Source organism: Sceloporus occidentalis, unplaced genomic scaffold (genome assembly GCF_023333645.1).
Source record: "Sceloporus occidentalis isolate IW3139 unplaced genomic scaffold, rSceOcc1.0.p SCAF_5, whole genome shotgun sequence".
Lineage (NCBI taxonomy): Eukaryota > Metazoa > Chordata > Lepidosauria > Squamata > Phrynosomatidae > Sceloporus > Sceloporus occidentalis.
In genome coordinates this window covers 89264763-89540699 of record NW_028316985.1, presented here as the reverse complement: position 1 = coordinate 89540699, position 275937 = coordinate 89264763, and the positions used below count along the sequence as shown (strand labels likewise).

Here is a 275937-nt window from a genome sequence, read left to right as displayed (position 1 = left end):
ATAGCTGTGTTACTCTCAAATATCAGCATGCAAAGGGATCTTGAAGCACCTGAGCATCAGATGTTGTAGCATAAATTTTCATAATCTCCATGCATCTGAGGAAGTAGAACAAGTCTTTGAAAGCTTATGGCACATGAAGCCAGCATGGTGTAATGGTCTAAGTGGAGTACAACTCTGGATACCAAGGTTCAAATCCCCGCTCAGCCATGGAAACTCACTGGGTGACCTTGGGCAGTTAAATGTTCTCAGTCTCAGGAAAAGGCAATAGCAAACCTCATTTGACCAAATCATACCAGGAAAACCCCGTGATCGCTTTGCCTTAGGGTCACTATAAGTCGAAAATGACTTGAAGGCACACAACAACATTTTACTGTCAATGAAAAGAGAGAGACACTTATTCAGTTTTCTGCCTTGTGGAACAAAGTAACTTGATATACATACTAGGGGGATAAGCTGGAGATGTTATTGGAAGCTGTGCCTCAGGCGGCAAGATGTCATGGTCCAGCCTGTGATCCTCTACGGAGAGGTAATGAACCTACGTCCAACAATGCCCCCAAAACCCAACAACAACCCATAAAGGAAAATGTAAGGGTGGCTAGAAGTTCCCATTGAGTTTGGAAAAATAGGCTATTGTTTTTTAAATGTTAAGGTATTGAAAAGGTGTGTGGATGTGTATTTTGGAGAGTTTGTTCTGACATGTTACTGTGATGAGGAATGACAAAAGAGATCTGAAAGGTTCATTTTCCAGCTATTAATGAGTTTTTGATCACATATTTTGACTTGCCATTTCTTTTAGCCTAATCAAAGAGCACCTACTTTGAAATGGATGCTAACTGATGAATTCTTGAAAAAGAAAATGATTAAACATTCCTTTTTTTTAAAAAAAAATGGGTTTGAAAAAGGTTAGACAAAGGTGTGATTGACAGTTCTGTCAATAGCTATCAGCATGATACTGAAATGGAACCTCTATGTTGAGACACAGTGCATTCTGAAAAGTGGTTGATGGCAGCGGAGTGGTGGGTAGATGAAAAATTGCCTGAGAGCAAAGCCTCTGGTTGCCACAGTTGGATCAGAATACCAGAGTAAACATCTGATCAAGCATAGGATATACAGTCAAAATGTACTGGCTTCACGATTCATCCTCCAAGCAAGAACATTTTTTAAAAAATGCTGCTTCAAAGCACCGTTACCTTTCAAAGCACCATTACTCTTCTGATTAACATTGATATGTTCTTCTTATCTTTCATAATGATAATTTCAAGGCACTAAAGCCTAGCAGCCAAAAAGGCTATTTTTCTTTTTTAAAAAATTGAGTTTTGATTTAATCTTAGTTCTTGTTTGGGGATGCAGGGCTTAGAATATGACAATTCAAACCTTGATACAGCTATACCTTTGCTTTGGAGAACATAATTCAATATTGAGGCAGCTGACAGTGAAACTAGTTCTGGCTAGTCATCATAAAGAGTATTTACCAATATAAAATATAAGTGTTTTGGGCATGTGTTTGTGTTTATGAGCAATACACAACCTAAGGGCTATCTTCACTGATCTTTTCTATCTTAAATATCTTCTGTCTTGTTTGAAATCAGAAGCTGGAATGTCTTTCTGCCTGATGGGAGACTTTGAGAAATTCTTGTTTGGTTGATTTTCTACTCCTACGTAGATCCAATTTACTTAAGCATATTTGTATAAAGGTATGATAGATGGATTCATCACATCAAAGAAATTGCAGGAGAAATAAAATCCATATCCCCTCCCCCCCCCCCCCCTTGTATCAGTCTAGTTCATGGTGGAGCAGATGCATACATGTTTGTGTATGAGTACCTGGAAAGTGATGCACCAGTGGTCTTCCCTTCCTCATCCTCTGCCATCTCTGCTCTAGCCACTGGAAGTTTCTGCTTGGCACAGCAAGTGAACGTTGCTAGAAAACCCATGCGGAAGCGCTTGTTCATGAAACAGTAGATGATGGGGTTCACACAGGCTGATGTATAGGACAGCAAATGGATGAAAGAGATTGGGGCTCCTGAAAGAAGCAGGTTTGCTGATACAGTGTCAAAGGCACGCCAGGTATTGACACTGAAAATGGGAGTCCAGCATATGAAGAACAAAATCACAATCACAATCAGCATTCGGATGACCAGTTTCTTGGCCCTCAAGTTAGCAGCGGAGCAGCTGCTTCTAGGGCGTTCTGTTTTGGTGATGCTACTATTTGCTGAAAGCTGTTGAAGGGGCACCTTTTTCTTCTTGCTTTTCTGCAGATAGCATCCATCACTGTCTTCATATTTGCTGCTGGCGGTGCTCGTCTTCCTCTCTGTAGACACAGAGCAGCAGAGATCACACTCCATTGGAATAGGCTTGAACAAAGCTTTTCCAACCTGTAAACATCTTTCAAGGGTAGAAAACCCAGCACAAAGCTGCCAAGAAAGTTACACTGATGTGGCCAGTAATATACATTGACTACCACTCTGTGAGAACAGACTAAATTATTGTTTCTCAGACTTCTGATAGCTGAGGCAGACACTCTTCTGAACTGACAGTGGAGGCGACCTTTGATTTTGCATCCCCCAATGGGTTACTTTTAACATGTGTAGGGAGTGAAAGTTACAAGTCCTGAGGGAACAGGTTGCTTTTTCTAACGGACAGGAAAAGAACATAAGGAGAACTCTGCTTGATCAGATTAAAGACCTGCCTAGAGCAGTATTCCCACAGTAGCCAAGCAAATGTCAAAGGGAAGACGACAAGCAGGGCATGAGAAGGTGGGGGGGCTCCCAGTCACTGGATGTCTTTAAACACAGGTTGGAGAGCCACTTCTCAGGAGGGGTTTAGCTGTGTATTGCTGCGGGACAGAGAGCTGGAGTAGATGGTCTGCTGGTCTGGCAGACTGGCTCACCTGAGTGGATATGGAATTTTGGAAATGGAAATGTGAAAGGCAATAACATGGCAGAATGGCACTTGGAACATCTGGAGGTGTGTTAAAATACATACACTGTTGCTCCCCACTTGATCTAACTCACATCAAACTATGACATCAACTAACATCTGATGGAGAATATGTGAAAGACAGAAGCAGGAACAGCAACCTAATGAGGAAGCCATGCTCTCTGGAGGAACAACATTTGGCTCCTTTGGCAACAATTTTTGGATACTCTAAGACAGACTGTGGCTGAGAAATTCAGCATATGTGTAGCAGTTGGAACATTTCAGGACTGAAGGGAACCCTGAAAACACATCTTTTCCTGCCTATTAACTCCCCTTCCCCCAGTTTAATTGTATTTTTAAAATTATAAACTGGCCTCAAGAACTTTGATTAATTTTTTAATATATATATATACTCCAGATTCATTCATCCATCTAAGACATTGCTAAGGGTATGTTTTACACATGCAGTGTAGTCCTCTCAAATTATTTTTGACTAGTTTGAATTAGTTTGGAGCAATGAATTCAGCTCCCTTTTTGTCTTCCACTTCTTGGCCACAACTAACGTCTTGAACATTGAACTTGGCAGACTTATGTAGTATAGCAGAGAACATTTATTTCTTCAGAAGGACTGCTGTTTCTATACAACCTCAAGTACAAAGTTTTTTCCCAATAGAAAATCCTTTCACAAAGCCTGTGGATTTTGATGAGATTAGTTAATTTAATCTGAACTTTGATAGAGATAGAGTTCCTGTAATGCTAGTGTGGTATAGTGGTTTGGGTTATTAGCTTTATAGCTCTACTTCTCTCAAAGTTCAGACGAAATAATGCCCCAGTTAAGTAATTTTATTGAAGCCCACAGACTTTGTGAAAAGGTTTTCTGTTGGGAAAGGACTTGGTACTTGAGGTTGTATAGAAACAGCGGATCTTATGAAGAAGAAAAGTTCTTTGATATACTACATGAGTCTGCTGAGTTGAGCTTTCAGGAACCTAGTAATGGCCAAGCTCTCTTGTTGTATATGGGATTTCATGTTTTCATATTTGTTATCTAGTATCAGATATGTTTTTAAGAGGTCACAATGACCTTTGGACAGGGTGCTGGTCTAGAATGTTTCATGTGGGAAAGGCATGCTGGCCTGAAAACATGTGGAAGACATAGATATTATTAAAATTAAAGGTAAACAGGTTTGCTGATTACTTTATCCTCTCCCAGACCTTCTGCATATCCTTTCACGAGAAAGACTAAGTAATCCCATCACAAAGCAGTTAAAGACCATACTTACTCCTCCTTCAGGGCTATGTCCCTTCCTATACAACTATCCAAGAGTTGTCTGAAATCCAATCAATGTTCATCATGCCAAAGTTAAAGTGATCAGTCATTCTGGAATCCTTTTCTCAATTCCATAGGAAAACCATCATGTCTTTGTTACACTGTGTGTGAATGTCCAACTCCCCCACCCACTTCTGACAGACATCTTTTCCTAAACCTGATAGACCCAGATCTCACTCTGACTAACTGCCAGGTACAAAACACAATATAAATATCCACCCTGCATATGGCCATTTCTCTGCTACAGACCAAGGCTCTGCTCTGCAGACCAGAGATCCACTTTCTGTATAGCCCTCATACTCTAACTGAGCCACTCTCAATTTTCCATGGAACCCTCTCTTCAGGACTGGTAATAACCCCCCTCACTAATTCCCAATTCCTTGATATCCAATCTTTCACACCTCTTTCTTAGCACCTTGTATGGTGCTAAAAGTTGTATTGGATTTGTGGGTTTATGTGCACCTTTGCATATTTCTAAATAAAACTCTCTTATTAATTGAAACTGGAGTCTCTCTGCAGGTGGAAAGGTCCCCTTATGTTACCCACCTCTCACAGGTCTCCTTTTGCGCTACATTTCCCTCCAAACACCAAGTAGATGCTGACACTATTGGTGGGGGCCCCAAGTTCTCCCACCTTTTAAGGTAACAGGGTGCTGGATTAGGACCCTGGAGACCAGGGTTCAAATCCCCCACTCAGCCATGGAAACCTACTGGGTGGCCTTGGGCAGGTCACACTCTCTCAGCCTCAGAGGAAGGCACAGGTACACCTCCTCTCAAGAAGTCTTGCTAAGAAATCCCTGTGATAGGTTCGCCTTAGGGTCACCATCAGTCAGAAATGACTTGTAGGCACACTACAAGCAAACAAAAGCTCTTATGCCACATGTTATGTCCTTGTGATGCATTGAATGTTTTTCCCACATGCAAGAGCAATATTGATATTTCCTTAGAAATTGGCCATTAATTGAACTCTAGTAATTTTGTTTTACAAGAGAATTGGTTTTTAAAGAAAGAGAGAAAAGGCTACTCAATGTACAAGGCAAGGGGAGGTATACTGTTGATGCATGCCATATTATGGAATTTTGGGATGGACTTTTATGTCATGGACTTTTGTTGCACTTATTACATAAATTATAGTACAGTGGGCCCATCCTATTGCCAGGCCATCCACCCACAGACTTGTGTGTCCACACCCCATTCTAATACTGTCAGTGTGATGTGGCCAATCACATGTCACTACCCATTGACCATAATGGAGTTTGAGCATGCACATTTCCCCTCATCCATGGGGTCTACCAGAATCAAATCCCGCAGATGGGAAGGGTGCACTGTAAAGTATGGTTATGAAAGCCAACATGGTGTAGTGGTTTGAACATTGGATTATGACTGTGGGGACCAAGGTTTAAATTCCTGCTTGGCCATGGAAACCAACTGGGTGATTTTGGACCTCATAAGAAGGGCAAACCCTTTCTAAACATAACTTACAAGGAACCCCATGATAAGTTCACTTTGTTGTAAGTCAGAAACAACTTGAAGGCACACAGCAACAACAAAGTACAGTGGGCTGTTGGTTATCTTCTGGAGTTTGGTTTCAAGACACACACCCCCCCCCCAATGGATAGCAAAATCCATGGATGCTCAAGTCCCATGAAATGCAGTGGCATAATAAAATGATGTCCCTTATATAAGATGGCAAAATCAAGGTTTGCTTTTTGGAATTTATATTTTTTAAAATACTTTCAAACTGTGGATCCTTGAATCCATGGATAAAAATGCATGGATACAGAGGGCTGCCTATATGGTAATGTATAAACAAATGTAATAAAGTAAAGTATCTGTTGGAAGGTGATGACAGTATGGAGTTTATCACACTGGGGATAATTTTGGCATTAAAGTGAGATTAAAGAGCATTTAAAGCATCCCACAAATAAAGTGAAAATGGCAAGTAATTGCGCAAATGATTATCACACACAATTGTGCAAAGAAAGTGATATCAGAAATGCATTGTTGCTGAAATCCCGAAAGTAAAAAGGTGCTCGATAATGCTTCTTTGTGACCACTTTAATGGCAGGTTTTGTGTGACATCGTGTGAAACCATTTCATGTAATTACACGATTTTTCCAGGATATTCACGGGATAAACTCCCAATCTCCTTTGTGTGATAAACTCATATGAAATGTCAGGAATGACTGGTGACTGGCTGAATGTCTGAGGGGATTTTTAAAAGGCAGGTGTGTCTGGCAGTTAGAGTGAGAGCTGGATTTGTCAGGGTTAGGAATAGATGTCTGTCAGAAGTGGGTAGGGGAGTTGGAGATCTTAGGGAAGTTAGAGTCTGAGATAAAAATTAGAGTCAGGGTGAAAGTTAAGGATATGAGTGAGAGAGTGAGAGATATGGATGTTAAAATTAGGACTATGAGTGAGATTTGAATTAGACCTAATGTCAGTCAGGATTTAGATGTATTAAATAAGTAATCTGTGATATTATGTTCAATTTCTGTTTGATAACTCATTTTTGTATTATATGCTTGAGCCTCTGAGAATGCTAAATATGGAATATTGAGTTCAGATTGAGTTCAGCTGAGTGTCCTGATGATCTTCTTCAGCTTGGTTTTTCTCCTTTGTCTGCTTTTAGTGGATTGCGTGGGAGTTCCATTGATTACTGTGATGTCTTTGTGGATGTCTGTTCCTGTTGCCTGTTCCTCTTTGGAACATGGACTAGATTTTAATTAAATCCACCAAAATAGTTAACAAATTATTGCGCACCATTAGAAAGGTTTAATTTGATGCTATGTCTTTAATCAAAGTAGGGCACCAGCCATGGTCATCTTCTTCAATTTATTCTTGTACAAACTCATATCATTATTAAGCATCATTTCAGTTAGTCCCAACTAATTGCTTGGCAAGGGCATTCTCAGTGTTTGTTTGGTTATGAAGGGTCAGATTCATGGTTAGATCAGTTGACATTACTATCTCAGTAATAGCTATCTCTAATGCAAGATTTTGGTGAGAGGCACTCATAGTTGCAGACTCAAGAGCTCCTTTGGTGTCAAGCGACCAGTCCAGTAGTGAGATGAGTGTAGAGGAATTGCTCCTTTGACTTTAATGATTTCAGTTTCTTCTTTGCATTCAGCACATTCTTTAGGTTCTTCATGCTTACTCAGTGAGTAAAACTGAGTAATTTTTGTCTGTTGGCATTTTTGTTTAAAGTCAGATCCAAGAGTGGTGTAACTCCCAAGGACTTATAATCGCTTCTAGTCATAGACATGTTGGTAACTAGTGGTTACTGATATTAGAAATCTCTTCCCCATGAGTAGAACAGAAATCTCACTGCCTCTTTAATTGTCTAGAGTGCCTTCAGTCACTGTTCACAAGCTGTACCACTCCCTCTCCCTGGGCTCAGGGTGCCTGTTTGGTTGCTGTTTATCTCTTATTGCCATGCTTAATTTATTTTATCGTCTCTTCAGCTTTTCCCCTTTCCCGGCAGCGTCTAAGGAATATCATAATTATTGAGCCAGAAATATAGGTCTTATCTTCATCTGACCTTAAAAGCTGTTTAACACTTTGCAGCAAAAGTTGAAGTAGAGACAGAGGTAGATAATAGATGGCAAGGTACTAAAAATTAATATAAACCTCAAGTAAGTACACTACTTCCAATAATTAATTCTTAGGTAATCTATTATAGAGGCTTTTCAGTTCTTACTATGGAGCTTGACAGACTGCCCCGAAAGGGCAGCCTGGGGCTGGCTGTTTTTCCTCCGGAGGGACACTGCAGCAGCCAAACTGAGCAAAAAGCAGGTTCTTTTTACAGCGCTTGGTGCATGTCACAGGTGCACCATTGGTGCACCGGTGATGTAAGCGATGTGTAGCAATGTCTGAACACTGTGCATTGCTTCCACCGTTATGGTGGCACCCATGTGAATGGGAGGCTGCCATGATGACAGCAGTGGCACATTCCAGGGGTCCGGACCATGCGGTTGCTGTGCAGTCCGCAACCCTAAAATCGCCACCGGCACACTGTTTATCGCCAGTATTACTGGCCCTGTGTCTCAGAGCTGAAGAGGAATTCTAATTAAAGTTGTGGGAGGTCATGACTACACATCTGCTTCTGCCACCATCTTTCGATACGTTGGAGAAAATCAGAGGAAAAGAAAGAATAAATTGTACTTTCCACAAACCAAACCTCCCCTGTAAACATTCGCATGTGTTCCTGTTATGCCACTACGGTATGTTGTTGTGACTCAAGCAAATGTGATCTCTGTTATTAGGCTTTAAAAACATAATGCTTTGTAAAGTGGTCCATTACTTTTTTCCTTGTTGCCCAGACTACAATATTCTGTTTATGAATCATGGACAGGCTGAAAAAAGGCAAGGAAGGCTTCTAGTTGGCTTTTAATGGTTAGTTCTACTTCTCATCTTTGTGAGCAGTGGCATAGTCAGCCCTCTGTAGCCACTGATTCTTTATCAACAGACTCAAGCAGCCATGGCTTGAAAATATTAAATAGAATATTAATTCCAAAAAGCAAACCTTGATTTCCCATTTTATAGAAGAGGCACTATTTTATTATGCTATTATATTTCATGCGAACTGTACATTCATGGATTCTGGTATTCATGTACTTGAACCAAACCTCAGCAGACATATGAGATATGTCTATCTTTATTATAACAGAATAAAAATATCAGAGAAAAGTAAACCCTATGATCATCCAGTTAGTAACAATGTGTTTTGTCAATAATGGTAACAATTATTATTTGAAAAAAATTATCCTAAAAAATGACTATTAGTTGAACACATTTGCAAGATTATTCCAGGATCTTTTAAGATTTGCCTTGTCCGATATAGCCTTTTAGTGAGATAACATGTGCTGATCACGTTTCCACATCTGAAGACATTTTGAGTGAAAGAAAGCAAAGGGGCTCAATCATAAAGATTACCTCGTGAAGATTTTCTCTGGCTGACATCAAATTTGATTCCTCTGTACAGCTCCAGGGAGATTAAACCATACGCAATCATCATTACAATCCCTGGGATAAGGAAAAGAATGAGCAGCTGGAAGATGTACCTGCAGAAGCCAGAAGCATGATTTAGGCCAGAGGAGAAGTGAGATGGATTCTTACCAACCTCTCAATAGAGCCAGTTCTCAGCAAATTGTCTCCTTTCATTCCCTTGCTATGATTTTCCCTCTCCAATGTGTGTATTGATTATAATTCACAGTGTAAGGGGCAGAGACTAGAAAGTATCACCTGGCAAATTTCACAGACAGAAGATATTACAAGGTATTTGCTCTGAGTTTGTAAACTAGATTCTACTAGTCCAGATAAGTAACTTTCCTAAGCTCTGGCAATAGTTGTGAGATGTAAAAAGGAGCAAAAACTTTATAAAGTAAACTTTGGGTGAGGGGTTGTGTCATTTTGAAAACCAGTTCTTTTAACCAATGTATTCTTTTAATAATATCAGACATAATATGGCTATCACTATTTATAATTATGAATCATATATTGTATACAGTTCCCAGGTCCACTTATATAAGGGGTTCCCCACATGGTTTAATACAAAGTGGGCAAAGTGCAGGATACCTTTGTGGTCCTTAGCACCAGGTTGACCTTTTTTGGCCAAAAAGAGGGTGAAGAGCTGCTCCTGGCAACCTCCAACCTCCCTTTACTTTTTTAATAGGTTGCCAAGTTTCCGTGTACTGTTTAACTTCTTATAAACAAACACTCATTTTTGAGAACCAGGAGTGGACTTGTAGGCACACCATGCTTTTGCAAAAAATTATTTTTCAGTAGTCTATGTGGCTCCCAAAGAGTCGCAAGGAGTAAAAATTGTGCTGGATCTACCACAGTAGCTCACTCCTGGTTTAATGATTTCTCCTTTAGCCACAAGCCTTGCACATGCCATGTTTGTTCCTATCCACCAATATCTGCTATAACTGTACCTATCTCCTCTGTCCATGCAGAAGAGCAATGTTCCTTCCTAGAGCTTTGTTTGAAGGATATAATTGTGCACTTCATCCATGTGAGAGGAGAGAGGGTCAGTTGGATTTATCTAGGGTAAACATGTATCATTCTTTTAATGGAGTGGACCATGAAATGGCTGTTGTGTTCTGCTGTGCATGAGCCACACAAATGGAATCAGCAAAGAAAGGGGCAAGGCTCAGTTGATCCCTATAAGACAGTGATGGTGAACCTTTTACAGACCGAGTGCCTAAACTGCAACCCAGCACCCACTTATTTATTGCAAAATGCCACGTCCCTCTGGCTTTCTAGTAAGAGACTCTGGCAAACTCTGTGCTGGGGCGACAGCATGTGTGCCCACAGAGAGGGCTCTGAGTGCCACCTCTGGCACGCGTGCCATAGGTTCGCCATCACTGCTATAAGAGCTCCCTCAGATGTGTACTATTGGGAGCTGTGTTTGCAGGGAGGGTTACATAGTGCTTTTTCTAGCATTACTAGTTGCCTACAGTTATATTAAAAGGAGTAGGGAAGGGGGAGCAAGGAAAAGGAAATCATGGCAGCATCTTTAAGACTAACTGGTTTTATTTTCGCATGCACATAGTCAATGGATTATGCAATCTAAAGTGTATCACATTTATAACTGGTCATAGTAAGTTCTTGGATAGTGTTCTTATTTTGCTTGCTTGACAAAGGTAAATCACTATAATCTGCTTATCTGAAATGTCATGAGTTCAGTAGCACTGATTCCTGCTTTAAAATGGCAACGGGGAAAAAAGAAACAAAACCAGCCAACTTGTTCTTACCAAGACTGCTGTATTGCATCATTCGGCCAAACTAAGCGACACTTGTTGGCTGTGCGGTTGTGAAATGTTGTATATGGTATCAGCTTGCTGTAAACTGGGTATGGTGTCATGATGGCAAAAGAGATACACCAGGTTGCGGCAATCACCTTCAATGCATGTGATTTTGTCTGCCAGACCCGAGATTGCAGTGGTTTGCAAATAGCACTGTATCTTTCCAAAGATATTGCAAACAGGCTGAATGTTGATACGCTGACAGAGACACCTATGCATGGAAAGAAGGAGAGAAAAGAGTATAAATGTTTGGCATTGGTTTTAGACTACTATGTTTCTTGGTAAATGGTGGTAATGAGATTGGTACTCAAGAAAGAAGAAATGCATTCCTGGCAGAACAGTTCATCCATCTGCTGCCAACTAGCCAGTACTGTTTAATTTTGTAGCCCACCAGTCCTGACATTAAGCAAACTGAGGCAACTGCCTGGATGTTGTGCAGGATCAGCATCTACCACCCATTCCACCTGAGCTTCCCAGGCATGCAAAAGGCCCCCACAGACAAGTTCACGTGACCTGTCCAGAATGTCTAAACTAGTTTCTGAGCTTAAGGGTGTAACAGGACAATGGAATTGCATAATTTTTGTATGTTTGTGTGCAACAGGACAATGGAATTGCATGTTGTTGTATGTTTGTATGCGTGGTTGCTCCTTTCTAAATAAAACCCTTCTAACTACTGAAACCAGAGTGCTGTCTGCATTTAGTACTGATATACATAGGTGAAAAGATCCCCGAAGTTACCCTCATTTTTTAATTTTAAAAAGTTGTTTTCTCCATAATTTATTAAGTAAGCTAGTAATTTATTTTGACATGAACTTGCTCACAGATTTCTTTTATGGAAGGTATGAGATATGATTTCAATGAAACTGGATTGTAAATGTATAATGACTTACATGTGTGACTAGTGGCATGTATTACTGCTGTTTACTGTATATATTTTGATACATAATGTCAGAATAAGAAGGAGGAAAGTTTGATTTCACAACCTCCTCTGTGACTTCTTTGAATACCTCTGGAGAATCTATTCATGTTGACATCAACCCTAGGGATGCCACTGAGATACTACAAGATCCTTTTCCATATTGAAGCAGACCAACATGGCTATGCCTTTGTTCACCTGTTTTCAAGCAGTGAGATAGTAAGTTAGGGTCAATTGTTTGGAACATTACTGAGTGTTAGTTGTCATCGAATGTATGTTTTTACCTAACATGGGTGTGTGGTGAATTTTTTTCCTAATCTTGAAGAGTGAGTAACAGAAATACATGCTTAGAAATCTTAACTTAAACCTTAAAAATTTGACTCTTTTAATTTTTTCTTTAAAAACGTCACATCATACCAAATTTCAACTTCAACCACATGAAACATGAAATCAAATGTAAATGCATTTAGAAATGTAAATGCATTTCGGCTGTGTATATAAAGATTTTCACATGAGGCTGTTAGTGTTCTTAAATCGTCAATATATCAGAATTCAGCAATAAATGATTACAAAACGATTTCAAAACAGTTACATTCACACACTGGACACAGCAACGATTTAAGAATGATTTAGCAATGATTTAAGAACACTAACAGCCTCATGTGAAAATCTTTTGGGATATTGTAATTTAAAGACATAATTTTAATTTTGCTAGTTGCTTATGTCATTACTATTGCTTATGTCACAACTATAGTTTGGTGATAGATGGAAATTATTAGTACAAAAAAATAGTAAGGATTCTGCATGGTGTGGTATAGGAGGAGATCAATGGTGTCTGTGTGTGGGGGTGACACCATGAATTACCACATCGCGTGATGCCAACCCTAGGAATGCCACTGGCTAGTGCCACATTGAGAAGCTGGGCAGACAAACCTGAATCAGGTTCCGCACCACCCCTGAATTCATCCTCCCAAGTCTCTGTAATACAAACCAGGTCAGCCTCTTCACTTTTAAGACAAATCATTGATAGTTGTTTTATTACTGATTGCCCTTGGCATTTCTTAAGTAGAAATGCACAGCCAAAGTCCAGCACAAATACAACCAAATGGGATGCAGCCCTTCTTTTATGCAGGGTCGCAGAGACCATGAAGAAGAAACATCTCTATCTATCTATCTATCTATCTATCTATCTATCTATCTATATGAGGCAATGATAATGGCTGCTACCTTGGGTCTTGTACTAGGAGAAAAGTGGGATATAAATAAAATAAGACAAATAAATAAATAGCCTCTTGTGGAGTATTGGAAAAAGATGACTAAAGTACATAAAACAATAAATTTGTAGTGTGGGAAGGGGTTTTCATCAGTTTATGAGGGACATGGATAAAAATAATTCATTCTGGGGTAAATACTTCAAATCTGATATGCAGCCACATGTTTTTCACACTAAAATAGGCATGGGAAACATGTGACCATCCAACTTACAACTTATATCATCCACTGTAAGGATAGTGAAAATTGGGGTGGATGCAGTGTCCAGATTACAGAGGAGTCAAGTCTCCTGTTACTCTATTGTTATTGTTATTTTTTGTGATACCCCAGGTTATTGCTTTCAAAAATCCATGAGAAACTTGGCCTGGCTAAAATGGGAGGAGGAGGGGGCAGAAAGTAGAGGTATTTCAGTTTTATTAAAAGCCCCAATACTCCCCAAATAATTTGAACACTGGATGGATGCTTACATAATGTTGGTGAAATGAGAGGTCCACTTCCATCAAGTCTTTAATAATGGCCGAACATCATTGATTATATTTATACCCCAAAATTACTTTTCCAGAATTAGCAGAGACTGATTTATGGCCATTTAGAATATGGTTAAAAGCACAATAAATCTTCTGGTAATTCTACTTAATGGGATATTGTGGAATAACATCTCCAGGTTGATAATTCTAACAAAATTATTTTTATACATAAACATGTAAGGTAAGATATACAGTGATGTAATGATCTGTTATGCCAGTGTAAGACAGTTTTTTTAAGTAATGCTTATTGGTTGTGGGGACACCAAAGAAAGTCACTTCCATTGTCTGAGAAAGCTGACCAGGGCAACTTTATCTACTGACAGAAATGCCATTCTCTGTTATTGCCCCTGTTGTCGCAGCACTTGCAGTCATTTTACTCATGCTACCTTTCCACTGTGGTGGGATTGCATGCTTTTATGACAGAGACAGAGAGAACTACTATAATAATCAATGCTGAAAAATAGAAGATGGAAACTAAAAAGGAAGAGCAAGAGACATCATCCAGAAGATCACAGAAATCAAAGAGAATCAAAGGGAAATTTAAATCATGAGTAGGGACTCTAAATGGGGGACAACAAAGCATGTGCTACTCATACTACAGGGACATTTGCCTCAGCCTTATTTCACCTCTTTTGTATAAACATCAAGGACCCACCAGTCAATTTTACACTTCTTTGTTACTTTTAGACATCAACCCTGATATAACATATAATGGAACCGGATTCTGTGCAGCTGCAGTTAAAATCCGTCAGGCAATGACCTCCGCAGTAGGCTAGTACCAGTCTTGCCCTGCTACACTGGATGTTAAATGGGTATTTTAAATACTGTTTTTAACCTGTGTGTTTACCTTGTTTTTACCTTGTTTTTACCTTCTTTCATTCGTTATCCCTTTTTACCTGTCCTGGTCTATAACCGTAATAAAGATGAACTGAACTGAATGAAGAAATTGAATGGTTTCCATTTTGCAAGGGAGTCAGGCCAGATTGCATTTTAACTTGAATGGAGATCATATCATATGTAAAGTAGGATTAGACTTAGAGGAAGATGGTGTAAAAATTGGAGGAAGGAGCATCAAGAATTTAAGATATGCAGATGACACCCCTACTACTTAGCAGAAAATAGCAAAGACTTGGAATGGTTAATGAAGAAAGTCAAGGAAGAAAGTGGAAAGAGAAGTTTACAGATGAACATTATGAAAAATTATGAAAAAATAATTACTATAGATTATTTGTTGCTTTTGTTGTTGCTGCTGTGTGCCTTCAAGTCATTACCAATTTATGGCAACCATAAGGAGACCCTAACATGGGGTTGTCATGACAAGATTTGTTCAGAGAAGGTTTGTTTTTGCCTTCCTCTGAGGCTGAGAGAATGTGACTTGCCCAACATCACCCAGTGGGATTCCATGTCAAAGCAGGGATTTGAACGCTGATTCTGAGCACTCAAGCCACTACAAAGATGATTTAAATAATTTTAAAGCAGATGATGAAGACATTGAAATAATTTAAGATTTTCCAGTGGCTCAGCCTCTGATCAGAGAGGAGATTGCAGGCAAGAAATGAAAAGACTAGGACATGGAAATGCAGCAATGAAAGAATTATACAAGATCCTGAAATGTAAAGACATATCATTGAAAACTAAAGTTAGGATTTTCCACACCATTGTATTTCCTATTTGTATGTATGGTTGTGAAAACTGGATTATGAAGAAAGCTGATAGGAAAGAAATCAACTCATTTGAAGTGTGGTGATGGAGAAGAGTTCTATAGATACTGAGGACTCCTAAAAGCAACAACAAATAAGTGGGTCCTAGAGCAAATCAAGCCTGAACTCTTCCTAAAAGCCATGATTATTAAACTGAGGCTGCCATACTTTGGACATATCATGAGAAGATACAACTCACTAGAAAAGACAATGATGCTTGGTAAAGTACAAGGTAGCAAGAAAAGAGGAAGACCACATTACAGATAGTCTCAATCAAGGAAGCCACAGCCCTGAGACTGCAAGCCCTGATGGAGTGACTTGGAGGTCTCTCAGTCATAGTGTCACCATAAATTGAAATTGACTTGACAGCAGTTAGCAACAACAACAAACCATGAATATGCTGCCATCTATTTATGCCAACATGGCTACAGTGGCCTATAGGATTGCAGTCTAACAGTCCTCCAGAGAAGGAGAAAAAAATTACAGTTCCAATATTCAGAAATGGAATTCAAACAGCATGTCTCCAGAAACAGTTTACGGACATAAAAAAAATATGCCCCCCCCTTTTTTTTCTTTTTTTTTTTACTTTCAGAAACTAGAAGAATAAACCCATTAAAATCATATTATCTCAGTGTAACATTTTGAGAATTAAAACAGGGGAAAGAAGAAGTGTTGCTTCCTTGGCCGCTTATTTCATAAATATACGTAAGATCAGAAGAATAAATTAGACATGGGTTTTGTCAGTCTGACTAATATATTTGTCAGTTTTAACCAACTAAACTATGACTAAATTTATAGAGAGCAAATACTGATAGATGACTGCTTACCTATACAGACAGTTACAAGAATTACATGCAGAACTGAGGGCCGCTTGTTTCTGTTTAACAGTTTAAACCTAGATCTGCTGAACACCCACCTATCCTCTTCCCATGAGAGTTCGGTCTAATAAAATAAACAGTTATATGCTGATGATAGTCTAATGCTGGCCTCTGCTCAGATGGGTTCCAGATGGTTACTGTGAGTTTATGGGGTGATTTGTCAGAGAAAATGCCAACTGTACTAAATGCCAACTAGATGCCAACGGTACTAAAACTAAACTGCAAGGCTCTCAGGAATGGTGTGATAAATGATCATTTAATCAGAAGGTTGTTGAACAAATTAGTAGTTTCAGTTATTTAAGGTAATTCAGTGAGGTCATTTCTATAATTTCAGGTCATGACAAATGGAATTAGTGTTTAACTCCAATGAAACCGTTGTAAAATCTAAAGGTATATATTTAGCAATGGGGTAGATTTGATTTCTTCCTTTCTATGTACAGAAAGTCTTTACCCAATTACTGCAGAAACAGCCAGAAAGTACAGATAAAAAATTTAAGGCATTTATTTGATGGTTTACCAGAATCTCTTGCAGGACATATTAGTAAGGAGCTGGGGTTTCATTCAGGATATTCTGGTTCTATGTCAACTCTCATGTATTATTGTAAATGACTTGTAATTTATAAGAACACATTAATAACATCTCGTAACAACAAAAGGATAGACATTGGAGTAACTGGACCATTCATTGGGAGACAAAAAACACTGAATATTATATCTCGGGATTCTATGGCCTGGTACAGGTGGGTCCCGAAGGACGCCCTCGTCACATGCAAGGGGCTCCCCGCCCACACTCCCCTCGCACATGACGAGGGCGTCTTCGCTGCGTGGCACCGAATAGACAGCACATGTAGCGATGATGTCACTGCTGTGCGGCCTCCAGATGGAGCCGTGCAGCAGCGATGTGCTCGTGCCGCTGCCAGCTGTTTGCGATGGCGCAAAAAGGAGCCGCTTTTTAGTGGTCCTTTTTTGCATAACCGTGCCATGCAATTTGGTTGCTGCGGTGCAGCTCCACAGCAAAGAGAGGTGGCTCCTGGCCGCCTCTTCCTGGCGCTCTGTACCTCGCCTATGACAAAAACCTAAGTTAATAAAATGTTAAAGTGTTAAAAACAACCTATTTTTCTAATTTGGCCATGTAGATAAATTGACTCTCATTGTTGCCCCTATTCCCAATTTACCAAAGTTGCCCATGTCCTGGAGCTGAGCTAGGCAATTGTGGCCCTCTGTATTACCCACCTGCTTTAAAATTACTTCAACAACCTGCCTTCAATTGCCAACAAAAGGCCTTTTTTGTTGTTGTTGAGATTCCAGGTGAAGCCCTGTTGGTATCTAGAGGTCATTGCAAGAATATTGCTATAGAATGGTTAACTATCCATGAAAACCAGAAAATTGAAAGAGTGTATCTTCAGTGCTTCGAAAGGAAACAAAGAGGATTTTTTTAAAAATGTGAAATTGGGATTACAACTGAAGTGGTACGCTTATGGTAGACTGAATTATGTCTACATGAAAAAGATAATTATATGTCCGCCTTTGAAAGGAATCCTACTGCATCTCAGTATAATACAGTAAAATATACTATATAATGCAGTATATTTTTAGATAAGCATTTAGAACAAATGTAGTAGATTATCTTTTTAGTTCACATCACTGGACCATTGTTCATCTAGCATCTAACTAGGAGAAATCTGCCACATTCACAGTGCTATCTGAGCCAAAACTAAGAGAAAAGTATGTTGATAAAAATGTAGTTAAGGTAGAAAGAGAAGAAATAGAAAGGGGAGGGGAAGCTAATGGGACTGCTTGGGAATAGCAAGGGGAAGGAGGGATGGGGTGAGGAGGGGACACTGATGCCACATGGCTGCCAATAAATCAACTGCACCAGCAGCAATGTTTTGCACCTGGGGACGTGCGCTATTGACAGTTCATTGACAGGTTTCCCCCATCGGTGGAAAAGGATGCTGTAATCATAGTTAGAGGGCACAGAAGCAATGAGTCAGAGGTATTGCCGTGTGATAAGTATCACGAAAGCCACTGTTTTACAGATCTAATTGTGGTTTAAAAGCCATGTGTAGTAATTCCTCCTGTTTAAGCAGGGAAACCTTGCTTGAAAAAGAACAGGTCACTCAATCTGAGGTTGCTACATTTCTTCATATGGTCCTTGATTATGAAGGACCTTATTTTTTCATCTATGTGATTATAGAATCTTCAGTGCATAGTTTCAGACGTTTTGTCTGTTTGGTCATCTGTTAATACCAAAATAATTTAGACTAATAAAATGGTAAATGGAGGCTAACATTCATTCAAGGACCTATTAAAATTATATAGCCATGATAAAGCTAAGCAAGCACCACAGAACTCAGTTGTTTAGCATCTAGTGACCAAATGTTCAACATATATACCTTTTACTTGTCTTTCTAGTACTCACAGATTTGAAGGAAGTTTGTGCATAGATACATGATTTCTTACTGATTCTGTTACAGATTTTAAACTAACTGATGCAAGAGCAAAATGTTACTTGAAAATTAATCCCCTGCCATCCAGCTGCAATTGTGTAAAGACTGAGTGTAGGAAATAGAAAACTTATCTCAGAAAAGTGTGATTTACCACAGTTTACACTGACATAACTCTGTTGTAACTCACAAAGATTTAAATGACAACCAAAGTGTTGAGGCAAAGAACATTTTTGACCACAGCCTTTAGCAACGGTGTAGTTTTTCGTACAAAATAAATCCCCAGGAGGTTGTGATGCTGTCATAAATGTCACAGTGATTTATCCACTGAAATATCTTTATGATGGCAATCACTAAGAATAAAGACAAGCTTTCATTATTCTTCTAATTTTATATCAGCAATTAACTCTAACCTGTTGACTGTCATTTTCTCCGACTTCACTGCTTTATTGATTATCTAATCAAAAGTGTTCCCCATTTTCATAAAAATGAACTTTGAGTCATTTTATTATGATTTTATTATGATTTCTCAAGGCTATCAGAGGTATAGCAGAAGCTTGCATTTAAGAAACAATTTTGCAAATTCTTTTTCCAAATTTTACTTTTACCTCTTTTTCCTATAAGAAAACATATTGAATTAATGTTTTTCTACTCAGTCTATTCAGAAAGCAATGAGCAATTCTATGAAAGGAGTGCACTGAGTGTACCATAGAGTACACCGTAGGTCCAGGATATCTATGACTGCTTCTTTCTCTTGGCTGCGTAATGCCCCAAACCATTAGCTTGCCATGGGATTGTGCCCTGACACTAACAAGATGCAGTTCTGGGCAGGGAGGGGACAATGCCTCATGAGGAGATACTGGAGACCTCCTTTTGCAATGTCCCCAAAAGTTCATAAACTGGTGTAACCCCCAGATAATAATAATAATAATAATAATAATAATAATAAACTGTTTATTTATAGCCCGCTTTTCCTGGCAGATCAAAGCGGGTTACAACAAGGGTACTACACAATGTACAATTTACAAACAGTATCCATATAATAATCACATCAAATTATTAAAAACAGGGTAAAAAATTACAAGATTAAAACCACAACAATAACTAGCTTAAAGTGCTGGTGCAACGGGGAGAGAGCAAATATCATAGCGTCTGGGGGAAAGCCTGTTGGAAGAGGAAGGTTTTCAGATATGCTGGTCTATGTCATCTAGAAATATCGTGATCAGCATCTATGTTTCTAACCTGCAATCTGAATTGGTAAAGACAAGATATGGATCCCCCCCCCCCCTTTGGGGTCAGGTGAGGTGCTATGAGAAATGTGTATTCCCTTTGGTTAACATTGTTTTTCCTCCAGCTATGGGAATTTTTCAGAGATATGACTCTTAGCAATCAGACTTTCAAATTAAACCTATATTTATCTTCCAATGACTAATCACGAAGCCAACTCTGCTAAATTCAAAATTTGTTAATAATGAAAAGCAAGTGCTATGACAACCAAACATCTTTCATCACTTGAGGGAGCACCTCTTCTAAATACATGGAATTTGTGTTTAGTTTGATCCTGAGAGAGAGCTAAGCCTTACAGCAGCCTTTTCCAATCCTGCAGCTCTTCAGATGTTTGTCAGATTACAGCTCCACAACCAGGTATTTTGGGGATGATGCAGGTGGCAGTCCAACACACCTTAGGAACAGAGGCATAATTTTAGGTTTGTTGTATCTGTAAATACAGCTTGCTGATATGACAGATAACCTTCTAGCAACAAATTATAAGGTTGTTTTCATGTCTGCAGTTGTGATGATGTCTTTATTTTATGTTATGTCACATTGCATTAAGCTGAAGCAATTTGTCTTTAAGTCTATTAACCTTGCAATCCTATTAATGTTGACTGTGTTCATCAGATATAAAAATGGCGCCTTTGAAGTCTCCTGGGTTCTGTTTTGTACTTTGTGAAAATATTGAGCAGAGAAAATAAACTGAATACACAGTCTCCCTTTATGTAGGGCGTTCAATATACCTTTATGACAGTTTTAAGAAACATCCGGTACAAAGCCATACTGAAAACGCCTATCTTCTTGGATGTATACTTCAAATGAAAAGGTTTTGTTTTTGCAGAAAATCAAAGTAGATTTTAAGCCCATACATTTTAGGTATGGAGTTGGATAAGGGTGAGTCCTAGAGGTGCTGTTGACAAGACAGAACAATTCACGGTACATTAAAATTAAACAACAAGATTTAGCCAATTTGAGCAGAGTACTGAATACCAATTGGGGTCCATGAAGTGGATCCCCCCCCCCCCCCAAATCATATAGTACTACTGGTTCTCCTTTTTAAAAAAATTCAAAGCAAATAATATTTTAACAATTTAAGAAGTTATTTATTTATTTATTTATTTATTTATTTATTTATGGGACTTATATCACACTTTTCTCCCAAAATGGGATTCAAGGCGACTTCTCGCAAAATGGGATTCAAGTAAGAGATTCCACACTCCAACATTACCTCTCTCTCTTTTTATTTGCAAAATGTGAATCATCATAAGGAAAGGAATACTGTTTGCCTAATGGCAGAAATTTGTATGGAGCTAAAAAAGTAGTGGTATTGGACTCCCGAATATTCAGCTGTACCATAAGGCCAGGTATTTGATGTGGTTGAAGGAATGGATTTTGCTTAGTGATGAAAGACTTTTGGGTCATGGTTGCAGGTTTTGGTGGCATGTTTATTTTTGGTATGATAAAGTTAAGCCATATACTGATATTTAAAATAATTGTAGTAGAGAGACTCTTATACAAGCTTGATACAAATATAAGCAGAGACTTTCCCCCATGTTAACATTAGTCACCTCTCCCAGGGATCCTTTTTTTTCAAAGGAAAGGATGGGTTAAAAATCAGAAATGGTTGTTTTATGATGACCTTTTGTATTTTAAACATGACATGTGAGAGCTCATATCAAGAAAGTTACTCTTTAAGAAGGCGAAGGTCTTAATTGGTTCACTTATCTGCAGCATAAGGAAAGATTTAAACAAGATAACAGAGATCAAGCCATAAACATGGAAGAAAATTATTTTTATTTAGGACTGTGGAAGAATGATGACCATTTAATTAAAAAGGTGTATAAATGCCTTTTAAAACTGTAAAAAGATAAATCTATAGAGTATATGATAAGGTGGGCACAAAAGTTTGGACACACTGTGCAAATGGATGTATGGGGGTTAATGTGGACAAAAGACATAACACTTACTCTGATAGAAATTTAAAAGAAAATGTGTACAAGATTATGTATAAATGGATTGAATGCCAATTAGATTTTTGAAAATATCTAAGGACTTTATCGCACTGCCTTTGGTGTCCGACTTACCTCTCCTGAATTTGAGCCAAATTCTGAAGTTAGTCTGAATTTATTGCACTGACTTTTCCCTCCAGTATTGAATTCGGGCCCTATAAGTCACTTTGGAGACCATTTGTTTCCAAATCAGAAGCTTCTGATTTGGAAAAAAATGGTCGCTGAAGCGACTTACAGGGCCTGAATTCAACACTGGAGGCTCCAGGAAGCCATTTTGAGGGGAACGTATGTGTGATAAAATCAGCCTAACTTCTGATTTTCGCTCAAATTTGAAAGAGGTAAGTCGGGCCCCGGAAGCGGTGCAATAAAGTCCTAAGAGTGTTTCAAGTGAATACTGGGGTTGTCAAGATAAGGAGGGCTCTTTTTTCCATATGTGGTGGATTTGTATGAAAGCAGAAATTATTAGTCTAAAATTTATATGTTAATACAAAAAAAATTAAAAGCAGATTTTATATTTTCACCAGAAATGTTTCTACTGGGTATTATGGACAGAGAACTGGACAGTAAACATGGACAACTTTTCTATGATAACAGTAGCAAGAACACTGTTTTCTCAAACCTGGAAATGGACTGAAGAACCAATGATGGAAGAATGGATAGTTAAGATTGCTGAGTTAGCCCACATTGTAAAATTAATATGGGTTTTAAAGGACAAATGCATTGTAGATTTTTTTGAAAGAATGGAAACTATTTTTGAACAAATTATCGCATTGCAATAAGAAACCTAGCAATGCAATAATTTGTGGCGGTGGCTACTAGTAATTTTAGTGGTAGGACTATCGTGTCAGAACTGTTATGATAGAATAATATATTTTGTCTTTCTTTTGCTTTTTTCCCTTCAGCATCCTAGATTGTATGTGCACTGCAGAAATAATCCAGTTTGACACCCCTTTAACTGCCATGGTCCAATGCTATCTACTTCTGGGAATTGTAGTTTGTTGTGGCAACAGAGCTCTCTGACATGAAAGGCTAAATGTCTGACAAAACTACGGTGTAGATACAGCCCAGGTGTGGAATTTGGGTTGATTTTGAATTGTGGAATGCCTTATACCAAACTTGTTTGACAAATAGAGTGCCCTCCTAGAATATCTGCTGAGCATGAGTTAATCAGTTTTACTAGGGCAAAACACAGTTTGTTCCAATTTCTAGCTAAGCATTCTCTTGTTCTATGCAAGCATCTTGCTTTGCAGTCAACTTTTGCTCCTGGCAGGTATCCAAGCAAAATATGCTGCCTCTCTTTCTCAAAGGTAATTTCCTCAGCCCCCCCTCCCTATTAGCATTTAACAGAATGACCACCTGCTATTTATCTCTTACACTGGTATTGTGCCCTTTGTCTCAGGAGATCTGAATGTAGTCTTGCCAGCAACATTGCTCTCAGAGGTACACTACATTATAAGGAAATCAGGGACTTGATTCAGGGATGAGTGGGGATCTCTAGTCCAACCTGTGAGCTTGGAAAAGTTACTGTGTCACACTACAGCTTCCAAAATGGCCCACCAACATACACCCCCATGCAATAAAGACATTAGTAACTGGGTGCAGGAAGCAGCCCTCCAGATGTTGCTGGAGAACATTTTCCATCAGTCACAGCTAACAGACCAATCAATGGTCAGGAGCGACTGGAGTTATGGTTCAAAAATATCTGCAGGATTACAGATTTACCACTTTGCAGATAGTTTTGCTGCATAGGATCAGTCATTTAGTCTAATACTTGGCTTTCATCAGTGGATTCTGGGGAGCTTCCAAGGATGGTATGTGCAAAATACAGCTGGCTCTTCATATCTGCAGGGGTTCTGTTTCGGACCCATCTGTGGATGCCAAAAACTGGGCAACCTCAAATCCTGTTGGTTTCAATGGTGGCATGTGATGCCATTGGAGTGAATGGGGGAGGGCCATCTGTGGATGCTCAAATCCACTGATAGCCCATGGTTTGGGCAGGCCAACTGTATCCTCCCTTTAGTCTCTTAAACCTCTCTTACTCAGAGCTACACTATCCCTGAATGTAGATGCCTTGTTAAGTTATCACACCTAATAAACACTTAACAGGCTCTGACCTGAGCTAGTGGCTGTCATTACAATAAGAATAATTTGCCTCATTTGAAAAAGTAATTCATTTGGTCTGACATGAAACCTATTGCCAACTAATTTAACTGGGAAACCCAAAGATCTAGCATTATGAGAGAAGGTTAAAAATTCTTTAGAGTGCCTGTTGGAAATTTATCTACCGTTTCCCTACATCATTAATAACTTTATATGCTTCTTTTATCATGCTCCCTCATCACTTCTAAGTTGTCTAAGACAAAAGTGATCATGACTTTTATTACCTCTGGTAGAAGTATCAACACAATGCAGGATTATAAGATGCTGTTGATTGGGAAGTTATATTGAAGAAGAGGACATAATCATATTGATAAATGAACAAAAATGAACCTTATAATGCAATAGAATGCATGTTTATTCAGCAGTAAACCCTATTGAGTTCAATAGGATTTACTCCCATATGAAATTGTATATGGCTGCAATTTAAATTACTTTGATGTAGTTTGCAGAATTGACTTAAATCATGCTGCAGGAAAATAATACCCACTGACAGACTTTAACCAGATGCCAGCAGCTGAGGACTGTTTTAAGAACAACTGAATATTATGTTGAAAGGTTTATATATTTTGTGGTGGCGTCACTGATAGTCAAATCAATAAACTAAACTGCCCAACTGCCAAGTCGATATATGTTCACATGGAAGTAAGCAAGCCCTTCTTCGGTCAATGAGAATTGCTCTCAACTTAGTGGGCTTAGATTGCAGCCAGACATTGCAACATATTTGTTCAGAAGTAAGTCTCTCTGTGCTGGCTAGGGTTTAGCCCTGGTTCTGTAATGTGACTGATGACTGAACACCTAAGTAGGATGCTAGATATGAGAGAAACAAACAAACAGATGGATATTGTATGCTGGAGGAATACTGTATTAATTTACTGTATATTCTTGACTAGAAGTCATCTTTATATATAACTTGAGGGCAAGTTTTAAAGCCAAAATTATTGATATTGATATGACTAGTGGATAAGCTGAAGGTAAAACTTAGGGACATGTAACAAAGGATGTAAAGGATAAAGCAATGAAAAATGATACCAAATATGTAGAAAATTCTGGCAGGCATAACTGTGTTCACCCAAAGGCTGTTGCTTTTTTGCGGTGCTCCTTGGATGGACTATACTCTTACTTTTCTCCACTCTGCTTAGAGAAGAGGATGGTTCCTTTTTTCTGATAAGAGTTAAAGTACAGTACTGTACTTAAATTGAGCTGTGGGTAAGACGACCTATGTTTTTGGCGTCAATTTTTTTAAACTAAAATTTCTAGACTTACATATGAGTATATAATATATATGGTACATAATTTCCCTAGCACCTTCTCCTATGGTCTTGGAATTAGGTATAACATTTTTCCCCTGACATGTTAATAATTCTGTCTCCCAAGAGGCTCAGAATAAAGAATAGGTAATGGTCTCAGGGATAAAAAGACCAAATGAAATAAAAATGACACTGTAGACATAATGGGCTGCACTCCAGACCTAGCTCTACGTAGGCAGAGTGATGTAGCCACTCTGGAGAGCAGATTTGGGGTGCCAGGAAAGAGCACAAAATTGTTAGTCATTTACTTTCTCATTCCTGTTTTTTTATTACATGCTTACTGTCGGAAAATGGTGCCTGTGGAATTTCTGTGTTGTTCACCAAAATAACTTTCCCAGATTTGGTTCTATACCATTTGACTTGACTAAAGGGGGAGAGGGTCATATGATGTTCTGCCCAAGATAGAAAAATATTTGATTTGGGTTGACTTTGACTCAGGTTTAGGCATTTGCAAGTGGGCTGGAGGGAGAAGGGGACTGTTAGAATATCCTAAAACCCTTTCACTGGATATGAGGTTTCATAATTAATATATAGTGTCTGTCGGACATGTTTTGAGAGGTCACAAAGACCTGTGGTGACACATGTAAGGAGTCATACTGACCTAAGGATATGTGAGAGAGCTAGATGGTACAACAATAAACACTAAATGGGTTTGCTGATCACTTCATCCTTCCCCAGGCTCTTTGCATTTCCTCTTCTAATGGAGACAAAATGGATCCCATCACAAAAGCAGTCTATGGCCCTGTACACACGGGCCCTTTAGCATGTCCTGGAGACGTGCTAGGGTTGCCTTGGGGTGCTGTTTCCAGATGCCCCACAACCCTAGGACGTCACCAGGACGTCACAGCTGTGCGGCGCTGTATACACGGCGTGCACAGCTGTGACATCACTGCTGTGTGCCTTCCAGATGGGCGTGCACGGCAGCTACGTCCTTGCGCTGCCACAGGCAGTTTGCGACGGTGCTAAAAGGAGCCGCTTTTTAGCAGTCTTTTTGTTTCCGCGTAGCCACGCAATTTGGTTGCTGTGGCGCATTTATGCGGAAAAGAGAGGTGGCCACTGGCCGCCTCTTTCTGGCGGTCTGTACCCCGCCCATAACTACACCTTCTATCTCAACTCAGACTGTGTTCTTATTCATCTGTCCTGTCAGACTATTCAGGGTTTGTCTCAAACCCAGTCAATGTTTTATTATTCCAGAGTTAAAGCCATCAGCCATTCCAGATCACCTTTGTCAATTCTGTAGCACCCACTGAGATATGAGATAGGATATAAATATCTATATAAAGAGGTGCTGTAGAATTGTCTTGGTTGGGTGGGGAGCAGTGTTCTGGCATGAACCTTTTCAGGTTTTTAAAAAAAGGATGTTTATTAATTAATAGAATAGTTATTTAATCTTGTCAGTTTAGAAGGTCTCCCCCATAGTAAAATAGCATCTTGCAAACTACTCAAATTATAAAGCCTTTTGGGGGGGGCCCATAGCCTCCTTCAAGAGAATGTTTAACACATCATGTGAGGGCAGAAAACCTGATGGCCATGTCAGCCTTAAATCTGAAAATTCACAAACTTACATAAAGATCAGTACACTTATGCTGGAGATAATTTTGTCATTTTTAAATTATACAGTTCAAACCACATGCTGCAACCACTTTGCTTGAATGTTCTCTAGTCTTCCCAGACATCCTAGTGCTAAAAGCAAAAAGTAATTTGTATTAAGTTGAACCTGTACAGTGGTCCTGTTAAAATCCCTGCCTTCTGCTCCTACTAGTTTCATTGGCATCCAGATATTCTTGCACCTCAGCCTCAACCCCCCCTCTACAAAGTCCCCAGAAACTAATTTTACTATCTGTTTCCTCCTCCAAAATGGCTTAAGTGATTATTTTCTGAACAATTTAGTAATCCTCTGCTAGAGAGCTCTAGTGCACACCATTGAACTAAAGCAGATAATTCTAAATACTTCAACAAATTCCTGGATTCAGTCAAGGATGCAGTGCTGGCATTTAATGTGGTCTCAAAGTGCTGTATCTGTGTAGAGCAGATATACTCTAAAATGTCTACAATAACTACAAAAACACAGCAACAATTCCTTTTGTCCCTAACAGATGCTGCAGTGTGTCTTTGTTTGTTATGACAACATATAACTACTCTAACAAGACCTTGGCTGGAAATATTTGACTTTCTACTCTTCAGTTCTGGCAATCAGCAAAAATGATGATTTTTTAATTGCTGGTTGATGACTAGCCCAGAGCCCATGTGTGTAGACTACAGAAGAAGAAAAGAAGAAGAAGAAGGGCTAAGATGACTTGCCACACAATCCTATACAAGACAGTGGAGCTTAGACACAACTATGTGTGCATATTAAAGGCTTGGTCCAAATTCTGCAATGTAATTTTGCACCTTTTACAACATCAAAATCTACTTATATCCTATTTTGGGAAGAGTAAAAGCTGCAACAAGGAAATCCAGGCTGCCGTTCTAGACTGCAGCCCTATCCTCTTGGACAGTTAGTCCCTTTCTCTAAATAGCGTGAAGGTGAGATTATCGCTAGACTTTTAAGGAAATGCTTCATATCTGGGGGAACCAAGTCTTTTCCGAAAGCACCACACATATGGAGGGTACTGCATAGAATTGTGTTCCAGGGATGTCCAGGGCTCCTTGTAAGGCAATGGCAATGAGGAGGTCTTATGTCAGTGCTGAAGTTGACTCGGAAATTCAAAGGAATTATTTAAAGTCCTGAACCTGCTTTGGGATTAGCTTTATCAGGGTTCCTCAATGAGAAGATTGTGAATGATAGACAAATTGATGGACAGCCTGCCCACACCATTAATGATGTTCTCCTGCCATGTGCAGCTACCAGAGAGTATACGAAGTACTCTAGCATGTCTTTGGTAATGCCCACCACAGCCTTGGGTATCAACCATATTAATTAGGAATACCACCTAAGAGACAACTAAAGAGTAGGCTATGGTCTAATGCAGTTTTTTGAGTGAGAGGGATGCTTTGCCACCCTCAACCTATTTGGAGTTACACTACTTCTGTCACAAAAAACCAGTAACGTGGCAGTGGCATGCAGGGAGTGTGTGCCTTGTTTTGAAGTCAGGCAGTGCTTGAGAGGGATTTCCACGTAGATCTTTTTAAAGTGGAACTGTTTGCATTGAAAAGGGCTTTTCTGCCATGCTAGAATTTGGTAGGATGGCAAAGGTGACAGGATGTTTTTAAAAACCTCTGCCATGGAAGCAAATTTAAAGGGAGTAGGGACCCCTGGGGATTGCAAAATCTATGAGGGCCTTCATGTTTCCATAAGTGATGTGTTGTTGATTCTGGTCTAAGCATTAGAGTATCACTATGGGACAATCATTCTTTTTCAGCCTATTTACTTCCTGGAGTTGTTTGGAGATTAAAATGGAGGAAACTATGTACTCCATTTGACTTCTATAGAGGAAATGTAGGCAGGCCTGGATCCTTTACAACATGCAAGCAATTCTTGTCAAGATGAACGAAGATTTCTCAGCACACATATCAATATGGAAAGTTAAAGATATGTAAATTCCTGGCAGAGAGACAATGCTAATTTATAGACTCACCCATGAAGTAGCTGCTAATTTTACAAAAAGCGCTGCCAAAAATGAAATCCTTCAGGAGGTTAGGAATCAGGGTGAAGGGCATGCAGAAGAAGCAAAGCATGAGATCACTGATGGCCAGTGACAGCAGGAATATGTTTGTGACAGTCCTCATCCTCTTGTTTCTGGTCAACACAATCATTACGAGGGTGTTGCCCAGGACACTGAGCAAAAATATCAGGCAATACAGAACAATCCGAACTGTCTGCCCCAAATCTGAAAGCAAAAATGAAAAAGAATCAGAAGAGACACAGTAAGTTATCGCTAGTTGCAATTGGGTTTCTCTACAAAATACTGCATTAGTCAGTGTTTTAACTGTATTTTGTTTTAACTAAAATTGTGAACTACCCTGGGTCCCATATTGGGAGATAGATGGGCTATAAATTACATAAATAAATAAATAAATAAAGTTGCTGCATCACAAGGAGTAACAGGATGTTGTACTAGAAAGACTTATTTTAGTATGTGCAAAGTTCCTCATCCTTGTTTGAGGCAGTTCCCCACTAGAAAGCAAAGGGGGAGCAAAATTCCCTCCCAACAAACACCTTACCTCTGTGATCACCTGAGAAGTACTTTTCAGATTGGGGGGGGGGGGTCAGAAGGCAGAAATGATGGTTTTTCTCCCTCCCAGTATGAGTTCTGTCCCCCAGTGAAATTTTCGTTCAGTCCCCAAATTTTTAGCATTGTAGAGAGTGAGACACTGAAAATCATTAACACCCAGAACTCTTACATTAGCTATGTTTACATTCCTTTTGTCAACTATCCTGTCCCTTTTCTTTGAGTGTCTAAGGGCCCATTCACACTCCAGAAATAACCTGGTGTGAAACTGGGTTATTTCCATGATGTTCACACTGGCCCTGGTGGCGCAGTGGTTAAATGCCTGTACTGCAGCCACTCACTCAAAACCATAAGGTTGCAAGTTCAAGACCAGCAAAAGAGCCCAAGCTTGACTCAGGCTTGCATCCTTCCGAGGTCGCTAAAATGAGTACCCAGATTGTAGGGGGCAAATTAGCTTACAGTTGGAAACCGCTTGGACACTGCTTAGGCGGTATGAAGCGGTATACATAAATGAAGCTTGTTTTTTTTTAATGTACCCAGTGCGGTTTGCAGGGGGCAGTGGCAGTGAAAAATGCACTTAACCCAGTGCATTTTGCACCAGGTACCTCACTGCATCTTTTTTTAGGGCCAGAGCAAGCCGGATCTTCAGTTGTGCGAATGCATTACTGAATTAATCTGGATCGCTGAGTTAGTTCCTGGCCATGAGGTGAACCATGCTGATGCAAAGCGGCGCCAGTGTGAATGCCGGACCAGGTTAAAATGCCTTGGAGAGATTTGATCGTGGTAAATGTAGAGGGAACTCTACATTTGGTATTACATCACTGTGATCTGTAGCTCCTCGGTACAAAAAAATAAGTGTGAATGCCCCCAATATTGTATTTCTAAATGCTCAACTGAAGTTTTAAGTTACCACAATGTTAGATATTTAGAGTATGAAGGAAAATTTCATTGTGGGGACAGAATGCTTATAGTGAGGGCAATGTCTTCAGTTTGCCCCTCTCCACACCCCTGCATCCTCCCATCCACTTCTTTTTGGTGTCACTTCTGTTCACCTGCTAAAATGTCCTGTTCTAAATTATTGTTACAAGCCCCAAAGCCTGGTCTTTATGGCTGCCCTGTCTCAGCTTTAGGTGGAACATCACATTTGGCAGCTATGGAATTTCCAGCCTGAATTTGCCACTGAAATGTCAAGTGCATGTATAAAATGACATTTACAGAGGGAAAATCCAGAGTCCTGAAAAGGTAGTTTTGCAAGACACCTATCAAAATCCTCCAATCAGTCTGGCTACCAGCTGAAAAAAATGTCAGTTTTCCAGTTTGGGAAAATGAGAGGTAGATGGGAGAATGAAAGATTTCCATGGTGGCTTCACCTTCTCAGCAAATTTCCTCTCCAACTACTTCGCTTCCAAATGGGCTTCTGAGTTCTACTTTATATTTAACTTGGGAAAGGTGGCTAGGGTTGGGGGGAAAGGAGAAAACTGGAAGGAAGGTGATAAACAGAGGAAGGGTTAAGCAGTCATTTGTGCCTGTCATAATTTCTCTGCCAGTGCCCCCTCCCCAGCTCTGTTTCCCATGTAAGGCTGGGGATTGTGCATTTGCTCTTGGACATGTAGCTCTGCCCTAAAAGTGTGAAGAAACATTAGAGTAGATGGATTGTTACAGTAAATGATTCTTGGTATTATCTAAACTGCTATAAAAAGCAGTGAAAAAGACTGCAAGAAGCCCTTTATCTAGGTGGCTGTGAAGCACAGCCTTAGCTTCTATTTGGTTTGGTTGCTTCTTTTGGTCTTTCAAGGATTAAAAAAAAAGGTTTTTAAATTTAGAGGTTGATCTACCAGGAATGCATCCCATGCTTTCTTTCAGAAAGGTGGCATATTCTGTTTCTGGTACTTTATCACCTCTTAATGTAAATGAACACTTCACAAATTGGGAAGTATTGTAAACCACTGGCTTATGAGGTTTGCAGATAGCAGAAGACCAACATAAGACTGCATGATTTGTTGTAAATCTGTTTATACCTTCTATATCATATAATCTTTATAGTATATTACAATACATAATAGCAATAGCAGTAGATCATTATAGCAGTAATGGCACTAGCCCTGAATTTATTTTATTTTAAAAGCTGTTAGACATTTCTTTAACTTTCTCTCTTTAAGATTTTCTGCCTTGACTAACAACTGTTATTTTTTCCTTGCCGTTGTTCTTTAGATGTAGTTATAACCAGTAAGTTGCTGAATTAATTTCTGGTGTTCTCTTTCATCAAAACACATCCAAAATAGCCCATTTTCACTTAAACCTTTCTTAAATTATTTAATACAGATCAGCTACAGGTGAAGCTAGCTGGTTTGTTTGTTTGTTTGTTTGTTTGTTTTGAAATGCACCTACCTTTATAAGGCCAGGAATGATTCATGCCGTATAATGTATAATTTTCAAAGTTGGGATCACACAGGAGTGAGGAAATATTGCTGTCAATGCCAAATATGGTCCCATTAAGTTTATCCATGCTTCACTCTCCAGAGTAGTTTCGAAGGCAGAAAATGCAGTTGGGGGCTTATCTGTTCATTCTTTTGATGAATGCATCCAGGGCTTTTAAAAATTCTGTAGGAGGAAGATTTGACAGAAGAGACAGCTGTCCGAGCCAAGGTAGTCCTTTTTCAGTCACCCATGAGAAATGCTTTGTCCACAGAATTCTGTGAGGCATGGGAACGGTTGTTTCTAGTATGATATGAGACAGCTTGGATGCCGCAGAGAGAAATGCATGCATACACACAAGCACTGTGTTTCCTCTCTCCTAGGCCCACCCCCTTTCTATTATTGACTAAGCTGGTGTTGGGATCATAACCATACTGAAGAATGATTATAAATTAACCCCTAGCACAGCTGCTCACTGCTCATGTATGGTCAAGACTTCCTCCATGCACAGAGATTTATAAGCCCAAGTCAGTAAATCAACTGCAATGCAAAGTGTCACAACTCAGCTATGTGCAGCCTGCTCTTAGGCATATTCACTCAGAAGTAAATCTACTGAGTTCAGGGGGACTTACTCCAGGGTGTACATAGAATGACAATGTTTGAAAGGATGCTGATGTATTGTTCCTTTTAAAATACTGATAATTTATTTTCTTTTTTCTCTCTTAGATAGTACCATTTATTTATTTAAATTATTTCTGAACAGCACTTCATCCAGTGGATTCTTGGACAATCTTCAACAGACTCACAAATAATGCAAACAAAATGTAAACACAATTTCCTTTGTAACCATTAGAGACTAATGGTAAAAGATTAAAGAAAACACAAAACATACCGAGAAAGCCTAAAATGCCAGGGCAAATAGAAATATCAATGGCAGTTATAACTCTTTGAGGCGAGCGTTCCAGAACCTGGAAGGCCTCAAGACAAAAGGTACTCTCTTTAGTGCTGCTATAAAAACATCTCCATTAAGGAAGCACTTGTGGAATGCTATGGCTACAGTCAAAACCAGAGTTTTAAATGACTGGGTTTAGGAGGGCCTCCTTCTATTCATTTATATATTTATTTAAATATTTATAGCCCACCCTTTATCATGGGATTTCAGGATGGCCTACAATATAAACAACTTAAAACACTTCCAGATTAAAACTATAAATAATTTAAATGAGATAAAACATATGAAGCAAGACAGCTTTTAAAACAACTTTAAAAGTGCCAACGATTTAAAAACATGTGTATGTACAGTATATGTTGAAATAAGTTGAAGGTATGAATAAAAAGCCACATTTGGGGTTGGTGCTAGAAGGAAACACCAACTTTGGTGCCAGTTAGACCTCTAAGATGAAGAAGATTTTGACAATTGGGGTGCCACAACTGAAAGACCTTCTCCCATGTCCTTCCACTTTGCAGTATCGCCACTGGTGGGACACAGAAAAAGCTCCCTCTTACAGATCTCAATTCTTGGGTGAGTATATATATGGGGAGGTGCTCTTTTATATATCAAGGTGCCAAATCTTTAAATGCCACCACAAGTGCCAGATGTAAAGAGGCAGCCAAGGCAGCTCCAGTAAGACCAGTGTTGTTTGTTATCTGTATGGTAGTCTCGTCAGCAGTCTTGCTGCCGTATTTTGCACTAGCTGTAACTTCAAGGGAGCTCCCATGAAGAACACATTATAGTAATCTAATCAAGAAGTTATTAGTGCCTGGAATACTGTGGCTAAGTTATTCATGTCCAGGAAATGCTGTAGCTGATGCACATGTTGGAGCTGGTGCCAAGCATTCTGACCTATAGAGTCCACTTGAGCTTCCAATGACAAAGATGGGTCTGGGAATACTCCCAAGCTATGCACCTGGTCCTTCAGAGGGAATGCAGTCCCATTTGGGACAGGTTGCTTAGTAATTTCCCAGACTGGAAAACCACCAATCCACACAGCCTCTTACTAGGAGTTATATTCAGTTTATTGACCCTCATCCAAATCATTGCAGTATCAAGGCACTTGTCCAGCACCTACACAACCTCAACTGATTCTGATGATAAAGAGAAGTAGACTGATGGCACTCCAGTTCAAATCCCCTTATGACCTCACCCAGTGGCTTCACAGAGATATTTGACAGCATGGGACTCCACAGATGAACATAAATCCCCACAAGGCTACTCTATGGAACCAGCTCCACAGATAGCAGCAGAACTCCTTTAGCATGGGGCCCTCCTACTCCCAGCAAATGAAGCCAATCCAGTAAAATACCTTGATCAGTGGTATCAAAAGCCATTGAGAGATCCATGAATATCAGCAGTGAGGTACTCCCCCTGTCTTTCACCCAGAAGAAATGACTAAGGCTGTTTCAATACTGCACATTAGCCTGAAACCAAACTATAAAGACTGGTGTCTTCAGGCTATTTAGGCAGGCTAATTTTTGTTCTGGACTTTGGCTGCAATCGCTACATAAATGTGTAAAGTCTAGCACGCTCAGCCAAAAGATTCATGCTGATGATGGAGACTTGTGGCCAAAACAGATGTTGCGTGAAGTATTTCTCAACATATTTTTAAAAAATAAAATATAACAAAGGAAGGCTGTAATGAAGAACAATGGTTTTATGTAAAGAAAGTGCTGTGCAACTATTTTCCTTTTGTTAATTTATTCACAAAACTACCTTCTCACTGCTTTCTTACCTTTGGGATAAAAAGTACATGGTTGCCTTATTTCCTCTACTGCATGAAGAACACCAGGTATGGGAAGGGGATTTTAAGCAGAGAAGTGGTAAGTGGTGCGAAGCTGCCTGCATGACACCTAGATCAAGATCTTATACATTTCCATTTTGTAATTAAATACCTTCACATAAATTCCAACTCCTGTTCTCCTTCAAACTAGAAGGAATACATTCCCCATAGACTTCTATGAGTAGATCTGCATAAGCTAAAATTTTTGTATGGTGCTACTTTTCACTTAAGAAAAAAAAAAGAATAGCAGACCAAGTTGGGAATATTTTGTTGATTTGCCTTTTTTTGTGCCATTAACTACTTTTGAGTAACATGCTCAGGACTAGGAGAAAAAAAAACCCATTCTGTTGCGGCATTCTCTTACTTCAGTATTTTAAAGTCTAATGACTTCTAAAAACAGTAGAGGCACACAAACTCTCTGAGAATGGCTCTTTCCCAGAAAGTCACAATGGTGGGTGAGATAACTCCAGGTATATCCTGGTATCAGGACCTATGTTGCTTCTGGTTCTACTTCTGCAATGTTTCTGCTAGCCTGTATATGTGTGTGTAGGGTTGCCATAAGCCAGGACCTCCAAACACGGACCAATGTAGGACAAATGTAGGACAACAACTTCAAATGTAGGACACGATTTTATAAAAATGGAGGACACGCGAAAAAATTGATGATTTTTAAAAAATGTTAATCTAAATGCATGTTTCTAAGGCATGATCAAAATGGAGGACATTTTAGCATTATTCCTAGACAAAAAAATAAAAATCAAGACAGGGGTGTATATATTTAAAAATAAAAATAATGAAAAAATAAATAAAAATCAAGACGGGGGTGTATATATTTAATAATAAAAATAATGAGAAAAAAGCAATAATAAAAATTAATAAAATAAAAAACCAAAATAATAAAAATTAATAAAATAAAACCAAGAAATAAAAAAATTAATAAAATAAAACCAAGAAATAATAAAAATTAATAAAATAAAACCAAGAAATAAAAAATAATAAAATAAAACCAAGAAATAATAAAAATTAATAAAATAAAACCAAGAAATAATAAAAATTAATAAAATAAAACCAAGAAATAAAAAATAAAATAAAACCAAGAAATAATAAAAATTAATAAAATAAAAACAAGAAATAAAAAATTAATAAAATAAAAACACGAAATAATAAAAAATTAATAAAATAAAATAAAATAATTTAAAAAACCAAAAAAACCAAGGCAGACCTAATGGCCACTGACTCAGCTTTCCTCCTCCTTCTCCTCTGCCCCTATTCTGCCCTTCAAGGAACCCTTCCTCCAGCTCCTCCTCCTCCTCCTCCTCCTCCTCACCACCCCCTCCTCCTCCTTTTTATCAGGCTGGCGCTGGCGCTGGCGCACGTGGTGAGAAGCAACGCAGGCGCGCGTGCGCGGAGGGAAGTGGGGCAGGCGTGCGCGTTGCCACTGGCCCTTGCTGAGGCCCAGGCAGCGCGCGCCGAGGAGCCCGTCCTCTTTGGCCAGCTGGCCAAAGCAGGGGACGAGCTCCTGCTTTAGAGCCCCCTGCGCGCGCGGGCAGGAAAGCCCTGGCCTTGGCGCAGGAGGCGCGGTGGCGGCAGAGACGCGACTGCTGCTGAGGAGGAGGAGGAAGGCGGAGCTGGAGGAGGAGGTGGGTTGGCGCTGCCCATGGTCCCCCACCACTCCAGGAAGAGCAGGAGGAGGTGGGTTGGCGCCGTGGCCGGCCGCATTAGCGGCAGTGGCAATGGCCGCAGGAGCAGGCCCCAAACCGGGACCAAGGCATGACTGAGGGCCAAACCGTTCCGGGACCGGGAGGGGCCCCCAAAAGCGGGTTTTTCCCGGCGGCCACCGGGTTATGGCATCCCTATGTGTGTGCCTTCAAATCACCTGTCAACTTATGGTGACCCGATAAGTTTAATAGGGTTTTCTTAGGCAAGGAATACTCAGAGATGGTTTTGCCCATTCCTTCTTCTGAAATATAGCCTACAGCTCCCAACATTTTTTGGTGGTCTTTCATCCAAATATTAACCAGAAATGACCTTGCTTAGCTCCTAAGATCAGAATCTGGTGCCTTTTTGGAAAGGGTTAAATAGGCTGCATCTCTTGATCATGGTCTATATGTCTATATGTGTCCAGACTGGTGATACTTCAGCTGTTTCCACCTGAGCAGAGATCTGTTGAATCTGTAACAAGATCAAGCTTTAATCAGTGGGGTCATTCACACTATGAAATAATCTGGTGTGGTAACTGGGTTATTTCAGGGTTGTTCAGACCATGACCCAAATGTACCTCGCATGGTGTGTGTGTGTGGGGGTGAAAACATAACTTTAACCGTGTCTTTTGGGAGGGGGGAATACCAAAGCAATTCACATCTGTGGAAGTGTGAATGCGATACCAAATCAATTCGGATTGTGCATCCATTCAGGACATGGAGGTGCCTCAATCTTGATCTGGAATGGTGGCAAATGGGAATGGAAATCAGATTTAACTAGCATGGAAAGATTCGCTGCCTTAAAACCTAGTGGGAACAGTAAATTGATTCAGAATTAATTCACAGATGCGAATCTCTCCATATAAAAAAGGGTGATTGACCCCAATGTAATTGGTAGATTAAACCAGTGAAAATTAGTTCAGTTGTCAATTGGGTCAAATTGCAATTCATTTGTTTGAGACAGAAGGACACACTTGCTTATGTTTTTAAACCCTTTTAAATGCAACACCAGACAGGCTTGGGCTTGCACAGTGAGAGGTAGCTTTTTGTTCATTAAACAAACTACTTTAAGGGCATCATGTCCTTAAAAAGCACCTATAATAATTAAAGTTTTGGTAATATGTAAATGCATTTAAATTTCATTGATTAGAAACCTGATGATTAATCAACTAAAAGAGTTTTAATCATGTATTATCATGTATAAAAATGTATTAGTTTAGACAAAGGGATCAGTGACTTCTTTCCCTTCAATCATTGCAATGAACCACTGTATAATCAAAACAGCACATGGAAATGAGTGGGGATCTCAGCATCCACCCAAAATTAGAAATGACATACCTTCTGTAGCCCATCTTCTGTGGAACCCATCTTATCCTTCTGTCTGGAAACTGTAACTGAACACTCTTCACCTAAGGTCAGTTTTCTTCTTCTTGGTGGAACCAGTTATTTCTGTTTGGATAGCCATGAAAAATGAATGACTGGTGATAAGGCTATTAGTCCTGATAGCTAAATAGTGCCTAAATGTTCATAAACAAAAAGCAACAGGGGAAGATTATGTTGTTGTGCTATGCCTGTGAAAGCATTTCTCTTGTTGCTGGTAACAGGATGTTGGACTATCTGGGGTAAATTCCATCCATGTGCCCCCACAGCTTTTTAGTGTCCTTATCTGGCTTGAGAATTGGACGATGACTCTGGAGACCAGGGTTCAAATCCCTGCTCAGCTATGGAATTCCACTGGGTGACCTTGGGGACGTCATACTTTTTCATCCTCAAAAGAAAGCAATGGCAAAATACCTCTGAACAAATCTTGCCAAGAAAACCCCGAAGGCGTATGATTACACCTACAAAAGAACTCCTCTGTACCTTCCAACCCCATTTTTGTTGTCATAAAACGGGTCAGTTGAACCCACAGAAGCCCACAGCAGCTAATTATTTTGACCCATTTCTGGAGGCTGAGGCCTTTTTTCAGCCTCGAAGATCCCCATCCCTCAATCCAGAAATGGTAGGGAAGGCCCTTAAAGATTTCAAAGGGCTGGTGTAGCTTCTGAACACTCAGATGTGTCCACTTCTGGGCTAAAGGGTTCTTACTATGAGCTAGGGAAGGTATTGTTATGTGGTCAGGGAGTTCCTGACGGTGCAATGCTTGTTTCCATAACTGTAGGGTAACATCGAGCTTAATCAGAATATACAGATACCCAGAATATAAACCTCCATCTCTCTGTCACTTACTTAAGAATGTATCAAATGTGGCACAACACAAGACTGTTGTGGAGTTTCCTTTCACATCTGAGCATATCAGGAGGTGAACATTTTTTGTCTTGGGTCCAGTTGCATCCTTGGTCTCAACTTCTGGCACCATCCCTTCCTTCATTTTCACCATAGAGTTTTCATATTAAAGTACATACAGATCCATTTTATTGGTGCCTCCTTCTGCATAGTCCTAACTTCTTCAGAGTTTGCTAAAGTCCCACTGCAGTTGCCCCTGAGATCTTCTGCCAGTGACAAACTCTCCCTCCTTCCAATACTGTTGCTGTCCACTAGCTGTTTTAATAACTATAGTCCGGATCCTCAGCAAAAGTCTGTCTGACTTGGGAGACCCAATCAGTGGCATAGTTTCTTGCCTCACAGGAGCACTCCATATCCCACTAACATGGAACGGTAGTGTTATGGTGGGTATAACACAGATGCATATTAACTACATATCTGAATCATGGGGTGACCAAAAACAGCTCGGGTGTTAATTTCTGCAGGAAAAAAGGGGGGGAAAGGAAATGAAGGGTAAGGGAAGTAGCGATGTTGGGAACTGAGAGGGGGGTAGAAGCAAGCGAGGGAGAGAAGGGAGATGGAACACAGAGGGAAGAGAGGAGGTGAAACTGAGAGAGAAGAAATGTGGATATGGCCAGCTGGGGACTAGGGAAGAGAAAATGGGATTCCCTTGCTTTTATCAACTACAGCTCTTTTTTATAGCTGTGTTTCTCATTTCACCATCTTTTGGCTAGCTTGCTTACTCTTGTGTTTGAGAATAAAACAAATATGAAAATTAGACTAAATTATTTCCACATAACATCATAAGAGAATCTTATCCACCAGCTGTCAAGAACAAAAGTTTCCAGAGTCTACGGATGAATTTGGTAGATTATGCTATCAGCCTTCTCAGTAATGTTTTTGTCTATATTATCCTTAAGAATTTAGAGAATGGCTCCAGGTAATCTGGACAGTGTTCTGTGTTTATATTGTGCAGGGAATAAGTGGAACTGGCAGGATGTAGATGTTATATTCATTCTCATTAGCAAGTCTTCATTTATGTTACAATGATGTTTTAAAGCCACAAAAGTTATATACACATATCTCAATGAAAAAGGAAAAACGGGGCTTAAGAATAATTGAGCTATTGAATGGTTTTGTTCTGTTCACCTCCTACAGAGGTCTTCCCAAAGAACTGTCACAAACGGATATTCCATTAATTAGTCTGGACTTGGTTCTTCATCTTTATCAGAGGCCTTTGTGCAATCGGGAGAAAGTAGATTGTGGTCTATGAAAACTCTTGCTGTAATAAATGTTACTATCTTTAAGATGTCACAACCCTTTTTGTTGTTTTTACTGAAAGGAGAGACAACCTGTTGCAAGGTCAGACAAAAGGTGAGAAGCCAGGATAATAGTCCATATCACTATGTATTATGACAAAGAATTATGCTGAGAGAAAGAATAAAACAAAGCAAGACAAAGTAATGAGCAAGTTTTGTTAGGTAGTAGAACCACAAAGTGACCTTTGGAAACTCATATGACCACTAGATAGTTTAAAAATTGACCAGAATCATGAAAAAACACTAGCTGTATGTAGGGGAAGGGTAACTTGTTGCATAGTCATGGCATATTCAAAAGTGATGCCAATGTGATGGTGACCCCCAGCTCCCATCAGTCTTTTCTAGGTGAGCCAGTCAGATGTTGATGCAATTTGGAGAAGTAAGTATGGACTGGAGGAAAACTTATATATAGAAACACAATCCTGACAAGACCAAGATGCTGTTAATGAGTGGTTCACCTTTCTGGGAAGGTGGTGTTCAACCAACTTTAATGAAGATGGAAGGCCTTGTATCCATTGAAACTGATATTTCAAGAGAATTTCCAATAGGCCCTGGTAACAGAGATAGTTCTGTTACAGTTACCTGTATTCTGGAACTCATTTATTACAATGCATTTTAGATAGGGATATCACTTTGGAAATTGCAGCCAGCAGAACAGAACACTGCAAAAATATCTGCTAACATAAAGCTGGAAAAGATGTGATGTCATGTCTATGTCTAGTCTCTATTGAAACATCAATGCTGGTGTCTGGAATGTTCCTAAGCCCAGCTAAAAATGCTGGTGCACAACTCAGGTGCGGTCCAGACTGGCGCTTTCCCCCAAATACAAACGTATGGGGCTCCAGTTTCCCTTTGGACCTTGGGCTCGCTAGCAGCAATTGTTGTGTGCTTTCAAGTTGTTTTGACTCATGGGCCTGTTACGCACGGGCCTTTGCGGCGCCCCCGTCACGTGCTAGGGGTTGGCCGAGGACCTAGCGTCCATACCGGCCTCACCCCTAGCACGTGATGAGGGCATAAAAATCGCCGGGCCCTATACACACGGGCGCGGCCATTTTTATGTGTTGGACACTTAGCGTCCGCATATCCCCCTGCGCTTGTGACGTCATGAGTGCGCCATTTGCGCACTCGTGCGTCACAAGCGCGATGCAAAAAGAAGCCGATTTTTTCGGCTTCTTTTTCCGCCGCCGGGAAGCCTCGCCGTTTGGAGGCTGAGGCTTCTTGGCGGCGGAAATGGAGGCGGCGGCAGACCGCCACTTTCAGGCGGTCTGTACCCCACCATGGTGACCCTAAGGAGAACCTATCATGAAGTTTTCTTGAAGAATTTTCATCAAGGGTTTTTTTGCCATTGCCTTCCCCACATGGCTGGGAGAGTGTGACTTGCCCAGGGTCACCCAGTGGGGTTGCATGGCAAGTGGGATGTCATTTACCGTTGCCCCTTGGAATTCACAGGAGATCCGTTCCGCCCCCGCTCCCCCGCCACAAGTTCTGAAACACACACATATTTAAACCCCATAGGCTTGAATAAAGCACATGCATGTGGGGCATATGGCACTGGTGTGCACACCATAGAGATTAATGGGGGCCATCCCTCCACGTATTTTCAAGCCCGTGGACTGCAAGTTCTTCATTTGCAAAATTGCCCAAAAGCAACCACTTCCCTTGCATAGGATACTTTCTCACTTCTCTCCTGCCCCCAGTAGAAGTGGACCTAATGCTAAGAAATATACATGGGGAGTGTGCTAGGGTTCTCACCCAAAAGGAAAGGGGTTGATATCCTGAAAAAGCTTGGGGACCACTGCTTTAAAGCAGCTATCCAAAATGCTATCCCTAAACCTGCCACATAGGAAGCTGTCTTATATTGGGACAGGACATTGGTCCATCATGTTCAGTGCTGACTGCAGTCATTGGCACCAGCTCTGCAGAGTTCCAGACTGGGTTGAATGGAGCTTTCCTGCCTGGATAATACTGAGAAGATTGCACTGCATTTTAAATTCCTAGGTGGAGATGCTGGTGATGGAACTTTCTGTATGCAAAGCACTGAACTGCAGGCCTTAATAATTCTGCCTTTGGTTTATTAAAATAAGCACATGGAAGAGTTGAGCACATTATTTATTCAAAGCAAACTGCTTCAAAGTAAAGGAGGGAATGAAAGACTGAACTGGGACCCTCCCAGATAGACAGAATGGAAATCATGACCATTCATTTCTTTGTTTAACAAACTTTGAGTGCATGTGTATTACTAAGGGCCAGAACAGACAGGCCAAAATAAAGCTGCTGTTTGAATGACGCATGCAATCTAAGAGGCCAGAAGTCGCACCAAAGCCATACTCCAGTCCTAAGGATGAGAGCGCAGCTTTGGGGCAGCTTCTGGCCTCTGAAGATGTGTGTGTTACTTAAACATCATACCTCCAAAGTGACCCGAAGCAGCTTTATTTTGCCCTGTCTGTTCAGGCCCCAAGTCTGCAAGCTTAGGCTCTTGGGGAAGCATCTACAGGGACATAGGCAAGAGTGGAACTTCTCTGAAGGCTGCTAAAGGGGGTGGGAATCTGAAAACAAACTAAATGGGGGAGGGGGAGAAGCTAAAAACTGGCCCTGTTGATATCTTCTGATAGCAAGAGCCCAACAGGACTTTGGCTGGAAAGGCATCTCCAACTATCTATCTCTTTACCCTTCAAATTGCTCCCAAAGAGTGGCCTGCAACAATTAAAAACAAGAACAAGACCAAAAGTATCACAATCACAAAAGACCCAGAAGATAAAATCACTTAAAAAAATGATGAGTTTTATATACAGTTGGCCCTTCTTATACACAATTTTTTAAATATATATGGATTCAAGCATCCATGGTTTGAAAATGTTCCAAAAAAGTATAAATTTCAAATATCAAACATTGATTTTCCATTTTTTATAAGGGACACCATTTTGCTATGTCATTATACTTAATGGGACTTGAGCATCCACAGATTTTGTTATACAAGGGGGATTTTGGAACCAAACCCCAACGTATAACAAGGGTCCACTGTATAAAGGGTCATCATATAAAAGTCATTTGGCTAGAAAGCTCTGACCAAGTAGTGAAAAACTGGCCATGAAAAACAAAAAGCTAGGCAGCCAAATTCATTGGCTTCCCTCAGAGATGAGTTTCTGCCTTCATTGTGTGGCCTTCTAACATTTTTCCCCCAACAAGGGAAGCAAAGCACCTTTGTGGAAGCCTGTTCTTTTGAGTTATATGTCACATATCAAGTGTTTCTATTTTTAAGTTTACCTTTGAAGTACTTACAATTCCCTTCTGAAAGATCAACTTGAGCTCTAGATTTACAGTAGAGAATACCTGGGAAATTTTGCTTGCAGGAACAAATATGTTTCTTATGTGTGGTATATGACCTCTTAGACATTTATCGAGGCTGGTCATTTTCCAAGCTGCACTGTGGAAAATGAAAATAAAAATTGTCTCCAGTCTCCAGGGCTAGCCATGTCATTTGCCAGTGAGGCAGCCACCATAGGCAGCAAATTTTAAGTGTCATGAAAGTATAGCAAACAGTTAGTTATTTACTATGTTGTTATTATATTTTCATTGCCAGGGACAGGAAGAATTGCACATGGAATGTTCTGCCTTGTGTGCCAAAATAACTTGAGTGGTCTTTATATTATGACTCTTGGCTTGGAGGGTGTCAGTGGCACTTGTTAATATGCTTCAAGCCACAAAACATCTTGTGCCAGTCCTGACAATATTGTGTATCCTTTTGGACCACAAAACAGGCACTGATCATGATTTAAGATTTGGTTGGCACAGTTATTTTTGGTATGATAATTTGGTATGATAAAGTTAAGGCACATGCTAAATTTAAAAATCACTGCATAAGAAAGGCTCTCCTACAAGTTTGGTATCAGTATAAATAGAGACATTTTCCTAAGATAACATTAACCACCTCACTGCAGAAAGACGTTTTTTCCAAAAGGAAAGTATGAATTAGAAATTGGAGATACTTGTTTTATGATGATCTTTTGTATTATGAAAAAGATAGCTAGAAGTTTTAATCAAGATAAATGCTTCTTAAGAAAGGAAAATATTTTGTTTCCATGTAACTTAATGACAGATTTAGAGAATGTAAAAGAAATGTAGCAACAGAGACTGAAGTAAATGAATTCTATTTAGAGTTGTGTAAAGATGAACATATAATTAATAAGTATATAAATGACTTTTGAAACTAGAGGCAGAAGATGAACCTGTAAAAGAGTACATGATAAAAATATATGATAAGGTGGGGACAAAATTTTGGACATATTGTGCAAATGGATATATGGAGAACTGTGGTCAAAAGATATAAAATTTTACTTTATGTAGCAGTTTAAAAGAAAACCTGTATAAGATGATGTAGTAAAGGGATCTATACCCAAATAAGTTGTCAAACGTGTCCTAGAATGTTTTGAATTAATGTTGGGGATGTCAAGATAAAGAGGGTTCCTTTTCTCATATGTTGTGGATCTTTAACAAGGTGAAAATGTATTGGTCTAAGCCAGTGATGGTGGACATTTTAGGGGCTGAGAGCCCAAACGAAAAGGTCTTCTGGCACTGGGTGTTACCTGGTGCTGGGAGTGGGACTTCCGCCCTCCGAGGGCAGGACTTCTTCCCTCTGCCTTCCTGGGCCTTCAGTTGACTCTCCAGAGACAGCTGAATGCCGGGGGGTGGGGGGGGGGACAAAAGGGGAAGGAGAGTAACAGGCGCACCCTCTTCCTCCTCCTCCCCCTGCACCTTTCCCGGCCTTCAGCTGCCTCTGCAGAGGCAACTGGAGGCCAGGGAGGGTCAGGAAGGAGAAGGAACAGGCACGCACCTCTTCCTCCTCCTATTGCCACCACATGTTGGGGGGAAATGGCATTACATGCCATCTATGGCACATGTTCCATAGGTTCACCAGCATGAATCTAAGCTTTATAAGTTAATTAAAAAAAAACCTAAAAGAAAGATTTTGCAATGTTACCAAAAACCTTTCTACTGGGCATAATAGACAAAGAACGGGACACTCCACATGTGTTACTTCTTCGTTGCATGCTAACAGTGACAAGCACTTTGGTTGCTCAAAAGGATAACCCCTAAAAGGATAAGCCAATTTAATTTTTTTTAAAGATTAGAAACCATTTATGGACTTTTTGAGCAATAAGAAATCTAACAATGTAATAAACTGTTCTTATGGCTATTAGTCATTCTAGTGGGATTACTTAGTAGGACCTGTAATAGTGTAGTAGAATAATATATTTCTTTTTCATTTATCTTTTCATTATTATTCTTTGTATATATAAAAGCTTTGTTTTGATTAAAATTAGAATTTCAGTATTAAATGAATGAAATGAATAACAAGCAGTCTTCACACTTTGCTCTGGCAAAGTTTTATTCAGAAAAAAAATGAAGCAATTATAAAGACTTGTCCCAAACAGCTCTGATGTCCATGACATTCTGAAGACCAAGCCAGATAGGCATTTAATGTGGCAGATTAAAAACAAGTGCAAATAACACCCACTAGAGGGTAGATTTGATATGGAGAGGAAAGTTAACCCTTCTTGCTAATAAAAAAATTGGAGATGTTGGTAAGATACCTAGGTTTTGTTGTTTCTGTCCTTAGTCAAGATGGTATGAAGAGGGTAAATTTTGCAGGCCGGCTCCTCCTCCTTATGGCCATGTGAGAACTGGAAGTTTAACAAAGTATAGGAAATTTAAAGTCCATTTGCACATCAACAGGCATCTTCTCTTGAAATCTTTATAGGCTTAATTTGCAAGTCTTATAGTTGAGCATTCATTTCTGAGGAAATGTCATTGTGAGGAAAAATGAATTTATTGCAGAAGATGCATATTTCACTTAACATTTATTTTAACCGTAATACCATTAATTTCTGTAGTGCTTTAAAAGCTTTACTGTCCAGAGGAGAAATTGTGTACATCTCATTACATGTGGGAAGTTTAATAATAATAATAATACAGGTATACCTCTGTTAACAAAGTAGATGTGTTCTGGCTTTACTTCTTCAGCAGAAACTATGGTGCTTTTGTTGTTGTTAGCTGCTTTCAAGTCAACCTCGACTCATGGTGACCCTGTGAATGAGATATCTCCAAAGACTACCACTCTGCTCAAGTCCTGTAGATTCAGGCCCATGATCTCCTTGACTGAGTTTATCCATCTGGCATGCACTCCTCCTTGCTTTCTACTGCCTTCTACCTTTCCTAGCATTATTGTCTTTTTAAATGAGCCATGCCTTCTCATAATGTGGCCAGAGTTTGACATCTTTGCTTTCAGGGAGAGTTCAGGCTTGATCTCTTCAAGGATACATTTGTTTGTCTTTTTGGCTGTCCAAGGTATCCTCAGCAGTCTTCTTCAGCACCACATCTCAAATGAGCACCTGGAAACAACATGGATAGGTTCCGTCACCACAAAAAAGGAATTCAACATGTTTCAGCGAACTTTTTGTTATTCAAAACTACATGTGAAATGAAACAACCAAGTCAGGGAATCCTCCCAGGCCTTCAGCTGCCTGTTCCTCCTCTTCCCCACCTTCCATGTGCCCTGAAAAATGGTTTCCTATGCCATCTCTGGCACATGTGCCATAGGTTCACCACCGCGGGACTAAATCATCCATGCAATATTGATGGCTAGGGGTTAGAACAAGTGAGGCAAACTACTGAAGCAGAATTGAAGAATCATAGAATCACAGAGTTGGAAGAGACCACAAGGGCCATCCAGCTATTCAGATTATATGAGTTTCATGTAATTGCCATGCCCCCAAGCCACATGGAAGCTGGCTATTTTCATCCATCTGTTTTGGGCCTATTTCTACCTATCTATTTTATAGCCCACATTTCTCCCCAATAGCTATACCAGCATATAGTGAAATTGTTCCAGGACCAGTGTAATGTTACTACATTTTGGACTGGCTCTTGTATTGTGTGTGTGTGGGGGGGGGGGGGAGGATCACAAATGAAAACAGAATAAAATATTTGCTGCAAGTACCTTTGGCCTTTCAGTGAAGCTTTCAGAGAAGGCAAGCCTCACACTGTAGTAGAAGAGTCTGTTGCTTTTTCCAATACTTAATTTAACCTGAATCTCACATGATTATCATAAAAACTAATAGTTCACTGTGTACATCAAGACCTCCTGTAGTTGTGTGACCAACAGCTAATTCATGCAAGATGTTGTAAGAAATCATAGTTCAATCCATGGGTATGATACATTTGTGTCTCCTAGACTAAAAATATGACCAGGAATTTTTTTAATGAATTCTAACAATGTAATGTCAATTTTTAATTAAACATGTGCTGGAAGAAATACAGGAAAACATTCTTAATTACCTAATTATGTAACCTAGCAACAGGTTGTTGATTTTTCTCACTTAGAACTTATGTTTGTATCTGAGTCAATTATTGTTCCCCTTATAAGACTGTTAAGATGTACCACCATTCCCAGAAATCTCTGCCAGGTTCCTGAGGTTACATCTTCATATGAGTAAGATATGGTCTTTTGGCCCAATGACACATTTGCCATAGTAGCCAGTCTTCTTGATGTTTAATTTGACCTTTCCACCTTTACTATGATAACAAATAACCAATAAAGATGTTCCTTCCAGTAACTTGGTCAACAGCTAAGAAGACAACGGAGAATTTAATGGTGCAAGAGACCAACATCAGCAATTGGCTAAACAAGGTACAAAGATATTTATGAATAGCCTCTCTACAAATAATAAACTGTGTAGCACTGGCTGCCGATTAGCTTCAGGGCACAATACAAGGTGTTGGTTATTACCTTTAAAGCTTTATATAGCTTGGGCCCGAGTTACTTACAGGAACGCCTCTCCCTACACAATCCGTCTTGCACTCTCAGAATAACTGGCAAGAATGTACTAGAACGTCAATCAACCAGGCTTATATCAACCTCCCAGAAAGCCTGTACAGCAGCCGCTCCGAAGTTGTGAAATGGTCTCCCGGAGGAGATCCGTCTCATTACCACCTTAAAGGCGTTTAAGAAGGTGGTTAAGACGGATCTCTTCCGGCAAGCTTACCCACCTGACCTTATGTAAGAAACACCATTGCATAATTCTATTGCATCGCCACTTGATGAAGAGTTAGTTTTTAAGATTAATTGTTATCAGTTTTATTGATGTGCTTTTATATGTTTTTAAAGCACTGATGTATGTATTTTAGCAGACTGTAATCCTGCCTCGATCCATCTGGGAGAGGGAGGAAAATATAAATAAACTACAGCGCGCCCACGTCATACGCAGGCGCACTTTACGCGGCTTGAGCATACGCGCTCAAGCCGTGGGGCGCACGTGGGGCAGAAGGGGCGGTGCGTCCCATTCAATTGAATGGGCATGCACGCCTGTTGCGCCCCACCGTGCAGCCGTGCACGAGCCCCATTGTTTCCAATGGGGCATGAGCATAGGCAGAATTCGCCTTACGCAGAGGGATCCGGAACGGATCCCCGCGTAAGGCAAGGGCCCACTGTATATTATTATTATTATTATTATTGCGACAGAAATTGATCAAAGTATGATCGGAACTGGTTTCAAATGTGAATGATAGTCATATAAACCAATCAGCAATTCGCTTTAAAACACACGCCCCTGGAATGTGGTATGGACCATACCCCCTTCATTATGTGAACCTCAAGTGTACATAATGGGGGGGGAGTCATATCTGGACAAGCCCAAAGTCATATTCTTCCAAATATAGCATAAATGCTTATCTCACAAGCATAGATTTATTTAATAGATATCCTCTTAATTTGTGGTGTGGACTCTCCTCCACCCAACCATGTCATCATATGATTTAGTTATTTCCACCAAAGTACTCTGCAGTTCAAAGATTTAGAAGACTTTGACAAAGTGTTCTCCATTACTTTAATGGGACATATTAATAGGCAAGTGTGTACTGGGCTACAGCCTAAGTGAATATTTGAAAATCTAGTATCCTGCACTTGGTATAATCATCTTCAACAGTTGCTTGTTAAAGTACGCCTTCAGTGTACTTTGGATTCTCCAGATGTTTTAGACTCCAAGAATTCCTGATCACTGGCCATTTTAGCTGATGCTACTGGAAATTAAAATCCTAATCATCTGGACAACCAATAGTTGAGAACCACTAGTCTAGATGGTCAAGTACCCCACCTCCATTAATATTTACAAATACAAATACAGAAGTCAAAATATAGAATCAGCAGCTTGAGGTTCACTCCCATTTCATCTGGTTTATTAAAGCAAACCACCGCTTCAGAACACTCTAAAACTAGGTGATTTTTAATCCCACAGATTTTCTTCACATCCCTGTTCCTTTCCTGGTCAGGACCTTAAATAACAGCGAAGCTGAATGGTGATCTGTTTAGAAAAGCAAGTTTCCCTTGACTGTGCCAAAAGATACTTGTTCTTTCTAACAATAGCAATTTGAAGAATGACACATAGTTATAATAAACAAAAACTTGACTTATATTCAGACCAATGGTATGACCAGAACTCTCTAACGCTGCTACCTAGCTTCTTTTAACTGGAGCCAGCATAGATTGATTCTTGGGCCTGCAGATGTTCAGGGCATTTCTTTTCTCAAAGGTGGCATGCATATTATTTGGGGGTGAGTACCTTAAACATCAGGGTCATCATGGTGTACTGGTCTGAGCATTGGACTACAACTCTGGAGACCAAGGTTTGAATCCCTGCTCAGCTGTTCTAGCCCACTGGGTGACCTTGGGCAAGTCACACTCTCTCAGCCTCAGAGGAAGGCAAAGGTAAACCCCCTCTGAATAAATCTTGCCAATAAAACCCCATGCCTAAAGGTTGCTTAAGTTGGAAACAAACTTACAAAATCAAACAGGATAAAATAATGAAGAGCATGATGAATAATAAATGATAATCTGGATGCTTGGGGGAAATTATCTCCAGGGCCTCATATCTCCATTTATATGTAGTACACGACAGAGGCATAAAATAATGCAGAGCTTTATAGTACATATAAATGGAGATATGAGGCTTTGAAGATAGTTTCCCCTAAGCATCCAGATTATCAGGTGATGCCTCATTCTGGATGGGCAAAAGGTAGAATATTCTATTTGACTTTGCCAAATGCTTTTTTCTGGATCAGCAGCCACAGTGTGAGCACATTGTGGCCTTGTTTGTTTCCTTTGCTAGCAGTTCTGTCAATCAACTGGGGATTGTTAGATTCCTCCAGTTTGATTAATGTTGTAAGAATCCTAATGGGACCCCATAATCTCTATGCTAAATACCTCAGAATCATTTACTGGCATATAATTATCGTATATCTTTACCAGGCTTGGGGAGCATCATAAGTTACCATTATGGTGATGGGAAATGTTGCTAGTTGACAGTTTGATATAAAACTGCCAGTTTTTTGTATATTACAGCAGAAAACCTAATGAGTAGCTTTACTACTCTTGGGCATTTTAATTTTATTCTCTACATTGCCAATCCTATCATTAAACAGTGCCTCGGAAGCAGATATTGGGTGTCAGGAAAGGACAGCAGAGGTACATGTGGAATTTATTATTGCATTTTTACTGCCTGTGTGACTATGTCATGGGTCTTCCACTCAGTCCATGAACTGCCACTGACTGTCACAAGAAGGAAGAGGTACATGTGGGATTTTCTGCCTCATGTGCCAAAATAACTTCACCAGTTTTGGGTGTTATGTACCTATATTGTATCCATTTTGCCTTAGGCAGCAAAATATCTTGAGTCAGCCCTGGTTCTCTAATTGTTGTATTTGCTGTGGCCTTTGAAGAGTCGGTACCCATGTTTGTTACCGGTGAGTTTGGATCCTGTCCTTAAAAGGGTTCAGGTGCCTACGGACTTTAATTTTGGAGGCGTATGATCCAGAATAATGATTTAAAAAAACCCTGATGTACAGGCTAATTTCAGTTTACTTTGCAGTTGCATTCCTGTACTCATGATTTAAATTGAGACTGATGTTAATGGGGGGATCAGTTTCATTCAAGACTAAGGAGATGGATCCCAAAGGAGCTGAAGTAGCCAAAAAGTTGAATATTTTACTTAATCCACTATCAATTTTAAAGAGATTTAAAGCATAAACATCTTTTCCAAGCCAGAGAAATGTGCAGGTGTTCACTAGAGGAACCAGAAGAGGAAGTAACTGCTGAACCCAAGGAGGCTTAGCTGGAGTGAGCTAGCTTGCCATTTGGTGACAGGGAGACCAATGTGGTGTAGTGGCTTGAATGCTGAACTAGGACTCTGGAAACTAGGGTTTAAATCCCCGCTTGGCCATGGAAACCCACTGGGTCACCCTCTCTGAAGAAGCATGCCAAGAATACCTTGTGATAGGTTCACCTTATAGTCAACATGTCGAAAACAACTTGAAGACATACAACAACAACAAAAATTCTTCATACACAGAAAGAGAGTAACTGGTAAGAATTATGTTCTTTTGTGCCTTCTCCAGCAGATTTGAGAAATATGCTCGCCCTACACCTAAGTAAGCAGAGAAAACCAACACTCCAAGATGCCAGTTTCTTCCTCTCTCTCATAAACACAGCCTTCTTAAGCAGACAAAAGAAATCCCTTTCTTCCAGCAGTGCCCAAACTGCGGTTGCTGTCTCCTGCAAAATAGCCAGGTAAAAGAAAAGTAGTCACTATTTCTTACTACTCAGAACTCCACACCAAAAGGTCGAAGAGTATCCCTCACTCATTTCACTTTCCTCATTCTCTTGTCTCACTCCCCTCACTCTCCTTCCTCACTCAGTGGCACAGGCATGCTGACAGATGTCTGTGTTGTGGGTGGAACATTTATTCATATATTTATTTATTTCTGGAGAAAATTGTACATTTGAAATGTTGTAAAATTGGTGCAAAAGGCAAGTTGGCTGTAGGTAGTTTGATTTATATTTACTATCTTCATGCCAAAAGCAGGGCAACCAAAACAGTGATAGGTCTGGAAACCATGCCCTATGAGGAAAGACTTAGGGAGCTGGGTAAAATTTAGCCTGGAGGAGAGATGGTTAAGGGGTGACATGATAGCCCTGTTTAAATATTTGAAGGGATGTCATACTGAAGATGGAGCAAGCTTGTTTTCTGCAACTCCAGAGAATAGGACCCAGAGCAATGCATGCAAACTACAGGAGAAGAGATTCTACTTCAGTATTAGGAAGAGCCAATGGTGTTAATTTAATAATTTTGTCTCTGTGTTTGCCAAATATATTCTAGTAAAGAAGTTGTTGTGTAAATCTTAAGGGTTACTTGTTATATTTTCTTTTTATCTCAGTGTTGGAATTTCATAATTTTGATGTCAGCAGTACCATTAATAAATCTCCAATATGTGCTTTCAAAGCATCCTATGGAACAGTTTGAGATGGCTCTGTGAATGGAAGACAGTTCCAAAAAACCCCCAGTTTATCTCTCCGTTTATTTTCTCAGAATTTAATCTTTCAAGTGACAGCTATTTAATTTCCAGAATGATGTAGGAAGAGATTCACTTATCAAATTTAGCCTCACTCGCAGAATACACTGTCTGCTATCACTTGCCCTCTTTAATATCTTTTTAGTAAGGGAAGAGGTTTCTTGAGATAGACTCATCCTGTGGTTTGTTTGTGCACAAGATCTGAGCAAAGAAGTTGAGAATGGGAGGGGGGGGGGTCATGAAGATGTCTCATTTATATGGTCACCATGAGTCAAACTTGACTCGAAGACAGCTAACAACAACAAGAGATAGCAGCACCCCAGTTTTGAAATGTTTTCTCTGGAGTGGTGAGTTTGGCTCCTTCCTTCTTTGACTTTAGACAGGCAGTAAAGAACATTTTGTTCTGTCAGTCTTCATATGAGTTTAAAGTGGCGCCAACTTGTTTCACAAACCTCAGTGTCAGAGCTCTTGTGGCACAGTGGTTAAATGCCTGTACTGCAGCTACTCACTCAAAACCATAAGGTTGTGAGTTCAATCCCAGCTAGAGGGGGCTCAAGCTTGACTCAGGCTTGCATTCTTCCAAGGTCAGTGAAATGAGTACCCAGATTGTTGTGGGCAATTAGCTTACAGTTGTAAACTGCTTAGACACCGTTAGTTCAGTATGAAGCATTATATAAATGAAGCTGTTTGTTTGTTCCACACAAATTCCCTCCAGGTTAAAACAAAACCAACCCCTGCATGTCAGAGACAAGGATTCTGACATCATAGGGTCTGTGCAGATAGATCTAAGAAACTCTTTTGCCCATGTTAAGTCTTGAGGTTGCTCAAGAAGTTTTCCTGCCTGCAGAAATGCAGCATATGCTACTCCCTACTCCACCGATTTTAAGGTGCATAGTAATTACAGCCTGGCAAGGTGTTGTGGCACATAAGGCACCCCATTCCACAAATACTTTTTCCTTTCTTGGGCAGTAAAACAGCACATAAAAGTAGCTACTGCTCTCTCATTACACCCCAACTCTGCTACCATTAGGTAGGCCTGTTAGAGAGCAATCTGGAAGAAGAGAGGGGAGTTGTTGGGCAATTATTATTATTATTGTTATTAACCTTTATTTATGAAGCGCTGTAAATTTACACAGCGCTGTACATGCAATCTTTTTAGTTAGATGGTTCCCTGCCCTTGGGCTAACAATCTAAAAAGACTTGACACAGAAGGAGAAGGGAGTGGTGGAGGGAAAGGGTAAGAGGTCCAGCAGTTCCTCTCTACCTCCAAGGCCTGGACCAAGGCAGATGGACTGGAGGGAGGGCTTGGCTTCATAATGGATGGTTAATCATTTTCCAGGGAAAATACATAATACTTTATTATTTATTGTGTTATTCTCATGGCCTTTTCAGCATTCTTTCCACTCCTGATTTCTGGCACGTAACCAGTTCTCTAGTCTTTTATATTTATTATTCATTTATTTACTAGCAATATTTCTATGCTGCTTCTCATTTGTCATATGTGAACTGGTTTATAACAGTAGCATTAAAAAAAAGAAAAAGAAAAAGAAGCCCTATGGAAGCCCTGGAATTTGTAGTTTTACAGGGTCTTTAGCCTTCTCTGCCGAAAAGTGCTGGTGCCTGACAAAATGATAAATCCAGGACTCAGTAGGATGGAGCCACGGCACTTAAAGTGGTGTCAGACAGTATTATTTCAACAATTGCACCCATAGTCTCCAGTTTTGCTGACTATACCTGCAAAGGCAGACCGGCTAAAAATCTTTAGTACAATTGTCCCTTCCAATTTGCTGGGGATCCGTTCTGGACCACCACCACCACCCCGTGAATCGGGAAATTTGCCCATATTGAGTACAATAAGGGCATGCTCCAATGTGCGGTGCTGTGTGCGCACCTCACACAACAAGCGCCATGATGTCCCTCCTCCCTTGCCATCCTTGAAAGACCGAGGGATGCAGATGGCAAGACCGTGAATCAGGAGGGACAACTGTTTTTAAAAATACAGATTTCGTATATCTTTACTATTTTATTTGAAATACACCAATTTTATAATAAATGCCAATAAAACAACTAAAAAAATAATGGTACTACCAAGAAATACATATTTAACATGGCCAGGTCTTAATCCCTTTTCTGAACTACTAGGCACCTGCAATTTGCACCCTGCATCAGCCCTGTTGATATTGACATTTTAGTGGACCTAAAAGCTATTAAGAAGCACACTTTGAGGACTGGCTGTTTTTAGGACCACTTATATTGTCATTCCGAGATATATGGGACTATTATCTTGCTATTAGATATGAATGTAACCACAGTAAATTATCTTAAAATACAGTCATTTTTTGCAATTTAATACTGAGGAGCCTTTTAACTTGTCTCCCTGCCACTGACATTTATCTTCCTTGAACCCTGACCTTCCCCTAAAATGAGATATGGCAATCTTGCCAAGACTCCTAACACTTTTGTCTTTCATTATCGTTTTGAGTAATGTCATCAAACATCACATCCTGTTTTGAGTAAGCTGATTAAGTATTAGATCCACAAGATTACTTTTGTGAGACTGCTGAAATCTTATGTAGAATGAAAACTAATACAAAATAATACTATATCTAAAATCTAGAATTAAAGCAACTTATTTCTTCAAATGCATGTATTTAGTTTTAAAGTCCGTAGCAACAAAGTTTAGCTTTTGTATTCACTCCTCAGCTAATAAAATCTGTTGCTCTTTGCAAAGAACTGCCAATGTGAGATCTTTTCTGCTGAGATATCTCAAAATATATTATCTATTCTCCCTAAACTTGGAAGATTCCATCTATAGTGCTAGGATAAAAATTGCATTGCACTGATACATATGAAATGGTTATTTTAAAGAAAGTATTAACATTTAGGATGCTTTGATTATTTATTTATTAGTGATGAGGATTACTGAAACTATTTCAGTCTAACGTTGTGGCTCACTATACACAAATGAGTCAATATGACAACCAGATAGAAAGATTAAGATTACAGTAGTGCACAAGAGGACTCCATTATGTACCAGTAAATTACTGTTGAGCTGGTGTAGCATTATGGGTTAGTAACTTGAGGATGAGAAAGCTGTACCAAATTAACTAAGATATGGAATGGGGTAGCTGTCTTTGTAGATTTTGCTTATTTGGTGGCAAATGGGTCCAGGGGTAGGAATGATTTAGACTGAGACATGAAGGGACATTCAGATCAAATGCCAAAGAGCTTTAATGCAATAACAATGTTTGTGTCTGTAGGAAACAGGTCACCAGAGTGGAAGCTATCTTTGCCTTTCTTGACAGGGCGTTTCAGAGCCTGGAAATGACTATTTAGAGCTAATCCACCTTAATGGTTTTTTCATGTAAACCCAAAAAAGGAGGAAACAAGAAGAAAACAATGGTGGGTTGCATATGGAGGACTTCACCATGTGGACACTTCCTAAAATGCCTCTAAAGCAGTGATTCCCAGAATGGTCCATGTGGACCGCCACATCTTTAAAAGTCACCTGCAACACAAAGAAGCCCTCATCCAGAGAGCATCCGAGCAAAAGGGGAGGAGAGGACATGGTGCATCCCAAATATTATTTCATCCCATCAGAATACAGATGGAGGGAGGTGTGTCTGAATATTCTCTTTTCCTAAACTCAGTGAATCTTGAAGTGTTTTACATGGGGAAAATTAAAGACTGGATTTTGGATGAACTGGATTTCTTATATGAACAAAGCCCACAATACTCTCTTCCCATTCTTCACTATATAAATATGAGAACCACAAATGAAATCATTAGGAATTGCTTCCTTTCAATGATTCCTCAAAACCAGGTGCCTGGTTCAGGAACCTCTCTCCCCCAAAATGGTGGACCAACTGTGCCTCATATCCATGAATGTAGGGAAGGTCTTCTTGAGAGACTCTGAGGGAGACTCTGAGGGGCCATCGTTGGCAGGAAGCACCAGTCCTGGCCCTGATTCCCTGGGAGAAGAATCAAGGCCAAGATGGATGGAAGCAGGGGTCAACTGAGCCACTGAATGACGGAGGGAGAATTCTGGAAGAAGGGAAAAAGTTCTGCCCTTGATATCAACGTTTTGGAATCTTATGTTGAGACCCCTCCTGATGGCAAAATTGAGTGAATGTTCACCTTCTTCAAAGTAATTTCTCCTGTGGTTTCTTCCAGAGCTTCACCTTTCTTTCTACTTTTGGAGGCCATCTTGGAGAGGTGCACTCCTACAGAAAGAACAAATGGATGGATTTTACATGTGAATAGGTTTATACATTCTTCCATGGACTACCAAAAGTAAAAATAAATGGCATTGAGACAAAATTAAACTTCAAGCCTGTCCCTACAAGACAATATAAGTAAATTTAGGCTGTCATACTTTGGACACATTGGGAGATGACAGGACTCCTTGAAAAAGTGGAAGGTGGCAGGAAAAGTCAAAGAACGCACTGCAGGTGGATTGACTCAAGGAAACCCAAATGCTGAGCTTGTAAGACCTGGGTGAGCTTTTTAATAACTGTGGCTCTTGAAGGTTTCTCATTCTTAGGGTTCACCTTGGCTGAACCTGACCTGACAGGACAGAAGAACAACGAAAGGCTCTTCTTTCATCATCAGAAAAACAAAATCTCCTCTAGATGGGATTATGCACAGGGATTAAGCCTTAAAAAGGTAGGAAGTCCTGCAGCCTTCCATGTATTGCACTAGCACCTCTCATTTATTTATATGCTGTCCAAGAGGCTGTTGGGAGCTGCAGTTAATCAATCCCTGGAGGTCCACAGGATGCCCACTGCAGTCTAAAGGAAATAAACAGCATGCAATGAAGGAAACGGAAGCAGGATGCCCCTCTCCCTCCCTGGGTTTCAGAGGTAGCCTGGGGCAAGGAGTGTAGAAAGAGATTTATGCCAAAGCTGGGCTCCTTTTGCCTGAAAAAAGCCCTATGTATTCACACAGAAACCGCTTCCCAAGAGCTATGACTATCTCTTAGCTGCCCCTCAAGACTCCCAAGGGGCAGATGACGAGGCCTTTGAGCCATGGAAACCCCATGCCTCTTGGAGGGAGAGAAGCGGGCTTCCTTGCTTTCACCCCCCAAGGCTCCCTCCCTATGGAAGACCCCTCAGACCGCCATCATTGACTCCAAAAGGGGGGCTCTTCCCCATTCTTCATTCCCACACATGGAACTCATTTGGCTGCTCCCCGTCCCTATTCTTCTTCTCCCCAGATGCCTCTGGGCACCCACCTTCCCTTCACCACCAAGAAAAACAGAAGAAACCTTTCTCCTGAACTGGCCAAGAATCAAACCCAACAGACACTCAGCCACTCACTCCCAGCATTCCATGCTTTCACCCCTCCCAGCAGATGATTGACATATGGCATTTACCATAAATGACATGCAGGTTCATTTCCTTTCCTTCATTTCTCTAACAAACACTTACATTTTAAATGAAGCTCCATAATGTCCAATGGGCCCCTTTCCCAGCTACTTTGCACTTCCCCAGACCATCCTGGAGACTCTTCTTGGCCCTTTGGAGGGTCTTTCTCAAAATGGAGGTGAGATCTGGAGGTCATTGGGAAAGGAGTCCCCTCGCAGCTTCCCTAGAAGACAAAGTGAGGGGTCTTGGGGACTATTCATCCTCCCAACCCACCTCCAGCTACCAATGACCGCAGACAGAGAGAGCGCTCAAAATGACATCTGCCACCATTTTCCTTAATATCCGCTGTCTTAGTCACTCTGGTGGCAAGCGCTTATAGTCCCTTCTTCTCAAGAAAGGCGAATAAGTGGTTGCACCCCAGGTAGATGTCACTTTAACTTCCACGGCTATGGAATGCTGGGAACTATAGTTCAATGGGGCTCAAGAGCTCTCTGACAGAGAAGATACCTTACCAAACTACAGATCCTACAAATTCTGTAGAATGGAGCTATGGAATGCCGCTCCAACCTGCCAGCCAAGTCCCAACAAAGCTAACAAAGTTTAAGCAAGGTCCATAATGGGAAAGCTCCCTTTTTACCGCTGCTTATTCCCCACCACCATGTTCTTTAAGGTATTTATCATACTAGCAAAATCCCTGAGAAATGAGATTTGAAGTAGATTAAAATTAGGAAAAAAATGCAAATGTGGGAAGTTTATCAGATGACATTACTATTAAAGGGAAAGAATGTAAAGCTAAAGCAAAGGCAAAAGGGACTGAAATGGCAGCTTTTTACTTTCAGAATTCCCCGAAAGTAAAAACTGCAATTTTTGTTCCTTTTGCCTTCATTTTAACTTCGCGTTACTTCACCTTTGCAGGAATGTGGTGTGGTAAACTTTCCACATTAATGTGTTTTTTAAAAACTTAAATCTAATTTAAATCCCATTTCCCAGCAGGATTTCGCTAGTGTGATAAACTCCTAACTCTTTGCTCCAGTCAGTCAGTCTGCCCCCAAAATGGCTCTGCTTCAAGCTACAGAAGCAGTGCCATGCAGCCAAGCTTTGCAAGTTTTCAAAGTGCCATCCCCACAACTAGCAAAAGCTGTGGCTCAGGGAGTGAGCTTTTATGGGCAGATGAAGAGCAGGAGACACCAGCATAGAAAGGGCTCTGGGGTAGTTTTAAGGGACCCTGACAACACCTTTCATGCAAACGCCATCCTTACCATAGTCCTAAAGGCTGATGGTTTGCCTTGCCTTTCTTGTGCACCATCACTTTGACTGGACACCCCTTGCCACCCCCTTTTCCCTCTCCGACCCCTGGATCTTTCTACCTTCCCTTGGGAAGCCATACTGCCCACTTTGGGAATCACTGCTCTAACTGGAGATTCTGCATCGAAGCACCAAAATGAAGAAACACGCCTTGCAAAAAACAGGGGACAAAGAGGGCACTGTCAGTTGAGAGAAGAGTTCCCATTTGAATTGTAGAACTGAATTTCCTGAAGTTCTGGCTTTCCTTGGTTTTGAGCTTTGCCCCCTTCCCTTGGATTCCTGAATCTTCCTCATCTCAGGGCCAAACAGTGTCATAGGAATAGAAAGGAGGGAAGAACTGAAAAAAATCCCGCATAAAAGAATTTACAGAAACAGAAATCAAATTAAAAGAGATGGGAAAAAAACTTTAAAAGGCCACTGAATCAAATAAATCATTAATAACCTAAAATAGCAACAAAGCAAATGGAAGCCATACTTACTAAAGAAACTAGAGGGAATATAAAGAAAGCAAGACACTTTGGCAAGAAACAAGGAAAGTGGCTCACCAAGAAGCTGAAAAAAGAAAGAAAAAAGAGATCCATTATGGAATTAGTAAACTAAGAGGGATCTCCAGTGGGAGAGTTGCATAGCTCTGAGGTCACAATGGCTTAGGTGGGCTGCACGAGCAATTAGATTCCAGACGGCCTGCAATCAGCCATTGGCAGCCCTATGGTTGAGACATGGCACTCTTCACTGCGTTTTTCATCGTGTTCTTCCTCTGGATGGTGTACACAGGAGATTGTGACGACGAGTGTTTGGAGGAAGAACCTTACTCTCCGCCCCTGTGGTTCCGTTTATGGGCTGAGAGTCTGGGGCCTTGCAACTTCCGGGCCTTCGTTGCCATAGCCTGCCTGACACTCATATGGCTCTTGGCTATGTGCTACGTGCTTTTCATGGCACTGAAAGCCATCCTCTGCTGCCCCAACGTAGGTGTGGAATGCCAGCCAGAAAGGCAGGTGAGTAATGGTTGGACCTCCTGTTGGCCTAGCCCCCTTCCTGGGGCTGAAGCTTGAACCTCTCCTGATATTGGGCAGTCTGCCCTCTTAGCAACTTTAGTCTCTAGTCTCCTGGTTTCAGCCTTGCACATCTGTGGCTTTGATTTCTGCAGTTTGGATTATTTTGCAGATTTGATTGATATGTTCTCTCTGGGAATTGCTAGGTCCTCTAGAGAGATTTTGATGGAAATTGACCATAGAGTTGAACTGAAGGATCTAGAGATTACTGGAGAAAACACTTCTCTAGGCATTTGTAGGTCCTCCAGCATGATCCTATGGTCAACTTCTGGCAGATGCTGACCACAAAGTAGTGCTGGAGGACCTAGAGATTCCTAGATAGGTGAGCTCTTGGCTAAAAAGAATTGTAATTTTTTTATTTACAGTTTTCCCACATTTATGGGGTCCTTCACCCTAACCATAGCAAATGTGGAGGGACCACAGTATAAGAAGTTATTGTTCTTGGTATATTTGCTTGGCAGCAAAGTTCTTCAGCTGAGGCTTCTTGGTGGCAGAAATGGAGGCAGCGGCAGACCCCCCTTTTTGGGCAGTCTGTAAACTGCCTAAGATGAAGGAAAAGGGGAAAGTGGGAGGGAGGGAGAGAAACTGGGCCATTTTAAAAGCCCCTGAAAAAAGTGGCATGTGTGGATAGTTCAGTGGTTCCCAAGCTTTGGCTTCCAAATGATTTGCACTTCAGCTCCCATAATTCCTGACTGTTGTCCAAGCCGGCTGGGGCTTCTGGTAGCTGCAATCCAAAAGAAATGGAGGACCCAAATTTGGGAACCAATGAGGATTAACTAGGAGTATCCTTGCCAAACTGGTACAGGTAAGATGTCATTTAAACCAGGCACATGGTTCACCTTTTAGGTTTATTTCATGCATTTCCTTTTTCCCTTGGCAAATTACCTTATATATTCAACTATATGTCAACCTCATACATAAGTCAAGGGCATGTTTTGGGGCTGAAATTATGGATTTTGATATGATCCATGGACCTAAGGATTGGAGTAACATTAGCAATGTCTTGTTTTGTTTTGACAAGTGAGTCAAGCATCAGTCTAACATAGCAATCTCATGCATGCTTATTCAGAAGTCCCTGTGAGTTCAAGTGATGATACTCCCCATACTGATAGGCTAAATCTGTGGCTAATATGTGTTTTTGTTTTGGCTTTTAAGTTGATAACAGAGAGAGAGAGAGGAGGGAAAGAAAGTTGCACACTTTCTACATAGTCCCACATTGCTGAAGTCATGTTTCATCATGCTCTTACAAATACCAGTTAATTATCTTAGTTAACTAAAAACCTTCCTTGCTCAGGATTTCATCTAAGAAGGACATGTTTGCTTCTTGAGCTTTGATAGTATGGGAGAAGAAAGCATAGTTCTTGATGGGAATCAGTTTTCCATCTGGCGGCCTCTTCACGCCCATAGTTAAGCAGGCGTCAGAAATATCTTCCTGGATAATGTCATCAGCTCTGATGTAGTCCTGCAGACAAAGCATGGAAGCCAAACTGAGATCTGGAGCCAAAAGGAACAGAGAAATAAGTCTCACCTATGTTGCTCAGGAAGATGTGCCCTCACACAGTGCTGCAGAAACAGATATTTTCTGCCCATAAAATAGGGAAAATAGGAAACAATATGCCATCACACTCCTGTGTCACTTCTAGAGGGATTCATACCCCCCTCGTCAGAGCAAGATAGCACTACAGAATTATTGCTTATAACTGTGGAAACTAACAGACCTTTCCCCAATGCAGCCCCCTCCAAGTGTGCCAAATTCCCACCATGCACAGACTCCATGACAGTGGAGAAGGGGCTTACAGTCTAACACAATTTGAGGGTGCCAAACAGGAGAAACTGGAGATTTTCAGCTGAACAATTCTGATGTGAACATCCATGTCTCTCACCTCTTTTGTTCCCTATGCTTCTGACCATTCTCTTCTAGATTTTCTGTCATCCACAGACTTGTATTGTTAATCTTTTCAGCACATTCCTTTATGGACCTTCTTTTCCAGCCTTACTTGTGCTTAACTGGAATGATTTCTCAGATGTTTTCTCTCTCTTCAGGGCTAAGAAAGGGTTTTTTTGGGCTGCAATTGTCAGAATGCTGGAAGTTGTTGTCCAAATAACTTTTCCAAACTCTGCCTCTACTTCCTTAGCTTTTGCAACACAAGGTCAGGTTAAAACAATCCTTGCCTGAAAGATTACCAACATACCCTAATCCAGTGATGGTGAACCTTTTTGAGGCCGAGTGCCCAAACTGCAACCCAAAACCCACTTATTAATTGCAAAGTGCCATGTTCCTCTGGCTTTCTAGTAAAAAACTCTGTGCTGGGGCGACGGCGCATGTGCCCACAGAGAGGGCTCTGAGTGCCATCTCTGGCACGCGTGCCATAGGTTCGCCAACACTGCCCTAATCCATCTATGTACTACTGTATATTATACATTTTTTTCTCTCTCAACTCCATTTGACGTACAAATCCAACACAGGCTGCATGCAACATGCTCTCTTCTTATGACCAACAAGAAATAACAAAAGACATTGGTACTTACTTTTTCATGGATGGATCTTCAATTGGATGGTTGCACCAGAACTTTGTACCCCAAGTCAGTTAGCAATTTGACATGCCGGGGTGCCAGTGGAGGTCTCCTTTCCCAGGCATTAACATCCTCCCTTTTGATTGCCGATACAGATTTATGGTAAGACCACCACCTTGAAAAATGGCTCTCACACCTATGGCCTGTGCGGTTGATTGTGTGAAGCATGACAAACACCTTGAGAATAGCAAAGGCAGAGTGATATAATATAAAGGTGCTTAGAAACAGGCGTGTTTGTGCCAACACCCCCCCCCCCCCCAATAATACCCCAACTGGGTCTGATCTGTTTGGAAATCTGCTGTAAAACCTAGACAGTAACAGTACTGCCAATATAAGGAATAACCAAGAAACCATAATTAACTACCATTATCAATAGGTTCAACTATATCTTCTCAGTTCTGTGATCAAAAGGTGACATTTCTGTCTAAATGAGAATATGAAGAGGAAAAAAAGATTAAGTGAAAGGAAATGTCTGAGTTTTCAAAAGGCAGACCCATGAATAGTGCAATGCAATATTTAATCTAGATGTTAAGAGATGCCAAATATTAACATTCCAAGTAGAATCATGTACACATGTAGAATCATGTACACATGTAGAATCATGTACACATGTATTAAATGTACACATTAAAAGACAGGGGAAAATGCACACTTTTATCCCTCTGATTTGACTGTAAAAGGCTTGTTAAATGTTTAATTATTCTTCATTAAATTATTTTAAGCATACAGTTTGATTGTATTTAGCACTATCTTAGGGGCTGTATATACAGCCCCGAAGGGATGGTGTGGAATAGCTCCTCTTACAGCCAAATCGGGCAACCGCATGCCGCAGCTCCAATCTAGCTTTTGCAGAGCACAAAAAGTGGCTCCTTTTTACGCCCCACAAAGGGCATGATAGCCACATTGCTGTAGCTTGACAGTGCTCCTTTGTTGCTACATTATATGTATGCAGAGCGGAGAAGCGCTATGATTCCATGTGCCATACAGTGCAGCAGACGGTATCACACCGCCCTGGAGCAGAGCTGAGGCGTGCGTCATGGAGACTCTACGCCCCAACACTGCCCCCAAGCCAGCCTAAACTTCTGGACTGCACAGCCTCTAAGTGAATTACAAATGCAGACAAATGGAGTCCACCTAAAACAGAAGCATAATTTTAAAAAAATCAAGCAGACATAGTTCTTTGTGCTCACTCTTAAAGCTGGATGGATGAGAGAGTAATGGGAATGGTGCTTCCAGGATAGATTATACTCTTGGCTTTCACAAGCACATAGTTTCAAATGCCCGATCAATGACTCTGTCTTCTTCTTCTTCTTCTATTTCTCTTGGGCAGGTGATAGGGGGGTGTTCCAGAGAAGCCACATACGCCTCATCCTACCAGGCGCCCCGCTGTGCTCCACCCCAATGTGGTTCTCACTCGCAAGGAAGCCAAAGGGAACAAGGCTACAAAGTGGCTGACCAACAGAGGGCCACTGTACAGAAAAGTGCAAGGATACCAGCCTGCAAACCCGCTAACCAGGACATGGCCGCTATTCCAGAACCACCAAGAAACACAAGGGTACAAGCCATCAAACTCGCCAACCAGGAGATGGCTGCTATTCCAGAACCACGAAGAAGCGCCAGGATAAAAGCCTACACAGTCGCTAAGCAGATGGCTGCTGTACAGGAGCTACGAAGGAACCGAAAGAATCAAGACTAACACAATTGACAAACTGTTGTAGCAAGAGAGTCCAAATGCCCAAGGAGGACTTTAGGCTCATGGATTTGCAGGTTATCTGACACCTGCGCCAATCTACAAGCAAGACAATAGACTGATTAATAATAATCTGCGCACCGTCCCAGAGAAGCCGCCTACGGACCTTTACATCTCGGCGTCTCCAGCTTGCCAGGACTGAGGAGTGTTTGCCACAGCTGGGGGAAGGCGGAGAGAGGGGCGTTCCGGTGGCAGCGGAGTGCTTAAAGCCAGCCTGTTTGGCATCCTCCTTCGTCCCACCCCTTTTTCCTCCAAGGACTGTGCGGCTGGGGCTGCTGCGGCCGGGCGGCTCTCTGGGCTCGGGTGTCTGCTTTGATCTATGGAAAAGCGGGCTAGAAATAATAAATATTATTATTATTATTATTATTGTTGTTGTTGTTGTTGTTGTTGTCTCATATAGTTAGGGGGAATCAAGGTTCACTCTTTTGAAGTTTTTATGTAATTTTATGACAATTAGATAGGTTGTGTGTCTTTGTTTCAGGCTAGGTTGGTGTGCATTGTCATGTAGCATGAATAAATGCAGTCGTCTGTTTGAATTCACAGGGGGCCCATTCCAGAGGCCCCTAGGAATGTGAAATTTCATGGATATTCAAAATGCCTCCTCCCTCCAGTCACCCTGCTCCTTTACATCCCCCCTCCTTTTGTACCTCTCTTTACCTAGCTTTCCATTATAGTCTTTCTTTAGTAACTTGCTTTCTTTTTTTTAATTAAATGTTTATTGAATTCAAAAACTAACACAGATACAAGTACATAAACAACCGATGCCACACTACAAAACAACACACACACACAACATTCAAAAATCCCATGCTGGGCACGGAGGTGTGCGATAACATCCATTTTTAAACTGTTTAAGCCTGTGCCCACTACGGGAGAAAATGTCATACAATAAACTCCTAGGATTCGATCCCTGCTTGGCCATGATAACTTTGGCCAGGTCACATTCTCCCAGCCTCAGAGGAAGGCAAAGGAAAAGATGAAGGCAAACCTCCTCTGAGCAAGTCTTACCAATAAAACCCTGTGATAGGTTCACCTTAGGGTCACCATAAGTTGGCACATGGATTGAAGGCACACAGCTTCAGCAACAAGAGCAAATCAGGTACTAGAGACAAACAACAGGAGGTGATTTAGCCTTTAATCCTCTGCTGGACCAGTTGATCTTGGTCTGACTTATTAACGCTATAATATGTCCTTATCAACTATGTTTCTTTACAAAACTAGTCCTGACCTTCTGAGTTTTGGAATCTATAGAGTACTGCTGAGACAGAGATACTGTATTTTGAACTTTTTTGAACAAAATTTAGTCCTTCAAAATAAATGCCACATATTACTAGCCAGGTGCAGCTGTGATCCTAATACTATTAATAGGTTCAAAAATATAAAAAATGGCTTCGATCTGGTTTGTTGGCCTGTTTATTTTAAGAAAATGCTAACAGCAGCATTCCTTCCTCTCCTACTATCTTCTACCTTTCCTAGCATTATTTTCTTCTTGAATGAGTCATACCATCTCATGTGGTCAAAGTATGACAGCCTCCATTTTGTCTTCTTGGCTTCCAGGGAGTGTTATGCCTTGATCTGTTCAAGGACCCATTTATTTGTTTTCTTTGCTGCCCACAGTATCCTCTGCACGCCTTTCCAGAACTCAGAACTCTTTTCTTTATCTTTTAGTTGCATTCATGATTCTGGTTTTATTCCTTTCTTGCTTAACTTTTGCATTTCTTATTTCCTTTATTCTATGGAGTGGTTCATCTGTCATCCACTTTTTCTTCTCTTTCTTTTTGACCACTGTTAAGTGTATTCTTCCTTAATTTTGTCCTTGGCTTCTTCCCATAGTTCTTCTGGTTCATGGTCAATTGCACTTAACAGAGCAAATTTGTTCCTTACATTGTCAGTAAATTCTGCTGGGATATTATTTTGGCATAATGATTGTTTTTGTTTTCTTCTTCAACTATATACATACCTTTCAAACATTAAAAGCTCAACTCCAGTCAGTTTATAAATGATGGCACAAAAATCTTTTCATCTGCCAGTGTAAGGACAACAAGGTCATTCTGGCCTCTCTAGGAAGGGAGCTCCAAAGTCTGGGAGTAGTTACTGAGAAGGTTTTTGACTATTTATTGATGTTGTTATGTGCCTTCAAGCTCCGGTGTCACAACAAACTACAGTTCCCAGAATTCGATAGGATGAAGCCATGGCAGTTAAATTAGTGTCAAATTAGATGATTTCTGAAGTGTGGACACAGTTTAAGATTTATTTTCCCATCAACACTTAGGGCAGGAACAGACCAGCAAAAAAAGCTGGCTTCCTGGTGGTTTGGGAGACACACAATGCATGGCCCCAAGCTTGAAGGAAGCCACTGTGAAGCCACCCAGTGCTACACGAATGCCAAAAAGCCACAGCAGCAGTGGAAAGAATGTCTTTTTTCTGGCGCAAAAAGGAGCACATTTTGTTGCTTCCTTTTGTGCTGGAAAAACACTGGATTGGGGCCACAGTGTGTGGTTGCTGCCGCTGCATTTCAGCAATCAAATGGGCGGCATCAAGCTGCCCCTTTAGGGCTATCTGTTTTGGCCCTTAGTACTTTCTCTATCTCTTTAACAACTGGTCTATTAAACTAAATGGCTATTGCTTTATCTCCATTTCTCCATTAAAAAAACCCGACTACTTATATGTGATAGCTTACTCCGTTTCTGCCATTTCTCTTTACTTGTGAGTAGAGGCCAGGCTGCAGAGGAAGGAGGAGAGGGAATGCTCTCTACAAGCCTCCCCACAGGATTTCAGAGCTCCACTGGCTTCTTCATCAGGCAAAAGATGTTAATAAATCATGTGTGTGTTGTGTGCCTTCTAATTGCTTCCAATTTATGGCGAACTCTAAGATGAATTTGAGAGCCAGTGTGGGGCAGTGGTTTGGATGTTGGATTAGGATTCTGGAACCCAGGGTTTGAATCCCAGCTCAGCTATTTAAACCTACTGGGTAACCATGGGCAGGATCAGAGGATGGCAATGGTAAACTCCCTCTGAAGAAACTTGGAAGAAAACTCTGGGATGGGGTCACCTTAGGTTAGCCATAAGTTGAAATGGCTTGAAGGCAAATAACACACACAATTGGATAGTAGGAGCCAGAGTGGTGTCACAGTGGTTTGAGTGAACCTGAACCCTCACCCATGTCCTCTGAGTCCTGTAAGGCTTGGAGGGCACCACCTCAAACCCCTCATGTCCTCCTGAAAGTGCCCCTCCATGCCCTCCAAGTCCTGCAAGGCTGGGAGAGCACTACCTCCATTCCCCCCAGGTCCTCCAAGTCCTACAAGGCTGGGAGAGCATCCATGGCCTACAAGGCTGTACAGGCACCACCTGCAACCCCCCACCCCACCCATTGCCTTATGAGTCATGGAAGGCTGGGAAGGCACCACCTTAAAGCCCTCATGTCCTCCATGTCCTGCAAGAAGCCATGTCCTCCAACTTTTCCAAGGCTGGGAGAGCACTGTGGCAACCCCATGGGTAAAACCGTGGGGTCGTGACCCTCTCTCAGGATAGCAATGCTCATCAAGATTGAGACGTGGCAGTTCTATTGGCAAACCATAGGACTTCGACCCTCTCTCAAGATGACAATGCTTTATCCATAATTAGATAGATAAGCCCATGTTGATTCGGCTGGCTTAGCTGGTCTCCATATCCTGCTTCCTTGCCTCAAGAGCACGCACCAAGCATGCACTGATCACGCACCTGTCATGCCAGTCAGATGACCTAGGAGCAAGGCTATCATCAATGATTGTAAGGAAGACAATGGACGGAAGTAAGCAAGATGACAATAAAAGGCCCAGCCAAAAGCCTGGCTGGGAGGCAAGCTTGTGAGGAAGCTTGTGCACCCCCATTCCTGTCTCTCTGCGTCTCTATGCCGCGACAGAGCACCACCTGAAACCCTTCATGTCCTGCAAGAACCCATGTCCTCCAAGTCCTCCAAGTCTGGGAAGACACCACCTCAAACTCCTCATGTCCTGCAAGTCCTGCAAGAACCCTTCCATGTCCTCCAAGGCTGGAAGAGCACCATCTGAAACCCCTCATGTCCTGCAAGTCCTGCAAGAACCCACGTCCTCCAAGTCTGGGAGAGCACCATCTGAAACCCCTCATGTCCTGCAAGTCCTGCAAGAACCCACGTCCTCCAAGTCTGGGAGGGCACCATCTGAAACCCCTCATGTCCTGCAAGAACCCACGTCCTCCAAGTCCTCCAAGTCTGGGAGGGCACCACCTCAAACCCCTCATGTCCTCCAAATTCTGCAAGAACCCATTTCCTCCAAGTCCTCACCTCAAACCCCTCATGTCCTGAAAGTCCTGCAAGCACCCATGTCCTCCAAGGCTAGGAGGGCACCACTTAAAACCCCTCATGTCCTCCACGTCCTGCAAGGTTGAGGAGGGCATTACCCCAACCCTGGAAGGCTAGGAGGGCACTACCTCAAACCCTTCCTCCACTCTGCACCCCCCAATAATCATCTCTCTGAAAGCCCAGAGACCCAGACCTATCTGGGACCCTCAGAAGCCACTCTCCTTTAACTCTATCCCTTGCCTCGTCTTATTAAGTTATGGCCTGGAATGGAGAGTGAGCAGAGGCGGAACCTTTGTTCCCGAGGGAGCGGTTTCCAGCCGGACGTTTCCAGGGCTGGACCCGCTTGGCCCCGTTGCCTAGCAACGCTTGCGCTGATCGAAGCTTGAGAAGGCGCTGGGGCGGTGCGTCGGCGAAATCGGTCCGCCCGCTGCGGAAACCCATTGGCGAGAGAGGTTTAAGGGTGTTGCCTCCCTCCTTCTTGACCCTGAGGAAGGAGCCATGCTGGGCCAGGAGGGCTGCAGCGGAGGAGGAGGCCTCTCTCTGACCATCGCCCAAGTCGTGCAGCGCCTGAAAGGCTCCGGGCTCCACTCCCAGCTGGAGAGACAGGCCCGGGTGAGGTCCCTTTCTGCCCTTACCCATCTCTCTCTTCCTTGGCTGCATCCACATTGGAGAGATAACCCGGTTTGGCAGCGCTGTAAGTCTTTGTCTGGCTGTTTGCTATGGAATTCTGGGAGTTGGTGCCCACAACAAACTCCAGCTCCCAGAATTCCACAGCAAACAGCCAGACAAAGACTTAAAGGGCTGCCAAACATGCCCTATGAGTCCACTTTTAACAGGGACAAAATGTAGGACAAATTCGGGACCAAACTGTAGGACAACTGCAGGACAAAACTCAGCCCAAAATGTAGGACATTTAAGAAAAAGGGAGGACCTTAAACGTCCTACATTTTGGGCTGAATTTTGTCCTGCAGTTGTCCTACAGTTTGGTCTCGAATTTGTCCTACATTTTGTCCCTGGTAATAGTGGACAATTATGGCAACCCTACCTATGACTAGTTGGCCCCATGACCTTCCATAGACTTAAGCTTCCTTAGATGCCACCACTCCAATGCATCTGATACTTCCACCAAATGCATCCTGGACTTGCTGTCCTCCAATGTTCTTGATGACTTGAGATTGAACTGAATTGATCCTGATTTTTCAATGAACGAAATTGAATGACATTCATTGTTACAGTCAAAGGCCAGCATCAATATAACATCGGAGGCGAAGGCGGATCTGGCTGCGACACCTGTCACCCCGTTGATCGCCAGGGTTGATCCGGCTGATCTGGCAGGGTTTCATGTTGCGATCTAAACTAAATTCTAATTTCAGCTTAATTATTTTTGTACGTAAACAATACCATAAATTTGCTTATATTGCAGTGGCGGCGACAACGCAGCAGGGGATGTAATTCAGAAATGCCTAGAAGGCTGTGCAGTGCCCATTCCTGAATCTTTCATTAGGACAAACAAGCCAGGATAGGGAGGCAGGAGGGGACTAAATATGGCCAGTGTCCATAGGATGCTGATTGACTTTTGAGAGAGAGAGAGAGAAAAAAACCCTGAAAACTGTATAGAATGAAAAACAGGATGGACTTTTTGGGAAAGTAGAATGGGGAAATAGATTATGCAATGGATGTTCTTTGTCTAATTGTCTGGTTAGATCAGTTCCTGGTTTCCACTGAACAAACTTTCTTCTAAATTGACCAGGGATGGTAGTGAGAGCTACTCATAGAAACCAGTGGAGAAATCCAGCTTTAATATATCTGAATGGCGTGCCATCCCTCAGCCCAAAATGGAGGAGTCTCCAACAGTGAAGATCCAGCATTATCAGTGGGCACAGAGTTCTGACTGACTGGGGAGAGATCAGACCAAGCAGAGGCATTCCTCACAAGTCTAGTCATTGAATTTAAAAAATTAGTGCTTAAAATTTTAATATTTCTGCTTTTATGAGCTTAAATCCCCTCCCTTGTTTTTTGCAAATTAGGATTTTGGAGATCGAAGAGCTGGGGTTTTTTTTATGTCCCTTGTTATTAGCACAATTATGGGAAACAAGACAGAAATAATCGCACACCCTAATATTTCTACAGCTAATCTTGTACATTGCCTTTCTCTATTGCCATTAATACCTGTTCGTATTAACAGTCATTCTCATCATCTTCTGGTTCCAATCCAATCACTGGCTTTAAACATTTTGCAAATGGTCCACTCTCTGAAGATGCCAGCCACAGATGCTGGCGAAACATCAGGAATAAACTCTTCTGGAACATGGCCACATAGCCTGAAAAACCCACAAAAAATTATGTCCACTCAAAGTTTGTTTGTTTGCCCCTCTGCACTTTCCTTTCATTGTATCTAGGGCCCCATACAGACTGCCTAAATAAAGCTGCTTCGGCTCACTTTGGAAGGATGCTGTTTAAATGTTGCATGCGTCCTAAGAGTCCGGAAGCTGCGCCAAAGCTGTGCTCCAGTCCTTAGGATTGGATTGTGGCTTTGGTGCGGCTTCCAGACTCTTAGGACGCATGCAACATTTAAACAGCAAACCTCCAAAGTGACCCGAAGCAGCTTTATTTTGGCCTGTCTGTATGGGGCCTAAGCTTCCTTGGCTGCTTTATTTGACTGAAAGCTCTGTCATGCTTGGATTCCTTTCATCCTGACTTGTTATCCCTCATACTTGAAATAACCTTTCCATCTCATTCTTGTATCCAGTAATATATTCTTGTGTGGTGGCATTTGGTACTGTAGTAGCAGATGTTAGATGCAGTTGTTCAGCTGATTAAATGATGGAAAGCCAGCTACTTTTCCAGAAAATACTTGGCAATGATATTCCATTCATTATTCCTAAGAACTCAGCAGCGTACTTTCTGATCATTGATGTGCATATGTGCAAGTCTTTTGCCTGGTCCATAAAATGTGGGACTTGTGTCACAATCAAGAATGGCAGCTGAGCACGATGGAAAATTGAGATGAGAGCTCCAATTGTTGCCTACTATATAAAAGAAAAAAGAAAATGTATTTTCTGTTCCATAAAAACAAATGATGGATTCACTCACCTTGAAGGGATATGAAGTGAACTGCAGACAGTTTGATAGATCTTACAATCTATTTTCTCCCAAAAAGAACGGCATGTGTAAATAGTAATATTTTTGCTATTTTTGCACAGTATAGTATAGCAGCAGTATCAGGTAGCATTTTGTAGGCAACTTTAAAAGTTCCAAATCTTTCTGGCTTTGGAAAAAAAATACAGTGGCAAAAATCCTGTTAGTGACATACATGGGTATAAACATGAGGTTTCACATGCATGTGCCTTGTTTTGGATGAGATGCACTAGCTCCTAGTGCTCTGTCCAACTCCCCCAAAGTAGCTACCAAGCCTTCTAGAGAGCTGTTAAGGTTGTTAAATGGTGGTGATGGGGATAGACAATAGTTATTGTCTCTCTTCCCTGCTGCAGTTCTCTAGAGAAAGAAGAATGACAGGCTAACTGGTTGCCCCCCCCCCCCCCAGTCATTTAATGGCCATAGCAGGCCCCATAGGGCTTAGTGGCTGCCGTGAAAAAGGGAGGTGCATGTGGACTTGTAGGTGTGGAATATTATGCCTTGTGTATCTCAGCCAGTATCTCACATGCTTTGGTGACATAAAAACAAAGCAAAATGAACAGATGGGTTCTCTTCATTCTGATGATGTTGGGTTCTGATAATGTTGGATCAGGCCAGCTGTTTGAACAATCAATAGATTAGTATACTCACTAGCTTGAAATATTGTAATGTCTTTCTTGTTCAAACTTATTGTAAGTAATGTATCCATATACGTGAATTACCATTTATTTCATTTGCATTCAAGGAATTAATTTTTTATTGATCTTGAGTTTAATTTCACTGGTGAAGGTTAGTTCTGACTTAACATTTCTAGGGAGACAGCATGGTATAGTAGTTGTCCAATGAGGGCTCTGGGAGACCAGGATTCAAATCCCTGCTCAGCCATGGAAACCCACTGGGTGACTTTAACAAGTCACAGTTTCTTATGTTTAGAAACAGTGGCAAATCTTTGTGTAATTTTGTTAAGAAAACCTTATGGTAGGGTTTCCAAAAATCAAAGTTGACTTAGATACATGTTGTTATTGTTTGCCCTCAAGTCATTTCAGACTTATGGCAACCATAAGGTAAACTTGTCATGGTGTTTTCTTGGCAAGATTTGTTGAGAGGAGGTTTGCCATTGCTTAATCCTGAGGCTGAGAGCATGTGACTTGCCCAAGGTCACTGGGGATCGAACCCTGGTCTCCAGTCATAGGCCTGTTACAAACTGCCAAAATAAAGCTGCTTTGGGTCTCTTTGGAGGTATGCTGTTTAAATGATGGATGCATCCTAGGAATCCGGAAGCTGCACCAAAGCTGCACTCCAGTGCTTAGGAATGGAGTGTGGCTTTGGCGCGACCTCCGGACTCTTAGGACCCATGCATCATTTAAATAGCATACCTCCAAAGAGACCCGAAGCAGCTTTATTTTGGCAGTCTGTAACAGGCCATAGTCTCCACTATGCCACACTCTCTCCTGGATACTCATAAAAAGATAACAATAAAACTTTCTGAACAATAACACATTCATTGAGCATCCCTATGTATACCCACTTGTGCATTTAGTTAAAATAATCTTTCATGATGGCTGAATACAGTTCATTCACAGTTCACTGGATCCACGGTAAAACAACATCACTGTTTAGCAGAAACAGCATTCAATTTCTGGCTTATATGTTACATTATTGTGTGTATACATGCTGTCTTAACAAAATGAAGATGTTTGGCTTATTGCTTTTCAGAAGAAACAGCTGCTGTCAGCAAGGATTTTGGATTTGAACACAATGTGTAATTGCAATAAACTTCAAATCTGGCATTGAGGAGAATCTGTGCAAAAGAATTGTTAGGTACAATTCCAGTGATCCCTCCAAGTGTTTGTGTTGTAGATAGTTATACAGTTTTGTCCTTCCATTTAAAAAGTATCTTTGGCCACCTTTCCAGTCATTTTTATTTTTCTCTGACCAATTTCCTTAGCTAGATTAGCTAGGTCAGCATTGATGCTTGCTGAAACAACTGGTCCTGGAGATATATAGTCTTCTGCATGATTGATTGTCCAGTTGCATCTCTTTTAATTGAATTGTTTTTCTTAACAAACAATGTAGCCAGTAACATAGCCAGTCTGTTAGGAAGAAAATAATTTTCAACATCCTCCTCTGTAGAAAGATTGTCATACAAGTTAAAGCTATTTTCACTTGTTTGGATACGGTGAATATCTATCTCCTTGGATCACTTTTGTTGCAGCTGTTATTAAATTCAGCTTTTCTTCCTGTGTGTTGCACTGATCTTTTAGTTTGTAGAACCCCTACAATACAGTGAATATTGTGCTACAAAACCTCAGTAAATAAAACAAAACTATCATTTGTTGGTTGTATAAGTATTCACCTCCCAGAAATGATACTTTGCAAAATAGCCTTTGGAAGGAATTATACCTGTAAGTCTTCTTGAGTGAGTCAGCTTTGGCCACTTGGATCCTACAGTTTTTGCCCATTCTTCTTGACAAAATTACTCCAGCTCTTATACAGTGGATAAGGACCATTGAAGTCTTGCTAGTTTCTGAATCAGATTGAGATTTGAGTTTTGGCTGGTTCAGTCTAAGATACACACTTTCTTGATTTTAAACCACTCTGGTGTTTCTTTGATTGTGTGTTTAAGATTATTATCTTGCATGAAGGTGAACTTTCACCCCAGTCCTTTGCAGACTGAAACAAAATTTTCTCTAGAATTGCTCTGTATTTGGCTCGATCAATCTTATCCCCAATCTTGACCAATTTCCAGGTGCATGGTGAGAAAAATCAGCCCCCAACTTTATGCTGCCTCCACCTTGCTTCATAGTGTGGATGGTGTTCTCAAGGCAGTGAGCAATGTTGGCCTTGCACCACACATAGCATTTTGCAAAAGTCCAGAAGGTTCAGTTTTGGTTTCATCAGAGCACAGTCTTTTTCTCGATGTGTTTGTCTTGTCTCCCATTTGCCTCTTTTCAAATTGCTTATGTGCTTTGATAATGGTTGGTTTCAGCAATGGCTTCCTCCTCCTCACTCTTTCAGAAAGTCCAGCTTTGTGGAGACTGGGAATGACAGTTACTCCATTGATGGCTTCTTTCATCTCATTGTGGATTCTTCATCAGATTTACCACTAACTTGTTCTGTGTCCCTGACTAATGTTATCTTTACCTAGTCACTGAGTTCGGTGGATGACCTTCTCAAGGCGCAGTTGGGTTAAGAGACAATTAAAAAACAGGAAGAAACCCAGCAATTAATCCACTAAACAAGAACAATCTTGATATAGCAATAGTCTATAGAATTAATGATCTTATAACAAGCTATATGCAGTACAACTCTGTAGTCACGCAACTAATATAATGGTCAGTGTAAACTACAGGCCCCATACAGACTGGCCAAAATAAAGCTGCTTCAGGTCACTTTGGAGGTATGCTGTTTAAATGATGCATGCGTCCTAAGAGGCCAGAAGCCGTGCCAAAGCCATGATCCAGTCCTAAGGACCAGAGCACAGCTTTGGCGCAGCTTCCGGCCTCTTAGGACGCATGAAACACCATACCTCTAAAGTGACCTGAAGTAGCTTTATTTTGGCCTGTCTGTATGGGGCCTACAAGTTATAGAATGAAACATACTTCTAATTAGGAGATGCCGCATGATATATTGAACTTTACAACCAACACATAGAGGTTTGACTTTCTATTTTTTAAAAAAAAGGTATTTTGATATCTTTTTGGAATATATTAATACCAACAATATCACACAGTTTTTTTTATCTGATCATTACCATAAGATGCGACCATTGCATTTTCTGGTAATCATGATTCTTGCAACATTACATTTTTGGATGTCCTGGTTAAAGTAGAGAGACAAAAACTCTGTGTCAAATTACCATAAACCCACAGATTGTAATTCTTTTCTTTCATATACCAGTTGATATTCTCATTCCGTAAAAAGGAAGGAAGACATATGGATACATAGATTAAATTAATATCTTCCATGTGGATTAAATTAGAAGAATAATTATTCAAGTTTTTTGTAAGTATTTGCTGCGCCTTTACTTGAGTTCCCTTCCCTATTCCTTACCAGCTACACTCAACCCGGTTGATTAAGTCTTGGCTTCATTTATATCTCTATCTCTAAGAAAGTTCACTTCACATTCCCTTGTCAGGAAGGTATAGAACAGTCTATTTCACATAAAATTTTTAATTAATGTTTCAAATATTTTATTATAATGGTTGTTATATTATCAATAAACTTCTTAGTGTGCGTATCCAATTATACATTGTGTACTCGATGAAGCTTTGGAAAGAGTATATATAATAAGCTGTTGAGAGAAAAAGAACTTATGAAGGAATCTTGATTGTTATCATGAGTGTTTAAGAGGAAGAAGTCTGATGAAGCTGTAATGAAACCACAAAATAACCACCCACTGATCCAATAATTTATGTTCCTGATAAGGACTGTTACAAGCTCCATATTTAGATTCTCGATAAGAACTCCTACAAGCTCAGTATTCATTTCTATAAGGATTTCTACAGACTCAATAGTTTATTATCTTGAAACCAAGCAGCATTTGGCAGGACATTCCGTTTACTCATTAGGGACATATCTATGTTTACCTTGATTAGTATTTCTTCAGGCTCAGATAAGCCATTGAGTATGGACTAAACACTCTTCAAATGTATATGTTTTGCTCCTGTATTGAACATCTTGTAAAATGGTAACATCTTGTAAAATGGTAACAATGTCAATTAAATCCACTTCCAACTTATAATGTGGAAAAGTCAAAGGCGTGTGTGTGAATACTTCAGCAAGGCACTGTTTCCATAACAGTCACTTCTCCATTAATTCAAAGACAAAGCTGTGTTAGTGTGGAAGATCAGTATGCAAAGGGATCTAGTAGCACCTTTGAAACTATCTGATAGAAAGAAGGGCCCTATGCACCTGAGGAAGTAGGCTCAAGTTTATGGAATGCTCATGCTACCAGGTTATTTCTTTCAGTTAGGAACTGAACAGACTCCCCTAAGGGGTGGCTTGCAGCCACCTCTTTCTGTGCCAGATTGGGGCTGCAGCACCTACACGCTATGGCCCCGATCTGGCGTTTCTGTGGCGCAAAAAGGAGCCACAAAACGCTGCAGAAAGGGCACAATAGCTGCTGCTGCTACCACCGCTTTTGAGTGCTTCTTTAGTGCTGCATCATCTGCATGCAACGCCAGGGGAGCGCCATGATGCGGTCTGCCATGTAGGCATGCAACATCATGCTGGCATGAGGGCAAAGTCGGAGTGTGCAATGTGCGGACACCATGCCCCCACTCCGCTCCGGTGCCCGCCTTTGATGCTGGTCTGTACAGCACCTTAGTCTGAAAGATGCAACTAGATGCCTTTGCATACTACGTCTCCATTAAAGTATTGAAACACTTCCTTCATATATGTTTATATATTTGGTTCTCATACTTCAAGTGCGTGTGTGAGAGAGAAATAGAAGTTAAAAAAAAACTTCAGTGTGATCAGTAATTATGGTAGTGATTTCACCATTTTCCTAAGGTGTGGCTTTCAGACAAGCTTCATGTTTGCTGTCTTCCCATTTGTTCTCCAATTCAGATTCAGATATTCCCACAAAGAGTAATAGAATTCACCTAGCAATCCAGACGTTTGTGTAACAAAACTAATATGATATGGCCTCGACAGCATGCAAATTTGATACCAAATAGATTGCTGATATATGCATACTGTTTTCACTCTGTCTGCTTTGTGATTCATACAAATCTAGTGCTGTTGTCAAGCTATGTAGCGCAGACTTGGAAAATCTTACATCCTTTCAGTGTGTTGTAGAATTATTAACAGTAATTTCAAATAAAAAGGGCAGCATTTCTTGAACCTGAAGCTGTCTTGTTTGGCATCAGTGTGAGAATCTGCCACTACTGCACTTTATGCAACCAATAATCTTTTTTGGCAATACCTGTACTTATTGCCTTTTGGTAATACCTGTACTTATTGCCTTTCTTACAGTAATCATAAACTAAATTGCATGTCTCTGCAAATGCCTCAAATGTCAAAGTCTCAGATGCCTACGCCTGACTGTATAATGTTCCATAATACATTATAAATTATAGATATTAAACTTTTACATATTTTTATTTGCCAAAGGTCATCATAACTCTTAGAATTTTATTTGCTAAACACTCTTCATCATCATCATCACCACCACCACCATCATCATTATCATCATTTTACTTTAACGGTGTAGCTGCTGGTGGATTTAACTTAGCAGGTCTCTATGCAGATTGTAGTATTAGTTGTTCCTCAGTTAATCTGCTTTCCCATTTAACTGAGTAGATTAAATATATATCTATTATGATTTTTCCCCTCAGCTGAATTCTGTGATGTAGAAAATGATCATATTTGCAACACCCCATTATATACAGACATAAAATAGAATAACTAATAAATTATGTTTCACAAAGTCCATCCTTTAAATGTATGTGAAACTGTTGTATTGATTATTTAGCTGTACCAACTGATAAGGGGGTAAATGTTTGCAGTACGGGGTACTAAACTGAGTACAGCTGTGAATACATTAAGCAACTTAAGATACTCAGAACAAAGATTCATAGAAGGTGGCTTCAGGCAAGTTCTGGGCCTATGTGAAATATTTGCTACATAGAGTGATCATACTGTTTACCGTATATACTCAACAATAAGTTGACCTCATATATAAGTTGAGGTCAGGTTTTGGGGCCAAAATTATGGATTTTGCCATGACCCATGTATATGTCTATTTGTGCAATATCAATCAATCACCCAGGACTCTATCTGCTTGGCTCTTTCTTGCTAAACTCCTCTCCGCACCACATGAGGAAATCTGAAAGAGCAGCTATCACATCTCTATAATGACCTATAAATAAGTCGACCTGGGATTTTGGGGTCAATTTTTGGTCATAAATTTTTAGACTTACAGATGAGTATATACGGTACTTTATAGAGGACAGTCCTGTATGAAAGGTTGCCTAGTCCAAGTTCTCCATCAGGAGTTAACTACCTGTATAGCTGCATTGGTCACCACCGCCTAGTTTTGTTTTTCTGTTTAAATTGTAATTATTTCTATATTTGCTCATAAACATATATAATAACTTATGCACATTTTATGCTAATCTTTTCCCTTTTCCCTGCATTTCTTTTAGAGGGCAGGAACTATACATAAGTAGCCGCCTTACTTGTGTATTTGTTTCCTCATTAATACATAGTTTTACTTGTATGAAATTATAAGAGTCCTGTGACTCCAAACATTGCATACAATAATTTAAACTATCTAATTTTAAAAATATTTGAGATGGTTTGTGTATCTGTGAGATCTTTACTCTTTCCTTATTACTTGGTATTTTTCACATCAACAAATTGTTTTCTTCAGTGTGAAAAGGGTTTTCTTTATTTCAACACTATAATACATAATTTATTGGTCATGCTAAAGCCATGGATGCTGGGGTGGACACATGAATAAACAATGAATGATAGGCTGTGCTTGCTGAAATATTTCTTCCTTGCAATTATTACAAATAGAAGAGCCTTGTCCTTTTTTTCCCCATACAACTGCCATAAAGTATATCACTGTGACACCTATTTCTTCTAAAATGTTTGGAATAAAAATTCTGGCCTTGCAAAACAATGAGAGAAGGAAAAAGCTTGAAGGAGTTTAAGATTTTTAAAATATGACTTGAAAAGATTATGAAGGAATACCGTATATACTTGACTATAAGTCGAGGGCAAGTTTTGGGGCCAAAATGATGGATTTTCATATGACCCATGGATAAGTTGAGGGTAAAATTTAAGGGCATATAACAAAGAATGTAAAAAATGAAGCAAAGGAAAACAGTGCTAAAGTACAAAATTCCAGCAGGGATAACTGTTCATACCCACCCTAAAGTCTGGATGGATAAGAGAGTAGAGGGGAGGTCAGTACTTCCAGGACAGATTACACTTTTGTCTCTGACCAGGAGTGGTTCATTTTTATGATTTAAAGTACAGTATTTACATTGACCCGTGGATAAGTCAACTCAGCTTTTTCAGGTCAATTTTTTGACCAAAATTTCTAGACTTATACATGAATATATATATATATATATATATATATATATAGTATATACAAAAATTATGACAATGTTCTTATGAGTCTTTGTTGCTGGTTCCCCTTCACTTCAGTTTACATTGAAACTGCTGGACTTTTCAGATTCACATCTGTCTTAACAGTTTTAATCTCAGTTAAAGTTGTTTAGAATATTTAATTGTGCTTCTTTTAGAGCTCAGTCCAATTACAATATATTAAAATATTTAGCCTCATTCATTGTACCTAATTCCTAGCTAACTTTAAAATTCTAACCTTTGAAAAAACAAACCTTTGGTGTCGGTCTTTTACAAGTCTGAAAATAAAGTAGTAGAAAGGTAGTTTAGATATTGGAGATTATTGCACACCAGGATTTTTCTGTTCTTGAAAAGCTGCCAGAGAAGCCCAGGTATGGGGCAGTGTGATAACATCCATTGGTAGTGGTTACAACCCACCTGTATCCCAGTGGGGATTTGCTGTGCGATAATCTCCAATGTTTCCCCTAAGATACATTCCACTTTTACAGCAAATAAAAATAGTTAATTCAAGATTACGGTATCTTTTCTTATGATTTGGCCTCAAGACAAGGAAAGCTTAAACAAGAAGAAAAACTTCTAATCTACTTTCTGGCAGATGAGACAATCCACTGACTCTGGATCATTTACTGTACTAGGTTTTGTTTGGCACAGAACTGCACACTAACAATAGAGTTCTTTGCAAAAACCTATTTGGTGGAACAAAGTGGAAGCTTATGGCATAAGAATACTTGCCTGTTGGTGGGATGGTTCTGTCAGCACACTGAAGAATTTACCAAGGGAATCCAGTGAGATTTAGTGAAATGTATTTCTGAGTAGGCATGGGGAATGCATTGGTTCAGCAAAACAAACTTTGGTGTGTTACAGACCGCCCTTTTGAGGCAGCCTGTAGGCGCTGCTTTCCTTGGTGTATTGGGGCCTCAGTTGCTACAACGGCAGCCGCTGAGGCCCTGATCCGCCGCTTTCCAGGCTGCGGGGAAGCGGCAAAAGGCCCCTTCCCCGCAGCCTGGAAAGGGGTGTCCTTGGGGCTTCAAGCCCCAAGGACACCCCGCGGTGGTGAGGAGGAGGAGAAAGGGGCCGCTTGGCCCCTTTCTCCTCTGCGTCGTTGGGCGCAGCCGTCTGAAGGCTGCGCCCAGCGATGCAAACAGAAAAGGAAGTCCGTTTCGGAGCTCCTTTTGCAGCCGGGGAAGGGGCGCACTATTCACCCTGGTGCGACGTGTCCGCGCCGCCCCGTATAGAGGCGGTGCAGTCGTGATGTCGTAATGGCGGCGGCCGTGTGGAACGGCCGCCACCATTTTGTGCGCGTTCCGCGCGTACTAGGGTTAGGGGTGTCCGTTTGTAGCGGGCCTTGGACTCCTAAATTAATAACCCCATTCTCAGAAAAAAACCCACAAAGCATCTGACCTACTGAATCAGGGTGAGTAGGGAGCAGAAGGTATGTGGCGGGGGGGAAGAGAAGGGGAGAATCCAAAAGAGGAGGAAATTAGTTTGAAGAAAACCTTTCATGCCACCACGCCACCACATGCACGAGCCCCATTCACTTGAATGGGGCTTGAACATGTGCGGTATTTGGCTTACGTGGGAGGGGGGTCCAGAACGGATCCCCCACGTAAGCCAAGGGCGGACTGTGTAACTAAACGAAGGCTATACAAACAAATCAGTTCCTTACTCCATACCATACTATAACGTTCCAAAACTCATTTGCAGTGTTTCTTTCTCCTTCAGTTTTTTCCTGATTCCAACTGTTCACTTATATCCCAGCTAGTCTTATGCTCAAATCTGTTGCTTAATAACAGAGTCATGTGATGGTTTTTTAAAGTCATAATCCTCCTCCTTCCTAGGCTTTCTTGTGTTGCTAAATCTTCCAAAAGAGTCGTCCATTCTAATGAATTATAACATTCTGAAATTAATTAACTTTTTAAAGCTCAGGATTAACTTCATTGTGAAGAAGAATATCTACTGAATTAAGCTGCATTGGTAGAAAGGGGCAATGAATTAATAATTAACAATTTAAAATTAAGTTACTTGGAGGTGGTGGTGCATGCCAGTGATCTCCTTCAGTGAGACAGCAAAGCAGAACTGGACATTTTTGGGAGTAGTGGTATAAGATGGGAGATGGGATCTGATTCTGAGGGTCATGAGTGTCTTAGGCCTGTTACAGACTGCCAAAATAAAGTTGCTTCGGGTCTCTTTGGAGGTATGCTGTTTAAATGATGCATGGGTCCCAAGAGTCCGGAGGTCGCGCCAAAGCCCCACTCCATTCCTAAGCATTTGAGTGCAGCTTTGGTGCAGCTTCCGGATTCTTAGGACACATGCATCATTTAAACAGCATACCTCCAAAGAGACCTGAAGCAGCTTTATTTTGGCAGCCTGTAACAGGCCATAGTTAAATTACCTGCAGTGCCTGCTTTCTGACTAGCATCTTAGATTATTTCTGTGCACTGAGCTCTTCATTTGAGACCCACAGAACTTTTCAGCAGGCCAAGAATGCTTTCAGACTAAATTAACACAAACACTAGTTTATACAGGGGGTACAGAAGTAATAACAGTATGTCAGAATGTAAGTGTTAAGGTACACCCACACCAAAATTCTTTTATGTGGCATCTTACTTTGCTTCAATTTTGTCTCCCATCGTTCTAGCACAAATATTCTGTGTTTACTTATAGCTTCTTGGCGGTTTTGTTAAAATCAAGTGTAGAGCTTACTTCATGTAGGTGTTTTCTCTCTCCTGAACTGCAGTATATATGTGTGTGTGCTTTAATCATCTTTTTACTGTAATAAGAATTAATGTGCTGCAATGATTAGAGTGCAAAATTGGCATTTGGGAAATTTGGATTCTCAACTCTGTTAAGCTATGAAACTCATTGGGTAATCCTGGACCAATAATTCTTTCTCAGGTTGACCTACCTCATACAGCTGTTGTGAGGGCAAAGTGGCTCTATTGTCTTCTGATATCATTGGATAGAAGACAAGATATAAATAGAACTAATAAACAGTAATAAATATTGAATCTACACAATCACATCAGAATATATTCACCTGTTCCTGCTTAGTATTAAATTATTTTGTTGATGAAAGAAGGAGTAAAAATTGATAAATAACTTACTGTGTTACAAAACCTTTTAATGTTAATGGAGGAGATGATTGCACAACAATTCACCCATGGGATAGAAATGGGATTTAAAAGTCAAAGACAAATTTTTACCTAACTGCCCCATAGGCAGGCAGTATGCAAACCCTATGCAATCTGGGCTTCTCGCACAGTTTTTTAAACATGGGGAAATCCTGCGCATGAAGCCCGGAGAAACCCAGATTGCATACTGGTTGCATATTGCCTGCCTACAGGGCAGTATGGTAAAATCCATTTTTGATTTTAAAATCCCATGTCTATTCTACAAGCAAATTGCCGTGTGATAATCACTGGAGGCAGTGCAGTGGCTTTCTCAAGAATTTGCTTTGCAGATAATGAGGAGATGCTGAAAAGTTCTCAGCCTGACCAAGAAGGGAATGACCTAGTGCCATGAAAACTAGACCTGAATCAGATGAGAGGCCTTTGGCCTCTCGAGATGCGAGTGAGCACCGATTGGTGTGGGACTGCAGTGACCAGATGCTGTAGTCGTGAGGCCTGCTACTGCTGCGGTCCGGAAGGCACCACCAGCAAGGAGCTTTTTCCCCTGCTCCTCTTGCAGCTGGGCTTGGGCCACTTTAGGTGGCCATGGTGCGGCTTTCAGCAGATCCCCGAAGTGGCCGGAAGCGGCTCTTTCTTGCCTGTCTGTTTCTCAAATTTCTTTAACCTTTCCAAAAGAAATTCTGAAGTCTCGTCACTGAAATACTGCTCTGCTGTTGCTGTCACATCTGAATCATTCAAAATTTTTCTTCCTTTAAACCTCTCCCCCCCCCACTAAAGTATAATACTATTATCACTAATTAACTTTTTTTCAAGTGCTCCCCATAAACCAGACCTAACATCTTTGTATTATTCTGCCTTCCAAAATTATAATTCTTCCTGTGGAGGTAAACCACCTTCCTCTTTTACTAAAACCTTTTGTACAAATATTTTCCATATTGTGGAGTCGAAGGCTTTCATTCCCGGCATCCATAGTTTTTTGTGGTGTTTTCGGGCTATGTGGCCATGTTCTAAAAATGTCAGGATGAAACTCTTCTAGAACATGACCACATAGCCCGAAACCCCCACAAAAAACTATTTTCCATATTGTTTCAAAATAATTCTTCTTCATTATTCCTCCCCACCCTTAATTTCACATGTTAACTTGTCATTCATTACCATTTGCCATATTGCTTTATACCAATCTTGTATTTGCAGATCTCCCTGATCTTTCCATTATTATTATTATTATTATTATTATTATTTTGCTATTAATCTTGCTGCTGTTAATACATATGTGATTAAATCCTTCATGGCTGAGTACAGTTGATCTTATCATATATAGACAATAATGCTATGTTTCTAACTCAATTTCTATTATCTCTTTTATCTCTTTAAATAGTAATTGCCAATATTTCTTTACAGATCTACAACCTCACCACATATGAATATAAGTACCAATTTCTTGACGACCCCTCCAACATATTCTTGAATAATTCTTATTTATATAATTTAATCTTATTGGTTAAACCATACTCTTTTTAAGAGTTTGGAAACAGGAAATAGTGAGATGGAGTAGGGTGTATGGTATATGCATTCAGACCCAAAAGTCTTAAAAACTTCCATCCTCTTGCCGGTGCATTGTCCTGCAAAAAGATAACACCTTTCTGCAGCTTCTCCTGCCATTCTTTCAATTGCTCCTTTAACTGGCACAGCAATTTAGAGTAGTGTTCTGCATTAACTCTTTGGCCCTTCTTAAGATAGCCAGTCATCAATTCCCTTCCTTATCCCCCAAATTGTAACCATGACATTTCCTGCTGACCTCTCTGTCTTGAATTTCTTTGACTGTGGAAAACCCAAGTTCTGCCACTGTAAGTTAACGAATCGTAGTGATGTAACCATGTTTGATCAATAGTGATCAGTCGTTCCAAATTTTTTTTCACTATATTGCTCAAAATGCTCCAAAATCAACCTGGAGCTACAGTGACAAAACTAAACTCAAGTTTTTGGAGAACTGGGTCATGTCAGGAACCTTTCAGCACTCCCTTGTAGTAGCAACTCAGGTTTCAGTATTTCAGGTATGCACATTACATACAGTTCTTTAGGCTGTATGTAATTGCAGAAGCTATTAAGAGAAGGCCAGGATACTTCCCTTGTTTATGTGTTTTTATTTATGTGTGCTTTCTATCTTAGTGCTTAAGATGCCAATTCTGACAATTGGAAGATTGGCAGTTTGATGCCCGAATGCTGCATGATGGGGTGATCTCCCATCACTAGTCCCAGCTTCTGCCAATCTAGCAGTTCAAAAACATGCAAATGCAAGTAGATAAACAGGTACCACTTTAATGGGAAGGTAACAGTGTTTGGTGCAGTCATGCTGGCCACATGACCACCAGAGTCATGTTCAGACAATGCTGGCTCTTCAACTTAGTAACGGAGATGAGCACCATCCGCTACAGTCGGTTACGACTAGATAATCATGTCAAGGGACTATCTTTCGTGAGGCTGCATTCACATGGCATTTTTGTGCTGAGTAGATCAGGGGAGATTTGATGATACAATACCCAGGGACGTAGCCAGGATTTTAGGAAGGGGGGGGTGTTCCAGACTAAGGGCCACCATTATAATGGGGCTTGGGTGCAGCGGCGCAGCAGCACACACCATTCATTTTTCTAATGGAAGGGGGGGGTCCGGACCCCAAGATCCCCCCCCCCGGCTACGTTCCTGCAATACCGAATCAAAGTTCCCACTACATTTACTCCAATTGAATCTCTCCATGGCAATTTAACCCTGTTGAAGTTCACATTGCCATTTGTATTGATTTAAAATGGAGCTGAATTTCAATTGTTCTTGGGTTTTTTTTTTAAACTGTCAATCAGATGATGTGCATCTACATCACACTGTTTGGGCAAATCTCCCCCTTCCCCATCAGCCTCTCAGGTTGGCAATGGCAAGCCCCTCAGAACAACCCTTTTCAAGAAACCTTGGGATAGGTTAGCCTTGGGTTACACCTTCTCATCCAAGAAACCCCTGCGGGTTTAAATTAGGGGTATACATGCAATGTAACATGTGTTTGAGAGCTTTAGTTTGCACCAACTTGGGAGCAGAGTCTATTGTGGTTTTATTTCTTCGGAAAGAGGAAAAATGATCCCCAGCCCCACTGACAGTTTTAAAATTAAGTAAATCATGCACATCTTTGTCATACCAATGACACAGGTATTTAAAGGTGCTGTCTACTGCAGCCATGCAATAGCAAAGATGTGCATAAGCTGTCATTTAAAACAAAAAAGTAAATCACCTAATGATGTTCCCAGGAGAACCCCCTCCTTGGCTTTGGCTTTGAATTTGGCTTTGTCTGGCAGAGAGAGAGCAAAGGGGTGGACATGATTCACTCTCTTCACATTAACCCCTCCCTTCCTGTGCTCCAAATTTAATCGACAGCAATTTCCCATTGATGGCTGGTAAAAAAAACACAACAGTTCTTTTGAAAAGACGCACTGAAATCCCCGGTTCCAAAAGAACTGGGTTAAGGGGAGATTTGCGCCCCCCCGGAATTCAGGTTGGGGGAAAAACGGCACAAGCATGAATGGCCCCCTTTTAAATCGGTTTGCAAACCGGTTTATAACATAGTGTAAATAACCCCTTTGATTTACTGAAGGTTCTCCAGTAAGTGTGCTAAAATATCTTCACAGGGTAATGAATTAAACAAAATAAAAGTCAGGGATCTGACTATAGCAGCATGCAACTACTCCTGTGCCTGGGAAGTTTTGAACTGTGTTATATTGGTTTGCCAAGGCATATGGTATGCAACCTATCGAAGTGATAAGTTTTTAAAAACGGCTTGTGTTGATGATATAGGAAGTCATATTTGGTAGTTTACACATTTAATATGTCTTAACTAAGAACAAGAATCTTGTTTCCTAGTACAGTCATCCAAATAATGTTTTTGTTTCTGACATTTATCTGTCTCGTTTATCTTTCATGTTAGCTCAGTCTACACAATCCAGAGATTAAACTAGAATCTTTGAAGGAAGATATAAAGGAATTTCTGAAGACATCAGGTTTGTGGTCTTTTAGCGTATTTGATTGCTGAACATTTGGGCATCATCCACCTATAAGTCTTACTGTAAGGTGTAACACCAGTGTAACTAGACATTGTTGCTAGCATAAGATATAAAGTGAATAAAAATAAGATTTTAAAATAAACATTTGAATGAGCATCTTACTGCAATATTAGTTGCAATACTGCAACATTAAATGCCTAAATGACAAAACTACTGCTAGCTCTATCAGATTTTTTTTAAAAAAAACTCAAAACCTTTACTTCCTCCTTCCTTTTATAGATAACTAGGAAAATAGCTACTTACAAATTCATGTTACTCGAACAATACAAGCATTTTTAGGCTACTTGCTTACTTTAGATGTTAAAGTTCAACTGCTAAACCTAGTTCTCAGTTGTATCACTATTTTGTAGGAGAAATGTTGAAATATATTTATATTTAGGTCAAAATTTACTTCTTCAGTTTTTATTATTATTATTATTATTATTATTACTATTATTATTAACCTTTATTTATAAAGCACTGTAAATTTACACAGCGCTGTACATACAATCTTTTAGTTAGACAGTTCCCTGCCCTCAGGCTTACAATCTAAGAAGACACGACACAAAAGGAGAAGGGAATGGTGGTGGGGAATGTTTTCTCTCTAAACATCAGTTATGTGGTACAGTATGGCCCCAGATGCCCTTGTGCCACAAAATATGTGTTCTACCTATCTATCTACGACTGAACCCACATGCTCTCTTCCGAAATACAATTAGCCTTCCATATCCATGGATTCTTTATCCACGGATTCAACTATCCGTGTCTTGAAAATATTTCAAAAATATATAAATTCCAAAAAAGCGAACCTTGATTTTATTATTTTATATAAGGGACTGTGCCATTGTATATAATAGGACTTGAGTGTCCAAGTGTTTTGGTATCCACAGGGAGTCCTGGAAGCAAACCACAAAGGTCCACTTTGTTTCTCAGAAGTAAGTTGTGTGGATTCCAGTGGAATTTGTTTCGAAATAAGAGTCTGCTATGTGTGCACTTGTTCAGTCTGCCCATGCATGGCTCCAGCTACATAGCTATGTGTTGTTGAGCTGCAGGCCATAATGGCTGGGTTTTAGCCCAGTACCAAAATTACTTTGGCCCCATACAGACTTGGCAAAATTCAGCTGCTTCGGGTAACTTTGGAGGTATGCTGTTTAAATGATGCATGGGTCCTAAGAGTCTGGAAGCTGCACCAAAGCTGCGCTCCAGTCCTTAGGACTGGATTGTGGCTTTGCCGTGGCTTCAGGACTCTTACAATGCATGCATCATTTAAAGAGCGTACCTCCAAAGTGACCCGAAGCAGCTTTATTTTGGCCTGTCTGTATGGGGCCTATGAAAGGTATTTTGTAGTGGCAAGACTAGAGACCATCCCAAGTGCATATATATGTTTCTGCAGTTGTACAGACTGATTTTTTAAAAAAAAAATTGCAGATACTGCAAACAGAGTTCTAACTATAGCACTTGTGTTTTTAGGATCACACACTTGAGTAGCATTCCCATGCAGTATTTTACAAGGAAGTAAATTCTATGGGATGCAGTGATATTCATCTTCAGAACAACAGTAGTTAGGATAGGATATTAGTCTGCTATCCACAAAACATATACAATAAAGAAGTACTGTTAGGAAATTCTGGAGTAAATGAGCCATGGATTGTGCCTTTAGATTGCTTTTAGCAGCACTACTTCTGTGTGTCAGCTCCACTTACTTCAAAGATTTTTTTTTTATCCCAAGTGCATTTTGAGGTCTAATGGCATTTTTATAATTTCAGTTCTTCTAACTTTCATTTTCTAACCTCTTATTTTACCAGGATGGGAAAAGAAGCTGCAAAATGCTGTTTATAATGAACTCAGTGTGTGAGTTTGTTTTTGTCTGCCTTTTTCTGTAGGCATAGTCTTTGTTGTCTTCATATCTGCATGCATTACTTGTAATATCATTTAATATGTACATCAAAGAAGGCTTATCAGATATCTTTTAATCTATAGTATTTTGTAAATTTTGTTTTGTGTAGACGACAGCAATGAAATGAAATCAGAAAAGATGAAAAACAGCATGGAAGTAGTGCTTTCTTGTTTTTAATGGTGTTGATAAAGTTAGAGCTAGTTTTCCCAATGGATGTAAGGCTGGCTTTTAATTTAATGCCTTTTGATTAGAGCTGTGAAGCTGCTAAAAAGCTTGCAATTAAGAGATTTCTTGTCTAGTTTTCCCAAAGATTTTCCCACATTTGTTCCAATAGACATAGGGGGTGGAGGCTGGAAAAAAAATCATGTCTCTCTGGATAAATAATGGGATATTCTTTGTCTGTTCCAACATTCCATAAGTCAGGTGGGCTTGGCTATATCATGATTACTAAAATATATTTAGTGTTTCTGGAAATTATGTAGCTGTAGAGAAAAATAATATTATTAAAGAGTTAAGTGTGATTCCAAATCATAGATATATTAAAAATAACTTTTGTTTTCTCCTCCTCAAGGTTCCCTTTACCATATCATCCATCAGCACCACCGGAACACATAAAAGAATCTTTGGCTTACATGAGAAAAGCCCAGGTTTGCCATTACAGTATTAACTGTTATTTGTTGTACCCGAGTATTGACACATACAGGCCCTAAGTCGTGTTGTCAAACCTGACTAAAGTAGACCTATTGAATCAGTGGGATGTACTTATGTGTTAACTAACCATTCAGCAATTGATTGAATGGCTCTGCTTTAGTTGGCATTAACCAACAGACTGTCTTTCCCAGTATATCTGTACATTTTAATGGGAATCTGGGAGACTTAACAACAAAATGTTGCAGTATTGAGTATTTCTGCTCAGCCAGGATTCAGGTTTTCTTCCAGGCTACTCCATTCCAAACCACTTTCCCCATTTTCTGTTTCTGTCCACCAGTCAGCCTTGTTTCATGCCAGCACAACATGATCAATCTTCATTGAATAATTCCTTTAAAACTGCTTAGGGATTTTATTCTGAAAGGTGTTTTGTTTTTTGTTTTTTGTATTCCTCTAAAACTACATATTCCTTCAAGCCTCCTCCTTGTATCTGAATAGTACAGTGCATGAATAAGAATAAGCACTTGGCTATGTAAGAGTAGGTATTTGGAAAATGAATCCACTAAGATATGTGTCAAATGTTGAGGCTGCTATCCTACAGTTAGTAGTATAGAACTCCAGGACACATCTCCCAATAAACATGCTTAGGATTACATTATGTGTTGTTTTGGTCTCCTTTCATGATAGCATTGAAGATGAGCAATCTTAGAGGTTTGTATGAAACAAATTTATAGAAACAGAACTAAATGGTTAACTTCATTTGCAGAGCTGTTCAGGTAGAATTAGGGGTTTCTGAAAGATGTTGATTGTAATAGAATGAAGATGATCTGTTCATACCAAGCTTCAGTTGGTTTTGGATGTTCATACTTCACTTTGTGCCTGAATCACACCTTGACAATAAAAGTTTGTGTTAATTAAATTTTAAATAAGTGTATAAACTATTTCAGAATGTGAAAATATATTTTAAAAATAAAGAAACAGAAGGCAGTTTTATGACAAAAAAGTAAAAGTTTATGTATTATTATTATTACTTTAAAAATATAGAGCAGAAACTAGCAAATAAACTATTACAAATTATAAACTACAGGGAAGTTGCAACTGTTATACTGAGTTATGTTCTCCCTTGCAGGGCAATTGGGAAAAACGAATTCTGAAGAGTCTAAATAGTATGTGCAATGAACTCGGCATTCCTTTAGCACAGAAGGTAGTTCTGTTTAAGCTTTTCTTCCGTGACTGTAATGTTTAGACAAGGCAAGCCCTATTTTGGTTGTAAGTGTGTGTTAATATATTATTTGTTATTAAATGCTAAAAGGTAGAGACTTATATTCTGTTCTTTTGATTTTTTTTATTACAAAAGTCATACTGCTTTTTATGATTCACAGAGATCAATGAATGAGCAAAAAGAACTTCTCAGTAAATGGAATGAAATGGGAACAGATGAGCCAGGTATGATTGTCTTGTTTTATATAGTTTGAAATCATATAGAAACATGTGCAACTTATCAAATTTATAATTAAAATATTGAATTTTTCCCTTATGAAAGTGCTAGAGGCATGAAAGCACTGTATGTTCCAATCCCAGCCCCAAGGGTGCCATGCCATGAGCTGCTGAAAGCTTCAGAGCAACAAACACAGTTGCATTTTCCTTATCCTGACACAGATTTCTCTATTGTAACCAAGGTAGTTTCTGTCCCATGTCCCAGGGTAAAAATAAGGCTGAGAAGGTGTCTGAATATTAATTATGGAGTACCTGGAGCTAGGAAGCTAGCACATACTGTGGGCTCAGAGTCCACACAAATGGCTTTGGTGAACGTATGTGACCCATGGACTTCACAGTTCCTACCTGTTCTCTTTTAAACTAAAATTACTGTTTTTATTAAAACTGATAATTTTAATAGAAACAGTAATTTTAGTTTAAAAGAGAACAGGTAGGAACTGTGAAGTCCATGGGTCACATGCATTCACCAATTCTATTTTATAATAATTCTATTAAAACTATTCTATTCTATAATAATTCTATTAAATAATAATAGAATAATATTTAATAATAATATTAAATAATAATAATAATAATTCTATTAATAATTCTATTCTACAATAATTCTATTAAAACTGATAATATTTGGTAATATTTAATCAAATGACTAACAAACGTTAGTAAAGGTGCTCCTGCCCTTGGAAGAATTTCCCCACTTGGGATTAGCTCAGTTGTGTTTCTGCCTGCAAATTTTCTATCAAGATATTTTGATGCTTTATAGAAACATACTGTACAGCTGTATGACAAAATAATAATAATAATAATAATAATAATAATAATAATAATATCTCATGTTCTAACTCTATCTTTGCTTTGCACCATGATTGCACATGAAGCATATTCACCTACCTTGTAAGCAGTCTGACTAAGACACTTGGGGGTTGGATTGGATTATTGGATTCCTTTCTAACACCAGATTCAACTGCAAAACAGTTACTCTGATCAAATAGAGAGTTACTGTGATCAAACAGAGGATATAAGAGATCTAAGTCAGTTCTGAGCAGAACTGAAGCAGGTCAGATAGACTGTCCAGAATTGAGAATGTATATAAGTGCTCTGAAAGAACGTGTCCCTGTTTCTATGTAATTCTAGCATTTCATGTGTCCTAAAATGGAAACATATGCACTCTTGTAGCAAGGGACTCATTTTCTGGTTCTTTTGACTTATTATACTGTATACATAGGAGTTTATCACATGGGGACCATATGTACCTCCAATCCGATAATGATTAAAACGTCCGCATCCCGCAAAAGCGCGCAAATGTACGAATGATTTTCACATGAACACAATAACATTTTAGAGGCTCATTATTAAAGCAAGAAAAAGGATAGAATACTCATTTGGTATATACTTCCAGTTTTCCCTGTGTGATAAACTCCATGCTCTTAGTAATAAAAAAATTCACTGAAGACGGAGAGTGGTGGACTCCTTCTTTGGAGGTCTTTAAACAGAGATTGGATGGGCATCTTTCAGGAGTACTGCAGTTGCACATTCCTGTACTACAGGGAGTTGAACTAGATGGCCCTTGCAGCCAGTTCCACCTCTAAGATTCTAATTTTCTATGATACAGTAATTATCTTCAGATATGACTGATACTTCTCCAGAATGTGCTTCAGATGTATGTCCCAGACAGATTTCAATCTAAATAAATATTATGCTTGTAATTATTAGTAGTAGAATATAGGATATAGATTATAGAAGAAACACAAAACTATTTAAACTTCAAAGCAATCAGTTAGTACTTCTAACTAAATAACTTTATATGTCTTGTTAATTTCAGATCTCAGTCTTTTTCGGCCTGTCTATGCACCTAAAGATTTTCTTGAGGTAATTTTTAAAACATCTAGATTATAACACAATAAAATAGTAGTGTAGTTAACAGAGATGGGTATTTTAAACCACTGAATTCATTAATTGGGCTTAAGATCATCTGCAGTATAGTCTTGGCATTTCAAAAATAATACCTAGGTTAGCGACACTGCTGGTTAAGAAAGGAAGGTACAGTATAAGAAGCAAAGTAGTACATGCAGCTTAAAAACTGAAAAAGTTTGTGTATCTGAAAAGCGAAGAAGATATGAGAAAACAAAACTTCTGACTATTAGGAGTGTACATTTCTTCTTCGTGGTCTCTGTGACTCACACAAATGGATTATCCTTGCCTGTGTGTGTATCTTCTGGAATCTTCTAGAGTGTTACATAAGTGTTTTGGTCTTAGCCCTGCCCACCTCCAGCAACCCTAAACAGGGGCTTTCCTGCCAAAACTGCCAGTTATTTTTTGTCCACTACTGCAAAAGCATTGATAGAAACCACATTTTTCAGTCTGTTTCTCCATCTTATCAGCTCCATTCTCCATCATTGTTTGCTCCATTCGGTCCTGGGTATACACCTGATAGTTCGATGGTGGTTGTTGTGGTTGCATATGAAGATGTGCTCAGCCTCAGGGCTATTGTCTCTCACCGACATCCTTTAAGAAGTGTATCCTCTGTTGTGCTAAGATCCTGGAATGGCATGGATACCTGAAGTGTTTTCTCTACCTTGCTGAAACTCATGTGTTTGCCTCTTGTGCTCACTGTACTACCTTTATGCCTCCAGCGAGAAGGAATAGACTTGCGTTTGGAGGCACTTTTGTATAAACAGGCTCTCTGGCCACAATTTTTACCCAGTCGTCCCTTCACACTAATCATCTTGAAACTGACAGAGCTTCTAAGTCCCATTTCGATTGCACTACCTACAGCTGGCTCCTCCATCTTGCGGTCAAGCATTTGTTTGCAGACCATCTCTTCCCCACCAAGGACTGCATAGTCGAGTTCTGACTGAACCATGTTTTTGATCTCCTGGTCAGTTTTTAGCTGTGGAGATGGAGTTGGTAGCTAGAGTATGTAAACATAAGAAGCCAAGGATAAAAACCATCACCCTTCTCTGGCTTCTACCTCAAAGACTCACAAGTCATTTCTGAGGAAGTTGAATCACAGGGACCATCCTCTACTGCTTTATCTGAAGTGATTGGGTCCGCTTCTCAAAGAAATGCTACTCTTTAAGTCTCGGAGTCCCCATAACATTCACCAGTGGGTGTAGAGATTGTTTCTGCTACCTGGAAACTCCAGAGAGAACGTTTCTGAGGGCGAGATCTTGAAGACTTCTCTAATTGTGAGAGTTTCTGTCACACGTACCTCAGTTCAGTGGCATCGGGGGATTCTTCCTACTAAACAGTTACTTCTTCTGCCCTCTGCACCACATTAACAGTCACCTTGGTTTTGATCTACATCTTGTTCTACTTCCACTGACTCTGACTCATCAAGCTTGAGGTATCATCAACCTTTGGCTCTCCTAAGGTTTTGGACTTCAACTCACAGAAGTTCCAGCCAGCTTGCCCAAATGATCAGTGATTCTGGGAGCTGAAGTCTAAAATGCTTGGAGGACCTAAGGTTGAGAAACACTTGACAGCCTTTTACAGTTTGAAAATCAAGGTCCTTAAGGGGTTTTTTCTTTAGTTGGGAGGAGCTACACAATTACCTTGTTAAGCCTATACTGTTTTTTTAATTGTTTCTGCATAAGTAGATGTAAAATTATTTCCCTTGCCACAGTTTATAAGCTTTTACTGTGTATGGTCTTTCTTGTGATTCAGAAGTGCTAGCATTCATTTGTGGAGAGCAAAAAGGTTTCTTAGGCTAGTTTAGGCAGTAAAAAAATTGCTCATTATACAAAAGAAGATGGCAAATAACTGAAAGTCCCAATGAAAATCATTAGGAGGAGACCCAAGCCCAGTGTTTGTGAAATCTACTGAGAGCTTTTGAACATCAGAATAGAATTATATTTGTTTTCCAAGAAGCATTTGAAGATAGCAATATAAATCTTCATTACCTTGCGTAATTGGAAAAAAGGACAAAAAGGAAGCATTTAGATTACTTTTTAGAAGGGTAAATCAAATGCATCATATTTGAAACATGTTCCTGTGTACATAGGAATTTCGTCCAAGTTTAGAATTTCAAATACCAATAGTTTGGTTGACGTTATTTTTTAATTTTCATATATGAATGGAAATAATGTTGCACACATGCAAATGCAGGTAGATAGCTTACCCTGTGAGACATAACTCTTGAACTTTAAATGTTCTTGGGTTTCTTAATTTTACTGGTGGCATGAATTATAATGCATCTGTAAAGTTTATCTGTAATTAAGACTAGTTATATCTGTCTCAGATTAACCTTATAAAAGCAGTTTGCATAAATAAATAGTCTTTATTTTATCTCTGGTGTCTCTATGGTTATTTTCCCTACCTTTCTTATCTTGGATTGAGTTTTAACCATTTCATTCTTGGCCTGCTTCTACACACTTCCGTAGTCCTATATAAACTCAGAGGAATTATTCCACTATATGCTGATGTGTTCAGTAGGAATAAAGAAGGTGAAGTAAAGAATTTACTGTAGACTCTTCCTAGCATGATGACCACACACACACCTAGAGATCATATGAACCTTATGGTTTACTCAACATCATTGAATGCTAGTAAAATGATTGACAGTGGCTACATTATGATAAATGAACCATAAAAATTGAAAGCTGAACATTCTGCAGCACTAGAGAGTAAATTTCATGAAAGGACTTTTTACAACACAGGAATTTTATATTTCTGGATGAACTAAGTAAGACACAATTTTGAAAAGGAAAAAGGAAGAAATTTGAATCTTCTTTTCTCAGTTGCTCAAACCTTACTAATATAAAAGTTTCCATGTTGGATTAGAACTCAGCCCATTTACTCAGCCCATTTCCATGTTGGATTAGAACTCAGCCCATGATGGCTCTGTAGATTCACACACTAGGAAAGCATGTTTTGTCTATCCCCAGAGGCATGGCTTCTGAACACAGGTTCTATTTAGTTGTAATTGGTAAAAGAAACCCAAAACGTTAATCGGAGCTTGCAAAACGTTTGGACCCATGACTGTGCTGATGGGATTCTGACAGCTGTAGTCCAAAAATATTTGTACTGTGCTCTGCCACTGATTTGTTTAATTCTTTGATAAAGCTATCTTAAGCCTCTGATTGTGGCTCAGTTCTAGCCTCTTGTTTCTTTTGTTGTGTCCCTTAGAGTCATTTCCAAGCTAAGGTGGCCCTAAGCAAACATAACACAGGGGTTTAAGTTTCATGCTCCTCCTTCTCTTTGTGTCTATTTCCTATTCCATTATTATATCTCGAAATTGACAAGCTACATATAGTGCGTTCTCTCTAAGCCACAATTTGAAACAAAAGTAGTAACCACAGTTTGCAAATTGAGACATCATATTAAATTATAATTATGAACATTAGTATTTGTTTAGGAATTGGGAATCTTCCCTTGGTAGAGGAAAGGGGAAAGGAGAGCATATAAATCCAGTCTTCTTTAAAATCATAATTTTATGTTAAAATGTTAAAAATGTCTATTTGTTATTACTGCTAATGTAGGTATTTTTTGGATTCTGTAGTGCTTTTGAAGTATCCAGCATAAACGTAAAATATTGATTTATAGCATTTTACTTAAAGGTATTGATGAACCTTCGCAATCCAAATTATGAAAACAGTGAGCAGCCTAGTTTTAGAAACCACTTGGGGTTAATTCAGGTTCCACTGAAGGTGAAGAATATTCCTGAACTAGTAAGTATTCATTATATTTTAAATAACTAAGTTATAACTTAAGTAAATGATTTGTCTAACTCTAAGACACTGAAATAATTGTCTTTAGCAGTATGTACAATGTTTGTGAATTAATGAACTATTTTGATATGATTATTTTTAAAAAGCAACTACAATTTGGAACTTCTGCCACATTTTGTTTACTTGTGGAGAGAAGGTAACAGATAATAGAAATTTAAAGAAATTTCCTTAGTTAATGAAATATTTGTCTTTTTCATATGTGTTTGTTTTCCCCTGAAGAAAGAATATTTTGGTGAGCTAGACTTGAACACAGGTCAGCTGGATATTGATGATTCTGCAAATGTGCCCCCAGGTTAGTGTGATTGTTTAATACACTATAATAAAGAGTATTCTTGTTTTTTACAAGGATTAATGTGCAAAAAATTTGCCAATACCTTTTTGTTTGTAATGTAATAGGGAGAAGTTTGACAAATCCAACAATGGGTGAAACCAACCTACTTAACAAAGATCTCTTTTTTTATTCCGGAATTCACACATTTTAAAAATTAAGCTAAAACTTAGTCTTGATTTGAAAGAAATCAGATTTAAATTTATGTGATTCCTTTGATTTGGGTATTTAATCCCATTCCCACTGACATAATAAACCTGTTTTTGAGTGGACAACATGAGACTTCTATTCAGGGCCACTCAGATGTTTTAAGTGGTCCTCTACACCAGAGCTTCTGGTGCACTCACCACTGGCCCCTCCAACACTCTGATAACTGAAATTATTTTGCCCCCGAATAACTCAGTTATTTTTAAAGAAGCCTGTGGGGGCGCAATTTACAATTTTTAAATCTTAAGCTTACTCCCATGCTTTTTTGTTTGTTGGTTTGATAAAGAAAAAGGCCTTAGAAACTGGAAGTGACCAAACAGACAGTAAGAACTTGTTGAAAGTCTGGTGCCATGCTTTTGCATAAGCTAGTTAAATCAAGGTAGTTAAATCAAGTATTTGCATATTGATCTGAAATAGTTTGAAATCTTTATATATATTTTCATGTTTTTTTTTACTGTTTTAGAACTCTTTGAAAATGAGCATTTTTGTATTGGTCAAAAAGGTAAGTTCTGGATAATGGCTGCAACAAACTGTAGGTGTTTAGCTATCATGTATGTGTATACAGTATGTGATTTCAATATATGTGTGTACATGTGACTTATGGCAACCCTGTCAATTTTGTAAGATAGTCAAGGAGTAGTTAGACAAGGAATACTCAGAGGGTTCTTTGCTTTTCCTTCCTCTGAAATATATCTTACAAGATCTGTTATTCGACCGTCATGCCCTAGAATAAAAACAAATATTTTCCACCCAAACACCTGGAGCTAAAAAACACAAGGATGAAAATATAACTGTTTTGTGTGTGTGTGTGTGCGCGCGCGTGCGTGTGTGTGTGCCTTCAAGTTGCCTGTTGACTTGTAGTGACCCCATGAATTTCATAAGGTTTTCTTAAGCAATGAAAGCTCAGAGGTAGTTTTGCCATTTCTTTCCTTCTGCTCCCAAGGTGACCAGGTGCAAAGGAAACTCAGTCCTTCTTTGCTGGGTTGGAGAGTGGCACAGCCAGCTTTTCACTTCTCTTCCCAGTGAGGAAAGATTCTCAATCCAAAAGAGGCAAAGAACTCCTATGAAGACTCAACCCAGAATGTTCCTTCTCCTCCATCCCCAGAGACATCCCTTCCCACACAACTTCAGGTCACCCTCCCTCCCCCCCCCCCGGGAAATTGTTTCTTCTTCGTGGTCTCTGTGACTTACACACATGGGGTGTAATGCGCCTGTGTAGTACTGCTTGAAAATTTCAAAACAGTCAGTTGGTGGTTTTGGCGGTAGGTCCACCCCTCCATGCCTCTCCATGTAAGCCTCCTCCAGTGTACACACCCCAGTCTTTTTTTGTCCGCTGAAGCAGTAGCATCATTAACTGTTCAACTATATAGCATCACAGATTTGCTCATGAAAGTGTGGAAAATATTAAGAGATTGCCCAATCAAGAGCTTACAAGAGACTTCAAACTCAAAGCATGCTCCAACAATGAGAAGTGTGTAGAATGCTTGAAAGCAAAGGCCACTAGAGCTCCATACCCTCCAGTTACTGAGAGGCAATCTAATAAGGCATTGGATCTTTTACATGCTGATCTTTCTGGACCAATAAATAGAAAGTCTGCAGGAGGCAACTCTTTCTTTATGGTTATTATTGGTGATTTCAACAGGTAGACATACACTAACCTTAGAGAGAAGAGTCAAGCTTTTCAAAAATTCAAGGAGTACTTTAATCGAGTCTCTAATAAATTTGGCTATAAACCCAAGAGCCTGCACACTGATAATGGTAATGAATTTGTTAATGCTGAATTTGATGAATTTTTAAAGGAACATGGAATTGAGCATCAGATCATACAGCCTTATTCTCCAGAACAAAATGGCATGGCAGAGAGAATGAACAGAACTCTCAAGGAGATGGCAGTCACCATGCTTTTGGAGGCTCATATGCCTCAACGCTATTGGTCTGAAGCCATCATGATTGCTACATACAGTGCGCCCAAGTTATACACGGCTTTGAGCATATGTGCAAAGTCGCGCACCCCATTTGGATGAATAGGGCATGCACCAGTGGCGTGCGTGTGCCGCTGCATCACCGCATGCACAAGCCCCATTAACCTGAATGGGGCTTGAGCATGCGTGGTATTTGGTTTACGCAGGAGGGGTACGGAACTGATCCCCTGTGTAAGCCAAGGACACACTGTACCTGTATAACTGGCTGTCAACTAAATCCAAAGATGTAACCCCATTTCAGTTATAACATGGAGTTAAGCCTAAATTGAAACATCCAAAGGATTTGGAAAGCAAAGCATTCCATGACGAAAAGATACAAACCTGACTGCAGAAGTGAAGACGGAATTTTTGTTGGTTATCCCAGAAATGCTTGCAGAATTCTAAGTCCAGATGGATGCACAATAAAATTAACAAATGCTGTTTATGCTGATGAAAGACCATGGTCCAAATCTAATCCAAAATGAAGATGTCTGTCCAGATTTATTTGCAGTGGAAGAAGACTCCCACAGCAACCAGAGTACATGAAATTCTTTCATCCTCCAGAGATCTTGCATCCAGAAGGGGCTACACTTGCAGTGGACCAGCCTAACAATCAGAAATCAGATGGCAAGAAGCAGAGCCAGGTATCCAAGTCTACCTGAGAAGGTTCCAATTGAGGTGTACCACCTGACAGATTCTCTTATCAAGCCACAGAGGAAGGAGTTCTGAAGCTCTCTGATTGGAAAAAGATCAAGGGACTGCCAAGGACAGATTCTGAGAAGTGGGTACAAGTCGCTAGTGAGGAGATGCAATCTTTATATAAAAAGAAGACATGGACTTTGTCAGAATTGCCAGAAGGAAAAAAGACAATTGGCTGTAGATAGGTGTTTCCCTCATGGATTCCCCAGCCTGCAGCTGCCCCTGGAGAGGCAGCTGGTGGCCAGAGAGGGTAAGGAAGAACAGGCGTGCATCTCCTCCTCCCTGCCATGTGCTGTGGGAAATGGCATCACGTACCATCTCTGGCATATGTGCCATAGGTTCACGATTGTCTATGTATACTGTTGTGTCATCACATTTTGCGTTAACGGTTAATAGTTATTGCACATTATAGAGAAGCAGGGGAACATGATATTTGGTGGTTTATCTTAAAATGTGTCAGAAAATAGCATGAGAGCTATGATAATTTGTTTTGTCTCTGGAAGTTGCAGGAAGTCCCATAATTATCTGTTCCTGTTAAGACAACTGCTTCTGTCAGTAATTAGGCAATCTGGAAATCAGTGGCTACAGAGATTGGTGATAGCATTTGAGATTTGTAACAAACATTGGGGTTTTTTTTTGTTTGTTTGTTTGTTTGTTTGTTTTGAAATCCCTAATTTTCCAAAAAGTCTGTAAGGGGTAACATTTTATGAATGTTGGCTAATCACCTTTCATTAAATATTAAATGCACAAAAATAAGGGGAATGGAGGAAAACAGAATAAGAATTTAGTAGTTCTTCAGTAAGTGATGAATAAATTCAACAGTATTAAAAATATGACTCTGAAATTGTGAGTTTTGCTGGGTTATTAGCTCATTGCGGGGCTTATAAATTACTAGTCTAGCTAAATTAAGGTGTACTTTTTTATTGTAAATTTTTCAAAAAGAGCTTCAGCTTTATTATTTGTAGCACTATCCTGATTACTTAGAAATTAAAGTTCATATTAAGCAGAAGCCATTTCATGATCCCAACCAGCCTTTAAACTAGGCATCTGTTACTATTGCACTCTCTGTAACTTGCTTCTAATTTAATAGCTTTACAATTCATGTCAGTTGCTTAGCCAGAGAACATCAAGTATTAACTTGGCTTAGCCCCAATAAATTATTGCTGGCTTGTTTGTATTTCTGGCTTGTAAGCTAAGAAGCAGAAAAACATAAAAACATTGATGATAGGTTTTCTACTATCACTGTCCTTATCTAATGCCTGAGGTAGCTTTGTTTTTGACAGTCTTTTATTTTATAACATTTCAGTTTTCAATTCATGCTTCATATGTTAGGAGGTACAAAGAAACAGGGTGAAATGGAGTTGACACGTGTTTCCACAGGTCATTAATTTCCTAGGCAAGAAAATAGGAAAGTTTTAGGAGGATAGATACAAGGATGAGGGGATTTTGCTTAACTGGGCTGGAAGCTTTTAGTATTTTCAAGTAATATTTGTATCCCTTGAATTCCTGTCACAGGAGCTGCCATATAATGAATCACACTATTTGTTCATCTTGTTCAGTAATGCCTATAATACGTGGTGGCATCTTTCAATGTTTTCAGACTAGTGGTGTCACTAGGGATGTTTGTGTATGTGGGAGTGCAACCCACACCAAGTGACACCCCAAATGAGGGGCAACACCCAATCAGGCCCTCCTCCTGCTGCGGGGTGAGACAGGCAGGTGTGCCCCTCCTGGTTTTGCCATAGCAGTGGCAGCCTCATCCACACCGCTCCCAACTCTGCTTTGGCACCACTCTACTCATGAGGAGTTTGGTGCTGCAGCAGCAAAGGATAAGACCAAGCACAGCCCTCCTGACCTCACTGCCATGGAGCTGCACTACTCATGAGAAAAATGGTGCCACAGCAGTGAAGGAGAAGGGATAAGTGCACCCATTTGGCTGCCATCCCCCAGAAGTACTGCTGCGACTTCCACTGAGTGACACTGGGGTGGGGACTCCACTGTTTCAGATAGGATAGTCTATTCTGTTAAGCTCCCTTAAAAGTTCTTTAAAACATGCAGTCTCTCTTGTGCTTTTCAGCTTTTAAATCGTATCATGTCCTTCTGTAGGGTTGTTGTTAAATTCAGCCTTATTCCCATCTAGCTGATTTTGTATGTATACACCATTATCCCTTAGAGATGATGGATGAATAATTTCAAATTGGATGCTCTCCAGCTCCCACAAGAAATCAAGCTAAATGCTGCTCTACATTTGATCTTAACTGGCAGCAGTCTACTCTGCATGAGAACTCACACACTGCCCTTGTTTGGTGTGGATGTAAATTGTTTATTTTAAATCAGTTGATTACTCTCAGTTTCTCTACACATGCAGTACAAATATTAGGTCTTTGGCTCTCGAAAAAAGGCTCACTATTTCTGTTGGTGGGGGGTAAGTCTTAATTTCACCTAGACAAAGATCATAAAGGCTTCTGAACATTTATTTGTCTCTTTCTTAGGAATGACTCTAAAATATCTTCTTTTGTCAGACAGGAGATATCTGTCTCCATTAGTTTCTAAGGAGCTTCAATAAAGAAAAAATGTTCAGGATTCTATGGATATTTTTTGTGAGAAGTATGAAAGAAAGCACTTGACACAAACATTTAACTTGCTGTGAATTGTGCTCAAAATATATATCTCTTCTGTGTATGCAATCCCATTCTGAGAAGCAATAAGGTTAAACCAGAGCCCTACACCTGAAGGAAAGTATTACTTGATTATTTTCTTTACTGATTTCTGGGGCCCTAAAATGTTACTACAGACCTGGGAGACTATCACACGGGGGGGGGGGGGGGGGAATCAGGGATTCAAAAGGCATTTTCCTGGCAAAGTCGCACAATCGGTGAAAATTTTCAGATGACATCCCATGAATGGTTTGTTGCGGGAGCATTCCTGATCCTTCCTGGGATAAGTCCTCTCAGATCACAATGTGTATGAAAATCTTCGCCATGATTGTGCGACTTAACCGGGAAAATTCCCTTTACTCCCTGTCCCCCCCCTCCTCGTGGATAGTCTCCCTGGATAGAGGGCACTTAGAAGCCAACCATGAAGGCAACTATAATTGAGAAATCGACCATAGGAACACAGCTGAAGTAGAGCAGCGCCAGGCATCTTCCTGCTTTGGCTGTTAGGACTTTTAAATGTAAGAAATGTATGAAAGTAGCCTTGAAGCTAGATGCCTAGAAGTGCTGATTATTTAGGGAAATGTTTAACTTTGTTGTTATTTGCTGTCAAATCAGCTTTGACTTACGGCAGCCCTTTGAATGAGAGATCTTCAAAAGCTCCACATGCATGTTGGATAAATCTTTTCAGATCTAAGGAATCAGTAGTATGGGGGTCTTGCTTTGGATGATGGCACAACTGTATAAGATGAATAGATTATATATATCGAAGGGGGATGGACTCCACCAGAAACAAAACCCATAATGAGGCCTAAAATGTTAGGTCAGTGAAGAAGCTATTTTGAAGATATTGTGAACTGCTTTGGAGAACTTATAGCCAACAGTTGTATATACATCTAATACTTAAAAATAGAAACCTCTTTATAATGTCAGCTATCTTTGGAAAGACCAGAACATAGTCCTTTTTAGGAAGTAGCATGCCTTCACGTGGGTTTGGGCAAGCCACATAAGAAACATACCTAAACCCAATTATTAGGCCCACCTGAAGTAGGCAAATTGAATTGGGGGCATTTATATGATGACATATAGTATATATACCCATGTATCAGTTGAGGGCAGGTTTTGGAGCCAAAATTGTGTACAGTTGGACGTTGGTATCAGCAGGGATTTCATTCTGGACCCTCCCATGGATGGCAAATTCTGTGGGACATCAAGTCCTCAATGGCAGCATGACGTGTCACTGTGTTAGTGTGGCACGTGCAAGTGCCACCATTGGGAAATACAGAGCAGGGCCTTCTGAAGATGCTCCAATTCACGGATTGCAAACTCATGCAAAGGAACAGGCGGCTGTATTTTGGTATGGCCCATAGATAAATTGAGAGTAAAACTTAGAATCAGGCAACAAACAAATTTTCCCCTCTTCTTTGAAAAATACATTGATGGAGCATGCTTAGGAAGAGGTAAAAAGAAAGAGATAATCTGTTTATTTGAGTGGTTAATCATTATGGAAGCATAAATGGCATTGATGATCTTAACATGCATACATCTATACAAATACAGATTAGGAAAGGGATATAAATGAGGGGGGAAATGAGAAAGTGTCCTGTAAAACAAGGTCGGGGAGAAGAACAAGAAAAACAATCTTCTATTAGGAACCCAGCGCAAAGACAGTGAAAAGGCAGAGGTCAGAAGCCCCTCTTGACATGGAAGCAGCGGTCCCACCTCATTACCCCAACTTGCTCAAACTGAAAGAAAGACAGCCCTCCCTCCTTCCTTACCTTCTTTTTTGTCCCAAATTGTGTTCAGCAATGGGGAGGAGCCTGAAAATGTGGTGTGCCCACCACTTTTGTTGCTTGAGGTGGAGCAGAGCAGCTGCAGCCATTTTAATGGGGGCTTACTGTATAAGCCTCATGTGGCTTGGTCGTCTCTCTGCAGAGAGGCTTATACAGTAAGCCCCTATTAAAACTGGCCACCATTGCTCTACAGTGCTCTGCTTCACCTCAAGCACCTAAAATGGCATATGTTCCACATTTTCAAGGTCCCCAGCATTGCTTCCAAATGCCACTCAAGCCAGAGAAAAAGGAAAAAAGACGAGGAAGGAGTGGGAGCATTGCTTCATTGCCCTGCATGCCAAAAGGGGCTTCTCATTTCTGCCTTTTGTCACTGCCTTCATACTAGGTCCCTATTTCAACACTGTCCCATATATAAATTGACCCAGGTTTTTTAAGTCAATTTTTGTTAAATCCCCCCCCCCCCCAACTTATACATGTGTATATATGGTAAGTTCTGTTGATTCAATTAATCTGATTTTGTTGGGACTAAAAACTAGATGTAGGCTTAACTTGGAAACCAAAGGGTTTGGTACTGGCTTTAACACATTCTGTACATTGTGTTTTGTTAGTCTACATAAGAAGAAAGGTTAATATTAGAGTGTGAGTAAAAGTCATCTCTCAGTTTTATGTGTATGTGTTGTTTATGTTTTTGGTAAGAAATTAAGTAAAAAATTTTGATTAAAGAAGTAATTTACTACATAAATTTAATATTAATGAGAGAGACTCTGCTGGCTTTCTGCATCTTAGTTCAGTACAATTCTGTAAGTACAAATCTAGACAATTGGGAATCACCAAGTTTGTGAGTTGCAGCTAAAGTTACAAAAGTCCACAAGGGCCCTCCAGTCCAACCCTGCCATGCAGAAGTACATAATCAAAGCACTAATAACCAATTATCATTTCTGGCATTTAATTTGAAGAAACACAATAAAATGAAATGCTACTAGAATTTAAAAGTAAAATGTGGCTGCATTCAGGCTGTGTATAAGAATAATACTTACATTTCTTATAGTTCTGCTAGGGCAGGATAGTGCAGCAGCTCAACAGTATGTCCGCCAAGGATGTCCAACTTCTCTACGAGCTGAATTGTGGGCACTGATTTTGAATATTTCTAGTCAACCTGAGGTAAGTAGGAGAAGTGGATTAAAAATATGGATGTGTAAGTTACTTTGCATCTAATATATAAACTTTGTCAATGCTTGGTTTTAGAGTTAAGCATTATGCTGGATTTGCTTACCTTGCAAGATACATACCTGTGCATTTCTGTTTGTCTAATAGTGTTTCCCAGGCTTTTTGAATTGCTCTGTTCCCTTTGAGTGCTTTGAAAATGCATCCTTTTAATTGCTCAGTAATCTTTTCCATGGAAGATGATGAAAAGATTTTCGTGAATTTACATGCAATCTGCTCTTTGTGTGAGAATCTGTGCATTTCTTACTACTCCTAAATGATTTTTTAAAAAAGTAGAATGGAATACAACAAATCTCTGCTCTCTTACAGCTATGAACAGGGAATAATTATTCAAATAAATTATCAGCTGTTCTACTCATATTGGTTGGAGATGATGAAGAAGGAAGACTTGCAGGAGATGAGCATTTATCCAATAAAACAGATCAGCTATCACAGCTGCTGACTTCTTTCAGGAGATAATGAATTTACTCGTGTCAAGCATGTCATGTCACGTTCCACAATTTTTAGGACCTTATTTCCACTTTGAACTGTATACTACAAGAGGTCTCAGTCTGTAGTCTGATAGCCTATTGTAGCATATCTTACTTTGTTTATATATAAAGTTTTTCTTCTCTTCTCAAAGTATTGGGCTCAAATACCACATCATAAATTCACAGGCGGGAATTAGGCAACACGTTATTCTCTCAATCTCAGTTTAACTACATCTAGAGATATTAATAATGCTATCTGGAGATACTAATCCAATTCATATAATCAAAGTGCAATATATTTATTTATGATCATGATTGTGATATACTGTATATACAGTCACCCCTCCTAACTCGCAGATCTCAGATCCATGACCTTGGAAATCTGTAGGGGGGTGACCTCCGCTATTTTTAATGGGGTGTGCCCCTGTGCGTGCGCGCACGAGCCCCATTCAAGCCTATAGGGCTTGAGTATGTGCAAGCCTCCATTTTTACAGGGAGGTTAGGGACGGATACTTAATTATTAGTTGATGAACATATGCCTCAAAATCGACCCTAAAATCTTGGGTTGACTTACATATGGGCCAGTACACTAGCATTGCTTAGAAATGTCCTGAAAGAAGTGTCACCTTCATTCTCCACTATCCGTGCCTTGGCAGTGATCTCTGAAAGAGCTGCTGAGTCAGAAGTGTGGGAGAAAGAGGTGACTAACCTTCTGATGTTAAAATCCCACTCCTCCTCCTCCATCTCTTCCTCTGGATCTTTCTGACCATCAAACCCCATTTCCCTCCACTTCCTTCCCTTCTGAATTTGATGTTAAAACCTTGTCTCTCCCCTCCCCTTGATCTTTCTGACCACCAAACCCCATTTCTCTTCCTTTCTCAATCTAATGTTAAAACCTCCTCTCCCCATCCTCCTCCACCAGACACCTCACTTCAGAGAGATGAGATTTTATCATTGGATTGTGAAGGGAAGGAAGGGGAATTAAATGGGGCGTTTGTGGGCAGTGAGATCTGGAGGAGGAGGAGAATGTGGAGAGAAGGTTTTAACATTGGATTGTCTACAGTAGTACCCCAAAATGACTTATAAAGGTGATTTCTTTGTGTAAATTATCTGCATATATTTCTTGTTCAAAATTTAAAATATTCTTATTTACCTTATAATGTTGTAGATACAACTGAAACAAAAGTAGAATTTATTCTGTTTCAGTCATGCAATTATGGATGGTTTCTACCCAAAAGTCTCCCTTTTGCTGTATGAAATGGCATTATAGTTTGAGCTACCTTTTGTTTTGTTTTGTTTTTTGTTGCATTTTCTTAATGGATGCAATTTTCAATTCCTCCTTCTCTAGAATGACAAGCCTGGTGTTTTATGAGCCTCTAAATTTGATTTGGAAAGATAGCTTTTCTTGTTAGAATCTGATATGAGAGAGGCTTTTGAGAAGTGTGTGAGCATCCAAATATGCTTATTTCAGAGAAATTCTGATTTGAAACAATCTGTGTTTTCATGAAAATCAGATACAGCTGCCAATCTGTATAGTTCAGAACAGCATCATAAAATAGATTGTTTACATGGATACAGGATAAACAAAGTGTTAATGTATTTATACTATGGATTGGTTTGGGTATTTGAAAGCTGACTCAAAAGACATGTTGAAGATGTATTGGAAAATGAGTTTGAAGAAATATATTTCTGTAAAGACTTATTAAAGATTTTTTTTGTGTCTAATAGAAATTCAAAGTGCATTCATGCTGAAAAAGATGGAATATTTCCAACCACTGAAAATAACATCAGAATACTGAATGAACCAGATATACTGTATATATCTTGAAGAACAATGTTGTTTTTTTCCCTGAATGTTTGTTCATATACTAAAAACCTTCCTCTGGCAGGAAAAAAACTGTGTTAAGTATACTGTTCTGTTCTATCTATTCTTGAGCCTTGAAGAATTGAGGCTTTTCTGGAAGTTTGTATGTAGACTAAAAATCTTTTCCTGATAGGAAAAAAGTATATTTTTCAAGATCAGGTCTTTAATTCATTATATGGATTGCACAGTAGTGGGTGATTCACAAGCTGTGAGCCACCATGTATCTAGTCTTAGTCTGAATGTCAATGTCACTGTATTTAAAATCCACTAGTTTTTAAATTTATAAATAAATTGATATGCGTTTCTGAATGATGAAATGTTAGTGGGTGGCTTTGTTTGAAGATGTAGTTTATTTTTTGACACTTCAGTATGAATAAGTTAATTGTAATTTATTTCACAAAAGTAACAAAATTGGCATATATTTCTTCCCTTCCCCTTTACACTGGTTTGCAGTCTGAATGCAGCTCTGCTCAGGGGATGCTATCAGTAGCCACATGAAATGGTCATCCAGTTTGTTAATCTTAACAGATTCTGCATACGTTCATCTGTGTTTACTCAGTTGCCTCATAATATGAAATGATCATGCAATATATTATGCTGTTGTTCAAATGAAAATACCAGAATGGAATTATCAGATGATTGATGCAGGCCTACAGTGGCTCCCACTCATCTTCTGCCAATCTCCTGTAAGGGTATAGTTGGTATGTGTCCTGCAGTTATTCTCCTCTTTGCACTCCAATTCATTTCCTTCTCAGAATCTCATTTCAGAAGGACATGGGATTTAGACATTATTCAGTTCCCACATTTTCCCTCCAGGTCTGACTGCTTGGCATCCTCATCTTCCTTCGATCACATCTAGGTTGGCCTTAAATAACCAGGCTTTGACTGTAAATATTCTCCCCTCAGAGGAGACCCCCACAATGCATTTAAGCCTCCTTGGCTGATTCAAGGGTTTTGCGAGCCTTAGCTGACAGTGTTTCAGGATATCTCTTTTGGTAAGTGAGGGCAGGGTTGCTGGTCGGGGCATGGGACAGGCCCCTTGAGCCTCCATTAGTTTTCACAAACACATGTGCAACCAAACTTATGCTGATCAACAAATTAATTTACGGAGGTAATTTGGGGTGTCGTTCAATTCACGACTCGCCCCATGCGGCCGGGGTTTATACAACGACTAAAATAAAGTTGGGCAACTGACTCAAGAATACAAAACAAACATCCCCAACTGAAGCATTTCTTGACAGACTTCGGGTTCTTCCCATGGCTCCTTCTCTTTTCCCGGATCCAAGTAAAGTAAAGCCTCCACCGTCTGGCTTCAATCTTTGAACGAGCTCTGAAGGTAATACTTTTCCAACCGTTCCACATCCTCTTTTCCCAGCTGGCTGAGCCCCGTGCTCCCACCTCTCTCCTTGGGGATACTACCAGCACCCTTCTAAATTGGACTCACTAGGGTGAGGGTTGAGACGCTTAGCGGCTCTGAGGTGCTCACCCAAATCTCCTTCCCAGCTGGGGTCAGGCAGAGTTATGGCTTGATGGGGGCCTACCTGGGGTGTTCCTTGTGAGTGGAAGAGAGAAATAGGGCAGCCTTCTCGCCCTGGGCTTCGGGTTACTGTTGCTTTTCTCACCCTTGCGTCTTCCTCATGTCCCATGCGCCCTCTCCTCTCCTCTGAGGCATCCCCCTTTTGACTTCCTCAATTTGGGGGGGTGTCTGTCCCTCCTATCTCTCCCACCTGTCTCTCCTCTTGCTGATCTCCCTCCCCACCTGAGGAGGCCCTTGGGTCCCGCAGCTCACCCGCTCCCACCCCGTCAGCCCTCCCAGGGTCTACCCTCCTACAGTAACACGTATTTGACATTGCTTCTTTTCCCTCTGTTCACACATTTCTCCCTCTTTGGCCTTTGTGTGCCATTGTCCAGGTATACAAGGAATTGATACCATGTTCGGTTTACAGTTATATTTATTGGAAAAGGAATGGCTGTCATGAGAGACAAGTGTCTGTGGCCAACCTGAGAAAAATTTACAGACCTCTCAATGAAAGTTATAAATGCCTCAAGGCCATCCCCATAGGACTGTTAATAGGGATGTTTAGTTTATGTTACTTTTGGTGACCCTAGCTGAATTGATCTAGACCAATGATTCCCAAAGTGGGTGGTATGCCCCCCATGGGGGGCAGTGGAAAAATCCAGGGGAGCAGTGAGGAGTAAAGGGGGCACCAAAGGGGCTTTCCGACAAAGTATTGGTACTCAAGAAAGATAAGGGGAATCAGCAGCCTTTAGGACCTTGGTGAGAATTAGGGTTGCATGAACTTCTTTTCAGGGTCCCTTAAAACTTCTAAAGAGCCATGCTGATTTCTTCATGTGGTTTCTCCTGCTCTTCCCTTCCCCCCACAAGCTAGCTCCCTTACTTGCATCTTTCACTAAGAGAGGTAGTTGAGAAATTCTTGTGTGCAGGGTGTCTCATCTGTGGCTTGGAGCAGTGCTATTTTGGGGCTTGGCTTCGGGGGCAGTGCATGGCTTCGGAGCCCTGTCAGCCAGAGGGAGTCAGCACCAGTGCCAAGGCGGAAACTTTGGTCTCAGTGCCCAGAGGCTCTGTTCCAAATGCTGGGTCTGAGGATGGAGGCTCCAAGACTCAGGCCCTGGCCATGGCCCCCTCTGGCTGATGGGGCTCCAGACTCTGCCCCCAAAACCTTCTCCAAGTTGTTTCCAACTTATGACGACCTTAAGACGAATTGTTGTTTGTAATTGCTGGACAAAATAGAATTCATGCAAATGAACTATGGATTTACTGTTAACGAATTAATATAATTCAATGTCCTGAATATTTTAAAGTTATTGAAAAGAAAATCTGTAACAAGATATTTGTCATGGTAATAAATAATTGAAAATTAGTTTCTGGAGATTTGATGAGGTGAGATGTTCATTTTCACAGTTCTGTAGACCAACTAGAATTATAGAACTGGAAGAGATTTGGTCCAGCTCCCTGCCATGGAGGAATACACAATCAAAGCACTCCTGACAGATACCCATCTATGCATTTAAAAACCTCCAAAGAAGGAGACTCCACCACACTTCAAGGCAGCATATTCCACTCTTAATGTCAACAACTTCTTCCTAATATTTACATGGAATCTCTTTTCCTGTCATTTGAAGCCATTGCTCCGTGTCCTAGTCTCTGGAGTAGCAGAAAACAATCTTGCTTTATCCTTTGACACCTTTTTCAAATATTTAAGCAGGGCAGTCATGTCACCTCTTAACCTTGCCTTCTGCAGGCTAAACATGCTCAGCTCCCTAAGTCGCTCCTCATAGGGCATGGTCATCCTGAAGGACTTTTTGGGGTTAATATTCTATGCTGTAATTTATTTATAATCATGCTTGCTGTGCTTCATCAGCCTGAAATTGATAATAAAAACTGACCTTCAAGTGATGGACAAATAATAAATATTTCAATAAAAAAATAACAGGTTTTCAACCTTGTTGCCTTATGATATTGAAAAGAAAATGACATTGAAATCACTGGTGTAAATCATCTGGCTAGGAAATTACAAATGGATTTTGTGGTAGTGTGAAGGGTAAATTTAGGTTTTCAGCAAACAAGTTTTTTTTTTTAACATTATAATGTTATTGTACAAATAAGCTGTATGGAAGGATTCACACATGATTTTAGGTGTATTAATTGAATGTTTGCTTCAAATTTGTTTTAGATTTGTCTTATATTATTAATTAATTGAAAAGATGACACAAAAGTAATGAGTATAGATGGAAAGTAAGAAATGCAACATTAGAAAAGTAATAAATACAAATGGAGCAACAGAAATAAAACATTCATAAAATTGTCATTATTAAGGAAGAGGATGTTGATCACTGATGGATCATATCCTTTATATTTAGAAGATTTGAAGCTCATTCCCTGCGTATTTCTTGCTAATGGAGCAGGCTGGGAAAGATGTACTAGAGTGGCTATGTTTGGTAATGGTGGGCTGAATGGGCCACAGTTTGACTCTGTAAGAGAGCTTAATGTGTTAACAACTTCAACACAGAGAAACAGTGAAAACCTTTCTGGATTTGGAATAAACACGTTGCTTGTTCTTGGTCTACTTATCGCTTCTCCTTAAAAAACTCTCAATCATGCAATGAAGGAGACAAGAAAGTCATGCTGAACAGTTAATTCATCGTACCAATTCATATTTTCCTGTTGGACAATGCAAAGACAGATGGGAGAAGTAAACAAGGGGTGTGATTTGCCATCATATTTATCTGTCTCCCAGTTGCATTCAAAATAGAACAATTCATCTATTTCCTCATTATACTGATGATGGCTGCTAAATCTCCTATGAAACAAAAAGCTTCCAAATTAATGATCACTTTTATAACTAGTGGAGAAAACAATTTTTGAGCCAACGAATTTTTCTGAAGAAAGTCCTTAGCATCTATGGCAAGATTAAGTGGAAGGTAAATTGTATATGGTGGCAGGTTTATTTAAAAAGACTTTGATTTTTCTTCTGATTTAGAATCTCTGATCTTCAGTAACTTGTATATGGATTTCTACTAATATATGCAATTCAGCTCAATGTATGGCTCATGGGTTTGGTTGGTAAATAGCTTTGCACAATAAACCACTATTTTGCAATTGTCTGTTCCTATTTCCAGACAGTGTTTTCCATCAAATACTGATAGCTAGTATTTTAGGGTTGGGGTGTGTGTGTGTGTGTGTGTGTGTGTTAAATATGTGGATTCTGTAAACCTGAAGGTCTACCTTCTGCTGTGAAAGAGCTTATTGTAAGTTTTGGGTTCATCATATTGGGAATGTTTCTCTTCTTTCAATGGTTGAGATATAAATGAACCCTGCACCCTCTAGACAATATTTTCCTTCCTCCTGTCTTGTTGAGCTGCAATTCAGCCTAGAAACTGTTTTTTCACTGCAGCAGTAAGCTACATTTAGTTTACGACAAGTCATTGCACACTGAGAAGAGAAGGGAATGGTGGTGGGAAGGAAGAGCATGCAAACAGAGACTTTGATCAGATATGGCTATTGACATGGAATAGGGCCCAGGAAGTGACTCAGGAAATGACAGTGTAAAGTTTCAGATTGATAATGAACACTTCTAGATAGAAATGCTCTTCTAAGGCAAGAAAAACTTTCCGCAGAGATTATGTTTTTGGCCAACGTTCCAAGAGTCGAAAGACTAATTATAAGACTTCTATGACATTATGTTGGATCTCTTTGCTTTCTTGTGTTACTTTCCCCCCGCTACCGGAAGTCAGATTAATATTTCACTATTGAGGGTTTTTTCTCTTATACTGTGTAGAATTGTCATAATGTTTATGCCTCCCCTCTAGACCTTGGCATTTTAATTTGCACGACAGGCTAATAAATTTGTCTTAAAGTTTTTAAATTGCAGAACCAAGGTTTTAGCTCCAATAGTAACTTTTTTCTTACATCTTCATGAGAATGGTCTGCATGCTTGAGAAGTAGATTTTTATACAGTATATTCCAAATGGGTCTTATTCACTTCTCTTTCATTAGAAACAGTTTCATTCTTTGTGCTGTTGAATGTATTGCATTTTCTGCCATCTGTGGAATAATATACATTGCCTATCTTCAACTCTTAAAATCTTAAAATAGAACAAATTATGTTTATGGAAAAAGCATAAGTACAATAAACACAGTTCTGAAGTGTGTATTTTACAACTATTACGTTTTCATATGCTGTGTCTTAAAAGGGGAATCAAATTACTCTTATCTTTCCTGCTTGCCACTCTTTATGTTGAATAACCACCAGTGACTACTGATAGAACTCTGCTACAGTCTAGACATATGAATGCCAAATCATTAATTTTATTTTTCCAACTGAGGCTTGTGTCTTCTTGGCAGGATCCATGTGAGCTGTGTTTATGGTGGTACTGTTACTTCTAGGTTTTACTTGGCCAGAGGCTGCTTTTAGCCAATTTGTTTTGAAATTGTTTGTGAAGAACAGATTATGGCTGTGTACACATTGTTCAGAAGATCAGTGATGTTCTTAGTTTTGGAAAATGAACTGTTGCTATCCAGTGTCCTCCCTATTGAAGGTTTTTCAGTAAGCTATAATTCCTTTTTCTTTGCAGGTTTTGTTTCCTAATTTAGTATTATCGTCTTCTGTTGTATGCTCAGAATATGTATTCATTTATTCCAGTATATCTGTAATCCAGAAAGAGAGATTTACTCTAGTAATTAACATCAGAGAGTCTTCTGACATACCTGCTACTGAGATGTATTGATCCCATGGGCAGCAAAGACCCTTTTGTTATTAGCGCTCCAGCCATGTTGTGTTTCTAGCCAAAGAACTTCCAAAGTGGTTCACATAAAACAAAACATAATGCTACTGTTTGTAAAATGTTGATTCAAATACAAAATTAACAGTAGTAGATGAAAATGATATAAAATTTAGGACACAAGGGGTTGAAATAAAAAAGTTTTAAGGATTTATTGAAAATTATAAATATGGAGTAATTTATTTTTATTTGTAATATCTTCCTATACTTTTTTGTTGTTGTTGTTATTTGTATTTATACTATTTTAGAAAGAGAAACATCCAGTGTGGTTTATAGTAATAAAACATGAGTACAGTTGAAAAGAGAATTCTAACCACAATAAAACAAAAGCAAAGGAGCAGTCTTAACATTCCTGGGACAGAACTCCATGGCTGGAGTGCTAATAACAAAAGGGTCCTGTCTTTGCAAGTCCAGATGCCATATGCCAGATAGGAATGGGTTCAAACAGTATCATCCAGCACTGTATGGAACTGTGCAAACTCTGGCCCTCACTTCCTTATTGTGCTCAGTAATGATAATGAGATACTGGGTTGAAATTATTTAAAATTGTTGGAGCCAAAACTTAGTTTCTCAGGGGCAGGAAGGGGTCAAATCGGATTCCATGAAGGCATTAATTAACCCTGAGGTCTATATTATGTGAGGACTTGTAGTAACACTGCCTAATCCATGATCCTATCCGAGTGTATATGTGAGAAAAAGAAGTCTTGTGTGTCTTTTTTGAAAATTAATGCTTAAAGTATAGTTCAATATTTTTAATGGGTTATAATCAACAGTATTTTTTAGACAATGGACAGATATATTGTGTGAACTCAGGGGTGAGCAAGTGTTTGAATGCTGTTCTCCCCACCCATCTCCTTTCAGCTTTTTGTTGCTTTAAAATGAAATTAAGCAAAACTGTTAGGTTTTGATTTGTGTTGCTTGTTTGAATTACCACTTGATAATTTACATGACTTATTCCTGTTTATATCATTCTAGGATATTTTGTACTATGAGCAGCTGAAGTCTAATGTGATACAACATGATCTTTTGGTGGACAGTCTGATTTATAAAGTGAGTAATTTTGATTTATATATTAACAAGTGTAGACAGGGACGTAGCCAGGATTTTGGGAAGGGGGGGTCCAGACTAAGTGCCACCATTATAATGGGACTTGGGTGTGGCGGCGTGGCAGCACACACCATTCATTTTATCTAACAGAAGGGGGGGGTCTGGACCCCAAGAACCCCCCCCCCCTTGGCTACGTCCCTGGTGTAGAGAGTCTAATCCAGGGGTGAGCAACTGTGTGCCATATCTATCCAAGTGTTCACAAATAACTTGTTTTTCCTCATTTCTCCTTCTAAATGGTGACCAGGAATGACATCAGATCATTTCCTGTCATCATTTTGAAGAAGAAACAGAGAAGAGAAAATATTTTTGGAGAGATGAGGGTTTTGAAGGCAAATTGGGAAAGATGTTCTTGCATGTTTGCAATGATTTGGGAGAGCTTTGGGTGAAATTTTAAGTTGATACATGTGTGAAATTAAATCTACAAATTCAAAAATTCAATCTAGACAACGAGTAAATTGAAATAGTTGAAGAATTCACATATCTAGGATCAAACATTGACCAGAATGGAGACTGCAGTCAAGAAATAAGAAGACTAGGAATGGGAAAGGCAGCTATGAAAAAAGTGGCAAAGATACTGAAGAGCAAAGACATACAACTGAGCACTAAAGTCAGAATTGTTCAGGCCATTGTATTCCCAATTACCATGTATTGATGTGAGAGCTGGACAGTGAAGGAAGCAGACAGAAAGAAAGTCAACTCATTTGAAATGTGCTGCTGGAGAAGAGTACTTAGGATACCTTGGACAGCCAAGTAAACAAACAAATGGGTTCTTGGACAGATCAGACCAGGGCTTTCCTTGGAAGCTAAGATGATCAAGTTGAAACCATTGTACTTTGGCCACATAATGAGAAGGCACAGATCACTAGAAAAAAACTATAATGCTAGGAGAGGGAGAAGGTAGAAGAAACACCACAAACTAGATGGATAGACTCAATCAGAGGGGTTATGGGCAGTGACTTGCAGGATTTGGGCAAGGCAGTGGAAGACAGGGATTCCTAGAGATGTCTCATCCACAGGGTTGCCATGAGTCGGAACCAATTCGAGGGTAGCTAACAACAACAAAATGTGTGAAAATCATGCCAAATTTTAAAAATAAAATTGAGGGGCTTTGGTGGACTGGTGAGGGGATTCAAGGGGCAGGGGACACAAAACTGGAATTGAAGGACCCCATGCAGCTCACATGCTGCATTCTCCCCATTTCTGGTCTAACCTTTCATCCCATGTTGATTCCCTGATCTCATTGTGTCCCTCTCCTACTCCTGACCCCCTGTGGCTGCTTTTTAAACAGATTCCTGTGTTTCATATTCATGGCCTCTGTGTAACTCACACCTGTGGAATTTTCTTGTTCAGACCTTTTTGGAAAGTTCTAGAGCTGGGCCAGAATGCATGTGTGGAACTTTTGTGCTTCCTATTGAGCGTTTAATTTTGTTTTCTCTCCAGTTCGCCTCAGTTCCTTTTCACCCATTAGTTTAGCAGCATTCTGGACAGACTCTCAGTTTTTTAGTATCTGAACCTGTCTAAAGATTCTGTTATTGTCAGTATTTCCATAGTTTGTTCTCAGTTCTTTGTCCCTCCAAGAGTAGAAAGTTATTGTAGTCTATCATTCAGCTGTGTCCTTATTTCTGTAATGGAGTGGTGGGTTCAAATCTTATGTTAAAGAGATGTGTTGCTTATGGAGTTAGTCTCTCTTTCAGACGGTCAGTTTCTGTGCCCACTATGCTTAAAAGAAACCCACAGTTTGAGACTTTTGAGCATTCCTTCTTTACCACTCAAAAGCAAATGGGTAGAGAAGTTACCCTTTACACTGTTCTTTCACAGGAACTAATATTCTCTCCAGATACCTTTGTCTGCTGTAGGACTTCAAAAACTGTGTCTATTAGCTGATGCCCGTCACCTTCAGCTAAATTGTTGATGACCCGGCATCAGGGCAGTTGGATGTAGGCATTCATCTGCAATCACTGCAAAAACTGGCTCTGACTTGGTATTATTTGCACTGGTTCACTACCAAAGGATGTTATGGCCCTTCCTTAGGGCAATAATAGACAGCATAAATGGAGAATGGAAGCAAGGGACAGGTTATCCCACAATTCAGCTCCTAAACTTAGAAAGATAAACAGCAGTTCTCAGTACTGATGGGGACACTAAAGGGAAAAGAAGAAGAAAAGGATCAACATGTGGCTATTGAGACCACACTTCAATACCAATTCTATGGGCTTTTAATTAGGTGCCTGTGTTTGTCTGTCTGTGTATGCGCGCACGCGTGTGTGTTTTTCCTCATTGTTGTGGTTTTAAATACTTTCATAGTTTTAAATTTAAAACAGTACATATTTTAAAACAAATGATCATTTTAACAGATGTATTTTGATATGATAGTTGAATTGGTTTTAAACTTTTTATCATTGTTTTATTTATATTAGTATTACAGTTCAGGTTGTTTGGCATCATTTTTATTTTATATTATTTATTTAAAATATTGTAGAACTAAATACTAGATCAGTTCACTAAAACAGAAGCTTAGTCCAAGTATAGTCCTCAGCACCAGTGACAATCTCACTCATCATATTTCTCTCTGTCTGGATGCTGGATATAAGGCTTACAAAAATGTTCATGATTGCTATTGCATGAGAACTCTTTCTTATGCTTGAGGGAGGTGCTCTCTCGAGTGCCAAAGGATAAATTACCATGCATACCTTGATACTGATGACATCTGGTATAGGGACATAGCCAAGGGGGGGTTCTTGGGGTCCGGAACCCCCCTTCCATTAGAAAAATTAATGGTGTGTGCTGCTGCGCCGCCGTGCCCAAACCCCATTATAATGGTGTCACTTAGTCTGGACCCCCCCCCCCCTTCCTAAAATCCTGGCTACGTCCCTGTCTGGTACCATACTTGGTTGTGGCATTATTGGGATATATTCTACTGTAAGCATTGTAGTTACTCTTAAATCACTACAGTATCATTTAGCTAGGGCACCTCCCTCTTCTAGTGTCAAGCTCAATTGAAGTAGCTCACTTTTCCTTACAGTCATGTATCACCTGAGACATGGGTGACTTCTGATACACAGCTGACCATTACTCAACCAATATTGCTTTTGTCCATGCCTCAACACTTGTTTCAGTACTGACAAATTCACAAATTTTACTTTGGACATCTATTTTACCAATAATGCTTCACTCCATTGTTCACAGTATCTTGGCCTGCATTCCAGCAGTCATCATTTATTCCTCTATTATTCCTATGGTGTCTTTGGCTAGCTTTGTCAGTAAAGACTAAACTTCCAAATCATGCTCATCTTCTACCCAGATCATAGAATCATAGCACTGTTAGAGACCACAAGGACCATCCAGTCCAACCCCCCTGACATGCAGGAAATTTCAATCAAAGCATAACCGACAGATGGCCATCAGATGATGCTGATGGTTTAAATTCATTATTATCAATTGCCATTTTGTTTCTTTTTGTTTCAACACAAGCCATATAAGTTGTAGTTATTCTTGGGATTTTACGGCCAAGCACAATTTTTCTCCTACAAGACAGGGATCTCTCACTAATAGCTGCAGTCATACAAATTTGGTCCAGAACCTTTTTTTTGTTTGTTTGTCAGAAATTATTGTAGTGCTTCTAGGTCTCAATGGATCAATGCTGGTAGTATTCTGTATGTCTTCATATGTGAGCCCTCCAGAAATTGTTTCTCTGAATTTTCCACTCATAATTTGACAACCTCAAAGTGAGATTCAAAATACCATCTCATGTCCACTCTCTGCTTGGCTGGTTGATGCTAATTAGAATCTAACCGATGATACAGAGCTTTGCTCATATGGGATCTCAGTGATTGTCACCATTGATGCCTTAGAATCTGGATGGGGAGTTCATTATGGCCATCCTAGTGTCCAAGGCAATTGGTCAACTGCAGATTCGAGAAGCCACATCAACACCCTAAAACTTTTGGCAGTAATACAAGCATTTTGGGAGTTCATTCAATTCCTTTCCAGCTGTGTTATTAAGTAGGCACAGACAACACAACAGTGTGCTACACCAACAAGAAAGAGGGTACCCAGCCACGTGCTTTCCTGTCTTGCATACTGTATAGCTTTGGATGTATTGCTATTCTTGAGAAATTTGGACAGTTGGCAGTTCAGATTCTGAGTGATGATTACATAGAAGGAGATGCTTTTAGTAAAATGCCATTGCCATGCTTTTTTTTTAATCAACAGGGAACTCCAACAGTGCCACTGGGTAGTGCCAGATGCAGTGGATTCTGTACCAGTGCTCAGCAATGCCTAGTGCAACTGATTCTCTCAGATCCACGGTTTCTTAGAGGACATATTTACAGTGGGAAGGTGTCTCTTTTTATGCCTATCCTCCATTTCTCTTATATTGAGCGCAATCATGAAAGCTCTGTCTAGACAATGTAAACTTCACTGTGATGACTGTGGTAACCATGGTACGGTGGTTTACTCTTCTTCTCCTGATGGCCAGGTAAAATTACCTAACGCTTTCCACTGTGTCCAGGCCTAATAATAGTCAAGAAAGAGAAGAATGCTACCTGTCTGGTAGATACACATTCATTGTGTATCCTAAGGTGATGAATGTCTTATGTACTTCTAGAGAGCCCTCCACAAGAGACTCTCATGGGCGAAAAAGGAAATCTTTGAAAAAATTTCTCTCTTCAGTTTCCTCCAACTACAACGAGATTCTGTTTCCTACATCCTTGCTTCTTTCCTTCCATGAAGGAAAGGGATTGTTATACTCCTCCTAAATTGTAATCTGAAGTACTCCCTGTCTGTTCAGCACTTTACTTCTTGGTTCATCTTAACTACAATCATGAGCTATTTTCAAGGACTCCTTAATATGTACTCCTACTCACTTAGTCACTTCCAGCCTGGAACATGTTGATTGTCCTTTCATAACTGGGAAAGAATGCTTTGCTACCACACTCTTGCACTTGATGTCAGTGAAGGCAGCCTTTCTGGTCACCATCACTCCGATTAAGAGGACAGGTAAACTGTGTGCATTGCATTTGCATCTGCTTTATCTCATGTTCCATTAGGTCAGATACAGTATCTCTTTTCTCCTGATGGTAGTGGTTCCTTTTACCTCTTTCAGGACATTGTCTTCTCTTTCTTCATGCTATGTCAGTCTTTGACAAACAGAATATTATACTCTCTTAAAGTGCATAAGGCATTATTAGCCTTTTAAATTGACCACACCACCACTTTTGTAAATCTTCTTGTCTGTTGATATATCAGAGTGTTCTTTCAAAATGGATATTCTTTCTCTTTGCAATGTCTGGCAAAGTGTAGGGTTGCTACAGTTGATCTTCTGTTGTCTTATAAAGTAGTCTTTACTGGGGAATGTGAAAAGTCATTCAGCAATAGCAACAGATATGTCAATTGTCAATATCACTCCATTATTATTATTATTATTATTATTATTAACTTTTATTTTTGAAGCGCTGTAAATTTACACAGCGCTGTACATACAATCTTTTTAGTAAGACGATTCCCTGCCCTCGGGCTTACAATCTAAAAAGACATGACACAGAAGGAGAAGGGAGTGGTGGAGGGAAAGGGGATGAGGTCCAGCAGTTCCTCTCTACCTCCAAGGCCTGGACCAAGGCAGATGGACTGGAGGAAGGGCTTGGCTTCATAATGGATGGTTAATCTTCTTCCAGGGAAAATACATACTCTCAAGTAGGATAATACATATACAGTACATAGCAATACAGGAAATGGTTTGATAAACAGGCACCAAAAGAACATCAAATAGTAAGCGACAATTATGCAATGCCTGGGAAGGCTTCTCTGAACAGGATGGTTTTCAACTCCGTTTTGAAGCTGCTTAAAGAAGTGATGGCTCTTGCTTGTGGGGGAAGAAGGTTCCAGGACTGAGGGGCAGCAAGTGAAAAGGGGTGAATCCGGGATGGGGCAGAGGAAATCCTGGGCTGAGACAGCAGACCTTATTTTGATCCCAAATACTTGCAAGACATCTACACGGTCTCAAATTTTTGCCTTCATTTGCCAATATAGAGTTGAGAATAAGCTCCAGCAGGATGCAACTTTTGGCAGAACAGTGTTGCCAGTGATCCTTATGTGACATACACACTTCTTCCAGCTTCAGGTGAGGTCTACAGTCTCCCAAATGTGTGGGTTATACAGAGACTATAAAAAGGAGATTGGTGATCTGTAACTGTGATTCTTTGAGTGGATGTCTGTGAACTGCAATATGTGGTAGCTAAGGAGTATGATTAAAATGTTATAATTTGTAAGATAAATTTCATTTCCCATCACAATAAAATAGGAGAAATTCCCATTGATAAATGCTAATTGGAAGTGACACGCTCAATTATCAGGATATAAAAGCCTAATTTTCTGTGTTGGAATTATCTAGTATGCGTAGGAATAGTCATTAATGATATAGCATTACAGTGCTGCTCCGTTATGCTTACTACAGGAGATTTCCAGGTGGAACACATGCCTCTCAGCTTTAAATTGTGATTTTTTGATTACAGGATGTGAAGCTGACAGCCAGCAATGATGACTACTATTTTGTGTTTGAGGATTATTTATATCAGGTAAGTAATTATTATTGTTGTGGCAATTAGTGTACAAAGTGACATGTAATATAGGGGACAATTGTTTCATGTACCTTGCATACCTAATAAAAGGGATAATTGTTCTAAGCAAACTAACAGCACAAATCTATGCAAGTCTACTCAGTAATGAATTCTATTAAGTTCAGTAGAGCTTATCTCTGAATAAATGTTATTGAGTTGCAGTCTAGGTAGATTTCTGATACAATTGAATGAATCCATCAATCACTGTTTAATAAGAAAAAAATTACTCATCTGTGCCTGTGGACTTGCTAACATGTAAAATAGACAATATTTGACCCAGTAAATTTGAAGATGAGTAGTTGTCACAGTCTAACTGGATAAGTTCAGTCACCTTTAAATTGCTGTTGAATTTCAACTCTATGGGATGAAGCAAGATCTGTATTTGGAATGATGGATTTCACTAGGATGGCCCCAAATTATGAATCTAGGACCTTTCAAAGAACTAGATCAAACATTTTGTATGCCTTCTGGGAAAGGTTGCATTTTGAGATGCTAGATGTTTCTGTGCCACAGTTAATTTCTCCTGAAAAATACTTAGTTGCTATTCAGAGCAAGGTCAAAGACCAATGGACATTTTCTGTTGTGCTTATGGTGCACTTTCTAGATTAAAGAACTTTCCCTTTTGTGGGGGGTGGGGGAGCTCTATCTGGGTCTAAAAATGTGAAGAAGGCTCGGAAAACTCAAAACACAGTTTTAGGGGGCATCATCAGCCATTTCCCAGTAAAATTTGTATTGACCCCTTCCCCAATTTTTTTGAGTAGGATAGGCATGGGAAATCTCAGAGAGCTTCAGAAATTACCTGGAGGGGGAAATATGTAGCAGTAGGTCACATTTTCTACAACCTTGACTTAAGAGTTATGGAAGGGGCTCTCAGATATATGTGAAAGTTTAATAGATAATGAATACTGTTCAGATTAATTACTCGTGGTCCCATTTTCCCCAATACTACTTTGCTCAGGTAGTATTGTCTTTTTATATTTATATGATACTGTTTCACACCCTGAGCACTTTGGATGTGGTAGTGTAAATCTAAATCAGTGAGCAACTGTCTGGGGTTAAGGGGCCCCATCGGTCTCTCAGGTCATCTCTTGCATCTCTTTTATCTGTGAGCCACCTTGAGTTCTTTTCTAGGAGAAAGGCAGCACAGAAATAAAATGAAATAAATAAATAAAAATAAACAAAGCGTTTTGCTCTCAAATATGTCTAATGTCCTCTGGGGGACATGTGGGCATTAATCATTTTTTTAACCTCCAAAGGGCCATTTGTAGTCCAGGAAAAGTATCTCCGCATCCTCTAGAAGTCATTGGGGGAGATTTTGTTTTGACTGCATAGGTATTGTGGGCTGTAAAATGGTCCTGTGGGCTGCATGCAACCCATGGTCCCCACTCTGAACACCTTAGTCTAAATCAACAAATGTCCATGTATTTATCTTTGCTTCTAGTAAAGAGAAGTCATCTAATTGTTTGGGATTGTCAATGTTACTTCTTTTAAATCTGTTAAACTGGAAGCTCGTTACAGTTGCAAATCTCCTAATATGCATTTGATTGCAATGTCAATATAAATGTCATGGGAGAAGATTCTCATTTTCATGATACTTTCAACCCAATTAGTTACAGCTGTTGTGGTGGGCTTGTCATTCTGTTATTTGTAGTTACATAAAACAAATTTAAACCTTCTGAAGGTTGAAAATTCTTTAGAGGATGGACTGATCTGTAGAGCCCTGTTAGTGTAGTATGAGCAGGAAATTAGCAAAATATTCATTCCGACTTGTATGTGGTATATATGATTGCAATCATTAATTAAAAAATATGTAGCAGAATTCATCTTGACTAATTGATAATTTATTCTATATATTTAAAGAAAACTCTTTTTCAAAGCTTGATCCTTATTTAGCCAAAAGAGCATTGATCATACACAGAAATAGAGGTACCAACAGAAATCTTTTAAAAATGGCAGGTACAACAACTGTAACCGGTGTTGAGGATCTTCCAGAACAGATTAGTGAAAACTGAGTTTGCTCACTAGCCGTAGAGAGCAAGCGCTGGGTTCTGTTTGTCTGTGTGGTGTGTTTTGATGTGTATGTGTTTTTAGGTGTATGGATATGGGTTCCTATGTTGTGTCTCTCAAATCTGTGGTGTCCCTGTGCAATATGTGTGATTTGCCTGGGTAGGTGTTGATGTGTATCATGTACATTAGGACCATCACTCATTTGCTTTTGTAAAGTGTATGTTTTATGGTATTTCTAGGAATCAGATATTTAATTGGGAATTAAGGGTCCAATTCTCATCTCATCGCATCTTTGTATTTTTTTTTTGTGTGTGTGTGTGTATACTTCCTTTGGGGTAATAGGTGTTGGAACTGAGAAGAGTGGATGCAAAAAAGTAGTTTTGTTTTTTGAAACCCAGACTCCACTTCTGCCTTGTACTAACATTTCTGGCTATGTTACATTTCCTTTTGGCATTTTAGGCCCACTGTGGCAACCATATTTTTAAAGATACAAGTGCTCTCCATTATGTCAGCCATTTTCTGAGAGTGCCCACAAACCCCTTAAAATTCCAAATAAGTCCACTGGACCATACATACACTTCAGTGTTCCTGGTGTAGAGGAAGGCAGCATCTGGCTAAAGTGCTCAACAGGAATTGATTCAGAATGTATTGCATCACTTTTCTGCAGGTCCTTCTTGTAGTTCCTAGTTCTTTTGAAATAAGTAATTTGTTTAATGTTTTCATTCTGTTATATTATTCTGGGGCATATATATATATATATATATATATATATATATATATATATATATATATTTGTAATTACCAGAAATACATTTCATAATCAAGAGAAGCTTCTTGACTTGCATTAGTCCCAGTAAATATTTTCCAGTGAGTGACTGGTTGACAGTTCTGATAGACTGAAGGCCCAAATATTGTGCTCTAAATTGGTTAGCTCTGGAATGCTAACAATACTATGAATTCATCTCAAATATCATTCAAAGTCCCTGGGGGTTGGGAGCAGAAATAAATATGCAAATTCACTTATCTGTATGCAAACAAAACTTTTGGTATGTATGTTTGCATTTCTGTGTTTAATTCATTACCTAAGGAGGTGAAAAAACTGAGCTAGCATAGAATCATAGAATTCTATTCCTGTCCAGGAGGAGGGATTCCACAATGTCCTCCATTTTGAGCATGGCTAAGAAGTATGGATTTACATTTATATGCTTCCAGCTTTTATTTGGTCATGTTTTCCATGTTGCTTGAAAGTCCTACATTTCACCATCCTCAACCTATTGGCAGCCCAAACAACAAGTCAAGCTTAATTTCAGCCCCTACCTCCTTCCAAGTTAGGCACCCCTTATCTAGACACTATACTTCTATTGATGCAGCCTAAAATTGCATTGGCCTTTTTAGCTGCCACATCGCACTGTTGACTCATGTTCAACTTGTGGTCTACTTGGACTCCTAGATCCCTTTCACACATAGTTTCATTCAGCCAGGTGTCCCCCATCCTATATCTGTGCATTTCATTTTTCCGCCCTAAGTGCAGTACCTTACATTTCTCCCTGTTGAAGTTCATTTTGTTAGCTTTGCCACAGCTTTCTAGTCTATTCAGGTCATTTTGAATCTTGATCCTGTCCTCTGGGTCCTTAGCTACTCCTCCTAATTTGGTGTCATCTGCAAATTTGATAAGTATGTGTGATGTCCTGCCAGGACTATTTGAATCTTCCCCTGCATTTTCTTTCATGTTGGTTCAGGCCATAGAATATTTTAGTGTAGGAAAATTCATTGTATTAGTTGTGGGAGGAGCAGTCGGATCCCCAGCATTTTTCCAGTTTTGGTTTGCCCTTTCCCAGCATGCTCTGTTTTTTGCTAGAGGCTTTTAGTTTGGAGCAGTCTTTGCTGTGAGCTGGCAGAGAGCTGTCTTTTGGTGGCAAACAGGCCCAGGCAGCCAGAAAGGGCATTTCTTACACCAGTTAGCCGATTTAGTTACGAAGAACCTTAGCCAATTCAGTTACCAAGAACGTTAGCCAAATCAGTTACCAGAAATTAGTTACCAGCATCAAAGAAGATAAAGAAATCAGGAGCTGAAAGACCCTGCACCAGCTCCATTGAGTGAGGAGATCAAACCCAGAGAGATGACACCCTGAAGATTGCTGGAAGCCAAACTGTAAAGTATCTTTTATTTAGAGCTGGAGAGGAGAAAACTTTAAATTAAACTTCCCCCTTTTTGAACTTTACACTCAGCATCAGAGCCTTATTGGGTAGAAGAGTTTGATCTCACCAGGGTACCGGCGTTGCACACCCAAACCTGCCTCCACCTTTAGTTGGGTGTGTCTTCACAGTATGCCTCCAATTCTGTCATCCAAGTCATTGATAAAGATGTTGAATAGCACTGGGCCCAGGTCAGAACCTCATGGGACTCCACTGGTTACTTCTCTCCAGGATGAAAAGGAGCCATTGTTGAGCGCCCTTTGTGTTTGGCCGGACAACCAGTTACAAATCCATGTAACAGTTACCTTCTCTAGCCCACATTTTACTAGCTTGTTTGCAAGAATGTCATGGGGAACATTGTCAAAAGCCTTACTGAAATCAAGATATACTATATCCACAGCATTCCCTTCATCTACCAAGCTGGTAATTTTATATAAAAAAAGAGATTAGATTTGTCTGGCATGACTTGTTTCTCTGAAACCCATGTAGACTTTTTGTGATTATGGCATTGCTTTCTAGATGTTCACAGACTCCCTGTTTAATGAACTGCTCTAGAATATTTCCTGGTATAGATGTCAGACTAACTGGACAATAATTGTTGGGATCCTCTTTTTTCCCGTTTTTGAGGAACGTTTGCGCTCCTCCAATCTGCTGGGATTTCTCCTGTTTTCCAGGAGTTTTTTTTTTAATTTTTATTATTAAAAGAAAAACATACTCATATACATGAATAACACACATCAATCCATAACACATACACATCCATTTGTCGTTATTTACAAAACGGATTCATATAAATCCCCGTCAATTTATGTTGTTTATGATTCTCCCATACATACCCTTTAAACATTCCCACTTCCTTGTTCTTCCTATAACCTTTCTCCTGATTTACCCCATTCCTCGACCTTCTCTTCCTCTCCTTACCCATATCCTCCCTCCCCTCCACTCTATACTAACTTTTTCCTCTCCTTCTTATCACTAGCTACTTACTCTTACCTTCTTCACTTACTTTCCTCCTTCAATTACTTTCTTATCTCTCCTTTCCTTCTATATTTTAAATTTCTGCTTAAACCTTAACTCATTCTTTCTCTATACATGCTCACTTCACAATCTTACAAACATACATGTAATGACTTCCTCCTATCTCCCTTAATTATATCTCCTTATTCTTGACTTTCCATAACATACGTTTTCTAGTGGATCCTATTTCCCTATCTTCGTAAAATTACGTCCAGTATAGGTAGTTACTAACCAGATCTGGATACCTACTGGAATGATATTGTAGCTATCTTGCCCCAATTCGTTTCGAGAAATTTAATCACCTTCATCCAGTCGTTTTCTTTTTGTATCTCACCTTTGTTGTTAAGTGTCTGTGTTAGTTTGTCCATCGTGATTGCATCATACAATTTTAATATCCATTCCTCTACAGTTGGGCATTTTGAGTTTTTCCATTTATGGGCAAAAGTTACTCTTGCAAGTGTAATTAAGTAGTATAAATTTTTTGCCTCTTTGTCCTTTAAATTCTCATCCATGATACCTAGTAGTAAAGTTTCTGGTTTCCATTGAGTTTTTTTGCCCATAATGAGATCAATCTGACTTGTTATATCTTTCCAAAACTGTTTTGTCACTTTACATCCCCACCAACAGTGATAGAAAGTTCCTAGTTCTTTTTTGCATTTCCAGCATAAATTATTATTCAATTTATAAATTTTTGCCACTTTGGCTGGAGTCATATACCAGAAATAGAACATTTTGTAATAATTTTCTCTCAAATTCTGGGATGCTGTAAATTTAAAATTATTTTTCCAGGAATTTTGCCATTGTTGCATAGATATTGGATGGCCTAACAATCTTGCCCACTTAACCATGTTTTCTTTCACCACTTCCTGTTCTAACTCATATGATAATAAAATTTTATAAATTTTCCCTACTAATTTGGGGTTTTCTCCTAAAAGGAGTTTCCCCATCTCCGAATTCCCTTGTGAAAGAACTAATTTTTGATCTTTAGAATCTTCCTTAAACCTTGATTGAATTTGATTGTAATTAAACCAGCTAATTTTCCAACCCTCTTCGTTCAATTGCTCTTTTGATTTAAGATTTAGTTTTCCTCCTCTATTTTCTAAGATGTCTCTATATCTGATCCATTTAAAATTTATTATCATCTCTTTTCTATAGAAAGCTTCCTGTGGAGATACCCAACCCTCTATGTTTTGGAAAATTCTAAGTTTATATTTGTTCCAGATTTTCATAAGGGGGTTTCTAATGCAATGCTCTTTAAAACGTCTGTTAGATTTGTCTTTCTCGTAAATCAAATAAGCGTGCCAGCCGAAATTGTTACCATCACTCTCGATCTCTAACAAATCCAGATTGTCTAATTGTATCCACTCTTTGAGCCATAACAAACCACAAGCATCAAAATACAATTTGAGATTTGGTAATCCTAATCCTCCCTTATCTTTTAAATCCTGCAAGTTTTTATATTTTATTCTAGGTTTCCTTCCTTTCCATATGAATTGGGTTAAATCTTTGTCCCATTCCTTAAAAGGTTTGACTGATGTAATAATTGGTAACATTTGGAACAGGAAAAGGATTCGTGGTAATACCATCATTTTTATAGAAGCTATTCTTCCCGTTAATGAGAGGTTTAATTTGTTCCATTTGAGTAGATCTTGTTTTATTTTTGCCCAAGTTGTCTTGTAGTTAATCTCAAATAGATTATTTAATCTGTTTGATATTTGTAAACCCAAATATCTCACCTTCTTTTCGACTCTAATGCCTGATTGTCCTTCTAATTGTTTCTGTTCTTCCTCACTCATATTCTTTGTTATAAAAGCTGATTTAGCTTTGTTAATTTTACAACCAGATACCTCCCCAAATTTCTTTAGTGTTTCCATTACTGACTCTATATTTTCATTTGGATTCCCTAAAAAAAAGACCAAATCATCTGCAAACGCTCTGATTTTATAATTTCAATTTTTAATTTTTGTTCCTCTGATTTGGTCATTTGATTTAATTTCTTTTAGTAGTAACTCTATAATTAGTAAGAACAGAAGAGGGGAGAGAGGGCAACCCTGTCTTGTACCTCTTTTTATATTGATAAATTTGGATTTTTCTCCATTTATTCTAATTTGGGCTTTTTGATCTTTATATATTTTGGATATCCAATTAGAAAAATTTGATCCAACTTGAATTTTGTTCAGTACTTCCACAAGAGTTTGCCAATTAACAGAATCAAAGGCTTTTTCTAGATCTACAAAAAGTAAGCCTAATTGTTTATCGTTATGATGTTCATAATATTGCAGGATATTTAGCAAGATTCTTGAATTATCTCTCATGAATCTATGGGGTAAAAATCCCCTTTGATCAATATCAATTGAATCTTTTAGACAAGCTTTGAGGCGGTTTGCTAGAATTGTGGCAAAGATTTTGTAATCGTTATTTAGAAGTGAAATTGGGCGATAATTCATTGGATCCAGGGTATCCTTTCCCTCTTTTGGGATCATTATTATTTCTGCCTCTCTCCACGAACTTGGAATTGTTTCTTCCAGAGCCTTATTCATAACTTCTTGCAGGATGGGTCCCAATTCAAATTTAAATGTTTTATAAAATTTTGCTGGTAAACCATCATTACCTGGTGATTTCCCTATTTTACACGAGTCAATTGCATCCCACACCTCTTGAATTGCTATTGGTTGATTTAATTGTGTCCTCTGACTATCTGTCAGAGTTCCAATGTTCGACGATGACACGTATTTTTTAATTTCTTCCTGCTTGACTTGGTTTTCTTTATAGAGGTTCTGATAGAATTTCCTAAAGACTTCCTTGATTTCTTCCTGTTGGGTAACCACTTTTTCCAGGAGTTTTCAAAGATTATTGCCAACGGCAATGGTCCCCCTCTGGGGGTCTGCATCTAAGACCAACTCTTCAGTCACATAATCAGTATTTTGGTTGTCCACTGTTTCACCTTGCATCCCTCTCAAACCATCTCTCCACATTCACCTTGATCAGCAAAATCAAATTTTTCCAAATATAACATTTGTAATTCAGATTTTAATGTTTGTATAAAGTTTTTAGTATATTGTAAAATTATATATTGTAAATTAACTTTTAAAAATTGTTTAATTGTTTTTAAACTTTGTATCTACATTATTAATGCTTTGGTATTGTTTTAAATTTGTACTGTTTTTTTTTTTAAAAAAATAGCTGCCTCAACTCCCTATATCAGGAGTAATAGTAATAAGAATAAGAATAAGAAGTAGCCCTTATATCTGCTTATGTTCACAACACCAACACTACTTTCTTAGTTATAGGACTTGGTTGTTTACTAAGGTTCTACTTTGCAGGGATGTTTCAACACAGTTTATGCTCACTGTTGGAAAGAATGGGCTCAGTGTTCCCATGGAAGGCCAAGAGGATTTATTTAGCTTCTACGTGGCAGGAAACAGATGATTTTTAGTTAAGTGGCAAGCAGGAAAGAGTAGTGTATAGACCCATACTCTGAATTGTAGCCAACACTTTAATTTCCTACTTTTATTCACCTCCGTTATGATAAATTGGTGTTTCATTTTTTCCTGTCTGTTACTTTACTGAGTGTACAACATTTTAGCTGTTTGGACAGGAGTAAACTCTGATATGTAATGCTAACTTAAAAGTGTATGTTTAAGATATAAGGCACTTTGTTGTCTGGGGGAAAAAATCTGCAAAAGAGTAAGCTGTTCAAGAAGGTAAAGGCATATCTCAGCCAGAAAATTATTATGCCCTTTATCAAAAGCGTGAACATTTCCCCAAGACATTTCTGTTTTTCTTTGACAAATATAATTATCAAAAAACTGTATTTATACAAATATTAAACAAAAAGGAGCTGTCTGAAAAGATGATGCTCAGTGAAACATTACCATGGCATTGAAAGTATTCTGGGGGAAATGAAGGCAAGATAAACTGTGCTTCCTACTCAGAGTTGCATTAATTGTCTAAAAAGGCCCAGTCTTTTGTCTAGAGTTTCAAGTGATAGAAGTTCATTTGGAAATTAGTTCTTTATGTATCTGTGTGTCTTAGCAATAGGAACAGCAGTCCTACATTGGTGAAACCGTGAAGAAGAAATTAGGTTAATCCTGATCCAATCTGAGTTTCTTTGTGGCTTTTAAAAAGAAAATCAGGAAACTGAGAGATCAATTACAGATTTCCTGCATCTAGTTGAGCAGCAAAATACAAGTGATCCTGTTGCCTGAATGTTCTCAATCCTGTTCAAAGACTGAAAATTCATTTACCTAGTATAGTTCGGTACTTATATAGGACGGACATTTTTTCTTCCAAGTATCCAGTACTATTGTTAGAGATAAAAATCTAATCCTAGTTAATTGATTTCATATGTTACATATTTAAACATATTTTATTCTGCAGGAAATACCAGCTTTAGTGTCTACTTCCAGTTAAACATTATTTTACTCCCTGAGCAGTTTCTAATTATTATATTTTGTTTTTTCCAGGTATTACTTTGTTTTTCTCGGGACACTTCAGTATTGGAGCACTTTGAATACAATAGTGCTACGCCACCAAAGTCATACATTCGAGGTAAAAAAAAATGTGTACACTTATAGCATTTATAAACACTAAGTTGAACCAGCACAGTGCAATGATTTTAGTGTTGGATTATGGCTCTGGAGGCCAGAGTTTGCATTCCTGCCCATCCCTGGAAACCCACTGGGTAACTGTAGGCACGTCACACTCTCAGCTTCAGAGGAAGGCAAAATTAAGCGTCCCTCTGAACAAATCATGCCAAGAAAACTCTGTGGTAGGTTCACCTTTCATTTGCCATAAGTCAGAAATGATGTGAAGGCACACAACAACAATGAGTGAATGTGAACCACTTCTGACTTCTGCTGGTATTTAGTGGTGTCACTCTCAAGGCGCAAGGAATCACCCCAAAGGATGTGTAACAGCCTGGTGGGGTTCTCCTCCTGTGGTGGAGGGGCGAGCATGCCCCTCATGGCTTTGCCACAGCCCCATTTCTCCCCCTGGGGAGGGAGCCAAGGTGGTTATGAGGGTGGCTGACCCTTGGCAGCCCCTCTCCCAAAGAGTAAGCAATCCTGGTGACACCACTGCTGATAATAGGTTATGTTTTTCTGGGCCACTGTTACACATGTGTTGGACTTTCTGCTTTCTTTCTTCAATTGAGGTCTCTCTTCATCTTCGATTAGTTGTTATTTAGCTGTCATTTCAACACATTTTCAGTTTCATGGTAAGTCTTCTTGTTTCACACATTAGTTCACACATTCTTTGGTTTGCTGTCATAGAAGACTGAATTTTCAGTTACCTGCTTAGAGAGCTGCTGAGCTTTGTGCCCTGCAAGTGGTGACCCATATCTTTGCTTCCATCCAGAAAGGATTGTCTTGAGACTTGGTCTGCTTCCTGCTTCTGCCTCCTGCCTCTGGTCCATTGGATTGATTCTGTCATTCTTGTATGACATATTGGAGCAGGGGGTTTGATTGTTTACACTGACCCTCCCACTCCCTACTTCTTATAGCTTGCTAGCCTCACATTTGTCTGAGTCACAGAGATGCCAAGGAAGAAGGATAGGTTGCACACCTTTAACTGTGGCCTGGTACATACCTGTTTGAAGGTCCAGAGCAGTGGCGGCGTTTTTTCCTCCGCAGGGAAGCCGCAGCCGGCAAACTGCACAGCTTCCCAGCAGAGGAAAAAGAACCTGCAAAAAGAACTGGTGCAACCTGACATGCCACTACGTGCTAGAGTTAGGGACTGTGCGGTTGCTGCGCGGTCCCATAACCCTAGCATGGCGCGAGCCCAGCGCTTTAACGCCATCTGTACCGTGCCTATAACAATTTCTCTGAGTGGTAACCTATGGATTCATGCACCCCTGACTGTCCTGCCCTCATCATGTCCAGCTGCTTCACATGGATGGGTGCGTTGGTGTTATATTGAGCTGGTGGGTTTTGGTGAGAAGTTCCTTATATAGTCCCTTCTATAGGGCTGGCAGAGGGGAGCAGGGCTAAAGCCAAAACTCATCAGAATGCTTTAGAACACTCCAAAAGAGGTACAGTGAAAGCACAGGATAACCCATTTGTGTGAGTTCACAGATGACCACTCGAAGAACTACAGTTATAGCTATACAACCTGTACTTTTACTCCTTTCTTGGTTACACTATGAATATTTCCAACTTATCATCACTTGTTTCATCATTCTATGTTTTGAATATGGAAAATACTGTTTTCTCTTACAGTCTGTATATTGCTTATATTTTTTTCATTTTTGTATTTTTCACAGGGAAACTTGGCTTGGAAGAATATGCTGTCTTTTATCCACCAAATGGTAAAGCAATACTGTTGCCTCCTCTAGTGTGAAAAGGGGAAATTGCAGCACTGAATTTTTCCGCATTTGTTTTGTAGTTTAATTGGACAGAGAAAACTGTACGGTGGACTCACCCTCTCTAGCTCACTGCTTTTCTCAAAGAGTTGAGGGCAGTAAAACAGAACCATTTTTATCCATGGTCATTTCAATATTTGTGCAAGCTTTATCCCCATATAAACATGTTTTACAGGTTTTGCAATAGTTAAAAATGCAAAATATGCTTTTCCACAGACAAGTAAAGGGAAAAAGCCAAATTAAACTTATAGATATTGAGTCAAGATACTGTTTTCAAGTCAGGGAAAAAGAAGTAACTTTCTGGCCTTCCTGTGTTTTACTACCTTTTCTTCTTACGATGATAAATAAGACACAAAATTCCCCATCAAAATAAGTAAGGGAATTATGACATCTGTGAACACCTATGCCACTTTCATGATCTGTGCATGGTTCCAGTAGTTTTCCAGTATGCTTAGTGGCAAGGTGCATGTTTTGTGTACAGAATGTGTGCACTAAAGAGATCATATTGTGATTTTATGTGTGTATCCATTATGCAGCATGTAAATAGATATGCCCTAGCTTCTGTAGCACAATCCATAGAGAGCTAACCCACATTTCTGGAAATGTGGTGTGATGTCACATGTTCTCAGTTGCTACTTTATCAAGTTCATTTTAAGGAAAACGTGGCAACTTCTGAGGTTAGGAGGCTAGAAGAAATGTGAAAAAGCTATGTTAAGCACTACCTGAAACTAAGATTCTGGACAAGTTAAGCCTTGCATGGAGTAGCAGCTTTTGATGGTCTTGGGCATGCAATGAGGAATTTCTTTGCCTTTTAGACCAGTTACTTTTCCTTTTGCTGTGATATCTGAGAAGCAGCTTTGAAGGTCTGATTTTGTGTTCTTGTAAACTTTACATTTTGCCATTTTCCAAGCTTACTAATAATCTTTTAATGACTTCATAGATTTTAACTCACCGTATCTTGGATGGCAAGAATATTAAAAGAAAGTTCAGTGGCCTTGATTTTGACAATTTGGTCAGATTCTTTAGATTCTTACCTTGAAAAGGAGAACTGATTTCAGTGCAAAGAAGGTTTTGTGTGTAAAAAAAAAACCCCAGAAGCACACGTTTTCTTTCTGCTGAAGCATACATTCATAGTTTCTACATTAGGGAAATAAAGGTTTTCTAATTTTCTTCTCATGAAGGAAGGATTTCAAAAGTTTTAACTCCACAACAGTTTTTGAGAGTTTTTATACATTTTCCAATTATTCTTGAGTAGTCTGAAATGTTCTTTTGCAAGAACCTGTCTATGCAAAAATTATTGGTAATAGGAGGCTAAAAGAAACAGAGCTTGCATAAAAAGTGGGGGGAAAGTGCATTTTGTGCAAAATATTGTTTTGTGCACCCTCCTTCCAATTTTAATGAAAACAAATTTTGCTAGAGATTCTGAAAAGCAAAAAAGGTCACAGCATTTTACCTCCCCCCCCCCCCCCGCCATGATGTATCCTGATGTGCAAATACACCATTTTTCATGGAGGGGGGAAATTGTGAAAATGTATTATATCTTTATCTTATATTGCTTTGTTCATGTGATTATACTACTACTGTGAGCAGTTTTCACACACACACACCCATCATCCATAGGACATACTGTCAAAATCAGCTGAAAGATCTGACTAATTATAGATGGTTGACTTTTACAACCAGAAATTTTTTACACAGACACACAACACTTTCCTCCATTCTCATTTGCTTCCTTTTTAGTGGAACATAGATTTAGCCATTTTAAATTAGACTTCCAACTTTGGGTCAGGATGTACACTTGTAACAGGCCTTAGTGACTTTGTGGGTGGCTATCTCATAGTGGAGCTTTCTGCCTCTTCCATGTGGGAAACATCCTAACAGAACTTCCTTCTTGCATGAGAAGAGCATTTTCTTTTTTACAGAAGAGATATTTGAGTCTTGGACCGCTATGCGAGTCCTACCATAAGGCAGTGTAGGAGAGTTTTTAGCAGCCATTCACACTAGGAACTGAAGATGGGATAAAGTGGAAATTTGAAACTGTGAGCTGCATTTTAGGTAGGAAGGAGTTGAGTAGATGGTTTCAGTATGTGAGAGTAAAATTTATATTTGAAAACCTGGAGTCCTTCTCTGTAGGATTCATTGACATTAACTACATTCTAGCTTGTTCCTGAAGGGAAAGTGGTAACCAGTACAGATACTACAGGACAGGTACAACCTGATTTCAAAGCTAAAGGTTTGTTAACATTGTTGCATTGCTTCCTAGACCAACTGCATCTTCCAAAGTGTAGAGGGGTGTGTGTGTGTGTGTGTGTAGTGTATCTTTAACCATTTGTGTGGGTCTCTTATGAGGATGTGGCAGCCCTGGACTTCTCTCCAACATCACCTGCCAAACCCACTTGCCTCCTATGGCGTGCAAATTTTGGTTTCCCTTCCCTAGAATCTGGCTTGTTATTTCTGTTTCTTTTATAAAGGTTTTTAATGAATGCTGTGACCACCTATGATGTAAAGTAGTTATGCTGAATATGAGTGCAACTTGCCAGCTATATACTGAGCTTGCAGAGTGCTTGATAGTGTCATTGCCTCATTGCAGTCTCATCAGCAAAAAGAGGTATATTGGATTACTGGTTGGCTATCTTAAATGAGCGGTGGGCTCCACTGAGTTTGCGGGTCATGTGTTTTGTGGGTCTACTGTTCATTTTTTCAGGGGAGCAATTAGTTTGCATCCATAGAATTAAAGATCTGCTTAAGCATACAGAAAGAACAAAACTCAGAATTACTGTTACAGAAAATTCTGGGATTTTTTTTGCTTACTATGGCGCGTTATAGACGGGCCTTTAATACGCCCCCGTCACGTGCTAGGGGTTGGCCGAGGACCTAGCGTCCACATCGGCCTCACCCCTAGCACGTGACAAGGGCATAAAGATGGCGGTGCCCGATTTCCACGCTCCTTCTTGGCAGTGTCTGGGAGCCGCGCCGTTTAAAGGCTGCGGCTCCCGGACGGTGCAAGCGGTGGCGGCAGCAGACCACTGCAATCCGGCGGTCTGTAATGCGCCCATGTTTTCACAAAGTTCTGAAACCATTAAGTGTTGTGACAGTTGATAAAATGGAGCATTTTTTTAAATTATTATTATTACTGTATTATTTTTTGTAGGTGTAATCCCTTTCCATGGCTTTTCAATGTATGGTAAGTGACTGTTCTATCTAGCATTAGAAACAAAAATTAAATGTGCTTTGCCAAATTTAAAAAAGGGTTAGTCACTGAAGCAACATGTTTGAAATGTTTTGGTCATGTAGTATGTGATTCAAACACTCCTCTGTAAGGGGCCGTTTGACTTTAAGTTGCCATCATCTTTATTCGTGGAGGAAACTCAGGTGGATTGCTATTCTGATCTCTGGACCTCTGTTGTGTGTACTTACTCACAGTTTGGGCCAGGGAGTTCTCAGGTTGCTCAGCCCTTGTGTTAGACTTGCCTGTCATGATCTTATTTCTTTGGGGATTGTTTGTGGGTCTGCTGAGTCATTCCTGAAAGGGAAAATAATCTCCCCCTCCTCCTTTCATCTCTTCATTGGTTGACAGCGCACAAAGTCAGCATTGCAATTATGGAAGTCACTGTAATTGTATTTGTACAATTGATTTGATGTGCTTTCATACAAGTCAGGGCAAATTGTGAGCGCTTTGCTTCCAAAGTGATCCCATGCGGGAGCCAGTCTATAATTCTTACCTGTTTCATAAAAAATCAATATCTCAGTGCTTCCAAAATGAAAAGGTAAATTATCTGTAGCTAAGGAGACTTGAACATACTTTTTTGTTGTTTTAAACAAATTTCTGCTTCTGCAAAGGATGTAGATTCTTTCAGAATATGCATCTTTTGTATTACCTTTTTATTGCCATATTTTGTGCTTTTTGCCACTGAGCTATTTAAGCTTTTTACAGTGCTGATATAACAAATTTCTTTTATGCTTTCAGTTGCTCCACTTTGTTTTCTGTACAATGAACCTTCCAAGTTATACCAAATATTTCGTGAAATATACATTCGTTATTTCTTCAGACTTCATTCTATCTCTTCTCATCCTTCTGTAAGTTTGCTTTGAATAAATTTACCTTGTAGCATCTATTTTTAAATAATTATATATAGGAAGGTAAGTCACCATATTCCAGGAGGGTTAGACTAGAAGGGCAGTGTATAAAACCAGGAAATAAATAAAGAAAATTATCTTTATATTGTGCTGCATCCTGAAATTTCAGAGTCACTGTATAATCACACTTTATAGAACTTATATAAAGCATCTTTGTGTGTACACTTCAGCAGTATTGATTATGTCTTCTGTTTTTTGGCATATGGGCTCATGAAATAGTTTAACACTGCTTATTACTCTAACTAGCCCAGTATTATATATATTTGACCAGCAGTAGCAGTGGTTTATGTCTTCTCCTCTACACTTGGCTTCCTTTAACTAGAGATAATTCAATTTGTTCCTGAACTATGTCTACAATTTCAGAATTGCCTTTGATGCTTTAAAGAGGAACATATTTTAAAGAGAAATGCAACATCAGATTTTATGAGAATACTTCCCATCTTTTCAGATTTGTAAAATGTTGTTGAAAGATACACCATATATATTTGACTATAAGGTGAGAAATTTATGCCCCAAAATGGACTTCAAAATCATGGGCTTACTTATATATGGGCAATAATACTGCTTATAAAGTTCCTAAAAGAAGTGCCCACCTTCCTCTGTAGCCAGGGATCTTTCAGCAGTTCCCCATTTGAGTCCCCGCATGCTCTCCTCTCTCTCTGTGTGTGTGTGTGTGTGTATGTGTGTGTGCGCGCGCCTTCCTTCGCAGCCAGATTTAACAAACAGCCACTGAGGCAAGGGACACACACACAGACACAGAGAGAGTATGCCCAGGCTTGTACCCCCTTTTGCAAGCCATGAGCCTTGGAAATCCTGGGGGTGAAGGACAGAAAGAGAGAGGGGTTCTACCCTGTTTTGCAAGCCATGAGCCTTGGAGATGCTTTTGGTAAAGGCAAGAGTGTCTGCGTGTGCCGAAGTTTGTTCCCCATTTTCCATGCCGAGACTGTGACTCATAGGAGAGGTCCAGAGAAGGAAATGTAGAGAGGGAAGTGGTGTTTTGTTTCCCCCTTTAGATCTTTTGTAACATGCCCCAGTATTTGACCCTCGACTTATCCACAGGTCATATGAAAATCCATGATATTGACTTATACACGAGTATATACGGTATGATGTATAACTTTTAAAATGTACATGAAGTTTGAGTTATCCAGAAATTTGGAATATTCCAAAGTTCAAAACATGGGTAGCTGAGATAGTGACACCTGTGCTTTTTGATGGTTCAGTGTATACAAACTTTTGTTTCATGCACAAAATGATTGAAAATAATGTGTATAAAATTACCTTCAAGCTATGTGTATAAGATGTATATGAACCATGAATGAAATTTATGTTTAGACTTGTGTCCCATCTCCAAGATATCTCATTATGTATATGCAAGTATTATAAAAGCTAAAAAAATTAAAAATCCAAAAGCACTTTTGGTCCCAAGCTTCTCAGATAACAGATAATGAACGTGCAAATATACAGATACATATAGATCTCTTTTGAAATGGAGCGACATGTTCAGAAGTAAACTTCCTGCTTCAGATATCATTGTGTCATTATGAGTTATAAATAATAATAATAATAATAATAATAATAATAATAATAATTTATTTATATCCCGCATCTTCCGATTGAGGATCGAGGTGGGTAACAACAGAGAAAATACAATATATAGTAATAAAAACAACAAGCCCCACAAAACCCCGACCCAACCCTCCCTCCCAAATATAAAATTAAACAGTAAAAAAAATGTTTAAAAAAATACATACAATACATCAAAGTTAAAAACAAATCGCAAGTAAGAAAAATAATAAAAGGGGGATTCAATTGGTTCTGGACATTATCAATCGGGGAAGGCCTGCCGGAAGATAAAGGTTTTTGTCGCCTTTTTAAAAGCTTCGAGTGAGGATAATTGGCGAATCTCTTTTGGCAGGTCATTCCAAGTTTTTGGAGCGGTGTCAGAAAAGGACCTCCAGGAGGTCACCGCCAGTCTGGTCTTTCTAGATTGTAAAAGGTTTTTCCCAGAGGATCGGAGTGTACGGGAAGGATTGTATGGGAGGAGGCATTCCTTCAAGTAGACTGGACCCAGGCCATGTAGGGCTTTATAGGTGATAACCAACACCTTGTACTGTGCCCGGAAGCTAATAGGCAGCCAATGTAGTGATTTTAAAATAGGTGTAATATGGTCGAACTTGGATTTTCCAGTGACCAGTCTGGCTGCCATGTTTTGTATCAATTGGAGCTTCCAGACGTGGCACGAAGGTTGCCCCATGTAGAGTGCATTACAGAAATCAAGACGAGGGGTTACTAGAGCATGTACGACCATTTCTAGGTCCCACTGCTCCAGGTAGGGGCGCAACTGGCATATCAGCCAAAGCTGATAACAGGTACTCCTGGCTGTCACATCAATCTGAGAAGACAGTTGAAGCAACGAATCCAGGAGCACCCCCAAGCTGCAGACGCAGTCTTTCAGGGGAAGTGTAACCCCATCTAGAACTGGCGAACTTATCTCCATACCCAGATTGGGGTTACCTATCACGAGTACCTCCATTTTATTTGGATTCAGTTTAAGTCTATTTTCCCTCATCCAATCCATTACCGATTTCAGGCAGTCATTCAGGGGGGAGATGCCCTCCTTGGTCACTGAAGCAGCCCGAGACATAGAGAAATAAATTTGGGTGTCATCAGCGTACTGATAACACCCCGCCCCATGTCTCCGGATGATTTCACCCAGTGGCTTCATGTAAATGTTAAACAGCATGGGGGACAGAATGGCACCCTGAGGGACACCAGATGTCAGCTGTCTCGTAGAGGAGCAGCTGTCCCCCAGCATCACCATCTGGAATCTGTCAGAGAGGTAGGAACGGAGCCACTGCAAGGCAGAGCCAGTGATTCCCAACTCTCTCAGGCGTTCCAGAAGGTTACCATTGTCTATGGTATCGAAGGCCACTGAGATGTCCAAGAGCACCAACAGGGCCACACTTCCCCTGTCAATGCACAGAGTTATGCTTAATCCCATTCAGAGTTTCATTTTAGCTCATGATAACCCTGCACCAAACCCCCAATCTGTTAGTTTTCCTCTTCTCCCCATTTCCCAAACAGGATCAGGCTTACCAAATTGTATGGGAAGGATGGGAAACAGTAGCCAAGATTACAGGTGAGGCTTTTAAAAGCCTGCACGGCTGGTGTGAACATGGAAGTGTTGTTTCTTTTTCTGCAAAGTCTCCAAAATGGAAAAATAAAAAAAACAAAAACAAGTTAGTTCAAATCAAGATAGGCAAATTTTGCCTATCTCCATCTATGTGCTAGATTTCCGTAGGTTACCAGTGTCTCAGTCTTTGATTTTTCTATGGCACAGGATATTTTATTTTTGTTTTACTGGGGTAGTGTACAGCCTCTGCTTATGTGTTATAAAACTAGGTTGAAGAAATGGTTACGAAATTAACTTTATTATGTATCTTTTTATGGCGCAGTGGTTAAATGCCTGTACTGCAGCCATTCACTCAAAACCACAAGGTTGCGAGTTCAAGACCAGCAAAAGGGCCCAAGCTCGACTCAGGCTTGCATCCTTCCGAGGTCGCTAAAATGAGTACCCAGACTGTTGGGGGCAAATTAGCTTACTTGCTAATTAGCTTACTTGCTGTTCACCGCTATGATCTTTGGAATAGCGGTATATAAATGAAACAAATTATTAATTATTATTATTATTAAATGCTGGTATGTGGCCCTACTTGCTGGTACAACATCATATCACATCAAAAGTGACTATATTTTAATGTGAAGGAGCTGGCTGGGTTGAAGTAACTGAGCTAATTTTATCAAATCATAGCTTAATTTTTGACCTACTGTGTATGCATTTCAATTCATGCATTGTCTACACTGGATATTTTTTCAGATTTCTTTTTTAAAAACTCATAATAAGATATATACTTTATGTTATTTTAAAGGGCATTGTATCATTATGTTTACTGTTTGAGACCCTTCTTCAGACTCATCTACCACAGTTGTTTTATCATCTTAGAGAGATTGGAGCACAACCGTAAGTATTTTTTCCTTAACTTCAAGCACTCACCTGACATATATTAGGCCCTTAATAATTCTGAGGAAGCATCCAAAAGAATTGATGTGAGTTAAGATGTCTAATGTATACTTTAAAAAGTAATTGGAAATACCTTAAATTATCTTTAGAGTAGTCTCCTAGCAGATATCTGCACACACACACACACCCCGTGTCATTTCCAACAGCATAGCTCAATATGGTGTTGCATGGTTTTCTGTACATCAGATTTCCCATATCAGCACCAATGTATTCATTCTGTTTCCAAAACCTTTAGCATCCTAAAGACTATCCATTACTATCATATGGTAGTGTGACTATTCTTGGAAGCAACCATGATGAACTAAAAAAGTGGTGGGCATAACATTTTAATGCTCCAATGCATTTGAAATCATCATTATTTCTCCCAAAATGTAAAATATCCAATCCTAATTTTGCTAATTTATATTCTTGAGTGTTCTTTGAAAGTGTTGATGGGTCTGTTGTGGTGCAACAATGACAGCCCCAGGACAGAACCCTGTAGCACTCCATTTGAAACTTTCCTCCAAAGTGAAGAGCAGCCATTGATGACAACTCTGTGAATACAGTTGTCCATCCAATTATTAATCTATCTGATGGTGTTTCCATTTATTCCACATTTAATCAGTTTGATAATCAAAATATCATTACCAAGTAGGGTTAACATTGAACCCTGCACGTATAAACACTAACACACATGCACCGTAAGGGCACACAGACATGTCCTAAAGGTGACTTCTATGTTTAAAATTGATGTTGAACTTGAATAATGCCACTTACAGTTAAAAAGGACAACTTTTTCCAGCTGTCTCTTGAATATACAGAAATTAATGTAAGCAAACTTTAAGTCACATGAGAAAATCTGTACTAATTGTATTTTGGCAGGAAATATAATAGTGGTATTTTGTTTGTTTTCTTTTCTTATAGTCTAAGAATATCATTTAAATGGATGGTACGGGCATTCTCTGGTTATCTAGCAACAGATCAGCTTCTGCTTTTGTGGGACAGAATTCTGGGGTATAACTCTTTGGAAATTCTTGCTGGTAATTAGAAATATCATTTGTATATGCTCTTCATGTTATACAGAGAGAGAGAGAGAGAGAGATTCATAATGTAAGCTGTTGTTCATGCTATAGGCTCAGATTCAACATGTCTTAACTCTTAAAATTTTAGGAAAATAGAGAGAGCATGACAAAGATTGGCCATTCTCCAAATTTCTCTCCTACTAACATATCTAATACTTAGCATTCTAAGAGCAGCCTTTTGTAGGAGTCTTTCTTTCTGAAGAAACCAAATGCTGTTGAGATGGGTACGTACTGAGTTGTCACAGCTGCAGAGACACTATTGAGAGAGCTGGGGTGTTATGTCTCGATCGTAGCAAATATTAGAGCCAGTTACTAGCCAGAGATGTATGTGTATGTGAGGACTGATTCATAGGCAGCTGGACTAAAAAGCAAATGAAGTTCAGTTCTCTGGATGTCACGGAGGAGTAATCTACGTCCTGTTGAGTTTTTCCCTTGTGTGAGCTGATGGGATAGGAGTACATAGCTCGGAGTTCTTTACTGTTTACAACTGTTATCTCTGTTCCCTTCATGCCATTTTTAAAATTTCTTACCTTGGCAGCTGGAAGTGTTTATCTTTCATGCTTAAACTGGTATTTAAATACAGAAAATTAGTAATGGATAGCTTTCAAAAGAAAAGAAAAAGATCAGATGAAGAATCTGATAGTACAATTGGCCCACCCCTTACACAGGCTTGCCTTCTGCGGACTTGAGCTCATGTGGAAAGCAAGCCCCAATAAAAAACAATGGGGTGTGCTGCAGGAGCACACCCCATTATAGTTAATGAAATTTGAACATACATTCAATTCCTCTTACATGGGGGGGGGGGGGGTCTGGAACGGATCCCCTGCGTAAGGGGCAAGCCGACTGTATTAGCATGTCTTTGCCTTCCATGAAGAAAAGGAAACAAACTGCAGAAGCTCCAGTGAAGGAAGAAGTTCTACTGACTGCTATCCAGCAGATCACAGGCTAAGAAAATAACCTGATCATCCAATTCAAATGACCACAGTCCAGCAAGCCTCTGAGATGAATGATGAAATAATATTATATCTCATCCAATGAGAGCGAGTTGGAACGGTTAACAGGAATACCTTTGAAACAACTGAAGATGCTAACAAAGAAAGAAACCAAGACAGATCAGACCATGGTAATAGTAGAAAAGGAAAACAAACTTTCATGGGTGAAGCTTAGAAAGCCGAGTTACCTCCTTAGACGGGACCAGGAATTCAGGCCTTATGTGTTGAGGAATCTCTGAACATTGCTTGGGCTGCCATATTGGAAATATACACATTCCAAGGCAGAGGGCGGAGCTGATGCATACAGCATCTCTAAGCAATGAGAAAAATTGAAACTACAGCACAGGTGTGAGAATTGATGGGGAAGCCACATTTAAATAATGAGATGAAACTACCTTCTGTGTTACCTGGAGAACTTTTGATTGTTGGACATGTAAAAAGAATTATAAAAGTAAATTTAAATATGTTCGTTCTCTTGCCACCCTTGCATAATATGTTCATAGTTGAAATGAAATTGTCACAAATTGACTATAACTGGAGTCTTAAAACTGGATGTCTATTTTCCAAACAAAATTATTATTGAATTGAACTTAAGCACGGCTAGACTAAAATACCTTTGACAACTAATTAGAAGGCTTAAAGTCTAAATATTGTGCATTCTTTTTCAGTCCTGGCAGCTGCTGTGTTTGCTTTCCGAGCAGTCAATCTAATGGAGGTGACATCACTGGCTGCAGCTGAAGTAAGGATATGTTTCAGTTGGAGAATATGGAAATAGTTTTTGGCCTGTTGCCCACCACAGTAATTTAAGCATGGTGTGCACATAGTATGCAGTGTGAGGCTGTCTGCTGAAATTCATCTCTTAGGTATATTTAGAGGATGTTATGAAAATACATGGACTAACATTTGAAACATACTTTGTATGTAGAAATTTTTTAAAAAACTGTCATAAACCATATTCTATGTGTGAATTACTTTTTAAAAAATCTGTTTAGGTCTTCCTGATTATTTTAATGAACCCATGTAAAGTCTGTGATGTTGTTCTACAGAGAATTATAAAATGTCTAGCTTAAAAAGTGGTTTATGGAAATATGCTTTCTATCAACTGCTTCCGTAATATATTCTGTAGGATTTCAAGAGATCACATTTAATACAGTGAAAGTATATACATGTTTACTCAGAAGTATGTCCCATAGCATTCATTCACTGAAATGTCCACTACCAATCCTGTGTAGGTTCATGAATTATGTTAATGAATTATGATGGTGTAACTCTGACTCACTCCATCAAAATTCACTTTTATAGTCACTACACCTATCGGTGGTTTGAAATATTCTGTAAAGTGTTCTGATTTCATGAAAGTCATTTGGCATTTTGGAAACACAGAGCACATTTTCCAAATGCAAGTGCTGTCAATATTTTAAAACGTATGTAACTTGCAAATAAAGGTTAATAATTTGAGTCCAACTGGGCTTTTTGGTTTTGAGAAAATAATAATGTAATGGATTACAGATTTATCCCATTAAAGCTTTTCAGAAATAACTAATTAATGTATAGAAATACAGAAAGTTAAAAAGCCGCTTCTTTCAGCATATGCTGAAAGCAGCATATAATGTGCCTGCGTATGACACGGGCGCACTGTACTGTGAAAGTCCCAAAGCAGAACACTGCCCCCACTTCTACGTCATTTCAGCTATGAACCTAGGAAACAATTTTGTGGAATTGGTATGGCTGTATCTTGTAATGCAAGGCCTCATGTGGGTAAGCAGTCTATATTCCTGCATGGACTGCCCTGGTAAAAGTGAGAAAGGTGGCTACCACCTCAGTGTACAGTGCCATCCCAGAAGGCAGCCTAGGTATTTTTCATAGGAATTGTCTATGCACTTTCAGAACACTATATAGTACTGCTTTCTCTCTTTTCTAAAGTACAATAGTAGAGCTCATTGTTTTCAGATATTATGGTTATTTTTATACTGCATTTTCATATCTTTCTGGCATGTGCACTCATGTTTTGATGGCTGTATAGGTTGTACTATTGATACATAGGTACAAATTCTTTGATTTTCTAAATTCTAGAAGCAACTTGGTTGCTTATTTCTCTCCAACATATCTCTTCATCTCCAATAGAGACACAGAAATAGAAATCTTTAATTCATCACAGTAACTTGGATACCTTCTAAAATTTTGGGCTTCTTGTTATGAAATTATCTTGAGAATTCTGATTTTCGGATTGGTAATTTCAACATAGAAAAGTGGATTCTATTTGTTGTGTCACTTTCTAGACCATTTCTGGATAAAGTATCACAAACCCTAGTACAACAGGGTTCCCCCCACTTGGCTTCTGATATGTCCCCTGTATCTATATTCCCATTTCTTTGAATATTAACGTATGAACAGTTATGACATGAGAATCAGGAATGGAAGAACAATGCAGACATCTAGAGGTAGTTTACTGTACAGCAGCTAGAGGCAACCTTTGGAAATGCCCATTTTATCCAGTTTTGTCACCATACTGTAACCTATCTGAGCCTTCTATAACTTACTGGCCTGCCCAGGTAAACATCTCTCTTCAAAGGATAGGATGGCTTGGTGTCAAAGCACCACCACACTTTCATGCCATACTTTCCCAGTTTATTTGCTGTATACTCCTGGACTGGGCATTTATCTTGGAACCCAACAATCTGAATGATAGTGGATACATCTGTCCCTGATATGTACCATATTTGAAGCTGCTCAGCAAATATAGTTGACATGCCCTAAAAAAAAAAAACAGCCAGTTTATCAGTGACTCTACATATTGTTCTTCTATCCCTGTTATCTTCAGATCATCAGTGTTCTGAAGTGGCAGTACAGTAAGTCTGGATACCATAATTCTTCCTGGGCTTGATGTTGCCCATGATAAGCCCACCAGAAGTAGTATTCAAATGTGTACCTACAGCTCAGTGATGCTAAGAGGTTTCTACACTTTGACTTGGGTAAGGGTTCCAGCTCTGAATTTGCACCAAGTCTACTGATTAAAGATACCATGCACAATGGACATCATGCACCTTTGACACCATAAACCAGCACACATTCCAGTGCACACTCACACCTGTATTCTTCGCAGTAGGCCAGTGAATAAGAAAATCAGCAGATGATGCAGCATGAGAGAGAAAGTTGCTTGTAAGGACCACTGCAGCATCCATGTTTCAGGCTCTAGTTGTCTATACAATTGCTGGCCCAAATAATGGCTTTCATTTGGTGATATTTCCTTCAGCAGTGACTGTTTTGTTACTGGTATAGAAAATTATACCATAAGGTCGTCAGTGCAGCTAATGCTAGATCTTCCTGCAAGTCAGTAAATACAGCTATTTTCCTTTTATGTTTATGTCAGTGTCCTTCCTTACTTTTTGGATTCACAAGTTTTTGTCTTGCTTGTTAACAGTTGAAAATAACAGTGACAGTATTTTTAGGCAACAGAAATTATGGCCTGTTACAGACTGCCAAAAGAAAGCTGCTTCGGGTCTCTTTGGAGGTACGCTGTTTAAATGATGCATGCATCCTAAGAATCCGGAAGCTGCACCAAAGCTGCACTCCAGTGCCTAGGAACGGAGTGTGGCTTTGGCGCGACCTCCGGACTCTTAGGACCCATGCATCACTTAAATAGCATACCTCCAATGAGACCCGAAGCAGCTTTATTTTGGCAGTCTGTAACAGGCCACTATTTTGGCTTTTTTGTAGAACAGTTCTGTCAGTTCCTTAGAACATACATTTTCAAGATCTGGGTGTCGGGTTATATGGAATAGTCTTAATCAAAACCTGCAAACAGTGTTGTAGACATGGGACATATTTATTCCCGAAAATACATTGAAATTCCCATGCTCCCAGAATTCTTCATTTAATTTTTTTAAATCCATATTGATGAGAGTTAAAATTACCTATTTATCTTAGAAATACTGCGCAAGACAGGTAGTGTAAGGATTCAAAATGTGCAATTATTTTTAGACGCAAGATGACATGTTAGACTCTCTTCTGCACCCATGATACCACACATATTTGAAGAAGGTCTAAACCCTAAAATAAAAATTCAGTTTACTTGGTGTTAGTTAGTACCCATAGGGCCTCTCTTTTGAGAAATAAGCAGAAATCAAAAGAAAATTCATGCAGATAAAAGCAGGTAAACTAAATTATGTACAGTATTACTAAAATTGATATTCTTAATGAGTTCTGCATTCTTTTTCCTTCTCTGAGAAAAATAGTAACATAATGACTCCCCCTCCCTCATTTTATTCCAGGCTGTACTTGCTGATCTTTCAACTCTGAAAGTTATGCCTCTTCTTCAAATTTTTCTTTTTGCTACTGGCACTTGATCCTTCTCAGAACTGCTGGACTGCATTGCAAGACTTCCATGAGATGCTAATGATAAACTATGCAACACTTTCATTCAACAGAACTCAGCCATCAATGACCACATTTTTGCAAAAAAATAAATCTGCACTTCTCACCTGGAAATCCTGCGTTTCTGTACCATTTCTGCATGCGGATGAACTTTATCCAAACCGCAACATCTGGATATCATACTGTACTAGCAAACAGTTGCCTATTGTATTAAGTAATATCACCCAAATGCATGTATTATCTAGTGCAACAAGAAGGCAAGAATATATCACAGTTCTAGATCTCAGTACTGCTTTTCTGCTGGTATAAAACTGGAGAGCATGTCTTCGGTAATTATAATATGTTATCCAATCATACCATCCATCTTTCATCTTGTAAGTCCTGCAATACTTGAAAAATAGTATTTAACTTTAAAGTATTTGAAAGCCTACTAACCATTCCTATGAAGAGTCATAGCAATACCTCTTTGCAGCCTTTCTGTATCATTTGTTGTGGGAGGAGCGTCTTGTTTTATTGTTCATGGCAGGAGGCTGACTTTTTACAGCATGGAAGACGGGATGATTGAGGCGTACTTTTTTGTATTTGACATGCCTCGGATTAATCGGTTCCGGAGATTTCTGAAACACTACAGAATCTGTGAAACGTATCTATGTTAAAGATGACAGTAGAATGACTAGTAACAATCTCTTGCCATAGTTCCCTGAAAGAAATTCTCTCCCTTTTAGTCTTCAGCTATTTATTTTGATACTTTCTCCTAAATTCATTCTGATTGTGCTTTGAAAACCTTAATATTAAAGACAAATGTGCTTGGGCGTTGCCAATGTGGTGACTTTCACGCGGAAGCGGGGACTTTTCAGAGCTTTTGGTGTGATTTTGGTGCCTGGCTCTATTTCAGTGCATTTTTGGTGACTTTTGCCCATTTCAGCTCCAGCCCTGACTCTGAGAGCAAGGCTGCCTACAGAGAGAGCAACCAACCCTTTGAGTGTCACACACTCACAGTTTTCAGCCAATCAGAGAGAGGACTGGAGAGTGGTCGCTGCCCCCACCCTCAGGAAGCGCGCTCTCTCTCTCTCTCAGCCCCTGGCTCCCTCTTAAGTCTAGCTTTCCTAGACTTAAGCGTACTTCCTCAGATGCATGGGAACTGTAGTTCATTGTGGCACCAGAGCTCTTTCTCACAAAACTACAATTCCCAGCGTTCCCTAGCACTGAGCCAGGGCAGTTAAAGCGGTCTCAAACTGGATTATTTCTGCAGTATGGATTGGACCTTGAGCAATTTTAATAACTAAGGTCCAAAACACACTGCAGAAATAATCCAGTTTGTGACCGCTTTAACTCTCCTGGCTCAGTGCTAGGGAATCCTGGGAATTGTAGTTTGTTGTGGCACCAGAGCTCTTTCTGATAGAGAAGGCTCAATGTCTCACAAAACTACCATTCCCAGGGTTCCCTAGCACTGAGCCAGGGCAGCTAAAGCAGTCTCAAACTGGATTATTTCTGCAGTGTGTCTTGGACCCAACTCAAGCTGCATCTTCACTCCAAACTCCAGACACAATCCAGTTTCATACTGTTTTAACTGCCATGGCCCAGTGCTATGAAATCCTGGGAATTGTAGTTTGTTGTCACACCAGAGTTTGCTGAGAGAGAAGGTTAAATGTCTCCGAAAACTAGAATTCCCAGGATTCCCTAGCACTGAGCCATGGCAATTAAAAGGGTGTCAAACTGGATTTATTTCTGCAGTGCGGTTGCAGCCGAACCAGTTTCTATTTGGCACAAAGCTTCCTGGACCCCCTTCATGTCAAAATAAACCTCTTAAAAGTATTAGAAGGACTGAAAGATTCTTTGGTTGGTTTTAATGGTAATTTTGAGAGTTGAAAAGTTCCAATTATTTTTATTCAATTAAGGCTACGTTTTATTGCCATATTAACATTACGGGGACTTTTCGGGGATTTTGACTGAATATTTGGTGAGATATGGGGGGATTTGGTGAGTTTAGGGCCAAATGTTTGGGGAATTATCTTCGAGGCTTGTTGGCAACACTGTAAATGGGCACAGCTTTCTCCAGAATCCATCAAAGCCTGTTTGTACGTGAGCCAAAGCAGTTGCTTGTGAATGACGTCAGTAGTTCTCTCTCTCCTAATTCCCACCTCCTCTTTAGGAGCTGAATATTATGATCTTGCCTTTGCCAGTTTCCCATCCCCTGCTGGTCAAGGAACTTGTGTATCAATTCACGGAGTTCGTGTTCCTGTGTGACTTGAATTGTGCTGCTATTTGGACAGATGATCTTTGACTGATGATGAGTTGTTTCTACCTTTTCTCCAGGGATTCCAGTAAGCCTTCTTAAAAGCCTAATTGATTACCAGATAATTCTAATTTAACCACATACAGCTATCAGCCAAGATTGGATGTCATGACATGCCTCACGTTAAAGCTGTATCACCGATGTACCATGATACTGTCGGCCAATTTGTACCCTTAGGTCCATTTAGTACTTGCCGCTCCCAGTGGTTTAAAGTTGGAACTTGTCATCCTTTTTAATTCAAAGGAAACTGCTCCATTCTGTTCTGTCATATTCAGTATTTAAACCTATATAGACTTCTACAGGTATTTAATTACAGCTTTTTAGCTGATCCACAAAATATTTCAGTAGCACACACAGTATTTCAAGCGGGGCGTTCACCAGCAACTGATGGTGCTGAAAATGTATTACTTCTAAAAATTAAGTTTCATTCCTTGGCCCAAACATTGGTTGTGCTGCTTCATTTGCCCTGACTTTTGGAGCTTAATTTTGCCTTCTGTTAACTAAAATAAAAGTCTTTTCCCCCCAAAAAATGTATCTGCTAATTGAAAAAATGGTTGTCATATCTTGCAATGCTTGCAAATATCTGTAATGAATTTCCTACTTTTATGGCTTACTTGTGAGCAGAAAAACTTTTCTTTCTCTCTGTCTCCAATTCTGTATTCAGGTAGGCTTTAGATCACCTGAATGTATAAATCAGTTCTACAGTATTGCAGCTTCTTCGGATCATTAGGTGGTAATAAGAGGTACTACTGCGTTGATATCCAGTGACTTTCCCAGTGGTTTCATGTAGACACTGAAAATCCAGAGTCCAAATGACTGCAACACTATGCCCAAATGATCCACAGGGATAGTTCAGTGGATATCAAGAGAACAGCCATTTCTTCAGTGCAAATTGACTCCAACAACCTTCAAGTTTATATTTATCTTCAGACCAGATCCAAACTGGATCCAAAGAACTGCATCATTCAACATTAGCTGGAAATGAACCATCAAATGCTCTAATACTTTCCCCAAGAATTTGCAGTAATAAATTTACACATTTATAATGCATTTATTTAAAATGACTCTATACTGATACAACACAAATGTTTCTGGGGCAGTGTAAAAAAACAATGCCCCACTTTGGATATCTTTTCTTTCTATTTTAATTTTTCTTAAGTTTTATTGTATCCTAAAATAAACATCAAGAACAACAACAGTAAATGGAAAAACTTTACCTATTAACTGGTACTTGAGAAAACAAATACTTTGAAAGTTAAACATCATAGTCCATATTCACACCTATAAACATAAATAAACTCACAGGTTTAGTTGGAAAGAATGTGATGCCCTGACACCAGGAGAGCTTTTGCAGCTCAGAATAACTTAACACTTTTGATACTAATGAGAATGGGAAAAATGACCTGGAGATAATGAACTAGATGAAGTATATAAAAATATTTTCAGGTATGTTTAATATACAGAAATCCACCCATCCAGTGTATCTTCCAATTACTTTAATTACTTCTGCAAATAATTTACTATGAACTTTTGATGTCAAGGAAAGGCTGCCTGTTCATATATACTCTGAAGGCCAGTGTCCAGAAAGTTTATAAAACCATCCAAATGTACCAAGCCTAAAAGATTATGGATGATAGGTCTGATCTACCAGCAGCTGCAGTTTGTTGTGCCCATGTGTTATTGTGAAGCTGCTTGTGTCTAAGTAATGTACAGTACTTCCATGGCTATGGGTAATCTCTAGAAATGGTGGGAAAGTTGAAATTGTAGACTTGGAAGGTCCAAAGGGCTAGGAGTGGCAGTAGGCCACTGTGGTGTAGTGGTTTGAGTGTTAGACTACACATTTGGAGATCAGGGTTTGATTCTTGGCTCAGCCATGGAAACCCACTGGGTGACCTTAGGTGAGTTGCACAGACTCCATTGCTTCTTCTGACACAGGCGCACTGTATTAGATACAATGGGCCCTTGTTATCCACTAGGGTTTGGTTCCAGCACCCCCCACGGATAACAAAATCTGTGGATGCTCAAGTCCCATTATATATAATGGAAAAGGAAAATGGTGTTTCTAATATAAAATAGAAAATCAAGGTTTGCTATTTGGAATTTATACTTTTTTTTTAATATTTACAAGCCGTGGATGCATGAATCCGTGGATTAAAAAATCCGTGGATAAGGAGGGCCGACTGTATTAGCAGTTATTAAAGGTCATGAGTCTTGGACTGAGAAAAAACGGGATATAAATCTGATGACAACAATGATGACAGTGGTGAAGATATTTGTAAATGAAAGGAGCCCTGGTGGCGCAGTGGTTAAATGCCTGTACTGCAGCCATTCACTCAAAACCACAAGGTTGCGAGTTCAAGACCAGCAAAAGGGCCCAAGCTCGACTCAGGCTTGCATCCTTCCGAGGTCGCTAAAATGAGTACCCAGACTGTTGGGGGCAAATTAGCTTACTTGCTAATTAGCTTACTTGCTGTTCACCGCTATGATCTTTGGAATAGCGGTATATAAATAAAACAAATTATTAATTAAATTAATTAAATTAAAACATACACATTGAACAGTTGTTGAACTCATTGTTGAACTCAGATATCGCTTTACAATAACGCTGTTAAGCTGCTAACTTGGGTAACGATTCATGGTTATTCTAAGGAGAATGGGAAAACATTCATTTCTCCTCCTTTGTCTCCATGGCTAGGTTATGCCAGGAAGAAACATAGTGGGATAAACTGCCATACTCCTCAAACGTGTGGAAAATTGATTACAATTCTGCTTGTACCTTGGAGTGGAACAGCAATGATACTCAAACAGTATTTCAGTATTTGTCCATATACATTATGACTGAGATCCTACAGGATGTAGGCAGAGTGTTGCATGCTGCTGCTGCTCCTAGCCCTTTGTCCAAAACCAACTTCCCTGCCGTTTTCAAATCCCAGGAACTGCTGCTGCTTCCCAATGGGGAGAGCTGGAAGGCCATCCAGATATTGACAAATTGTTTTGGGTTGGCTTGGTTTGCACTCTCCTGTCTTCCCCCTTGGAGCTACAATTACCTTTTTCCTTTCCTCCCTCCCCAGTGGTGGTAATCATCATCATCACCATCATCATCCCCTCCTGGGAGTTTGACTGCTGTGAAGTCCATGGGTTTCAGTGTGAGGTCCATGGGTTTCAATGTTGTGCAAAGGACTACAAAATAGCTCCTTGCACGCTTGCACTTCTTCCAAAGAAAAGACATACATGCACATGTGTCACCTGTTTGTACACCTGTGTGACTTGCAGGATTCTTCCCTATAAACAGTCTTCAGTTCTTTCACAGATGTAGAGTGAATTTAAAAAGCCATATTGCTTCTCCCATCCTACTGAAGTGGGAAACACTGCTAGCCTTGCATTTATTTGCCCCACAGCAACAGTGTCAGATTATTCCTTTCTGAAATTTACTCCTTCCTTTTTTTTTCTTTTGCAAATAACATGATTAATCTCCCCAAGTATGCCACATTACTTTACTGTTCATAACTCATTCAGTGTGTGATGTGTGTCTGTTGGATATCAGAGGGGGTTCACATGAAACACCGAGTTCCTCCTATGTTGATGTTTCCATGTTCCCTTGATATGCCCAGGAACTGCCAACGCAAGTGCCAGCCAAGATCCCTCCTCTCATCCTCCCACCTTAAAAGGAAGAGTCTAACTTTCTGCTTAATTTCCTAGAAGGAGAACAAGACTACTTTTTTCCTCTCCAAACAACTCTCTCAAAGTCACTGTGACAGCCGGCTAGAACGCTGCAAAGATGAATTGGAAGCAAGTGCTTTTTCTTGCCTATCTCATGACTCTTGTCCTCCTGATTGGTATGTATGATTTGTAAAAACAACTAAGAGGAAAAGCTGGATTTCAGCAAAGAAAAATCTGAAGTGCCCACTACTGATACAGAGCAGTGGATGGCAGCATTTGTCATTTTAACAGGATGTACCTGTGTCTGATCAAATTGCAATTGTTAAAGATTTCTTAGCATCCAGATATATCAGGACTACTGTTTATTAGACTGGATCATAGTGTCTTTCCTGTTGAGGCAGGAGGGATGTAGCGCATTGTCACCTGTGGTCAAACAGAACGTAATGCTGGTGGAGCAGAGTTTGAACACTTCTTTGTGATTTCCTCCAAGCTCCTAATATAACTCTTTAACTGAATTAAAATTTGGACTTGTATTTCTGTCTTGCCTAGTCCTTGAGGGAAGCAGCAGCATGTCTGTAGGCTCAAAGACCATGGCTGTGGGTTCCAAGAAGGCATCAAGTGGAGAATCAAGCAAGGAAAGTAAGTGGGATGATGGATCAATTGATTTTAGAAGTGAGGAGGGAGGGGAATAAAACAATACAAATTATATTTTAAAATGTTTAATGTGAATACCTCTTCCCCTCACCCCAGTTTCCCACCAGTGTCAGATCTACATCTTTGTCTGCTTCCAGGTCTGGAAAAGAGAGTCTTCATGAAAGAATCAGATGCCTCTAACTTTTTCAAGAAGCGAGGCAAAAGGTCTACAAAATCTAGAGATGAGCTCAATGGTGAGACTGTTTGGAGATTGTTTATGTGAAGGCCTGATTTATTGAATACTCCTTTCATCTCTTGTTTTTGGAGACATTCCTTAGTTGTCTGCCACACTCTGCAAGGACATATGAACTGATCAGCTATTCTGAGTAATTTGAGATTTCAAACAGACTCTTCACTTTTCGCATTTGACATTAGGACATACATTGATTGCAACCTATTTCTACAGAGGAGCAAGCACTGTTTATTTGAACAGAAATTAATAGTCAATTTTAGCTATTATTGTGAAACACAGGTGCAAGGATAGGAAAAACACAAATGAAAAACTGTAGAAATCAGAACAGGTAGGAATGTCAAACAACAAAAAATGATGTTTGTTTAAAGTATCTAAAGAATTATTAGGTGGTAGAATATTCATTTAATTTCTCAAAATGCGTGTTTATTGACGGCTAAATTCAACTAGCCAAGATATTGATCTGAAAATTAAATTAGAATCATCTGCCAAATAAATATGTTCTAAAGTAGGAAGATATGTCTTAATGGCCTGAACTGCTTAAATAGTGGTTTAGGGAATGATTACGAAGCTGTTGTGGGAGGCACAGGACACCATGGTGAAATTAACATACCTCCTAGCAATATAGAGACTACCAACTCATTTTGAGGGTTTACAGGCTCTAAACTGAATAACCATTGGTAGAACAACTGGCAACAGCATTCAGAGAAAAACACACCTAATTTAATTTAAGAACAACCGAAAAACTGTCTTTTTATTTCTCTGGTGGATAAGACGAGGAGGCAGTTTACAAGCCCAGTTATTTTTTTAAAGCATAATTTCTGAGCAAACAGGTTTTATGCACCTCTGTTTAGGGCACATGATGCAGAGCATAACAAAGATAGCTGAAACTAAAAAGATGAGAAAGACATGGTTCAAAACTGTAATGGAGATCAGCAATCGCCAGCCACAGGATCAAAGAGGTTTGCATGGCACATGCAAGCATGGCACATGCAATCGGTTTAATACTTCATATCATGGGATGGTGAAAAAAAGGAACTACAAGGATCATCATTCTTATGGTTTGCTTTGTGTGTGTGTGTTTATGCCCATGCACATATCTCTCATCTGCTCTTTGGGGTCCCAGAAACAAATATACTGTAAAAGAAATGTTGGTTCCTTAGGTTTGATCAACTCTCATCTAATAGTAAATAGGTTCAGTTATGGTAATCATGACCTCAGGGCCATCTGGCTGAGGAACATTCTTTCTTTAGAACCCCACTTGGTGCCAATATTGGTCTCTTTCCAATGCCAAGTAAAAACAAGGCATTTTATTAAAGCCTGGGAGACCCACCTGATTTCATTTGGATTTGCAGGTGGGCATGGTTTTAAATTGTCTTAAGCTATGTTGTTTTAACTTGCTAAATTATTTAATATTCTTTTAGTATGTTTACATTATTCTCACTGTCTTGTATTGTTTTAAACTGACTTTATTATATACTGCTCAGGGTACATCTACACTGTAGAAATAATGCAGCTTGACACTACTTAGAATGTCATTGCTCCATTCTGTAGAATGTAGTTTTGAGAAGCACCAGCACTCTTTGGCAGACAAGGCTTGTAAAATTACAAATCCCAAGAGCTACCACACTAATAGTGGTGCCAAATTGCATTATGTCTACAATATAGATGCAGCCCCAGTGAGTGTTGGATATAGGACAGGACATCAATATTTTAATTTTACACATACTTACATGCACACATACTGTTGACTTGTTAAAATACATATTCTCTAGAGAGTTCTGAAGACGTTGCTACCTCCAGGCAAAATATTATCAGGCTATGGATAGAAATACCATTGGCAAATGTATTTTTTATGATGCTCTAGCCAAGTGTAGAATAAAAGAGTGCTTCTGTGTTAATTGTCAGCACAGAGGTGGCAGTGCTTGGCAGTTGTGAGCTCTAACCTAATGGTTCTGAAGCTTAACTTTGGTATGCTTTGGATGCCAATCATAGAACCATAGAACCATAGCAAACAAAACTCATTTTTGCTGTTTGCCATTTCTGCCCACATGAGCCATCTATTCTGCCTTTATTCACCTAGTTTTATATGTCATTTTTTTTGTGGTTGTCCTTAAAAGATCTGTTGTCAGCTTCTGCAGTGATGAAAGACATGGTGGATAACCTCAAGTGCAAGTATTCCAAAGTGGAAAAATAATCAGCTCCTGGAAGACCATCCAGTTTTCACTCTTTGCCTTTCTCTCTTTTTAAAAAAAGCTTCATGTGGTGAAGTGTCCAATGATATCTTTCTTCCATTTTTTCCTAACCCCTTTCCATATCCATAAAAGTAATTTCCTTATACAGCGGTTGTTGAATTCTTTACAGCTCAGGTCACTTGTGATAGTGGAAGAGCGTGAGACAAGCCATGCTACTCACTACACAGGAAACAAATTTGAATTTTGTGAGTCTTCTGATTCTAAAGGAACATTATTATCCCTGCAATAACTTTTGTTTTTGCATGTTTTATTAGTTGGATTAAGTTTAAAATAGCTGGGATTATTCCAGTAATTGGAAGGTAATGGCTAATTACATTTTCTGCTTTGATAAAAGCACTTTGTAACTTGCCCACAGCATGTGTGCCGGAGGTTCTTTATTCCTGGTAAAGCTACAAGAAGTGCTACTTAAAGGCTTATAAAAAAGTAAAGGGAGGTGATCAAAGATGGACTTTCTAGTAAATATGTGCAATAATAAATTAATATTAATCCTCATCATCCTTTGCTTTCCCTAAAGGGCAGCTGCCTAACTCTATTTTCATATTTTTATGCAGCGGAGACTCGCCAGATGCTGGCAGCAGATGAACAGAGGAGGGAGTACTATGAGGAGCAGAGGAATGAGTTCGAGAACTTTGTTGAGGAAGAGCGTGATGGTAAGAGCACAGTAAAGACAGGGAGCCTTACTTAAAAGAGTCTGCTCATAGCAAAGCAGTTGCTCAACATAGTTACTTGCTGTAGGAATGCTTGTGCAGCTGGCATCCTGTTAGGATTGGATGATCTCAGGGCCTAGCTTTTTCTTCTATGGTCCTCTGGGTAAGGAAAGAGGAATCTCAGGGTGAGAGTGCTGTCTTGAAAAAGTGTCCTTATACAGTTGGCCCTCTATATCCACAGATTTTTTGTTTCAAGCATCCATGGCTTGAAAACATTAAAAAAAAAAGATAAATCTTGCTTTTTGCCATTTTATATAAGGGACATCATTTTACTACCCATTGTATTTGATGGGACTTGAGGACTTGCAGATTTTGGTATTCATGGAGGGTCCTGGAACCAAATCCAGCAGAGACCAAAGGCTGTACATGACTACTTCAGTTAATGTATTCGAAGGCATTATTTCTTTAACAGTATATCTGGTATCAGAGGAAGAAATAACATGGACTGAATAGGGATAGCTTCCTATATCACAAAAAGGAAGAAAGTTCAGCAGGTTTCAGCAAACATTTTATTCAAAATTAACAATATACATGGGTGGAATGAAACAAATGGAGCCCATTCACATTGTTCAGTTAAGGCACTATTATTTCATTTTAAGTGCCATGGTTCAATACTAAGGAATCCTGGGATTCTGTGTGTATGTGCCTTCAAGTCGCCTGTCGACTTATGGTGACCCCATGAATTTGATAGGGATTTCTTAGGCAAAAAAATACTGAGATGGTTTTGGCAGTTCCTTCCTCTGATATGTAGCCTATAGCACCTGGTAAATCATTGGTGATCACCTGTCCAAGTACTAACCAGGGCTGATCTTGCTCAGCTTCCAAGATCAGATAGAATCTGGTGCCTTTGGAGTATTCAGGTGAGTTTAAGGGTGGCATTTAGAAATCTTGGCCAGAGGGCTTCTCTAGCGCCTCACCAAACCACAGGATTCCATGGGGTTGAACCATGGCAGTTAAAGTGCAATAATAGTGCTATAACTGTGTGCTGTGAATTGGATCCAGGTCAGATATGTCTTACATAAGTAGCCAAAACATTTTGAACCTTCTAGAAACTATTTAAAGTGGAATGACAGAACTATAATTGCATAGTGTGAAAGGCCCTCAGGAATTCCTTTGCACAACTTTTACCTCCCAATTGAGAGAGCCATCAGCAAAAACCTTTTTCTGGCAGTGTGGTTTGGGGAGGAGAGACATTGCTTCTGTGGGTCAGTCAAAGCTCAAAGGTTAGAAGTTCTCCTCCTCTGGAACACAGAAAGCAGCAAGACCAACAAAAAGGGGTTTCTATGTTTCCATACATCTCAGATTGCTGTGGGCATGTTTTTAATATCTGTAAACTCCAAAGAACGTCAAAGGACAGATGTCGATACCCCAATGATCTTAATGGCACAAGAGAGAAGAGGAATGCCATTAAATCTCTTGTGTAAATGCCTTGTGGGTGTTGTTTTAGCCTCAAATGGGTTGGGATGATAGAAAGACTCTTGTGGAAGGAAAGTAGTGCTGAGAAAGGAATCTTTCATTCGCTTTCAGGACATGGTTGCAAGCATCTCAGTTTCATGAGATTGTATCTGTATTTTTGGGACAATGCTTCTTAAAATGTCTGTCACTTAATACTGCTACGACACACACAACAAGCTCCTTTTTGTCTAAGGTTACCAATTGTTCTTGTTTAGTTAGAACAGTTCAAAAGTATACAACTGTGCCTAGAATTTTAAATAGACCTTTGAAAGCATTTTGAGGAGAGGGAGAGGGGGAGAGAGACATATAATGAACTCTTTAGAAACATCCACTAAATATGGAAATGACTTTTCTAAAAGAGAGCCACCTGAGTTTTGGGTCCCAGGGGGCCTCTGCACATAGGCACTGGTTATGCAACGTCTGGTAGCCATTTCGGCAACTTGGAATTTGTGATAGCTCTGATGCAGCTTCATATTCCGTAACAAAACCTGCAAACGTTTCAAACTGATTGACATTTGGATGGCATTTTCTGTCACTGTCATCTGACCGTAGTGTCCAAGAGAGCATAACAAAATGCTTCACATGCCTTCCAAAAAGCAGCATGGCATGTTTCTCAGCACTCCCAGTCTGATTGGAGCTCACTCTGGTCATACCTAAGGTTACCACCGTTTTCCAGCATAAACAACTAAATAGCTCACAGTTAGTGAGAAGGCATGGAAGCGTCACTTTTGTGCTTTTTAACACCCTCCTCATTAGGCCTGCCATCAGCTTCTGTTAGGCCCAATACATATTTAAAAGTTATCAGGCAGTAAGTAATTCAAGGGCTGCAGCCTACCTATTGCTGCATCTCCATGAAAAATATAATAATAATAATAATAATAATAATAATAATAATAATAATAATAATTATACCCCGCCTCTCCATTAAGATAGAGGCAGCTAACAATATTAAAATACAATAAAATACATTGTAACCATAACTAATAAATCACAATTGTAAACAATAACAATAAACAATACCATCAAAACTGTTAAAACAGACAAGGCAGGGTAGTCAATGGGGGCGACTGAGATCCTAATCTGGGAAGGCCTGTCAGAAGACATCCAACTTGACTGCCTTTTTAAAGCTGTCAAGATTGGTTATATGACAGGTCTCCTCTGGCAAGCCATTCCATAACCTGGGAGCGGCATATACTTCAGTTGCATGTCAAACACCTGTATATTTAAAAGGATAACAACTCTTAAAAAAATAATAACATGACAGTGGTTTGCCTTCTGGTAGTCCAGATGATCCAATTGGTCCTCTTAGCAGGGATTTTGCAGGGACAACATGGGTATTATAAAACCACCAATACAAGTGAGAAGCACAGATCTACTCTAAAAGTAATTTAGAACAAGACACAATTGCAACTTACCCCATTGTGGGGGACCCAGAACAGGTCTGGCTACATCCAAGCGGGATAAGAAAATCCCCAGTTCTACTCACAGCCCAGTATTTGCCTTGGAAATTTACATTACATTCAGAAGTATTATACAATGCAAGATGTTGGGGCTACTCTTTTGAGAAAGTCAGGTTCAGAACTTTTAGGTATAAGGAACAAGGCAGGTTTGTGAGTAGTTCTTGGTATTAAAGATTATAAAACGAAATCTACTATTCAGATATGCCCAAAGACTGCTGGTAAGACCTGGGCACTGATTTTACATGGAATAACTCTTACTTTCAGGGAGGGGGGAAATCAGTGTAAATTTATGTTTTATTTACTCCTCTTGGTCAGAAATGAAAGTACTTCTTCCTATACATATTTTTTCCTACCAGAAAATTAAACTGTTTTTACCAGCATGACCACATTATTTCCTACCACATCCACATTGGGCAGGGAACTGGGCATGAATGTGGGATGACATGTGTGGTCTAATTTTGTTCTCAGGAACTCCCAGCACTCTCCAATATGTCTGGTATGAAGCAGAGTGAGAGAGATCCAGGTATTTTCTGTGTAATGGTGGACAGTCCTAACATGTGTATGCTTTATTACATATGGGAATTGAATAGACTTTGGAAAGAGATGGATCAGCTTAACCACCAATGATGGATTTTTATGGTCTGAACTGCATCCAATGCACTGTAAGATAAACTTAGGTTGTAACCTAAGAAAATAAGGGGACGGAGGGAAGGAATGAAAATAGAAACTGCCAGCATGGTAGTAAATCAGGGCCTTAATCCTAAGCACATTTACTGATTCACTGAACTCAGTGGGGCTTACTGTTTATGTTTGTGACCATAAAACCAACAGTAAAGGAATAGTGTAAATTTGGTATTTAGAAACAAAACTTGTAAAAGCACTCTTCTTTTTACAGAGCAGGATGAAAGAAGCCGAGAACAGATTGAGCAATGGCGTGAATACCACTATGATGGCCTCTATCCACCATATCAATACAATCGGCACATTGTCTAGAACAAATGTGGAGAACTGCGCCAAAGAATAAAAATGGAAGTATCTGCTGAGGGCACTATTGGCAGGACTAACAGCAAAGCACTATTTGAGCCTATAATAGATCTTCTGTAATGAATCTACTTCATCAACATATCTCATATCATCGAATTCACTGATAGGTACTGCTTTGCTTTGCATTATGAAGCACTAGAATGTAGAAGCCTTCAGACGTTGATGCACAGGGCAAATTAATGCAGATTTTTCAGATTTGTATATGTATATACAATGTATATGAGCAACTCTGTTTAGAGCAAGTGCGCAATCATTATTTTAAAACAATCACTATACTGTATATTGAGGGAGTCACTGAAAACAAAGCCAGCTTGTGCTGTAACTAGAGTATTTTAAATGATTTTAGAATGCAGAGCAAAAGTTAATGTTTTAGCATTTTTGCATCTGATGAAGTGGGAGTCAGTTCATGACAGTTTATGCCAAATAAAATGTGCTGGTCTTCTAAGGTGCCACAAGACTTTTTGTCATCGGAATATACATTATTAAAAATATTTTAGCTACTTCAATTGCTTTCCTTTGTTACTCTACATGCATTGTTGTTGTTGTGTGCCTTCAAATCACTTCTGACTTAAGGGGACCGTAAAGCCACCATACCGTGTTTTTTTCTGGGACTGAGAGTGTATGACTCTCCAAGGTCCCCTGGTGGGTTTCCACGGCCAAGTAGCAACTTGAACCCTGATTTCCAGAGTTATAATCCAGTGCTCAAACCACTAGGCAATACTAAAATAATTACTAATAAGATCAAAATGAAAATAAATTTAATAGGTCAAACAATCTTTACTTTTGCACCCGAAATACTGTTGGCAAATAAAGTTAGACATTTTGAAGTGTCTAAAATGACATATCACTTTTCCCAGGCACACCTCTAAGAGGAAACACACCATTGGGTTCAACCCTCATGTAGAAAGTCAGTACATCAGAGAGGATACTAGTCTGAGAACTGCTGGCTGTTTTTCCATCTGCAGGGGATTTCTTCATACAGTAATACAGGCCAAATATAAATCCCTGCCTCCAGCCTGAAAAAGGACTATGTCTGAATTAGATTAAAGTGCAAGACCTGAAATCTAACTTCATTTAGTCCTTTTGAGTATGTTGCTGGCAAAATTAGCACTACGTTAATACATATGATCTTCCAGAACAGAAAATGTGTGGAAATCTATTTCTCGGTATACACAGAGCATGGTCCCTGTCATCCAGCATCCTGTCTTTTCATGCAGCAGCAGCTAAATATCCTAAAACAAGACTAACTCATAAATGTAGCTGTGTCTTTGAAGATTTCTCTGGGAATTCCCCATGCATACAGTCCTCATTTAAAGAAAAATGAGTGCAGATTTTTTCAGGGTAATGAATTCTGAGGTTATGGCAACCCCTGTGGTTATCTGGCAATTGCAGAGGACACCGATACCTGCCTTAATTAATTAATTAATTAATTTAATTTTTATCCAGCCTTTGTCCCAAGTTGGGACCCAAGGTGGCTCACAACATATATATAAGCCATTGAACTTGCACATCACTCTCTTTGTTGGAAATGCACACTGCCATCCTGCTCGCCTTTGCTCATGGCTCTTTGCATATCAAGAGCCAAAAGAGTTGCTCACTTCAAAATGGATGGGTTATTCCAAGTAAGTGTACACAGCAACATTTCATTTAGTAATGAAAGAGGCCTTTCATAAAGCCAATTTCTCTGCTGGAACTGATGATGAAAATAATGTGTAGGTCACCGGCCCACTAGTGGTTTTACAATCTTGCCAACTAGCCCTATGACATGAATCAATAACAACAGTGCCAGCCAAGCACACAAAATGAGGTACTATTTACCAATATATAGAAGGGCATGTGGGAGAAGGTTTCTATGTTACTACGCTCCCACAATTTCCAACTAAAGCCAAATCTAGGTTTTTGTGACTGCAGTTTCCTAAGCTAGCATTCTTTAAAATTGCAGGTGCTTGGAAACGCTATCAAAACGTAGCACTTTCATCAGTTTAAACAAAAATGTAGAGAGTGAGATGAAGCAAGAAGCTTATAGTTAATATTGTTAAGTGTTCCAGGCACAAAGGGGAGAACTTAAAAGTTGAGAACAACACTGGGAGAGCCTCTAATGAAAACAAAATACTAATCAGACATGCAGTTGCAATGGAAAAGTTAGAATTCATCTTGGCTTTCAATATGGGAGCTTGGCAGTTGGTGCCTAGAAAATAACCCAGCGCATAAGTAAATATTTCTTACTGAGGAATTCCATTACCAGCTGGCTTGCTGCTTCTTCCAACAAGAATACAACGCAGCCTCTTATAAAGCACATCTTTAACATACTGCATTTAATTTCAGACATGTTTATCTTAATGAATCTGACTGAAATGCCAGGTCAGAAACCTCAGCACCCTTTGTATTAATCCATTCATTGGGTTCTCAAAAGCAGGTACGTTATTCTTGCTTTCCCTTCCCTGTTCTCTAGCCTGAGCTCCACACCTGTAGTACTCTGTGGATACTTCTCACGATCACCACTTCTGACTCTCTTAATACTACACACATTTGAAGCAACTTTTCTCAGATGCAGCCATCAGAAGAAAATCACAACCAAGTATCTGCAATATGTCATTCCTGAGGGTTACTGGGTGACTTTTAAGCCAGCTTCCCCTGCTCTCAAGGCTGTTTCAAGCAAGCTTTTAATATTTGCTAAGCTAATGTTTTTAATACACTGTTGACACTGTGATGAATTGAATTCCAAAACCCACCAATCAGAAGGCAGCTGAGGACCAGCCAATAGAATGTGGGCTGGGACTTTTAAAAAATCCCGGGCTGACAGTTGGAATATTGACAGTTGGGAGTCAGTTAGGGGTTGGGATCCTGTGGGATAAAGCTGGAGTGGAGTTTGGGGAGATAGTTATGTTTAGAGAGAGGGAACTATAGAGTCCAAGAGACGACTGGGTTCCGATAATTCCTGAGGGAACAGTTATTGAAGAAACTATTAGGTCCAGAGAGAGTCCGTAGTTGTTTTGGAGAGTCTTGAGGAGAGAGGCTCTGTGTAACCAGACTCAAGAAGAGGGGTTTGGAGTTACATAATTGTTTGAGAGATATCATAGCCTTGGTGGCTGAGTTAGAAAAAAGAATTGCCTAAAGAGGGACAGGGAAGTCCTGAGGTGGTTTCAAAGAATATCTGGGGAAAGAGAAATAATAATAATAACGAAATAAAGACTACAAATGTAACAAAGTAACATGTGCCGGAACTAACAACTGTTTAATGCCATTCAGTTCAAGTCATATCTGTTTAAACCCTTTGTTCAATAAAGTTCATATTTTGTTTTATCTAAAGGCTTGTCAGCCATATATCTTATATCCACGCTACTATATTCTATACTACCGAGAACCTGCCACATAAGAAAGTGGGTTCGTTACATAAATTGGGTGGCAGCGGGGTAGGATTAGGAAACCCCATAGGACTGCCATAAGGTGAAGGAGTGTGTGTCGTTACATAAATTGGCGGCAGCGGTGGGATAATAAAAGGCCCAAGCGCCTGCCACAATAGGAAGGGATTTCGTTACAGGCACTTAAAGGGATTCTGGAATACAACTAAATTTAAAAACAATGCTGCTTGGACAGTGTTGCTGGGGTTTTTGTTTTTGTGTCCTTTTTTCTTTTGTATTCACTTGTTGAATTGTTTCTTTAACCTTTCATCTCTTTAAGCCTTGCTTAAACCCAGGAACATCCCCCTCCCAGGTTATTTATTTATTTATGCTAAGAAGCAATATGTTATTAATTTCCAGGACAGTTGTATTTTAGAATATCAATTATCACCTGGAATCATGGTACAATAATGTACCAGTTATGGTACATAATTAAAACTATGGCTACCGTTATGGCATTTGGGTTGAATAAGGCATCTTGCCTCTTTCACTGCTCCTAAACCACTATTCTTACTCACCACTCCTAGGGCAAGTGGGGAGCAGTGTCTTGGCTTTTTAACACGAGATTTTATCAGTGTTTATTGTAATAATACATGCCCATATGCCTAAGGGCCACAGCACACAAAAGATTCCCATAGCAAGTCTGAAATATTCCAAATGGTAAACAGTTTAATCAGAGTATTGTGGTTGAATATTTACAATTCCCAATGCATTTCCAGAAACTGCAGGTGATGTAGAAGACCCTGTTGATTCATTTTGGCATTCTTAGTACATTTGGGCAAAACTAAAGGAAAAGAAATTAGTAGGCAACAGGTAAAATGCACATCGGTGAGAACTTTGCAGCCGTACAACTCAGATTAACAAAACCAAATTACACCTCAAGGTAAAACAGGACAGTCAGCATAGGACTGTCTCTGAATATATGCATTGCAGTAAAGTACAAATTTCAATCCACACAAGGTCACATTGTAATTTTGGGTTTTCCACTGCTTCTTGCTGTGCTTAGTAAGAAACACTACTGTCAGAGAAACCACCAGTTGAAGAAAAGAAATGCAGGGCTTTTTGACTTTTCCTGTAGAAGGCAATACTACGAAATAATACACAGTTCACTATTTGAAATGTAGGCTGTATTGTATAAAATAATAATTAAAGCATCCAGGCATTCCACAAACTCTTGAAAGAAGTTTTAAAACCTAATTCGGGAAAAAGTTTTTAAAATGAAGACTTGCCTTGCTAAAGTACCTCCTTATTAGAATTAAGATTGCAAAAGAGAGTTCTCTTTTAGGAAACTATCCATTCAGGAAGCTGCATTAGTGTGGCCACATTACCAAAATGAGGTATAAAAGTGACACAATTAGTTCCTAGTTTTGAAAACCTAGCTAAAACCTCCTAGCTGAGAAGCACCATATTTCCACATATTATGAAACACTGTTCTCTCAGTTTAGGATCATTCTGAAAAACATTTGAGGTAGTCTCAGGCAATATAGTGACTGATGGCCAAGGACACATTTGCAGAACCTCTCTGAGAATTCTTTGCCTTTAAGCTGCAGTTCTAAGGACCTGACTTCTAATTCCTTGTCAAAATTACCATATGTATACTATGAAACAAGTACTTATTCCAAAAATCAAAGGAAGAGTAAATGCGTTAAAAAAAAAGAATTAGGATTTTTTCCCTCTGAAACTGTCAGGTCAAATAAAGAAAACTCAAAACAAAGAGAATAGTTCAGTTTTCATGGAGGAGGGATGCAGCATCTGTGGTGATTAAGTCTTTTAAGAAGCAACCTGTCCTTCATCTGAGTGACTGAACTTTACTAAAAGCAGGAGATAAATTCAAAAGACAAGTGCAAGGGAGAGAAAGAACTTTTCACACTCATTGCATGCTGTTGAGGAATCTGGCTTGTTCTTCTCCTCGTGGTAAAAGAGTTTCTGCACCAATCTTGGGACCCTTCTTCTCCTAGAAATGGGAGATTTATAATGATATTTAGCTCTGATGCATTGGAATAAAGGGCAGTTTTAACACCTTATTCAGAATCAAAACAAAGGGTGCATCTACACTGTAGAAAATACTTATTAGCCTTTTAGGTATCACAAGAGGTTTTGTTGTTATTTAAGGAGGCAGCTTACCTTTTAAAGAAAAAATTCACTTACTACAGTATACTATCTATCTTAGCTTACTGCTTAAACATGCACATAACATCTTGTACATTCATACAGTTAGGGGGAAGTCTGCTTTCTGCTCATCACAGGACTAGACTAGATGATATTTTAGAGGGCATTTTTTATAGATGTGCACCTCCAAATGGTGAAAATGATCTGTCATAACATGATTTTCCTTACCTTTGTATCTTTAGTATTATTATTAACCTTTATTTATAAAGCGCTGTAAATTTACACAGCGCTGTACATACAATCTTTTAATTAGGCGGTTCCCTGCCCTCAGGCTTACAATCTAAAAAGACACGACACAAAAGGAGAAGGGAGTGGTGGAGGGAAAGGGGATGAGGGCCAGCATTTAATATGCTTTGTTTTGTGACAGGTCTTTAAAAGGTAACAAATGACTTGAGTTGCAGGTCTGAACACTGTGTCATGTATTGCTGAGGAAATCTGATTGTGGGAGGGAAAAGGGGTCAATCACAGGGAACAGACATTCCCCATAACATATAGTTTGCTTGACTGAGAGACCTCTGCTCAACTGACTTTGGAACTGAGTCTGGGAAGACTGGTAACTGGTAAAGTCTGATGTAGCGTTGGAACATTATCCCTGGCCAGCTAGAGCATACATAACAGTCAGATGTTGCTGCACGATAGTAGCTATTTTGGAGGTATTAATGGAGTATTTAGGAAGATTAATTTATTATAAAATGTTAAAAGAAAAGGGACAGAGCTTTAGGGTCAAAGTGGGATATAAATGAAATGAACAAATAAAGAAACAGCATCTTTTCAGAATAGTATGAAACTGGTCAACAAATCAGTCCATCTCTCAACTTTGTTCTCATTGAATGTTCCACTGTGAAAGCTTTTCTATGCTGTAAATAAATGGAGAGAGTTTGATTTTGGAAGATAGCTTTTGGGTTTACTCTTACCTTCAGCATTCCATCACGCTCCCATTTAAAGAGACCACAATTGCTGGAAAAGGAGGACACAAAAATCAGAATAGGTTCAGTTTCTGTTGATAGCAGTCCTGGATCCTCCCCCTTCTTTTAAAAAAGATTTTGAATTTTGAGAAAAACCTACAAGGCTTGTATGAAGTCACTGTTTCCTGACAGCTACACTGTGTTACTTCAAATAGGAAGCACATTCTCAACACCTGTATTTAGTTCTGTCTCTAAGGCCTGTTACAGACTGCCAAAATAAAGCTGCTTCGGGTCTCTTTGGAGGTATGCTGTTTAAATGAAACATGGGTCCTAAGAGTCCGGAGGTCGCGCCAAACCCACACTCCATTCCTAAGCACTGGAGTGCAGCTTTGGTGCAGCTTTTGGATTCTTAGGCTGCATGCATCATTTAAACAGCATACCTCCAAAGAGACCCGAAGCAGCTTTATTTTGGCAGTCTGTAACAGGCCTATGTGAAGTTTAACTGGAAGCAGCTTGCTTGCTAGCACTATTCTCGCGCTCAAAATGTGCTCTTTCCGTGATGCTTAGTATAAACTAGTAAATAAAATGTCACAGGGTTTAAGGAATGTGGAAATGTCTGTTTCCGAAGATGACAACAACCACTACAACCAAGTCCTCCTACCTGCAGTGTTTTTTGGGAAGCTTGTCAAGAGAGATGGCTCTGTTCCCACAGGGGCACTTGAAAAATCGCTTCACACCATCATGCCAGAGATACTCGTGATTTTGTTCAACACATGAATCCAGGAGTTTGAAATAGGTGTATTTACACTTCAGTGTAAAAAAAAAAAAAGAGAGAGAGAGAGAGAAAGAGAAACACGGTTGGGGAGAAGGAAGAAAGAGAAGTTCAGAAAAGGCTTTGAAAAATTTGGCAGTTTTTTATTTAAGAGTCTTGATATCATTAAAACATGACTTACTGCTAGTCAATAACTACAGTTTCCTTTGGGAAACACAACGAAGCAGGTCCCCATAAAGTTATATTGGAAAGGACAGTTAGGAGGTGCTGTCTGTTTCACAGCTTGGAAAAGTTACTTTTTGAGGTTTTAACTCTGAAAACTGTAGCCTTGCAGGGTTATAAAGCAGGACAATTTTGAGTCATTGTTAAAAAAGGCAACCTTTGCAAGCTCTGCGTCTGCCCCCTCTCCCTCTTTATGACTGCTTTTTTGGGCCACATTTGGCGTAATTACTGGCAAAGCATAGAAAATACAAAAGATTTCTGCATCATGTATGGGACAGTTGAGGAAAAATCCATTCATGTATAAAAAAAAGCACCACCTATGAGTGGTTAAATACAGGTGGGCACATTGACCACAAGCTCTTTTATACAGCGAGGAATTAAGTGTAGCATGATATATTGAATGTTGGACTTGGACCAGGAAGATCTAGCCACTGGACAGTTGACTAACTTACCTCAAGAAGTAGTTGGAATATTATCTACCTTGTGGGGTTATTGTGATAATAAAATAAAGTTAAAAGTGGATCTGTACAAAGAATTTGAGGCTGTGATAGGACAGAAAGACTAGGCCTTTTGTTGTGGATATTTTTTTCTGGAGAGCAAGTGGTCTGTGCTAAGGACTAAGATGGATTCAGGTAGAAAATTTGTAATATTCACAAGTACTGCAAGAGTTAAACGTGAAGTAAAAATGGTTTTGGGTACACATAAACCCAAGGGTTAATATGTTTCGAATGTCAGAGCAATTTTTGAGAATGCAGATTTTCAATGACTTGACACAGCTTTGGCTGCTTTCAAAATCAAGTCATGTCATAATATGACCAAAACAGAACCAGATGCCCAATCTCTGCTTGGAAAGCTGAGTTTTACTCCAACATGTATTAAGCCTCATGACTAAACCATGACTGAAAGCATGGAGTACATGAAGACCTCAGCTTTTGCAGTGTGCCACTGGATATATGGATGTCTTGTTCGTTCTGTGTAAATGCTGGTCCAGAACTAAGTAGTAAATACAATTCAGGATCAGAGAAATTTGCCACCTGGGCAACAATCAAGCAGCTATTTTACTCACTGTTTTGCATGTTGCAACACGGCATTTCACTTCTCTGATACTCCTCATCTTTTCTTCCATTTGCTCCTTTTTCACCAAGGGCTCAAAATAACGTTCCTGCAACTCAGCCTCAAACTGATAGAAGAGAGAGATGGAATTTTTATATTGGTGTGCAACCTTTAATCTTGATGATATAATGCAGCATTTTAAAAGTGGATTTATCAGACAGCTGAATACCTTAAAAAACCTAGGAGATAATTTTCTCTACCTCGCAAAGGAGAAGACTAGTAGCTAAGGCTGTATATTCCATAGAGATTTTTGTCTCCAACTCCTATTGCAATGGTGGCTGGCATCTGTTGGTGAATTATGCTGGTGTAAAGAACTCTTGCGAGAAGCAAAGATGATTAACCAGAGACTGTTTGTACTTTGGACATATCATGAGGTGATGTGACTGAATGGAAAAGATGATAATGGTTGGTAAAGTGGAAGGCAATAAATAGGAAAAGTGGAAGATTACACTAAAGCTGGATCAATTCAATTCAGGAAGCCATGGCCCGGAGTTTGGCCAGGACAGCTGATGACCAGAGATTCTGGAGGTTTTTCATTCACAGGGTTGCCGTAGGTTGAAGTTGACTTGACAGCAAATAATAAAACAAAAGTTGGACTTATGCCATTACAACCCCCTTTTTTGTAATGGAGGCTGGAATTCTGTTCTGACCATGTAAGACCAACATCCCTATCCAGTCCACCTCAGAAGTAGGGCAAGCTCCCAACAGAGCCATTTCTGTTTTGTCAGAGAATTGCTGGGGGATGAACGGGAGTGCATCCAGTTATTTTTTCTGTAGCTGGACATGCTGCAAGGATGTCATCTGAAGAGACATCCAAAGCACCCTGGAGGTCTGTTCCAATGCTTGTTGCAATGTGTCCAGCTAAAGGAAAACAGCTGAATGTTTCCTTGCTCTCAGACAACACAGAAATGGTTGTATTTGAGGGGAACAGTTATCAGGTGGTTTTTTGGGGAGCAAGAGCAGATGTAGCTATGAAGATGTACATATGCCTCCAAATGCAAGATCTCAAGTCTTATTTGTTTTACTTACACAGCTTTAATGTTAAACACACCAGTCTGATTTCTAAAGTATGTTTGATGGTAGGATGAAAGCCAATTCTGATATATCTGTGACATTCATGGCAGTACTAGTTATCTAATGTAACCGTGCACATGATTGTTCAAGATAAACCCAAGAGCACAATTCCAGACAAATCCAATTATCTTGCTCATGAGATTGGGGGTAGTGTCTTTTGCTGAAATCAGTCCAATTTCAAAGAGTTTAGAATGTCACTGAGGAGGTACCATCAACTGCCTATCGTAATACCCCACAACCATCAGAATGCTGCAGTCTTAATTTTTCACCACTCTGATCTGCAGTGCCTGATAATTTTTTTGGTTGAAGCGCTGGTAGGATTAAGAGGTAGGACTTGGGACGGGGTGACCATGTCAGAAAGGGGGTCTCTAACTATATCTGGCAATGCAGCAGCTAAATTCTTGTGTTTTCTTTCACCATACCATGAGGCAGGTGAATTGAAAACTGTCTGGCTTTTCTTTTAGCAGCTGGACAAGATCCTTCTCTTTTTCCACCTGTGGTCAAGCACTTACAGCACAGGCCATCCCAAGCAGCTATTCCAGCTGTATTGCCAATTTATTCTTTAAGTTATGAAGCAGATTAATGGGCTAGAGATTGGAGCACTGTCCAGAAAGTGGAATTGGTTGAAAAGTGGACCCCCCGCTTTTTTCCCCAGCTTGCAATTACATTTTGGATACCATGGACTCAGCACACAGACTGGAGGAGCACTGCCCATAATTTCAGAAGCACCACGAACTAAACACAAAGAAAGGAGGAAGGCCTTAGTTGGCTTGGCACCTCCCTCCCGCTACTTTGCAAGCAATCCAAAGCAAGTTTCTGTAGGAAGCAGAATGACATAAGCCCACTCTTTCCATAATGCTTGCAAATTATACATACAAGTTCCATTAATTCAAAGAAGTGTCCACTCTTTCGGTAGGCAAGCCTTGGGACCACATGCCAGTGAGTGGTCCCAAGCAAGCCTCATAGGCAAGATAAACTGACAAAAGAGCAGATCCCTCCATTTAATTAATGGAACTTGCCTGTAATTTATAAATGTTGAAAAGCAAGGCGTCAAAAAGCGAGGACTTCCTGTACTGTCCAAATTGCTTGATAATAAGAACTCATCTTCCCAGCCACTTCAAGTAATGGGGGTGCCCCTATATTATTTATTTACTTATTTACTATTACTACTACTACCCCCCATCACCACCCCCTGCCTTTTCCCCAATACAGGACTCAAGGCAGCTTTCAAAGGTTAAAAATAGACACAACTTTAAAATTCATATCATACAAAAATTTAAAATATATTTAAATTAAAATCAAAATTAAAAGCAGTTAAATGTGAGATCACTGAAAAAGAAAAAAAAAACCAAATAAACAGTAAACAGCATATTCTGAGAGACTCCATTCCCTCGAACAATCAGCCATCAAAGGCCTGCCACAAGGAATTAAAGCCTGTATTTGAGAATATGTAGAAGCTTACCTCCTTAAGCACACCTGTGTGTTTTGATCTTGCATTCAGGATCTCTTGAAATTCATCCGACTCTAAATATGCAAGCTGTTGGCGCTGTTTCTTTTCTGCAGGTTCTGCACTAGCATCACTATCTTCAAGACCAGAGAGAAAAAGAGACAGGATTAACCATTCATTGAAAACAATTATTTATTTCAACAGATGATTCCTGTTTATCGCATCTATATTAATATAATGCCATTCCACCTGAGATCTTCCACTTTCTTCCAGTCTTTTGGTTTAGATGAGGGCCTAGATGATTTTGGTTTGAGTCAAACTAGACAATTCTTAAAGCAGTTCAACAGGATACAGTGAGACTATAACACAGGTTGGCAAGACATACTCTATTTTTCTCTGGATTAAATTGTGTTCCTGTTAGAAATTATATAATTCTGTACATTAAAAAATTACTCTGTGAAAAGTGATCATTGCTTATATTTGAATCTTAATTGTTGAACACTTTTGCCTATGAAACAGAACTGTTGTGAGTTATTGCTGACATATGTTTCTGCTAAGACACCTTGAACATGTGCATGTGTCTGGAGAAGATAGCTGTTAACAGTCTTTGAGACCAATCTGTGGTAGCATTGAGCAGAACAAATGCAATGCACTTTGATGTAAAACAGTGATGTGGGAGCTTACAAAAATAAAAATATTCCATACTCTTCTTACCTTCTGAAACAAGTGTATTTTTCTCAACTCTCTCAGAAATATTTAGATTATCAAGATCAGATCGTTTTCGCTTAATGCTGTTTGGGTCCACTTTAGAAAGGATACGGCCTTTTGCCCGCAGTTTATGTATAGCAGCCATCTTTAAAAAAGAAGGAAGGAAGGAAGGAAGGAAGGAAGGAAGGAAGGATGGAAGACATCAGATATATAGCATGGGACTCTGATTAAGGCTGGTATGAAAGGCCAGCAAGGGTAATTGAAGCTGAAGATTAAATCCCTTTGTTCCTCTCTGTTCTGCTAGGCAAAGGTACCCTGCAAACGTCTACAAAGTTTGTAGTTGCCATACAAATGAGATTGTACAATTTAAAGTTAAAATTTTATAACTGCACAATTTTAAAACTACAGAATTTGGAGAATATGATTTTATTTTTATTGTTCATATTATTATCGTCCGGTTACTTAATTAAAAACCTCCTTGACAACTGCCCTGAACTGAATCTGTACAGTCTAAAAAACCACACACCGTTGAATAGATCAACTTAAAGATGACATCCTATTAACTTAATTTTGAAGAATCTTCTATCATCCTTCATACCATGTTAAGAGAAGTTGGCTCCCCACATTCCACAAACCATCACAACTCAAAGTTGGGTCTTCAGCCACACTGATAGCAATAGAACTTAAATGAATTATGTCAGTCATATCCAGGTAGCAGTATTAAGTGTATTTTTTTTTTGGGGGGGGGGGGGACTACTTACCTTTTTAGCTTCTGCCAAGGCATTCAGTTTGGGTACTGGAGGAGGCAAATCATCAAAGAAGAGGACATCATCTCCTTCAGAGACACCTGTACCAAGTCTAGGAGTTTGGGGACTTGCCAGTTTTGCAGCTTTAGGAAACTCAGCCCCTGGAGCTGGAGACCGCACTATAGATGGTCTCAAGGAAGATGGTATTACTGCTGTGTTTTCCCTACTTGTATTTTGAAGAAATCTTAAATAGAAAGATAAAAAAGCATGATTATCCTGTAGGGGAGATGAGGGAAACAGTTTAAAGTCTAAAAATTATTGGATCTCCCAACAAAAGGGAAAATTCTATCATGACATTTTTTTATTAAATTAGTTTGATTTGGTCTAGCAATGGGAAAAAGAGAAATAAATTAAATATACATGCTCAGTTGAATGTCATAGTGGAGACAGCAAAAACCCTCTTAGGAGTTCTTTTGTATCACCATAAATATAACTTTATCTAATCTCCAGTGTGGGTTAGTTAAGATTCTTGTTTGAAACTCTTGAGAATCAGTGCCAATCAGGAAAGACAATATTGATCTAGATGGATTTGTATTATGACTCTATTTTTGGTCATTTCATTGGCTTTATTTATTTATATCAATCTTTGCTTTGCACATCAACAACAACAGCTTCAGTTATCTCAGAAGCAAATTGAAAGCCTGTGTAGTTCTTGGAGGACCAGTGTTATACGGTCTCTAAAACGCACGCTTGATATCAGTCTGGCTGCTGTATTTTGCAATAGCTGCAGCTTCTGAACACTTTTCAGTGGCAGCCCCATATGGAGTGCACTACGGTAGTCTAAACGAGAGGTAACTAAAGCATGAACCACTGTGGTCAGATCTGCTTTCCACAAGAAAGGGTGCAGTTGGTGCACCAGTCAAAACTGGGCAAAGGTACTCCTGGCCACCACAGGAACCTGACTTTCCAGGGGCAGTGCTGGGTCCAAGAGCACTCCCAAGCTATGAACCTGATCTTTCACAGGGAGAGCAACTCTATCCAGTACAGACTGTGATTTCAATCCCAAGCTAGTTTTTCAGCATCACTACTGTCTTATCTGGATTAAGCCAGTGTATTAACCCACATCCAGTCCTTTACCACATCCAGACAATGATTCAGTATTAGTACACTTATACATAATACACAAATATCAATGTTCCCTTATATCATTTATTCCTAACTGCTGGATATTTAATGTTGGTCTTGCAATAGTTACAAGTATAACAATAGAAGATGTTCCAAAAAAAAAAAAAAATCCTCATGCATCAGCCTGTCACAAAACCATATATTAGTACTACCTCCTTTGTAGCTCTTCAGACTTCCTTTTCCTTGCTTCCAGCATTTGCTGCTTTTGTTGCTTAAGCAAGGCTGAAGCAGAGATAGACTGGAAAGCTGCACTTTGCTTACCACTGGATCCTGGGGACAGAAAAATAAAGTTGTGGACAAGGCGGTTTTACTCAGTAAACATTGAATGTATCATATTTTCCCTTCAAACATACCTGGTATACTGGCATTAGCCAAGTGTTTGTTTAGATTTCGTGCTCCAAAGGAGGGCACTGACAACAGTTCTTTGAACTCCTCTGAACAAGACAAAGGGTCCTTTGCCAAACCTAAAACATAAGAGATACTAGACTTCAGGGCTGTAAAGACAATTTTAAAAGTGAGCTGCTAACACTGACCTGTTTCAAGCCCTGCAAAGTCGCAGAAGATGAGGCAGTTAATTTAGCATAGTCATATATAGTGATTGCATAAAGAAGGCCAAAGCTAGAATGCTATCAATATGTAGACGACTATAGTCTAACTATAATCTGCAAAACAGGACCTTACCTATGGCACATACAATCATTCTGACTTAGCCCATTCTGGAAATATAGTCTTCCTCCTCTCCTCTCTCCAATACTTGCTTCATCTCCCCTTGCCTGTATTAAGCATGGTTTCTTATTATTCTCTGCACTAAGATTAATGCTGACAATAATTTCATAATCTGCGATTTGAAGTGGGTTTGAAAACAATGGCTAAGAGAGAATATGATTAGTATTAACCATGCTTGTATCACTGCTCAGGTAACAAAATTGCCAGAAGAAAAATGAGGAAGGAGGCTGGCTCTTAATTTGCAAATCACAATTTGGATGGAGCTAGTGTAGTATTCACACTAGGCACTAGCTACTGCAAAATGCAGGTTTTGAGGATTTACACAAATATGTTGGTGAGAGATGGCTTGCTATTTCATCATAAAGGTTCAGGTTTGCAGTGTGAGGTTGTTCACAGATCCAGCTTTGTCACTAGAAGCTCAAATGGTTTGCATTTTGTGGAGACCCTTTCACTAGCTGAAGAACCTCCTGGACAGGGTCAGTCTTACTATGGACCTAATTCACATCCAGGTTCCCACCATCCTTTAAATGACCCAGAAATACCTACTGCTGGGTTAAGAAAAGAGTTGTGAATGACACTGGCACTTAAGAACAATGGAAGATTGAAGAAAGCAGAAAAGAGTTACCCAGTCTTTGCTTTGTTTCATGAAGAACTGCATCAACTCCTTTCACAACCAAATTGGACAGAGTGGTTTGGATTTTCCTCTTAGGAGTGGCAGCTGCTGCACTAAAGAAGGAATACAGAATGACATTTAGTGGTTTAAACAGCCAGGCAGGCAGGCAGGCTCAATTCAATATTATTTTCTAAATGTTATAATTAATTTCCATTCTACAGAGGAAACCTAGACTATATAGGCAACAGAGACCTATTTTACCATGCGTCATTTTTCTAGCATCGTGACCCCTGTGACTGGCCTGCATAGAGAGAATACCCACAGAAGTATGTACTGAAATAGTCAAGGGAAATCCAGCCTAATTGTAATTACAAGAATGTTATAAAAGGCATCAAGCTGTAAGAAACTGTGCATTAAGTCAGTACTTCTCAGGCTATCTTCTACAATGATCAATTTACCCTGGCATTTTGGAAAAATTATATTTTTCCAAAGTGCCAGATCAGAGTTGTATCCAATGGGTAAAATTGTTTCTTTCCCAAAAACTTGTCAGGGACCGATCAGCCCTGGTCCAGGGACCACCACTTTGAGTAGCACTGCATTAAGTAATCCTTAGTATGAATTGTAGCCAAAATTTGGAAAATTTACTTTTTGGATTACAGCCATGCTGGCTGGGGAAATCTGGAATTTATAGTCCAAAAGATAACATTACCAAGCTCTGATCACACTATCCAAAGCTTGTTTAATGCCCATCCAAATCAGTTTTTATCACAAACTGGAACAAAGCCTATGCCAGCAGTTGCTCCCAATACCTCATTTGCCTCTCTCATCTACCTGCACTTGCCTCTGCCACTGCCAAACGTTAATCCTGGTGAATTTGAGAGCAGGATGTTTGTGGTGACTGATTTTTCTGTTTCTGCCGACTCAAGATGTACTGGATTACTGCTTCTAACATGATGGTCTTATAGGCAAAGACATGAATGGGGGATGCCAGAGTAGAAAGGCCTATTCCACAGCTTTGTCTCATCCAAAAATGCAATATTTACTCCATAAAAGATGATAGTGGCAGTTATTGTGGATGTAAAACACCCATAGTATAGGAACAAATGTCAGCAAAAGAGATTTTAAAAGGCTTTTAAACAGATCAAATAAAGTTATGTTCAGATTGTCAAAAATCTTCAAGAATATGACACCTATGAAAAGGCATGAGAGGTATCAGGTCTCTTACACAGAAGCTGCATAAGCTGCTGAGGAAACTCCTCCATAGTAAAATCCCTCCTGACAAAGCCTTTCCTTTAAGCCAAGGTTCTTCTTCATTCCCCGTTTTGGAGCCCGGTTACTCGAGAAAGTTGACTGAAGGTCTGATCGCTTTGAACTGAGCCTTCGGTACTGGGATTGTACATGATACTGGCAATACTCACATTCATTCTGAAGGAAAAGGGAAAGACAGATCAGAATCAAGACACAAAATCCTATTAATCAAAGTCTACTGTGAAATGTGAATAATGAGATCAATTCATAGACAATGTAGGAGCTGTTCTGAAACTGTAAGGTTGCCAGGAAGATTCATCCCCAGGAATACAAAGAGCCTGTCCCTTACGGCTAAGAATTAAAGCCTTAGAACAGGGGTTTCAGCTTTGGAGCCAGGGCTTGACTCAAGTGTGGACCCTTTAATCCTCCAGATGTTTTGGACAACTCCAAAAAGTATTGGTCTCAGCTTCAGAAGGGCCAAAGGTTCTGCTTTATTTTTTGTGGATTGATAAAAAGTGCTGTGTCTTACAACCAAGAAGAAACAAAAATTGGAAAGCACCCAACAGAATCTACAGAATAAAAGAGATGCATCTCTAAGTGCTCAAGAGATGACTGTTTTATTTTAGAAAAAGCATAACGTGTTTTGACCTATATATATTTCTATGGCCGTCTTCAGGTGCTGCATAAAAAAAAACAAACCTAAATATAAATATGAATTTAAAATTTAAAAGAACAATACATAGTAAGAAATGCGTAATATATGGCAGCAGATATCATTCTAATCTTTGTACTCTCCTTAAAACCTGTACATACTGATATGAAATCTAACTACAGAAATTTCTGAAACACTTGAAGTTCAAGGTTTTTTATATTAGAAGACAATTAGTGGGGGGGAGTGGGAATGAGATAGCCTTTAAGGATGTATGATGCAACAGTGCTGGAAAAAGTTTTGAGTGATTTGCAAGAGTGAGAGATCAAGCTCATAATTTGGTCCTCTAGGAATTAAAGATTTTAATTTAAAAATCCACTCTGCTTCTTTCTTTAATAGAATCTTCTGATCAGTATTATTTACTTATTAATAGCCCAAAATATGAGGTCTGTTGCAGGATGATGGCATTCCAAGAAATGACTTACTAAGGTAGCACCTGTTTTATTATTTCTTGTATTTGAAAGGTGTTCTATACATTTCCTGAGAACACCTGGGAGTATGGGTAGGTCAATGCGTTACTGAGAATCAGTCACTTTCTCTTAGCAACAGTCCCTGTGCAGCAAACTACTCTTGTTGAAAATAATTCCAGTTTGGAGGGATTCAAAATCAGACTTTAACAAGTCATGAAGCACAAGGCCTCTGCATGTTTTGCTTTCTCTCGCAGACAGCTCAATCCAATTCATCAGTTTGAGACTGACAACTGAAATGAATCTGATGAACCTCATTTTGTCTTTGGCTGTATTAAAGTTTCCTGGCATATAAAGCAAAGTGTGCATCATGCCATGGGGAGAAGAGTTACTATACACTAGTTAACAGTTATTTAGGTTCTGCATCCACAGATGGCTTGAAAATATTCCAAAAGAGCCAAATTCCAAAAAGCAAACCTTGATTTTGCCATTTTATATAATGGACACCATTTTACTATGCCATTGTAAAAATGGGATTTGAGCACCCATGGATTTTGGTATCCAAGGGGGATCCTGGAACTAAACCCCAATGAATATTTAAGGCCTTATGTATTAGATTTTTTCTCTCTCATGGTGTTCTTCAGTGCAACCATGTGTTATTGTGTTTATATGTGCAAGAGAGAGAGAGAGAGAGAGAGAGAGAGAGAGAGAGAGAGGACAGAGAAGGAGGGAAAAGAAAAGTCATTTAGGAGCAACAGTAGTACTGCTGAAGGTACTTCCACAGCCACATTAGGAAGCACAGTATATCAAGTAGGAGTTTTAGGTGTTCTCATCACATACAGTGATTTGTCAGTCAAAATATGATGGATGTGACTTTTGGCCATGTGATGAATAAGAAATCTGATTCTTCAGCCTTTCTGAATATGACATCTGGGTTGTAAGTCACAACCAAAACCATTCTGAAACTTAAATTACTTACAGGTAACAACCAAATGAGTGCTCACTGGGCATACAAGCAACATAAAACTGAGTGAGATAAACATACCAGGTTAACCAGCTGTGTACAGAGCTCTCCATTTTTCTTCCTGGACTTGCAGGTTCCCAAGTCCAGGGCCTCACCCAAAAGCAAGATTTTCTGGGGATGATCAACCGACACACAAACCTACCATGAAAAAGCAGAATGAGAGCTCAGGGGATTTATCTCAATGTCATTATCTTTCCCTGGAGGCACTAATCAAGTGTTCTAATAAATCAACAAACATGTTTATTCTGCATTACATATAATTTTTTTCTTGTCCAGTACACATTCTGCACTACATATTAAGGGTTTCCTTTCTGGTCATCAAAACTGAATTTATAATCAGCAAAGACAACCTAATAATCTTATCTTTTTTCAGTTTTTCATTCAGCTTTTTCACAGGGTATATACTACCTCACTTTTAAGATTTCTAAGTAAAGAAAAGCATCTATGAATTACAGAAGCTACTGCAGCTAAGAAGTGTTTGTCTAAGAACAAAAAAGGCAAAAATATTATTTTCTCCACCAAAAAATACATTATGCAAACTGCTTGAAAATATTTTCTTATGCAGCAATTAAGGGTCTTTCTTGCAAATCCCCTGAAGTCATATCTACCTCATCTGATCCTTCTTTTGGTTTCATGAGATTAGCATTGAGCAGGCCTATAACCATGCCTTGGTCTGTCTTCCAGTGATCCTTATGAACATCCCCAAACAGAAACAATGAGACACATCTACTGAAGTCACGTAAGTCATTCAACCGCCAAATGCTGAACGTTTTGCCCTAGAAGTGATATAGAACAATAGCCAATAAAAACACTGACATTTGATCATCTATATAAATAAAAATGTAAATGTTCATTTGTTCAAAATCTTAAATCTCTGAACGTTCTTCACCGATTGCTTTGAAATTTTGACACAACGTTCCATTCGAATACACACGTTTTTATATACCTACTATGTTTTTGTAAACCTACTATTATATAGATGTGACAGGTAAAAACTGTTGGACGTAACAGCAACACACGCAATACTAAATATTTTACAATTCCATTTCAATGTTTCCGATATAAGTCACTGTGAGCCGCCAGTCGCTGTCCTCTGGAGTTTGCTGGCCCCTGAGTGTCCCTTTGGGACCCTCAGAAACCGGCAAATGGGCCTTGGAGGATGGGAGCCAGCGGCAAGATCTAGACATGGATTGCTTCTCACATGGACAATTATATGTTGCGTGTTCTAGAGTTGGCAAACCAGACAATCTCTGTATCTACACAGACAATGGAACAACAAAAAATATTGTATAACCACAAGCATTGTGAAATTTAGTATTTCAGAAACGTGCGCTTTCTCTTTTCTTTCTTTTCCATTCAACCAAACTGAGCCACAGCAATGTGTGGCCGGGTGCAACTAGTCCTTAAAATAATGAACATTGCCAAGAGTATAATACTATAAACATGATGATATCTATCTGGAAGGATAACAGTGCAATCATAGGTGTATTTAGTTGTATCACTACGTTCAGTGATGCTTACTTGCCAGTGAGTGTGTTTAGGGTTTCATTAGAGCCATACAAAGCTACTACAGCAAATGTTGTAATATGCCTACTACTTCAGTTTCTTTTCAGAAAAGCACATTAAGAAATTCATATGGTCAAATGTTCACACACACACAGACACACATATATGCCGAGACATTTTTAAAAATTGGCACTTACTTTTAGATCTCTCAGAGATTTCAGGAGATCAGAAAAAGATCCCAAATGTCTGTTGTCTAAAAACAGCACATAAAACCCCCTTCCAACCTAAATTAGGATGCAGAAAAATAATACTTGGAGGGGCAGCTGGCTCTAGAGTGGCTTTTTGTGTAAAAGTGCTTGTGGTTTTGGTTATGATGCTGATCAAAATACCTGAGCTAAGCAACGTATAGAAAAGCAATGCCACAGGCAAAACAGGATCCAAGAATTAATAGAGTAGGGTTATATTTAGAAACAAGAATTTGGAGATAGTCAATAAGGTATGCAGAAACATATTTTTACCGGTAAAAGACAAAGAAAATCATGAAACTATTTACGTTATTGGAGCTCTGAGGAGTGACCTTCTTTATTATAACTCCAAATGTAACCCAATCTGTTTCCTCAAGATTCACTGAAGTGAGTTTGTCTTGTAATTGAGAAAGTCTAATAAACTTCCGGCCTGACATTTTTCTTTCCATCTCAACTGAGGATACACGGGGTTTTCTAAATTGAAAACAAAGAGAAGACTGTTAGAAAGACAAAATGATGGAAACTTTCTGCCACAACTTTGTGGTGGAAGCCAGCTTCACAACCTTCACTTAGGGCAACAAGTCATATTGAACTAGGCAAATGGTAATGATTTCTATACAACAGAGAATACGACTGAGGAGTTTTAGTACAAAAAGCTTATAATTGGTACTGAATACAGAATTCAGCTTCTTAAGAATTTTTGCTCTGACTTTTTAAAGAAAGGGAAAAAAGCACCTTTTATCCCTTAAGACTGCACCCAAATATTTAAACAATGCCTGGTGAAAAAGTCAAGGCCCTTTCCCATGAATATTATATCTGGAGTAAAATTATACACTCAGTATTGCATCATTTGTGCAGATTGCTGAATTTAACCTTTCTTGATGCAGAATTTTTGCTCCCCTCCCAGAATGATGCATGGCAATAATGATGATGCTCTTAGGCCATAAACTATACCCAAACAGCAAATTCAGCAAATTTTCCAGACACCTGGCTGACCTTAACCTCAGCCCTGAGTAGATTTCCAAGGAGACTTCGTGATTATTTACACTGGAACTCTTTGGCACTGGAGATTTCTGACTGACACCCACGCTGCGTCTGTTTCCAGTGACAGACTTAAGAGGTTGAGGCAGCAAATTGGGACCTGGCTTTGAAACATGGCTTTTATTCCCTAAGAAGAACCAAAAAAAGGACAGAGTCACATTGTGTGAAAACACAGTAGCCAAAATATACAGACTGAGAGTTCACTGATGGTTGCTAATGCAGACAATTTCTAACAGTGGACTTTTAAGGCTGCAATTCATCACACATCACACTTGCAGAATTTCTTTTAGAAATTAACAGCTATGGTAGCCAAACCCATTATCGCAGAAGAAAGCCAAGCAACTAATTTAGCACCAAATATTGTTTTTTAAAACTTTTTCCTGAAAGCTAGCCACTGTTAGCAACAGTGGGCAGGTTCCCAAGTTCAAAACATTTTAAACTCTGAATGCATAATTATGCAAAATTGCATTAGCCAGATTTATATTTGATATTCTTGTTGCAGAAATCATAAGACATTATGCTTATTTTCTTAAGAAAGATTATCTCATGTACACTTTCTTCAGAAGTGCATAAAGTTAAAGGCAGTCCTTTGACATGAATGTCTAGTCGCAACCGACTATAGGGGACGGTGCTGATCTCCATTCCTAAGCCAAAGAGCCAGCATTGTCTGAGGACTGCTCTGGCAGCCATGTGGCCAGCATGACCACCGAACGCTTTCAGAAGTGCACAGTACCCTTGAAATAGAGGGAAACTATCTACTATACCAGAAAGGGAAGCTGGGTTGTGACACTGAATTTTGGAGCGTGGGAAAGAAGAATTGTTGAGCTGGGTTGAAAAGCATGGTGACTCTTGAAGTTTTGGAGGCTTCCTTTCCTTTATGAAGGCAGCAGGTGATTTATCTGATCAACAGATGAAAGAATATATAAAAGAATATGCAATCCTTACCAGTGCAATTCTATACATATTAGAAAATTCAGATGCCATTCTGAAAGTGCTGATATACATTCCTAGAAATGCTATAGTACAGTGCTTCTCCAAGTAGTAAAGAAGCAACTGAAGCCAATGGGCACATGTAAGGTATCTATTTCTGGTATACAGCGCACCCGCGTTATATGCAGGCACGCTTTACACGGACTTGAGTGTATGCGCTCTAGCCATGGGGAGAGCATGGGGTGCAAGGGGCGGCGGTCCCATTCAAATGAATGGGGTGCATGCTGATGGCGCCCAGTGCGCTCCCGGGCTGTCGCATGCACGAGCATACGGAGAATTAGCCTTACATGGGGGGGGGGGGGGGTTCCGGAACGGATCCCCTGTGTAAGGCAAGGGTCCACTGTATTAGAAAAAAATACTGCTTGCTCCTACATCAGATAACCTGAGAAGCACTGCTCTAGCACTCAGACCAGACAAGATACAAGTATGTCATGGGGCAATAAGATGTTCAAAATATCATTCCATCCCATATGTGGTATGTCTTACAAATTTTGGAAATGTACTAAAAGTAACATTTAATATCCTGCATTTTCATTGTCAGATGACAAGCTACTCCATTCTGAATCATTTAAAATAATATGTATTATACCAAGTTTTGGCTTTTTTTGCTTTTTTTACAAGAAATCTCATCCATTTGGAAGTATACCATACGGCTCCCATCTTGAGGGGAAAAAGTAAACAGTATAACATTTCTAATAATCTGGATTACCACTATACCATATAAAAACATTATAGGTGATGTGCAAGTAATCATTTTTAATATGCACAAGAATACATCAGCAAACCTAAAGCATCTCTATAGTAAATAAAATTCTAGGGGTAGCTGTATTGACCATAAAACAAAACCCAAAATCAATATTGTGGTCACAAAATCAGTATTGTGTGATATATTTTGCCTAATAATTGGTTGACCTAAAAAAAAAGTATTGCCATAATATGGACCTGAATTCTATAATGAATTTTGCAACTTCCTTAATTAGGCTTTCAGAGTAGCCATCAAACAGAAGAATGTGTGACAATCAAATGTTTCCCTCCTTTATCATTTTTAATATCAGTTTGGTGTTATAACCCATGTATAAATATGAAACTGGATGTTAAACACATAGCAAGGCAAAGTGCCCACTTACCAGAGGTTTTCTTGCTAGGGCCAGCACTAACTGGCTGTGCTATTGCTGTCATTTCTAATTGTTTCTGTAGTTTTTTCATTTGTTCTTGCAATTTTCTCAACTCATCTAGGAAAGAAAAAGAATAAATTTTACATTAAAAACCCAAAATTCTGTTAAGCACAAGAGTAAATAAATGTTGTCAGTGAACACAGACAAAAATAAAGAGGAAGACATCAAGAAACCTCAAATCCTGGGTTTGCTGTAACGCTTTCAACAATTCCAAATATCTCCCTTAATACAACTTGCTCCAATAATATCACACCATACTGTTTTCACAGATTCAGACCAGCACTTCTAACCTGAAGAAAGCAAAATGCTTAAAGCAGGGCTAAGAAACTTTTTTCCTGTCAGAGGCATCATTCCTACATCAGGGGTCACATGTTGGTGTGACCAAAGCCCAAAATTGTCAATTCTTCTCTTTCTGCCACTCACTTCCTTCTGTCTTTCTGTCATCCCTTTCTTTCTTTTTTCTTTCCTATTCAACAGGCTGCCAAGGAAGTTAAAAAACCTTCTTACCAGAGGTCTAGAGCGATCATTTCCAAAGGGCTTTTGCAATTAGGCTGGAAGATGCACAGAGCTCTTGGGCCACAAGTTATTTAAAGTGCCATAACACTTTGAATTGCTAGATACGCTTATGATAAAAACCTCGTATCTGAACAGCAGGTCACTTTAAGCCATCACAAATATAACAACATTTTAAGAAACCTTGCAGGGCCTGATTGGTGGTCTCCTTTGCTGGAGCAACAGCTACAGAAAGAGATGTTCCCCGTATAGTGTCCTTCTCCTGCTCCTCTTCTGAGAGATCTCCTACATCTCCAAACAATTCAGCTACATCTTCCTTAGAGCCACTGGATTCTCCTTCGACATCTTCCACCTCTTCAGTGTAGGATTCCTCATCTTCTTCATCAAACAGCTTGTCATAGTCATCTGGCTCACTAGCTGCACCCATGTTATTGATGTCACTCTCTTCAGAAATGTGCTCTGCAGCTGCCCCATTTTCTTCCAAGAGGGAGGCTAACAGGTCTAAGTTATCATTATCTGGAAATAATTAAAACAAACAGGTCAACTTCCCAGCAAACCCAAGCACAATGTATCTAAATACAAGCTTACTATGAAACTAACAAAGCTTAGTTTAGTTGCAGTGTTCAAACCAGTCCAGAATGCCATTTGCTCTGAAAACAAATTATTAAGTGAAATACCATATTATCCCATGGAGTGAAGGCTTTCTCCTAAACTCTTTTTCAGCACAACATAGTGGGTCCTTGGTATCCGCTGGGGAGCTCAACTCTCATTAAGTACAATGGATAGTAAAACGGTGTTCCTTATACAAAATGGCAATATCAAGATTTGCTTTTGGGAATTTATGAATATTTTTGGAATTTTGGAATATATTCAAGCTGTGAATGCTTGAATCCATGTATAAAGAATCTGTGGATATGGAGGGCTAACTGTACAAGGAAAACGCAATCTTATGTACCTCTGTTCAGAAAAAGTCATATGGAATTCAGCAGGGGTTACTGCCAGGAATGTATGTGTAGAATTGCAGCCTTAGGCCCAAAGCCAAATATTAGTCCCAAGCCTGTTACAGACTGCCAAAATAAAGCTGCTTCGGGTCTCTTTGGAGATATGCTATTTAAACGATGCATGGGTCCTAAGAGTCCGGAGGTCGCGCCAAAGCCACACTCCATTCCTAAGCACTGGAGTGCAGCTTTGGTGCAGCTTCCGGATTCTTAGGATGCATGCATCATTTAAACAGCATACCTCCAAAGAGACCTGAAGCAGCTTTATTTTGGCAGTCTGTAACAGGCCCCAGTTAGAATACACTCACTGCTGAATGGCAAATAAACACTCATGTAAATTTCACTGTTTCAGTGGATCTGACTCTAACTAGAACTATCAATTGGATTTAGGCTTTATTGTCTGATATATTGACTTTGATCCCTGGTTCAATTAAAGAACTGGATAAATAGAGCTCTGACTGTAAGCCATGCAAATCCCTGCTTTCCACCTCATGTAATTCCTCTGGCGGAAGACATGATTAGCTTTGTCTATAAGGAAAGGGGAGTATTCAACGGATATGAAACACTGAGCAATAGCTGGCTACACAGTTCTTCACTCAGGTCACAGAAGAGGGAGAGGCATTTGTTGCCATCTTGCCAGTTGTTGCTGAATGAGACGTTGATGACGAGAGATGAATGAGAGCCACTTTATCATTGACAGTCATCCTCAGGTCTTGTAGACTCAGGGCCTTGGTTTCCTTGATTGAGTCTATCCATCTGTTATGCAGTCTTCCTCTTTTCCTAGGCATTATTGCCTGCATGATGTGTATTTATAAAGCCACAGATTCAAAACTCACCATCCATGTTAGGAGCAGCTGAGGCTTCGCAAAAGGATTCTTGACGTCTACAGAAACATAAAGGCAACACAAACACATGAAACCTAATAAAATCATTTTTTGAAGCTTTCATTAAAAATATTCACGAAGTGCAAGGTAACATTTTTTTTTTAGTGGGTCCCAACCATCAAATCCTTCTTGTCGGTTATCTCTTCTCAGTTAACTAACGTAGCGCAACGACCGAATGAAAAATGAGCCGACGTCTTCAGCTCAAGCATCACACGGGTGTTTTTTACAAGCAGTTAAATTACAAACTACTTTGTAATTTCAGATTTAGGGAGCAGCCAGACCTGGCCTGGGATGAATAGCCTTGTTGTCTGAAACCTTCTCTCCTTGGCTGTATCCACACTACAGAAAACAACCCAGTTTGACACCGCTTTAAACGGCAGGGCCCCATCCTATAAGATTTGCAGTTTGTGGTGGCGCCACAGAGAAACTAAACGCCTCGCGAAACTACAAATCCCAGATCAACATAGCACTGAGCTATGGAATCCTGGGATTTGTAGTTTGCTGTGGCACCAGAAGCCCTCTGACAGGGAAGGTTAAGCATCTCACAAAACCAAACACTCCTAAGCCCAGGATTGTGTTCAGGATGCAGCCAGGGCAGTTAAAGCAGTCTCAAACTGCATTATTTCCATAGTGCAGATGCAGCCCCCATTGATTTTTGTCTTAAGGTCCAAAACACACTGCAGACATAATCCAGTTTGGGACTGCTTTAATAGCCCTGGCTTCATGCTAGGGAATCCTGGGAACTGGGAAACTGCCTTACCTGCCTCTCCTTCCCTTCTTCTCTCCTTGGAACCCGCCAAAATTCCAAATGGCCGACGCTCCTCCCAGCGACCTTAGGCTCCAAACCGGAAACTAAAGCGCACTCTGTTCTATTTCTATCTCTATGAAGGCGGGAGCCACTCCTGAGGCACAATACGCATGCGCAGAAGGTTTCCATTGGCTCGTCCTGTGGGACGCTGGACAATAGAGATAGGAAATGGTAGCAGTGATCCCCGCACTGTGCCCTTTGGGACTTCAACTCCCAGAAGCCTCAGCCATGTTGGCCAATAGCCAGGGATTCTGGGAGATGAAGTCCAAAAAAAATCCCTTTAAAGAGCAGAATCCCATTCCGTCTCAAGCTTTAATAGACTGTCAACAATAGACTAAAAGTCTTAGGCTGCATCCAGACTGGGGAAATAATCTGGTTTGGCACTGCTTTGTTGTTTGGCTCAAGTGCTATGGAATTCTGGGAGCTGGAGTTTGTTGTGAGCCCAGAGCGGAGCAGAGCTCCCAGAATTCCATAGCCTTGAACCAAGGCAGTTAAAGCGGTGCCAAACCAGATTATTTCCCCAGTTACATTTCACAATCAGACGCGAAAGGAGTAACATTCTATAACATGGTTTTATTTCTCTTACGGCGACAAATCAATTAGCTATTGTCATAAAGTTTTCTTTTTCCAGCTTAATTAGTCCAAGTGATTAAAAATACATCATCTTTTTTTTAAAAAAATCATATTTAAAAATGACAAAGCAGCATTCCAGCAAGATAGATATTTTAGAAACAATTTTGGTTTTAAAACTTAGGTTTATTCTTTTGGTTACAGCATATATAGTCCATATGACATAGAGTTCCAACTTTATCGTTCTAACATTATTCTAAGGTGCTTCTGCATAAAGAATACAGGTTCTGTTTGAATTATTAAAAACGTATGTTAATTCCCCAGTTAGAAATTAGCCAAAACCGTAAGTGAAATCAACACTAGATTTTGTGTTCTTGATCATCCCTCCCAACACCTTTTTCTCTATTGCACTTATACTCTTAGCCAGCAGTAAGAGCCCAAACAATGGAGATTGTAACTTCCATCTTGAACAGAAATGGGGCATGTACAGGAAACTAAGTGGAATTACATTTCAACATGTGTAAACAGACTTTCTACAAGAGTCACTGCATTTGTAAACAGGACTCAATAGTTGGGACCTTGCTCCATCTTTCTTCTTAATGAAGATCCTGCAGTCTTTTATTTACTTATTCTCTCATATATCAATTCCTCAGTTGATCTCCCTGTGATTAGATACATAGATACACAGGTTTAGATACACTTGGATGTGCTCACAAGACTGCAGAATATATGCAATCATATTCATGAATGCAGACAAGGACATCTTTTCAACTGTCAAACTCATTCTTTGAAGTATCAAAAAGATAAAATTGCTCAACATTGTTGCTCTTTTAAAATATTTCCATCCAAGCCCTTATAATGTTGGCTTCCTCCATTTCAGACTGTTAGAAAGACCAGCAGTTTCCCCAAACTATATTTCTATTACATAGAACTAAAACCTGACAATTGCCATTGAAACCAATAGAAAAGGGCTATAAAATCCTGAAGATCAGGTTTTCTAGTAGAGAGTGGGAATGGACACATCGGTTTAGAAAGTGCAGTTCTCATTTATTAGCATTTTTGGTGACACTGTTTAGATGATACAGTCCATAACATGTATCTGAAGTGTGTCTATATCAGGAAGAATCCTTCCACACTTTGGGCAAGAGTGCACTGGGATGTTCCTCTGTTGCTGCTGCCAATCCTCCTCTTCTGTTTCTTGGGCAGGAGAGGGAAGAGAGAGAGAGAGAGAATGAGGTTAAAAGAGACAGTGTCATAGTACTTTGAACTTTCATTGTTACTTTTTAATCAATATAGAAAAGAAGGATATTAAATTTTAGATTGTAAGCCTGAGGGCAGGGAACCGTCTGACTAAAAAATGTATGTACAGAGCTGTGTAAATTTACAGTGCTTTATAAATAAAAGTTAATAATAATAATAATAATAAATGGCTCTTAAAATGGTCAGGTCAGAAGATTTTGTAGACAATGTCCCCAAACACCAGTATGTCCATAACACAGGCACCCACTTAAGGAAGAATTAAACTATATTATTTCCCACTACGAGCATCATATTACAGGCAGAAATTGTTTAAGCACTATGCCTTCTATTTGTCAGAGGAGACTTCTGTTGTGACACCCTCTCTGTGGAATTCATTCCCACATAAAACGCAACTGGCCCTGACTTTACATTCGTTTCAACACCTGTTGAAACGTTTCAGTTCGGAGCAACATTTTAAGTTGCTCCAGCTTTGGGAATCCTACTGTATTTTCACTGCCTGCTAGGGTTGCATTTAGTAGCCATAAGAGCGTTTGATGTTATACTTATTGTTTATCACCTGGTACCTTTTGATGTAGAGCAATTTATCAATATTTAAATAGGCAAGCAAGCAACCAAGCTTAGCTATAAAATCTTCAAAGTTAAATCAGGAAATGCTGCCACTCCCATCTTACATGCATCTGCTGATCTAGTTCATAACTGCATGAAAAGCTTTTCAGTTATAAAAACCCAAGTGCTCATTCAATGCTAAGTGTATACAAGAATATGAATTATATTCCAATGTGCTTTAACAGGTTTAACTCTATTTAGTCCTTCTTCAAGATTTCCAATTAGGCTGGCATTGTTTCAGTCATCCTATGAGATTAATTGTGAAGTAATTCTCACACAACAGGCAGCCATCCATTATTAACATGCGCATGAAAATAAATAACCAGGGTACCGATAAAGAGACTGAAGTCTAGTTCTCCCATCATGTGGGAGTTCACATGGTTGATTACTCTGACATACAAACATTGCCTGCATACAGAAACTAGCTCCCATAAGCAGTAAAAGTGATACAGTCCCCAAACCTCCTAATCTTCTGTTTGTTGTGTCACCCTTCAAAATATCAATTATTCACCTGGATAAACAAGGACCCTTTTTTCTGTGTGTACATGTCCAATCATTCCCATGTCAGTCCCTTGGACTTATGTGTGTAGGCATAGTCAAAACCTAACTGCAGTCAACCTTCAGCTGACAAAAAGGTGCTCTTACAAATTTGAATGGTCCGATGACAAAAATCTGTTTTTTCCTTGTGAGCAAAGCACTGAACTCTAGGTATAATAACGTCCTCAGTTTGTCCTTTCAATCTTACCTCCTTGAGAAAAGTGAGATAAGTTTTCCTGATCTGACGGTAGTCTAGTTCCATGACGAGTTTGCATTTCTGCTAGTGAATTCCTGGGGGGAGGAAGAGAATGAGAATATGACATACTTCACATTTCCTATTAAGAGAACTGAATATGAAAAGGAGGAGTGCTCCCTTAGGAGGAAAAGATGGCTACTTTGTCCTCCTTTTCCTTCATTAGACAGGATTCTACTGGAAAACCTCTCTTTATGTCTTTTTACCTGCTAAGACCTTCACGGTGCTGTGTTTCTGTTAGCAAGTATGTCAGCTGCACAGCTAACTGCTCCTTTTCTTCGTGGATCTTCTCTCGTGCGGCTCTTTCAGCGTGGAAATCAGAACAATACACTTCCATCTGAGCAGGGAACAAAGCAGGAAAAACAACGGTCAGACCAGAATTGGGCTAATTTAGTTGGATCTAGGGGCCATTTTTCTGGCCCACAATCTTCCAGGGCCAGCACAGACCACCAAAAATGTCAAACAAACAGAACTGGTCGGAATTCCACTTGTGGTTCTGGAAATTGGGTTTTTAAAAAAACATATTAAACACTGCAAGGAGTACTCTGAATCTTATATGAAAAATGAATTGTAATGCTGGATTATTTAAAGAGAAGCAATTAAGCCATTTTTGGCCAGAAAAAGGGCATTCCAAAGAAATCTGGAAGAGCTGAATGCTGCAAAAACAGGCATGGGGTCTGCACATATACTCAAACTCTTGTTGAGTCAAGTGGAATTTACACCCGAGTAAGTGTGTGTAAACCCTGCAAGCCTTACCCTTCAACTCCCCTTCTCCTTGAACTGGTATTAAACCATATTGACAGGGGCCCATACCTGAGCTCTGAGGACAGCCACGGTCTCAAGTTCTTCCTCCTGCTTGGCAATGGTTTGTTTCATTTCATCTATCTGGAACTGTTTAGCAGCCAGCGCTTTCTCTGCTAGGTCCAGCTTGTGAATTAGCTCCTCTGCCATGGCCTTATCTACTTTTTCAGCCTGCAGAAGGTTGAACCAGAGGAACAATATAAGAAAAGAGACATCCTTAGAACTATTTGGTTAGAAAATTCTGCAGGTAAATGTAGCAGCAACAGGCTGGGCTTTCACTGTAATCAATGTAGAAGTAAAATGAATATGAAACAAAAAATAAAACAAGAACGAAAGATGAATGAAGTAAATAAGACAATCACTGCCAGTAAGGATGGAGAAATCTGGCAGTTTTAATTACTCCCACCTTTCTTTTTAAAAACATTAAACTACTTTCTGACAAATGTATGATGACCTATGTCAATTTTGGAAAGTCTTTACCCCAGAAATGAATCTTTATTTTTTACCCATTCCTACTTGCCAGAAGCACAACATTTTTGTTCAACTGAACTACCCTGCAATAAACCTTTGCTAAGTGGCAAGAAATGGCTTGAAAGTCTTGGCCACTGTAAATTAAAAATGGTCCTAGTTTATTTCATACATGGAAAATATTTTTCTATTGGAGATGAAAATATAATATTCCTGTGGGTTTTTGTTGTTGTTGTAAATGAACTCTATTGGGGGAAAAACCCAACCTTCCAAAATGTTGAAGTTTGAAGGCCTCCATTACAAAAGCTAACAGTAAACCACATGGTAAAGCTGCTCCTGAACTGATCCACTTTAAACTGCATGTTATATCGATATTTCTACTTTTTCAAGGATGTCAACATCCTTGTATACATTGCATTCAAGGATGTATGTCACTGTATTGAGGATGTATCACACTATATACAATGTAGTGGTTTGAGTGATGGACTGCAACTTTGAAGACCAGATTTGATTTCTTGCTCATCCCACTGGCTGGCTTTGGGCAAAGATTACCTCTTTGTCTTTTAATTCTTCAACCGTTTGCATTGCATTGGTCAATTCAGGGAGAAGTTTGCTATATGCATCCTGCAGCTTGTTGAACCTGGATCTATTGGAAGACAACAAAGGTAACATATGAAATAGATCTTCTTTTCTTGAGAAGCTGAATTTCAGGCTTACTCACTTTTTCATTCCCAATGAATTAACAATTGCTTACAGTTTGATAAAAATAATTTGAAGACAAACATAAGAAAACTATCTACAGATAGGGCTATGCCTTAGAACTATTTTATACATCGCTCTCCAAAAACCAGGGTTTGGTGATGTACAGGCAGTCACATCTTAATCTCAGATCAGTGCACCAGCTTTTAGTATTCTTAAGTATACAAATGCATAACTATGAAAACATAATAGATGAAGCAGTCCACAGATCTTTCTTGATGCAATAAATGATCAAGTTAAGGAGATTTCAGCTGGAGAAGTTAAGCTGTACTAAAAGCATTCATTCTCTCATTAAGAATCAATTGGATTCTGGCCTGATGCTAGTCTGGAAACGCTTCTCTAGTTGTTCATCAATGACACACAAAGGGAAACAATAGAAAACAATTTGTCTTAATAACATCTGGGGTTCCATATTGTGCTACATTCAATCGGCCATACTCACTTCTCCTCATTTATTTTGGCCTGCTCCAACCTGATCTCTGACTGCATGCTCTCCACTTGAAGTTCCAGTTTCTTAATAGTGTACAACAGCTGCTGCTTCTCATCCTGGTCGCCAGAGTTTGCACACTGATGTCGTTCAAGAACCTGACATCTGACCAACAGAGAGACAGAACTGCAGATCAGTTCATAGTTCCTTGCTCCCGACGGCGTACGTTGCTGGAAGACAGACTGCTTAACATTTCAGAGCAGTGTTACCAGTTTTTGCATTTGTAGTAAGTATACTCAGATACTCTGCATACACAGTTCTTATGTGTTTCAACTGTTGGGATCTCTCTAGGTGAATGCTGGTCTAAACTGCCAGAATGCCTGTGGCCTTCCCCAGTAAGAATGATGACAGAGGGAAGGGTGCATTATACCAGCTAATTTAGATTTCCACTATAATCTGGAGTACATTTTTTTGGGAAGATTTATTCTTTGGATCTGAATGTCACAAGTGAGAGGTTCTTCCTGCTCAAGAACAGGGAAGTTTGGGAGTGAGTGTAACGAGCTGACTGCCAAACAGCCAATCGGAGGCCGCATGCCCTGAGCCAATCGGGTGCTAGATGAGGAATTTGAACATTCCCCTTGGCAGTTGAGTTGTCAGTTAGGGTTTAGAATGCTGAGGGGAACAGTCAAGTCCAAGAGGGGACTGGGTTCCAGACGTTCCTGAGGGAATAGTTAGATAGGGAACTGTTTGGTCCAGAGAGGGACCGTATTAGTTTTGGGGGAGTCTAGAAAAGAGAGACTCAGGGTAGCCAGACTCTAAAAGAGGGGTTTCGGTTACATTATATCTGGAGAGATATTGTTAGCCTTGGTGGCTGAGCTAAAAATAAGAGTTGCCTAAAAAGGGACAGGGAAGTCCTGATCTGGTTGAAGAGAATCTGGGGAAAGAGGAATAACAGTAGCAAAGTAAAGAATACGAATATAATGAAGTAACACGTGCCTGAACTAACAGTTATATAATATCATTTAGTTCAAGGAATATATGTTCAAACCTTTTGTTCAATAAAGTTCATATTTTGTTTTACCTGAAGGCTTGTCAGTCGTATCTATTATATCCACACTACTATATTGGATAATACAGCAAACCTGCCATTTAAGAAAGGGGGTTCGTTATATAAACTGGTTGGCAGCGGTGGGATATAATGGCGCTTGCCATTACAGAAAAAGGATTGTGGTTTGGGTATCCGTTACAGTGAGACACACACTTTTCAGTTTCTCTCCAGTTTTCATTTTCTTTCCAATTTCTGCTCAGTTTGTTCTCTCCTGATTCATGTGAATAGTTGCTTCCTTTAAGCAGTATCCTTTGCTCCCTTTTGCCAGTATTGTACTCCTAGAATTCAGCAGCAGACCAGTTTCACTCATCACCCTAAGAATATATTCCTTCTAAACACTTTCTGGACTGATTCTTTCAGACTGCAAATATACATTTTCAAGACAAAGAAATATTAGTTTGGTAAATAAGTTGACTGGCTGGATGGGAGAAGACTGATAGTGATAGCAAATCTCCTTTTTATTTCTCACCTTTTGCCTATTCTCTAGATATATTTGCAAGTGGCTTTTCACCATAATTCCCCCACTTTAACAAGAAAAAAAAACCAACTCTTTTGTCTTCTAGAAGTCTCAGTAAGATAAAAAATAATGAAAAACAAAACAAAACAAAAGGCTGTGGAGAGGGTTAGTGAAGGAAGAAAAAAAATCTGTATTTTTTTTTATATTCCTCTAAAGTTTTGTGAGAATTTCAGGCTCCCACTTGCCGAGGGGAAAGGTGCTCTGCATATGTTCATAGATGTGTTTATTATACTGTTGCTAGCTAGTACAGTGCGACCGCATCATACGAGGGAGCACTTTACATGGCTTTCAGCATACGATGAAAGCCCTGCAGGGATGCATGGGGAGGAAGGGGCGGCGCGTCCCATGGGGCCCAGTGGGGTGCGTGCCCGTGGTATGTGCGGTCACTGCGCGCACGAGCCCCATTCATTTAAATGGGGCTTGAGCATACGTGTAATTTGCTTTACACGGGGGAGTCCGGAACGGATCCCCCACGTAAAGCAAGGGCGCACTGATGTTTCAATTCAAATGGCATCCTTACTTTTCTTGCAGCCTCTTCTGGATTACCTCCGCTTCTTTCAATTTAGCATGTGTCTCCTGAAGTTCTTTGAACAGGGCAGACACTTGAAGGTTTAGAGTTTCTACCTCATCGCCCACCTGCAAGAAACAGATGAATCAAAACCACTTAAAAAACTCCCAACAACACAGTTTTATACTCTTTCTCCAGATTTAATGGTTTATATAAACTTGTTATGTGCTTTCTACCTTTTTAAAAAACACGACAAGAAGAAAAGTAGTAATTTGACTTCTCTGTATTAGGACAGGGTTACAGAATTTTCAGCCTTCAGGGCTCATCCCACATGGCAGCTTCTTCTTGGCATTATCTCTGATCATTGACTGAAGATAAGATAAGGCACCCTCCTTCCACCCTCTCATGCTGCATTGCAGTTTAGGAAAAGCCTGCACTTATTGTACTGGATGAGTTTAAAAGTCTATTTGCAGAAGGGGTTAAACCTCTCCAACACTGCAATTATGTTTTAAAAAACAAACGTCATTTGGTATTAACAGAAGCTTTTAAAAAGCCTGAATGCAGTGGAGAAGGATGAGTATACGTGAGCGCATAGGAGAGGAAGTGCATGAATGAATTCTGGGCAATCGTCATGACTACATACCAACAGTGTGGGCAAAGGAAACTGCCTGGGATGTGTGTGCAACTGCCTGGGATGCTTATCTGTAAATAAACTGGCCCTTGGAGAAAAAAGAACCTTTGCTCCCCTCTAGACAATGCAGTCTGTTCAGAAAAGAGAACCTCTTATCTGTAGTCACAGCAAGGCTGTCATGCCAAACAAATACACATTCTCAACTCATTCTACAAAGCAAATGAATTGTGCCTGGCATGAAGAAAGACTAACCTGTTTTAGTGGGAGACATGCATGACATAAACTCTATACGACCAAGCTGAACATGTCCCCTTAAGCCTAAAGTTTCTCCCTTTATTTATTTTTAATACAGTTCATTCTTCCAACAACTTTGTTCACGTCACTTTTAAGTCCATTTCACAAGGGTAATGAGTTAAGAAACAATGAAGGGTCCAAAAGCTTCCCAACAAGCCTATGGTGAACACATTTACTTTCTAACCTTAGAAACAAAGGAATCTACAAACTATCTTACACCACCCCAGACAGTGTAGGCAGTTGGATGAATTACACACATCAGTCACTTATCATGGTAACAAGCCAAGCTTGGAGAATCAATGGATGACTCCTTTCCCATCCTAAGGACTCCAACCTGCAAGGTATCCACGTTCCTCCCCTTGCTGCCTTCATTTGCCAATTCTGTGGGCAGGGCTGGACTATCTGGGTCATTGCTGAAACCACAGAGGTGGTGCCATCTGTTCTTTAAGTGAGGCCATGTCACTCTGCCTGATGGGAGTCTCACAGAGGTCAACTTACAGCATCATACAGAATGTCACAATGAGACATTCCACGACACTATGCACCAGACCAACATTTGCATTAACAGGCAGATGGCTCAAGTGAATACATGAGACTGAATAAGAGTTCCCTTCACCAATCACAAGCATTTCAGGGCCTACCGGTAGGAAGAACAATCTATGGAAAATATGCTAGGGAGCATTTCTTTTTTGCATGCACTCTTGCAACATTTTGTTCTCACTTTTGCTTCCTCTTCATCAGGTTCTGTCTGAGAGCCCCTCTCATCGGTTTTATGCTCCATCTTCAGTGCTCTGTGAAATGCAAGAATCTGGTTCTAATTTAAGCATACTGGTTTGGATGTTTATGTAGACAGAGATCTGGGATCTCAAAGACAACTTCCTTACACCCCTCCTGCTACAGTAGCACCCACATGCTTCATCCTGATAAACATGTGGTTTATCCTCAAAAGGAACCTCTTTGCTGGAGGAAATGTCACTGCAACATAACGATCATCAATGACATTTCCCAGATGCCCATCTCCACTCCCCAAACACCACAATAGATCTTTATTTACCACTAGATATCTCAAATTGTGGTACCTATATGAAAAGAACACTTTTGAACAAGCAGTGCAGCTCCAGAGTACTAGAGCTACTGGCCATTCCCTCCAACATGAGCAGAATGGACTACTGCCAGTGATATCAATGAAGGAAAACCTTCCACTTTGAAAGTATGTACCATTAAAAGGCTTCTATTTGAAACATGACCTATGGTAATTCTTAAGCTTTAATTTAGATTCCCATGGATTTAAGAAAAACAGGGCCACTGTGTTGTACATAGCTGTGACTTTATACTGAATCCTTTGACACTCAGAAATATGCATTTTAAGTATTTTTACAATGTTAAGTACAAGTATTAGTACCCTTAATTGAACTCTTATATTGTTTGTCAAATTTAATGATAATTATAAACTTTTGGTACCTGTCCTTTAGTTCCTGCACTTCCTTTTCTAATGCTTCCCTCCTTTGAGTCTCATTCCGAAGAGAATGAAGAAGCTGGCTGACAGTTATCTCTTCAGTTTCCAAGTACTTTTTTGTTTCATCCACAGATCTGCTCCTCCTTTGCATAACATTAAAACAAATAGGTAAAACAGACTGAGTGTACAGAAAGGGCATTTGAACACCAGCTTCCTAATCTGTCATTAGTGTGGCATCTGCTTGAACAGTTACAATGCCTTAATCTGGGATGTTAGGTGGGACCAGTGTTTCAAGACTGTTTGGAATTAAGTTATGCAGGTTTTCTGTATATACTCTTGGTTTTCCCATGTTATTTCGACAGCCCAGTTCTTTTTGTTGCTTCTTGTGGAATGTAAGGCTCTAGTGACTAGTCGCTCTGTCTACATAGTTCATAACTTTATACACCTATATTTTTAAGTTTCCATCATTACTTGTTCTTATTTTTCCCTTGAGTGAAAAAGCTCCAAATCTCTTGTAGTCTATTGTTTGACCTTTTGAGCTTTTAATGAGCAATGCACATTTATTCCAGGGCTGGCTGGTTTAAACCAGGTTAGTTTAAAACACCAGTTTAATTTAAAACACGGTGACAATATATTTTCTAATAAGAGGTCCAGGGGTGAGAATAGGGAGGGCAAAGCCCCCACAGCCAACAAACCAAACCAACCAAGCAAAACTACATGTATTAGCAATATCCCAAGTGCTTGACTTACGTGTAGGTAGCTGTGTCACCCGTTCTTTTACCACTAAGATCCTGATTTTCCTTTATTGTTCCATTTACTTCTCCTTCCTGCAGAGGAAAATAAGCAAATTTTGTTAGTTACCCAGTACAGCTAAATTATGTCTCTTAATTCAATGTCTACAAACATATACCAAAAGTACCCACATAAAAACAAACTACGAGTTCATTCAGAACCCTGGGATTTCAGTCATTTTCTTTCCAATTTTTCCCTTTTCCAGTGTAGGAATTCAGCACACTAATGAAGATAAACACAGCCAAGGTTGCTTGGCCAAATAAAGTGAGTTGTCCAAACCTATTATGTTGGCTGTATGGTCTCTAGGCTATCTATGGTCTCACATATTATCACAAGTTTTTCAAAAATTGCTACCACGCTGAACAAATTAAACACTAATGAGAATGAAATCATGAAATTTTAAATGCTTGCTCTCAGTTTTTTTGTGCCATGGAGGGTTTTAGGCACACATTCTAATGAAAAAGCCCAACCTGATAGCATCTGTGTGAGCTTTTTCCATTTGAGCAGGGGAGATAAAAGCATCTTACGTGCATCCTGATCTCAACAAATGAATCTTCCGTAGTGCCACTGTTGAGTTTAAGCTGCAGCTCTGAAATTATGGCAACCAGATCTGCCTTTTCAGCCTGGAGCTTTGTCACTTGCATCTTCAGCTGCTCCAGTTCTTGTGCCATCTCCTTTCTAGAAACTGTACATCCCTAGGAGAAGGAATCAAGAGACAAGTTCAGCCAGTTCCAAGAGGAGCCAGGAGCGACAGGAGAAGAGAATAAGGGGCATTCCACATATTTTTCCAGTATGTCAATATCAACATGCATCTGTCTGTACGCTAAGATTTTTACCAATGGTCCTTCTCTAATATACCTTCCATAATAAATAGGTGAATACGGGGGGAAAGTCCTCCTTGCACTGAGGCTGCTCTTACTTTGGAATGTCAGTTGGCACTAGGCAACATGTTACTGTTTACTGTCAAAGGTCCAAACCTGGGTTTGGAGGTATGTCAACCAGTCATGGATGGGGTTACACTTCCCCTGAAAGAATGTGTTTGCAGCTTGGGGATGCTTCTGGATTCATTGCGCCAAATGACAGCTCAGACAGATGTGACAGCCAGGAGTGCTTACTATCAGCTTTGCCTGTTACAACAGCTGCACCTCTGTCTAGAGCTGGAGGACCTAAAGTTGGTAGTGCATGTGCTGGTAACCTCAAGGCTGGACGTTTGCAATGTGCTGTACATTGGGCTACCTCTGTACTAAGTCAGGAAACTTTAGTTCTAAACATGGCAGCCAAACGGATTACTGGGACATCCAGGAATGATCATATTACACCAATATTAAAATCATTCCATTGGCTGCCAATTAGTTTCTGGGCAAGTTACAAAGTGTTATTACCTTTAAAGCCCTACATGGTTTGGGTCCAGGTTACCTACAGGATAGTCTCCTCCCATATAATCTGCCCTGTACACTTAGGTCCTTCGACTGACATTTATTTACTCCATCAGCCAGGACTAGGTTGACAACTGTCACCCAGAGGACTTTTTCTTCAGCTGCCTCTAGACTGTGAATAACCTGCCAGAAGAGATTTAACAGCTGTTTGTGCCATCTGAATTTAAAAGCACATTAAAGAACAGTCTCTTCCAGCAGGCTTATCCAGATGATATTTAAATTGTGAATTTTAAATGGTGAACTCTAAATGTGAATTGTTTTAATATCTGCACATCTTATTTCTTTTAAACTGATGTATATTTTAAATGACATGTTTTTAACTGATGTTGTTTGTCTGTTCATTGTTACTGTTCCTCGCCTCAATCCATGGGGAAAGGTGAGTAAAAAAATATAAACAACATCTCAATTAAGAATGAGCGCTCTTAGTAAATAAAACTCTGGGACATTCTGATCATCAGCATCACATTGTCTCAATACTCACAAGACAAGGAACAAGAATTTCCTGTATGAAAAGGGATCTTGTAGCACCTTTGAGACTAATTTCTTGTTCACTGTTTGTGTATCTTCAGTTGCTCTAACAAAATGTTTCGATAAGACTCCTGAAAAATACAGGTAATTTGCAGTACAACTCTGAGCATGTTTACTGAGTTTAATGGGGCTAATGATTTCAGCCTTGGACAAATAGCTATTTACAGCATCTATGACTTTTGTTCATTCATCAGGCAACACGCAGCCATTTTTTCTAGCTACATCAGTTTTTCCCAGCATACCCGAGTACATCCCACTGACTGACACTGACACACATTTTACTTACATTTGTGTGTTCTTCTTCCTTTTCTTCAAAAGTTTGGAGCTGCTTTTTGAGTGTTTCATTCTCAACACATTTTGTTGCTAAGCACTGTCTGGCTTCCTTGAATTTAGTTTCATAAAACTCGCGTTCTTCCTTCAGCTTCTCTCTCCATGCTGAAAGCTCCTCAAAGCGCTCCTTCATAGCTTGGTTATGTTGCCTCATGGCCTCTGTTTGATGTACAAAAATATAGTGTCAAAACATTTATTTCCCACCCTCTCCCCTCCCCCTAAATCTGAATAACTGTTTTTTATTTCTGGGGTTAAAACAGGTCTGGATTTTTCTTCTGTTTTGCACTGTTTTTTAGAGAAGGGTCCCTAGGAAAGATTCTTAAAGTATCTGATTAGCAGCAATATTTTATCACCAGACTTTGATAAGCTCTGTTTTTGTTGGTTGGTTAATATACATCAAGACAAAACTGAGATTGCCTACAGTGGAAAATCAGGACTAATTCAAATGCCCATAACACTCCTTTTAATTCAGGGATGGGAAACATGTGGCACTCTAGTTGGTGTTAAACTGTCATTCCCCTCAGTACTGGCCAGCATAGCCAGTGGTGAAGGATGCCAGGAGCTGCAACATCTCTGGATGGCTCAATGTTCCTCATTCCTACTTAAGCTTAAAAGGAAATATACCAATAATGTCAGCTTCTCATATCATCTGAATGGATCTCTTTTGTTACAGAAGACCAATCTGCTAGCAGCGGTTGTCACAGAATCTACTTCTTGCTGTTGTTTGCAGCAGTACAGAGTAGCATTTACTGCACTTCAAGACTAACTTCACTCAACCAGAAGAATGTATGTCTCCACCTAAATATATGGATTCAAATTGGGGAAGATTGTGCCTAACTCATCAGAATTTAGAAAGTCTGACTCGTATGTTGCAAAGTGTGGCAGAGTTACGTTTTTGGACTACAACTCTCAGACATTTGTGCTGGCTGAGGGGTTTTAGGAGTTCCAATCCAAAAGATACATTTTCCCAGCTCAGATATACTTCAATGCCCACAAAGATCTATTTCTGTACAAACAAACCCATTGCCCAAAAAAGAAACTGTATCTAAAAATGAACGTGGAACCTTGCAAGGAGTAACCAGAAGCCACTAGTCATGTATCAAAGAATAGGAGAGTTGTATCAAACATTAGGGGAGTTATTTACTGTTCAGATCATCTCACACTACAGATGTGCTATTTTATATGTTCAGCACTCAGCACGGCATGAGGAGGTTATTAGGTTGAGTAAAGTGAGCATTCAAACCGACAGCAATTTTACTTCAGCCAAGTTTAGTTCACAGCAAGGTTAGGGCTCTGAAGAAATCTCAAGCAATGTTAATTCCTCACCTTTTAGCTCATTGTTCTCAGTGATGAGCTCTTTCATCTGCTGGACCATCTCTTCAACTGTAGTGGTCCCAAGCACAGGTGCTGGCACAGTTGGGTGTCCGTTTCCCACCTCAGCCTCACTGTGTTGCCCATTTTCAGCAAGACCATTTATGGGCTTCCTGGACATCGCTACAGCTATTTTGGAAAAGAGAAAAAGAATACAAATCAAAATACAGCTTCCATGGGCTGGCGTCCAAACTGTGCACATGCTAGGATGTGAAGTACTATCTGTACTATTACGTTTGAGGCAGGCTCTCACCTGAATTTTAGTAATTTAAAATAGCAATAAATATTGCTTCTGTGCTCAGTGGAGAACGTTTTTGACAGGTGTGCAAGCATTTTTCTCCCTTCGCACATAAAATTAACACATAGAAGAGACCACATTTAGTGTCTCTCATATGCCAGCTCATTCAATAGCCATGGTTCCCCAGAAGCCATGTATCTGCATTCATGAGAAAGGGATATACCTGCACAGAAGTCAGAAACATTCATAATAATGCTGTGTGCCTTCAAGTCATTTCTGATTTATGGCGATCCTAAGCCAAGGAATACTTCTTAAGGCATCTCACTGCATGTAGAGGAAGACAGACCCCTCTTCCTCCTTCGCCTACCATGGGGTTTTCTTGACAAGTTTATTCAGACCACGTTTGCCACTGCCATTTTCTGAGGCTGAGAGATTGTCACTTAGCCAAGGTCACCCAGTGGGTTTCCAAGGCTAAGCGAAGATTTGAACCCTGGTCTCCAGAGTCACAGTCCAATGCTCATACCACTTCGGCTAAACTGTGGCTAAACTGTTAAAGGCCATCCAAAGTTACTTACTAAAAAGCTGACTAACAAAGTTTAACATTGCTGAGTAATATTATTGAGAAATATTACTTAAAATGCATTGTGGGCATTTATCAATCAAAACAATGCAATCTGGTTTTTGGGGGGCAAGGGAGGAGAGGGAATAAATTGGGACTGGGGAACAGATCTTTACCAAGTTCCTCTGGCACTCAGGCAGTCTCAGTTCTTGTTAACTGGAAACCATATGCAATCCCTATGCATTCTCAGAGATGCATCAAAGCTGTTGCCAGCAAGTGCCACAGGTGCCAGGGGTGCGGCTCATGATCACAGCCCTGCTTTCACCTTGTCAATAAACAAGTAAGGCAAGATGTCACACTGCTTTGTAAGGCTAAGTAATGCCATACTTAGAAACAGCAACTTCAGTTTGATACCACTTTAACAGCCATGGCTCCATCCTACACAATCCTTGAATTTGTAGTTTTGTGGGACACTGGTGCTCCTTGGCAGAGAAGGCTAAAGACCTTGTAAACGACAAATCCTAGGGTTCCCTACGATGGAGCTACAGCACATTTGTCACACTAGTGATATCCCATGGAAAAATGGGAGTTAAACACGATATAACGCGAAGATAACCAGGAAATGCCCAAAGTTTATCACACAACGTCGCAGTTAACATGAAATAATGCGAAGTTAATTCTCAGTTAAAGCGGAGGAAACTGCTTTTTAAAGTCAGAACAAAGGCCTGTTACAGACTGCCAAAATAAAGCTGCTTCAGGTCTCTTTGGAGGTATGCTGTTTAAATGATGCATGCACCCTAAGAATCCGGAAGCTGCACCAAAGCTGCACTCCAGTGCTTAGGAATGGAGTGTGGCTTTGGCACGACCTCCGGACTCTTAGGACCCATGCGTCATTTAAACAGCATACCTCCAAAGAGACCCAAAGCAGCTTTATTTTGGCAGTCTGTAACAGGCCAAAGTGACTTTAAAAAGCTGCTGGTTTCCTCCACTTTAACTGGGGACTAACTTTACGTTATTTCGTTTTAGCAGCAATTACTGTGATAAACTTTCTGAATTTGCAAGTTCTGTTTAAATTCAAATTTAATTTAACTCTCGTTTAGCTCCCGTTTTCCTGCAGGATCTCACTAGTCTGATAAACTCCTAAGGTTTAGAAAGTGGTGTCCTTAGAAAGTGTATTATTTCTACAGTGTAGGAGGGCTCATAGTTGGCTACAGCAAGACCCTGGGTGTTGTCCATCCTTGCTTAATAGTGGTTGCGAGAGCCAGAGTGACATAGTTGTTTGAGTGCTGCAATACAATCTGTAGGCCAGGGTTCAAGTCCTTGCCTTGCCATGAAACCCAATGGGCAAGTCACATACTCTCAGCCTCAGGGGAAGGCAATGGCAAACCTCCTCTGAACAAATCCTGCTGAGAAAACACCCTTGACATGGTCACCTTAGGGTTGCCGTAAATTGGAGACGACTCAAAGGCACACAACAACAACAACAACAACAATATGGTTGTGTGTCAAAGTATATAAGCCAACCACCCCTGTTATATTTGGGGAGAGGTTGCCCTGACACTGCTGAACATGGCTCTGGACTGGAGTCCTTCTATTAAAATACCCTCCATATTTCAGGAGAAGGAGGGGTCTGTACTCTTCTACATGCAGGGCGGTGCCTTAAGAAATATCCCTTGCCTAAGGCTATGGAATTCTGGGAACTGTAGCTCTGCTCTAGGTGCCACCACAAACTACACTTCCCAGAGTTCCATAGCACTGAGCCACGGCAGTTTAAAAGTGGTGTCAAACCAGATTATTTCTGCAGAGCAGATGCAGCCTAGGAAAACCCTATGATGCCCAGAATAATTCCATAGCCTTGAGCCAGACAAAGCGGTGCCAAACCGGGTTATTCCTCCAGTGTGGATGGATGCCCAGACATAAAACAAACAAACAAACATGGGGGGGGGCGAGATAAGAGTTAAAAGCATGAAGATATATAAAGCCAGGCCCATGCTTCCTAGTCATGATAGAGAGGACATTTTGGGATCCCTCCTGGACAGGCAAGAGGCAGGAATGGGGGGCTTGTCCTGGGGAAAGGAGGCCAAGGCTCCCTGCTTGCTTTCCTTTCTGCTGAGAGAAACGCTTACCAGGCCCCCAGGCGCCCTTCTTTTCTTCCCAGCCAGTAGCTTCAGTCTTCTCCCTCCATGGCTTTACTGGAGGAGGAAGAGAAGAGTGCAGTGTGTTTTGTTTATGATGATGCCTTTCCCTTCCTGGGCCAGGCCTAGTCTGCTGTCAGCTGACTGGAGCAACGCCCTCCTCCTGGGCCTTCCCACAAAATGGCCACAGCCTCCTCCTCCTCAGAGTGAAAGAGTCTGTTATGAGGGGGCTTGTTTGCCCTCCTTAGGTCTTTCTTGACTCTCTCTGGCTGGCATGGCGCCCTGGACCTGTTTGGACCCATACTCCCCTCAGCCAGCATGGTCAAGGACGATGGGAATTCAAGTTGACTAAAATAAAATTAAAAACCCACCAAACTGATACCTTTATCAGACCAAACAAAATACACAATTTTTTAAAAAAGATATGAAGTAGTCAGTAGCCTATAGCGGAAGAAATGCATTTAAAAACTGCTTAACTATGGGCCCAGAGAGACAGGCCAAAATAAAGCTGCTTTGGGCCACTTTGGAGGTATGCTGTTTAAATGGCACACGCATCTTAAGAGACCAGAAGCTGCGCCAAAGCTGCACTCCAGTCAGTCCTTAGGACTGGAACATAGCTTTGGTGCAGCTTCCAGCCTCTTAGGACACATGCATCATTTAAACAGCATACCTCCAAAGTGACCCGAAGCGGCTTTATTTTGGCCTGTCTGTCTGGGTCCAATGATTGTCTATATGACTGATTTGGAGGTCAGACTAGAGCAGTGACGGTGAACCTTTTACAGACCGAGTGCCCAAACTGCAACCCAGACCCCACTTATTTATTGCAAAGTGCTACGTCCCTCTGGCTTTCTAGTAAGAAACTCTGGCAAACTCTGTGCTAGGGAGACAGTATGTGTGCCCACAGAGAGGGCTCTGAGTGCCACCTCTGGCATGCATGCCATAGGTTTGCCATCACTGGACTAGAGAATAATGCAGAACCCAAAATAAGAATAAGAATAAGAATAAGAATAGTTTTCTTTCTGACTAACTTCAGTCAGCATTAACAGTACTGTACTGTACTATACTGTGTACATTTTGTTCTTTTAGAAAAGCATAACATCCTCTATGTTCCAATAACATCTGCAACTGATACCCTAAACCATAAACAATTATCATCAACATGTAGAAGTATAGAATGTTGTGGTTAAGAGAAGGACATTAAGAAATAACCCAAAGGGAAGAGGGATATAGAAAGAGAGTGGATTCCTGTTTTTTGTGATTGTATAAAAATGTGCTGCAGTTGCTCAGTAGTCTTGAGAAAGCTATTTCGCTACTGAGTCCAGCTCTAAATGAAGAAGATCTGGCTGTATGGTGTCTGAGAGGCGGACCCCAAGTTTCCGCTACAGATATAGCCCTGTTAGTCTCTAGAGTCAGTAGGTAGATCTTGTAGCATCCCATATACCAGGAGGGCTTCACAAACTGTTGTCAAAACTAACGGGAGAATCACAAAAGTATCCAAGTACTGATGTGAAGTCGAAGGCTTTCATGGCCGCCGTTCATAGATTTTTTTGTGGGTTTTGGGGAGCTATGTGGCCATGTTCTAGAAGAGTTTATTCCTGATGTTTCGCCAGCATCTGGTGGCTGGCATCTTCAGAGAAATGATGGTGAAACGTCAGGAAAAGTCTCTGAAGATGCCAGCCACAGATTCTGGCGAAACGGCAGGAATAATCTCTTCCAGAACATGGCCACATAGCCTGAAAAAACCCACAAAAATCTATCCAAATACTATGTATCCCTAAGTACCATACAAAAATCCGTTAAGCAGCGATACACCTATATTGGCCAACAGAAATGCACAATATGAGGAGGACAAAAATTACCAAAATTAATAAAATAGAAAAATAGCAAATATGTTTTTATAGCTACAATGCCTGGAGCTGGATGTAGATGAATTAGGGGGAAATGACTGTTTTTGTGATAAATAGCAGAACAGGTCAAAGAGACATCTTCATGGTTCTTCATGTCATTCAGGGCCTGTTTATTGCCCTAGGCCTAAGTGGTGGCTAGGTGGCTGCATTTGCCCAAAATAAGGAATGCTGGAATGCCATGCTGGGACAGTGAGTGAAAACAGTCCTGATAAGATAATTCAGGGGTAGGCAACCTTTTTGAGCCGGGGGCCGGGTTGCTGTCCCTCAGACAACTGGGGGGCCGAAGCCGGGGGTGGAGCTTCCACCCTCCGGGGGCGGAGCTGTACACGGGGGTGGAGCTTCCACCCTCTGGGGCGGAGCTGCATGCCAGGGCGGAGCTTCCACTATCTGGAGGCAGGGCCACATGTCAGGGGTGGAGTTTCCACCCTCCGGGGGCGGAGCCGCATAATAATAACAATATTTGCAAGAAGCGAGTAGGCAAGGCCACAAAACAGCAAAAAATGCATGCCACTGTCTGAACCCAGAAATGTGCAAGCAAGTCCATGTGGGGGGATCTTGCAAAGACAATACCAAGGGATAACAACAATAATAATAGCAGTATTTGCAAGGATGGAAGCTACTAGGCAAGGCCACAAAACAGCAAAAAATGCATGCCACTGTCTCAAAACACAAAGGCACAGGTAGTATAACCCCCCTCCCCCAATGAACAAACCTCTCACCTGGCTCAGTGGCTGTGGTTCTCTCTCTCTCTTCCCTCTCTTTCTCTCCCTTCCTCCCTCCCTCTCACTCCCACCCTTTCTCTCTCTCCCTCTCTCCTCATAGAATCATAGAGTTGGAAGAGACCACTAGGGCCATCCAGTCCAACCCCCTGCCATGCAGGAAATCAGAATCAAAGCATCCCCAAAGGAGCATGGGGGGGGGGGGTTTGCAAAGATAGTAAGGGAGTCACAAAGCATAGGAGAAACATAGAATCATAGAGTTGGAAGAGACCCCAAGGGCCATCCAGTCCAACCCCCTGCCATGCAGGAAATCAGAATCAAAGCATGCCCAAAGGAGCATGGGGTTTTTTTTGCAAAGATACCAAGGGAGAGTAAATCACAGTCACCAAGCAGAGGAAAATACATGCACCAACCAACCTCTTCAGTGGCTCGCTCCGGCTGGCTGGCTGGCTCTCTTACTTTCGCTTTCCCTTTCTCTGCCACCTCCTCCTTTCCCTCCCCTCCACACTCTTTTATTCATAGAGGGAGGTGGAGAGAGGAGGGCAGAGCTAGGAAAATGGAGCCAGGAGGGCGAAGGGCAGAGAGAGAAGGGAGGAGGGCGGAGCCCATTCGGAGGGCTGGCGCGGCCCTGCAGCCCTGGAACAGGGCTGCAGCAAGCACCCCAGGCCTCCTAGAGGCGGCGCAATCGGCAGCAGGGGCGAGCGCGGGCCAGTCCTAGAGGCTTTGCGGGCCGGATGCGGCCCGCGGGCCGCACGTTGCCGATGCCTGAGATAATTGATGGTGGTACCTGCGTGGGGCATCAAAATGTATATTTTTCATAACCAGTGATTGAATGAGAGGTGCCCATATTTAATTCTATGTAACCTTTCAATGTACAGCTTGGTCGAATTCCTATAAAAAGTGTGTCATCTGTGAATCAGGGCTTCAGACCTTTGGAAAATATTCCTCTGAAGCCAGCCAGCTAATAAAAATTGCTGAACTTTCATTCACTTCTTTGGGCTCCCTGGCTTTGTTTTCCTAGAATATCTGCAATAAATATACTTGTTGCAAGCTTTCGAAGCTCCACTGGCTTCTTCATCAGGCAAGATGCTATATACCAAGCAGGACATAAATTAGAGATGTTAGTCAGATGCCTGCATTTTGCTGTTTCTGTCCTTAATTAAGATGGTATGGAAGGGCATATCTTGCAGGCTGGCACCTCCTCTTTCTGGCCATGTTGCAACTGGGAGATTCTTAAAGTCTAGGAAATGTAACATCCATTTGCAACACAAAAAAGACACTTCCTTAGGAATCCAGTATGTCTCCATCCTTTGTGAGGTTACGTGCCCCTTTTGTAGGTGGAGGACACTGGGGGGGGGGGGGGGGACATTGAAGGTCGAGGAGGGACGATGGGAGTAATGGGAGTAATATTCCGCATAGGGCAGGGTGACCTGGTGTCCTCACCCCAAAGGAGGGCAAGGCACCCCAGAATGGGGGACACTAGAAATATGGAGGGCATGTCTACATAGAAGCTCAAAACACTACTATAAATGAATAAATATACACTTGTCACTCCACATTCGCTGGGGTTAGTGGCAAGGAGCCCCATGAATGTGGAAAAAATGCAAACCAAAAAAGCACTGTGTTTTTACTTGAGAGAACACCTCTCAAGTAGTCTCTAGGTCCTTCAGTGCAACTCTGTGGTCAACATCTGCCAGACACTGACCATAGAATTGCGCTGGAGCAGCTACCAATGCATTGTGGAGTGTTCTCTCTAGGAATCTCTAGGTCCTTCAGTGTGACTTTTGACTAAAGTTGACCATAGAGTTGCACTGGAGGACCTAGATATTCCTAGAGAGAACATATTGATAAAATCCATGAATAATCAAATCCACAAAAGTCAAAGCCGCAAATGTGGAGGAACAAGTGTAAATCCATGCTGCTTAGTCCTGCTTAAAACAGAGGATCGTTTGGAATTCCTCCTGAAGGGAAGGTTGAAATCTAGGGCAGGTCTAGTAAAAAATAGGCAGATGATTCAGGCATCGAGGGAGGAGTGGAGACCACAGACATTTTCAATGGCTGGTACAGTATTACCTTGGACCCAGAGCAGGATTTTGCAATTAAAAGTAGGAGAAAACCTTTCAGATGTACATAAAGTGGAAGTATACAAAAACCAACATTATTTCCCAGTTTACTGTAGGTTTTGGTTCATTTCGAACATAAAATATTATTATGTTGTTGACCCTGAGTCATGGCAATCTTGTGAATGAGACAAGACCTCATCCTCCACTGCTCTGATTAGGTCTTGTAGATTCAAGTCCATGGTGTCCCTAATTGAGTCTAGCCATCTGGCATGTGGTCATCTTCTCTTTCTACTGCTCCCCACCATTCCTAGCATCATTATCTTTTCTAGAGAGTCATGTTTTCTCATAATGTGGCCAAAGTACGGCAGCCTCAGTTTAATAATCTTGGGGGTTATGCAGCCACCTCCATCTTCACCAGATTGGGGCTGCGGCAACTGCATGTCGTGGCTCCAATCTGGCATTTCCAGAGGACAATAGCTGTGCCGCCGTGCCTTTACAGCGCTCCTTTGGCGCTGCGTCATGTAAACACAGCACCAGAGGAGCACCATGACACCATGCACTATGTGGCGCAGCATACAGCATCATGCCACCATGGGGGCAGAGTCTGGCATGTGTCATGGATGCCACACCCTGACTCCGCCCCCAGGCTGGCCTTAATGGCTGGTCTGCACGGCCCTTTGGTTTCCAGGAAGATTTCTGGATCTGTTCAAGAGCCCATTGCTGTCCATGGTCTCCTCAGCACTCTTCTCCAGCACCACATCTTGAATTAATTGATTTTCTTCCTATCTGTCTTCTTTACTGTCCAGCTCTCACATCGATACCTGGTGAGGGGGAATACAATGGCTTGGATGGTTCTAAATTTTTATTTTTACCATTTATTATCATTTATATTTTGAATTAGATATATATGGGGCACCAAAATCTTTTAAGTGCTTAGGATCTCCAAAGGTCTCAATCCAGCCTCATCCAGCGATGTCCCCCCATACCACCTCTCCATGTACACAACCACACTCACTCCTTGTACCAGTTTTCCAAAAGGTTTAGCACTCTTACTAGTTTGCTACAGTCAAAGAGAAAAGGTTTTATTTTAGTTACAGTATATGCCAATTTGTCCTAGAGTGGGCCCAAGGCAAATCAATTAAAATCTAGCTGTGCAATGTTAAAAAACAATTAAAATTGTCACAATAAAAACAATATAAAATTATTTTAAAAGGGTCTCTCTCATGTACTCACCAAGGAAGCCTGTGTTGGTTGGTGGCAGACCAAGAGAAAAGCTTTCCCTATAGATATCTTAGGTCCAAAACACACTGCAGAAATAATCCAGTTTGAGACCACTTTAACTACCCTGGTTCAGTGATGGGGAATCTTGGGAACTGTAATTTATTGTGGCACCAGAGTTCTCTTGGAGAGAAGGCTAAATGTATCACAAAACTACAGTTCCCAGAATTCCTTAGTATTGAGCCAGGGCAATTAAAATGGTCTCAAACTGGATTATCTCTGCAATGTGTTTTGGACCTTAGAGAGTTCTTTCAGGTTCTCCAGTGCAACTCTATGGTCAACCAGTGACATGGCACACAAGTGTCAGCCTATGTCATGCGTTCTACTGACCAATAGGGTGGCCCCCATTTGTGACATCATAGACTGTGAGCCATTTTGCCTTGGAGGGTTCACTACCCTCTGCCTTCATCATGTGTGGCCTTCTATGGTGGCTACTTTCTTTGTTATTCCATGCAAGCTTTGCCCTGTGCTACAGGGTGGATAAACCAGATGACACTCCTGCAAGGCTGACCTGGGGCAACATGGCTGCTATCTGTGCTGTGATTCTGATGGTGGTGCTGGGGGTAAAATGGGTGCAGAGGAAAATCCTTTTGGAAAAGGCAGAAGAAGCAAAGGTGATGGTCCTGGGATGTCACTGTGGGTGGCTGGGAATTCAAGGATGACTTCTATCTTATGTCTGTGAATCCACTCTGGACTTTAAAGGCGTTGTCGATAGTGCAAACCTTCTGTAAGAGGTTCATCCCTTTGCATTGCACCTTTCAAGTTCAGACCATCCTTTTTCAACATTTCTCCTCTCCCGGGATGAACCCTTACAATAATTTTCAGGTCTCCAGGAAGCCTGCAGGGAAATGATGGCTGAAACACTACGTCAAGGCCGATGTTGTGTAGCCTGATGCATCATAGCTACGTTGTAGAAGCTGTCAGCCCTTCATTGCAGCTGCAAAGACCCCAAGTGCGAGCAGGACAGGGGCGACAGCAACATCAAAGCCTTTAATATAGTTGTGTACAATATCGCCGAAGAGAACTGAGACCAGAAGGGAAAGCAAGGATGGAATAAAAACTATGGCTGAGGATGTGAAAGTGGATGGATGGGTCATGTACTTCTATGGATGCAACCAATGCACATCATGTGCATCTGTGAGTGTGGCATGGGAGGTTGGGCAGCACAGTACAAAGATGGGAAATGAGGGGTATGAATGTATGCCAGAAAGCTGGAAGCAGAACTTTGGGGAAGTTGTTTTTTGCACTACAACCCCCAGCAACCACCAATAGATTAGCTAGCCTGAAAGGAGTTATAATTCACAAAAGGAACTTTTGCAAACTCTGTTGAGAAAATAAGGCTATATGTATTGTGTGTGTGTGTGAGTGCGCTTGCATGCATGCATGCTTGAGGCAAAATAATGCTGGAAGGAAGAGATGGGATAGGTACTTTTGCACTACAATTTCCAGCAACCACTATTATTATTAATAATTATTATTAACTAGATTAGTCACCCTGAAAAGGATTATAGTCCAAAAAAAGGAACATTTGCAAGCTCTGCTGACAAAAGACTCTCTCTCTCTCTCTCTCTCTCTCTCTCTCCATCCCTCTTATATATAGAGAGCTTGTGGCAAAATAATGCTGGAAGGGAGAGATGGGATAGGTTATACTTTATTTACCAATGCAGTCTCAGCTAGCCCTGTGACAGACAAATGTGCTGGGCACTTGGTTCCTTTATTCATTAGCAAGATGTACAGTCAGTTCTTTGTATCCATGGGTATTTTTATCCACAGATTCCACCATCCATGGCTTGAAAATGCTCAGAAATAACAAACAAACCTGGCTTTTGCCATTTTTGTTTAAGGGATGTCATTTTACTCTGTCATTGTATTTAAGGGGACTTGAGCACCCATGGATTTTGGTATCCACAGTGTGTGTGTGTGTGTGTGTGTGTCCTGGAATCTAATGCTCATGGATAACAAGGTCCCACTCTACAACCACCCGATTTATTTCCAAACCCCATTTTGCAGTAGTTTTGTTACAGCTGCTGCAAATATAAGGAATGTTGTACATTGATGGCCATCCCCTCTGACTCAGCTACCCTGGTGGTGTGCAATGGTGCCCAACAAGTCAGGAATAATGGGCACCGATCTCCAGATTACCTGGAGGGCCAAAGTTTGTGAAGCAGTGGTCTTGATGCATGAAGTCCAGAGGTTTTTGATATCAGTACGGGTCACTGGAATGTCTAGGTTCAAAGCAGTTGGGAAGCCAATCAGTTGCCATGATCTGGTTCTCTCTCTGCTGCTTGGTGGTTTGGTCAGAGGAGTATGGCATGGGACCCTTGGATGGAGAGGGCCTGACGTATACCCAGACAGCAGAGGAGAGTGGCGGGTGCAGAGTAGGACTCTGGTTACTGAGCCTGGTGAATTTTATGGCTTGGTGCATCTTATATGACCTCCAACAGGTCAGAAGGAAGTTGAGGTGAGGGGCTGAGAGAGCCAGAGATCTGGAACCATTGAATCCCCCATGACAGATGGGGTTTTTTTTGGCAAGATTTGTTCATAGGGGAGTTTGCCTTTCCCTTTCTCTGAGGCTGAGAGAATGTGACTCACCCAAGGTCACCCAGTAGGTTTAAAACTCATGCGTATACTGTATATTCAAAGCAGATATCTCTGTCTGATGCTTTAACACTCATCCATTTTATATACATATGTCATGGCTTGAGCATTGAACTACAACTTTGTAGACTAGGGTTGAATTCTGACTCAGCGATGGAAACCCAGTTGGGTGATCTTGGCAAAGTTACATGTTCTCAGCCTCAGAGGAAGGCAAAGAATAAACCTTTCAAAAGCAAATCATCTTTAGAAAAATCCATGACTAGTTCACCTTAGGGTCGCCCTAAGTCGGAAATCAACATCAGCAAAGGAGAGGACCACTCTGGCCACTCTGGGAAGGACTTTCTGGAGCTTATGGGCAACCTACAAGAAGGCCCCATCCAGCCTTGAAACACTGGGCCCAAACAGATTCATTAAATTGTGTTTGTATGTGGAGAGATTTTGTAGAACCTTTGAGACTCACTAAAAGAAAGAAGTTGGTGGCATGAGCTTTTGTAGACTTAAGGCTACTTCCTCAGATCCATTTGGAGATGCATCAAATGCATCTGAGGAAGCAGACCTTAAGTCTAGGAAAGCTCATGCTGCCAACTTCTTTCTTTCAGTTAGTCTCAAATGCATCTAAGGAAGCAGACTTAAGCTTACAAAATCTCATGCTGCCAACGTCTTTCTTTTAGTGAGTCTCAAAGGGGCTACAAGATCTCTCTACATACTGATTCTACAGATTAATGCAGCTATATCTTTGAACTGAATGGCGTTGCAAGACTTCTTTCTCGGATCCTGGATCTCTCAACCCTTGTTTAAGAGGGCACCATCTTGCTTCCCAAAACAACCGCTTAGCGTTGCTTTCCTCCACCCAGGTCATAGACCACGATGCATTCCCGGCCCACACGCCTTACTTCCCCACCACGGCTGTGCCATGGAATGCACGCTGAATTCGCTGGGGAAATAGAGGAGACCTGGTGACCTTTTTGTACAACCTCCACAAGCCTAAGATGGCCCTAGCTAGTGGCCAGTTTGCTTAAGATTGGGCTAGGCACTTTTGTCAGGGAGCTTTGATGCCACAAGAGAGGCTGAATACCTGACAAAATGACATTATTTTGTAATTTCTACACCTTTTTTGTCAATATCCCACTTCTATTCTTATTAACTTTGCATCCCACCAACATACCAAATTGTTCTAAAGTTTCTAGAAGTCTGGAGATGTTGTATGTTGGGTTTTAAAAAACAAAACAAAAACCTACAAGATCATCTGCAAATGTGTGGCGTTCATATGTATGTTTATTGATCTTTATTCTTTATTCTTTGTACTGAACATTTCTTTTTTTCCTATGCAATGTTCTCCTTTATCATTATAAATAATAAGGGGGACAAAGGACATCCCTGATGTGTTTCTTTTTTAATAGTGCAAGTCCTTGTTCGTTCACCATTTACAATTACTTGTGAACTTTATTTGTTGTATATGTTATTTATCCAATTCAAGTACCTTTCTTGGATTCCACTTTCTTCCACTACTGCTCTCATAAAACCCCAATTAACTTCGTTGAAAGCTTTTTCCAAATCAAGGAAGGCCATCCCTAATTTACAGTCTTTATTAGTTTTGCAAAAATCTAATATATTGACCACTGTTCTGATATTGTTTTTCAAATGTCTCCCCAGAAGGAAGCCGGACTGGTCTTCATCAATCCATAATGTAAGTATTTGTTTTAGTCGTATAATATTTTTATGTGGTAGTTTCTTGACATCTGAAAATTATTTTGAGGTTTCTTCCAGGGTAAAAAGGTTGAGAAAAGCACTCTAGAGATTACCCTGGTGAGGGCCTGTAGTACATAATGATTACTGAAAGGGATAGAAAAAGTCGTTTAAAAAGTCATTCCATTCCATTTAACAATATTACCTTATAATGGTATAATGAATGTCCTGTGCTGTTAAAACCACAACAGAAGAGAGCAATTTACAAACGGTTGTCACTGGGGTACTTCTGCTTAACTGAAAGGGATTATACGTCTTCATCAGAGCAGTGTGGATCAAATCCTGACGTGGAAGTGTTCCACCTCTAAAATTAGATTCCCTCTTAAGACATCTTTTGTTGGACAACTGCTGTAGTTGGCTGCATTTTTCTTCTTCAGATAAGCTTACTTGTCAGTTGGAAACAGAATATTCTGAATTTTCTTTTTGTTTCTTTCTTTCTCTGGGAATCAGAAAACATTGGTTGAAGATGGGTTTTTAAAATGGTGGAGGTGATTTGATATTGGTGTTTATCACACGGAGGTTTTTGCAGCTCAGATCCGGAGTGACTCCTGGTTCAGCTATGCAAATTCACTTTATAACGTGAATGTTTTATCACACTTGGTTGCCCTTCCGTTGCCCTTCCGAATTGAGGGGGAATCAAATCCAAGGCAAGTCACGTTATGTGGATTCATGCAAAGCGGAGTGAGTGCACATTGTATTACCACACCGGTGCATACCATGCGGATTCAACGATTCGAATCGGCACCCTTGCGCATGCTCAGTGGGAGTCTGAACGCATCGTTACCTTGTACGTTTCTGGGGTGAAAAGGGCTGCAAATTCTTGTTCCCTATTTCACGTAATTGCATAAATATTCGCCTCATGAATATTTCTGTGTCTTCTTCATCCCCCTTTTTATTTTCCCATTCATGTCAGCAATTTCAACACACAGGTAGATAGAGAGATAGATATACTGTACATACATATCTGTATATTCACATTCACACACACTCAAACATATATATATTCCAAAAAAAGAGTTGCCCTGAAAGTGAAAAGACCACCGAAAGGAAATGGGGGAAATTGCAGTGCTGCATCATGGGAAATTTGCAACCTGGGGGGTTTGTGGTGGCGTACCAGAGCAGAAGCAAAGTTGCATTACGCACCAGACCAATTCGGAGTGAAATCGAAATGAGTTTGGAAGCGATTTCTGTGAATTCGCTTGTTACTGATTTCACCAAAATGAGGGGTCACTTTGGAATCACTGTAGAAGCGCCACAGAAGGAGTCCCCATAGAAAGAAATCACGTATGATAACACATCACATTATCGCGTGAATTCGCATCGTTGGACCCGCAGTCACGTCAGATCTGAGCTGCAAAAAGCTACAAAAACCTCAGTGTGGTAAACGCCATTGTTACATGCCTTCAAGTTAATTGCAACTTATGCCGATCCTATCATGGGGTTTCCTTGGCAAACTGTATTTACTCTCAGGCGGAGAGACTGATATGTCTGTGACCTATCTGTGGGTTACCATGGCTCAGCAGGGATTCTAACCATGGTTTCCCAGAGCACAAGTTGAACATTACAAAATGACCAGGGTAGGCCTATGTGGGACAGATGGGGACAGCCCAAGCGACCTTGTTGCCTAAGCCAAATAAAAGATGGCATCCTATAGTCCAAAGTAAGATACATATCCAAAGGTTGCCATATTGGCTGTATAGGAAAATACAATAACATCCAAAATTCATAAAACAGTGATACCTTCATTGGACCAACCAAAATGCACAAGCTTTCAAACCTCCACTGGTTTCTTCATCAGCAAAGGTGTTAAAAATCATACAGGAGAGGGAAAATGAGCAGTGTTAATCACAGGTCTGCAAAAGTTGGCCATACAATTACACGGCAGGACCTAAAGATTTCTAGAGAGAACATATTAAACAAATCTGCAAATAATCAAATCTGCAAAAGTCAAAGTCGCAAATGTGGAGGATCGGCTGTATTTACATTTTCCCTTCCTTTCACAGAGCCTGAGGTGGCACACATGGCTCCTTTCTCCATTTTCCCCACCATCAAAAGAATTCTGTGAAGTAGATTAGAGCTGAGAGATGATACCTAGCCCAAGGTCACCCAGAGGTTTGATAATGGAACTGCCAGGTTCTAATTTGACACTCACCAGTGCATTTCATACTTTTGGGACAGATGCCTGTTTTTGGAGACTATCAGAAGGCATGCCTTGAGTAAAACTGGAGAGAGGCATGGGATGGGGTTTATGCTGTGGGTGTCATTGGGCAGTCTGCAGGGGTGCAGACTGCACAAGGTGACACCTGAGGAGGGGCTAACACCCGGTGGAGCTTACCACTTGTTGTGGCAGAGTGGTGAGCATGCCTCTCATGGCTTTGTTGCCATCCCATCTCCATTCCTGGGGAGGGAGATGAGGTGGCAGTGAGGGCACCCCAGGAATCGAGATGGGATGGCAACAAAGCCATGAAAGGCATGCCCACCACTCCATCACAGCAAGCTTGCCCCTCATGGTTTTGTCACTGCTTGGCTCCATCTTTGGGAAAGGAACAGAGGCAGTAACAAAGGTGATGTAGGGGCAGGCGTGCCCCTCATGGCTTCATCGCTGGCATGTCTTCTTCCCTGGGGAGGGAGTTTATGGATTTCATTAACAGCCCTCTATGCTCTCTTCTCATAATTTGATCACTGATTTAAGCTAATTTGTTCTTGCTTTGCTAGTCAAGTATGGCAAAAGACAAAGTGCAGAAGAACAAAACATACACAATATCACTTGATCTTTTATTTAGCTATGCAGTCTTAAATCCAAAAACATGCTTTAAACAAATGAAAGCAGGAATTAATTCTGCGGCAAGTACTTAGCCCTGTGAAAGTCAGCCCTGTCTTTGGGCAGAATGAGGCAGGAACCTCACGTAGTCATCAAAGGATAGGAAGTTGTTAGTTTAGAACTCTGTTACAGTACTCTGTTTTTATTGCAGGAAACATATTCAGGGGGAGCCATCTTGGCTATACAGCAAAACTAAAATCCACAGTCCACAAAAGAGCGATACCTTTATTGACCAAGCAAAATGCACAAAACACATCATGGATGAGAAGAAATTCTTGTATGGTTTTCTTTCTCAGGTGCCAAAATAACTCGGCTTGCATTAGGTACATGCACTTGACCTGAGTACTTGAGAGAATACCATTTGCTACTCTGTAGCAGTCAAATGTTTTGAGTCAGCACCTGCCCTCCCATCTTACTTTTAAAATAATTATGGCATGCACCTAGCTCCAGTGGGAGGAAGAATGGATCCAAGGTTATGTAAGTTAGTTTATGGACTGAATAAATTGCAGAACCCCCCCAGTCAGGAACTATAATCTAAAAAGTAGCATTTCCAAGCTCTAACATGGGTAGTCAAGGTTTGCCCTTATCCTCGGGCGAGTCATCTCAGTGCTGCTCAGTTTTGTTCTTCTGTTCAAAAGGCCCAGTTTGTAAGTTTATATGGCATGGAGGATTTTTCTTTGCTGCAGTATGAATGTCATCCAAATGAGCAAAGTCCCTTCCAGCTCTGCAGTGCTATGATTCTTCATCTGAAATGGAAAGCTGCCTTGTGTTTTGCTGTAACTTGTTATAGATCATTTATTCATGTAGCTGCAACTCTGACTCCACTACTTCTGGGTTGTTGGGGTTGTGTGTGTGTGGAGGGGTGTTGTTTGGTTTACTTTTTACTTCTTTTGACCCTGTGCCATGACCTATACCCATCGACATCAGTGCTGCAGATTATGGCACATTACATTAAAATAGTGCAGCACTTCAACCATTCCTGACAAGTGCCTTACCTTTGTGGTCAACACCCCATGTGCAGGTATTTAAAGAGCCATTAGTTGGGCTGTTACAGAGGGATGGATATAGCTCCAAATCTCTTGGTTTCTTGCCAAGATAAATGCATAAGCATTCACTGTGGATTAAAGCGTTGCTTTCAAGGGCCAGGTAATTTAAAATACCATGAAGATTTGCCACTTGCAAAGTTTAAGAAGATTAAGATTGAAGCTGGGGGGGCGGGATTAACTCTGATGCTGGATGCTTTTCTCAGTGAGCAGTATGAAACAGTGGATGCTACCGTATCATGTGGAGTAGGGGCATCATTTATTCAGTTAACAGATGCTTGGTTTGGAAAAGGAGTTGGGGCTCATTCACCCAACTCTGTTTTTATAAAGCAAAGTTAGAAAACTGTCTTGCCAAAGGCAAGGAGATTCTTTTCTGGGATTTGGAAGCAATACAAAATACCTGTTGTGGTTGTAAAAGCCTTGTGATTTATTGTACACTCAGTTAGTTATACAGAAGAATATGCATAAATCATACCAAGCAAACACCTCCATTTAGTGTCGGAAGCCCCCAAATAGCAGCAGAATGGACATCTCAGGCCTAAAGCTCTGACCTTGTGCCAATTTCTTAGGGTTTTTATAGATTTCTCCAAGTTCATGTCACTCCTACACTGTACCTCTCCCAGGCCATCAATCCGATGGTTGTTTTCACAGGTGTTAGCCATGGGCCTGACACAATTTCAAAGCCTGCTATCTTTAGATTCCTCCGTATGTTGTTCCAGCTGATGTTTTGTCTCTGTCTGGATAAGCTGGATAAGCTTTTAGGTGTTTGGGTTCCTCCTTGTGCTTTTCTTCATCTAAGTCAGCTTGCTATCTCTTCTAAGGGCTCATTCCCACTATGAAATAACTGATTGCCAGTCAGTTTAAATGACTGTCATTCCCATTTGAAACTGGTTCCTGTCATACTTTGATCGATTTCTGTCACGATAAAGCAAGGCAAATGCAAAAACCCCTGGTTTTTCCAGACACTAGTTTCTTAGGTTTTTTGTTGTTGAAAGAATTGATTCTGAACTGTGTTCAACAAATGGCAATGACAGATCTGAATCGCATCATTCTGGAGGGGAGGAACTAATGGCAGAGGGGTGTTTACCATCCCTCCTAATTTATTGGCAGGTCCAGCATTTCATACACCCCCAATGCTGCCTTTTCGCTTGTGGTCTGACCTATGGGTGCATTTTTAAAAAAAAGATAAAATTCATAGAACATTCAATTAATTGATTTTGCAACTACTTGCATAGGCAAGGAGTTGCGAAACCAATGCATTGATTCTCTGATTAATTATTTTTTTTTAAAAAAACATTGACCCCACTGTGTCTTGCCTTCCTCTTCCTCCTCTTGCGCCATGCCACTCCTTCTTCATCCTCTTCCTCCTTTTCCTCCTCTCGCCTCGCCTTCCTCTTCATCCTCCTTGTGCCGCCCCACCCTTCCTCTTCTTCCTCCTCCCACCTCACCTTCCTCTTCCTCGTCTTCCTTCTCCTCCCGCTTCACACCTTGCCTTGCCTTCCTCTTCCTCCTCCTCATGCTGCACTGCTCCTTCCTCTTTCTCCTCTTGCCTCTCCTTCTTCCTCCTCCTCACGCTGCACTGCCCCTTCCTCTTCCTACTCTTCCTTCTCCTCCCGCCACACAGTGCCTTCCTCCTTCTATTTCTCCTCCTTCTCTGGCCCCCACAGGCTTGCCATCTGCGGATGCTCAAATCCGTGGATGGTAAGTCCACATATAATGAGGGCCCCCTGTAGTTCCCAAGCCAGGCTGCCTGGGCTGCTGTTTATGTTAAGAGGTCCAGTACCTGCCATTGCCCTCTCCCCACCCAGAGCCTGGGCTGCCACTTACGTCACTGATAGAGGCTCCCCCAGTTATGAGTGCATGATGGGAATGGAGCGGGAGCCGCGATTCCACTTCCGTAGCGCCATGGGGGATCATGCCCATGGTGCTTGCATGATGTTTGGGCAGTGCTTGTATGATAAACTCTGTGTGATAAACTCCTATTGAAACATTTCCCTCCCATTAAAGCCAATGGGAGGAAAGATTAGTATGCCAGCCTCAGGCTGGTGTGGTTTCAGGGCTGAGTTTAGGGCCATGTTGGGCAAGGGAACTTTGGCTCTAGTCATTAAGTTTTCACACTCCCAGAAGAGCACCAGAATTACTGCCCGAGGTCTGAGACCTGCTGTGAGTCAGCCAAGTGAACAATCTTGGATAGTACAGATGGAATAATCTCATCCCTAGTATAAGGCACTTTCATTTGCAAAATACAGCAGGGACGTAGCCAAGGGGGAGTTCTTGGGGTCCGGACCCCCCTTCCGTTAGAAAAATGAATGGTGTGTGCTGCTGCGCCTCCGCACCCAAGCCCCATTATAATGGTGGCACTTAGTCTGGACCCCCCCCCCCCTCCTGGCTACGTCCCTGAATACAGGCATACCACAACTAACAAAGCTTCTGAAAAACCAGCCCCCTTTTCTTCCTTGTCCTCTGTCCAGCTGGATGTTTTCAACAGCATCAGCACTGGGAAAGAGAGCTGGAAAAAAGTACAGACTATCAGCTTGGGTTCTCTGTAGAAAACAATTTAATCAAGTTTGAGTTGGGAAAGAATCTAATTCTACTCTGTCCTACTGTAGCTGGGAGTGTCTGCCTAGAAGTGGCAAGGTAAATGACAGCTGCCCCTAAATCCCTTACTGAGCATGCATGAATAGTAAAACAGAGAAAAGAGGAGGGAAAAAAATAAGCTGCTTTAGCAGCTACTCCCACCAAGCAGGTTAAACAACAACAACAACAACAACCCATAGATCTAGAAGTTTGACAACTTAGAATGGAAATCTCAAGAAAAGTGGAGGTTGAGGAAAGAAAAAAAATCATTGCTGAACACATTTTGGAAGAAATTTTCAAGTGGTCTGTGGGAGGTTCAAATTGTTTTTGTTTGTTTATGCAAACCTGGTTTGATTTCACATGAGCATATTGTTATTTTTAAATTAAAAGTTTGCTGAAACATGTTAAACTGTACTTCTTTTTATGGTGTAGGAACCTGTCCTTTCCATATTATTTCCATTCAGATATCAATTTTTTTTTTGTTAAAGATGTAATACCCATCATTGACTGAGGTACACCTGGATTTCAGTGTTTGTAACAATTAACATTTGCATTGCTTGCATTTCTCCAGGAGATGGCACTGAAGATCTTGCTATGTCAAGAAGGTAGGTTGGACTCAGCAAATTGTCAACTTTCATATTATACAGACACACACCAAATCACCTCTATTTCTGATGTTTACTGCTTAGATTTAAAGCATTTCAGTGTGTGCACTGAGTTATAGCACCTCAGACTGGGGTTACCTGATGTGTACCCCCCCCCCCCCAATCCTGCGCATGAAGATTCTCAGGAGATTCATGCACAGCTACAAAAAAGTGACATATTGCAGCCAAATTCAATTCAAATTCGGGATACATCTGGATTTTATTGCATGGATATTTGCTGCCACTGCCATGTGGGTACATTCCAGGTAACATCCGGCTAGAATCTGAGCTCAGCTGGCCGATTTCCAAAGCTGGGAATCATCCCGGCTTTGCAAATCGGCCGGCTGAGCTTGGATTCTACCGGATGTTACTTGGGATACACCTGCCTGGTGGTGTCAGCAGCAAAAATCCATGCAGTAAAATTCAGATGTATCCCGAATTCGAATTGAATTTGGCTGCAATATGTCACTTTTTTATTTCTAAATAAATCGATTCAGCCCCCCAAAACACCCCATTTTACCAGCATCTTTTGGACATGGGTTAAATGGGTAAAAAGCATGGCCCTCCTTTCCGAGTTAGTTCAGTGATTCGAATTAAGTGGGAACCATGGTGGTTTAAACCAAATCATTTGGAATCACGATCTGATTTAAACCATAGTGGGAACAAGTCCTTAATGGTAGTTACTTACAACAAATTGTAAGTAATATGCTATATGGTTTTCTAAGGTCTCCTGTGTAATGAGGATAACTTCTGTATTCCTCTTGCTTTGGTGAGCATTGAGGTCCTTCATAAGTAGTGTTAGTGGATTGGAGATTTTACAGGACCACTCCAAGCCTCATGCTGGCAAAGACAATTGGATATACTACCGTGAAAGAGTTCTCAACCTAGTCATATCCTGTCACAAACTGTTGTCCACATCTGAATTGTCCCCTTTCCCTTTAGCTGTGATTTGCTCCAATTTAAAGAGTGGGGTTTTGATTTTGTCCAGTTAGGTCCCCAGCCACTCTTTTGGTTTCATACAATCCAAAAATTAAAGGCAATCTCCTCATGAAGTTGTGCTACCATGAAAAACAAAAACAAAACAAAGCCCTTCACACAGCAGATGGTGGAAAAGCTCCCTGTCCAAACTGATCAGAGCTGTGATGCTGGGAAAGTGGATGTTTAATTCTCACCTGCTGCTTTCCCATTCAAAACTGCTTTTACCCAAAGTGGGTACTAGACTCAGTGGAGGGGAAAATACTAGTGTTTGTTTTAATTAGTGAATATGGTGCTAGGAGAGATCGCAAAACACTCCTTTCCCCAGCAACCCATGTGCAACTAATTTAAAGAAAAAAGCACACCAAATACAATAAAACCAAGAGATCTGATTGTGATCTTGTTTGTCATGTAGTTTTGCCCTTCACATTCTCCCACTTTAAGAACAAGAAATAATTTGATATTTGATTGTAGTATTCTGTTAAAACCACAACCACACACCATGAAATGTGAAAGAGCCCACACAGGGTTATACAGGTTATGCTGGAAGATGGAAAAGATCATGCCGTTTTTCTTGCTAGAAGCACTTTGTCAGTTAACCTGTACTGTAATGTTCATACTCCTTTATAACTGCCAATCCTGACAGCATGATGCAGCATAGTCTAAATGTATTCATCTTCTTTCAAATGGCAGATAATGAGCCTTTTACGCCATCTCTTTATGAACTCTCATACCTTTGATGTTTTGTCAAGTTTTCAAGGATGATTCAGTTAAATGTCTTTGCATTGTGTTACATACACTTTGCCTTCTCTAACCTGGTATCCTCAGATGGTAAAGGCATCTCTTGCCCTTGGGTTATGTTGGAAGGGGATGATAGAAACTGCAATCCAATACATCAAGATAGGAAAGGCAGGTTGGAAACACATGGCAGTTCATGTTAAACATCTGAAATGTGAATAAAAATCCATTAGGGATACCTTTATTGGCCAACCAAAATGCACAATATACTTGTTGCAAGCTTTTGAAGCTCTATGGGCTTCTTCGACTTCGAAATCGTCTTTGAAGTCGTCTTCGAAGTTGGAGATGTTAGTCAGATGCCTGCATGTTGTTTCAGCCCTTAGTAAAGACTAACTTCTCTTTTTCCTCCTGTTGGTTAACATCTTGCCTGATGAAGAAGCCCATGGAGCTTCGAAAGCTTGCAACAAGTATATTGTGCATTTCAGTTGACCAATAATGGTATCACTGATGAATTTTTGTTTGCATTTCTTAAATGGCCAACACAGCTACCCTGGCATGTTTTCTAAAAGGTTAGGACCAGTTTGGGATAGCAGGGAAGGCATAGTAAATTTGAGATTTGGGAGCCAAATGCAGCATTTGGGGATTTGAAGGTGACTGAAGGTGCTTTGGGAGTATCACTATCTGCCTGTGCTTTCATTTGAGAACTTGTGCAACCATTACTTTTGCAAGTAGATTAGTACAAAAACATCATGCGTATGGTAGCTGTATCCTATTTACTAGGCACAAAATGCCCTTTTAATGCCATGCGATATTCTCTCTGTTGGTGCAGCTGAAATAAATGAGTAGGACCTTATTGTTTATATCTGTATGCTATTCTGCCCCATGTTGGTTCATTGCTCTTATTTCTCTGACATTTTGTATGAGCAAAGCCTCATATGAATAATGGGTTGGATCTATACTTAGTCAGACTTAGAGTCATCTCATTGAAATCAATGGGCATTTGCAAGGGACCTCTGAAACAAGTGTTTCATACATTTTAAATTTATAATTATTAATTTTTAAAATTGGTTTATCTATTTTTTGTTCCCATTTCTCCAGGTTCCTTTATTAAGAAAAAGCAGTGCTGTTCTCCTGAAAGACCAATAATTACTACTGTTAACAGGGATATAACTAGTACAACACTTCTTCCTGCTTCCTGTGGATAAGAGGATTAATCTCATTATAAAAGGGAAAAACAATTTTTATATTAGGTTTAGCACATAGTGGCACTAATAAAGGCTGGTGTTGCTTCCTTTTAGATCATTCTTTTGGTTTTTATCCAGTGTGGATTCACAACTCTTAAAGGTGCAAGAGTCCTGTCCCCCTTTCTGTCCTGGTAAACTGGGCTATCTTTCTAATTGTTCAAGCATACATAGGCTCAGATACAGATACTGAATATATTTAGGTGCTTGGAAATTTAGATTTTCCACTACATGACCTAAACGTTAGCATACTAAGCTTTTAAAAAACCTATCAGGAAAATACCCACAGACCCACCTTTGCATAAAAGTAAACCCCTGTGTCTTTTCTCTATTGGTGAAAAGACAAAATTATGATTCCCCATATTCTTTCTCCATATACAAATAAAGCCCTATATTTTTTCTTCAGAGGGGGAAATTTCAAGTGGGGAAAAACAACTGGAGGGGGAAAGGTGAGGCACCTCACTCTCCTGGCTCTTTTTCAACTTAAACACTCATATTCTCCAGGATACTTTTGGATTAAGAGAAAAGAAAAGAACAAAGAAAGATAGATGGTGTCTCAGTTTTGTCTTTTTGCCGAAGCCACTGTTGGGAAAGAGATAGTGGGTGGGCTTTATGCTGGCCCTGGGCTTCCTGGGCATCCGCGCCCTCCTCGCCAAAGCAGCTACTGGGAGGGACATCATGGGTGGGCTTTATGCTGGCCCTGGGCATCCGCGCCCTCCTCGCCACCACACCGAAGCCGCTGCTGGGAGGGAGATAGTGGGTAGGCTTTATGCTGGCCCTGGGCCTCCTGGACGTCCACGCCCTCCTCGCCACTGCACCGAAGACACTGCTGGGAGGAAGATGGAATATATATATACATATATATATATACATACACATACACACACACACACACACACACACTACATATAGGTGTATGTTTTTGTGTGTGTGTGTGTGTGTGTGTGTGTGTATATATAATATACGATAGACAGACAGACAGACAGACAAGTTGGGAAGGAGTTGAATGCATACAACAATATGAATAAGTATAAACACACACACACACACACATTTTCCAGGGCGTCCAGTATATTAAACCTACCTGGAGAAAACCTGGTATTTCACTTTATGTTTATGGTATGGTTTAATATAGGTTAGCTGCCCTGGGTCCCACTTTGGGAGAATCCAGGGAAAACGGAGGTGCTAGCGATAGGTTCCCCAAGTCCAGTACGGAGATTTGTCAACCTGTCCTGGACAGGATCACACTTCCCCTAAAGGGCAAAGTTCCCAGTTTGGGGGTACTTTTGGATCCATCTCTACAGTTATCATCTCAGGTAGATGTGATGATGACCAAAAGTGCCTGGCATCAGCTTCGGCTGATATGCCAACTGCGTCCCTACCTGGAATGAAAGGACCTTGAAGCAGTGGTACTTGCACTAGTAATCTCTCGTCTTGACTTCTACAACACGCTCTACATGGGGCTACCTTTGTACCAAGTTCAGAAGCTTCAATTGGTTCAAAATGCAGCTGCTAGATTGGTCACTGGAACACCTAGATCTGACCATATAATAACTGTATTAAAATCCCTTCACTGGTTGCCAATCAGCTTTTGGGCACAATACAAAGTGTTGGTCATAACTTTTAAAGCCCTATATGGCTTGGGCCCGAGTTACTTGAGGGAACTCCTCTCCCTACATAATCTGCCCCGCACTCTCAGAATATCTGGGAATAATCTTTTGGATTATCCAAATACCAGATTATTGTCAAAGCATTTACTGTCATGGCCCCTAAACTGTGGAAATCCAAATAATTACTACTCTAGAAGCTTTTAAGAAAGCGATTAAAATGGACCTTTTCCAGCGGGCTTATCCCCCTGATCTTTTATAAAACTGAAGGGACATCCCACTCTGAGTAAATAAATAATATGTTGCTATATGTTGATATATGGATTTTAATGTGCTGTCTTGACTTTAAGATGTATTTTATATATGGAAATTAGTGTTCTATTTTTATTGTTGTATGCCCGCCTCAATCCGTAGGGAGAGGCAGGAAATATAAATAAACATTATTATTATTATTATTATTATTATTATTATTATTATTATTGGCAGGATTAAAAATAATAAATAAATAAATAAATAAATAAATAAATAAATAAAATTTAAAAAATGGTGCTGGAGGCGATGGTGAATGAGTCATGAATCCTCACCATCACCATCACCATCATCATAATAAACCATAAAACCCTTCTGAAGGTTGTTCCTCCTTTTTGTACTGGAAGGCTCTGGGCCGCTTTCCTTGCTTTTTCTTTTCACTGGAGGATTTCTAGGGAACCTGGAAACGAGGTTCTGCTCCTGGGTTTTTCTGCTCAGGTTCTGAGAGAGGCCATTTTGAGAACACTGCAAAGGGGAGCTTCCATTTTGGTTTCTCCCTGTTATGGGAGCCATTTTAGGGAAGGGAGAGCCTCTGTGACCCCATTTTGTTTTCCCTGGGGGCCATTTTATGTAAGGGCAAATATGTGAGATGCCATTTTGTTTCCCCCTGTTTTGGGGAGGAATTTATGGGTCTCTGGTTCTCTGGCAGCTGGCAACTTAGTCTTGCCATTGAAACCAATACAAGATAAAAGCCCCCCCCCCCCCCCCCCAAGAATTGGGTCATGATACAGATTTGGGAAAATGGGAAACAGCAAGAAGAAAAACAAATCACTTTAGTGCCTCACAGGATTGGAAAGAAAACTACTTAAAGATAATGAAGGGTCTGAACAGACAGGCCAAATAAAGCTGCTTCGGGTCACTTTTGAGGTATGCTATTTAAATGATGCATGCGTCCTAAGAGGCCAGAAGCTGCACCAAAGTCATGCTTCAGTTTTAAGGACTGGAGCCCACAGCTTTGGCACAGCTTCTGGCCTCTTAAGATACATGTGTCCTTTAAACAGCATACCTCCAAAGTGACCCGAAGCAGCTTTATTTTGGCCAGTCTGTTCGGGCCCAAAGTGCACATTCCCTTATCAGGAGCGAAGCTATCCAAGGTCCTGACCTTTTCAATCTCCAAAGATGGAGATGGAAGACACCAATAATTACTCACCTGCCTTTCTGTGGAAGCAGGGGCATTCTTTGCTTTGCAATACATAAAGCAAATTGCCAAGAGCCATATGATCGTGAGGCAGACTATGGCAATGAAGGCCAAGAAGTTGCAAGGCCCCAGAATCTCAACCCATGAGCGGAACCGCAGGGGCAGATAATGAGGTTCTTCCTCAATATACTCATCACATTCTCCTGCAGAAATCAAAGCCACAGATGTGCAAGGCTGAAACCAGGAGACTAGAGACTAAAGTTGCTAAGAGGGCGGACTGCCCAACATCAGGAGAGGTTCAAGCTTCAGCCCCAGGAAGGGGGCTAGGCCAGCAGAGGGTCCAACCACTACTCACCTGCCTTTCTGGCTGGCATTCCACACCTACGTTGGGGCAGCAGAGGGCGGCATTCAGTGCCATGAAAAGCACATAGCACATTGCCAAGAGCCATATGACTGTCAGGCAGGCTATGGCAACGAAGGCCCGGAAGATGCAAGGCCCCAGACTCTCAACCCATAAACGGAACCACAGGGGCAGAGAGTAAGGTTCTTCCTCCAAACACTCGTCGTCACAATCTCCTGTGTACACCATCCAGAGGAAGAACACGACGAAAAACGCAGTGAAGAGTGCCATGTCTCAACCGTAGGGCTGCCAACGGCTGATCGCAGGCCGTCTGGAATCTAATCGCTTGTGCAGCCCACCTAAGCCATTGTGACCTCAGAGCTATGCAAATCTTCCACTGGCTACAAGCATAGCCTAGTGTTATTTTTATTTAGCTCCTGCATTTATGCCCTGGCTTTTTTCCTGGGCTGGCGAGCAGCTTCTTGTTTTTGATTTTCAAAGGAATACAAGACAGCACTCTGGACATGCTCAGGAGCTCCCAGGATCAGTTATGACCACGATTCAGAGATATATAGCCTTGTAAGTCTGTAAAATCAGTATGTTGCAGCACCTTTGAGGCTAACTGAAAGAAAGAAGTTGGCAACATGAGCTTTCGTGGAGTAAAGTCTAATAGCCTTTTGGCTGAAGAGCAGGGTATAAATAGATTATTATTATTATTATTATTATTATTATCATTATCATTATTATCATTATTATTATTTCCTCAGATGCATAAGGCCACTATGCACTATGGCTATGTTTGTTCAGACATTGTATAACTGTAACATCCGTTTTGTTGTATTGATAAAATCAGTTTCAGCATTGCATGGTGGGCCCTTGGTATCTGCTGGGATTTGTATCCAAAATCCAAATCTGTGGATGCTCAAATCCTATTAGAATAATCCCTCTTTATCCATTAATTCTGCATTTATGGATTCCACCATCCATGGCTTGAAAATATTCCACAAACTAAAGCAAACCCCAAAATTAAATAAATAAATATAATACTAATTTGAAACATGGTGCTGGAGAAGAGGTCTATGAATACATGAATATAAAATAATAATGATAATAATAATGATAATAATAATAATAATAATAATAATAATAATTATAATTATAATTATAATTTGAAACCTGATGCTGGAGCCATTTTAGGGAAGGGAGGGCCTCTGTGACTCCATTTTGTTTTCCCTGGGGCCCATTTTATGTAAGGGCAAATATGTGAGATACCATTTTGGTTTCCCCTGTTTTGGAGAGTAATCTGTGGATCTCTGGCAGCTGGCAAGTTAGTCTTGCCATTGAAACCATATAAACCATTATTCTCCTTTATTTGTAAGCTTTGAGTCATATTCCAAAGGCACAATTCCTTTGTAAACTCAAATGATGTGTCTAATATCTCTCAGATTGTTTTTGGGGGTTGCTTCCAGAACTTCTTTATCTCCTGAAATGTCCTCCACATTTGGAACCAGGGGACAGGGTTTTTCTGGCATTTCCAGCAAACAAAATTCCATTTTAAAGAGGTTTTCTTTAATATTCTGATTTTTAGTGAATATATACCTCTGTTGTCTTGCTTGCAGCCAGCCTTTTAACTGAATTTCTCTTCCAAGATCTCTGGCCCATCTTTGATCGTTTCCTCTTCATGTTTCCTTTCTAGCAGTACTTACCAAACTACAGATCCTAACAATTTCTTTTGGTTTATGTTCAAATATTATTGTATCAATCTCATTTTATTGAATGTAATGACCTTGATTTTTTTTTTTTTTTTTGGTCAATTTTGAGTATGTCTTGTAATTGGTAATGTAGTAGCCAATGTGTCTTTCATCCTAAAGTTTGAATATCCTTTATGTCTTTAAACTCTAGGCTTCCGTTATATGTGTTTGGTTTAATGATGTCTTCATATCTTAACCATATTCGTGTAGATTTATATCTACTTAAAAATGCTTCCTGGGCTGACATCCACCTTGGGATCCCTTTATAGAAAACTGCCTTTATTTTAATCCAGATTCTTAGTAGGGCTTTTCTCAGTATATAGGGTTCAAAGTCTTAATGGAGTTTCGTTTTTCATGCCATAGGTATGCATGCCAACCATATCTGAGATTAAAGCCCTTCCAATCAAGTAATCTGCTGTTATTAAGCTATATCCAGTCCTGGAGCCAGGTTATAGCACTAGCTTTGAAATATAATTCCAAGACCACAACTGCCATTTTTCTTGAGGTCCAGCTCGTCTTCGGCTTTTTCCCTTCCCAGATAATCTTTTTTATTTCTTTATTCCATGTTAGGAAAGGTTTGTTTTTCTATATAATAGGCAAATTAGAGTTTAAAAAAGTTTAACCTAAGAAGTACCAACATTTTAATCACTGACACTAGTAATTTTTCCTCCATTGTTTTGCTAGATTTTTTCTTATATAGTTTTGAGTAAAATTTATGAAAGTTCTATAATTCAAATGGGAACTCTTCTCTCAACTGACAGTGCCCTCTTCGTCCCCTATTTTTTTGCAAGGCGTGTTTCTTCATTTTGGTGCTTCAATGCAGAATCTCCAGTTAGAGCAGTGATTCCCAAAGTGGGCAGTATGGCTTCCCAAGGGAAGGCAGAAAGTTCTAGTGGTCGGAGAGGGAAAAGGGGGTGGCAAGGGCTGTTTCTTGTCCTAGTTGAGTTTGCTTAGTTCCATTATTAATTCCAGAGGCCCCTCGTTTCTTGACGCTGAGATCAGTCTTGTCTATCTTTGTCCTTTGTAGAAGATCTTGAGACACACCTGAGAATCAACACTGGAGAGAAACCACACAAATGCCAGCAGTGTGGGAAAGGTTTTACTATCAATTCCAACTTTAAAAAACACCAGAGAGTCCACACAGGAAATAAACCTTACAGATGCCAGCAGTGTGGGAATGGCTTTTTTCAGAAGTCAGGCCTAGTGCTCCATCAGAGAAGCCACACATGAGAGAAACCTCACAGATGCTAGCAATGTGGGAAAAGCTTTGCTCAGAAGTCAGATCTAGTGGTCCATCAGAGAGTCCACATGGGAGAGAAACCATACAAATGCCAGGAGTGTGACAAGTCTTTTACTTTAGGTGCCAGCCTTACAAACTGCCATAGGATTCACATGGGAGAGAAGCCATAGAAAAATGGAAGGAGTGTTGGAAATTTCTTCTCTAAATTCACACCTTTTGAGGCATCATAAAATCCACTCTAAAGAGAAAGTGTGTGCTTCTTTGGTGAGGCAGCCTTCATATATTTTATTGTGTTTTGTAAAGCTTTTGTACAATCCTTTTTGATTCTATTTCTGCTACAAAGTATTTTGTTAAAATGTAATAAAACATTGTAGTTGATCAAAATGCCAAACAGCTAAAAAAAGTATGTTCTTTTTACAAAGAATAAGGTTCTTCAACTAAAAATCTGTAACCAGTTTAAGGAAGTGTGAATTAGTTAAGTATGATGTGTATTAGATTTCTACCCAACATTTGCGTTCTTTTTGCTTTTCCTTTCTGCCCAATTTTTTTCCACCTGCTTGCTGCAGACAGGAAGGATGGATTATCAGTATATATTTAACCATCCTCATAGCCTCACATCTGAAAGCTTCTGTTACAAATATGCTTTCATTTGTAAACACATTTTTTGAAATGTACATTTCTAGATGCCATCAGAGCATAATCTTCCTTATGCACTTGCCATCCCTATACAGCAGGTGGCAGGGTGGATAAGCTCAGGAATAGATCTGTAACAACATAGATTGACTGTAGCAAAGCAGTTGTCTTAAATCACCATTATTATTAGCCATTTCAAAACATTATGTAGGTTTGCCAGTCACCTGATTCAGAGATAATATTCAGTAATCTCTAGCACTGATGACAAATTACTTTAAGATCAAAAGCCAGTTGCTAATCATTTAAATTATGATGTTGTTCTTTTTTTAAATCTCTCTTTGAGTTAAATTAAAATTAAATTAAAAACAAAAAAGTTATAAATGCGGAAGCACACACAAGCTAGGGGATGCTGCAGCAGTTTGCTTCTGCCTGAGTAGACTGGAAAGGGCAAGACTCTGCCCCTTCTGCCCTTCCACAACTGTTAATTAAGTGCAAATTACTTTTCATTTTGAACTCAGTTTGTATCAACTGGAGTATGAAGCTGATCACATGCATGTTAATTCACTTTACCTCTATCCTGTTTAAAATTTAATTCAGGCGGCATCCTGATTTGATCAGATGGTTTTAACTGCCAAATTTGCCACCTGAATACAACCCGGGTTCATCCCTGCTTCCAGAACTGCTCCCAGTGGCTCTTTTCGGATCCGGGAGTTTTCCCAGTTAAGAAAATGGCCACCAGAGCGGCTCTGGAAGTAGGAATGGACCCGGGCTGTATTTAGGAGGTGAACAAATGGGTTCTTGAACAGATCAGACTGGGGATTTCCTTGGAAGCAAAGATGATCAAGTTGAGACTATCGTACTTTGGCCACATAATGAGAAGGCACGCATCACTAGAAAAAACAATAATGCTAGGAAAGGTAGAAGAAAGAGAGGAAGATCACAAACCAGATGGATAGACTCCACCAGGGAGGTTATGGGCAGAGGGATCTGGGCAAGCCAATGGAGGAGAGGGATTCTTGGATATGTCTCATCCACAGGGTCACCATGAGTCAGAACTGACTCAAGGGCAGCTAACAACAACAACAACAATAACAACCCTAGATGGTGTTGGACTAAAACTTGGAAAGTTACTTTTAAGAATGTATTGACTATTACAATGCCGGACCCTCCCCAATCCAGTAGTTAGTTGCCATTACAATTAAATTTCAAAAGACTATTTTCATACTGCAACATAGCCAAAGTATTATTTAAATATTAAATAGCCTGGTAGAATTGGAGTCCTTGGTGTCATGAGCAAATTTGATGAGCATGCCTTATGTTCCTTCCTCTAACTCAGACTCCTCTCTGTTTGGGTCTGGTTCTTTAGAAAGAGTGGTGTGTGTGACTGTGTTTGTGGCTCTGTAAGTTATCCCTGTGTATCTGATTTCCTTACAACAAATGTGAGCTTTTTCAAAGCACAGCAAATAATCATGAACTTTGATCCAAAGCTTCCATGTAAGCTCAGACAAAGAAAGTGGAGTAAGATGGAGCAATCCTGAACTGGCCATTTCCTTCCACATTTACTAATGATGTAGCACAAGTGAAATATTTATTTCATTTGTCCATCTGTCAAGAGATGCCACTACATACAAGGTTTCCATATTTAAATTTGTGAATTGCGGACTGCAAAGCCATTCACCACATCATAATAAAGCACATGCGGCATTTCTCTTCTTCTTGTTGTCTTCTTTCCTCTTACATAATGGACCTAAGAGAAAGCTTCTCAAGTCATTTCAATTCCCCCCCCCCCCCACTCCTATAAAATTAATTTATGAACTTGAGAAGCCACTGCAGAGGACTAATCACTGTGCAGCTTTTCATTGGCTAAGCTTCCAGACCAAAGTATCTGTCTGACAGAGTGGAAAGAGCCAGGAAAACGGACTAACAAATACCACACACTAGCAGATAATGCCAACTCTACCTTTAGGGAGAGAGGGGATGTTGCCCCAGTTAGGTGCCATGAAAAGGAAGGAAATTGTTAGTGATTCCATGCATCTTTACTGTGTTATTACAGTACTATCCTTTCTTGGACTACAGCATCCAGAATCCTCTAGCTAGCATGTCCAGTTGTGGTGTGAAAGTCATCTGGAGCAGCTTTGGGCACTATGTTCCTTCCTGAGGAAGGTAGATGTGCACAGAGAATGCTTTTGTGCCTTGGGCAGCAAAATATCTCAGGCTAGCATTGTTTGTGGGAACACTTGTGTTCAGATGCACTTTAGCTGAGAATGCCAGAAGAATGCTTAGATGCACACATGTTGACAAGAGTAGCAGAAAGTGGGGGTGTTAATGGATAACTCTGAAGGGCAGGAGGTTTTGCAGTTCCAGTGAATTCCAAGTCCTGAGAGAATGTTCAAGAATGTGATGTGACCCTTTAGTGCAGAGGGAGCTTTCTTCTGTGAATTTCCCATGGATCTCTCTTTCTTGATCCCCCCTCCCCTTAAATCTAATCTAATTTCCATGGCAGTTTTCTAGTAGATATTTATTTGGTTTGGCTTTCTTTGAGTGTTGTCTTTCAGCTTTTTTGTGGCTGATTCCTTTCTGAAGGGGGGAAGGGAAACCGTCATTCAGCCCAGATTATGGCTGAAGCCTTTATGATATTATAAATAAGCACGAGAGTGTGCTTTATTTTTTATCAAGAGAAAATCTGCACTTGCTGGCATAGCTCTTTGGCTAAGATATACATGGCCGCACAAAGAGACTGCCAAATGACTGTCACAGTTCAAGGCTTACGTCAGCCAATGCCATTCCTCAACTGGAACTGGAATAACACTCCAGAATGCAGCTCTGGCCCTAGATGATGCATAGGGGCATCATCGGTGAGGTGCGGGGAACATACACTGTACCAAGTGACACCTATCAGAAGGAGTGACACCGCTGGGAAGGTGGTAGTGGTGGTGTGCCTGGTGTCTGGAGAAGACCTCATCTTGCTTGTAAGGGATGGTGATGGTGGCAGCATCCTACAGTGTTGATGCCATGGGACAATATCTGAAAGAGGAGGGGTTAAACTTGTTTTGTTGGGGAAAACATCTGTGACAAGCTCATTGGTTAACGTGTTTGGTTTGCTTCAGACAATCTTGGCTTTGGTAAAAGATTTATCATACCAGCAATGGCATAAAATGAAGAAAAAGTTAGGGGTGGACAGTGATGCAGACTCAAATCTACTGAGACTCAGACTCAAGTCACTACAATGCCTCAACTTGGACTTGACTCAGGAATAAAGGGCACAGTCACTCGACTCATCACTTGTACATTTTAGTGACCAACTTGTGGCCTTGGTTCAGTAACATAATGCATTCCTTCTTCCTTCAGCCTCAGTGACCACTACCATAGACTCCTCCACCAATGCATGGCCTGAGTAACAGTCATTCCCCCCCGCTGCTGCCGCCTCCTCCTCCTCCTCCTCCTCCTGGTCTCTCTTCACTGCGTTCCCTTCCCCTGTCATTGGACTTATCACATAGGGGAAAATCAGGGGTTTAAACAGGCATATTCCAGAGAAAGTCATGCGATCACAGATTCCCCTGTGAATGATTTGTCGCTGGAGCATACCTGGTTCTTCCCAGGATAAGTCCTTTCTAATTGCGATGTCGTGTGAAAATCTTTGCCATGATTGCACAACTCTCCCCAGAAAATGCCTGTTTAAACCACTGATTTTCCCTATGTGATAAACTCCATTGTGTGCATACATACAAATACACAAATGTGTTACCGCATCTATTTCCCCCCATTGTCTGTGTCCTTGCCTGGCCAAGAAGACAATGAAAGAGATGAAGCAGACGAGGAAAAAGGGGCTCATGTCTGCTGAGGCCACATAGCTGGTGAGAGGGAATGGGGAGGGGGCAGGGACAGGTCATGGACTATACCCCCACCTGCGTGAATTTGTGTTGCTGTTGTCATTACTGGTGGGAGTGGGGAAAAGGTTGTGTCACTAACACATGCTCCTTTCCTCCACACACTATTTTTGAGAAGTGGGAAGGTTGTTGGTGCTGGGTCTTTGTGTCGATGTGTGTCTGTGTGTGTGTGGTTCCTCTTATATGTAGAACGGTTACATCCTTTCAGGTGGGGGCACAGCAGAGAAAGGATCCAGTGGGGTGTAGTGGTTTCAGCACTGGACAAAGACTTTGGAGAACAAGGTTCTAGTACCTGCTCAGCCATGGAAACCCAATGGTTGACTTTGAGCAAATCACACCTTCTTAGCACCAGAGGGAGGAAAGGGCAAATCACATCTGAAAGAAGCTTGCCTAGAAAATCCCATGATAGGTTCGCCTTAGGTTTACCATAAATCAGAAATTACTCAAAGGTATACAAAACAATAGCAAAGAAAAGCAGGTTCTTCATACAGATGGATAGAGATGCTTAAAAAATAACAACCTTGTTGAGTGAAGTGCTTTTATGCAGGGCCCTCTGAAGAAGTGTTTTTTCAGGGTGTCTGATATAGGCGACCGGCCCAGTGACTCAAGTTGCTTCAATGATGCCAGCCCCACCACCTCCTCCTCCCCCCACATAAAGTTGGCTTCAGACTTGAGACTCAACTTGAAAGTAACTTGTAAGGACTTGAGATTCTATTTGAGACTAGAAGGTAGAGTCTTGAGACTTGCAGTAAAAGACCTGAATGCACCACTGGGGAAGGAAAGATAAAAGGATTTAAGGATTCTGGCTTCAATATGCAGACGGATTAACAGAAAATATGGCTTAAAGAACTGAAAGTTATAATATGCTAAGATCTGAAAGAGTAGTTTTTCAAAATGAGGTATTGTTGGTGTATGATAATAAAAAATTATTTATGTGTGTGTTACAGAGAATGGGTTAAAATATGGGTTACAATATGTAGATGAATTAAAGGAAAATTTGGTCAAAGGAATGTGTAACTGAAATTACGTTATGATCTTAAAGAGAGTTTCTTTTCTTTCTTTTTTAAAGTGATGTATTGTTGGTCTAGGATGTTAAAATTGATTAGACCTGAATACATCACTGGGAAGAAAAGATAAAAGGATTTAAAGATTTGTATATGAATATGAATATTGTTCAAGTCATGGAGAGGTGTGGTAATGAGAGGAGGAGGTCAAGGGTGTGTGTGTGTGTGTGTGTGTGACACCATGAATTACTGCACCGGTTGACACCAAACCTAGGAATGTCATTGCTCAGAATTAAGCCCCACTGGATTCCCCAGGACTTACTCCCAGGTACATATGTCTAAGACTGCAGCATAAGCCATTCCCCAGGTGTGTGGTTCATCTTACTGAGTACAAGAGAATTTGAGCTTGAAAAGGTTACTTTTTTGAATTACAGTTCTTAGAACCTAACACAACCAGCATGGTTTCTTGCTAGGCGATTCTGAGAGTTGTAGTACAAAAAATTTAATTTTTCCAAGCACTGGTCAGAATCTAATCTGTGCTAATATAGATTCCAGATGTGGGACTACATGGAAGCCATGAAACAAATACAGTTCTTTCTTCCTCCACAGTACTGCAACTTCCTCACTGAAGAGGGTTTTGCAAAAACAGCAACAATAAACTAGCTGATCATATTCATCTCATGATACTTGTGTCTGTTTCCTCCAATTCCCTCTTTTATTTTCCACTTCACACTGTTGAAATGGAAGGTGGTAGTAAGCTCTTTGGGGGTAAATATTTTATTTTCTTATTTTATCTTTTCTGTTATGATACTCTGAATTATTGAAGGCAAACAGGCTAGCTAGTTAGCTTGGCAGATTGTTTGTTTCCCATTTCAGCAAGATTTTGTTTCTCTATGAGTGATGCTGGATTGGCAGAAAAATACTACCAAGCCTCATTTTTCAAAAACAGACTGCAACTTTTTGATGATGATGATGATGATGATGATGATGATTACAGTTTTTTTTTCCTGCCTTGCCTCAAGACTGGAGGTGAAGTACAGCATATTAAAATACAAAATGCAATTAAAAACACATAAACCTACAGTTAAAATACAACACTATCAAATCATTAAAATACACTCATAAGAATGCATATACAATTAAGAAGACATGATTTAAAATTGACTGGGCAGGCCTGCCAAAAGAGATATATCTTTAATGCTGTTTTAAATGCAGTCAGCATTTTCAGCTGTCATATCTTCTCTGACAGGTCATTCCACAGTCTGGGGACAGCAGATGAAAAGGTCCCCTGGGAAACCATTGCCACTTTAATCCTGGCTGGTTGGAGCAAACATTTCCCAGAGGACCTAGGTAGTACAGGGTAGATTGTATGGGAGAAGGCGATTCTGTAGGTAACCTGGGCCCAAACCATGTACGGCTTTAAAGGTAATAACCAACCCTTTGAACCTTGTCTGGAAACTGATTGACAGCCAGTGGAATGATTTTAAGATTTTAAGATTGTTGTAACATGATCATTCCTGGATGTCCTTGAAATCAATCTAGCTGCCATTTTCTGAACCAGTTGGAATTTCTGGAATTGGCACAAAGGTAGCCCAGTGTAGAGCACAACACAGAAGTACAGTCTTGAGGTTACCAGTGTGTGTACTAACACCTTTAGGTCTTTTAATTGTAGGAAAGGGCATAGTTGGTATATCAGCTATTGATGCCATTATTTGTACTATGTCATATCATAATTCAATGCCTTCATAATACCAAGTGAACTATCTTGTCTTTCCACCTCCCCCCAGCCACACATTTCTGGAAACAGTGATATGGTAAAGGTTGGAAGAGTTTCTAATGGAATACCCTCCCCTCTCTTGACAAACTACAGCGGGTTTTTTTTTATTTATTTATTCGGTCATTGACCAGTATAAAAAGTGGCGCTCTGCCGCTGCCGGCTGCTGCGTCCGGGAACTGCAGCAGCCAAACCGTGTGGCTCCCGGATGCAACAAAGAAGAAGTGCCAAAATGGCGCTTCTTCTTGCGCCCCGGATGGGATGCCGTGAGGTGCTACTTGCGCACTCGCGGCATCACATGCGGGGCGCGATGTGCGTACGCTAAGTGTCCAGCATGTAAAGATGGTGGCACCTGTGTGTATAGGGCGCCGCCATATTTACGCCCTCGTCACGTACTAGGGTTGAGGCCGGTATGGATGCTAGGTCCTCGGCCAACCCCTAGCACGTGACGGGGACGCCGCAAAGGCCCGTTTGTAACAAGCCTACAGTTCTCAAAACTCTTTTGAGAAAGTGTATGATTATTAAATTAGAACAAATCTGTGATGGACATACCTTCTTAGAACAGAGCTTGGAAATATTCCTTTTTTTGGACTTCAGTGTTTTGCAGCCACCAGGTGAAATAAAAAATAGGCAATGTTCCCAAGCTCTGCCTTAGAAATCCTCTGATGAAAGCTTTCAAATAGCTCAGCAACCAAAGTACAATTTGCCTGATGATCTCACTTCTGCTGTGCATTAACTAGGGTTTGTATCTGTCACTGGAGAATTAATGAACCTCAAAGTAATCATGTATTCAGGTCCATGCCTAACAGCCTTCGTTCTCTCTATCTCTCTCTTTTTAAAGCTAACACCTGTGATTGCCCTATTATGCCATTTTTCAGGTTTGTGGTAATTCTTGGGGGAATCAAAATGACAGATTTATACAGAGTTGTAGTTTAGAGGAATATGTGCCTCTGGGCAGCATTTTTATTGGATGCTTCCTTCCCCACACTTAGTAATTCTTAAGCAGAGGAATACAACTGTTCTGAAAAAAAAAAAGGGGGGGGGAATACTTTGCTTAAAAAATGTTTGCAGCTGTTCCTAGCAGCTGGGATAAATTTAGTTACATTAGCAAAACTTCACCATTAGGAAGTGTGTTAATTTTGGAACTACTTCTTTTGGCACATATATGACTTTGAGCTGAGAGGCAGGGGTATGGGGTTGGGGACATTAGACTATTGAAACCAGCCATTTTGTGGGGTGGGAGTGGAGTATGCAGAATACCCACCTCATGACTTGGGTAGTTCTCAAAGCATCAACAGAAGTGGTTACACTCCAGGGGTGAAGCCAGCTCCTGGTTGCATAGGTCATCCAGCCTCTCCCCCTATGAAGGGAGTAGGGCCTTAGGAAACCACCACAAAACAACTGGGGGATTCTTGAGGGAAACATTATGAAAGAGCTTGGCTCTGTTGTTGTTATGTGCTTTCAAGTCAACTTGGATTTGGGATGATCCTCTCATAGGGCTTTCTAGGTAAGAATTATTAAAGAGGAGGTTTGCTGTTGCCTTCTTCTTAGGCTGAGAAAGTGTGGCCTGAACAGGGCTACCCAATAGGTGTCCTGTCTTGAAGACCAGCCAAGGGCAAAGTCTGTTAGAGACGAGATAGTATCACATGGAGAAAAAGGATGGGAAAGAAGTGGCACTGAATGACAGGAGAAGGACGGGATGAGCATGATGTCACATGACATCTTGTGATAATCTTTGCACAATGGTGTGATAAGGATGGGGCAGTCCTTATCGCACCATTGTGCAAAGATTATCACAAGATGTCCTGTGACGTCATGTTCATCCCATCCTTCTCCTGTCAGTGAAGTGCAATAGTCCTGACACTTTTCATTAATGGTAGTTTCCTGTTAATAAAATGTGACAGGACCATTCCACTTCATTGTCAGGAAAAGGACAGGATGAGCAGGATGTTGTGTGATAATCTTTGCATAAGCATGTGACAAGGACAGAAGCATCCCGCGTCTCTCCCATCCTTTTTCTCCATGTGATAATCTCCTCAGTCATGTATAGAAGCTTACCAGCTAGTTACAGTTCTCAAAAGTAAGGCAGTCGAAGTCAGTACACCAATAAAGCCAAGGTATCAGTCCAAGGGAGTGTCTGATAGCATGGTCAATTTGTGATGCAAGGTCCAAGGTTCTTCAGAAACACAAGCCAGGAATGAAGAGACGAGAGTGTTGCTTCCTCCTGAATGGTCACCCAGTGGATGTCCCTGATCAAGTCACACTCTATCAGTTGTCAGCAACAACCTTCCAAGTAGGTTGTGTCCGGGAAAGCAGCCAACAGACTGCTGATAAGAGCTGAGGCCAGCTTTACAGACAAACAAATACAAGGGCTTTGCAGCAGCAAGAGACCAAGTCCAATATTACAGTACCAGTCCAATGTCCAATAGAGCAGAGTCAGGGGGCAAGCCAAAGGTCTAGGATTCCAGAGGGCAGGTCAGCAAGTCAATTCTAGGGTCAAGGGCTCCAGGTCAATCCGTAGTCCAGGAGGCAAGGTTACAGGAAACAAAGTCCAAGGGAGTCAGAGCAAGATGCCTTTGTCAGGAAATGCAGATAGGCTCTGACAAAGAAACTCAGTGTCTCACACCTGTTTATATTGTCCCAGTTCCTAATCACAGGTGCTTAGTGATTGCTGAGCATTTCTCATATAGCTTCCTGGATCGACGGCGGCACACCCTTTCTGTCGTTCACTGGCTGAGGCTACATCGTCGTCCTGCTCCTCTATGTCTCCCAAGCCTGGAATCTCTGTTGGGGGAAGGCTGGGCTGCTGAGTTACAGGCTCTGCTGGAAGTGGCAGGGCAGAGCTAGGGCCTGGCTCAGCCGACTCTGTTCTCATCACCACAGCTCACAAATATCAGGTTCTCTTGAATTGCAGTGAAACACAATGATATCTGCCCAGAGGACAGATTTTGGAACAAAGCATGTACACAGAGCAGGACACATTGTCATAGTCAGATTGGGACATTGTGGGTTACATAATTCATCCACAGGGTGAAATAGTTGCTTTTTTTTAGATTACAAGCTTCTGAATCCCCTAGCCACTGGGCATAATGACTGTGGGAGTCATAGAACTTTATCACATGGGGCTTAAACCGTTCCCCAGCGCATTCTAACGGGGGCGCACGGGGGCGTGCACGGAACGCGATGGGCACTGGATGGGGCCCAGAACATGACTTTACCGCACGGGTAACGCCGCCGTTCCCATCGCGTCCCAATTCGGTTCCAGAGGGTGCCATTTCTGGGAACTGTTTCAAAGCGTCCCCAGAAATGGCGCCCTCTGGAACTGAATTGGGACGCAATGGGAACGCGCGGCGGCGGCATTCCCCGTGCGGTAAAGTCGCATTCTGGGCCCCATCCGGTGCCCATCGCGTTCCATGCACGCCCCTGCGCGCCACCGTTAGAACGCGCTGGGGAACGGTTTAAGCCCCATGCGATAAAGTTCATAGTCTAAAACTTTTTTTGCAAGCTCTGAAACTGAGGAGGCTGCTGTGTTCCAGAAAACTCACAAGAAACAGTCAATGAAGACAATTAACTTCTTAGAAATTGACCAATGCTAGAAACAAACCTTCACAAAGGCACTGAGACAGTATTAATAACCTGTACCACTTGGTCCGACAGTTTGGTTGACCCACCAAACTTGTCCTGTATTGTGGCATTTGACCACTGTCTTGTTTTTGCAGTCCCAAAGAGCCAGCAAAACCAGGTTCAGTAGTCTCTGTGGGAGCAGTTTAGTGGGACACAACCTGGTTCTTCCTTTGCTACCTGGTTTAATGTATCTAAAAAACGGTATTTGCAGAGCTGCAGGGGCTTATTTGAATGCCTCTGAGGATAGGAAGCACGATTGCACATATTCACTATAAACATAATCCTTTAAAAATATGAGCAAGTGGACAGCCTTTTTTTGTTCATTCAAAGTTCCAGTAATTCCATAACCAGTTTGGCAGTCCAGTAATTATACTTTCAGAAAAGAGGCAGGAAAAGCTAAAAGGGAAGCAAGGAAAGAACCCAAATGAGGATCTGGTTGTGAAATTTGAGTATCTCCCCCCCCCCCCCCCCCGTTCAGTTGCATAGTGTGTAAGTTGTATCAAGAGTGCCTTTAATCAACAATTGTTCCCAGTGTTGAACAATTCCCTGCCAAAATGTATGAGAAAACACTGGCTTCCATAATAAATAAATTTCAACCTGCGTTACCTAAATTGTAGTGGGTCTCAAGAAGGCACCCACAAATTGTATTCAATGGGGAAATTAATGTAGCTCAATTGGAAGCAGGGAGAGGGATATGATAACGATAGCTGGGATTTTGCTTATGTATAACAGGACCAAGAACTAGAACTCTCAGTGCACAAAGTACAACCTAGGTTTATTGATTAACAGCAAAGGAGGAATAATTACCATTCACACAATAACATTCATACACGCACAGACAGAACTAATGAAATTAAATTTGTAGCTTGCAGCAAGGTTGAGGTAGGGCATTACTTTTCCAGTAGTGGCACTCCAATCAGGATGATGGAAGTGACAGTGGCTTAAAAAGGCTTCCTGAAATGTGTGTGTGTGTGTGTGGGGGGGCAGCCTGTGTTGAGGGGTCAGTATGAGATCTGGCATTCTTCCTGTTTGATTTGAAACTGAGCCCTATAAGTGAGTGCCAAGGCAGACTCTTTGTAGAGTCTAGAGGCAGTTGGATGGATTTTCCAGGAATCCCCAGAAACAATGAGATTCCCACCTGATAGATGGTTTGAACTTTAGAGTTACAAAAGGAATATTTTTGTTTGACGGCAGTGACATTTATTTAATCAAGAAGTAATAAGATCAGGGCAACTCCAGGGAGTTTTGGGTAGGATAGGATGTGAGAAAGTACAATGGGGGCTAGCAGAAAGATTGTTTTCATGCTTTAGGATGCAAGATTTTGTCTGTGAAATTCAATAGGAAATGCACATTACAGGGGGTGAGGAAGCAGCAATATTCACAGCCATTAAGCTACAGGGGTCCTTTCCACATGCCCTCAGGTCTTCGACCAGTCATCACAAGTTCAGTTAATGGCCATCTAACGTTTCCGGGTTCATGCTGAGGGCTCTCTGTTCTTGCTATTATAATCAAATATAACAAAATATTTGTACCCCAAAATAATGCAGGGTGTGCAGGGTGTGGTACCATCTGCATTTAAGACTCTCTGAAGTTCCTTGATGAAGCTTCATAAGAGCTGCATGGATGGCAGGAATCTGCCAATTGTGGCTTTTCACATCGCAGGGTGCAATGATGGGAGAAGCTACACAGGATAAAGTTTATCATTACACTAAACTCTTAAAAGAGCAGAAATCTTCCTTTGTTCTTGGCCTCACTATTAATTCCAGGGTAAGGCAGAAGGGTAGCTTGGAAGGAGGATAAAATGAAGACATCCTCCCAAAGAAGAATTATGCTTTTCCCCAGTTGATTTTTCCCTCTTCAGTTCTCAGATGTCTAGCATTGCAGAGAATGAGACTCTGGAGTTTATCAGACAAGGGAAATTGGAAGTATAATCCAATCGCAATCCGAACGCAATCATGGGGTTTAACATTATTGTGTGATAGACTACCATACGCAATTTCAGGCAATGGCAAGCTATTTTCGGGCAATGGGAAGTCACTTTGAATGCAATTCGAATTCAAGTAAATTCACTGAACTTGCAAATTCATGTGAATGCATTCTGGCCCCACTTTCTTTTCATTCAAAATTAAGAGAAATTCCTCCCGTGTGATAAACTCCTCTGAAAGTCTTTCACACTTAAAATTCTTACAGTTGCTGTGTTTGCATTCTCCTGATAACTTTACCTGTTCCTTTTAATTGGGTGCCCAAACTGTATATCTAAATGGTCAACTGAAGCTTGAAGTTACTGCAATGCTAGAAATTTGGGCACTGAAGAGCTTTCACACAGGGGCAGAATTCTTATTTGGAGTGGAATGATGCTCCTTATAGCTGTACTCAGGAGGTAAGGGCAAATTCAGATGGGACTGTGCTCTGCTTTAATAAAGCTCTCAATTGAAAGAATTCCCTTATCTTTTGTGTTTTTTCTTGCTAGGAAATGTTTGGCAGTCATCCTGTGGAGCATGACAATTTTTCTCCGTATTAGAACTTTGGAAATGTTACTTTCTGGACTGCAGCTCCCAGAATCTTTCTACAGCATGGTGTTATGTTGGGAGCTGTACTCCAAAGAGTAACAGTCCCCATCTCAGACTTATGAATGGCTGGACATAGATCCAGAATTGCTAGCTGACACTTGTTTGACAACTTTCAGAAACAGCCAAACTTCTGCCTAGGCAAATGGCCAAGATGTCAAAAAGTTGCACTTCCAGAATGTTCTCATTTCCATGCTAGGTTTTATGTAGCTGCCCTGCGGCGCCCCATGAGACGAAGACATATTTTACTGTACAGGTTATCAAAGGGAATTTAATTACATTTAGCTTTCTGTGGATGACAGAGAGCTTCACAAGAGAACTCTTCTTCATCTAGCATTTCTGCATTACCATAATTGTTGTTTAATTCATCAAGTCATTAAGCACTCTTTCTTTTCTGAGTAATAACAAGTTTGAGGAGGGTTCATTTGCTTTGGATTAGAGAAAGCACTGGAGACTAATGGGGGTCTATGTTGTATTTGTACTATGCTCTGCTTGTAGATTTGAAAACAAACAGATGTTATGTGTTTTGGAGGGGAGAATGGAGCCAATGGACTTTGCACCATTTCCCCAAAGAGCTGCACCCTGAGGAGACTTGGTTCTAGCCAGGTCCGAGCTAAAAACTCTGAGGTCTCTCTCTTTTTCTGAATCCAGATTCAAACCCCTCCTATCTGTTTTCCCATCATGCTCACAAAATATGGTTGGTGTGATACCCCAAGGGACAGGCATTCTAATAACTACACAAAAGAGCAATAAGTTAATTCACCACAAGAGCAATGAAAACCATAGCAGAAAACAAGTTATTAGGCCCCTATTTTTAAGGACTTCTAAAGGCGTAATTTAGCCTAATTCGTGGCAGGCACACCTTACTTGTCTGATTTCAGAATTTCCAATGTACAGTTGGGGCACAGAACATTTTCGATTGGTATCAGCACTAAGAAATCCTCCTGGGGTTGCCATACCAGCAGCAAGCAGGGGCACCCCATTTTCATACATATTATTTGCATAGTAGGAGGGTAACAGCTCTTATTTCTGATCAGCAGATGATTAGAAATAAGGGCTTTTTTTAACTAGGGGAAGGCTCTTATCTTTCAGCAGTTGCTTGTTGACAATAAGAGCCTTGCTTTGCCTTCCCCTATTGCTCTTTGTCTGTGATCCCTGCATGGCCATGATGTGGTATCCAAAATTAATTATCCAGGTCTAGCATATAATTTTGTGCAGATGAAATGCGCACACACAGCACTCAATCCTAAATCAGTCTAAAAACAAGTCTAAAAACTATCAGGACCCTGGACAGATCCCAGGGTACAAACAACTGTGTCCCAGACAATATTTGGAGTCTTCTTAGACTCCATCCTATTAAAGTTTTTTAAAGCGAGCCTTAAAGGAGCAGTCTAATGGATTGAAGCATTGCACTTGAGTGCCACTCTGCTGTTGTCTCTGGGCATGTTGGCTAGACAGACGAAAGAATCCCAAGAAGTATGAGACCTTTGAGGGTAGGTATGTTGACCCTATGAATTGCAATTTTGGGAGGCTCTGGCTTCCAATGTTCCAGTGCCCTCTGGAATCTGTACTAGGAATGGTGGGATAGCAAACTATAAGGAACTGGCTTCACCTATGGGGAGGGGGGGTGTCTCTTGGCTCTACCACTGGTAACAATAAAAGGGAAGTTGAAAGCTTGGAATGGAATACCTGAATGGAGTTAATAGATTGAACCAAGCAATATATATAATGACAGAGCCAGGTGAAGTGTGGCTTGGATATCCAGGGCCCACCCAAAAAGCAATTAAACCAACTTTATATGGAATTCTTATAAAAAACATGCAATGGCAGCAACCAAGCAACAAAAGCATATGACAATCACACAAACTCACAAATAAGGAGCAAGCGCTTTTTTCAAACTACGGTTGGCATGCTGTTAGTCTCAACTAGGGTGAGGAAGTAGACGGAAGTCTATGAAAGCTCATGCTTCCAATTTCTTTTTTTCAGTTAGTCTCAAAGGTGCTACATGATCTCTCCACATACTAGGGTAGGCCCATTCAATCAATTGTTGATTGGTGGATCAACATGTAGGTTTATTGTTGTTAACTGCCTTTGAGTCACCCTCGACTCATGGCAGTCTTATGGGTGAGATCTCCATGACCTGGAATCCATAAGATTCTCCACTGCCCTGCTCAATTCCGGCTAATTCATACCTATGACCTCCGTGATAGAGTCTATCCATCTAGCATGCAGTCTCTTTCTGCTACCGTCTGTCTTTTCCAGCATTATTGTCTTTTCTTATGAGTCAGGCCCCCTCATGATGTGGCCAAAGTATGACAGCCTCAGTTTGATCTTCTGAGGGAGATTTCAGGCTTGATCTGTTCAAGCACACATTTGTTTGATTTGTTAGCTGTCCATAGTAACTCTAACACTCTTCTTCAGCACCACATCTCAAATGAATTGATTTTCTTCTTATTCACCTTTTTCACAGTCTAGCTCTCACATCCATACATGCTGATGGGGAATACAATGGCTTGTATTTCCCTTCAGCATGTATGGGGAATACAAGCCATTCCCCATCAGCTGTATATCTTTGCTCTTTGGGATCCTGTCTAGTTCTTTCATAGCTGTCCTTCCCATTCCTAGTCTTCTTCTTATATCTTGGCTGCAGTCACCATTCTGATCAATGGTTGATCCTAGGTATGCAAATTCTTTAACTATTTCAGTTTCCTTACTGAATTTATGTATTTCTTCTATGGTCATTATTTTTGTTTTCATTATGTTCGGCAATAAATCTGCTTTTGCCCTTTCCTCTTTGACCTTTGATTTTGCAAGTAAATCCCATTAATCAGTGGGTTTACTCTAGCTAGGACTAAGAACAGGATTTAGGCCTATCTATGTCACATTTGTTCTTTGTATCTTACTTTGGTGTTCTAGCTGATATCCTTTTATCCACAGAATATGTCATAATGTTTTTGGAACATGGCTCAGGATGTTTTGTCTATGTTGATCTTAATTTGAGATCACTAAGAGTGTACAACATTTTCAGTATCATAAGATGTTGACACACTACAGAATCAATGCAGTTTGACACTGCCATAACTGCCATGGCTCAATGCTATGGAATCCTGGGATTGGTTGTTTGTTGTGGCACAAGAGCTCCCTAACAGAGAACGTTAAATATCTCACAAAACTAGAAATCTCAGAATTCTATATCATTTGAGCCACGACAGTTAAAGTGGGGCTAAACAGCATTAGTTTTGCAGTGTAGATACACCCAGAGTAGAATCTTTCTTCAACACTGTTCTACCTTTCATAGACCTCATGAGCACTTTCTGACTTCTATAATCCCACCCTCTGCCTCACTAGTCTCAGTGGGCTTCAGCAAGTCTTGGTGTGCAGCACTGATTCAAACAGGCCCTCTCCCTCTGCAAGTGCCCTCATTGCTACTCATACTGGAACCTATTAAATAATTTTCTAAATCTATTTTTTAATTTATTAGTGAAGTTTAATATGTTTTCAGTTACTTAAGTATTTTATTGTTTTAAATTGTGTAACCTGTTTTAATGCTTTTTGTAAGCTGCTCTGAGATATTCAATATAGAGCAAGGTATAAATATTTTAATTAATAAATAAATTTGTGTATATATGTGTGTGTGTGTGTGTATGTGTCTCTCCCTGAGATCCTTTTTATATATTTTATATTTTATATAAAAACATGTTTTAAAAATAAAGATCACTTATGAGAGAGGAATGTTTTATCTAAAAAGAAAATACATCTCCCAAAATAAAAAATGTGAGAATATCAAAGTACTATATGTATGGCAAAAATAAAAGGAGATGAACTCTTTTTTTTACAGTATGACCCACGTATCCACAGGGGTTATGTTCAAGAGCGCCTATAGGCTATGAATACCTGAAACCACAGATACTAAAGAACCCTATTATCTTAAATGAGATGAGGATCCCATTGACCCACACTGAAGGATCTAGGAATGCCTATAGAGAACATGTTTCTAAGCATTTCTAGATCCTCCAGTATTTTTCTATGGTGCGCTAGGGGTGAAGGCTGACCATAGAATAGTACTGAAGGACCTACAAATACCTAGAGAGAACGTATTTTTTTCAGATGTGCATAGGTGAAACTGCAGATGCTAAATTCATGGATATGAGGGTCATACAACATTGATTTTTCTTTTAATATGACTTCCTTTTAGGACATTGACAACTCTAGTGATCCAGCTCTGTATAGTCTCAGGGTTAAAGCTGGTGGAGGGGGATTTGTACTTCATATTTTGTTCTGCAGACTACAAAGGAATGGTGGTGGACATAGATATAAAAAGACATCTGGATGTAAGTTTGAGGTCCCCATGCTCACCGGACAGACAGCTGCCTGTGGCTGACTACTGTACTTCTCTTGGGATGTACGGTACCTTGTCCTGCTGGCCAGCATCATGAAAGCATCAAAAGAAAAGATGCATTCACATTCTTAAATCATCTTGGATTACTGTAGAAGTTGGGAGAAAAGTGTTAAAGCCCCCTTGGGGGAAGAATTTTTCAGTTTTTGTATGTATATAAAAAGAAGATACAGGGAAAGTAGTTCCTGCCGGAGTGGGTGTGTGAGTGGGGGGGGGGGGGGAAGGCCTGTCTGTTTTCAACTTATCTGAGAAAAGGAAGTGAATGAATAAGCTCTGCATGCATGAATGGTTAAGAGCATAGGCCCAGCAGTAATTGGCTCTATTGAGTTTATTCTGATTAGCTAGTTTTGGCTACAGCTGCATTGTCAGATCCATGCTGAGTTCAGATGCAAGGGGCGCGGGGGCGGGGGGGATTTCATGCTAGCTCCATAGAAGAATGTTTCAGATCAACCTTCAGATCCCCTGTGAAGTCACAGCACATGTAGGTCTTGAAAGATGTGAGCTTCTCAGTTGTTCTTCCCCCTCCTTCAAATCCTTCCCTTGATATTACTACCACCTTGTCCAAAGCTCAGAGAGGATGAAAAGAAACCTGTGAAGAACAGAGAAAGCCTGTTACATTTTAATACCTAACTAGGAGTGGGGGAGTGTCTATAATATGAATATGGGCCAGGATCCAAAAAAGTACATTTACTGAAGGAGCTGCTTCTACCAATGGAGTTGAGAGGGGCTGTTACTGCAAAACACACATGTGTGCCCTGCAGTGGCAGCCATGGACTCATCCCTTTCCACTTTGTCTCTGAGGACTTTAGAGGAAAGGTATTGTGAGATAAATGAACATGTAATTGCCCTCCCCACCACCACATCAGTGCCAGGGACATAGCCAAGGGGGGGGGGATTCTTGGGGTCTGGACCCCCCTTCCATTAGAAAAATGTATTGTGTGTGCTGCTGCGCTGCCACACCCAAGCCCCATTATAATGGTGGCACTTAGTCTGGACCCCCCCTTCCTAAAATCCTAGCTACGTCCCTGTCAGTGCCGTGACACTGCACCTCCTCCTCCTCTGCCTCTTTTGGTGGTTTGAAGAGGATGCCCTACTGGTGCAGCCATCTACTCTTCCCTCCTCTCCATGGGAGGAAGGGCATGCAAATAACCTGCTATTCGCCTCCTCCTCTGGTGCTGCAGGGAAGTTGGCTCTGCTGTTTTGACTTCTAGGCATACACATGTTCTGTTTGTGTCTGTCTGTCTATGGGTGAGGAGATGCACATTTGCCATTCCCCTGTGTTCTGTTACCTGAGATGTTAACTTCGCTGAGGCTTGCCATAGAGCTAAGGTAGTCATCATCATGTCCCACAATTCAGTAATGTAACCCTCGATGATGGTTATCCTATTTGGTTCTGGAACTGGACGGGATGACACTCAACTCTATCTCTGTTTTCCATCCAGTTCCAAGGAAGCTGTCTCTATATTAAACCAATGGTTGCTTTTGGTGATGAACTGGATGAGAGAAAATAAATGGAAATAATCCAGACAAGATAGAGGTGCTTCTGGTAAGTAGAAAGGCAGATCAAGGAATAGGGATTCAGCCTGTGTTGGATGAGGTTACACATCTTCAGTTTGCAGCTTGCGGGTGCTCCTGGACTCAGATCTGAGTCTGGAGTCCCTAGTTTCATCAGTGTCCATGGGTACCTTTGAACAGCTAAAACTAGTGAGCCAGTTGTGCCTTCTTCATGAGACATCAGATCTGGCTATGGTGACATATACAATAACCTAAATGAGATGTAATCAAGGTAACACACTCTATGTAGAGCTGCCTATGTAAAGGGTTCAGAAACTACAGTGGGTCCAAAATGCTTCAGCCAGGTTGCTTACTGTGGAATTTTATAGGGTAGTTTATAGGGGAGTTTATAGGGAGTATATAATCCCCTTGCTGAAACAACTCCACTGACTGCCAATTCATTTCTGGGCAGAATTCAAAGTGCTGGCTATGACCTTTGAAGCCCGACATGCCTTCAGTCTAGATGATTTGAAAAACTGTATCTCCCTATATGACCCTGCTGGTGCTATGATCAGTGGAGATAGGCTTTCTAAGTACCATCACAGGTTGCTTGGTGAGAACACAAGAGAATGCCTTCTTGTTGGCTGCTGTGGAGCTGCCTTCCATAGAAGATCCAGTTAGCCCCCTCCTTGATTCTTTCCACCAGCAGCTAAAGATTTTTTAATTTAATAAGTCGTCTGGTTTTTAGTATGTTGTGGCTTTTAATGGGGGATGTGGTGTTTTATTTTATTATGCTGTAAGTATTTTTTTAATGCTGAATTACCTTGTTTTTAGCTTATGTTTTTTAAAATAATATTTTTATTGATTATTAACACATAACACAAAGCATCTGACATCCATGATCAAATACAAACACCCAAATTCATACAATACGAATTACATTACATACACAAATTACTTGGTTTTTTTTCTGGAGGAAGATTTACATAAACTGTCTCTCTCTCTCTCTGTTTTTTTACATAGCTGCCATTGTGAGACTCAGGAAGTCTTTTAGTCAAATGTCTAGGTTGTGGGGTTAGGTATGTGTGTTTAAGTTGAATCTGAAGTTGTGTCTGTTATTTTTGTAATGTTGGTAATGTATGTAGTGTAGATAAAATTTTTAGCTTGTGCTTTTTAAAATCAAATTTTAGTTTAATTGTGTTTTAACTTTTGTACTAAGAATTTTAACTGTATTGTGTTTTTAAAAACGTTGTACACTGTCTTGAATCTTATGATGGGAGAAAGGCAGGATAAAATAAATAAAAAACAAAACAAAACATATCAACATTCTTTGGCTCATCTGCTCTGACTTCATCTTTTCCTTTGCCAACTTGTTCCCTACCAAAAGAGTAATAGGTTAATGCACTGGTTCTTAAACTGTGGGACAAGGTTCCTGGAAGAATGTGGGAGTTTCTATATTGGAGGGGAAGAAAATAGTGAAGAGGGTGCTTGGAGCAGCTGCCGCTGCCTGAGGAAGTAGCAGAAGAAGGAAAAGGAGAAGGAGGAGAATAAAGAAGTTTGTTGGATCATGGTCTCTGGCGGGGTGTACCCTGAGCTGTTACTTCTTCCTTCACCTGTCCCATCACTGTCCCAGTTCTCAGGATCAGATGCTGCTGCAGCAATCTGTCTAATGCACCCTAGGTGCACAGAATCACAAAGACAGCCAGTATCCATGATGGCCCCCAGTGGTGGAGGAAGCCAGTGGTCCCTCTCGTGCTGAGGCCGCTGCCATCACCTGGCTCTGGCTGGGTACCCTTGGAAACAGAGGAGAAGCAGCCTCATAGAATCATGGAGTTGGAAGAGACCACAAGGGCCATCCAGTCCAACCCCCTGCCATGCAAGAACTCACAATCAAAGCATCCCTGACAGATGGCCATCTGCTTAAAGACTTCCAGACTCCACCACCCTCCGAGGGAGTGTGTTCCACTGTCGAACAGCCCTTACCGTCAGGAAATTCCTCCTAATGTTGAGGTGGACTCTCTTTTCCTGTAGCTTGCATCCATTGCTCTGGGTCCTGTTCTCTGGAGCAGCAGAAAACAAGCTTGCCCCCTCCTCAATATGACATCCCTTCAATTGTTTAAACAGGGCTATCATATCACCACTTAACCTTCTCTTCTCCAGACTCCTACGTCCAGGCTAAGGTCCGTTACTAGCTGTTTTCTTTTACACACACTCACTCTCACAGGGGTTCATTTACTTGAATTTACACTAATTTTCTGACTCATTGACCGATTTTTCTGAGAGTAATTGCTTTCAATCTCAAAAGGTGCTACACAGGATTACTTTTTATCTCTTTGTTTGAGATACACACAGTGACATCACTAGGGTGTGTGGCCTGCACCAGCTGATACCTCAGAAGAGGTGAGCATGTCCCTCTTGGCTTTGCCATGGCTGCAGACTCCTCCTGAAGAGGGACCCACTGCTGCAGTAAAGTGCAAGGGCCAGCATATCCTTGGACTGTTCAATGTCTCCCCTGGCTGTCCCCCACACACTGGGTGACACTGGGAGTGGGGACACCACTGGACACCACAAATCTCTCTCTCTCATTCTCATTCTTTCTCTCCCATACACGCTCAGCTGCACACTTTTTTTTGCTTGCTGTCTTCCTCACTTTCTTATCCAGTTAATGCTTCCACATACATGTTCAAATCATTTCATTCCTTCCTCACACCCATTCTCAAACTCTCTCACATGCTCATTCTCTCTCACACAAAGTGGCACTCTTTCTCTTTTACAGTCACACATGCACTAACTTCTCTATACCTCCCTTGATGTGTGAGTGATTTTCTCTCATACACTAATACTTGCTCACATACACTCAGTAATGCTCTCTCTCTCACTCTCTCTCTCTCAGATATAGTCTTACACCCAAATTCTCTTTCTCTCTCTTTCATACACATGCGCGCACAGTCATAGTCTTCATCTCTTTTTTTACATGCTCACATATGCGCTTGTGTATACTTGCATATGCACAAGAGAATGAATGTTTCTGTGTGCCTGTGTGAGAGAGAGTAAATGGGAATGTGTATGAATGAATGAAAGAATGATTGAAGTAGCACGATTGAATGTGTGCATATCAGTGAACACAGGTGTATGTGATGTGGCTGTGTGTGAAACAGTATGCTTAAAATGTACAATGTGTTAAGTGTTGGATTTATTTAAATAAAACTATTCCAATTTGAACTATGTTATTTCCTTATAAAATGTTAAAATATGAATATACATGAATGTGCGAACAAAAACACACACGCTAAACTAAATATTTTTATTCATATACTATGTTGAGCTGGAGGGGTGATGTCTGCATGTAGGGATAAGTCACTTGGTAAAATGTTTGAGAACCACTAGGTCAATGGGTAGGAAGGGGAGCATCAACCAGTGGCCAGAGATGTGGGGCCATCTCTTTTGCAAGAAACAGCTCCGCTGTGAGTGCATTGTACCTGAAGCCAGTATTGTCAGTATAGCTGAGGTGTACTGAGAAAGATAAAACATGCTCCATGTCCACATAAGGCTATTGTGTGGGATCTTTGGTCTTCCAGATAGTTGGGACTACAACCTCCATAACTCTTTTCCATTTGACATGCTAATTGGGGCTTTTGGGATTTGAAGTTCAAAACCTTAGGAAGGCCATTAATACCCCACTCATGATCTAAGGAACAGCAGCTTTTGTCGCATAAATTTACAACCTTCAGGGAAACACAATGTCGTGGGCTTTTGGGGTTTTTTTTAATAGTCATGCTTTAGAAATCACATGCAATGTGATTGTTTCTAAATGAGGGAAGGAATTAATTTTTCAAAAATACACATGGTGCAGCTTCCAGGATCAAGAATTTCCTGAGCGTTATGAAATAATATATTGCTTGCCAAGGAATAAATTCACAAGAATGTCAGGCAGGGGCACGTGGGGAGGGATGTGTTCAGCTAATTCCAGATTTAGGCAGAATAATAAAATGGGAGAACATAAGGCATTTGGGATTTTTTTTTCCATTTAGAAAAAACATAACTGTGGGCGGGGCTGGCCTAGCAGACTCCATCTTGCAAGGAAACAGACTCCTCCCCTTATGTGCTCTCCCACATGCACAACAAACTTACTCAGGCAAGTGTGGTACAACTGTACCTTTAATAAGAAAATAGCTTTGTATCCAGTAGATGATAACTCAAAATATAAAGTCCAGTCTTCAAGTCAGACATTCCCACTTCACATTATGACATGGCTTGTTTCTCAAAGCTTCTCTTGTGGACTCCACCACTCATCCTCCAAATCCTCAAGGTCTCTGGTTGTCCATTCCCCAGAGCCCTCAAAAGCCCAGGCTCCCTCCTCTTGAGGGTTCTGTCACCTCTCCTCCTCTTGGGGCCTCTGCTTTGGCCGTAGGGCCCTTCTTGGAAGAGGCACAGGGACTCTGTCCCTCTCTGGCCTCCTTAAACCCTGTTCTTTCACTTCCCCAGCCGCTGCTGCCCAAACAGCTCTTCCACATCCATCCTTCCTCCCCACACGCCTCAACCCTTCTGCTTTTATAATCCTTCCATCTCCTCCTCCTTCCTCCACTGGCTCCACCTCTGGGTTAACCTCCTCCTTCCCCTCAACCTCCACCACCTGGCTGCCCTTAGCCCCTTCAGCTCTCTCCACCTGGGTGAGTACCTCACTACAATAACCTAATGGAGAGACCTAATAAACAACATATAAAATTATGGCGACATGAAAAGTGGGACTACACTATGCGTGTCTATGTTTACATATGTTTGTATCTCTCCTTTCTTCTCTCATACTGTTAAAATTCAAGGTCAGTCATGGAAACTTGTTACATTCAGGAGAGAGAAAAGAAACTACACACCATTAACTTTTGGAACCTACTGTTGCAAGATGTAGTAATGGCTGCTAGCTTTAAGGTGATTAGACAAACTGGCAGCAGAAGACAACTTTATCAGTGACTAGTATTCATTAATCCTGATTGAATTTTTTTGGCACTTTGGATTATGGGGGCTACAACTCTCACAGTTCCTTGCAACTGTCTCATCTGTTTTACACCAACCCAGATTTGAAAATGGTTGATGCACGCATGTATGTAAGAGGATGTAATTTTGCACAAGTTTTACTTGGTGTTGACACTCCTTGCCTCAACACACTCCTTTCAAAACTGTAATCTGTCATTAACCCCTTTTTAAAACTCCCATGTCTTCCTATCTCTTCTTTGTGCAACCTTTGCTTTTCTTGGATGAATTAATAATGCCATGATTCCTCTAGCCCAGAGATGTTGTGTCTACCTGTGGCTGCTCAAGGACTCTTTCCCAGCATACTTTCCAAGATCTTTTTCACTCAAGATACCAGGGAATGAACCGAGGATGCACACAAAAATGTATCTGCTCTACTGTTGAGTTTCATCCTCTGCCAGACTCCCTTTCAGATATGGCTTGCTTTATAATAATCCCAGTATATGTTATGTTATTATTTGCCTTTATCCCACCTCACTTTCAGCCCCCTAACTCTGTACCACCCTGGCTTTCTTTGTTTAAACCAGTGTTTGAAGATTAATAATTTTAAAATGGCCTGTTTTGGGGGGCAGTTTTCAGCTTTCCCCTTTCCTTTTAAATTTTATCTGTGTGCAATAGATTGGGAGCCAATAATAATAATAATAATAATAATAATAATAATAATAATAATGATGTTTATTTATATACCACTTTTCCAAATTAGATCAAATATGAAAGGTTATTCCTTTTCATTATTGTGCAGTCAGTGTTAAATTTTTAAGCAATACAAAAATAAATGCATCTGAGGAAGTAGACTTAAATTTACAAAGCTCATGCTCCCAACTTCTTTCTTTCAGGTAGTTTCAAAGGTGCTACAAGATCTTTCTGCATACTGATTCTACAGACTAACAAGGCTGTATCTTTGAATCCTACAAAAATAATGAACAGGATGATGAAACCCTTCACACTATGAAGAATACACAGTCTAGGTGCTTTCCTGCTGTTCAAACCCTTCTTTTCTTTTCAACTGAACAAAAAAAGTACATGGTTTGTTTTTAAAAGGCACATGCACAGAGGAGAATTCATCCCAGCCCTTGTCTCTTAGTTTGATGTGGATTTGAAAAAGTGACATTTTGGAATACACAAGTTTGCCTGGGTAGGTGGTCATGCTGGCTGGGGGATTCTGGGAGTTGTCGTCCAAAAAGGAACTTTCCCCAAGCTCTGGTGTGGGACATGCTGCAAGTCTGATTCTGCCGCAGCTACTACAACAGTCTGAGCGCAGCGCATGGGAGCATGTAACAACAACAGCAGACCTTCTCCTGTCTCTGGTTACTGCTCCTCCCTCCCTTTGATAAAGGGATCCCATTGGTCTGCCTCTGAGCCACTGGTGAGCCTTAGGCCCCCAACCTCTTGCCAATCAGTTCTTGCATTTCACAGGGATCCTGTTTCATAAACTTAGCCTCAGGTTTTGAGCCTTTCTGTGTATGTGTGTGTATATTTTAAAGCATCTGGGAAACTTTAGCATCCAGCGTGTAGACTGCTGCATCCACCTCTCTCCCATCCATCATGCTGCAAAGCCTGCTGCTCTTGATGCTTGCCCTCCTGTGCCTTGGGAACCTGCTCCGACCAAGCATGGGCTGTCAGCTGCCCTCAGACTGGAGACCTCTGAGTGAAAGCTGTCGGGCTGAGCTGGCAGAAATCATTGTCTATGCCAAAGTCTTGGCCCTGCACCAGGACATGTACAGCATGTACAACTATTTGCCCTGGCAGTACGAAGCCACTGATGGAGGGCTCTTCTACTCTGCTGAGATTGAGATGCTGTGCGATCAGGCCTGGGGGAGCATGCTGGAAGTCCCTGCAGGGTCCAGGATGAATTTGACAGGGCTGGGGTATTTCTCCTGCCACTCTCACACTGTCATGCAAGATTACTCCTACTTCTTCTTCCTCAGGTGAGTACATCTACCAAACCCACCACAAACAACCCCCCCCCGCCATCTCAGAGCTTAGAAAAGTTTCTTTTTGGACTGCAGGTCCCAGAATCCCCAGCAAGCATGGCCATTCCAAGCTCTGATGTGTGCGTCATTGTGTGTTTGTGTATTTAAATAACTTTCGTGTAGTGTAAAAGACACAAATTCAGCAGCAACAATACTGTATGTTCTCAGACATTGTAATAGTAAGAACATCTCAGTAATCTTGACAAATGGGGTGAAGGCACATAACAACAACAACAATGGCAATGTGTGGCCTTCCAGATGCTGTAGTACTGCAGCTCCTAGCATCTGTCCCACCAGCTATGCTGACTAGGACTAATCTGAAGAGTGGCATGTAGCCCTGGCCCATCCCTAATAAACAACAACTTTACAAGGCAAAACAGTAAATAAATAATAATAAACTTTATTCTTATATTTATTCTTTCTGCTGCAGCAATCAAGGTGGCTTACATGACAAGAATATGAAGTATTAGTAGCTCTGTAGTTAGGACAGAAAACCGAAAAATAGTAAGTTGCTTTGTGAAGTTGAAGGATTTCAGGGATGGCATCCTTAGTATTTTAGGGGTTTTTCGGGCTATATGGCCATGTTCTAGAAGAGTTTGTTCCTGATGTTTTGCCAGCATCTGTGGCTGGCATCTTCAGAGTAATTTGCTTGTTGAATTCATGGTAGGGCTGAAAACAGTTACATGGAGAGCTAGAGTTTTGGATAGCTTAGGCAAAGTGAAATGGAAGATGTCTTTATCATATCACTTCACTTTACAGACAGAAGGGAGAGTATTTCTTTTTTGAATGTTCCCTAAACTAAACTAAAATAAAAAAAGATCTCCACATCTTATAAAGGTACAAACCAGGGAGAGGTCTGCCCCTCTTGCTGATGAGATAGTAACTGGTTCAATGTTATCCAGTCAGCAACACAGCGGAGTGAGAATTTGAACCCAAGTCTCCCTGCTTCATGTCCAAATGCTTTTACTTTACCCTGCATTACACCTTTCACTTTAGCCCTCCTCCCAGGCTTCCTAGGAGGGTAACATGAAAAATCCTATGTACTGTATGCTGCCTGAACTTCTTGGAGAATAATATGTAGGATCCAAATGCAACCTACAACATTTAATTGCTTTGCTGTTAATGAAGCCTGCCTACCTAGCTTGCCCAAAAGAGCGACCATAGGTCAAAAGAGCAAAAGGTTCAGATGATTCAGTTGCCAAGAAATGCTATCAGAAGAACAGGCCAGCCACTTGAGCTTGCCTCATGGTATGTAATCTGTAAGTAAACTATTGTATTTGAGTATGTGAAAAATGCCTTTCTGCTGTCAGCGAACAACAACCAGATCTATGGGACATGAATGAGGATTTTCAAGAGTACAGTAGAAGGTTGACCAAAGCTGGGTGAAAGCCTGAGATGTTACAAATGTGTTTTTAAATTACTTGTTGTAACTATATTTAACAGAAAAAGTTTAAAACTTTTTTATTACTGCTGTAACATTTTGAGTACTGGACACTTTAAATTACAATTTAAAGATTGTTTCTGACAAGACATTGTTTTATTTGTAATATACTCTATTTGGGTTATGTTTGCAATAGAGAAAAAAGTTGAGCACAGTAGGCTGATTTTTCTGCTAGAAAGGTTGTATATTTGGAATCAGCTATGTGGTTTGTGTATATTTAATTGGTGCCAGTTTCCATAATTTAATGTCATCAGATAGCCAGTTCCAATGGAATATTTCAACAATTTGGGATGACTCCTGGAAACTAGTGTGTGAATGCTACAAGATACAGATGTTATATCACAATGGGATGATTTTCTAAGGGTTTGTTTCAAACAAGAAAGTAGTAAGATCATGTGTTTAAAACATTTACCACAAACAGTTTCATTTGAGAAGGAGGTCAGGGCTGCTGTCTTTTCATAGTTCTGTAGAACAGGGGAGGGGTTTGGCCCTCCAGATGTTCAAGACTTTGACTCCCAGAATCCTAGACAACATGGCCAATGACAAGGTCTTATGGGAGTTGTATCCTGAACTAGAGAGAGAGCATGGTGTAGAGGTTTGAGCACTGGAGTATGACTCTGGAGATTGGGGTTCGATTCCACGGTCAGCCATAGAAACCCACTGTGTGACCATGGGCATGTCACATACAGCTGCAGAAAACCCTATGATTCACCTTAGGGTGGTCAAACATCGAAATGACTTGAAGGCACACAACAATAAAGTCCCAAACTATTGAAATCCTATGGTACCCTATCCCTCATTTAGAAACAGGGTAAGTGCCGCCTTTTTTCATTTGGTTAACTCACCCATCCAACCTCTCTGTTTTTTGCAACTATTACAAAAGCCCTGTTCTGTTTTGGAACTAGCCACCTGATGGGTGCATGGGAAAAAACACACACATTGCAAGTAAACTTTATATAGCACAGTGAACAAAAGAGATGCCAGTTTGGATTTATGTTAACTAATCCCTTGCTTCTATTTCCACATGCATTTCTGTGTCCAAGGTGCAATTTATATTTGCCAGCAAAAAAGTAAGTCCACTTAAGCCCATTGAGGCTTAAGCCCAGGCAGAACTTAGAAAGTTGCTATTAAGAAAAATGAATAGAATGATCTGCTGAAACCATCCATAAGTCAGCAGTGGCATAATTAATCTCTCTCTCTCTCTCTGTATGTGCCTTCAAGTCACGTGTCGACTTATGGCAACCCCATGAATTTCATAGCCATTTTTTAGGCAGGGGGTAATCAGAGGTGGTTTTGTCAGATCCTTCATCAGAAATATATACTACAGCACCTGGTATTCCTTGGTGGTCTCCTATGCAAGTGCTAACCAGGGCTGACCCTGCTCAGATTCCAAGATAAACGAGTATAGGATTTTAGTCTTTGACATTCCTGAAGTATTATTTAGAAACACTGATGTTTCATCTTAGAGATGTTCCCAGGAAATTAATATGCTCTTTAATTATAGTGTTTAAAAGTGCCTATGCAAGTTTTTCATCACTGAAAAGCCATCACTGTCCTAGTAATGTTAAAATATACCATCTGATGCTGGTGTCCTATAGGTACTAGAGGAGGGTGAGTATCTTACAAGCTCTGGAAGGCTAAACCCTCACTTTCACTGGAATCACTAGTCCACTGACATGGGAGACCCTGTGCCCTCTTTGCTACAAAGCACAAACCCCATTGGTGTCCATTGATCTGTTGGGTATGTGGTCTCCTTTTTTCTGGCTAAAACCTGGAAGTGACTAGACAGTCATTTTGGATTTTGAAAAAACTTCCTCCACCAAACAACAGAGCAGAGGGGAGATGAGAAAAATAACCCATTGCACTCCCTAGAGACAACTATCTGCTGTTTTGTGGGGCTTTTTTAGTGGAGGGGACATGGGGCACAGACCACCATGCGAGAGAACCACGTGTGGCACACACATCAGACTGTGGCCACTCTTGTACTAAAGACTGACAAAGTTGAGGAAGGAGAAGAAAGTTCTTAGGTCAGGTTCTATTAGTAAATATGTGCAAGCTTCTCACAGACCTCTTCTATGACAGCTGAAGCAGAAGAAATTACAACTTCTGTGTATCTTTTAACTTATATAACATCTAAATAGGATGCAGCATGGTGTATTGGTTCGAGCATTGGATTGTGATTATGGAGATCAGGGTTTGAATCACCTGGATTATTTTGGAAAATTCACATTCTCTCAGCCTCAGAGGAAGGCAAAGGCAATGGCAAACCCTCTTTGAGCTAATCTTGCCAAGAAAATCCCATGATAGTTTTGCCTTAGGCTCAGAGGAGATTACCAGACAGGGGATGAAACATCTTTGTACCATCCTTTTCCTATTCTCATAGTGAGATCGCGAGAAGATTTTCATATGACATTATGCTTATCCAGACATTATCCTGTCTAGAAAGAGTGACTGACTGCAATCATATGAATGACTTTCAAATGATGTTGTGCAGATCCCATCACTGTCCAGTCATTGTTCTGTCACTGAAGTGGCAGTAACAGGAGTTTGTGTTAATGGATTGCCACTTCAATGATGGGACAATAGTGCTGCAATTTGAAAGCCTTTTGCGGGATTGCAGTCAAAGATGGGATAAGGATGGGGGAGCAATCCCATCTTTATCCCATGCCTGTATGATAATTTCAACTGTACGTCAGAAACAACCTGAAGGCATCAGCAAACAACCAACCAGCTAAATACCCTGAAGTCACCAGAGCACATCTTTTCTTGAAAGCTAAAGCCACAGAATCATAGAATTATAGAGTTGGACAGGGCTCTATGGGCCACCTGGTCCAATGCTCAGCTCAGTGCAGAATCTGCACTGAGCATCCCCAGCAGATAGCTGTTTAGCCTCTTTTAAAAGATATCTAGAGAAGGAGTCGTTGCCAAACCACTCTTACTGTCAAGAAGTTCCTTCTAATGTTCCTTCTATTCCCCCCCCCTGTAATTTAAAAGACCTAGTTCTACCCTGAGGCAGTAGAGAACAAGTCTGCACCTTCCACTTTGGGGTAGCCCTTGAGATATTTAAAGAGTGCCATCATGCCCCCTCCAACCCCTATTCTTCTCTTCACCAAGATGAACATGCTCAGTTACTTCAACTTCTCTGTTTTGTTCTCCATCCCTCATATTATCTATGATCCAAAACACACTGCAGATATAATCCAGTTTGAGACCACTTTAACTGTCCTGGCTCAGTGATAAGGAATTCTGGGAACTGTAGTTTTGTAAGACATTTAGCCTTCTCTGACAGAGAGCTCTGGTGCCACAATAAACAATAATTCCCAGGAATCCCTAGGACTGAGCCAGGGCAATTAAAGCAGTCTCAAACTGGATTATTTCTGCAGTGTGTTTTGGACCTAAGATAGTATTTGCCTTCTTTGCTGCATCATTGTACTGCTCCTTCATGTTTAACTTATGAACAACAATAATTCCAAGCTCCTTTTTATAAGTAGTACTTCTGAGCCAAGCATATCCCATCCTATATCTCTGCATCTGGTTTTTAGTCAGGCTGTATTACTACTTAGATGTGGGACCACCAAGGAATCAAGGTGCTGGAGGCTGTATTTCAGAGGAAGACAATGGCAAACCATCTCTGAGTATTCTTTGCCTAGGAAACCTCTGTGAAATGTATAGGATCAGCATAAGTTGACAGGTGATTTGAAAGGTGCATGAGCACATGTGCATGCATGCACATCTACACACACAAGCACACACAGTGTCTAATACAAAAGGTGGCATAGTGAATTATTTCAACGCAGAAGCCATTTTTCATATCTCTTAAGTCAATGGGATATACTTCTGAAGCAGAGCACAGTTTCCATTCAAGCTGAGTCTTGATTCTCAAACATACAGAAGGGAAGAATGAGGAAGCTATGGCCCTTTATAATGTGTTGGATTCTAGTTCCCATCAGCCTGAGCTAGCATGGCCAATGGCCCACAGCACTGAGTGGGCCACTGGATCTCTATCACTGCCAGGAGACTATGCTGCGAGGCCATGTTGAAGCAAGTACTTAAACTTGCTTCCTGTCCAAGTCCAACATCTTGTCAACAGCTCTCTAGGTTGACTTTTCAAAATGTGGGTCTGTTCTGTCACATATAAAGAGAGAGATGGGACAGATTTTAAGAGCAGAGGGTGGTGCAGATGAAAGGTGCTGAACCTACTCCTCCCTGCAGCCTCTTCCCCTTTGGAGTGTTTCAGCAGATAGAAAACAAATTTTTAGATGGGGTGAAAAACTATGGAGTGGCATGTGTGGGGGGAGGATGGTTGGTGGCTCTGATATCAGTGGGCCAGTGAATCCATTCCAGGTTTTTAGTCCAAACTTTAAAGTTAAAGCAGCTTCTCCCCCCTCCCTCCATTGACTGCTTGGTTGGCCCACCAGTTTCCAAGAGATGTCATTGTAGCCACCATCACATCTAATTTCAGCATAAGTACCAATGAACCTTTCTTTTGAAGACACAGTAGCTTGAGCGGCATGTCTTGGAGACATTGCTGTTTTACCCCACATTTCTTTCAGAGCTTCAAACAGGTGCACTTTATCTTGACCAGTACACATCAGGCATGTGTTTATTTCTATAAATCACAGCCCTCCCCCCATTGCTTGGGTCTGACCTGGAAAAAAAAAATAACTCCGTGCATTACTTCCTTGGGTACTTACCAAATTCTCCTTTCAAACTCAGCCAAACAGGAACAAGGCAGGAAAACAGTACTATTTGAGTACTATCAACATCTTTTGGGAAAATAATGTGCAAGATTTCAAAGTACATGTTAACATTCATCAAACTGTACAGAACATCTCCTTGACATAAAATATGCAATCTCCTCTCCCCTGCATTTGGTCCATCTTTACCAGTGCTTGGATAAGTTACATTTTTGGACTTCAAATCCTGGAACACCTTAGCTAGCATGGCCATAATAGTTGAGCAATTCTGGGAGCCATCGTCTAAATAAAGTAACTCTCTCAAGCTCTTATCTCCATCGCCTTGCTAAACATGACTGCATGGGATTCCTCTAATAATGTCTTATCCTGGTTCCCTCCCATTTGAGCACTAACCCTGGAGTCATGAGCAGTAGTTAAGACATCCTAACCTGATCTCACTTCTCACACATTTCCAGAAGGATGTGAAGCCACGCTGCAGTTACCTCACATCCTGGTATACTTTTGGCCTATGATCTATAATTGGATGCATGTTAAATACTCTTAAAATAGGCTGTCAGAAAAGTCCCATTATTGTCTTGTTTTGTGCCACCCTTTAGGGCAATATTGCCATCCTGCAAACTTGGATTAGAAGTCTTCCACATCAAACATCTCTAAAATCAACATTTGTAATAAAAAAAACCATTCATGATTTTCATCTGTTTTACTCCAGAGAGGAAAGGGATGCACAGAAATAATTTATGAGATTATTTTAGAAACTCTTATACCAAATAGTTTTAAAAACAAACAAATTTTAAAACATCTAATGATTTTTTCCACTTTGCCTCATAGCTCAAAAGAAGCTGTGAAGAAGTGGCAGTAGCCTGTGTACATTTCTTCAAAAAGCTTACTTCAAAAACATAAACTGGAAGGGAGTGTTAATATAATATTAAATCCTAGGAAGCATTAAGGCATGGCCCTGTCCTCCTGCATACGTTATGCGTACTTGAGTAAGGCTTGCCCAGAACGTTTTGCTGGCTGAGGTGAAGGACAAGATGATAGCCCTTCTCATCTGAGGTACAGAACCAAATTGGATTGAAAATTGACATTTAATTCAGGGCTGGCAGTGGGGATGTGTCCTTCATCACACATGGGGGCAGCAGGGTCATTTAGACAGTACAGATATGCCATGTAGTATATACAGCGCTGTCCTTCCACTAGAAGGAACAGCCAGAAATCCAGGAGGAATAGTTGGGAAGTTGCTGTCTGCTCTTAGCATGTGTTACCTGAAACAATCATCTCACTCTGCCTAATGATAGGGCTGGTCCTGGACTAGAGTAGCTTCTACTGAGCTCATAGAAACAAAGGCCTTATTATCACAGTTAAGTGTATTGCAATGAGTCTGCCACAGCTGCAGGTTGATTTGTTAAGGAAAAGTGTGTATTATGCTGTACAGAGGGCCAAAAAGATCATGATATAAGGTACTTAACCATTATCTCTGCTTTTCCATTTCAGAATGGATGAGAATTACAACCTCCTTCCACATGGAGTAAATTTCCAGGATGCCATCTTTCCAGATACCCAGGAAAACAGACGGATGTTTTCCAGTCTTTTCCAGTTTTCCAACTGCACTCAGGGGCAACATGCCATAAGCTTCTCCAGTGACTGGGAGATTCAAGAGGATAACAGAGTAAGGTTATTTTGTTTTACTGGGGACAGTTATCCAGATTCCGCATCAACATTAGGAGGAACTTCCTGACAGTAAGGGCTGTTCGACAGTGGAACACACTCCCTCGGAGTGTAGTGGTCTTTAAACAGAGGCTGGATGGCCATCTGTCAGGGATGCTTTGATTGAGAGTTCCTGCATGGCAGGGGGGTTGGACTGGATGGCCCTTGTGGTCTCTTCCAACTCTATTATTCTATGATTGTATGATTCTTTGAAAGCTGACCTATGTTCAGAGCAGCCAACAGTGCCTTTTTACTTGCAAAGTTTGGGACAGCAACAGTTACTTTTTTATGACAGAGCATCCAGAAACCCCAGCTAGCATGGCCAATGGTTTTGTGGATGGAGGATTCTGGATGTTATAGTAAAAAAACCCCAAACCCTAACTTTTCTAAACTTTTCTTGATCATGAAAGCTTTGTTTGAAAGTGGCATCATATTGGTAAACTTCCACAGTATCTCCTAAGGCGCAAAGTGTGAACAAAATGAATGGGATGGTGCCAGTCTTTCCTTTTACGACCTTCCCCTCATTACAGCTGGCGCCAAGTGCTGCAGCCTTGAGGACCACAGATGTCTCACATATTTTTAATCAACATGTTTTCCAAATGGAGATATCAGTTGTGGGAATGTTTACATCCTCTGATTTTGGTACACTTTCCTTCCTTGTCAGATGACAGAATACTCTGAAACAGTAATGAGAAACTCTTGCGTGTAATTTTGGTGGAAGAGGAATGATTGGATTAGGCTTACTTGTATTTATTTTAAGTATACTTATTTTATGTATATTCCTATTTGTCAATTATATAGCACCATCAATGCAGGAGGATATTTATGGTGCAGGGTGAAAAGGCAGTCCCCTGCCCCAAGGAACTCACAGTCTTAAAATATAGACAGGCTGTGTATGGAGAGGAAAAGGTATTGGATGCTTTCACATGAGGCCTCCATGCATGGAATTGTGTGTTTGTGTGATGTTTGTAGTCTTTTATTTGCAAACCCCTGTGTTTTCCCAGTGCTCTTTCTATTTACTTGCTTATCACAGAAAATCCATTAAGGAGAAAAGATGGACTAGTCTACAATGTCATTTGAGTGGTAGTACTAGAAGCAGACCATGGAAAAGTCAGTTTGGATTACAACTTCCAGCAACCTTCAGCTAGCATGGCCATTGAAGATACTGGAGTGTGTGCATTTGTTTGGGAAATGTAATCCCAAACAAGTAAGAGTTCCAAGCTCTGGTTAGGACTCATCTGTCTGGAAGCATCCATTGTCGGCACACTGAATTCATAGCAAATCGAAGTATTAATTTTTTCAATTATTTCCCATCCCACCACCCTACAAAGCTCACCCTGGGGGGAACTTTGCCACTGGGATGCAACAGACTCTTATGTACAAGCCATGAATCAGCCCCATTAACTCAAGTAATAGAAGGCATATGTCAAAACTCCCAGTGACAATACTGGAAACTGAGAAGCAAATGTGTTACAAGCTAAGTTGCAGCTGTCTTGCCCCCTGACCTGTTGCAGCTGTGAGTAGATTATAGAGTACAGAGACGGCTGTTTGAATTGATATTTAAATAGTGATTCTTGAGAACATACTTGCAGTTCTTAAAGCGCAGAGGTCATACTCATTTTACATGCGAAAACATTTCCTTCAGAAATGCCTACAGCCCATATCCAGAGTTGCTTTTCTTGTTTAAAGTATATAAGAATATTTTTGTGCAGACGTTTTCAAAGTGAATTCCATTCGTGAATTACTATAGGAAGTAGCTGTATCAGATTCCACAGTGGTAGGTCTATGTAATGAAGTGTAGAATTTAGAGGTTGGTAGCTATGTGGAACTTCCCCATTCAAATGCACTGTGAAAATGCTTCATGCTCATAGGAAAATCTGAATGTGTTGCTTCTGTCAGCAGAATTAGGAATATAGTACATTCCAAACCTGCTGGAAAACCCTCTGGAGTAGGTTTTTAGATGGCAGGGACAAGAGAACAAGAAGAAATGTGGGTGCTGGTATGACATTAGACTTCTTTCACTGATTGTTTTGCATCATTCCGTTTTGGCGGAGATCCACCGGGATTATGGTAAACTATAGTAAAGAACTAATCTGCTTGCATTTATCAGAGAGCTTGTCAGGGAAGCAGTAAGGAGAAACACTCTCTAGGTTGTTTGCATGCTCTCTCAGTGTATACGCACGCTGGCATAGTGTTGGAGTGTGTGAGAGACCTTCACATTTCAGGATGGAACTACAACCAGAACCATGAAGAAAGTTTTTCCATTACATTTTCCATATGCAGATCCTTATCATTAAAAGATGTCGCAAGTAGCATAAAATCATGTTCTGAAGTACAAGGGACGTTAAGTTCCATGAACCTGATCCTTTACCATGTGTTTAGGATTTAAATTGCCAACTGACCAAATTAGAAAATATGTTTGTCTGGTTTTTCGTGACCTCTGGAGAAGTTATTTCATCCACATTCATATGAAACTTTCCTTAGCTCTTATACAAATCTACTGTGCAAATCAAACTTGGAATTTTGTGCACAGATTGTGTAAGTGTGTGCGCCCTCCCCCCCAGGCATATCTGACTTAGGGTGGTGCTAAGGCAAACGTACCATGGGGTTTTCTTGGCAAAGTTTGCTCAGAGGGGATTTGCCAATGGCTTCCTCTGAGGATGAGAGAGTGTGACTTGACCAATGTCACCAATGGGTTTCCATGGTTTAGTGGGGATATGAACCCTGATCTTCAGAGTCTTAGTCCAACACTCAAACTGCTACATGACACTGGCACAGTTCTGGTCATCACACATTCCAAGCGATACTGGAGACATGGGACACCAAAATAATCATGGGAGTGAAAAGCTCCACTATAAGGAAAGTTGTAACATTTTGGAGTGATTCACTTTAAAACAAAGATAAGAGTAGACACGAAATAATTATATACAATTATGCATAGTGTGGTACATTTGGACAGAAAGCATTTCCTCCTTTCCCTCTCATAATACTAAAACCTAGGGCCATCCAATGAGAGTATAATGTGGGAGATTCAGACCAAAGAAAAACAAGTATTTCTTTAACTCTGGAATTGTTTCTGCAGGATGTGACTGTGGCCATCCACTTGGATGGCTCTAGAAAAGTATTAGAGAAAAGGATAAATGATATGTCTTTCTCTGGCTACTCATCATGATGGCTGTATACTGCCTCCAGGACCAGAAACAGTATGCCTCTGAATGTCAGTTCTCGAGACACAGAGGAAGAAGAATGTAGCTCTCCTGTCCTGATTTGCTGCTTCCCACCACCATCTGGTTGTAGGAAAAAATCAGAGGCTGGACTTGAGAAAGCTTTTAATCTGAAAATGCAGATATTTTGAGATAACTATGCCAGCCAATCTGACCAAAAGTTGCTGAAGTCTGGAATTTTTGGTGCAGTACAGAGCACTCGAAAATGGCGGTCTGCAGGCGCCCATTTTAACTCCAGAGGGATGCCACAGCCACCAAACAATGCAATGTTCCTGCGGAGTAAAAAAACCCCAGTACTTCCGGGTTCTTCTTGGGGCGCCTGGGTTATGTAGCGCCACTGGTATACTCGTGATGTAATGGACGCACAGCAACGTGCGGATGCTGTGTGTCCCTTTCGTAAAGATGGTAGTTTCCATGTGGATGGGACGCTGCCATGACATACTAGGGTTCTGGACCGAGCGGTTGTGGTGTGGTCCAGAACCCTAGTATCGCCGCCAACACACCCCTTTTAGCCCATCTGTCTCGGGCCTTTGACAGCCTAATAACGTTTCTAATTCAAATGCCTACCACAAAGCTCACTAGATGAAACTTGAACCAGTTACAAACTCTCAATTTACCTCACAAGACGATTGTGAGGATTATATGCAATTCAGGTGCCCAAACAGTTGCTTTTCCTAACTGGAAGGTCAGGAATTCTTTTGACCCAATCAGGGATCTGGGTAACAGGGAAGAGAATCTTCTCCTTTGCGTTTGCTTGCACTTCTTCCAACTACTTCTGCCTCTCATATGAAGAACTATAGCAGTAGAGCAAGGTATTATTTGTAAAACCCCTATAATAAACGTCTAATCCCACAGAAGCCCTTATTTGTGTGATCAGCATAGTTTTTAGATAAGGGAGCTGCTGAGCTTTTGAAAATGGATTTGTAGCAACCTGCTACCCTTGTCATGGGTTTCTTCCACATGCAATCTTATAATCCCAATTGAAGATCTCTTTGTTCATTTACTTGTCGTCCTGTGTGTTTGGGGGGGGGGGGGGTTGAGCAGCTTTTTGCTGGCTTCTCTCCAGGATGGATTTGAGAGGAGATAACATACATTATAAGTGTGGCTGTGTTCTTTTCTTTAGTAGCTGCTTTTTAAAAAACAGATGTTTGGCTGTGGTGTTTCCCCAAGGACTCTAACTGTACCTCTGTGTGTGTGTGTGTGTGCAGATGGGTTGATTATGCAGGAGGCTAAGGACTGAAGGGGAGAATACAAAGAGAACTGGATACTTCACAGTAATAATAATGACAAAATGTTTCACAGATGTGATCATGCCACTAACTTTTATGCATGTTAGCTTCATGTACATCCTTTGGGGATATAACTCTCTTCAGCTTTTTATAAGCAATGGCTACGAAAACAATGTACTGTTGAGAGGTGGTTCAAGTTGGAAAATCTATGAAACTTAGCATACGAGCAAAGCTTTGGGTAGAAGGGTAGGTTCAGATTTGTGTATGTATATGTGATGTGTATATATATGAAAATGCTGTATGTCATAGAGGTATTCATAGGCAAGGAACATGCAGAATTTTGGAAGGACCGGGACTATGGAATTATGATGAGGGAAAGATAATTTTAGTTTGTTGTTGTTGTTGTTTATTTGGTAGAGAAAATGCAATAGCACAGAAAAAATGATAGCTACAGAGCATATAGTGTGAAAAGCAGAAGGCCTTAAACATTCAGCATTTCCCTTTTTTATCCAAAGTTTTAAAATACAGCAAGAACTACAGAAATTATAAGAAAGAAAAGAAAAAACAGATTAAAGAACAAAAGCAAAGAAAGGACAACTTCTGATCTTCCTTTCAGCAATTATATACTGATATAGTCATTTAGATTTCACTCTCTACTAGTACAACAAATTCTCTTCTTTCAATAACGTATTGTTTCTAATCTCCAAAGACAAGAGTTACCAAATCATTTTCTTTCTTTCTTGTTTTTTGCAAAAAGTTCTGTAAGGGGTTTCTAGTTTTTGAAAAATGTTACTGATGTTTTGTCATTCCTGTTGTGTGCCTTCAAGTCGTTTCTGACTTATGGCGACCCTAAGCCTAACCATTTTATCACCCAATCTGTTCAGTTTGTATGCAGAAAAGCTGGACACAGAGCAGCTTTAGACACAGGAGAAGGAGGAGTGAAAATAGGAAGGAACATCAATAATCTAAGATCTGGAGACGATATCATACTACTAGTGGACAGCATCATAGACTTGCAACAGTTACTAAAGAATGTCAAAGAAGAAACCACAAAGGCGGGCCTAACGTTAAACAAAAACAAAACAAAAATAATGACCATGGAGGATTTACATAAATACAACCTAAATAATGCGGAAATTGAAATAGTTAAAGAATTCCCACACCTTGGATCAAACATCGATGAGAACGGAGACTGCAGTCAAGAAATCAGAAGATTAGGAATGGGAAGAGCAGCTATGAAAGAAATAGACAAAATCCTAAAGTGTAAAGATATACAGCTGTACACTGAAGTTAGAATCATCCATTGTATTCCCCATTACCATGTATGGCTGTGAGAGCTGAACAGTGAAGAAAACAGATAGGAAGAAAATTAATTCATTTGAGGTGTGGTGCAGGAGAAGAATGCAGAGGATACCATGACTGGCCAACAAGACAAACAATTGGGCCTTAAAACAGTCCAAGACTGAACTCTCCTTGAAAGCCAAAATGATTAAATTGAGGCTGCCGTACTTTGGCCACATCCTGAGAAGGCACGGCTCATTAGAAAAGACAATGATGCTGGGGAAGGTAGAGGGCAGTAGAAAGAGAGGAAGACCACATGCCAGATGGATAGATTCAATCAGGGAGACTGTGGTCCTGAGCCTACAGGACCTGAGCAGAGAGGTAGAGGGTAGGGGGGCTTGGAGATATCTCATTCACAGGTCGCCATGAGTTGAGGTTGACTCAAAGGCAGCTAACAACAACAAACACTGTGAACCTATCATGGGCTTTTCTTGGCAAGTTTATTCAGAGGGGGCTTGCCATTGCCATCTTCTGAGGATGGGAGAGTGTGACTTGGGTGACCCCCAGTGTGTTTCCATGGCTGAGATGGATTCAAATTCTGGTCTCCAGAGTCCTAGGCTGCATCCAAACTGCAAAAACAATCCAGGTCGACACCACTTTACCTGCTATTGCTTAATGCTATGGAATTCTGGGAACTGTATTTTTGTGAGACATTTAGCTTTCTCTGTCAGAGAGCTCTGGTGCCACAACAAACTACAATTCCCAGAATTCCATAGCATTGAGCCATGGCAGTCAAAGTGGTGTCAACCCGGATTATTTCTGGATGCAGCCCTAGTCAAAAGCTGAAATAACTATACCATATTGACATTCTCTAATGAAACATGACAATGTTTGTTTGTTTGTTTGTTTTTATATGCCACCTTTCTCCCAGAGTGGGATCCAAGGCAGTTTCCAGTTCTGCTATGTCTGTTCGTCCATCATAGGTAATGCCAAATTCTTTCATTTTTGCACATACAACAATATTACTGTCATGGTCATATATTGAGGTAATCTTCCATGGGTTTTCTCCAGCTGTGCATCCAATAGTACCAAAAAAAACCCCCGATTCCACTTTCAACCAAATATTAGTTTTTAAAATCCTCTGCATCACTTTATGTATTTGAATCCAAAATTTTGTAGCTTTTTCATAAGTCAACCACATATGATAAAATTTCCTTTCATGTTGTTCATATTTCCAAATATACATTAGAAACAACTTTATACATTCTAGACAATCTCTCTGGTGTCATATACCAACAATTCATCATTTTATAGAAATTCTCTTTTAGGTCACAGCACACTGTAAGTTTCAATTCCTTCAACCACATATGTTCCAGTTGATCCATTTGTAAATTGTAACCAAAATCCTTAGCTCATTTTATCATAGATTCTTTAACTTGCTCTTTTTCCTTTTCAAATTTCAACAAAAATTTATGCATTTTAGCAATCACATGTTCACCATCTGTACACAATTGCATTTTGAACTTATTTCACTTAGAACCATAATTTTTTTATCCATTTTAAAACTTTCTGATAACTGTAAGAAAGAAAACCACTGAAAACGATGTCTACCTACTACTGGCTGCTCTTTTGATTTAATTTTATATTCCCCTTGACAAACCTCTAAAAGGCCATCTTACATTACGCATTGTTTTTCTTCTATAAAAAGTTTCTTGCGCTGAAATCCAAAAAGCCTGAATGTCTCACAAAACCACAGTTTCCAGAATTCCCTATCATTGAGCAAGGGCAATTAAAGGAAGTTTAAGCGGTCTCAAACTGAATGATTTCTGCATTGTGTTTTGGATCTAATTCATTGCTCAATAATGATATTGGTCTGTAGTTTTTTGTTGATGTCAGATCTTGATCTTCTTTAGGTACTGATGCTATATTAGCGTCTTTGTAACTATCAGTCTAGAGTTTTTCTTATATGGCGAATCTGGGACCCTTGCAGTCTCTTCCAACTCTATGATTCTATGGAAGAAGTGCATCATTTTTTGGAAATATCCCGTCTCTGTCCCTTTGTTCATCTAAATCCAAATCATGAATCAATCCTCAAGAACTCTGTGGTTCAAATTTGGTCTGTTTTGGAGGACCAGACTTCTGAATCTGGTTGTCTCATCCTGATTTGGTTCTAGATTAAGGATTCATTAGATTCTGAAGCAACCTCCCAACACATATTCATTCTATAATCCAGTCCGCTGAATGAAACATTCGTGTCCTTCAGCTTTCTTGTAAGGTCATTGAGCCCTATTCCTCAGTAAATATATGTGGCTCTGACCAGCTTGCTGAACCTTTGCCCTCTCCCTTGATGCCACTATCCTCTGGTTTAGAAGCCATGCACTGTGACTTTTCATGGTCATTGATGGTACCATTTCTAGCAACTTACATTGCCTTACTCATCTGGACTTCTGTCTAATTGATGAATGTATCTCTCTGTGCCTCTAAGATGCTGTCCTGGTTGGAAAGGAAGAACATCTTTCAAGTATGTTATGTTTCAAAGGAAGAGGTTAGGCTGGTCCTTCCACATGCCTAGGCAATACACCATTGGACAAGTCACCAGGCCAAGCTTGAAAGCTTTTCTTTCTTTTATTTTGCTTGACAGGCATGCTGAGAA

At 40.3% G+C, this 275937-nt stretch overlaps 7 protein-coding genes and 1 long non-coding RNA gene across 18 annotated transcripts in view; 4 read left to right on the top strand and 4 right to left on the bottom strand.

The window, feature by feature from the left end:
- Nucleotides 1-1783: 1783 nt before the first annotated feature.
- LOC149312472 (cholecystokinin receptor type A-like) lies at nucleotides 1784-32217 on the bottom strand. Its single transcript, XM_089526878.1, has 5 exons — nucleotides 32100-32217; nucleotides 29118-29369; nucleotides 11001-11262; nucleotides 9178-9305; nucleotides 1784-2311 (listed from the first exon to the last, which is right to left on the bottom strand). Exons 1-5 carry the CDS (start codon nucleotides 32215-32217, stop codon nucleotides 1785-1787), a joined length of 1287 nt encoding a protein of 428 aa, XP_089383004.1. The 3' UTR covers nucleotide 1784.
- A 13845-nt stretch (nucleotides 32218-46062) lies between these two features.
- Nucleotides 46063-58140, bottom strand: LOC149312471 (uncharacterized). Of its 2 annotated transcripts, none has more exons than XR_016281411.1 (3): nucleotides 58016-58140; nucleotides 56724-56809; nucleotides 46063-46576 (listed from the first exon to the last, which is right to left on the bottom strand). It is a non-coding gene; the product is annotated as an uncharacterized LOC149312471 (long non-coding RNA). The 2 variants fall into 2 exon arrangements; XR_016281410.1 differs by lacking the exon at nucleotides 46063-46576 and adding an exon at nucleotides 51656-51789.
- A 1845-nt stretch (nucleotides 58141-59985) lies between these two features.
- Nucleotides 59986-64960, top strand: LOC149312470 (uncharacterized). The gene is made up of 2 exons (XM_089526877.1): nucleotides 59986-60252; nucleotides 64214-64960. The coding sequence occupies exons 1-2, from the start codon at nucleotides 60019-60021 to the stop codon at nucleotides 64577-64579; spliced, it is 600 nt and encodes a 199-aa protein (XP_089383003.1). The 5' UTR covers nucleotides 59986-60018; the 3' UTR covers nucleotides 64580-64960.
- Nucleotides 64961-69383: 4423 nt separating this feature from the next.
- Nucleotides 69384-151440, top strand: LOC149312469 (TBC1 domain family member 19). Of its 6 annotated transcripts, none has more exons than XR_016281260.1 (23): nucleotides 69384-69563; nucleotides 87285-87357; nucleotides 89205-89250; nucleotides 89868-89943; nucleotides 91074-91148; nucleotides 91327-91390; nucleotides 93261-93307; nucleotides 96997-97107; nucleotides 97387-97459; nucleotides 98166-98204; nucleotides 105858-105970; nucleotides 115646-115720; nucleotides 122287-122349; nucleotides 132078-132162; nucleotides 133874-133918; nucleotides 137124-137156; nucleotides 137940-138049; nucleotides 142042-142133; nucleotides 142975-143001; nucleotides 143097-143212; nucleotides 144915-144985; nucleotides 148518-148949; nucleotides 150773-151440. XR_016281260.1 is itself a non-coding variant. In XM_089524696.1 (22 exons), the coding sequence occupies exons 1-22, from the start codon at nucleotides 69450-69452 to the stop codon at nucleotides 148590-148592; spliced, it is 1623 nt and encodes a 540-aa protein (XP_089380822.1). In that variant the 5' UTR covers nucleotides 69384-69449; the 3' UTR covers nucleotides 148593-149850. The 6 variants fall into 6 exon arrangements, 4 of the variants coding, with proteins under 4 accessions (XP_089380822.1, XP_089380825.1, XP_089380826.1 ...); XR_016281259.1 differs by having other exon boundaries at nucleotides 148518-148994; XM_089524696.1 differs by lacking the exon at nucleotides 150773-151440 and having other exon boundaries at nucleotides 148518-149850.
- Nucleotides 151441-154694: 3254 nt separating this feature from the next.
- LOC149312468 (putative cartilage matrix-associated protein) lies at nucleotides 154695-162844 on the top strand. Its single transcript, XM_089524695.1, has 5 exons — nucleotides 154695-154752; nucleotides 155126-155215; nucleotides 155368-155463; nucleotides 158266-158364; nucleotides 162232-162844. Exons 1-5 carry the CDS (start codon nucleotides 154695-154697, stop codon nucleotides 162327-162329), a joined length of 441 nt encoding a protein of 146 aa, XP_089380821.1. The 3' UTR covers nucleotides 162330-162844.
- A 3377-nt stretch (nucleotides 162845-166221) lies between these two features.
- LOC149312467 (protein MCM10 homolog) lies at nucleotides 166222-189009 on the bottom strand. 4 transcript variants are annotated; one of them, XM_089524693.1, is made up of 20 exons: nucleotides 188962-189009; nucleotides 188154-188200; nucleotides 186503-186835; nucleotides 185759-185863; nucleotides 184406-184540; nucleotides 183597-183768; nucleotides 182909-183074; nucleotides 181458-181625; nucleotides 180871-180987; nucleotides 178687-178886; nucleotides 177474-177574; nucleotides 176476-176586; nucleotides 176275-176392; nucleotides 174953-175181; nucleotides 174198-174336; nucleotides 173499-173620; nucleotides 170916-171029; nucleotides 169517-169662; nucleotides 168865-168907; nucleotides 166222-167735 (listed from the first exon to the last, which is right to left on the bottom strand). In XM_089524693.1, exons 2-20 carry the CDS (start codon nucleotides 188158-188160, stop codon nucleotides 167652-167654), a joined length of 2610 nt encoding a protein of 869 aa, XP_089380819.1. In that variant the 5' UTR covers nucleotides 188161-188200; nucleotides 188962-189009; the 3' UTR covers nucleotides 166222-167651. The 4 variants fall into 4 exon arrangements, with proteins under 4 accessions (XP_089380819.1, XP_089380817.1, XP_089380818.1 ...); XM_089524691.1 differs by lacking the exon at nucleotides 188962-189009 and having other exon boundaries at nucleotides 188154-188294; XM_089524692.1 differs by lacking the exons at nucleotides 168865-168907; nucleotides 188962-189009 and having other exon boundaries at nucleotides 188154-188294.
- Nucleotides 189010-189567: 558 nt separating this feature from the next.
- OPTN (optineurin) lies at nucleotides 189568-206737 on the bottom strand. 2 transcript variants are annotated; one of them, XM_089524688.1, is made up of 14 exons: nucleotides 206585-206737; nucleotides 203617-203790; nucleotides 202247-202449; nucleotides 200524-200691; nucleotides 199955-200031; nucleotides 199210-199347; nucleotides 198470-198539; nucleotides 196836-196951; nucleotides 194706-194855; nucleotides 194057-194150; nucleotides 193049-193207; nucleotides 192442-192572; nucleotides 192191-192273; nucleotides 189568-190776 (listed from the first exon to the last, which is right to left on the bottom strand). In XM_089524688.1, exons 2-14 carry the CDS (start codon nucleotides 203780-203782, stop codon nucleotides 190652-190654), a joined length of 1680 nt encoding a protein of 559 aa, XP_089380814.1. In that variant the 5' UTR covers nucleotides 203783-203790; nucleotides 206585-206737; the 3' UTR covers nucleotides 189568-190651. The 2 variants fall into 2 exon arrangements, with proteins under 2 accessions (XP_089380814.1, XP_089380816.1); XM_089524690.1 differs by having other exon boundaries at nucleotides 189568-190770; nucleotides 206585-206736.
- Nucleotides 206738-259280: 52543 nt separating this feature from the next.
- CCDC3 (coiled-coil domain containing 3) overlaps nucleotides 259281-275937 on the top strand; it is an 85364-nt gene continuing 68707 nt past the window's right edge. Inside the window, exons 1-2 of the mRNA XM_089526876.1 lie at nucleotides 259281-259663; nucleotides 267338-267512. Of these exons, the coding sequence (XP_089383002.1) occupies nucleotides 259281-259663; nucleotides 267338-267512 (558 nt within the window). The remainder of the gene's footprint in view (nucleotides 259664-267337; nucleotides 267513-275937) is intronic.

Excerpts from the sequence above, each read along its gene's own strand:
- LOC149312472 (XM_089526878.1), bottom strand. The coding sequence starts at position 32,217 with ATGGATAAACTTAATGGGACCATATTTGGCATTGACAGCAATATTTCC. Across the intron at positions 29,370-32,099 it reads TCATTCCTGGCCTTATAAAG|ATTTGGGGCAGACAGTTCGG; the intron begins GTAGGTGCATTT and ends TTTTGCTTTCAG. Across the intron at positions 2,312-9,177 it reads CCAGAGAAAATCTTCACGAG|AGAGGAAGACGAGCACCGCC; the intron begins GTAATCTTTATG and ends CTGTGTCTACAG.
- LOC149312470 (XM_089526877.1), top strand. The coding sequence starts at position 60,019 with ATGGTGTACACAGGAGATTGTGACGACGAGTGTTTGGAGGAAGAACCT. Across the intron at positions 60,253-64,213 it reads AATGCCAGCCAGAAAGGCAG|GTGATAGGGGGGTGTTCCAG; the intron begins GTGAGTAATGGT and ends TCTCTTGGGCAG.
- LOC149312469 (XM_089524696.1), top strand. The coding sequence starts at position 69,450 with ATGCTGGGCCAGGAGGGCTGCAGCGGAGGAGGAGGCCTCTCTCTGACC. Across the intron at positions 97,108-97,386 it reads TGAAGAATATTCCTGAACTA|AAAGAATATTTTGGTGAGCT; the intron begins GTAAGTATTCAT and ends TTTCCCCTGAAG. Across the intron at positions 138,050-142,041 it reads CTATCTCTTCTCATCCTTCT|GGCATTGTATCATTATGTTT; the intron begins GTAAGTTTGCTT and ends GTTATTTTAAAG.
- LOC149312468 (XM_089524695.1), top strand. The coding sequence starts at position 154,695 with ATGAATTGGAAGCAAGTGCTTTTTCTTGCCTATCTCATGACTCTTGTC. Across the intron at positions 155,216-155,367 it reads TGGAGAATCAAGCAAGGAAA|GTCTGGAAAAGAGAGTCTTC; the intron begins GTAAGTGGGATG and ends GTCTGCTTCCAG. Across the intron at positions 158,365-162,231 it reads TGTTGAGGAAGAGCGTGATG|AGCAGGATGAAAGAAGCCGA; the intron begins GTAAGAGCACAG and ends TTCTTTTTACAG.
- LOC149312467 (XM_089524691.1), bottom strand. The coding sequence starts at position 188,265 with ATGAAAGCTTCAAAAAATGATTTTATTAGGTTTCATGTGTTTGTGTTG. Across the intron at positions 178,887-180,870 it reads GTACACAGCTGGTTAACCTG|AATGAATGTGAGTATTGCCA; the intron begins GTATGTTTATCT and ends CTTTTCCTTCAG. Across the intron at positions 174,337-174,952 it reads CCTTGGCAGAAGCTAAAAAG|ATGGCTGCTATACATAAACT; the intron begins GTAAGTAGTCCC and ends TCTTTTTTAAAG.
- OPTN (XM_089524688.1), bottom strand. The coding sequence starts at position 203,782 with ATGTCCAGGAAGCCCATAAATGGTCTTGCTGAAAATGGGCAACACAGT. Across the intron at positions 202,450-203,616 it reads TGAGAACAATGAGCTAAAAG|AGGCCATGAGGCAACATAAC; the intron begins GTGAGGAATTAA and ends TACATCAAACAG. Across the intron at positions 192,274-192,441 it reads CACCGTGAAGGTCTTAGCAG|GAATTCACTAGCAGAAATGC; the intron begins GTAAAAAGACAT and ends TCCTCCCCCCAG.